The sequence below is a fragment of the Erithacus rubecula genome (genome assembly GCF_903797595.1).
Source record: "Erithacus rubecula genome assembly, chromosome: 3".
NCBI lineage: Eukaryota > Metazoa > Chordata > Aves > Passeriformes > Muscicapidae > Erithacus > Erithacus rubecula.
In genome coordinates this window covers 106,757,565-107,045,922 of record NC_136689.1, presented here as the reverse complement: position 1 = coordinate 107,045,922, position 288,358 = coordinate 106,757,565, and the positions used below count along the sequence as shown (strand labels likewise).

General features: G+C 41.0%; 2 protein-coding genes across 38 annotated transcripts in view; both read right to left on the bottom strand.

The window, feature by feature from the left end:
- The window catches only part of MAPRE2 (microtubule associated protein RP/EB family member 2), a 97,989-nt gene extending 63,309 nt beyond the window's left edge, over window positions 1-34,680 (bottom strand). For 2 of the 3 annotated variants that reach the window (XR_013773517.1, XM_079299422.1), the window contains exons 1-2: window positions 23,986-24,110; window positions 8,108-8,169 (exon numbers count right to left, since the gene is read on the bottom strand). Coding sequence is in view for 1 of the 3 variants with exons in the window: in XM_079299422.1 (XP_079155548.1) it covers window positions 8,108-8,169; window positions 23,986-24,054 (131 nt within the window). In the remaining 2 variants the exon portion in view is untranslated. Of the gene's footprint in view, window positions 1-8,107; window positions 8,170-23,985; window positions 24,111-34,521 lie in introns of those variants that run through there. The other variant, XM_079299424.1, reaches the window with a different exon arrangement.
- A 29,127-nt stretch (window positions 34,681-63,807) lies between these two features.
- Window positions 63,808-283,061, bottom strand: DTNA (dystrobrevin alpha). Of its 35 annotated transcripts, XM_079299388.1 has the most exons (26): window positions 240,644-240,794; window positions 229,884-229,956; window positions 212,662-212,720; window positions 159,968-160,035; window positions 154,124-154,204; window positions 131,225-131,438; window positions 124,049-124,134; window positions 122,398-122,552; window positions 118,027-118,132; window positions 115,890-116,056; window positions 113,325-113,449; window positions 108,704-108,784; window positions 106,749-106,838; window positions 101,185-101,283; window positions 100,359-100,451; window positions 93,627-93,714; window positions 91,081-91,178; window positions 89,598-89,711; window positions 86,354-86,450; window positions 85,048-85,065; window positions 80,945-81,104; window positions 78,103-78,192; window positions 77,421-77,589; window positions 76,590-76,722; window positions 73,267-73,311; window positions 67,226-67,365 (listed from the first exon to the last, which is right to left on the bottom strand). In XM_079299388.1, exons 3-25 carry the CDS (start codon window positions 212,685-212,687, stop codon window positions 73,294-73,296), a joined length of 2,376 nt encoding a protein of 791 aa, XP_079155514.1. In that variant the 5' UTR covers window positions 212,688-212,720; window positions 229,884-229,956; window positions 240,644-240,794; the 3' UTR covers window positions 67,226-67,365; window positions 73,267-73,293. The 35 variants fall into 35 exon arrangements, with proteins under 35 accessions (XP_079155518.1, XP_079155507.1, XP_079155529.1 ...); XM_079299392.1 differs by lacking the exons at window positions 73,267-73,311; window positions 240,644-240,794 and adding an exon at window positions 282,810-282,948 and having other exon boundaries at window positions 63,808-67,365; XM_079299381.1 differs by lacking the exon at window positions 73,267-73,311 and having other exon boundaries at window positions 63,808-67,365.
- Window positions 283,062-288,358: the final 5,297 nt, after the last annotated feature.

The following is a 288,358-nucleotide window of genomic DNA, read 5'->3' as shown; positions in this document are numbered from 1 at the left end:
TCAATAAATGCTTTAAGGATTCCTTTGTCTTTAATACTAGCTGAAAGGAATTGGAACTGGAGACTGACTCATGGCTCATTCACATGCATTTACATGGAATTCTCTGACTGGAGCTGTTCTAGATGTACCATTACCACTTCCATTAGCACCAAAGCGTTAACTAGCTCTCTAGGCTTGTTTTGTCAGAATTAGGATGTAAAGATTATGGAAAGCCAAAATAAAAACATCAAAAATATTCAGGTGATATGGATGCCTACATTTTTTCAGAGGATGACAAAATTTGAATTAAATGAATGTGAAATTAATGTTCTAGAAGAGAAGGATTTGGGATTTTCATGTTTCCACACAGTACAGTTTATTACTATTTCCAGAGCTTCAGCCATTTGTATCTTGAACAAAACCAGTAAAACAAGTTATAAATGGTAAAAGCCTGGAAGGGCTTGGAAATGGGAGAGACTAAGTCTAGCATTTATTTTGGTATTTTCAGCTCTTGCGGAATCTTTGGCTTTCTTGGGGCTAGGGAGGGGTGTTTGGAAAAAGGTAAAAAGATGATAAAATCAAATGGGAGCAAGCAGAAAATCTCCATCTCTGATACATCTTTTTACTTTCCTACACTGAAAATGTTATCAATAGATTTTGAATGCATTTCACTCAATTGGAATAGCCCTGTCTGACCTGCCCAAGATGCTCATCACTGCTAAAGAGCAAAGGAGAAGGCTGGCACAAGAAAGCAATGATTCCAGCAGATGTTCTATTAAATTTTCCTGGATCAAGTCTGTTTCACCAGCTGACAAAGACTGGATCTTTACAAACTAGGATTTGAAGGGGTTACTTTGTCCCAGGAAACTGTTAATTACGTGTCAGTCCTCCCACAGCCAACAAAAAGCCAACATAAACAGTATTACATGCTCTAGCTAATGTTAAAAAAACCCAGCCATTGCGCATTCATGCCTGACCAGGATGAAAATCACACTGCCAAGTCATTCAGTAGTGTGTGAGTGTTTCTGTGATTGCAAACCCCAGCCCAAAACCCCAGTGCCTTGCTGCAAAATACTCTACAGTTTCCTCAGGAACCTAGAGTGTACTACAAATCACTCTTTCCGAGCCAAGGTGTCTCGTTGCCCGTGAAATTAGCAAATGCCAAGAAGTTACACAGAAAGTGGTGTGTGCTTTTCTGTTTGTATGCAACCTTCTCCTTCCTCATGCTAACTGCTTTTTATCTGGGACATTCATAGCATTTCTCAAAAACTGATTTCTGCCAGCTTTCCTCATTCTAGGAGGACAGAAACAGGCCCTGCTGTTATGACCAGCCTCCTCAAAACACTTACTGTCACAAGTCTGTGCAAGCATCATTCTCAGCACCTCTATGGTGCATCTCCATCCTTTCTTCCATGGTGGTTTTCTAATCTTTTCAGTCCTTCCAGCTCTGCAGCTAAGCAAATCCAATCTGTCCTCTCCATTGCTACAGCTAAATGAGTGCCTCTTCCTTTTTATCTCAGGATTTCTTCCACACCTGAGGTTTCTCCATTGTTCTTTCTCCCATTCTTTCCCACTCTTCCTTTGTCAGACATAATCCTTTGTAGGCATGGGCAATTTCCACTTCCCTTCCTCAGCCACCTGCAGAGAACCTGGGACAGATTGGTTTCCTTTCCTCAGACAAGTCCCCAGCATACTTATTGTCCAGCCAGCACACTGCCATTAGCTAATTACCCCTCGTTTCATCCCGGGGCTGAGAGCAATGGGCTGCAGTAGTGCCTGCTGAGCTGCATGTGCCCTCTCACGCAGCCACCCCGAGAAGTGACACCTGTATTTAAAGGCTGCATCACAGCCAGGATTCACACACCTCGTGTGACACATTGCTGCCATTAACACACCAAAGAGCCCCAATCCCTGGGGCACCTCAGAGCCTCTGAAAAACTAGGTTGCCAAGGATTTGTTTGTGATCTCCAGCTCACAGAGAAATCAGGGAGTGCCTCCTCTTTGGACTAGAGCAAACACAAGTTTACACACAACATTTTTGAACAGAAGTTTGTCTTCCCTTAGACAAATAGACTTGCTTTCAGCTATTTCAGGCTCCTTCCCAGCTGAATGCAAGCATCTAAGGAATTCTGCTCTTTGCTTTCTGAGAATTTCTTACCCACATGCTTTTTAACTTGCTGTCAAAAATTTAGACCTGTAACACACTTCTAAAGTAATAGTTTCTATTTGCAAGTACTAGAGCATTTGGGAGCAAGAAAGCGTTCTTTGAGTATAATTTAATTGCTACTTAACACAATACCCTTACTAATCTGAAAGCATTCGTTTTCTCACTTATTGATGGAAAACAGACTCTTTCCCCTGGCAAGTTAATGCTCATTATCATCTTAGTGTTTATGCTAAGTCTTTATTAATAAAATAGCTTTCACATGAAGAGGAAAAATAATTTTCATAGACAGCTTTAATCATGTTACACTTACATTAGTAGTTTGAATTGAAAAAAAATTAGAATACTTGAAAACTGTGTCACAAAAATTATGTTGCTGACAGACATTCCCTAAGAGGACTTTTGGAGCTTGACCTATTACTCCTAGTTTCCATTAATACTTTGAGCACTTTATTAACCTAGCACTGTAAGTGCTTTATTTAGATACTAGGACCCTAAAGAAGGCTTACATAGCAATTTCTGAAACCTTGAAATTTCAAGTTACCCAAAAAATGTTATGAGTTAAAACTATCTGGGAAGAAGCTACTGCTGATCTGCTTTGATGGAAGGTGCATCTTTTTAGAGCTACACATGGAAATACTGAGGGCTTGGATAGGAGAAGTAAAGGATCAAGAAAACTTTAAAGCAACTTACAACAACAAAATTTCCTCATGAAGTCAAATTAACAACATTTAAAGCAATCACATTCAAATAGTAATTAAATTAATAGTACTACAACTGCTGCCACAAATTTGCAGCTCAGGTGGGATACCTGCAGAAGTAATACTGCGATTTTCTTTTATTTGAAAGATGTTAGGAAGAAATTAAAGATAATATAAGGATCACACCCCTGCTCTGAAATAGAGGGAGGGCCATTAAAAATGTACACATCTCCATTCTGAGCAGACAAGAGCATACAGAAAGTGCATGGTCTTACTGAAAAGATAAACAGCTGGATTTACTTGCTTCCATTAACCAATGACCCACTTGTCAAACATAAGCTGTAGATTTAAAAGAGTGATTATGTGAAGCCTCTTACATTACACAAAAACGATTCTAGCTATGGAATCAGATCAAGCCTGAAAATACTTGAGCACAGTCAATATTGTTCTTTTATACAAGACAAGAGTTGGTTATTTGTTTAAAAACCTACAACATGATGTAAGGGTGGTTTCCTGCAGTGCTGTTCAGAAGGCATTTATCCCACACATCCCGCTCAGGTCATTAGTGCTGTGCCAAATCCAGACCTTTTGTAAGAGGATGAAGTTCTAATGGAAGCCACTGCATAAACCTGAAGATGGGGGCACTGCCAGTTTCCTTCTATGAGGAATGGGCACTGGGAGACTTAAAACTGGTGCTCCCCACAGTAAATGGTACCATGACGTGTACCTGGGCTGTCTGATCTCTCAGAGAGGATTTTTACCACGGCAGCTGTGCACACTTTGGTGACATCTCCAGCTGAGGCTTTTAAGGCTCAAGCCAGCTGCCATTGACTTTGCCCCTGTGCCCGTTTGCACCTCCCACCAAATGCCTGTTCCTGTGCTTGCTCCAGGGTCAGGTAGGAACAGACATGCAAGATGCTAGGGATGATTACAACATTTTGATTTGAGTGCAACAAATTACTAGGTTCCAAGACCTGAAAACCTCTAATTTTGCCACCTTGTATTGTAATACAACAGCACTGTCCAGAACAGTGGCTTTCTCATACTTGACCTATTGCTGAACAAGTCCCTAAGAAGGTTGAAGAAGCCATTATTATAAGGAACAATTTTACTGTAAGAACAACTAGTGTAGCTTCCACCCAACCTCATTAGTGTGCTGTGCACTGCCAGTGACTCCCACTTTACTCTGACTCAGTACATAAGGTGATTTTCTGCAAGCTGCAGATCATGGAGCAACTCAACTGTATAAGAATCCAAGCAGTCAACTAATGAAAACCAAAGTTTCCAACTCCACTGATTGCAGAGAAATATTAAAAAATGCTGATACTTGGAGCCTGTCCACCTCTGGATTTTACTGTGCTGCTGGAGGCCCTGAGCACCACAGCTCAGTATCCCAATGCCTGCTGTGCAGATGCAGCTTCAGCAGCAGCATAAGAGAGGCCAGGAAAGCTCCCCAGTGCCTACCAGACCACAGCACAGGGGCATATGAAAGATTATTTTTATAAAATCTAGAAACTGCTTTGAAAAATTGCACAGTTATTTTTACAGTATCTACATGCATAAATACTTGATATATCTGACAAGGATTAATATTTTCCAAAGTCTCAAATTTTATGGTTTCTTTTTCTGCTGAAGCAAAACTCAAATCATTACTTGAATCATCCGGTAATGAACATTCTCCAGCTTATGAATGAAGTACCATTGATAGGCAAGGTGCAGAAGGCAATAAAAGATGACTAGAAACAAGGGTATCTTTATGTATATATATATTATATTATCATGGTTTCAGCAGTCCTGGCATTAAGCGGCACCATTTTCTAATTTCTGAACAGCCACATTGTGTATAAAATAATAATAATAGTAATAGGCTTCTAATACTTTGAGTACCAAAGCTACTAGTTGCAAGAAAAGTGTCTTTTCCTTCTTACAGTAGAAAATTAGGTTTCTATGTAATAAAAACCTCAACCACAAGGGTATGTTTTTTTTGTAACTGTAAATGTATGTCAGGGCTGTTGACAGCTTCTGTGTTGGAAAGGATCTCATTAAGTCTGAACAAAACCACACGTTATCTTTTTGAAAAGCAAAGTTACATTCCTGATGAATCATCAGCTGCTTCGCTGAGCTCCTGTGGGATAATTTTTGGTATTGGGTACTGGAAAAATAAATATCACCCCAAAGTTCAGAATATCTTCAGACAGCACCATAAAAGGCTATCCAAGCTACCCAATTCCTAAGTTAAGAAGGGAAATGGGCTGGTGAGTGCACAGCTATAAACAAACATTCCATTTGGTTAACTTTGCTCCCTCAGGTTCAGGCTTTAGGACTCTGGTTTTCTCATGTTGGATCCATAAAGCATCTGTGTTCTCTGCAGGACTGAGTCCTCAACAGATGTCCTTTACTGTATTTTGGGGGACTTTATGGTGTTTCCACAGAATGAACATGCTTTAAAAGCACTCTGCTCAGCCCAAAAGTTCACCAATTCCACACTTCTTCAGTCTTTTGACTGAAACCAATTGGGAGAAACAAGTAGCAAGGAACTGAGTGGGAAACAAAGTGCCCTCATCTAGAAACAGTGTTTATTCTGCACCAGTGCTGGTGCTGGGAGTTAAAGAGAAAGGAGCGAGAGAAAGCAATAATTTAGTCTGCTTGGTTTGGGTTAAGTACATGCATCTGTATCATGAACAACCAGATAATATTTGTATCTGCAGGGAAGAAAAAAAGCTCACCTGGGCCTTTACTCAGATCTCCCCTGAACATTTAATGAATGATAGTTCATAATCTAAACATATTTTATATACACATGTAGATATTTAGATATATATATATGCACACACTTTTAATGTATTTTTTTTCCTTCCCCATCTCAAAATAACTGAAATCTAACAAGCAATTCCTGAGGTAATGTTCCAGTAGAAACCAGCCTTGCTTTCTGATGTTAGGAAGTATTGTAATTGTTTTGGTGATAACGCATCAATTAAGAAATTGCTACTGCCAAAAAGCTCCTTATCTGCATGTTGCACATGAGAGCACCTAATAGAACTGTAAAATTCCTTGAATATTCCAATATCAATCCTTCATGTTGTTGTCCATATAACTTAACTCCATGAAAAAATACACACATTTGTCAGGCTCAAAGCCACTGAAACCTGACCAGAAGGTTTCCTGGGCAAAGACTAGAATATAGTAGCATGTTACATAGATTTGGAATTGTAATAGCTCAGCTAATTCTGCAGCAGTGTAATAAATCTCTGGTATTAGAAGGCTGATAACTAGATCTTCATTTGGATATATAATAGGCCATAGGGACTAAAGGATTTGAAAAGGAAAGGCTGGACAGTGAGCAGCAATCCTTTGGGAATACACTGGAAAACTGCCTGTTGCTTCACAGAAAGGGTTACACGGTGCAGGAAATCTGCACACGTCAGATAAGTTTCTGTTGGACAGGTAGGATGCAGTCTGCTTTTATAAATGTCCACTTGGTGGCTGTGTACTATCTCCATGCTCACAGTTGTCTTCAGATTTCCTGTTGTTTCCAAGTGCTTGTGACAATGCCAGTATAACTGCAGTGACAAAGCTCAGCTTCGAGGAGCAGCCTCTGCTCTGTGCCAGAGCAGACAGCAACAGATGAAACCTCCATGGCTCAGCACAGGGCACTGTCCTGCTGCACTTCCATCTGCAACACCCTCCTAGGAAGGGCTGCATCCGTGGGGGAGAACATCACAATTTCCTAGTTCTTGCTCTGAGATGCCTCCTGTAGTCTAGATTTATTGTTTCATCCTTGGGGCACATGAGCCTCTTCTGACTAGATTATGGGCTGATTGTCCTGAGAATCTACAAGTACACTTGAGCCCTGCATGGCTGCTAATTGCTGTTGAAATTAGTCTTGCAGTCTGAGGAATCTGGACTATGTGGCTCCTTGTTTAACTGTCCCTCTCCTACTCACCTATGTCTGCGCTGGTGAAAAATTGCTGGTGGCAATTCTTGTATTTAGAACTTATTCTTCATAATTTCCCATGCCTATCAGACATCTAGAGAAATCTTTCTGCAAACATTTTAGTTTTCTTCTTTTTAATTTTTTTTTTTTTTTTTTTTTTTTTGCAGGGCATTACATAACCTGGAACAACTCCCCAGTTTCACAGCAAAGCAAGCTTTTCACTTTTAGCTGTGAAGCACAAAGTAGCACTGCAAACTAAGCTGCATCCTGCCTCCAAAGTTAGCATTTATTTTGGCATTGTAACAGCCTTGCAAGCATTAGCAAAAATGCAGCAGTATGTTTTGAAAACTAAAGTTCTTCATTACACAGCCTGAACAACATTCCAACACCCTGAATATGTTTACTACTAACTATGCATAAAGAAACCCCAGGCTATTGCAAACCACTAATGCTGCAGCACATTCCTTCCAAGGGAAAAGGCAGGAATGGCATCCAGCAGAGCATGGTGAGCACTGCCAATGGTGAACCTGCTCAAAAAAAAAGGTTTAGTATCAGGTATCCTACTCTCCATTTTGACAGTACTGGAAGTTTTTGTTTAACATCACTGATGCAGCAGAAATAGCACAAGGGCAGCAAGTGATGGCAGGAAGCAGGATCTGTTCAGGGCACATCCCTTCTGAAGGCTTTCTAAACATTGCCACCTTGTGGGCCTCCTGTCTGATATCACTGGTCCTTCCTCTTTCCCCAGGTGACTTCCTGAGCAGATTTCACAGACGCCAAGATTGAGACTGGATGCTTGAAGTTAAACTCCCATAGCTGGGGATTTTAAAAAGGGACAGCACCTTATAAATTCTATGTGGCATTAATTAGTATCTCCATACTTATGCTTCATGTAAGTTGCTCTTTTTTCACTTAACATTATGATAGCAGCACTAATAAAGTGCAGAAGAGCTAACATTTAACACAACAAAAGCAAGGAAGGATACAATTTCTCAGATCTCCCATGCAGAAGGGAGAAGTCAGATTCATTGTCCACCTCTATTTTTTAAAATTATTTTAAATTCCTTTCTGCCACCATTTCCTTCTTATCCAGTAAAAAAACCAAAACAACCAAATTACTAATTATATTTATTATAAAATTATTTATTATAAGATGTTTATGGTTTCTCATTTAGCTTTAATCAATTTTGTTTCACAGCTATTACATAGTCAAAGATGATGGAAAACAATATCACTTGTTATTGATAGCAAACTTATCTAGCTACTGCCTTACAGACATCAAACACAAGTTCTTGGGTAAAAAAACCACAAATGCACAAATATACTTACTTTGAGCATCCAAACACTTTCCCTGGTTGCCGGCTTGAATTGTTCCTTGCAGCAATTTGGCACTGAAAAGAAAACATGAAGCCTTTAGTTCAACTACCAAATAGAAGGGTTAAAAAAAAAAAAAAAAAAAAAGATTCACTGGATGGTCTTTGTCTGCATTGGTTGAGCAGTGATGCAATAGTCGTATGCTGAAAATTGAAATGAGAAATCCATCATTACAATGCCCTAATTCAGCTGTGTTCACAATGGCTCAGTGTCTAACACATCTGCACAACAATCAGATGCTCCCCAATATAGTAGCAGTTCTATGTGCTCCCTTATGCAGTGCTGCATTTAGAGTTTATTCATGATTTCCAGGCACACTGGTCTTTCTTCATCCAACCAGGCTTCTTCCAAGCACAGGCAATGAGTTATGACTGTAGTGTCATGCAACTGGAGCCTTGCTGCACTTGCCTGAACAGCTTTTCAGAGGGAAAAAAAAATCTGCCATTGAGAAGCACAGCAACTGTAATCCAGGAAAGCCTGTGTTTTTGCCAATACAGCACAAAAACGCTGGCAGTCCTTTGAAGTGTCTCACTTAACAATGAAATCATGGTCCTGCCCCCTTGTAGCAGCCACATTAAGGCCTATTCCCTTCTGTGTTCCTGGAGGGAATTGCCTATGAATGCTAAATTTGTCCTCACATCCATTGTCTCAAGTGGTACATTACAGAAACATAAGATGGAGCAGTCATATATGGGCTTCAGTTTGTGCTCTGGATTACATACTATGGTTATGTGGCTAAGTTTCTTAATTTGACTCCTCAGTCAGCAGGAAATATCATTGCTAGCAGGTAAATAATGGTTTACAGTCAGACCAGAGCTCTGGTTATTGCTTGTTTTGCATTCCTAGTCAACTAGTTGAGACAGCCCAGCAGGGAGGAGTATTCCAAAGACATCTATCTCTGCATAACAGCACAAAACTACACCAAATAGGATCCCAGGAGTACTTGGACTGCATCAAGGACCAAGGTATGTAAGAAGCTCCCACAGGTAAATCTATATTCAACAAAACCCCTGTTTTAAGAGGAGGAAAACATTAGGCAATTCTCACTACAATTCACTACCATCTGGAAAAGGTAAACAGACCTTTAAAGATGACTTGTCTAAAGGACTGGATCTCAGCTCCAGAAGCTGTGACTCATTCTGGCAGAGAATTTAGGAAGGCTGCTAGCAAACTGGAAGGCTGAAGCTACCTTAAAGCCAAACCAGTATGGGAATTAGCTATTAAACATGTTATTGTTTCATTTCTTTGAATCTCTCCAAGCCTCTTAAGCTTTGCTTTTTCAATGTACTCTTTTTCCTCCATTTGTTTAATATGGGAAGTGATTCCAACACAGCTGACAAACCTCAGGCATCCTATTGGCAAAGGAACAGCAAATCCATGATATATTGGCTTTTGCCCAAATAGTGCCCCTCTGAAGTTAAGCTGGGATCTGACAGCACTACTCCAACAAGAGTGTCCCATCCTTACAAGTTGAGACAATGGTTAGGAGACATCCCTCACCAGGAGGTGTTGACCAGAACTTCTAACAGGCAGCAGCAGTGAGATACATAGTGTTCCTGTTAGAAATATGGCACTTCATTTACTCATGGAATATTTTCCATACCGCATTTTCTTAAGAGTGTGATATTTGTGGCATATTGAAGACAAAGGTAACTACTTAATTGTCTTAAGTGTGTAGACCTCAGATTGAGAGGGATTTGAATAACACCACGATGATGAACTTCATTTGTATTGTCTCAAACAAAAAAATCCTCATAGCACAGGTTCCTAAAACTTGGAAGCTGATTCTGCTGAAGAGGTACATCTCAGCAGCAGCTCCTGCCTTTTTGCCTGCAAACAGGTACTCAGCTGAGCTGCAGGGAGCAGTGCAATCGCTGTGGCCAGGTGAGATAATTGGCACTTGCTGCTGTGTGCAGCAGCACTGCCAGGTCTCCACCTGCTCCCTAAGCCATGCCAGCACCTTAACCCGTCCTGCTGGCTCCAGATGCCACGGCAGAACCAGGCGAGGGAGTGGTAGGAAACACCAGATCATTAGGGTGGAATTTAGTTTAGGTGGACAAAGGAATGCAGTAGAAGTCCTACTCAATGGGTGTGAGGAAGGTAAGGATGGAGAGCTGGAGTCTCCTTTGAAAGGGTGGAGCATAAAAATGTGCCATGAAAACAAGGAGAAAAGGATGCCATGTCCTTTTACTTCATGGCAGGCCACGCACTGCTCTTACCTGCAAACACTGGTATCACATCACCACTCTACAAAAGCCAGCAAGCAAAATTCAGTTCCTCAGAACTCCACAACACACACAGGCTGAACTGATTTTAAAGTAGTTTCCCATCTCCTAAAAAAGTCACTTATCAATAAACCTAAAGAAATTATTTCTTCCACACTGAAAAACATAGAAAAAAGGGATAAAATGCAAGAGGATGAAGATGTAGAAGACCAGGAAAATGGAAAAGACCTTAAGATACAGAAAAAAAAAAAATTATGAGCAATTTAAAGAGTAGTTTCAAAAAGTCCTATATTGTAAAACAGAAATATACAATTATGCTTTTTTAAAATTATAATTTAAGGAAGAAATTTATGATTTTAATCAAATATTTCAAAACAATCAAATAATGCAAATATTTGCAGCTATGTGTAAAGTTACCCATAGCAGCAAGTTCCCTATATTAGACTATCCATTTCCCTGATGAAGGAATTACAGTGGGGGGAAAAAGACCAATGTTTATCATAAAATGCTTTTGAGTTTAACCATTATTAATATAACTGAGTATCTTTAATTAGTAACCAATGACTGTTCACATAGTGCATTCAGTTCTCCCAGTCCCATGTTTTTCATCCTGCTACAGCTGCAGTGGGGAAGTGAAACCCAGGTGGGAGGGTTGGATTAGTGGAACACAGAGTCCCTCAGGGGTCCCCTCTCTTCCTTCACCAGCAGGGTACGTGGCTCTGTAGCCCACACTTGTCACTTTTTCAAATGCTGCTGGGTTACATATCCTGGCTGATACTAATGAGTGTTGGTGGAGGTATTGAATTTAATTGAAATGAATATTGGCCAAAAAAAGTGCCAAATCAAAAAAACACCAACACCCCAAACAAAACAAGAATTGGGAAAGAGGGATATGAGAACACAAGTAGAAAGCAAAGCAACTAAATGGAAGGAGAAAGTACATCAGAGAATCTGTAGTGAACAAGGAACAACAGCATCCAGAAGTAAATCCTAAAATCGAAATATGAAAAGTAGTACCCATAGTTGTTAGTTTGAAGGACCAAGGAAGAAAAGCTAGGTCAGAATGTAATTAAGGTGAATTAAATCAAATGCCTTCTAGTTTATTGTCTCTAGAAACTGCATTTCCCCTGTGGGCACTGAGCCCTGTCTTCTGCTACTGTCTCTCTGTGTACTGGATGCTTTCTTCCATACTGCAGAGATCTGTTTTCTTCCCCCTGCCAAAGACTGGAAATGCAATGTTGCATGAAAACAATTTGTAATATAGGCTGACAGTCACTGATTATTGCCTCAAATATCCTCAGTAGTTACAGAAAAAAACTTCAAAACCAACTTATTTTTAGCAACTGAAAGAATTCAAGCAACCCCATGTGGCTGCTATCCAGGCATTTACTGAGTGGAGAATAGCTTGACAAATTACAGGAATGGACAAACTCGGAGTGTAAATCAGAAAACCATGTATATCACTATTTACATATGCTTTTCTGTTGAAAAGATGAACAGAAACATTAATTTTACGGCTTCCAGTGTCAAAGGATAGAACGACTGTTTTTATGAGCTGTGCATGAATCACAAAAACCAAAACAAAAACCCCCATCTACTTCACAGTTTGGCAGATTTCTCAACTTGCTGGTAACTAACAGCCCAGCCCTGTGCTGTTCCTGAGTAATTCCTCTGCATCTACTCAGGGCTCAGCTCTGCAGCACTGCAGGAAAGGCAAAAAGGCAAAGACCCAAAGCAAAGAAGCCAAGAAAGAGCTGAGTTTAATACTATCTCCAGCTTCAAAACGACAAGAAACCTTGTCTGACCCAGAGTGCTTCACCAGGAAGGCAGTCCCAGAAGATGTGAGATGCTGATATCGAGTATTTCTCACCTCTTTTACTCTTCCCATCCCGGGATTAGTCCCAGAGGTTCTGCTTCTGTCCAGTGCTCTGATTTCAAGTCATCTACTGGCACAAAAAAGGTCCTAGAGATTTCTTATAAGATTCTGTTCCCTCCCTTTCATTTACAAAGCAAACAAACTTTTTTTGGTAATTTACATACAAAGTAAATCCAAGCATGTCCTATTTAGCAGCTTTGTAGGAAGAGTATTCATCCTTTTCTCAGTTTGGGAAGACTTTTTCTTCCTATAGAGCAGTAAACCAATTTGTGTAGTTTCTGCTGCCCCCCCTCAACTTCTTGTAAAGGGGAATTTCCATGATCCAAGTGACTTGCAGACACTGCTGGGTTTTCAAAGCTCCAGCCAACTGCAGTGTGACACCTTCATTTTTGCAACAGCCTACATGTCCTCCACCTGTTAATAAATACCTTCACTGCTTCCTGCTCAGAAACACTGAGATGCAGTAATTATCTTCCAACTGGAAAGGGTGTAACAGAGCTCAGTTTGAGTGATTTTATTTAGCTAGTGTGACAGATTTGGCAAACCCTTTTTTTCTGCATGACAAGCAATGCCAAACCAGTATATCCAGCAGTAGGTGGCAGACCTAATAGGATGACCAGATGAGACTGTGTATTTATCATTCTTTGCTTCTACAAGCAGGCTGCCACATCTCACTTATCTCAAAAAAAACTTCACTCCATTTGGAGAAAATGATCTTCCTTCAATTATTTGAGGCACCCTTTTCTTTAAGATTTAGTTCAGAGTCACTGATGTCTGCACTTCAATTTCTGTGACACAACTAAAAGTCTGTCCCACTTGGCAGTGTCAGTGCCAGTGTCTGTTGACTTCTACATCCAAAATAACCACCAATTTTGAGTGGTGCATGTCTGCAGTTTGCACATTGGACTGCAGTTTGCTACTGGTGCCCTTCTGTATGTACTCACGTATTATGGTTTTTTGGGTTTTTTTCTGGTAGGCATTATATCACCTTACCAAAACCACTCAGTTTAAAAATAACTAGAGTTCATCAGGTTTCTGCTTAACTTCATGCATTAGAATAATTTAACACATTTCTTTTTAATATGTCCTTATAAACAAAGTTATGCTGTGATGATGCTTGTTTTATAGTGAGGCAAGAAAAGCCAGCACTGACTAAGGTTTCCCACCATGAGGAATTTGGAAATAATATTGCCTTAAGGCATTCCAGCCCTGTTTACTCCTTATTCATGTCTCTGGGCTGCCCTGCAGTTTTGCTAGAACTCAATCTCATCCACTCTGAAGCAAAAGCAAAAAGGGATCTAATTTCAACGCCACACTTTTTTTTTTTTTTTTTTTTTTCCAGATTTAGAAAAGTAAATCTGGGACAGTTCTTGGTTTTTACATGGCAAGGCCCCATCAACACTTGGGATGTCATCAGTGAGAGGACAGGATGGACAGGATCTGTCTCACTGGCTGATATTGCTGGCCAGAAAGAGGATAGGGAATAACTCCATTGAGTGGGATGGAATATCAAGCTGTGAAAGTAGACATAGACTCCTCAGATACAGTCTAAAGACTAGGGGATGCACAGAGCTAAGGCAGAACACACAGCTTTCCCCTGTTCCATATGGAGGGAGTAAGAGACACATGGAAGACAGCTTGCAGCAGCTGCTCTGGTCCAGGTCAGCTCACCACCAGCTTCCAGATTTACCATTTCCTATACTCAATTGTGGGCTTCATTTTGTAGCTAGTTCTTATAGAGTAATCATCAACTTAGTATTAAAAAGAAGGTTCAACACAAAAGCATTAAATTATACATTCAAAAGTTAAAAAAAAAAAAAAAAAAAAAGAAGCCTGTCTTTGTATTTTGACCTGAACAAAATCCAAAGTTAACATGAGGAGCCCTGATGGCATAATAATATGCTGAATTACCCAAGTTGACATCCTTTGAAAACAAGCCTGCTGAACAAGCACAGTAGGAAGTGCCCAAAGATAACTTCCATAGGAGTGTTATGCAGTGTCTAGGGGACACTCAAAATTGCTCCAGGGATATAAAATGTACCAGCTTCAGCACCAGGAAAACATTTAGAAGAGCAAGTTGGTTTAAAAGACAGATGTTTTAACTCAAAAAGTAACTTATGCCTGAAAAAAATGCAAGTAGATCATTTCAGGTGCCTGAGATGAAATGGGCTGGATAACCCACTATTGCAGGATTAGTTTTTCAGATCTCTCTTTACAGTGAGTAAAGAAAATTGAGCACATCAGAGAACATCCAGCAAAAATCCTTTAGGTGGGTTGACAGAAGGAATTAAAAGCTCCTACCAACCCTCTGTTTTAACCTAGTGCTTTACTATGACAACATGGCCTACAAATTGTCTAAACTTAGCAACTGGTGGTCTTTGCTAAGTTACAAAATTCAGCAACTTGCTTTAAAAAGTAAAAAAGTTCTCCAAAGCAAGATTCATTAGCTGTGCATATATCAGACCAGGAAAGAGGTGAGGACAGCAGGTCTGGAAAGCAAGTATGCAGATTCTTGCCCCAGGGGAGGAATGACCTTGCTGGGTGCCAGCTAGCTGGAGACAAAATTCAGGGAAAAAAAAAAAAAAAAAAGAAAAAAAAAAAAGATGTGAGTGATCTTGGTGGACAACAAATTGAAAAATGCTCAGCAGAATGTCATTGTAGAAAAGGAGGGCACATCTACACCAGGCTAGGCTTGCAGATGCAGGGCAGTAATTACTGTACTGGGGGCTTGCCAAAGTGCAGCTCCTGTGTGCTGGGGAGCCACAAACCAGTGACAGACACCCTGGAGCCCAGCCTACCACACCAGGATAGCTGAGGAGATGGAGTGTGTGATACAGGAGAGGCTGAGAGAGCTGGGTTTGTCCTGTCTGAACACCAGAACGTTTAAGGTATGCGGGGGATGTATGAGTGAAGCCCTAAGCTAATCACAGGGAGGGTTTAGGGAAGATGCAGCCAGGAACCTCTCAAAGGCACACAGACACAGCAAGAGGCAACAGGCAAGTTTCAACAGGGAAAAAACTGATTACACATTGGGAAAAGTGTTTTCATCATGACAGTGGTTGAACATTGGGTCCAGTGAGGCTGGAAAATCTGAATGTTTGAGGTATTCAGAGCTCAACAAGTTCCTGAGCAGCTGGATCTGTTCGGGATAGCTTTGAACAGGAGTGGACAAGATTATCTCTTTCAACCAGTATCATTCAGTGATTCCATGTGGAAGTATCATCACTGCACGCTGCTTGTTGCCTGGTTGCCCTACCCAGGCAAGAGAGCCCTAGTTAGGGCATGAACTGATATTTCAGCCCTTTTAACATTCTTGCATCTTTCTCTGCCTTAAAATGCTGAACAGAAAAAGGGGACTGACTCAAAGATATAAAGACAGATTCCAGTACCTGTGGCAATACTTAAAGCAGCTTGAGTCCTGTAACTTGATTTTTATTTTAGTCCTTAGAAACCTAAATATATATTTTATAAATACATTTATAATAAGTTATATTTAATGTATAAATCCAAATCTTAAACTTTTGCTCTTTACACTACTGGTGAAGCAGGTAAGAGTTCTTGGAACCCTGTCTTGTGTGATCTTGTGTGATGGATTACCTGCAGTCAATTATGTCAGTACAAACCTATGAAGGCTTTAAGGTTATAGTTTGTAGAAATGTCCTGTGAACCTCTAATTAGATAAGGTGCTCATGTGACAGCTGATGGGATATTGAAGGGTGTAGCCTCACCTCATTTGTCCTGCGTGTCCCAGATCATCCCAGGTGTTCCCATAAACCAAAAGCCAAAGTCTCTCATTTTCATCTAATCAAACCCAATCATCCAGTTTTCCTCACTGGAATGAAAGGGTGACTTTTCCATAGATCCACAGTGTGACAATGATCCCTGTGTTCCCATCTCTGCTGAAAGGACCATGTTAAACTTTTATAGTACTTAATCAGAGGAGAAAGGAGGGCAGGGTGTCCCAGTGACATAGTCACAGCCCAGTGACCATGAATCTGATGGAGCATGTTTAAACCTTCTCCAAGCTGCTGAGGGGCAGATCCCCTTTAGTATCTCGTGTCTTGAGTCAATCCTTCAGCCTTCCTCATCGACAAGGTGGAGGAACAGCCCATCAACACTTCACACTCTTCCACACATTTTGACTGAAAGCTGGAGAGATTGCTGCGCTTGGCACAGGTAACAAAATCTGGGGATTTGATAGGATTTGATCTCTTGGGGGAATAGGCAGAGAAAAACAACTTGGTGTTTATTTGTGTTTCAAGGCAGTGAGTGCTGATTTGCTCACCCTACCCAGGTACAGTACCTCTTAACACTAAGAGAAGAACTTCACTGACAAATACAAGAGCTACCTACATTCTCAGTAAGGATCACAAAGTAAAGATCCACTTTTGCACTTGCAAAAGGCCTGTCAAAGAGGGGACCTCCTGCTTCTAAAATGGCAAAACTAAAATACACTGAAGCTTGAGGACACTTGAGTTGCTGTAATGATTCCACACAAGTAATTAGAGCTCAAACTTCAAACACGTATATTTGACAGAGAGAGCACAGAACCAACTGAGCTTTTTTGGGATCTAGAGTGTATGCAGAGCTGGAAGTTTCCCCATTAAGGGAAACTCACTAAAGACATGGAGGGGTTCTTCAGGGCAGGACTGTATATGAAAACTCTATAAATACTCTTTACTCCTTCAACAACAGCATTGCTATCTCACCACAGCTTGTGATCAGATTTTTCCTTCAACTTCAAGTTGAAGGAAAAATATTCCAGTCTGTGAGATAAGAGTGACAGCTCATTACCTTATTTAAATACTCCATGATACTACACAATAAAGCAAGTCCTATGGGAGTGGATTCCAAAGATGGTCTGCTAAGCCTCAACCCTTCAAGTTAATGTTGCTTTGTTCTGAAAAGATAGCATACATTTGAATTCTACCATATCAGAAATGTTTGGGCTGCATTATTGAGCTGCAATATTTCCTCCAAGAAGCTGCTGTACAAAGCTCACATTAATTTTTGTTTCTTCATGTTGTTCTGCAGACAAGAGCCACAGTGGACAAGAACACAGTGGGCCAGCCCACTAGCATGAGCACATGTATCACTTACTCATTAGAAAAAAAGCTAATTAGGAAGTTTCTAAGTTATTTTACAGTATCAGGTTGAATTTAAACTTCTACAACATTCTGCTCTGTAAAGCTTTCCCTTCAGCACACTGTGTGTAAGCACTGATTTGGAAGAGCACTAAACTAATTTAAATAGTATACACAATTTAAGTGTAGATACTTCTCTCACTGCCTTTCCCAGACACTTACTTATGTTTTTTGTTTGTGGGCCAAACCAATCAAGAAAAGTCATTATTTAATTGAAGAAACAGCAACTTTGGATTGATTTGTGCATTACATGCACACTATTTCCCTTATAGATTTATACAAGAGCAAATTTTTCACGTTGAGAAGACAAAGCCTTTTAGCTTAGATTAGCAAAATTGGCAGTTTTGATGTTTGGGAGGGTTTGGTTTTGTTTGTATCCTTCTCTCATAAACCTGACAGTACAGCAGATTCTGTGCAGAATAACAACTCTCAGGCACAGGCAATCTGCCCTTGAGGCTGTAGATAAGCTCTCTTCAAACTGTGGCACTTGATGTAGCAGCAGGCTCCCAGTAGCTGCTTTTCTTTGGAATGACCAGAGTGTCCTTCAGCTGAGCCTGAAAGAACAAGTGGCACATCTCCTGCCTTGCATAACCTCACACTCTTTGCATCAAAGGCTCCTGAGATGGCAACTATCAGATGTTTCCAGGCAATGACTGCTTTAGTAAAGAGTGCTGGATATGAAATGTATGTACAAAAGGTGAATATGCATTTGGGGGGCTCTCAATAAAACTCGTGAAAACACACAGTCCTTATTTCCCAGTCATGAGCTCATTTAACAAAGCCTTTCTGTTTTCATCAAGATTAGTCAGCTATTGAAAGTCCCCATAACAAGATACTACTGAACTGAACATGCCCAAGTTGAATCAAGGTAGTAACTTGTGGAACAAATGAGCAGCTGCATAGTGTCTGCAGCTGAAGCATCCAGCACCAGCTGAAAGCAGGTCTGTCTCTCCCAAGCCAGTGAACAGTTTTATACATGCTGGTGGTGTAAGTCCTTTTTTTCTCCCTTTTTGGTAGTCAGATTGCTTATTGACTCATGTAGCAAAAATCCAGGATTCAACCTACGTTTTCCCATCAGATTGATTTCCCTGCAGGGCCCATCTCAGAGCCTGCTGCACTCTGCTGCAACTCTCTTACGCCCTTCCATTCCTGGTCAAAACATGCCACACCTCAACATGAGTCAACAGAGCCGGGCAGCATCTCTGCAGCAAGCAGGGAGGGAGCTGAGAGGAGAGCCTGGCTGTGGAAACACAGTCCATCCTTCAGCAGTGGGCAGGATGCTCAGAGAAATGCAGCCTTGGTCAAAAATATTACTAGGATAATGCCACAAGCTGCACTTGAGCTTGAAGTCACCAGATCAGGCAAGGTCACTTCTGGTGAAATACTCCCAGGGATAAATTCCAAGTCACCCAGATCGTTAGTTAGCACACACAAGACAGCTGGAAGTCTTTACAACACTCTCAAATGACACTGTTTGGCACCTTATCAAACTAAATGCCTTTTGCCTGTCGAGAGCACAAGCACATCATTTTACTTCAGCGTTGCTCTGTTTTCCCTCAGCATGACGTGTTGGTGTGAGAAACTGCTGAATCCAAGACACCATGTCAGGGATCAGCTTTCCTACTCCTGTTTGATGACAAATTGATGCTGAAGTTTAATTGCCAGAATATGAAAATTATCAATATATTTTGACATACAAGACATGTAAAGAAAAATACAACTGAACTTGTCCCAACTTTAACCAGGTGACATGATGCTACCCAGGGAAGTGCAGTATTTTTAATCCCAGGGACACTCCTGCTTTCCTTATTCAGTAGAGATGCTTACAACCTTTCTTGTTTGAAGTGGTGTGTTCTTTTCCCTACTACTCCATGCAGGAAAACAGGATGTTCAAGCCAACATAACAGTTCTCTGACACGAAGAACTCAATAAGTCCAGGAACACAAGTTACTGCTTCTTTTGTAGTCTATTTTTTTTTTAAACTGGAATGAGGCCACTGTTTTGTCAGTCCCATCCCAGAAAAATGGCCCTGTCTGTGCTTGATACCAACAGAAAGGCATCCTGTAGCATGGCAAGAGAACCCAGCTCAAAGAGGTTTTATGTTTATGCACACACAGAGAGCTATTTATTTTAGTGCTGTGAGTGCACTCCATGGGGTGAGCTGGGAGTGAAACCCCTCCGTGTTCAACGTGATGCACAAGTGGACAATGGGAGATGCCTGAGCAAAGTACTGGGCTTCTGCCAGGGATTGGAACCAAAAGACAAACCCAAGAACAAGTGTAAATAAAGTGGAGACAGCACAAAATTTCATCAACTTTAGAAGTCACAAAATTAGACAACTAAAAAAGATAGGAGGGAGGGACCCTCCTGCACAGGATACAGAGGGCATGAAAGGTATGTTATTAAGGAGCTTTAATCTCACCTACCAGATTTCCTCCCTGTTGGTATGTGCCTTTTCTTCTCACATTTATTTTTATGTTCTAATAAAATCAGTTTTGTGGGCTGGAAGGCCCTAACACCTCACTTAAGCTCATATAAAAGAGTGTGTGGTTCCCCCATGAAGCTCAGGCCCTGCTGCAGCACCCTGCAGGCACACAGGCTGATACCCAGCTCCCACTGGTTACTCCTGAGTGGGCTCTCCAGCACCTTCCAGGACCTGCCCATATGCTTAGGGCTATGAGTAAAGCAGAAATGCCTTTCAGTATCAATTCTGACATGATTCTGAACAAATTTTTACTTGCCATTTCAGGTTTTAAACAGTTTCATCAAGAAAACAACACATAAACAACACACTGTGCAGCAGGACATATACAGGGGACTCAGAGGCCCTACATCCAGTACCACCAATCCATTTAGTGGGTTTGAATGGGTACAGTCAGGTTATTGCAGAACAGACACATTTTATTAATGATTTATTACACATCACTGAAACAATAAAACCTGAAATAAGACCTTCACCATCACAGATCAGAAGGCAGCATTTCAAATTTCTTGCAGTAGCACACAGTGAATGCTGCAACAAAGCACCATCAATCCCTCTGTGCCACATTGTTTTAATGGACAGGGCTGTGCCAGTGGCTGTGTGTTCCTTTCAAAGGGACACGAGAGATGTCACTGCCATCCGTCAGACAATGTTTCTTGTTGGTCTGTTCCACAGCTACAGAATAAGTTCCCTGTCATCTGACAAGCCCATCACAGCATTTCTCTGTCTGGTTTCCTAACATGATCACATGTTGCCTGTAGCCCCTGCATCCCAGTGAAAGATTTTTGCTGCAGCAGAGACAATACATCATCCTAAAATCCCTCACGGATACCAAGCACATCTTTTACCTGATGTGGCCTTTGTTTTACAAACACCTCAAAAAGCATTGTTTCAGGCCAAGTGACATCTGATTGGCAGTTATATTTCTTTCTCAGCTTATTATTTAGATCTCAGTTATATAAGGAGAGTTTTCACTGTTTATCACATCCTTTCCAACTGCTCTTCCAGCTTACACAAAGGAGTTGAATTTCAGTTTTCTTCCTTGTGCTGGAAATTGTTGCCTATATATCAGCAATATATGCTTATATTGTTGCCTTTATATTTTCAGGGTTTTTTTTTGTCACAAAAAATAAAAATTTGTAAGTCTACAAGATTTACTGTTTAAACTCAGAAAGTTGATTTGACTGCAAGTCACAGTCTCTGTCCTCTGACAGCACTGCCCTGAGAAAAAATACATTACTTAAGGACACCATGTAATGTCAAAGAAACTGCAGTTATTTTAAGACCCATAGAGCATTCTGATTTAAGGATCCCACAATTTAAATAAATGGCAGCTGAACAGAGGAGTCCATAAAGCACTAAGGCATCCAGCTCAGCAGAGTCAGCTTGGGTCTGCTCAGCAGGTAAAGCAGACTCTGGTTGACCCAGGAACATAGAGAAAAATGCATTTCTATTCTCATCCAGGAATCAAAAACTCCCTTTCTTGGTGGTAGTGGAAGGGATGACTGTGCAGGGCCAGCAAGGTTTAAAGGCTGGGCCCAGACTGGGAAGCTGCTGCTGTGAAAGGGTCTCTCCCCTTCCACTCTGCCTCCCCATCCTGCTGGGAACCAGCTCCCTGCCTTAGGACCCTCTCAGGCTGCCCACACTAGACCCTTCTCCACAACCACCTCTGCACTCATCCCAGCAGAACCTGCAAGCTGCCCCACATCCCTCCTCCTGCCTGGCTCTGAACATGCTGGTGCTGCCATGCATGAATCAAGGAGGGAGAATCCAGAGCCAGACTCAGTTTTGTCATTCACCTATACGTGCCGAATTTTCTGCTTAAATCTTCTGACAGCAGAAGTTTTGAAATGTGAAGGGACTAATGGAATACCATGTCAAGGTAATGCCAGTGCCAGTGTCAGTCTTCATACACTGCCTCAAAATTACAAGGAAGTTACAAGGAATTACCACTGACCATCTCTCTCTTCATTACTCAGCTCGCCACCAAGAAGTCTTCCTACATCTCATACAGACATGGCTCCAAAAATCAAATCAGAAAAGGAAGATGACACCCAAAGGCTTGGGGTTTGGCCACTCAAAAGTAGTCTTTTTAAAGATTTATCTAAATATATAAAATAAAATAAATAATCAGCCACAGGACAGACAGTGTCACTCGAGTCATTCCTGTTGAATAGCAGGTGTCAGAATTATGCTAGGTAAGTATTCCACAATTATTACTTTCCAGGTCACTTTAATCCCTGCTTGGGGAGTGACCAAATTTACAAAGATGTTAAGCTATTCAATGATGTCAAAAAGGAAGTAACTCTGCATGACCCACTTGAAAAAGCTTCAACTTTCTCCCTGATACAGAAAACTGATCCAAAAGCATCCAAGAGTAGAGACACCTAAGACTTTCTGCCAATACTGACAGAATTTTCCTCCTCCTCCATCTCCCCAATCTACTGTACTAGTACAGCAAGAGATAAAAAAATAAATATTTTTAACAGTTTAATCAACAAAAGTTACTTTAAAAAAATGCAATGCATTTAAAAATAGCAATGAACAACATGACTGCAGTGTGTCAACCTCCCGGAAGGATGGTGGTGGATAAAGCCAAGGGATAAAGCCAAGCCCTTGCAGGAGATGCTATGCTGTCAAACAAGACTCTTCCCACCACAATCCACATATCAGTGAAAACATGTGGTAGGCACCAGAAGTGACCACACTGCTCAAATTAAGCATCCCACAAGTTTAACATTGACAGCAGAAGCACCAAAGAAATGCCACAACATTATCAAGGGGGAAAATGTGTCAACTCAAATATGAGATGCATTTATTTTCTCATGTCTACTAATCACACAAAGTCAAAATGCTGTGACAGTCTTTCCAACTTGCATCATGACATTTTGCCCAAGAGGCCATCAGTCAACTTTTGCCAAAACATTAATTCACAATTTTGCTTACAGCTTGAGAACCCATCAAGAGAACCATTTTTTTGGAAAATATTACTTTGGTTATTTCTGTAGACCATGTTAGTTATCCCAGAATATTCTCAGAACACTGGTAGACTAGTGACCCTCAAATATTCCCATGTTTTGGATGCAATTAGTAAGAAAAAATACTAGTGACTTTTTCTATGTTGAAGGCTTATAGAAGAAAACTTACTGCTCTTCTCTGATCTAGTTACCTACAGATAAAGGAATTGGAGAAGAAAGTTAAGACACTTGTATCTGGTCGCATATTAAGTTTTCAAAGAAATCCATCTGTATTTCCTTCCAGTTTCCCAGAAGAGCTCCTTAAAAGTCCTTTTAAGGTTCACCCCACTCTCTCCAACTTTTTATAAACCCAGAGTTAGGTAAACAGTGTAATGGGAGAGGCATTTTTTATGCTGACCAGTTTTCTTGCCACATCCATGCTACACACCCTGCCTTGTTGTGATCACTGTTTAATACACTGCATTTGACTTCAGTAGAAGACTATGAAAGGTTTCACCCAGACATCTTGTAAACTGATACAGACCTGTCCTCATGATTATTGTACCAATACAAACAACTCTGTTCAAGAGCAAACAAACTTTTACAGCACCTGATCTCATGGAGGAACATCCACTCTGCTGAACAGAGTAACTCATAAGCAATCCTGTGCATGTGTATATAAGGAAACTGTGATGCAGTAGAAACCAAAAATTATAGCAGGATTTTTGGGTGTATCAAATAGTCATGACTAAGCCACAGCAATTGTGCAATAAAGCATAGCATATCTTTTATTTGTCTGCTTGAGAAGTTAATATTGGTATGGCTGACAAACAGCAGCACAATTACAACAGCCACATTAACCTCAGTCTTGTGGCCAGGTGGTGCAAATTAGCCCTCAAAGTCATCAGTCTTGCAAGCACAACTGCCCTATGACAAAGAACAACCTCTCCAGGTTTGGAGCTGCTTTTTTAAGGCTACTTTTTCTCCATTTGACCCAGTGAAACAGGATTAGCTACAGAGAACAAAACTTCAATCACAAATGGCAGAGAAAACACAACCTTTGAAATGACAGCAATGCTCCATTCTCTGACAGAGAAATGTTAGGTGTAAAAAAGAAATTAAAGTAGTAAAGCAGACTCAATGACTTACCTTACCTTGCTGTCTCAAAGGTTCATTTAGAGGAGTATCCCCAGTATGGGAACCTTTAAGCCTTGACATGGCAGGATTAGTATTATTTTTAAAGATAGAAACCAGTTAAATGAACTGCCTGTTGCCATAGACTGGTGCAAAAGAGTTTCCCTTAGATAACCTCCCTTTATAAACCTCACTGTGGGTGTGGCTAAATGACTAGCTCCACCTTTCATCCTATTTAGAAACCCTACCCAAAAAAAAAAAAAAAAAAAAAAGAAAAAACTTATCTGAAGCAATATAATTATTTTATTAACTACTCATAGGCTGTTTTGGGATAGGTTTTTTTTTATTTTAAGTAGTTAAAACTTAGTTGGTTGACAGTTTCACAAGCTGATGGGGAAAATGCAGACAAAATTAAATTTATCTCCCATTTTTGCAGTTCCTGAAATATGGTCTGCAAACATCTGGAGGGTGAACTTGCTCAGTTGTTTGCTTTTTAAAAGCAGTATTGTAACAACCCGAGGGAAGTCTATCAGCTTTGAGTGTTTATTGGTATTCCATTATATTGAAAAGCAGCATATCTACAAACATGCAGCAATTTCCTATTGCATCACCTCAAGACAAGCCTCCAGCACCAGTGAGGGCCCTTGTTCTCATCACTTACAGAATGAAGATGATGCAACACCAAAACCCTTTGCAAGACTCATTAAATCACACACATGCCTTCACTAAGAGGGACCACCAATAAAAATTAGAATTCTTTTGCCCTCTAAGTACTATATATTTTAGAATTCCTCAACTTCCTTTTCTCACAAGGTCTAATTCAAGAGGATGGGGTGATGGATTAGGTTGTTGCCATTAAGGCACTATTGTCTGCAGAGTTTTATATTGCCTTGGTGTGTAACACAAACACATCTAGTTTTCTGTACTCTTGTCTCTTAATTTTTTGTACTATCCCAACTATTGGTTTTTTGTATTCAAGGGTACAAGTATGAGAAACTATAAACATAGGGCCTAAATTTGGGGGTTATTTTTCACTGAATAAAAAGGTGAAGTTATCCTGGCACTCCTGAAGGAGACTGGGTGTGAAATTAGAGTTCTTGAGGTGTTTGGCAAGAGTTCAACTATGCTTCTATCATCTGGGTTTGCTTTCAAGGGAGTGATTAGGAAATTATGTTCTTGTTAACAAGATCTGTTCAAGTAATGACTATTATACCCAACATTTCCTGTATTTAAGCTGAAGTGATTGTTCCAACTTGATACAAAGAGCAGAGGTGTTTTCATGACAATTAGTCACTTGGGCCCAATCTTAACTTCAAAGAGTATTACAAGAAGAAGGTTCATCCCTTTTCACAGTGTCAGACCATTTTTGTCCAAAAATGCTAACTGGTCTTTAAAAAAAAAAAAAATTAAAAAAAAAAAAAATATATATATCCATGTGAAACTTTTATTTCAATATTAGACACTCACAGATGTCAGGTGCAGGAAGAAAGCCACATTTATTGTAACAAGAAATGTTGCATAATAAACTACAGCATTCACTTTTCATTGCTTTTGTACTTCTGCATCTTTGACCTTAAAATCCATATTTAAAGGACAGAAATACTTATGTCTCTTGCTGTGGCTGGAAGTATGTCATCTCATATTCTACTGCATTTGAATAAAAGCATTCTGCAGCATTCTCCAAGGCTAATAAAACAGTTTCATTCCTTAGAGAAAGTCTGATGATTCTGAGGAAATGATAAGTTTTGAGTGAGTTCACAAATTAAACATAGCATGAGAGAGAAGAAAGCAGTTCAGTTGAAATGCAGACTCATGAGAAATTGAGACAAGCTCATTTTCCTTTCTATCTGTGAGGTCCTTTAGCAGAGGTGCTCATTCTGGGCCAGCTTTCTCTCTTTCCACTTCATCAATGACTGACTATACAGTCGGTTCTGACATTCTTGGCTGAGTTATCACTTCTCTTGAATTGATGTTCCCAGACAAAATGGGGAAACCCACAGGTGTGGGTGAAAGGAGGAGGAATATCACTGGAGATGAGCAAGACCAGAAATCAGGGTAGGAGTACCAGCATGTTGTGCTCAGTGCAGTTCACAGTGTACAGAGGCACCTCCACATTGGAACCATGCTCTGCTTAGAAACAGCACTGGGAAGATAGCAGAGATGATGCTTTAATTTCCAAAGGACTTGTTGTTTCAGCTGGTAGTACCTATATCCCAGTACTGAAACATGAAACAGTGAAATGGAGTATAGTCTCATCTGTAGCAACTTGCAAATAAAATCAATACATAAATCACTCAGTGCCTGGGATTCATTCCTAATAATCACTATGCATGGGAAAAAAAAAAAAAAAAAGTCTAAAGAAGTCTACTTATTTTCTGAGTATGGCCAACAGCTCTTACAAAGATGATGACACACTTGTCCTTCCTGCCAGAAGAACTTTACTACTGTCCTAATGGCAAACACAGCACTATGCAGCTGTAAGTGTAATCACATTTTTTGCCATTATAACCAGAGGAAACTGCTAAAATTTAGTTGACCAGATATTATTTCAAAGCAGGAGAGGTACATGCCTGCAAAGGTCTGGTAGGTTGGTCTTTACTGGGCACACACTTCAGCAGTACCTGTACTGATAATGTCACTTGCTGTTGCCAGCTGCTTCCAGGCATGCAAAGGCCACTTTAAAAGCACATTTGCTTTCCTGAGCAAGAATAGTTACAAGATCTCCTCTAAATCTGTCTGTGCTTAGTGAGGAAGAAATGTTTTAAACCACAGAATTAATCTGCCTGCTGACATTTCATGTTCAAGGGGAAAACTTATGTCTGAGTTTTAGTCTTGATTTGTTTCATAGTCTCCTCCCTCTTCATGGTCCCCCTGGATCAAAAGCTCTTGGTTTAATAAAGCAGCATGTTCAACCTCTAAAGGCAGAGGCTGCTTCTCATTCCTCTTGGTCAAGCACAGCATTTTCTGGCTCTGCTGCACAGCTGGGCTAACCTGTGGTACCCCTTGCCTACTGAACCCAGGGCCAGGCTGGGGAATGAGAGCTGCCAAACAGCAGCCAAGGCTCTGCCTGGGAAAAGGTGGAGGTCAGGTGCACAGCAGCCAGAGTGGGGAGTCTCTGTGGCACAGTCAGTCAGTGTGTTTGCTGTTGGTCCAAGACCACCCAGGGATGGGGGCTTGGAACTAGGTAACCTTTAATGGTGCTTTCCACCCCAAACCATTCTATGAGCTCTTCTATTCTACTACAAAAAATGGGGAATTCTTTCAAGCAAAGGAAGTTAAAAAGCAAACTGACAGAATAGAATTACTGCCAATTTTGTGGTGAAGTCAGGATGCAGCTCAGGGGAAGAGACACATCACTGATAAAGAATGTGAAACATCTCATAAGATCATCTTGTAAGTTGAGAAAGAAAGGGGGCACTCCACAGGAGCAGCCTGAGAGCAGCAGTGCATGGATGCAGGGTTCTTTCCAGGCATAAAACCAACTACCCTGAGGTGGATGGAAGCCCAGATCTTTTGTTTTCTTAACAAAGTTTTTTTGTCATCATCTGGAATTATTTAATATGCACTTCAAAGGTCTTCCTAGAGACAGCCTACCAAGAGCTGCTGTTCAAAACTTCACCAAATGCAGTTTTCCTGTGACATTCCCCAGACTGGTTTCAGCTGCACCTCACAACCCTTTCTTCTACAGAAATGCATATTCCTAGAAAATTTCTGGGGCTTGCTAATGAGACATGAAATGTTCACATCCAATTGCCAATACCTAGTCTCTTTCACCTCTCAATTTCCTGCTTTCTTTGGATAATATTTCCCATTATTATGATAGACACCAAAATTCATGAGGGAATCAAAGGGTTAATGGAGTTGAGAGGAATATCACTGACTATAAAAAGTAACTGCAATTAATAATGTCTGAAAACTTGAGCTACAAGACAAAGATGCAAAAGCTAGCAGAAAAGAACTAAATTAACAGCTTTGAGTGTGAGTCTGTTTATGTTGCACACTTTATGCTGGTGAATTTAAATACCTAATTGCTAATAATTTAGCTCTATAGCAGACCTGCAGACTAACCTGTTGAAGTAGAACAGAGAGGGATATCCTACCCCGACTACTTACAACTCCAGGGAAACCCCAAAGCACACAATACTGGGGAGCATCAAATGCCAAGGAAATTATTTGCTCTGTTGGTGCAGTCTGGTAGCTGGAATTTAAGCAGTGAAAAGTGATAAGGCAGGAGCTCTCTGCTGTGATTAACTTAATTACAAACAGAAGTCCCCTGTTCTCCTTGTGTATGGGTCTATTAATACTAACTATGTGCTCATGCCATCTGCCAAGAAGCCATTTCCAACTTCACAAAGCACAGCAGACAATACTTGCAGGTGCTTAGAAATGTGTTTGTTTGGCTATTAAATCCACAAGACCTCAACACTGCTGAACAATATTTGCATTTGCAGGTATTCCTGCAAGACAGTGTCTTCTGAACCAATATCAGACATGCAGAATTCCACACTCTGATGAAAATTGAGGCAGCTATTCAACTGTTGCTTCCATTTTGCTACTTGGTGTGTGTTTTTGTGTCTGGCTCACAAATATTCTTGGATTCAGAACTGTAGGGGATGCCACATTCCCAGCAGAGATGAGTCATGAGATCCAAGGTTAGTTTCAAGTGCCATGTTGCAAAGAAGCTTCAAGAATGAGTTTCTACTTAGTCTGAATATACTAAAGCCAAACAAAACATGTTGTTTTCCTTTGATAAAATGTAACACACTTTACTCACAGTGTCATTCAAACTCTCTGAAGAGATTGTTACTAGTCTGTATTCAACCCAGGATTAATTGAGGCATAAAATGACCAAAACCTATTTTAATAAAACTTCTCTGTAAGGAGCAGCCTGAGAAGATACTCAGCCATTTCACTTTACATGTTGTACAAACTAACCATGCAGAGAGATAAGAGACTCATTTCTCCTATGGACTCTAATGATTCTATCAAGATTTACTAGATTGAAACAACTTAGGTGTCTGAAGCTTACAGCTGATAGATCTGTATTGTTACATCCTTTTCACCTGTCAAATTTATGCAGGATTTTTATTTTCTGACAACTTGATGTATTTATGTGGTTTGGCATTGGCAATTAGGCCAACCTAAAAGTTTTTCATTTATGTGTATAGTAGGTTTTCCAGTGTTAGGACCCTATTAATTTTATCATTTATGCAAGATAGTAAACTTGAGTCAATGGTATAATCCATATCTGGAATTGCCCTGCTGAAGAAATGCTACTGGCTTCTTCCCAGAAAGGGGAAAAGTAACATGGTGAACCATTCTCAGAAGAGACCATGTTAAAGATTAAGCTCCTACTAAGAGAACCACTCCTGAACTTTAAATAGGACAAGTTTGACATCTGAGGCTTTTTAAGGCTCAAGGGAATGAAATTGGTTGACTGTAAAACTCTTCAGCATAAGAGATAAGAGTTTCTGGGACTGAAGAGGCATTCAATCAAGATCATTGAGGCTCTCTCCCCAAATATTGTCATGTTTTCATCTTCTCTACCACTTTTTCATTGTCCTCCTCCTCATCACTACCACTGGGCATCTTTTTGGACCACTGTGAAGAGCTGTCCCCTCTTTAGGGCAGCAGTTGCTGATCATATTTGAGCATATTTCCCCCTCCATTCTCTGTTTGAAGCTGTTCTCTTGCTAGAGGGTCTCTGTTAGCAGGATTGCTTTCCTTTGGTCCCTTTAAAACACTTTTTGGACATGACCAGAATATAAATAGCACAGGGCAGCCCTGCTGCTGGCTGCTGACACTGGGCACTGCTCCCAGAACAGGTCTGTGCCCTAATCCTGTCTGTTCTGAGCTGAGCTGTGCTCCAGCTCATCGGGGACAAACACAACTATTTGAGATGCAATTAAATAAGAATATAATAAATTCTTCCCCTCACACCTTTTCTAGAACACTCTTGTTTTTGGGATCCTTTCCCTGCAATTCAGCTTTTGCATTTTCCTCTTTCCACTTCTGAACCCTGCTGCCAGTATTCTTTCCTGTCATCTGGCTTTCCCAAAGGCAGAAGAAAAGTCTCTGCTTCTTCTTACAGGCAGTGAAGTGTCTTTTCAAACCCCTTGAAAAACAACGTTTTGCCTGAGGCTCTTTCCCCACCTTTCCTGCAGGCAGACTAAACACCTTCTCTTGCTGCCCTGAGAGCACCCATTGCTCTGCCAGAGTTCACTCTTCAGGTTCCCTGCTCCTAGAGATAGATGTAGTGGGGGCTGTCAGCAGGAGGATCTGCAGTATCCAAGCGGCAAAAGCTGTGCAGGGAATTGCCCACATCCCCTCACCTTAGATCAGTTACAAATCAAGCTCCACTGAAACTGCAAGGATTTCACACTAGCAGCTGTAGCTTTGGTCAGAGGACCTGGGCCACACTGACTTTTATATAAACACACGTGTACCTGCAGTAAAATAAATAATATACACAAAGGTGCTGAAAGGCTCAGGATCTCACTTAAACTTCACCCAACTCCACCATGTGTGCTAGATATGAGAGAGCTGTTTTTTGGGCCCCCAGTGACTCAGAGCAATGCTGTCAACATGCTCCCACTGGGACTCTGCACCAGCTGCAGCTCCCCCTCCCATGCTCCATGCCAACATCTGCCCAGCCCAACTCGGTCTGACACAACCACTTGCAGTTTTTAACATGATATAGTATCACTCTCCAGAGCTGCCCGAGGGAAAAATGCATTCCACTCACCTAATTGCATTAGTCTAATGTTTCTCCCTCTTTTGGAATTAAGCTATTTAAAACATAAAACTTGACTGTATTAAGATTTCAATGTTGCAAGAGGCTTGAGGGGAAAAGAATCAGGACAAAAGTTATTGTATGGTAAATTTGAATTATATCTTTCAGCCCAAGTTTTAGTGATTTTGAAAGTCCCCTAAATTTGTTTTTCAATTATTAAATGTCCCTGTTTGGTTAGGATGGAGCTCTTTTTCTTGTTAGTAGCTGGTACTGTGCACTGTGTTTCGGATTTAGTGTGAGAATAATGTTGATAACACACGGATGTGTTGGCTATTCCTAAGTAGTGCTTACCCTAACCCAAGGACTTTTCAGTGTCTCCTACCCTGCAAGTGAGGAGCCACACAAGAATCCAGGAGGGTGCACAGCAAGGATTGCATATTTAATATTACTGGTATGCTATTATTACTATATTTTATTTCAAACCTTAAATTGTTCCTAACCAATAAAGATTTCTTTTTCTTTCCAATCCTCTGCAGGGGCTGGGAGCAAGCTGCTGCATGGTACTTAATTACCTGCTGGGGTTAAACCACAACAATAAATTATTGTGGTTATCCATTTGGGAGGGTGGGTGTGGTGTGGTGTGGTGGAGGGGATATAATTTGTTTTTAAACTCCTCCAAATGTTTCACTGGCATTTGGAAGAATGTTCAAAAATAATACAGAAAATGCCAGATAGCCAGAAGAAACAATGTTAAATAGTTGAGAATACTTGGACTTATAGGAGCTGAAAGAAACCTGATCTGAGAGTTCTATCATCAGAGAGTGGCCTTGGATTTAGAATATCAGACTAAAACTAATAGAGGCCATTACAAACAAAACCATAAGGCTGAAGTAACTACCCCAGCCCAAGGCTACCAGTCAGAATCATCAATGCATGGGTTGTTTCCAATGCAGTTTGCACAGACTTTATGTTCTCCCAAGTGAGTGATGCCTGCTGCCCTTGTGGGCAGGAAGCTTCTCCTGCCTGAGGAACAAGAGTGATGGCACAAGAGACACTTTTGCTTCTCAGAGGAAGGGACATGCTATAGGAGGACATGAATCACAGAATCACAAAATTACAAGAGGGGCAAGGCTGGAAAGCCACCCTAGTGGCCATCTGGTCCAACCCAGGGGTCCAACTTTGCTCAAGCAGGGTCATCCCAAAGCAAATGGCACAGGATTGCATCCAGCTCTTGAGTCAGTCTTTCCAGTGAGGGAGACACCACACCCTCTCAGGGCAATCTGTCCCAGTGCTCAGTCACTGCACAGTATAGGATTTCTTCCTGACATTCAGGTGGAGCTTCCTGTGCCTCAGTTTCTGCCCATTGACTCTTGTCCTATTGCTTGGCATCACTGAGAAGAGACTGGATCCATGCTCTTGGCAGTCTTCCATCAGATACTTACAGACATTGATGAGGGCCCCTCTCAGTCATCTCCTCTCAAGGCTGAACAGGCCTGGCTCCCTCAGCCTGACCTCATAAGAGAGATGCTCCAGCCCCTTAATCATATTCATAGCCCTCTGCTGGACCAACTCCAGGAGCTCCAGGTACCCAAGCAGGTACCTGGGAAGTTGCCAAATGTCAAAAGTTTCAAATAAGCAGAAAATACCACCAAAAGACCAAACCTGACTACCAGGTGTTCTGGTGCAGCCTGACAGAACAATTGGACAAGTTATTCCATCCTCACTCCTGTGGCACATCTCACAGAGTGAGGTCATAGAAAAATATCCATGTTTTCCTGTCTTTGAAATATGTCCACAAGGCAGAGGTGTCATACACACCAAGCCTGCAGTCACTGACTGCCTCACCTGCTGCTGTCCCTGACCTTTTCCTTTCTTCATAAGCTGATCTTTTCTCCTTAGGAAACTGAAGTAGCTCAGTAGGCTAAATTTGAGGCAGATTGAAAGAAACCATACTTACCTTCAGGAAAAGTCAAATTCATCAATTGCCAATAATTTCTGAAGCCCTTGGCTGAATCTAGATTTTATAGCATCTCAGTCAACTTTCCCTACTAGGGACAGTATGAAACTTCACTATTGCAGCAGTACCATAAATCTTGAGTCTTTTTGGAAAGATGGAGAGTTTCCTGTAACTCAAACCTTCACCCACAGGATAAGGCAGTAGGTGAGTTAAAGGGTCATAACCCTCTTGTCCTCGACTTTGGGGATGATTTCCACTGCAAGGGCTTCACTAACAAGAAGCCATTCAATCTCAGCAGTGGCTGCTGACAAACCCTGTGTGAGACAAAGGCAGTTTGTGCCCTTTGTATTTTCCCACTCATTGGGTAAAGCCCCACCCTGCACATCCAGTTGTGTGAGTAAAAACATAAACAAGGATTAAAGCAGGGGTCCCTGTACCTCAGAGAAGAGACACAGAGTGAGTGTGTGTATGCTGAGGGTTTGGAGCTTGTGACCTGAGCATCCTGACATGACAGTGTGTACAGCTGCTCATACAACTGGTGAATAATAAATGCCTCAACATGCCCTTGAGATGATACTTCTAAATACTTTACTCTTCACTGAAGCATTCAGAAGCTTGACTAGATTCATCCTGCAATAGTGTTCTTGTCTTTACATGGTTCATTTGACTTTTAAAAGAGATTGCCTTTTGAAGAACAAGTGCAACTTACCAAAATAACCTTTGAGCTGCACGAGGCTTTGTTTGAAATACTATCCTGCTATTCCACTTCTCAAATGTCATTTCAGTCTCAGTGTTTATCTTCTCTTAAAACATAGCAAAATTGTCACAGTGTTTCTTGCAAAAACTTTTCACCTTCTTTACAGCTTTAGATTTCTTGCTACATTTAGTTATGAGCTATAAGTTATTAGCCTCAATTCATTTGCTACACAGTTTGGGACCACGGATAAAAAGCAACTATCCCTTTGGGATGCAAGTACAAAAAGGACTATAACTCACTCACCACAGAAAGCACCAGAGGGCTGTTCATTTGAATTATCAGAAGAAGCTGTTTAAAAAGAAAAACTGGCAGTAATTGTTGGGAAGAGGGCTTGTTTTTTTTGCACACCTCACTCACTTGTGCCAGTACTGCACAGGGAGCTTGTAGCTTCAGGTAATGTTTATATCTGCCCACAGTGCTGCATCCCTCCTCGCAGGAGCTCTCACCCTCGGTCGGTGGATGCAGCTGCTGAATCACCAGGCTTTGAAGTGCTTTCCCTGGAATGGGATTTATTTATCACAAAGCTTTCCTACCATGCAGCACACTGGAGGAAAGCTCTGTTACCAGAAGCTGTTTTGGATGCTTGCAGCTCAGCAGGGACACGCAAACTGGTTATATACCGAAGGATTTCAAATTCATGAACACAGTGCACCACAGAGCCAGCCAACAACTCTTCACTTCCCAACTATTCACGGCAACAAAACAAACACACAAACACGCTTCTCGCCCCTTCAGCCCGCTAAATACTAATTACTCTCTGATGCAACTCAGACATAATACTCCTGGGTTTTCCGGCTTCACTGTCACAGGACAGAGGGCTCGGTTCGAGTCAGGAGATTGCTTTAGCACCGTCACAGCGCTGAAATTTCACTTCCTTTTTCCTAAGAGCAGGGAGCAGTATGCTCTTCTCTGCCTTCCTAAAGTACTTTCGGTCCACGGGCAGCGGGTGAATCAGCGCCGCCGCCCTCCGCCCCGAGCTGTCCCCGGGTGAAGGGTCCGCTCCGGTCCCGCACAAAGCGATCGCCCCCGCCCCCAGAGCCCCGGGCTCGGGCCCTCCCCGGCCGCTCCCGCTGCCAGCGTGGCACAGCCCGGCTCCAGCCTCACCTGCTCCGCTCCCCGCCGGCAGCAGCCGCCTCTTTTCCTTTCTCCCGCCCGCCCCGCTGACAGCCCGGCTTTGTCCGCCCGCCCCGTTCCGCTCCGCCCCGCGGGAGGTGCCAGGGAGCTGCTCCGGGCTCGGCACCGCAGCCCCGGGACAGTGCCCTTCTCTTCCCTGCCTCTCTACGGCACCCCTTATCCCGCATCCCGCATCCCGCAACCCGCATCCTGCATCCTGCATCCCGCATCCCGCACCCTGCATCCCGCATCCCGCATCCTGCATCCTGCACCCCGCACCCCTCATCCAGCATTCCTCATCCAGCATACCTCATCCAGCATCCCGCATCCCGCACCCCGTACCCCGCATCCTGCATCCTGCATCCCGCATCCTGCATCCTGCACCCCGCATCCCGCACCCCTCATCCAGCATCCTGCATCATATCCCGCATCCCGCATCCCGCACCCCGCATCCCGCACCCCGCACCCCGCATCCCGCATCCCGCACCCCGTACCCCGCATCCCGCATCCTGCATCCTGCATCCCGCACCCCTCATCCAGCATTCCTCATCCAGCATACCTCATCCAGCATTCCGCACCCCGCACCCCGCATCCCGCACCCCGCACCCTGCATCCCGCATCCCGCACCCCGCATCCCGCATCCCTCATCCAGCATCCTGCATCACATCCCGCACCCCGCATTCCGCCCTGGCCGCTTCCACCCACGGGGATTGATTGCACCGACCCACGCCTGGATGCAGTCACTACTACTACTACTACTATTATTATTATTATTATTATTATTATTACCATTATTATTATTATTACCACAGTTATTATTATTATTACTACTTCGTTGTTGGTTCCTTTTCCTTTTCCTTTTCCTTTTCCTTTTCCTTTTCCTTTTCCTTTTCCTTTTCCTTTTCCTTTTCCTTTTCCTTTTCCTTTTCCTTTTCCTTTTCCTTTTCCTTTTCCTTTTCCTTTTCCTTTCCTTTTCCTTTCCTTTTTCCTTTCCTTTCCCTTCCTTTCCTCCCCGCCGCTCCGGGGCAGGGAGCCCCTCCAGCACCGCCCCTCTGGGCCGGCTGGATCCCCTCGGTTCGGCTCCGAGGGCGGCCGGACCCGCCAGAGGGGCAGAGGGCGAGAGCCGGCTGTGCAGGAGGAGATGCTGATTTCTACAGGCTCTCTGAAATCATTCCCCGCGGCAAAAGCGTCCCTCCCACCTGCTCTGGGAAACGGAGCGAGCCAGGGAAGCTGTCAGGCCTATCTTTAGTTCTTTGCTCTGCAGATGGACTCTTAGTCATGTCCTGCCCACATGCAGTCTAGTGGTTTGTGCTGTTAAGCGCTGTGTCCTGTAGCCGTAAATGCTGAGGGGAGGTGATCTCTGTGTAGGATGGTTTTTTTCTATTTCTGTAAGGGTAGCTATCAATTAAGGCTTGGAGAAAAAGAGAGATAGTGCAGAGTCTTCCTGCCCTGGTAATGACACCTGGTATTTCCCCCAGGAGCTATGTTAGGGTACATAATTTACATGAAGATGAAATTTAAAATGGGGGGGAAAGTCCCTTCCAACCCAAAATGTTCTATGATTATGTGTGTCAGAGTAAACTCTGCCATTCTATTCTGAACAGCTCTGTGTGGAGGAGCAGGGCTGAGATACAACTTCTCCAATGTTTGTGGGACCTCTCCTGCTGCATGGTTTAAGGGATCCCGTGTCCCTAGGGATGCATAGACCCCATACAGAACTGGTACAGCAGCTCTGCTGTCACAATTAACTGACAGACAGAGCAGCCTGGAAATGAGGGATACCCATGAGTCTCCAACCCTTTCCATTGCTAAAAAAAGAGACCACTTCTCACTTTAGGAACAGTTTAGGGCTGAAGTTGGGGTGCAGGGACGTTCACCACCACTGAGTGGGCTTGGACCCTCTGCTCTGAAGGGTGCAGAGTAGGGCTCGTGTCAGGGAAATCTTTCATGGCAGAAGAACAGTGACAGTGCCAGGTTGCTGATGAGGTGATGCTAAAACTATGAAGCTGGGCCTGGAGGCCAAGTACACTCATGAGATCATAGATTTCCCTTGGGGAACAGAGGGGAATCCCAAATATAAATGTTCTCAGGTAATGCAGAATGGTTTGCCCTTTAAAAACCTATCACTCAAACCCAAAGGAATTTTCTTGTCAAGGCTTTTATTTGTTTCATCTAAAAACACCTGTTTTGTCCTAATCTTGTTGCTTTGTTTCACAGTGACAAAAACCACAGGTTTAACTAGAAATAGTACAGTGCCTGCAGAACAATTAGAGGATTTTCGTGCATCTGCAGACTGCATTTAACTGAGTTTGAAGATCAAAAGATATGCTATTTTTGTATGGTATTCTCTGGGACTCTGCACAGCAGTGTTTGAGGCCCTGGTGGATGATTTTGCCATCAGCATGTGCCTAAGTACTTCAGGAGTTGTAATCTTCATTGTGCAGAAGGGAGGCTGCAGAGCCAAGCGTTAAAATCACCTCACCTATGAGCACATGCAGTCTAAATGCCCATGGGGAGATCTGCTGACTCAGGGGACCTGTGGTCTGGAAATGCAGCTGCAGGTCAGTGCTGAGTGGTCCCTCTCTCCTGCTTGAGGCTCCCAGCATCACAGGTGAGAGGTTGTCGAATGTATTTGGTCTCAGCTATGGCAGGTGCTTCCACATCCATCATCACTGGGCAGTGTGGGCAGCATGGCTCACCCTGAACCCTGCACACCTGTGATTTCCTAAGCCAAAACTGCCTGGTCTGATGGATATTAACTCTCACAGCCTTCAGGTATGGAATGCCCAGGGACAAGAGCTTTAAAAAGTATAGAGGCTCATTGTGATATCCATGTAAGGTCTGGGGATTTATCAGCCCCAGAGCATGGAGGTTGCTCTCTGTGCAGACATCCTGACATGTGTTTCCTTCCACAGACACTCCCATGTTTCTGTTTTATACCAACGCCAGCACGAGCACAAGAACCACTACTGCAAAAACAGTCACTTGCTGCTGTAGTCCCTCTGCAGTCGATTTTGTTTCCATTGGCAGAGAGGTGTTAGGATCATGCACATTCCGTAGCATCACAGACATCCTGGATAGGCTGACAATACATTTATGGCCAGTTTGGTTTTGTGCCATGTTCCACCAATGGTGCTGGAAGTAGCAGCTGGGGCTGGGGTGAGCTGACAAACTGTCTTTACCTACCAAAACAGTTAAAAAAATTAACATTTGTCTCATCTGTAAAACTGGATGTTTGCTGGCTATCTCTTAACAAAACCTGCTTTGCAGCAAGTGAAAAAACAGAAGGTGATTCCAAGCTGACAAAGGAAAGGTCAAAGCAACACACTTGGGTCCTAGATTTCCTTCAAACACAGCAAGAGAAGCACCTACAGGTATAGCTGTGACCAGGTCAGAGCCTCAGGGAAGTGCATCCATCCTCAGCTGCACTCTGTTTCCAGGGAGAAACAATGACTTTCAGTTTTTTAAGAGCTCTTTACACGTGATCTCTAATCACTGATTGAAGAGATGCAGTTTGGCTACAGGACATAAACTCAGTAGAATTTATTACCAAAGGCTTTTTCCTGAATTTCTTTGACCCTGCAACCTCCTTGAAGTCAGCCCAGTGCAGGGTCATGGCTGAGGAGGGAATATGGCCCTTTCACTTGCCTTCTTCACAGCTGTAATTAATTGTCTGCATCATCTTCATCAGTGAGTGCAGTTAAAGGAGGAATAAAAGGAACATCAGTCTCTAATGCAGAACTGATTTAGATGCTCTTTTGCCAGCATTTGGATCTCACCCATTACCCAAACCCACAGTGTGTGGCTGTCTTCTGGCAAGGACATACACTAAAACATCCATGTAAATACATCTACTTGAGTATAAAACATAGCATTCTCACTTGCAGGTGCTTGTCTTTTTCTACATTTACTACTCCAGTATTCCTGGATAGTGACTTCTTTTTTATTTACAGTACCCCAAAATATGTCAGATATTTCTCATTCAAGAAATGGAGAGAGTTGAAATTAACATATCCTATACATAACAGCAGCCTTTGTTCACAGAATATATAGAAAACAAATTTGTCTCAGGATAAGTAATAGCACTTCCTAAAAATCATAATTAGCTTATACTGTTGTTTTGTAGAACCTGTTGAAGAAAGTGAGATTTTTCCCCTCATGCAAAATTTCCCACTCTACTTGAATAAAATCTTTTCAGATGTTGTTTTTTTTCCCCTCTCCCTTCTCCCCTGACCAACTGTCCTCCCAAACCACATTTCCCACAAAATATTGTATTTGGCCAAATCTTATTGTTTGGTGTCTAGAAACATCTGAGGATATCCTCAGGAAACCATCATCTCTTACTATTGCTCATTTCCTTACTCCCTTGTTGGGATGTTTATTTACTTTTGGCCTTCTAACCCAAGTGTCCCCAGTGTGGCAGGAAGCACTAAGCAGCCCAGAGGTGGTGACTCTGCCCAGCACCCATGAAGGATAATCTGAAACCAAAACATGAGATAAATTGCCAACTTCACCTGGAGTGCAGCACCACACTGCAAGTGTGCAGCCCTGCCACACACCTGTGTGTCCCACAGGGAATGGCACAACAAAAGCCACGGGATCTCAATTGCACACAGTGCCTCTGCTACCTCCATTCCAGCAGCCACAGTGGGCAGAGCAGAGCACAGGGAGGGAAGGGGAAGAAATGAGGCTTGTGTTGTGTTGACAAGGTAATCTGATATATGTTTTTCATGGTATTTTTACTGAAGGTCTTTTTTTCTGCCAGAGTCTCCAAAAAAGAACCCCCAAATGCATTAGTGGGCTATTAAAGAGTTTGGTTGGATACACACAGCCTATTTTACATGGTGTGTGTAGAACAGGAGGGATATATCAGCTGTCACTCTCAATATTTTATAGAAATTGTTGGGGGTTAAGTCTGAAAAGTCTCACTCAAGGTCATCACCTCCTATATTCTCTTCTCAAAGGCAGGCTCAAATAGAGCAATTCCCAGCTTGAACAGGATATGATCATTTGCTTCTGTTGCCATCCAAATCCATTTTTTCAATAGGGGTGAAGCAAGACTTTTTGGCACAGTCTGTCCTCACTCATCTTGCTTGTGTAAGGGAAGGCAGCATTAAGTGGTAATAGTCTCAGTCCAATACCAGAATTAGAAATTAGGTTCTTAGCTGTATCTACATATTTGCCCACTCTACCAGCCCCCCTCGAGAGCAATCCCTCTTCTCTAACCTCTCTATGGCCCTGATATCCCCTCTCACTAGAATGAATGAATTAGTTTTAAGAGTGCATTTAATTTAAGGGGTTAGGACCCCTTTATGGGGTCAGACCCAAGTACAGCCTTTTAAAATGGTTTTCTCCAGGGAAGGAATTTTTTGAACCCTGAAATAGTCATATAGTTGTGATAAATGCCTTCATTTAAAGGAAATTGGCAACATTAAAAAAAAAAACAAAAAAAAAACCAAAGATGCTACACTCAAGTTCTTTACAAGCACTTATGCAATGGTATCTATAAAAGTCTTTTCAGAGAAGCCCCTAAGTATACATCACATATCAGACCCATATTTGTTTTTCTGACTAGGATGCTTTCTTGAATGTATGCCAAACCCCTAATTTCTAGAGGAGTGCACAAATCCTTCCTTGCCAGTCTTTTCTGATTCACCTTCGACCTTAAAGTTTCAGGATTTGAGATTGTCTTTCATTAGATGGAAGTAACTTTTTATCAGTGAGAGCCTGACTAATCAAGTTGCTGAAATCATAATGTTAAGTGTCTGGATCTATGAAGCATGAAAGATTTTTGCAAGGCTAGGAACTGCTTCCCTGATACCAGGAGGATTTCTGGATTGGATTGTCATTACATAAGCTGGGAAAGAAGCAAGCCCCTCAAGATAAATCTAGTACTTGTCATCAACAGCAGAGAAAAATTAGCCAGCAGTTGTAGTGGACCGGCAGGAGGTTGTTGTTCAGAAGGTGGTTAGAGTGTAAAAAGGAGCCCCACTGTGAATGGGGACAAGCCCCAGCTGCTGGGACCTACCCGATGATAATCAGGGGGAAATATGTTGAGAATGTGAAAAGCAGTGAGGCTGAAGATCTTTCCTTGGAAAGTTCTCCTACCCAGAGATGGGATCAGAGTGGTGTCTGTGGGACAGAAGCAGATGGATGAGCAGACACTGTGGCACTCAGCAGAGGAGACAGAGAGTGCCTAACCAAGTGTGAGTCTGGTCCCAATACCCCTACAGCACCGTGGGAAGGGCTGTTCCTGAATAGCCTCAGGAAAAGCAGCAGAAGTCTGACAAATCATTCTGTGGCTCTATGATTCTGTGGAAACCGTTGCTAATGGCAATCTGCCATTATACAAGGTCTCTTCCCCTCTACAGGTGGCTCCCAAACTGTGCAGAATTCAGGAAATCTTCTGTTTTGAAGGGCCAGAATTAGTGTGATTACAACTGGAAGAAATTCTGCTCCCTGAGGGAATAATTAGGCAGCTGAGTTGAAGCTCAGTGTTGAACCAGACTTACCCTTCACAGTGGTTTTCTTTTGGAGCTTGGAGGGTAATCCCTCTTTGAAAACATTGTGCACATCTCACTGTAACAGATGCTGGAGGGAGCCATGTTGCTCTTTCAGTTACTGTCAGGAAGCAATGATATGAGGGGTAAAGTGAGGAACTGTCTCATCTGAAAAAAGCCACGTTTTGTTTTTCTTCCTGTAAAGCTGAGGTCACTATTGGTAATCACACTAGCAAGATGCACTGCCATAAGCAGATGCAAGCTATGGACTTCATTAGTAGCATGGGTAGAAACACTTTAGTTTATGACATCTGACACTGGTTTTTTCCCTAAATAAGGAAGCATGAGTAATCAGATATCTCCTGTTTTAGTATTACCATAGAAACAAGCCATGCAAGAAGTAAATGAACTGTGCATACAGAGCTGGATCAGGTCTTATTGAATCTGTAGGAATAAAATGAACAATGGTGGAAGACTTCAGGGGACTGAATATCCCAGTCAGCAGAGCATTGAGAGCCCCAACACTGTTCAGGCTGCCACCATGTGTTCCTTTGTTCTCGATGAAATTAATTCTGTGCTCTATGTGTGTGCACACATTTGGCTGTCTCACAGTAGTGACTAACAGTAAGAGAACAAAAACGAACATGTTTTTGCTGTCAGGGTGTAGATTTTCCACGAGTGGTTCACAAATTATTTTGCTGCATAAAATAAGAGATTTTCTTATATATTACTTTTGAAAAGATATATCCAAAGTAGTAGCTGTTAATATATTATAGTGGCTAATAGGGAAACTAAAGACAAGTGACTGAACCTTTTCTCATGGGACTGAACAATTTGCATAAGCAATGCCTAGCTCCACAAGTCACTTTCTCTCCCACAAAGACAGTAAAATTTAAAGTTAAATGTCATAAGAGAGAAACACTTCTAGAAGGAAATAAGGCAGAAATAACAGACTCATGAGCAAATACCATCACTATTGGATTTAAAATCACCTGGTTGTCACTCACATAAAATACATCTATTTGTGCCACCCTAATAGCACAAGAAAGAAGTGAACTAGAGGTCTGTATCATGACTGCAGATCAGACTTACAGCTTCAGACTTTCATTGAAAATCCAGGCATGTGTTTCTATAGAATGGAAACTTGTGTATTACTACTGACAACACACATATCAGAGTAGCTGAAGGGATTTTGATGCTGTCAGTGACCATACTTAAACAGGTAATAGAGATCTCTGAAAAAAGATGGATTAGCACAAGATGGTGAAAGCAGCTAAGTTTATAAGGGATTTAATGGAGCTCTTTTGAAATGTTGTCATGAAAGCAGAGAAGCACAAATCTGTGGAGTTACAAAGGGCAGACTCCTGCAGTTCTGGCCTTGGAGTGCCCTGTTGATGCTGAAAGACCAGCTTGCCCACTCAGTCAAAACAAGAAAATACATCCTGCATCCTTGCCCTACACCACTGCCTCCTTTCTCTCCTGCACCACATGCATCTCACTGTCAGTAAGGGCTGTGAGCAGCACAGCACTTCAGCAACTCCAGCAACAGCATATTTTAATTGTCAGGGACTGTATTTTGCAATGAGCTGGATATTTTGGCAGCTGTTTAGCAAGGGGTGTTATTACCCTGGGCATGGCTTTTGCTCTGCTTACAGGAGCAGCAGGGGCTTTGCAGAAAGTGCCAGTGAACCTAAAGACCAAATGTGCTAGAGAGGGAATATCCTGGAATATCCTGGGCAAGACCCGGGCTGGTGCTGTGGATTGAAGGCTTTAGCACCTGAACTTTGTTAAATGCATTTCTATTTGTGAATTCATGGTATCATCTGGTTTACTTTTTTTAACAAAATGAATAAATTTTGTACCTGCTGCACAGTGGGGAAAACAGCTCTGTGAGGAAAGGCAGGTGAGTCCCTTCAAAAATCACTCCTGATGTGAGGCAAAATCTTCATGTCAACACGTCTTTTACTGACTGGGCTTGGAGTTTCCAATTTCCACTGACAGCAAAAGGTGAGCAGAGCATTTCAAATGAGCCTAGGAGTTCACCATGCTGCACATCTGCAGAGTTTCAACAAGATCTCAGTTTCCCAGAACTTAATTCCCAAAGTCTTGCTTAAGCTTAGTTCAAAAATAATTAGTTGTCCAAAGTCCTAGAATCAAAAGAGACACCTAAATAAGTCCAGAATTTTGTTAATATTTGGCATAAATAATATATTGTCATCTATTGTCAAACAGCCTCCAATTTTTGATGATGATGATGACAGTATGGAAAGTCAGATCAGTCTTTTCACTTGAAATCATCATTCTGGTTTTAATGATTTATCTGAAGACAAAGAAATAAAACTCTTCATGGTATTATTTGTTAAGCTTGAAGTTTGAAAGCAAATGTAAGTGTAATAGACACTGCATATATATTGTAAACTCAAACAGGAATAAATAGAATTTATTAAACAGGAATAAATAAATTTTATAAAAGACCATAGCAAACATTTTGAAATTATTATATTTAAAATTATTTGGACATGTTGATTTTGACTGTAATAAAGGACATTTTCTGTATTGAAGAGGATAGTTGTCTGGGAGCAAAGCCAGGAGTAGCAGTGGTGGGAGGGAGAGAAAAGAGAACTATACAGACATTTTTGTTACAAATTGTCCAAAAAGTGGCTGCTTGTAGTGGTTTAGTAAACAAATAGTACTCACATTTCATTGCACTACAGATGCTCTGATATTAATGAGATTCCATGGCAAGATACACAATAACAATAGTATTGCTTTTTCCTACTCCATGTACTTTGATGAAGTAAATATAAAAAAGACTTGCAGCTAAAACCCTCTCAAGTACTCTTCCCTATCCAACATTTTTATGTTTAAAAAATTTGCTGTCCACAACCTTCTCTCAGCTTTGTCAGCAGCAGAGTCACTTTTGGGGGGAGATAAGCTTTGCCATGGCCTGAGCTGCTGCCTTTGGGCTGGAGCAGATTATCTGTCCTTTGCACACTCAGAGCAAAGTGCCTGTGCCCTGAAGTGCTCTTGGTGCTCCAGAGACAGAGAGCAGCTGAGGGGAGAGCTGTGGGCAGGGATGTGCCCATCCCTGCTGCTCCATGCTCCTCAGGATAAGGAGGGGTTCTACCAAACACAAATCAGTTCTCCCAAAACACTCAAAGTCCTCTTCAGTAACTGAAGCTATTCCATGGCAAATTTCAGTTTTTGGCATGGAAGAACTTCAGCTGTACAGATACGCTGAAAAGTCGTTCAAGACAAAGCAAAAAAATAATTTTGTATTTTTCCCAATTCTTACATTTAAATAGAAATAATCTACACCAAGGTAGAAATAATTCAAGTAGAAGCTTGAGAATTTCACCAGTTTGAGGAGTTGAAGGCAAAAATTGAGCCTGAAACCTTAGCTGGTCCATACCATGCCTAAACTGACATGTCAGGCTGGAGTGTATAATATTTCCATCATTTCCATAAGACTTGACTTTTCTATAGGCATAGTTTAATGCCTATAGAGGGAAGTGTCCCTGACTGTGGCAGGGGTGGTTGGAACTAGATGGTCTTTAAGGTCCCTTCCAACCCAAAGCATTCTTTGATTTTATCATGCACAACATTCTTATGCTACTTGTCATTATGCCATAACATACATAAATTCATAGTTCATCTGGATCTAGTTTCTCTCTCCCACTCTCTGTTAAAAATACATAATGACAGAAGAAAAGCTACACAAAGATGAAACCAGCCTGACCAAAAATGTGGCACCACTTCTGTTCCAGGACTGACAAATAGACTCTCTACAGCCAAGAGAAAGGGCAAGTGAGGGAATATGATAAAGACTTCTATTAAATCCTGAGCAGACCTGAAAAAATAATTTGGGAGTAATTGTTTGCTTTTTCTCAGAATAAAGGAATTTGGGGTAAAAGACACAGATTTAGGTGGCAGACTGGGAAGAGATGCAAGAACAAATGTGCTCCTTCCACAGGTATCTAGGCTGTGTATCTCAATGCCATAGGATGTTATGATCTAAAAGGCCTGAAAGGGTTAAAAGTGATTGAGTACATTACTGAAAGAAAAATCCACAGGGGCAGTGGAGCACCAAGATGCCATCTCTGCAGCTGCAGTCAAAAAAGGCTGGTAACTATATTAAGAGAATGTTTCTATATTTGTGCCTATTCCTATGTTCTACCCAAAGTAGGTAATATTTGTTGCTGCCAGAGACAGGATCCTGAACTAGCTGGACCTTGAATCTGATCCAGTTTATCTGTTCCTGTGATCTTACATTAATTTTCAGCAAGAGAAAAAAGGTGGAGTATTTTAATACTCAGGACTTTTAAACTTTGAATCCTCTATGTTCAGCTCCTAGATCTTAGTAAGAAGAACTTAAATCTTATTAATGTCGAACCAACATAGTGATTTTTCAGAGACTTGAGATTAATGAGGAACAAGACTTTAATGCTTAATAAATCAGAACTTCTGTATGCCAAAAGAGTCTAAAATTGAGAATTAACAATAAACATATTCACAGCTGTTTTCTGATAGTTTTGAAGTACACAATGGATTGCATTATTGTTTTGGTGCAATATCTGATTTTCAGATAAGTCTCTGGTAACATTATAAACAGAAGTCCTTTCTCCACTCATATTTTCCTTCAAAAATAACAAGAATCAACAGAAGATTCTTGGCAGTTTGTTAGAAACTGTTCAGGACCTTCCTCTGCTAAGTGTCACATTTGTGCTTTTATATTATCAAGTTAACTTCAAATGACTCTGATTAAAAATTCTAATTAAAAAATTAAGAATGTGGTTTGTTCTACTTTAATTTTTGAATCCAAGAGAGAATTACTTGGATCACAATGTTGTTAATTTGAGCCACAAGATGTACTGTATATAGCGTTTTTTTCCTTCTCCTCTTTCATTTGAAGTTCTGATTGATAAGTACTATTCACAAGGGTCAGAAAAGGAAGAGAGATTAAAAAATAATAATAAAAAATATTATTATTTATTATTATCACACTGTATAGGATCCTGACGTAACCATCTCTTTGATTATCTCCCCTGGCCAGGATGAGATATGGTCTACATGTTCATGGCTTGTTCCTCATAACCAGTGAGGCAGAAGTGCAATGTAATGAAAATTGATCTACAGAACATACTCAATTAGTGAAATATGAGCAAAGAAATTACTTCTGAAGAAAATGAATATAAAGAACATGCACCAGCCAGAACAAACGGACAGATAGATGGACAGACACACACACTGACATAATTTTTTTGCTCCATAAAATCAGGTGGGATAAGCAGTGGATCAATTCAACAAGTGAAGAGTTAGTTGCTTCATCTACCTCGAAATCTCACTACAGAGATTTGATTACAGGAACAGAAAAATAAAAATTCCTGCTTTATGACTGTGTTCTTCCACTAATTATCAAAAGATGACACTTTGGAAAAAAGAAGAGTAGCTCCACCGCTGAAGAAGACCTTGTACAAAATGTGTCTTCACTCCTTCTTCCATGTTTTTTACTTGTAACATATGATTAGTAGAACTCTAGAGTTCTGTGAGGATTAATTTAATACAGGGAGTGCCTTGGATTTCTTGGGTCTGTAAAGGCATAAAAACATGTTGGGGAAATAAATGCATTCCTTCTTATCTAAAACGTGGATCTCTTACGTGGTCACTTGTGTGCTCTCAGCAAAGTAATAACAAATGATTTCCCCATCTGTGCAGGCTCACTGGTCTAGTATGGAAGAAAAATAACTTCTGTTGTTTAGATGAGCAATGAGGGAACATGGATCACAGGGTAAGCAAACATGCCAGGCTAAAACCATACAGCATCCAAGAGCATGCCTAGGCCAAAATGTGCTCATATAAAACATTCATGGGCTACTTTAAGAAGGGAAATCATAAAGAATTGAGCCTAGTTGTTGAGAAATCATGAAGAGAAAAGGGGTCAAATATTTGCCATAAATTTTTCATGACAAGTAGCACAAGGCATTCCTACGCAATATTTTATAAGGAAAATATTTGTTCCCTTTGAGACTGCTAAGCCATCTCCAGGGATTTTCATTTTCCATGCTGCTCCCTATTTCAGCACCTACACATGCTCTCAGATTTTTTGCTGTGATTTGGTATCTATGACTATTTCCCTGACAGACTCTGATTGAAAGCAGCGTGACAAACTGCAGGAAGCTGTGTCCCCACAGCCCTGCTGCTGCTGCTGCTGCAGAAAGCCAGCCTGCCTGCACAGCCTGTTTCTGTGCTGCCCCTGAGCCACACTGTGACCTGGCAGAAGTGAATCAGAATCAGCCAGCAGTGTCCCTGCCACAATCCTGCACTGCTGTGCCCCTGGCTGCTTCTCCAGGGCACTGCCTGTGCCCATGGCTCCAGCCCAAGTGCCACTGGCCAGAGGGCACATGGCAATGGGGAAAGCAAAGCAATTCCACCTTCATCCCTTCCTGTGGCTTGAAGGAATACATTTTCTCATTTTGCATTTTTTTTCTCATTTTTTTGGAACAAAAATCAGAAGATTTCTTGCTTCCTGATCCCAAAAGTGATGCTGAAAGAGCAGAAAAGCAGCACACTGTAAAATCTGTGAGCAGATGCTGAAGGATGGGAAACCTCCAGACAATGGGTAGGCAGGGACAGCTCCTGAAGGAAGCTGCTTCCCCTTTGTGTCAGGGTGAATTCTGTACAAAGATCTCACCCATGGGCTGATCCTTCCATTTGTTTTTTTGTTCCTGTACAACAAAAACCGTCCAGAAACCAAAGGACTAGAAGGTGGCTTTACTCTCTTCATTTCAGAGTTGTGTTTTCCCCCCTCCCTCCAAGGAACAGGGGAGCCAGTCAACAAGACCCAGCACGCTGGTTTGTCCATGGCTGTGCCTGGGCACTGGGATGTTCCCATGGGTTATTTACCTTGCAGCCCCTGCAGCTGCAGGAGCAGACACCCCGTGATTTATGGTTTGGGCAGCGAGATGGCAGATCCTCTTGATACACAGTTCAGTGGGAAAGAGTAAAGAGCTAAAAATACTGCAGTGGAAGAAATCCACTGAAAAACAGGCATAAAATAATACACATTTTAAGTCCCAGGATGCTGCAGGAGCACCCAAAGGCATGTTTTTTAAACCAAATAATTTAAAACCACAGCAATTTTTGCTAATACAACACCTGACTGTGCACAGCTCATGAAATCTGTTTGACACTTCTGCCAGTTTGAGGTAACAGATGCTTGTTGCTTTTTGTTCCACGTGCCCGTAGGTCTTGAGCTAACATTTCTGGAAGCCAGTGGCAGATTCTCCTCTGCCAGCAGCCAGCCAGGTCCAGAGAGACCCTGGGGCTGATGTCACCTCATGGCATTTGGCCTTTGCAAACACGTGGGTATCTGTCAGGACGTAACTCTCTGCTTTTTGCTGAAGCAGCAATGGCTGAAAGCATGCCAGTGTATTAACACACTGTATTATTTACAGACTTGCATGCTGGGCCAAGGTAAATGCTCAGCAACCGAGTCACCTCAGCCTGAACTTTCCTCTGTTGCTTCAAAATGTCACTTTATTTTCTCACGGTATCTACCACTACTGCTGTGTTTATTCAGTGTGCTGTGTGCTTCAGATTACCCCACAGTTAATTCTGAGTTTCCACAGTCAATACAGCCCCAGTGATGAATGGGAGATCCCATGCCCAGCATTACTCATTCCCAGAAGAATGACTGGAGGAGCTCTCCAAGGCAAAAGGAAGCAATGCCAGGTCTATTTCTGATCTGCTTTTATTCTGAGCACTTGCACTGACTCCCTTACACTTGCAGAACTATTGTTGTCTGGGAATTTTACATGAACTATAAATTAAAGCAGCAGAACCATCCCTAGTTTCTGAAGGAAAGATGCTCTAGGTTGTATCTCAGCATGTGACTGTATTTAGAGTACTGGGAAATTCTCTCCTTTGCTGCCAATGGGATGTGGAGGCAGCTGGATATACAGGCTGGCCTTGTCATCAAAATCTCCCAAATTCACATTTCAATTGTGAGTTAAAACTTGTGACTTAACCCCCACATTTCATTCAGTCTTAGTTCAACCTGTGTACCTTGCATGTATGAATGTGGGGATCTTTTACATTACCCATAGCTTTTGATCTGAGAACCTTCTTTCAACATCCCTGCTAGACATGTGTACTTTATTTTTGTTGCAGACTGCAGAATCCCTTCTAAAATTGTGCAGAGGTCACAGTAATGATGTGCAAAAATCATGTAGGCTTTGAGTCTGTTTTTAAAACTTAGTTTAAGCACTATACTTAAAGCATAGGACAGTTGACAAAAGGACATTAAAATAGGGAAGGAGGAAAAGAAATATGTCAGAAGCCCTTTAGATACTGCATTGCATTAATTATACTTGAATTAGGTTGTAAAAAGAGAAAATGAAGCAAAATTCATAGGCTGTTGGTGTAAATGGAGATTTGGTGACATACCCAGAGCCACTCAGGAAACTTGGAACAAATAGGAATAACTCTTGTCTGTCTAAATGGTTTTGACTTTTGTTTGATACATCTTTTCAGTCCTCTGGGGTTCTGTCTGTGGGTCAGTATTGCCAAGGCTGTAGAGTCCATTAATATGTCTGAGATTCTGAAAACTATTGAAAAATGTGAGTATCTCAGAGGACCTTGGGTAAGTTAGTAGTGGAAGGGAGATTAAGCAAAGAGGATGAGCTGTGCTAGTATTAGTGATACCTGTTTGAGCCTTGATGTGCTTGCAGATATTTGGCAAGGCAGGGGTAAATACCTCAGTGTCTGTGCAGTCCCTGTGTCCTGGGCCATCCCTCCTGACCAGTGAAGTCCCTGGTGCCCAGTGACCAGCAGCAGAACCAGCAGGATAACTTGGGCAAGCTGGAAAAAGCCTCATCTTGTGCAACTCGCTAGCCAAACTCATTCAGCAGTGCTATGATTTTCCCCAGGATGTTTTCTCCAAGCTTTTCTTGAATGCTTTGCCTTCTCAGGACAACTTTTCTTATGCCTTTCTTCTGGTACATGACTGGGGTGCAAAAGTAAAGTTTTAGCTTCAAAGCTTTCCTCTCCTTGCTTGTTTCCATTCCCTGTGTCTGTTTGTCAACAAGGAGGAGCTCTCCTTTGTACCATGTGACCCAGATAGATTTTTTCTTACTGTTTATATTCTAATATAGCCCTTAAAAAAAAATAATTCCAAAACCAGAGCACTTTTTTGGGGCTGATTTTAAAATTCAAAAAAAGAAAATAACATTAGCAAGATATTTCAGAACAAGATATATATTTGTCTGACAGCTTCATGTACCAAAATTTCCATCCTTTTTAAGAAAAACTTCACACCTCCTACAAGCCCAGAATATTACCAAACCCAGACTCACAGTGAAGCCATCCTCCTCTCACATCTCTGTCCCCAGACAACTTTGTGCTGATTATTATATGCACCTGTGTAGAGCTCACTCTGCAACAAGTACCAAGGATTAGCTGAGATGTAACAGAATTCCTGAAGACTAATCTATACCTGTCTGTATCTATAATAGATATCTACATATCTATTCATTTAGGGACATTCTAGCCTCCCCAGAGGCAGCCTCTGGCACAAGAAGTGCTTTTAGTAGGTAACTAAACTTGTAATGATAACAAGAAGAACAAAAAACACCCAGAGGAGGGAACCCCCTTCTTAGTTTAGGAATTGTTAGTGTTTCTTGCATCACCTGAGTGTAAAGCTGTCAGCACTCAGGGAACATGACATCAAAAATAAAAGGAAGAAGAAACTTCCCAGCCTTGCCAAACCCACTTCTCACCAAAGGCAGGCCAGGGAGGCCAGAAGGAGCTCTCTTAAAAAAATCCATTATTCCTGGATTTATTCTCCCAGATCTGCTTATTTTTTTTTCAGGAGTAGATGTGGAAAGTTAATGCCTGCCCAGCAATAAGGAAAAGCTCTGCTTTTCCCCCTCCTCCTTGTTGGAAGCCCCATTTACACACAGCTCAGACTAATGCTGGAGGTTTTCTTTGCTAATTTTCCTCCCTAGGGTGGGTAACGATTTCTCAGAGCTAATACATCCTGACAGATGCAGTCACACCAGTGGTTGCACTCTGCATCTTTGTTGGCCATTGGGGCCATGCTTTGGAAAGCTGATCCCTTAATCATTTCATCTGATGGATGCTGCCTACTATAAATTGACAGTTGTTTGAGGTACTGATATCGACCTCTTCTGCTCTTTCTGATGCAGGAGACAGGCTCTGTGTGGGGCTCAGTCAGCCAAAAACCAGGGTGCTTGTGTCAGAGGAGCTGACAATTTTTTTTAGGTGTAAAACTGAATTTGAAAGTTGTTGGTGTGTTGGGAATTGGTGGACACCAAAGCTCTGCAGTATCATTGCATGTCCACCTGCTGTAGAGGTGAGAATCACAGTGTGAATTTTAAGTGTTTACCACTTGAAATGTTCTGTAGACATGGAGCTATGATAGGTGAAAACAGCGACTAAGCAGTTAAAATGTGAGCATTTTCCCAGAATCCAAGTGTTTTCTTTAAGTGAAATTATTCATTATCATCAAAAACTATGTTAGCCTTTACATTTATGCACTAACTTTTTAAAAACAGGTGCAAGTCATCAGTTATAAGAAGTATCTGTGGGCTCCTGCCCTATTTCATACAAAGTTTAGTCTGCAAATTGACTGTTCAAAGCCAAGTATATTTGCTATGCAAAAGACAGAAAGAAGAAGGGGAATGACCAGAATGTAAAGCCACAATCACAAACCATTTGATATTGTAACTCAGGCAGTATTCTACAGGAACTGTACCTTGTTTCTTTCATGACCCCACTGTTGCTATTTAAAAAAGATCTACTGAGAAGGAGGAACTAAAAAGACCTGTGGATAGGGCAGTAGTTTTAGGATGTATTAGCCTGAACAGCTCCATGATGTGGAATTTTATCTGGCATTTATGGACTTTTATACAAAAATTAGAGCATTATTTAGAGTAGATAGGAAAGGATGAGAGTTTACATCTCATTCCAAGGTCAATGATGTAGCAGGAGCTCACAGACTAACCTGGACTGTTTGCTTCACTGTACATTCCCTTTTTAGAGGTGTGAAAAGAGTGGAAACAGCATCTGAGGAGCCAGAAATAAATCATTTATACTACTGAAGCAGATTAGTACCAGGAGTTATTTTTCCCTTCCAAACAGGCCTCAAGAGACTGATTTAAATAATTACTTTTGTTTGTACAAAGCTGACCTTTCTGCTTCCAAGTCACCCCAGCACAGAAATGACTGAGTGCAAAGGGTGAAATAAATAGAGCTGTGTCTAGAGAACAAAGCTTGAGAACACAGAGCAAGAGATTTAGGTTGAGGACATCTCCCAGGACTTGTAATCATGGGGTGCAGGTGGCAACCAGCCTCACTCCTGACACCTCAGGGGAATGAAGCCTTAAAATAGTTGTAACAGCAGCTGATGCAGTAGCAACATGGAGTATTGTCCTCTTGAATGGTAAAAATCACTGTCCAAAGCATACAAGGGGCTAAACCATTCCTGATGCAATTCTGCAAGAAATACAGAAATTGCTGCTTTGAATAGTTAAAATTGTAGGCTGCCTGAGAAAATAACTAACTCTTAAAATTGTCAAAATCGAACAGCTGCCTTTTGCTCCAACAACTTCACCTGTTGCTCCTTATTTTGGGGAAATAGGATCTGACATGGCAATAAAGGATTAGTAGGTGCAACTACACCACCCAAGATAAAAATGCACTGGGAATCTGCCACAACAGGCCATAGAGAAGACAGAGACACCAGGGCTGTTTGGTTAAATTCTGTTTGATGAAGGGCTGAAGGATTTTCTGTTTGCCCTATTCACTGAGAGCTCTAGGTCTGTGTGGGCAAAGGGAGAGATCTCACAGGAGGTTTGGTCCATGCCTGGTATAGGTACTCTAAGGCAGAGGCATTGGCCCTCATGGATGAGTGAAGAATCTCATAATCTGTGTGATAAAGTGTAAGGATGGACTTAATTAGCTTTGCATTATGAAAGATTATCATGACAGCACCAGGAAAGGGCAATGCAGAGCAGGACACAAATCTGGTTTCATGGTATGGTGTTAACACTTACTAATTTTGGTGTCCCTGAATACCCCTTGCATTTGCATCTATTACCAGAAAATTTTAATCCTTTCCACTGTTGGTCCAAAGTATGATCTAAGTACTATTGAAATAAATTTTTTTGTGGTAGAGATGTCACCATCTTGGTCTCATTCTTTGGCTAAGCCCCAGTGAGCGCAGTGTGATCTGTGGTTCCTAGAACTCTTAATCAACTAATGAACAAGAAATTTCCTTAGCACTGTTGTCCCATCCCATCAATCAAGTTTGTTATTAATAAGCCTTTTTATTGCCTTCTGGAGGTATGGGGGTCACAGTCCTTAATTCACCAAAGCATTTTGCAGCAATTTCTTCTAACAAGCATAATGCAAAGGCATTGCACAGGGCAAAGGATGAGAAATGCCTGTGGTAAAGGATTAAGTGAAAAGTGCAATGGGATTATCCTGTTGAGAATTTAGCTTTTGGGGTTATTCTGGCTTCTGAGAGTACAGGCAGAGCCAGGAGGCAAGTGGATAATTCAGGCATGTTCCCAGCAGAGAAAAGCAGATATTGCTGACCGAACCAGTTTCTGGAACCTGTGAATTTTGATTCAAGGGAGATTCATTTGGGTTTCTTTATGAGCTAAGCAAGAAGAAATGTGACCAGGGCAGACATATAAAAGCAATTTTGCAGAGTAAGTAAGAGGATGGCATAGCTGGCCAGGGAGCTGATCTCTGTGCTCTTTGGCTGAGCTTTGCAGAGTGTGAGAGCAGCACATTACCTCCTGTGCAGAGGAGCTGTGGCAGAGTGAAACCATTCCTTTATGCATAACTTAAAATCCTAGTCACTTACTCACCAATTGGTATGTTATTCCAGAACAGTGGATAAAGCAGCTCTGAAAGCCTTGGTGGATGCACAAACAAAATAAGCAGGTTTAGCAAGTGTCCTGCAACAGCTTCAGCAGGGCTGGAACACTATTAACAAATGGGAATAATGCTCTCAGTGAGTTACATCATGCCTGTCAACAGCCCCCAGCACTGCCCAGACTCCCAATCCCCCTCTCCAGCAGCAATGTGTTCACAGAACAACACTGAGCAGTTAGGCATTTCCTTGACCCGTTCAGTCCCACAGGAACTGGAACCCTTCACAACAGCACTGCTCCTGTGCCCAGCACAGGTACAGCTCCCACACCCTGCTTTCCAAGCAATTGCAAGCCAGAGGAGGGATGGATGGAAGTGCAGAGAGAGGAGACACCTGCTCTGCCTTCCCTGCCTTCCCACAGGAGCTCTCCAGGGGAGCAGGCAGAGCTGGTAAATTAATGTATTCTGATTTTTGGATTTCACAATTTGTGTTTCGGCTTAATTTCTGTCCTGTGGGAATTATAAACAGAAACCAACAGAAAAGAACATATTTGACAGCAACTTGATTTTGTCAATTAGAGTTTTCTCTTTAAAGCTGAAATAAATCTGAAATTCAGGAGGCACATGAGTGTCCCCCTGTCATGTCCCCCACCATGTGTGCATGTGCACCCTGCCTGAGTTGAACATCTGTGAAGTTCTGCACTGATTGCATGCATTCAAATGCAGTTTATTGAAATGCTTGGTATATAAAGTAATGGTAAAGCTCTCACTTTCAAATTACTTATTGCCTCCTTCACTCTGTGTGTGTGTTTGTTGCCAGTATTTCTCCAAAAAAAGAAATTTTCTCTTACAACTTGTTTTCATCTGAATAAATTTCAAATCCATAAAATAAAATAAAATAAAATAAAATAAAATAAAATAAAATAAAATAAAATAAAATAAAATAATTTATAATAAAAATAATAGTAATAACAACAGCAACAGCAATAATAATAATAATAATAATAAAAAAACCCAACTACAGTAATAACAATAACCACTCTCCATTATTTTTTTCTTACTAAAATGTGTGTGCAGAATTGAACAGAGTTAGCATGTGTGTCATTCAAACAGATGATAATGGTCACCATTCGTAGCAAAGGTTTTAAAGAAGTGCTGTGGATCTTTGTAATCATTCTTCTGGTGCACTTTAAAGCTCAAATTACTTGAAAAAGCAAAAACTATCACTCCCAGTTGTTGCCCTGTGACCTCAGAACAGTGGTGAAGCCGGATCTGTCCTCTTCTGCTTTTGCAGGTGCTGATTATCTGGGAACCTTGGCTGACACAGTGATGATAATAAGAGCTGTGTACTCCAAACATACACAAAGACACTATAAATGTAATTTACCACTGCATTAAGCAGGTGTTTGAGAAAATAAACAAATGAAGAGAACTTGGACAAATTTACAGTCTGTGCCCCAGCACTTTACAGGCTGCCTGGAAGTTCCTCTCCTACTTCATTGTTTAGTCTTGAGGCTTCTCTGAAGCTGTAATTTCTCCAAATTTCCAGACACCTGAATTTTTGAGGTTAGGCAAGAGTTTAGGCAAAGAGATTTTCATGCAGAAAACAAAGACACTCTCAAGGAAGAAAATATTCAAAGCCATGGAAGTAAAGGCCTTTGCTGAACCACAGTGAGAGCAAAAGGGAACTGGGAAAAGCAATTCCTCTTCTCACATGAGTCTCACTGAACTTCAAGTCAAACTGTGTTGGAGAAGGCAGTAGGCTCTGCAATGGGGAGGAAAGTTGTGGCTCAGGACCAGGCTTCCTAGAGCCAGGGTGGAGAGCATCCTCCTGGAGTGTCCATGGTGGTCCTCTCCAGGCAGATATTTATCCTTCAGCCAAAGGCAGCACATGGAGACCAGCACACCAGGCCTCCTGGCTGCTGGAAAAACCAGGGTTGCTGTCCTTGGGCCATGAGGAGGTGAATCTGACCCAACTGTGTCTCTGAAACCAGCGGGGACAAAATGCTGGTGTCATATGGATTGACCAGGCCTGGAGGGGGACATCATGGAGCAAGGATAGCCCTTGAAAAAGAAAAAAACAACTTTTTAGTTTAAGAGAATGAAGGAGAAGAGGAAATTCAGCAATGAAATATGCTTTTTGGTCATAAATTGAAAATATAAGTCAACAGTGGGGTTTTAGGTGTGACGATGTATAAGAACAAGATGTTAAATATCCCTGATGCCCTAATTAACTATTTGTCCATTAAAAACTCAGGGAATTGTTTACAGTAATTCCAAAGTGATTTTAATTCTTTCCTGGTCTCATTCCCCATTGCCCTGTTTCTACTGAAGACCTGGAGGGACACAGAATGAACCACAGCACCAAGATTTCACACCAAGCTGTACAGTAGCTGGAGCTGTGGTGTGGAAAGAAAGGCTGGCAGAAAATTGTGCTGCATACCAGTGGCTTGGCTCACATCACACCAGGATTATTGTCCCTACACCAATGAAAAGGGCTGTGGAAAATATGAAGCGTGGTGTCATGCCAAAAATCTGTGCTTGTTTTTTTTTTTTTTTTTTTTTTTTTTTTTTTGTGTGTGTTTGTCGTGAAAAATGTGGCACAGCTCTTTCATTCCTACAATTATTTTCTATGGGAAAGTCCTTATCTGCAATAAATAAAGCCCAGGCTATTGACTTTACTTCACTGCATTTTTTAAAAAAAAATTTCTTCTAGTCTTACAGCTTTGCTACTTCATTTCTGTTTATTTGCAAAAAAAAAAAAAAAAACCCAAAAACCAAAAAACAAACAAACAAAAAAAAACCAAGTCAGGATATAGCTGTTAGTGGAAATGCAGTGGGACTTTTTTTGCAACACGGATGTGCTGATGAATACTTAAAAAAAAAAGATATACATGTTCCTCTCTTTCTGCATTCTCTATAATTGTTTGAGTGAGTTTTGCATTTACTGTCTCTGATTTTCAGGTCTACAAGTTTGTAGTTTATAAACTTTTCCTGTTTCATATCTGTTGGATATTACTTCCTAGATTCTTTAGAAATGTAAGGAAAAGATGCAAAAATTCTTCACATTCTAGAACTCAATAGACCAGCATTTTGGCCTTGATTCATGCTTCCAAAAATAAGATCTTTGTGTTTTACATGACTGGGTAATGGAATAGACCAATTAGATCTCCTTCTATAAGGACTGGGCTTGTATTGATTTATTTTTCCAAGTCTTGCTATGCCACATGTAAACAAGTATAAATAATGTCAGTAGAGTGTAAAGAGTGTTGCTTGCAACTAAGATAGAAACCTTAACCACTGTTGATAGATAAAACATGTAAAGAAGACTTTATCTTCCTATAGATCCTTGCCCTGGTTGCCAAGACTCTTATCTTTCTGTAGTTGGAGTGTATATTGGTTCTTGTAACCATAAAAGACAGACATATAAATGAATTCTCAACTATGCAGAGATTATTTCTTCCAGGATTATGTTGTATTGCCCCTGGGCAGCAGCAGATCTTCATGGATTGTAGGTTTATGTCAGGCAGAAAATACAGAAGGAAAGACACTGGATGGAGCAAAGTATGGACTGGGACAGCCTGGATGGGTACCTTTAATTTTAAGCATGGTTTAATTTATGAACACTTCCAACTTTCTGCTGAAAATGAGTTTTTCCTGAACAACAATTTTACAATGAAAAGAAATCACACTTAGCATAGAGGCTACATTTTAAAGAATATTTAACACCACCTTTATAACTGCAATATATGAGTGAGACTTCAGCTTCAAAAGCCCATCCACCATACAAAAAAATAATTCATATTCCTGCAATTTATTTATGCTAATGTATCCAGAAACTGAATATGGTTATAATAAGGGGGAATCCCTTTAAAAAATAAAAGGATTCTGTTTTATGGCATTGCTCTTGCTAATGACTTCCAAATTGGATTTGCATAACAATCTCTCTTTTCAGACTGCTGGTCCAACAAATCAGACTGTGATGCTTCTGGTTAAGCTTTGTTCTGCAAGTATCCTGTAACAGTAATTTAGTTGTCAGTTTTGGGGCTGTGGGAGCATAATTAGGTTTATGCAGCTAAAGACATATCCACATGTCTCTGAGGGAAATTAGATGAGGGGAACTGCTGGGTTGGGCTGAACTTGCCAGAAGTCAGACCAGAAATGCTGGAGCAAGCTTGAATAGCTCTACAGATATACAGTATATTGAAATTAGGTTTTCCTGGAGTTACATCTGTGATATTGCTAAATGATGATGAAATGCATTAATGGGCCATGAAGAATTAACATTTTCATTACTACTGTGCTCTTTGAAGAAAAGTCCTGTCTGGATCAGGGGAGCTGCACTAGGGCTGCTCCAATCGGATGAGCAGGATGAACAAGAACACCTTGCTGATGCTCCAAAGAGCATCTATTGGCATTTTAGAGGTATATCAGCCTGGGGCCAACTAATTATGTCTGTTGATACTTCAAGTTAGCAGGGGAACATCCCCATCACCTCAACTTTTTATACTTCCTTCATGCATTTTTCCTGGAGCATCTCATCTCTGAAGGAGGAGAGACACCTGCCTGTGTTTGGCACAGGGACCCTGACCTGCACTGCAACCTCTGTATGCTCTGAAGGCACAAAACCAAGGCCAGAAGGTTTAGTGGTCAATGTGCAGTAAAATCAGAACCCTCACACCAGTGGGATCTCACAAAAGCAGAACTAGTGCCTGAATTTTGAGGCAAGAAAAGGCAGCTCATGGGTGCCATGTCTGGCAGGGAATGGCCAGCAGTGCTGGCATGAGGACACAGCAGTGCAGCTCTCACCTTCACCTGCTGGGGATTGTTCTCTTGTAGAGGGAAGTGAGAGCAGCCCGGTCCATGCAAACTGCATGGCCTCCTACAGCACAGGACTCACCCTGGGCAATGTGGAATGCTGTCCTTTCCCCACTAACAGGAGCAATCACAGGGGTGTGTGTGCATGTGTGTGCCCGTGCCAGGGATTGCACAGGGCTGGGCACACAGAGCTGCCTGGGGGAGCAAGGCAAACACTGCCACAGGGTATCTCTGTTTCTGGGTCATCATCACACCATCAATGTCTAAATGGGCACAATAAACTAAATACAGCAAACCAAAATCGAGTCCCGTTCTCTTCTGCATCCTTAAAAGAGCTTGTTTATCTCTCCAGCTCATAATTCCTAGAAACAAGTCCCTGAATGTTAGATTTAGCTACCTAGGCAACAGGGCATGATGCAGACACTCAACACAACTCAAGCCTTGCTTTTCCCAGTTTTTTTTAATGTGTTGGCCAAGTTCTGGATTTAGAGGTGAGACAATAAATATTACAGATATTAGTACAGACAGTCTATAGCAAAGGAAAGGGGAAGGATCTGACACAAGGGTTCTTGCTTTCTGAATTAGCACACAGCTTGTTGGGAAACCTCACCCAAAATTAGGCTGGCTCAAACTTTCTGGACAAGGCCACTGCTTTTTCTGTCTCATCTGTTAGGGTGGCTAAAGGCATGAACATTATTTCCATCTTGGTAAAGGTTTCAACTGCCAGGGAAAACACTCCATGGTTATTCATCACATTTTAGTAAAGGGCTGACCAGATGCAGTCCTGCTATCAGCTCAAGAGAGCTATTAGGGCAAATTTCTGCCTGCTGTAGCTCAGCTGTACCTAATGGCCCAGTCACGGCAGGACTGAGCCTGCTGTGCCCTTGTGGCAGGAAAACCACCTGCCACTTGGCAGAGTTGGCTGAGCACATGAGATGCTTTACTCCCAGCAGTGCAAAATGTAAGGGTAATAATGAATTGCTTCCCAAGGAAAGCAGTAACTGGCCACTGAGCAGCTACTCAGCCAGTGATCTGGTTTTCATTTGTTTTAGTCCTCTGGGTTTGCTTCCATTGGGTTAAGTGAGGCATCCCCAGATAAACACAAAACAGTTTAATTTTTCTGCTTCCGGGCATCATCAGTCTCAGCAATCCCAACTTGCAGTCAAACCCAGTTAATTTTTCTGTTGATTATCACTTTGCCAGACAAACAATCAATACTAGAGCTGTGCAGACTTTGTATAACCTCTATAAACCCAGTTTTTAATTGGCAAACAGGTGTCTGTCTGCATAGATTTTTCATGAGTGCGACCTTACAAAAGTGTTCTGCATTCATCCTTCTTGCATGTATACATGAGCTCAGTTAATTGATTTGTGGGAGCTTAGATCCAAAAGTAGCAGCAAACATGTTTCTGGTGAAGTGTCCTCGCTAAGCGTGTGAGTCAGAGCGAGTGATGAGAGGATTCCCTGGAAACAGCACTCTCTCAAGTACCAATTACCATCTGCACTAACTTCAGCATCAGCCTTTCAGCTGAAACAAACAGTATTTGAGCCCCCCCATCTGCTGGGGGCTGGGGGCTGTGAGGGAAAATGAGCTGAGAGCCAGGGTGCAGTTATTGTAGGTAGCAAATGGAAAACACTCCAGACCACGCAGGGCCATGGAAAGGACTAAAATACAACTTTTGTACTTTGTGGAGAGGACAATAGAGTCTCTTGTCAGAGCTGAGGTCTCTTGGGGGGATTTGTAAGTTTAATTGCACCTACATAATGAATATGATGTTGAAAGTGCTTCTTTATGGAGCATGTAATCTCTTGCTTTTTCACATGAAAGCAGATGTTAAAGAAGTGCAGAGACCTGTTAAACACCTGATTCCTAATCAGTGCAGCACTGTAGGTGCAAAATGGGAGGGTAATGCCAGAAGCCTGAATAAAGAATAAAGCAAAATAAGAAAAAAAAAAAAAGGAAAAAAAAAAAGGAAAAAAAGAAAGAGTGTAATTGGACTAGGCACCACTGAGGGGTTGCAGAATGCGAGGTAACTCTGTAGATCATGGGAGTACAAACACATTTGGTTGTTTGCTGAAACCAGGAAAGGATTATGGATGTTCCAAAAGGAATTTTCTATCCTGAACAAAGGATGCCATCCAGGAAAAAGCTTAGTCTGGGCTCCATAGCTCCCATGGGAAGTGGGACAGGAAGGCAGCAGCGAGAAACTTCATTCCTGGGTGAGCAGCAGCCCCTGCTCCATGAGGAGTTCTGGATAGCACCACCAAAAACATGAGATGTGTTTGTGCTGCCTGTCCTGAAATCACCCTGAGGTGCACCTGGTGAGGGAGGAGGAGCAGGGATGGATGCTCTGAACCCCTGCCTGGAGTTAGGGGAGGCTTGCAAGGGATCTGGGGGATGCAAAGACCAAAAGCTGAGAAATGCAGGTGTCACAGTCACATCCCCATATTGGAAACCAGTTTGACCCTTTTTTCTTACAGGAATGTACCAAGAGGGACCAAGACTGAACTGAGCAGTAACAAGAAAATCAGCCAAAACATGAGCTTGGAGAGCACTTCTGAGTGTGCTTGTTGGGGTCTAGCAGCAATGTTGGGGTCTAGCAGCAATGCTGGGCTGCAGCAGGCAGGGGAGAAGGTAACTGGACAGCCTCTGTGGCTGACAATCAGCATAAGAAGCAGCAGGCCTGACACATCTGCCATCTGGCCACTGCTGAGTGTTGTGTAAAAAACACAAGCCATGAGGAAATTAATTTGCTAGTAGTAAATTATCTTGCATTAAATAGCAAACTGCATTCTGCAGCAGCACATACCAATGACAACATGCACCACGGCCTCCTTCACTGCCCATCAAGATACACAAAACCAACTCTTTCACATCACCTATCTCTTGGGTCTTTATTATCTCCAAGCTGCATTAACCATCTTATGTTATGCATTAACCTCTTTGTACCATGTGGTTGCACAATTCTCCTCGTCCCCTGTGCACATCCCTCAGCCTTGACCCAGGAGCTTGCTAGTCCAAAGCAGTTTTTTTTAGAAAGTTGCAGTTTTGGGCCCTCAGAAAAACTTATTCCAGTTTGGGACCCTTTTTCTGGGGAATGGGAAGGCTGGAAGAAGTGTAGCCTCATTCTGCTGCTCTGCCTTTTGCTGCCAAAGGTCTGGTGGTGCAGTGCTGGCAGCTTGGCAGAGCTGTCCTAATCCACAGGCAACTCAACTGCTGGCAGTAATTCAGGAGAAAGCAAATGGGAATCCTTAATCTGCAGATTATCTGGGGCATTAGACAGGATGATCCTGAGGCATATGAAATTCTTCAATACATTTTTTCTTTGTGGAACAATAGAGATTGCTCCTCCTACTCAACATACTGTGTTTGATAAACTCAGCTTCGTATTCCTGCAATAGTCTCTTAAAAGTTTCACTCAATCCTACGGGCTGCTTGCAGTGCAATACACAACTGCTGAGGAACAGGACTAAGCAAATTTTGGAAGAGCAGCCATAGAATTGTGTGCTGCTGAATGAAACTCTCAGGTGCTTTCAGAAAATCCCAGATGCTTTTCCAGATTTAGCCAAGGAGCCAACTATCCAGATCTAAAGACCACATTTTATTTTATTTTATTTTATTTTATTTTATTTTATTTTATTTTATTTTATTTTTAAATTTTTAAATGTTATTATATTTTAAATTTATTTTTAAATTTACTATTTTATTTCCTTTTGCATGAGTCCATTTTCCTTGCAAAAAGCAGTTAGAGGAACCAAAGGCAACGAGAAAAACAGCCCTTGCCTATAAATTAGTTTTCACTGTCTCCTTTGCTCCCCAGGGGCCATAGACTTGATTGTGGGTTAGGAAGCAACACAGCAATTTGGGATTATGCATGGATAAAACAGAGTTATCCTCATGATCTTATATGTCATCATACATTACAATCTTGTGGATATGAACTTGGACTGGGACCGTGGAGGCGAAGTTCAGCAGATCTGGCAAACCATTTACAGTGTAAAATGATCATCCTTATTGAAGAACATCAAGCTACAGACAGGGGAATTAGGGCAAATAAACCCTGGTGATTTACAGGTTACCACAGCAGTCAGTGCTGAAGGAAGCAGCAGACTGGGCTTTATCTGTCTCCCAACACACTGGGGTATCTGCTGACCAGATAGAGTATTTTTGGTGTGCTGCTACTGCTTTCCACCCAACAGACCCCTCCCTGGTGTAACTCACTGGCCAGCTAACAATGCTGTGTGCACAGCTGGGGATATTTTGGATGTCAGGGATGCACTCTGGGACAGCAGCTGCAGTCCATCTGCTGGGAAGGGCTGCCACCACACCCAGCTGCACCACTGGGCACTCCAGATGTTGCCACGTCCTGATGAGGTAGCCCCAGGCACTGCATCAGAACACAAAATTGCTGCTTTAAGTGTGAGCTCTTGCTTTGCAACTCCATCCTCTTTTAGGCTAGCAAACAGATGCAATTACCAACAGCTGTAAGGAAAGGCATCTTAAAGTGTAATTGGAAAAACAGACTTTATGTTCTCTGCAACAGAACATGTGACTGTGCATGGTAAAGCCATTCAAACGTGTCTGTTCAAATGTTTTGTTCCTTCTAACGCCAGAGAAACACGGTGGTTAAGAAAAAGTGACAATGTTGCAGATAGTTTAGACTCCTGAGGACCATATACCACCTTCTAAGTTTGTACCAGGCACCTTGTCAGGCCCTGATGTCTTCTGCCTATGGACATTTTCATTGCTGTTAAGTGGATACAGGGGCAGATGTTTTACAGATGGAGAACTTCATTTTCAGATTGTGAAACAGCTAAAGATACAGAGAATCAAGAAAGGAAGAAAGAAACTGCTTGGGCCACTGGAAACAGATGCTGCTTGGTACCAAGTTCAAAGCACTAAGGAAAGTGATGTAAGGAGCTCCCTCATGAAGTGGTGGACGAGACAGACTACTTGTTGCATCACAGGGTCACACTTTGCTTCCCTACTGCTGTTTGGGATCCATGGAACAGGACATCCAAAACCAAAATAAGCCACAAACATGATATGCTCCATAAGTTCCTTTTAAAAATCTTTTTAATGAAGAAATAATTCCATTCCAAAATATAGACACACAATTAAATAGTTTAATCACTTCAAAATATAACATGTCCCCAGTAGGTTCCAACACACACACACACAAAACAATACTTAACAGCAATACAAAAACCCCATACAATAGCAGTTCTGTTACAATACCAATGAATATTGTGACATCTTTAGTGTCTCTGTATCTGTCTCAAGTGGTGTCAAGTACAGTAGTTTTAAAAATGCGTTGCAGTTAGTAGCCTCAAGATGTAACTCTTCATACCTTTTTTTCTTCTTTTTTTTTTTTTTTTTTTGGTTCAAAGTTAAAAATGCCCTTTATTCCTCAGGACACTGTGGAGTGCTTGTTGTTCACAGCTCCGTCTGCTGAATTGAACCAATGTGATTACAGCAACCCGAGGTTGCAATATTTACAAGGTCTATCTACAGTAATTGCCAAGAACCAATAAGGATGGGAGAAGATGACGACTGAAAGTAAAGGCGGACACACTTATGATAAATTATGATGCAACAGTTTGGCTCATGCATATAAGAAAATACATATTATATCACAACAAAGGCCACACACCTTTTTATGCAGTTTAGTTAACATTACTACTTACAGACAACCCATTCTCCACCATCGCTTTGGACATTCAAGGACCCTATACATCTTCACATCCCTGTCTCCTGATTCCAAACCACTGGTTTTCCTCCAGTGACACTAAAACCACCCGGAGTTCTGACAGCTGTGGTGGGCCATTGGTAGTTAAGAAAAGGGCCATACCAGGGACCTCTTCTGTAACTGTGTTTGTTTTAATGACCGCAAACCACAGCCAAAATAATATTCAACAAACAGACAAAGACCAGCTGGGTGAAAATGCAGCCAGCTTAACAGTTGGAAAAATGCTTAAAATAGACATTTGCAGAGCTAAGTAAGAGGTGCTTCATCTCAGAGAGCCAGGGCATAAGGGACCCAGAACTCTAGCTCTAAGGGATCATCTTGTTGACACCAGCCTAAAAGAAAGGTGCTTGATTAGTCAACTTCAGTTCTTACTCTTAGTTCAGAAGCTCTTGCAATGGATTTAGTCTAGTGCATCTATTTTAAGCATGGTGATAATGAGCACGCAGACATTAAGATGATGAAAGGGATCTATTACTTTGGGTACAGTTAAACATGACATGGGTTGAATTCATCAGCCATTGCACATAGCTGTGTTCTAGCTTGTTTTCTCCCTGTTCAGGAAATGCTTGCTCGGAATCCTGAGCTGACAGCAATGTCTACAGGTTCACTGGAGTAGCTTAAAACATGGAGTGCTAGGCACTAGTGGAGGCTAACTCATTCCTGAGAGGAGGTTGGAAGAGGGGACAGTGGAGGATATGGTGCTTGCCCTAGCAGGACTGCACATACCCCAGGAGCAAAGACCAGTGATTGCAAAAACAAAAAGCTTACATGAAGATATCTGGATCCCTTACTATGCATTTGGATGTCTGAGAGCAAGCCCAGGTACGCAAGGATATACAGACAACAGATCTGCATCCACGATAAAATGACATGGAAGTGAAACATGGCAGCAGCTCTTTCATACAGATACTCATTCCCTAACACATAGTGCCCAGGGAAACAGCCACGAGCCTGGAGAATGCATGCAAACAAGTGGACTTACTGGGTCGAGCTACATAGCAACCTCACGTAAATATGGCAGCACACATCCACGTCACCAAGAAAGCAAGGACAGACAAGCCACGCTAACCTGCTTCAGATGGGTATCTCATCACTTGCTGTAGGCAAACTGTGCTGGTGTGAAATATCTGTATGAAACACCGCTGTTTTCAGGGCTGTTAGACAGTGTCACTCCAGGTCAGCCAGGTACTGGAAGCCCACCATTTTATTAGGGCAGTAAAGTTACCTCGGCAGAGAGCTGGCCCTGAGCTAACACTGCACAGCTCAGGAGGGCCTGGTGGCCAGCAGGGAACACCTCCTGGTGTCCCTGCCCAGCTGCTGCTCCAGCTGTCCCTGGCCTGGCTCTGGCTCCTCTGTAGGGCAGTGCCACAAGCCACAAAGGTGTCACCTTTGTTTTGGAGCAGAGTGCCCTGGGGAGCACCTTGGTGCTAATTTGTGTCAATACCTGCTCAGGAGTATCTGTAGGTTTGTAGTCACAGCAGAGCAAATGCTTTTTAGCCAGCAGCCTCACTGCCTAACCCTGCACAATGGCCAGGTCAGTCCCCTGTCTCCTGAAATGCCTTGATACTGCAAAAATAGTAAACCGGACGAAACTCCAATTCTGTAACTATGCCTGTCCTTTCAAAAAATCCACTGCTCTTCTTGTGCTTTTCACTGATCGCTGTTTCTCCATCCAGCTCTGAAAGAGTCTCACCACACATTTCCAAGAGGGCATGCAGAACATCTGGTGGCTGGCTAAGGCAGTACACATTCGGAAATCAAAAGAAAACAGTTGCAAGCGCACTTTAAGCCTGTACATTTAAAGCTGAAGGCCTCGAAAATAACATTATAGAAGGAGGTGGGGAGGAAGAGGAGGGGCAGAGAGATGGAAAGAGCTGGTTTGTTGAACACATGCTTACTAAAGCTAAAACATCAATGAAACAATACCATGGAGGATTATACGTAACATCAGTCAGTTCAGGGATCTTATGGCACCTGTGGTTTATAAACAGCTTTAGCAACGAGTATTTCAAAACATAGTTCACAGTTTTAAGAAGATCTGTGCTGATTTAAAAACTAGATTCTATATCATTTGAATGTCACCTTTTGTATATGATATCTATTTGGAAAAAAAATATTTACACTAACTTCTATGGCTGATTTGTTAGATTATTTTGAAAGAAACATTCCTAAGTTACACATTAGCCCTAAATTAGAGAAGTTTATTATTATTATTAATTATATTATTATTATTTTAGTACATTTTGTATAAGCCTTAATTTAAAGACTTGCAAACAAATTGCAAATATAGTCTGGTACTTTGTTTTTTGGGCTACTAGATATATACACTCAGGAGTATAATCATTCAGTGTTAAATGCATAATTGTCACTTTTTATTTCTCCCGTGGGAAAAAAAAAAATGTACAGTGTATAGTAAACTGATCTACTAAAATCTCAAAGTATTCAGAAATCAAATTTCTAACTATAAACAGTATTGTCATTGTAAACTGAACAGGTTCAATATCATGTGCAAAGGGTTCACGTGAGTTATTAACAGCCGCCGTGTGTGACAGCAGCGCGCGCGTCAGTCTGTCTGCTTCGCGGTAATGAGCCATGTTACAGAAGATGTAGCTAATACAAGTTAGCTTTAAACAAAAGTCTTGTTGTCAAAAAACACACATCTACAAACTACAACTCTTAGAACAAAAGTACTGTGCTACAGTCCTCAGAACTTAGTTATGTGATTTTTTTGTCAAGAGACGCTGCACCTCTTGGTTCCACTCTTCCGTGAAGTTCGCAGCTGAGTTTTCTTCGTCGTCTGTCCGAAAGCAGCTCTCCTCATCATCAGTTCTTACGTAGCTTTCATTGTCTGTCTGACTGCAGCTTCCCTGTTGAGAAATGTTATGGAAGGTTTTTAAAGAATGCTGGTTTAACATGCTGCACCCATGCAGGCAGAGCAAGTTAAGCCTCCCACTGCTGTTTTATTGAGAGAAAAAGGGGGCTGGCCAATTCCTGTGGTTACCCCTCCAGGAGTTAAAAAAGTCATTCTACCTAGATGAGCCACAGGTATTTGGGCTGTAAACAGAAACTTACAGGGCATGTGGGAAGTTGGAAACTTTCCTTGCCATGGGCAAGAAGACTGTTGCCTGCTCTGCTGCAGGACCTTGGGCTAACTCAGTCTGCACTGACACAGATTTGCAGTGCTCCCATTTTCCCTTCCACCTTCCTCTTCCAGGTCACTCTATAAACAGACTATTGAAAGTGCAACCATGGTTTAACCCCCTTGTGCAGTGTTCAGCCACTGGAGTTATAGTCACATACCATCATGAGCCTCCACTCACATGTAAATGTCTTGTATGTTTTACTGAGTCTAAGAAAGTCTGCAGTTACTTGAAAGGATGATTCTGGGTCCTACAGCTCATGAATAACCTAGTCCACTGATGCACCAGCTTCTGCTGGTGCTCCTCTGTATCCTGAAGCATCAGTGATAATTCCAGAAGAGGCATCAAAGTTTTAGCTGGCAATGAAAAATGCTGGATAGGTTACTGCCACTCCTTCTCAGAAACATGTCAGGATTCTACAGCCAGGTAATACTGCAAACTTCTGCTTCTGGCACATTCATTGTTAAGACACTGTTTACACATTTGACCCATCCTAAGTTAAGGAACTTATCCCTTTTTCTTTTGAACTCAGAGAGAAAATCAATTTGCATTGCATCAGATATGATAATTACAGCATAATATTCCACTCCCCACATATGAATTATTTTCTATTCATTTCAGGTATAAAGCTGGTCTAAAAGATGGGACCTGAAATGCAAATTACTCTGGCAAAAATAGTTGAATTAAATCTGGTAAATGAAGAAAGGTCTAAAAGATGGGACCTGAAATGCAAATTACTCTGGCAAAAATAGTTGAATTAAATCTGGTAAATGAAGAAAGGTCAGGTAGTTTAGTTTGCTGCTTCTCCTTTCTGAGACCATTTGATTGTATTAATCATTCAAGCAGAAACAGTTCCACCCCACTCCTTAATACCTAAGCATGCCAAATGATATGATGATCTTAATTTAGTATCTCCTTGTGTCAGATGGTTACAAAAGACAAGCATTAACATTTTGTTGATAAATGCAAAGAAAACCTGCACTGCAAGTCTAATGAGAGTTTCATTAAAAATTTCTGAGGTACATCTTAAATGGTATCTTTTAAAAATCAGACATGCACCTGTACTTCTTCAGTCTGCAAACTAATTTGATAATCTTACCAAAGGAATGTTTTGCTCTTCACAATTCAGACAAAAAAATGCAAATCAAAGGCATGGAAAAGGTCAGTTCTCAGCTGTCTGAGACTGACTTTTACAGCATGAGCTTCAGAGTTATGTAAATAATAGAATCATTTAAACTGGAAAAGATCTTTCAGTTCAGTCATTAGCCTAGCACTGCCAAGTGCCACCACTAAACCCTGTCCCCAAGTGCCACATCCACATGCCTTTCAAATATCTCCAGGGATGGTGACTCAAGCACTTCCTTTGGTGGCCTGTTCCAATGCTTGGCAACTCTTCTGGTGACAAATTTTTTCCTAATATACAAAAATACAGGAATATCTCATATTTCATGATGGTACCATTATAAACCACTAAGAGTGGCTTGTGAAACATGGGATGCATTAAGATGCATTGACAGTAACATTAAGTGTTTGGGATTGTTTCATATTTTCTGGATAAATTACTTCTCTTTGGTGGACTGTGGGAAGGGTTATTCTAAATTCTCTCTAGGCTTCTCTCTGATCCACAGCCAGCATTGGGATAGAGATTACAAGAAGTAATGAGTACTAAAAAACCTCAGAACTTTACATTAATTGTAAGGTTTTGGAAGTGCCAAAATTAATTTAAAGTTAAGACTTGCATGATTTGCTATGATATAAAACTGCTTCTTGACCTCTTCTGTTACTTAATCCACAGGTTCTTTTCTGTTACTTGCCATTCACTGATTTTTCAAAAAACATCGCTGTCACTTGTGTAATTTTAGAAATGAATTCACAAATTTAAGCTCCTTCTTCCCTGTTAACTTGGTCACAGTTTTTTACAGTGTTTTTTACGCCTACACGCTAAGAAGAGGAGGACTTAGGGAGAAAAATAAACCAAAAAGAAAAGAAAACCAAAATATAGCTGAGTGAAAACAGCAGACATTTTTGAAAATTACTGTGCTGTTATCCTCCTGTTATTTTCAAATTGAATGGTCCAGATAATGCTGGCTTTTATGTATTTGTTCAAGAAAAAAGCAAAAAAGGCTGGACTAGACTGACCACACTCTCCCTTGGCCAATGGCTTTTATCACCTGACATCTAGTGATATGCCTGATCTCTGCTGGGAAACATGAAAACAAAGGTTTGAAAAAAATGGCAAGAGATGAGAAAAATATGGAAGTGTTACTCAACACAAATTCTGTCCTCGAAAAACAGTCAAGGTGAATAAACAGTATTTTTTAATAATGCATTCATATAAAAACTTTGAGAGGATTTGGGGTTTTTGCATTTAAAAGAAAATCCATCCATTTCAATACAGACCATTTAGTCACTTTTGCAGTGGGAAATGTCACCCACAGACACCCAAAGCCTCAGACCCCACAACAGTTCATGTTATAAGGTTTTGAGAGAGAGGGTTGGAGTGGGAATGGAATTAAATCTTTAACTGAAATTATTACGCTTTTGTCAAGATAGGGAAAAATCACAGTTAAAATCTGAGAACAAACCCTGCAATAAAGCCCCCTTCTTGTACTCCCTCTCAGTGGGTGCCTTAGGTCAGATTTCTATTAGCTTTTCACACCTTCTATCCTGTTATAGTAATGCATATAAATGAAATAGGCATGACCAACTCAAATGTGGGCCAGCACTAAAAAAGCACAGCTTTAGAAAAATCTAGGAAATTGTAGGTCTTGTGGGGACATGTCCACTGCACAAGTCAACAGCAACTAACTGAAAATGACAACTTCTCAACCAGTTTCTGACATGCAGGCTTTCTGCTCCCACTGGCTACTTTTGGCAAAAAAACAAATGCTATCAAGGGGATAAAGGTAAAATAACATCAAAGTTGCAGTTTCACCTGATGTCATGATCTGCCTAGTACCTCCTGATAACAAGCTCAAATTCACTCTGTTTCTTTACTAAAAATAAATCAAGTATATTTAACATAAAAAGTAAATTGAAAACATGATTAAATTATGTTTTATATATTACTGGAATCCATTGTCCTCTTGGGAATTTGTTATACTAGATGCTATTTAAAATCAATTGGAAAATTGTACATAGTACTTTTAAAGATGCAAATACAAACAGATTGCAAAAAATCATCAATCAAATAACATCAACTTCAGATGAATGAGAAAATGAACAAAACTCTGTGGCTGGCCATCAGCAGCAATAGCACTCATAAGGAGCTACAATAAACTGATCTCATTTTCCCCATGTTTGGTTAGCTTGTTTTTTTACTTTAATAAGCACAAATATAATATTGGTGTGATGATAAGAAGGTCTGTTGGCTTTCTACTCCCTATGGCCATCTAGGGCTATATCAACTGTATTTGTATCATTATTGACTGATATTGATACTGATATTAACTGATATTGAGCTTAGAAATAGAACTCTTCATGCAGCTTCTAAGTTTCAAGCAAAAATCCAATGAAAACTGCAGAAGCATTTTAGATACTATGACTGGTATAAACTATTTTGAAGTTATTTTTCCAGTGCTGTGAAATGTAAGTACCAAATAAAATACACAAAGTATGACAGATTTCCATATTCACAACAGAGTGAATCTTGAGGAGATTCACTTACCACATGAAGATGTATTTATCATAATATACCATAATACACTTTGTTCTTGTGGATATAGGTGAAGTGCCAAGTCTACCAGTTTGGGATGCTAATTTCTGTAGGGCTGGGCTTTTAAAGCTCCTGGGAATGTTACAGACTTTGGTACTGGCTAAAGGTCTCCCCTGGGAGCTAAAAAGAATTTTACTATGAAAATCTTCCTTTTTGATAAGCTTTGAAAAATCAACCAGGAGATGAGATAGTATCTCAGTCTCAGATATCTGCTAATTTGAGACAGGATACAAATTTGCAAGAAAGCCATGCTTTTAGGGCAGCATGTTTCCCAAGAAAAAAGGAAACCTTAAATAGAACTGCCTGAGTTTTGTGATTCTAATTTAAAATTGAATTTATTATTGCAAATTGTAATTATATTCAATTATATATAAAATTTCACAATATACATAGTTACACACACATATTGTTGTTGAAAGATGTAATTTCCTTTTCACATGACCTGATCTAACAATGAAAACTGCACCAAAAGAGAGTAAGAATTAATTTTTCTGCCTATCAATGTTTAGGAAACTCTACATGGCTCATGTTTTTAACAAGACTACTGAGAAAAATGAATGTAACCTGAGGAGCAACGTTACAAGAATTTTTATGAGCAGTTATTTGGTGTTTATAGTACTCTGGGTACGGCAGTTTATTTGCTTTTCACATCCAGTTATTCTGCTTCAGCTGCAAGAGACACTGAGACAGATGCTTTGGAAATACCCACCAGCAGCTGCTTTCACAAGGTACAATTTTAACAGTCAAATTTTACTGTCACCAGAGCACACAGACCCCTTGAATCAGGGTCAAGTTTTACCATCAAAACTGCCATATAAATAAGGAGGTCTAGCATAAACATAATCTAACAATATGAGTTCCTGTTAAAGCTGGCACAGGCTAGTTCACTGGTTTTGCTCATCTGAGCATGACTCTGCTCCCAAGCTCCAGTGTCCACTCCATTGTTGACCTCTGCTTGCTTTCAGTTCTGGCTTTGGGGAAGAAGTTCAGCCTGCAGACCAGAATCAGATCCTGTTCTGATTTCTCCTCCCTTTCCATCCCCATTAGCCCATGCTCAGTGTCTCAGCAGGATGGACAGCACTGTCTCACTGCCATTCACAGCAGGACACTGCACTGTCCTAGAAAGTCAGAAATTCTGAGTCTACGGCTTCAGATGAGGCAAGAAGAAATGTATGATCTCCCATTCCTGGACAAATGTTCAGAGTAACAGGCCACTCCATAAAAATAGATGTTGGCCATCTTCCTGAGAAGAAACACAATTTCTGACCTTGGCAATAATCTCAGTGCTGCACTGGGGGGTTGGCATGTGTAAGGAGCATGACCTGAATATGGGACAGCAGGGAATTTACAGATCCTGCCATACTTCTGAACTGCCAGCATCTTGGATTGGGGCATTTTAAACTTCCACAACACATCTGAGGACACCTCTGTGGTTAAGCAGCTGGTGGATTGCTTTCTTTAATGTTTGCATAAGTATTGTTCCACACACTAGAGCAGATGTTCTGATCTCGTCAGAAATGACTTATTTCAGCTACCCTAGGAAGACTAAAGCATTGAAAGGAATTAAACTCAGGTCTCCTGAAAGGTAATCTGATTCCTTATCTTATGGATAAGGTTTCTTTGTACTGGTTAATGTATTTGCTATCATCCCCAGTGATGAAACCCACATTCTCACTCTTATGGTCAACAAAGGAAAAATATAAAAAGGGTGGTGGCTTAACAGGAATCCTTGGGATCAGGACTACAGATCCATAAATTAGAACTGATTCAGAGAGATTCCAAGGCATCCCAACACAGGTTAAAAGGAGAAAGAAAAAGTCACATATATTCAGGTGCCACTAATGCACTGCAACTGAAACGTATAATTATAAGGATTAATTTCAAACTTTCTTCTAAATTATAATAATACTTACTTGAGAGGAGAGAGAAGAATATTGCACTCAACTTTGCAAACTGACCTGTAGATAACAAAGGACAGAAAACAGGAAGATGACAAATTAAGCCCGTGAGCAGCCAGGCAGTGTATTATTCTGAAAAAAGCCATGCACAAGCCTAGAAATAAAGGGAGCAATTAGGGACCCAGAAAATAAACACAGGGAAAACTGTCTTACACAACATATCAGCAGAAGACTGTACCAAGAACAAAAGTGGAAAGAGATGTGGGAAGATACACGCTGTTAGCATTTATACTTGTGCATTAAATGTGTTTGGGTTTTTTTCTGATATAGATACTTGTTATTTACAACATGCTTCAAAAAAAAAAAAAAAAAAAAAAAAAGGAAAGAAGCCTAAGAAGCCTCCTCTAAGGTTTCATGTCCCTGGTTTCCCCATGTATCATGGTTTTTTTCCTACTAATTTAGAGTTTAGCACAAAAGTCTTTCTTGAAGACAAGGTGACACCAAATAACAAGAGTGGGTTTGGGCCAACCATCTTTCCTGCTACACCACATCTACATGTTTCTCTAAATGTGCTGATTTTATACAAAGTGAGACATTTAATAACATTAAAATGGTTACCAGATTGTTACTCAGGTGACCATTCTGCAACCTTAGTAGGAGTTCCTCCTTGCAGATTTTTTTAGCTGACAACTGCATTACAGCAGCTACAGCTTCTGGCTTTTTTGGGCAATCCAGATGAATGCAGTGTATATGTGAGTACAAACAGTAAAACAGCTTGCAATAAATTCCAATGGCTTAATGGAAATGAGAACAGTTGACCTGGCCTCTGTTCAACAGGATACCCTAAACAGAAATTTTCCAATTTTCCTTTGTTTTTCTAAGTAGAAAGCTGTGGTTTTTTTAGAATATTCAGTGACATTAGTAGAAAAGGGGATAGAAGAGCCAAATACCACAAATAAACACCAAATTGCAGAGAACAACCAATGCAAAAGCACATGTTTTGGGATCAATATATGACACTCTCCAACCAGCTCCCAATCATCTTGGGAGTCCCTATTAACTTAATACCTTTTCTTGTTTCCTTTAAACCCATTCCCTAATTTAAATGGCATCACCCACACTGGGAAGGACTTCTCATACATTGCCATTACATGATTTGGGGCTGTGGTATCAACTAAAAATAGATTCTACTTACATGTCACTACTGTCAAATCACTGCCTGATAGGAGCTGACAATCTCACACACAGTAAAGTAAACCATGAAACTTCTTTTGAAAAAATGCTGTTAAGCAGAACTTGTCTAAAATGAGGACTTTCTATTCCCTCAGTGAATATATTTTGGACAAAAAAAAAAAATTTCCTTTTTTTTTGGCTAGGGGACTGTGTGTCTGTGTGTGTGCTGGGTTTTTTGTCTGTTTTTGCTCCCCTGGTGGAAACAAATAATGTAAAACAATGGGGAATAAACTTCACTCGTGTAGTCTTGGCTCACCTAAACTCAGGAGTTTTATTCTGATGTTAAAAGGGAGATCTGTTCCCCTTCTCCTGGGAATGTTGGTGGAAAACAGCAGAAGAACAATTTTGACCAAAGCAAGAGTATCACCAAGGGCCATCAAGTGACTCTGTAACTTATCTTGCCCTTATGTGCAGTGCACATATATACTGAATTTTATGCATGTACAAAATCCTGCTGTAACTTGTGAAACTCAAGTAACTGTTGCCATATATTGTACTTCCATAATGTAATCAAAATACAGTCAAACTGGTCTGTTCTTTCTGAAGATAATGGAATTCTTACCAGCAAGAGTAACATTTATTATTTGATGCCTGACAGCTGTGACTATTTAGGCACTCCATCTCTAAACTGACAACTACTTTTCATTACATCAGCAGTAGCTGTTCATCCTGTTCAGAAGTTTAAAGGCTTTGATTTTTGACATTTCCTATCCTGGATAAAAAGTTATGACAATTCTCCCTATGTTGCTTGCTATTGCCTTAGTAAATGATCTATAACATGCCTAAAACCTTATAAATGATCTATAACAATCCTGTCCCTTTTGTCATGTCCTTTAAGACCCCTGCAGTGAAATGACTTTTGGCAAGCTAACATGGGCATACATAGCAGGTCTACATCAACAGCAACAAAACAATGTTCACATCAACCTCAAAGTTATCTCAGATTTTGGTAAGATCCAGTGAACTTCTACCACACTAACATATCCTAGCAGATTTACAGAAAAGACCAAAAGAGCAGCCAATCTTCATTACCACACAAGCCTGTCAGACAGATTGTCTCCAAAGTGACCAGTACTGAACACTAGAAGAAAATTACTGGAAAAAAGGCTAGATTTTATTAGCTCCTAGAAATCAGCAGTTTAAAGAATTTCTGCCCATAAATTGATTTTGAACCTCATTTGGAGACATGTAGTCTCTCAGAACATGTCTAGTTTGGCTTTTTTAGTCCATTTAATATGTTCTTTAGAGTTGAGGTCCAAATTTGAGCCCATCACCATGGGGAAACAAAGTAATTTTTGTTTGCTTCAGCTCTGCTCCCAAATAACTGAACTAAGTTTTCCTTCCTATTGACACTACTTCCAACTTTGTAAGAAGTAATGTATTTTAAATTCAGATATTCCAAGTCAGAATAACTGAAAACAATAATCTGCAACACTAGATAGAGGTGGAGACCATGATGCAGCTATGGGCATCTACAGAATTCCAGCTCCCCCTGGTATATTTGCTTTACTCAGACTCTTAAACAAATGCCCTTTGAGAGCTTCCTCAGGGAGGTGTTTAATAACAAATCCCCAGGCTTCTCTGCACCAGATGCTTGTTGAATACTTGGTTCTGGGACACAATTAGTTCAGACCCTTTTCTGTACCTCCAGATTCTGACAGTAACACACAGATAATACTTGAGCTTCAGTTCACACTGGAGAAAACCTTATGAATGTTTTTTGCTATTGGTGAAAAAAATATATGAAAACAGGAGGACATCTTGGCACCATCAACCAGCACCTATGGTAGTGGGGAATGAGATCTAAGTGACTTGGTAGGCATGGGCAGAGAAGAAACTCAGAGGCAGTTCTGTCCCACCTGGTTCCCTGACACCCTTATGGACTACTGCTGTATGCCTCAGGCAGTGTGGTCTCCTTGGATATGCACAAAATCTGGATGCATAGAAGGGTGCCTGTGGCAGCAGTTTTTGGATTGTGGCTGCTCTGGTAACCCAGAAGAGATCACATGCAGAGCCCAGAGCTGGTTAGATGGCACTGGGCACCTGAGGACCATCATCCTTTCTCACTTAAGGAGAAACATGTGCAGTTGGTGTCCTTCTCCCACCTGGTAAGCCTCATCCTGCAGCTTCTGCTTCAGGTACTCCTCCATCTTCAGTTCATTCTCCAGCTGGCGGACAGAGTCGTTCTCATAATTTTCATCATCTGCTCTCACATAAGGGTCTCCATCTTCTGTAACCCTAAAGACAATTATTAATAAATAGCCTCCTGAGATGAATGATATTCAGAGTCAACAAAACTTTCCTTTATTGTCATCTAGGAGGACTGTGGGATACTTTTAGTCTAACCACATGCTCCACTGGTTAATATTTTACTGGCAGTGGAAAACACTTTTGTTATTTCCCTCTCTCGTGAAGTGTACCAAGGGGCATATTCTGCTGAAGGAATTCCCCTAAGGAAATGAGTAACAAAAGTTCTCAGTAACTTCATACAAAGAGGCTGAACTAAAAATAACTAGAAAGATGCCTATTGTCTCTGAAAGGAAGGATCAGGTTGTAAAAATCAATCTGTTTGCTCATCAATTGAGAAGGTCAATGAAAAGCATTCCGTCTTTTCCATTTACACATTTCTCCTTTTCCAGCGAGCCCCAACAGGTCCCTCAGCCTGGACAGTGAATAGGACTGCAGGGCATGTTTGGGGAAACAGCTGTCCCACAGTCTCCATGCTGCCTGAGTGTTCCAGGCTGGATGTGACACTCCTGAGGGAGTCCCAAGTTGCAGGCTTTATTGTTTACAGAGGCCAGTACTACATAGCCACGAAGCAGCCCTCACTTGCATTCATGCTCTTTTTTTTTTTAATTATTTTTTTAACCCAAATAACGGAGAGGTAGAGGAAATGGAGGAGAAGGGCTGGGGAAGGGTGTCAGGCAGGTACGCACATGTCGCTGCGGATGGAGCCGGTGGCCGCGGCGCTGTGGATGTATCCCGGCTTGCGGGCGTGGATCTGCGCCAGGAAAGCCTTCTCCGACGTGGGGGAGGGAACCAGGTCATCAAAGTGAGCCCGCCCAAACTCGGAATCCACGTTGCTCTCTGTCTCGCTGCCCACTTCTGCAAAGTAAAATGTCCCATTTAAATTTCACTAAAGTGCATTTGCCTATTTCTTTAAGCATTTCTTTGCCTTTCCAAAAGAGAATGACACCTCCTCACAGTGGATGAATCCATATTACTCTATTTGTATTGGCAAAGCTTATGGTTTTCTTATTGTGGTGGGGCCAAATACTGAAGCCTTTGCTTATCTCAGTTATTAGGTAGAATATTTTAAGGGTAATAATATAGACTGTGTTTTACAACAGGTCCTGTATGGTCTATGCTAAATCTACTTTCTAAAGAGTGAAATCCCACTCCATGTGGAATCACAGACAAACCTAAAGTTTTCACTGTATCCAGCTGCATCACTACATCCATGGCTTTGAGAACTCCTGAGTTCCAGAACTTTTTTAAAGTTCCAGACTTTTAAAAAATAAAAGCATAAAAAGCTTTGAAGATATGTATCTTCCTACCTCCCACCTTTTTTCACATAAACATGAAATGTCACTATTCCCTCTCGTTAGCCTCACTCACCAGAATTTAGTTCTTTTACCAAAGAAGACATGGTGTTGGTGATTGAATCTGCTGCCACCAGCAAATCATTTCTCAAGTTTCTTCTTGCACCTGAAGCAAGAGATGGACAAAGCACAGTGTTCCCATTATTCACACGACATATGTTTTACTGCTGAAAGCAGTTCTGACCCCGCTGAAAGCTGTCACTGTGATAATTCAGGGTATCAAAGTCCTTACGAGAGGCACGTGCAGGAGAGTTCTCTGCAGAATGGCCTCATTTACTTATGCTGTATGCAAAAGCAGAAGCCTGCCCTCATGCTTCATTTAATCACAATGCCAGATATGTGGAGATTATTCATTGCCATCAAGCTTGCATTTGTGTGGTGACACCAGCAGACCAGGCCTGGAAGATTAAATCCAGCGTGAACTCATTTACAGTGCCTGTGGGGGAGGAGGGAAGAAATGAAGTGTTTTCTCTAAGTTCCCACAGCTCTGCTTAATGACACCATTATTGCCAGGTATTTGCCAGATAATTATGGCAAATGTTGAAGAAACACACATGACCTCATCCCTCATCAAGGCTATATGGATTTCTCTTCCCTGCTCCATCTCAGCCTCTCCTGTAACTCAAGGACTTTCTTGTATATTCTATAATTTATTGTCTCTCTCTCTCCCCCCAACCCCTCTTGTTTTTTTTAATAAAGGGATGACTACTGCCTCTTTAAACAGCCCCAGGCTGCTTTTAAACTCTTTCTAATAATGCATCTGAGAAGTGTTTCCCTGCTGAACCTGGCAATATTCCCTTAACCATCAATCATGAGAGATTCTTGTGAGCTGCATGGAATACTCCTTCCTTAGGAGGGGTCTGTGGGTAATGTGTGCTTAACTCCCTCAAATCCCAAACACAGATACTATTGTTGAATAGCTGAATAATCAATATATACCACAGAATCTCTAGCCTCCCAAATGGAATTATTTACAGGCTACTGTGGATTTTTTTAAACTCACTGAAGGCAACCAATACATGTAAAAAAGTTTCACAAATCCTAAAGAGGTTTATTTTTTTTAATGTATCCATTAGCAAATAGTTGCTGAATGCAAATTATAGTGTCAAACTCTCTCTTACACACACAGACAACCACTCCCTCTCTAAAGTCTTCCCAAATTTGTGCCTCTGAACTACAGCAAATGCTGTGAAAGAGAAAAAGAAACAATGAAAACGTTCTTTAACCATGGCTTGTCTGCATTATGCATACACAGGCAGATCTCTGTTGGTGCAGCACAGAATGGAGCCATAAAATCTCAGCCCAACCCCCTCACAAAATCATATGTCAAGATGTGACAGAAAGCTGGCTTCAAGTTCTTTGGGTTTGACCTTCCCATCTAGAGCTTACAGTAAATAATGACACAAACCTAGGTATCTATCAAATGCAGCAGTTTTAAAATGTGATCACATAACTTCGTATATTGCTTTTGATCTTGAACAGAACACATTTTTACACTTAAAATGCATTTGCCTGAGGCAGGCTTAGCATTGTTTATGGATATGTTATTGTGGCCACTCCATTATTTATCTTATTCTTAACTCTTGAAGAAGCTGTCCCATAACAGCATAGGAGCTTGGGCTCCATAATTTTCCCTGTCTCACTTTTTTTCATAGAAGAAAAAAAGGACCTCTTATTGCCTGTTTTTCTTTTGACACAGAAAATAATTTTTAGCAGCAACCCAGTATGGTGAGATGAGGAATTATACCTATGTTCAATACTTGAATTGACCAGCACTTCAGGAGAAAATTCTTGATTGCATTACAGATTCAACCTTGTCCAAAAATACACACAAAGACACAAAGAAAATCAGGAGAAGGGTGCATGAGAGGGCTGAACTGGGTTCCTGGGAAGAAGCATGCCTTCACTGTAGCAGAGGAACTTCTGAGTTTACATTTAAACTTATGTTTAATTTGTGATAGGGAAAGAGGGGAAAAACTTATTTAGATCATAGAATTGCAAATATGTAAATATTTTAGAGCGAGCAGATTAAAAATAAGGAATCTTTCTTCATTTAGATAACATAGACTACTCATTTTTTGTGGCATAATAATTTAATTTGTGGCCTCAGAAATTCAAAACAGTTTAGAATTTATTCTTACTTGAAAAAAGAGTGGGAAAGTGATGACAATTTTCTGGAAATGCAAAGAAAGGGTTCACCTAGACTTTCAGACTTGATTCCTGTCTATTCTAACTGAACTCTTCTCAGGCCCAAAGGAAAGAGACAAGTGACAGACACAAACTGCATCAAGGAATGTTCCAATGAGATAGAAGGACAAGAAATTTACACAGTAAGAATGGGGAAATGCTGCAGTAGAAAAAAAGAGGGACAGGAGTCATTCAGAACTCAGCTGATAAAGGCCCTGAATGGTCTGATCTCACTTTGAAGCCCTCCTTGGGGCAGAAGGACACAGTGACTTACAAAAGCCCTTTCCACCTGAATCAATTCCATGATTGCATCATTCACTTCCAGCAAAGTCTTTATTTAAAACCAAACACACTGACAATGGCTGCTGAGGTCAATAGCAATTTTTCTGGTTAACAGAGCAGTGATAACTGTTTTCACCCTCTTGCATCAAAATTCCTTCTTACCCCAAACTCCATTAATTGGCATCATTGTCCAGTTTCTGCTTACCTGCTTGCTTTGATGGCTGACAAAATCGATTTCCAATGGCAAAATGCAGTTGTCACAGATGTTTTTTGTTTTGTTTCGTTTCATTGCACACAACTCAGAAGCTAAGTACATTTAGTCAGTAACCACAAGAAATAATGATTCCTCAGTCTCCAGGTGCCTCAGACAAGCTATTGATGGGACTTACTTTGTGCAAAGGCTTCCTGCACATCTCCTCCCACGCCGGTCAGGGAGTCCTGCGGCGCGTGGGTCGGGGTGGAGCAGGCAGAGGCAGACCTGATGGGCATGGGAATGGGCCTGCTGATGGTGTGGCTGGGTGAGGAGCGTGGGGAGCCTGCCCCCTGCGTCTGCAAAACAACCAAGGGGTCAAGCAGGGCCTTTGCAAGAGCCTGCCTGCTCTCCTGGTCACCCCTCCCTCGGCTTAAAGGCACGAGCTCTTTGCAGAGCAGTTGGGTAGTGTTAATTTGACTAGAAGAAATAAGTCAGTTGTTAGCTGGCGGCAAGGCTTCTGTGTAGAGAAACAGTAAGTAGGAAAATATGAGTCAAGACTTCCTTTAAGCATGGGAAAATGTCAGGCAGCTAAATTAAAAAAAAATCCTGGTTAATAAAGACCACGCTACAGACCTCTCTGCCCTCTCCCCTCTCACTCCCCCAGTTCACATGCATGTTTGCTGAACTGTAACCCATTCTGGCTGTGAGAAGGGGAAGGCTGCTGGCACCAGTGTGGCTTTCAGCCTGGGCAAGGGACTGGAGCAGCCCCTTTCAGCACAGCCCTGCCCTCTGCCTCTCTGCAGGACAAGTTAATGATATGTGCAACCTCTCACTCACATAAAGTGTGACACTCGCAGTAAATAACACAAATTTCTGCTTTTTATTTGGAACTGGAGAACTATTTAATCCACTATGAAATTATCTGCTCCACGGGACATACACAGGCACTCCCAAAATACTGTGGGGATAGGGCAGTATAAATTCCTGCCATGGGTTCAGCTGCTGGAAGTGAAAATGTTTTAACACCAGCCATATAAATGTCATGCTGTTAGCACCTCACAGTTAGGATCACTTAGCTGAAATTCAAGCAGACTTTACAAAATTGCAATTTTTGCTAATGCAGCTAGGTGAGTGAGTGAAGAGACATAGCACTCTTCTCATCCACTGTTTCAAAGTCCTGGAAATGAGTATCCATGAAGTAAAAAAACTAATGCTGGAGCCCACACCAAACTCCACATGGCTTATGAAACCCAGTGCTTTTAAAGGGGAATTGCAACACAAGCTCCTGGTTGTTTTCAGTCAAAAGTGGTGGTGTTTCCCTTATCTTGGCTTTATTTTAAAAATACAGGAGGATTTCTTAACTCTTCCCATGGCATTTATTTTGACTCTGCTGTTGGTTGCCACTGCAAATCTGATTAGATTTGGCAGATATGTTCTATAACAGACAAGAGCAGGCCATTGCAGGATGAATACAGCATTGCCCTTAAGATTTTTATGAATTCCTGGCCTGGACCATAAATAATGTATCAGAATACTAAGCTATTTTTTCTTTTATCCTATCACCCCTTGCTAAGAAACATTATCACCTAAAAGCCATCAAGGGCAAATTAGGTTTATGAGAAATAAGCACATTACTGATGGAAGAATGGAGGATTTAATACTTGTAATTTCTTTAATGATTGGTCTTGGAACATTTAAATGATGGATGAAAGGCAAATCAAATATATAAAGGCCAGATGCTCTCCTGTTTCTAGAATCATCTCTACCAGTTGCAGCAGAAATGGAGATATTTAGTCCTCCAGAGGAAGGGCCCAGAGCAACTTGGAGATGCTCCAAGGTCCCTGTTAGTCATAACCCCTGCACATCAGGCAGGGCATCCAGGGCATCCATTTCTTCTTTCATGCCCCAGCTGAGCACATTTCATCCTCACTGAAACATATTTGCAAAAGAATTTTTGGTTCTCAGCTCTCTGAAAGACAAATGCACTTTTTCACTTGCCTTTTTCCTTAGCTCCCCTTTGTGTTTGATCTCTGCTCTGGGAACACCAACAACAGTGGTAATTTTCAGGGAAAGATGAGGAAAAAAATGGAAAAAATCTGCTTCCCATCAGGTCATATTGAGGAATGAACTTCAGAATAGGCATCCTCTTTACTAAAAATAACAGATGCCAACCAGTACTTCCAGGCTGGAATTTTCCCTTAAGAAATGTGAAAGCTGCTGCACACGCAGTGCTAACCCTCTGTCTGCTCTGCAGCTATGACTGAGATCTTGTGTCTGTGGGAAAGACAGGAGGAGGAGGCATTCAGGAAAGAACTCCTGACTTTTTACACTATTTGGGCAGTATCAGACAGAACTGATAAACAGCAAGTTGAAATATTAGGAGGATATTAGGGAATGCCTGATTTCAGAGAGGTGAAAACTTAATATATTTTACTCATCTAGATCCACCACAGCCCAGGTTTGTGGGAATGAAGTGGCATTAGGATTGGATTCCTGCTTAGTGGTTATCAGGAGAATTGTGGTTTTCAAAGGCTGGACCTAATGGCCTGAAATCTGCTATGACAGCCAGTCTTAACTTTGTTGTGAGGTCAGCAGGGAAGACAAGCATTGAATTGCTCCCAAACCTTGACAACTCCATCAGCTAAGGATTAAAGCATGCTGAAAGAGGAGCCCCACAGCCACTGTGGGTACTTGGATGGCTTCAGCTTTTGTGTTGTACCTGGCTGCAGCTATCAGTGTTCTCATGCCTCCCAGGAAAAATTTTCAGGTATTTTATTTAATTCACCATCCCTAGTCAAATTGCTACAGCTCTAAAGTTAACTCTTAGTAGACAGGAAAATTTTCCCTTTATCAAGTGTCATGCTTGCCTAGCATAAAATGCTTGAAATGAAAACTGGCTTTTCAGGAGTTTTAGCCCATTGCTCCCTCTGCTGGGACTGATCTGGGATGACAGATGGGGAAATCACACAGCCTCATAAAACGACAGGGATGTGAAGAACCCATTATCCTTTCTCAAAGAAGGGCAATGGAGAAATAGATAATTCATAAACATTAGATGAATTGCCAGGCTGCTCATTCCAATTGAATTCCTCCAGAAATTAATTTAATCCTGTTTCTCTCAACAGATCATGAAATGGCATAGCATAATGGGGATCATTAAATGGAAATGGGGACAGTAATACTTTAGCATCATCACCTGGTATTCAGTGGAGCTATTACTCTTGGAAAAAAAAAATCTCATAAAAATACCTTGTAGCAGCTTGAAAATGTGTTTTCACTTACACTGTCCAGTGAACATTTCACATGATAAGGTAACTTCTGTCCAACTGAAAGCTTCTCTTTTGTGAACAGATCTTCAGAATCAAAAAAAGACAGCCCTTACACGGAGGTGGTATTTGGTCAGATATTTTTTTTTTTTTGGTGTGTGCAACAAATTGATGCTCTACAAAAATTAGTCAAATGCTGGTTTTATGAAGGTAAGCATTACCCACAAACTCTGAATGCTGTACCACTGACAGAACACATCAGACTTGGGACTGCACTCCTGCTGATGAAAGCAGGAGGAAGTGTGTTTTGTTAAAATGAAATGCTTTTATTGAACTCATAAATCAGACTGCTATCTGAAAAGTGCCTCTTTCTTATTTAAGCCTAATATATTTCCAAGATCCATTACAATACTGAAAAGCTCCAAAACAAATCAATCTTCTAAAATTTACTATTATTAATGCAATTGTACTATTAAAAAAATCCAAATTTACTATTTAAATCTTCTAAAATTTACTATTATTAATGCAAATACTTCCTCTTTTTGATCTAGGCTGCAGAAAATATTTATTTCCCTCATGGGGAAAGACTCATGGGACTGTTAGCATCAGTGCCAACTTCTAAAGATGTGCACACTATGCCCTGACTTTTTCTGGATAAAATGGGCTTTCAAATTCCTTGCCCTTGTCTAATTTAAGCTCAGTTTTGTTTTTCTTGAAAGTACAAAATTTCTCATTATGTTTTTAAAATGCTATCTATTTAATTCATGTTCTAGGTTGGTTTCACTGCATTTGAGATGTGTAATTCAGGGAAGTGAGAAAAAGATTCCTTGTAGCCATGACTCACTTTCTAGAGTGCTAAGATGTTTCATGGTGAAAATTGCTCCAAGACACAAATGTGGGAAAGAACTGCAAAACTTTAATTTTGTCAAAAGAACACACACACACTTCTCAAGCAAAGGAAGTAACACAAATCACAGGAACACAATCAAATTTAGGAATTAGTAAGGCCTCCAAAGAGAGGGTAACTTGCTACCTGTTTCAATTCTTCTTCCTAAAGAGAAAGAGGATCAGGACATAAGATGAGCCAGGATGTAAGTGAAGAACAAAAAACAAAGCCAAATTTGGAGCACAGGGTTAAAGATACAATCAAGATAGCTGAAGATATGAGACCAGGTTAAGGTCCCACCTCTGCACACTTTGATACACCAGAACAGTGCACAGTGTGCAGAAAGCTGCTGTCATTTCCTACCCCAAATTTTTTTTGCCCAGGCAGTGACTAGCAGCAGGTAGCTTTCACTGCTAGTTGTGGCACTGCAGCATTAAATGGGCAGAGCAAAAAGTATCCTGCCTACTTCCAGCTCCCAGAAATCTGCTGGCTCTTCAGTGGGCTCTGCTGCTGAGGTGCCACCAATGCTGAGGTGCACTGTGGCTGCAGTAGCCTTGTGTCTGAGGAGGGGCAGGTGACATAAGGTGTCAAACTCATCCTTTGATGCAAATGGACCTAAATGGATGCGTGTTGCATCCAAATGGAGGTATGTTGCTAAATGGATTTCAGTGAAACTCCATCTGCTCTTATCTGAGCCACACTTGACCCAAGTTGCACTGAATTTCCATGAACTCATTTGATCTGCCACAGGCAACAACCAAACAGACTCCTATGCTGCTCAGGGCACTTTCTTCCAGTGTGAATTTGTGGCATCACCTGTCCTGAAGCACATCAGGTAAAACAGGGCTCAAATAAGAACACATCTTCCATCTTACCCTAGTCTCTTTAAAAATGCACATGGCTTTTTGATATCTTCGTTTTTTAACTGAGATACTTTGTTGAGACATGTTTCATCTATTTAACAACAGCCTGCTTCTGTATCCGTGAAAATGAAACAAGTGTTGTAGGGACAGCATCTCTGAGGTGACATGGGTAGATGCGGTTGTCAATGACTCATTTGACAGCAACTGAATAAGTTAAAGAAACTTTAACTTAAGGGCAAAGTTAAAGGAACTAGCCTAGCGATTCTATACTCTCAGCTGCAGTGAATAACAGTGTACAGTGCTGAAGTTTTTTTCTTACAGCTAATAGTTAACTTGTTTTACATGTGGTTTTCTTTTTCTTACTCCTCTTAGCAGCAGGTAACTATGATGATGCAGTGCTGCTACAGGAACATCGTCATCTGAAACCCCAGAATTAAAAACCAAGGCAAAAAATAAAAAAAAAGGGAGGGAAACACAGCCAAATTTTGTGGGTAGAAACAGGTCCTGCAGAATTCAGAGGTTACATATCCTCCCTCTCCTCTCTCACTTGACTTGTGTTTTTTTTGGCAGTAGCAGGTGGAGCTCCTTACCTTCAGCAGTTTCATGAGTCCTTCTAGCTGAACCATGAGCTCCCTGCGGCTTTCCTGGAGAGCAGACATCCTCTGCTCCAGCTCATCCTTCCGCTGCCTGAGGAACAAGCACACCTCATCAGAGCTTACCCCTCACAGCAGCAGCAGCTTTTAGCTGCATCCTTTTCCCAGCCCTAGTATGGGACACGTGCCTGCAGACCACAGGAAAGCAAACACACTGTGTGAATTCAGCACAGGGCTTAGAAATGTGGCTGTGTGAGTGTTGGGAGTTCCCTCTCACTGGGAATCCTTGTGGGACTGAATAGTGATTAGGGGAAAGACAGGCACTGACACAGACCTTTCTTCAAAGAACAAATGAGGTTCAAACAAGTTTGTGTTATATTCCCTTGTGGAAATGCCTGGCATTTTTAGCTTTGGAACTCTCTAGCCAATAACCTCACTAGCTGTCAGGAAAAATTAAAGCCATGCCCTGAAGGACAGGAAATTACAGCAGGGGCACTGAACACAGTAAGATATGAGAGAAACTAAGAGTTCAGAAATTCAGACAAAAGCCTACAGTGATCTGCTTTGCTTTCTATTTTGGTTTTTATTTATTTATTTATTTTTTCTTCTTTTTCTGAAAGCAAAAAAAAGACTATCCTATAAGGACACAACTGCTTGAAATCAGCTCTTTGCACTCAGAGTCCAGTGCTGGTTGCATGACAGTGCAAATACTGAGCCACTCCAAGTGTGACAGTCTCTCTGTGCCCCATAAATCTGAACAGCTTTGATTCTGCACAGCTGCCCTGCACAGGATGGGGGAACAGCACTTGCACATGTTAAATCACTAAACTGTGGGAGGTGAGCAGTTTCTTAAACTCTACTGCATTGCAAATAACATACAAACAGTATGCTGTTAGATTTGTACTACAATACATGACAATTTAATCCTAAATGGAAAAGCACTGGAACCAACAAGACATAAGTACAATAAGACATTTCCTGTATTTAGGACAATATGAAACCCTTATTTTGAGCCTTCACTGTAAGTGAGCAACTACAGATATAGTCAACATTGATTTCTACAGGATTGCTCACGTGTGCTCTCTCTCACCTCTATAATAGGATCATATACAGTGCCAGGTTGCATTTACTCTTCTGAAGGATTAATCTATTTTCCTGCTACAAAATGCCTGTGTTGGCTTTTCCAGACAGGTAATGGTTGGAAATGCTATGAACTGTACAAAGGCAGCAGAGTTTAAGAAGCTGCTCACAAAAATAAGGTCCATGTAATTCAAAGTGGTAGGTCCTAATACAGAGCTTTGCTTGGCTTTAGATTCATCCCACAGGCAGAGAGGATCTTAGCAGACTACTCTTCTGAGGCTTTTCTCCAAAGCAAATTCTTGGAAGTAAAGGGTTTTCCAACCTGTCTCTAAGACAGTACTGGTAATGTGAAGGAATGCTCTCTTCAGGACCTCATTTCAGTGAGTGCCACACTACAGCAGCTTGTGAAAGATGTGGGGACAGGTACCCACAACACGATTTATAGATTTCAGCATTTCTTAATACAATGTGAACTAAAATTGCTTTACAACCCTAAGTTCTTCAAGCCTGAAAAATCAACAGGGTAACAGACATAAATACCCTGAGTCCTGCTGTTTTACACACAGGAACAGCCTCATGCCATCTTAAGTGTCTAGGAATTCAAGGTGGTGTCAAAATCCCCCAGTAAATCCAAACCAAACTTTTGCCTTTCAAATGCTGAACACTTCAGAAGGAATGCAAAGCAGATCAGATCCACAGATTAAAAGTTATTTTCTGATTCTCACACTATATATTAGATAGGGAAGGCACAGTCGAGGAATTCAGCATCACTGCCCTAAGGACTCTGCATATCAAGAAATTAAAATAAGGGTATTTATGCTATAATATGTATATCAAAATTGAAAAGATGGAAAAGTTAAGTAGTCAGCTTACTAACACTGTGAAATCACTCCCCTTTTTTTTTTAATATAATGAATTTCATTAGTCTGCTACATAGAAAGCTGATTTTCTAAACCTGCTGAAAATAGACTTTGAGTTTGATGGACAAGAGCTACATTATTTGTATATTTTAGAGTGTTCACGTTTTCATGACAGTCAGTCTTATATGCCTCACACAATGTCACTTGCCTGTAGATCTCTAGAAATAATTACACATTAAAGCCACTCACAGAAATGAAGAAGCTAATTTGTATTTAGATTGGAAAGCCAAAGTAATGATTTGTGAAGCAGAAAAATATTTTTGTGTGGAAAACTCTGTAACAAAACTACTGAGTATTTGCAAAGAAAAAAAATTAGCACAATTTCTTACAGTAATTTCCTTTGGATATGCATCAGACCACTAAAATATTAGTTGTGTGAGGAGCAGCTAAGTGGCAAAAAATGTTCTTTAGCGAGGGGGCAAAGCAATCTAGCATTGTTTCACTGGAAAGAAAGTGCTCACACTCTTCTCTATTCAAATAGAGCATTTTGAATAGCTCTTATTGGATTGTCTCTCTGGCTCTCACAATGTGAACTTCAGGACTTTCAGGGAGCCTATGGATCTGAGCCAATGACAATTGTACTCCTTCAATGTGTCACACAAGGAAATCAGTAAAACCATATCATAACTAAAATGAAGTCACATCCACATTAATGTTTTTAGCTTGATGGTATAATCAGAGGAAGAATCCTCTAAATCCTCAGCAGCTGCAGATGACATTACTCTTCACTCCCCAAGTGACAAGGAGATCATTCTGCAGCCTAGTTTTGCACCACGAAGAGAACTGACCTCTCCTTAGAGTCCAACACATGGGGGCAATTTCCAAAGATTAACATCTAATTCTGGCTGTGTTTTCGTGTAGTTCTGTATTTTCTTCAGCCTGAGCTAGAAAGCTTTGTAAAGGCATTTATTCTGAACAAATTTCCATATAATTAATGGCATTTGGACCAGCCTGTGGGGAGCTGCTCCAAATGACCTAAGGGCCTAACTCTGCAAATACTAATACACATACTTAATTTAATGTAGAGGAGTAATATGTGAGATTTCTCATGCACATAGTTTTCAAGAATAAGCTTAATTACTTCTAGGATGGGCTGCACCAATAATGGATAAAAAATACATACTGGCTGACTTTAAAAAGCCTCCAAAACCATAAGCCAGGCTTATCTTTTATTTCTTCTCTTACTGAGAATGACTGTTTGGCTGCTGCCAAGGCCAGAGGTTTTACTGCTGTGCACTTACCTCAGGAGTCGGAGCTCTGCAAGGAGAGTGGGGTTTTGTTGGGCCTTCTCTGGTGTGGGCTGAGACGCCTGCTCATGTTCAAGTCGCAGCCTCTGGATCTCCTGTAGGATTTCTCTTGGGGAGGAGAATTAGCAGAAGACTAATCAGTAATTTTCCATAAAACCAGCTCGCTGGACATTGCAAGAGGTGAAAAAGTATGACTATTTAGCTTTTAGTCAGTGAAGATGTATGTAAAATGACTTGTTTGCAGTCAACAAAGGAAGCCCTCAGCAATGAGAGAGGGCTCTGGATATTTTCTAAATGAACTCTTAGGATTTTGCCATAAAGGGAAATCATTCTTCAAAACCCCCCCAAAACCAGTTTTAGACATAAAATAACTCTAAGCTTGATTCAACTGCTCCCTTTTAATTCTTCACCATGAACATTTCCAGCACCTCATGAAGTTAAAAAAAATGGAAGCAACTTTTCCGGACATTGTGGAGTATCACAGAAAATATTTAGCCCTTAAAAATACTTTTAATGGAAGCAGAGATATGAGAGCAGCTGATAATTCACAGAAAAGCACTTTAACAAGACTTGTTAGGACTAGCTTGTGAGCCCTGGAGTGCTGTCAAAAGGCTAATACAAAGCTTCACAGCAGAAGGTTGAAACCTTTGTGAATTTTGTCTCTTCCCCACAATGTGCTGGAAGCAGACGGTCAGGAGCAGCCTTGAACTGTGAAAGGCAAATCGAGACGGGCTGGTGGTGCTCATTACACGGTGACAGAAGGCAGTGCAGAGCCTGGAATGGGAAACCATCTGGTCTGGGCTAGCCTCTGTTTTATGGTCCAGCACTAAAAGCAGAGCTCTGCTGCCATACATTTCATGGCATCAGGTAGGCTGGTACCCAGGGCCAGGTTCTCTGCTGTTAACAAACAGGCATCACTCCTTTTTGGGGCTGGTTGGCCTATTTCTCTTGGACACTCTCTCTCAGTCTCGGTCATATCTGTACCTCCTGTCTCATTTGATCAGCAGCCTAACTTGCTGCTAATCTTCCTGCAAAGGTCTCCCAGGCAGACTGTGTTCAGAAGAGCTTTAATCATCTTTTTCCCAAATAAAAGCAGGGGAGCGTAACATTACAAGCGTGACATCCTTTTATCGTTTCATGTTATAGTGCTACTAAGAATCCGACTGAAAGATAATCCGGTTTTGAAACAGGACAGGCTTTTTTTTAGAACTCTTAACAAACAGCAGCTGCAAACAGTAAAATATCCATGATTATGTCATGTCATTGAACAGTACACCTAGGAAAACATGGGGTGGCTATGGATTTCACATCCTTTATCCTATTGTATGGATCTTTTTGTGCTCTGTTTTTTTGTAGGAGGAGATGTATGTGCCTGTATAAGCACATTGTACAGGTGTAGGTGGTAAAAAATACTAAGAAACAAACACATATATAATATATGGGACAGAACAAAACCAGGTACTCAGTGGGTCCTTACCGGTTTTTATTTTCAAGCTCTGCAATCAGCTGCCTTTGTTGCTTGTTTGCATCAATGGTGAAGGAGATATCTGATGCCCCTCTCTGCTGACTCGGCTGCTGTTGTAAAACAGAGAAGGCTGCATTCAAAGAGGAATAGCCAGCATGCACCATGAGCTCAACACAGATCTGTTCTGTGAAATCTGTTTACAGAAAGTGCAGTACCAAGCCTGCCTGCACCAAAAAAGAGCATTCATGTTGTGCTCATACCAGTACTGGAACCATTGCTAGCAAAAGCAGAATAAGTGCTAGAGTAAATAAGACTCAGTGTTTATCATCCTGTCATTCATTGCTTTTTCACCCAGCTTCCTCTGAACCTATCGTAAAAGGCAGTGACACTGCTGCAGGCAGTTGCTGTAATGTGGTTCTTGATATTGATGCTACAGACAAGAGGAGTACACTGAAGCAAAAACCAGTGTCTGCCTCCAGGAAGAACAGGATGTGTTTCCAGTGCAGGGATGCTTTGCTCTCTTCAAAGTCTGGTTTTACTTTCAGTTTGAAAGTAGTACTGTTTTCAGTCCAGCTGTGTGACCTATTTGGCTAAGTTTTCCTGTATGTTCTAATGATGCTTCAGGAAACCTCTTTCCCCAGTCCTTTAGGTACAGGAAAATGTTTTTTTTTCCACCAATAAAATGAGATAAGAATTTGTCTCTTACCGAACTAGGCAGTGTTCATTACAGCTTCCTTGGACTACGTTCTTTTTGCATGTTCATCAGCAATAATCAATTACTGATTTCCTTGTTCACACCTCTGTATTTCAGTACTGTAACCATGACAACACAGGGCAGGGCATCTAAAAGTTTCACAACTATAAAAGCTACCCATTTATTTCTAACTCCAATCTGGAAGAATCAAATATTTTAAAAAAGCCTCCTGGGTTACTGTTGTGATATGAGGGTTCCTCACCACAAAAAGCCCTGTGAAGCATAACTCTGGAGTGCTATTGTACGTTATGCCAGGCATCACTCTGCCAGGAGATGGACCCACAAAAAGGATGAAGATACATCTCAATAGCCTAACAAACCTGACAAAGGTTAGGACTGTCTGTGGGAAAAGGACAGGATGTTTCCCTTGTAACCACATACTAATTTTTCTACTATGAATACATTTTCTCATTAACACATGAACCACAGGGAAGCAGAAGAGTGCATAAAGAACTGATACATGCTGGTGATGTCATGACTCATATAGGAGGAATCAGGATGTTTATCCTGAATGCCCACTGTTACTAATATATTAAATACCGTAAAATCCAGAATGACCATCACCAAAGCTTAAAAAATTTCCATTGCCCCTACTGAGTGTCACTCTTTTGCTTGGAAACATTTTTCTCTACAGAAATTGTCTCTTTTCCTTTGGTCTCTTTTGTTCATAGAGCAAAGATGGATGGCAACAAGAAATTCAGTATTTTCCTTCAAATGAGCTCTGTTTATGCTGTTTTCCCCCACATCAAGGACACATTTTATATGGAACTGATGTTGACTGATTTTTAACAGGAAGTCTAGTTCCCATGAAGAATTACTGTCTTTCAGAAGTAAGGCCATAATCTACAGGTTGCCTTAAATTTGAAACACTGTGTCACATATCTGGAAAGGATTGATTTGGGCTGGCCTGGCAGAACAGGAGCACTCCCCTCTTCCCAGGCAGCTGCAGGTAGTGTGGAATCTCCGTGACATCATCTGCAAGGGGCAGCAGATTTGTCCTCACCTGGCATGAATGTGACTCAGTGTCTTTACACGAGGTGTGGTGCCCAATTTCACCCTTTCAATTGACCCCACAGTGTGAAAATCTCAGTTTCTGGGCACTCCAGGCCAGCTGTTTTTCACTTAACCATCATTCATGGTCCCTTGTTCTATCAAATGGTCTGAGATTGAAAAAAAGTAGCCAGGCTGACCTTTTATGTACCATTTAAGATTTTATATACTTTGATTAGGTTCCTGCTTCATTCTCTCTTGCTCCTGAATGCAGTTAGTGAGGTTTTAGCCTGTCATCACCTTCTATCTTTGGACACAGAGAGCAGAATAATCATTGCTCTGAAATGAAAATGGGAGCCAGGGCTAATGCAGGGGGTCATTACAGTCATCCTGCTGAAGAACATTCTTTAATATCCTTAGTACTTAAGGCCCTAGTGGCTGTGATATTTGAGCCAGAGAGTAAAATGGATTCAACACCCCATTTTTCCAATGCAGTAAATCATTAACCTTTAACCAAAGCTAGTCCAGACAATATTTTACAGTCTTTCCTGAGTTCAAGATGTCAGACTCCTTTTGATGCAATTATTTAAATACCACTGCATTAGTATATAGGTTATATGCATTAGTATGTGGATTCCTTGGATTAAATGGACGGCATAAAAGTGTTATTATTAAAGCATAACAGCCACTGATGAAAAGAATATGGAAAAATAATCCATTAATCATTAAGACTGTCAGATATAATTTCCCTGATCTTGCCAAGCCCCTGGAACATGACAGAAGGAAAGTACCTTCCTTTAATTCAAACACTTACTGATGAAGAAGTTTCTGCTGCCAGCCTTGCTGCATACCTGGCGATCAGCTTGTGTTCTTCATCCAGGCGACTTGCACTGTCAAGGACGCTGCCCAGGGGAGGGGAAACGGGGACACAGATTTATACACAGCAAAAACAGCCACTGCCTCAGCCAGCCACCACCTCACACCCCACACGGCAGAACAGAGAGAACCTTCACCAAACTAGGAACAGCTGATGTTAACTGAGCAAAGGGGAGAAGGAAGAGGGCAATTTCCCTAGAAAGGTGAGCTCCAAGGGTCTGGGCAGTGCCTTTCCTTAGGGGGAAAACAGCAGTGGTCTGCAACCCACAGTAAAGGTTCTACATGATGTAACTTGCAGACTACTCTGCCCAAAAATGGCTGGGAGGTGGTTCCATCAGTAGGACCATCAGTCAGCATTTATTTTGCAACTCAAGTTTGTCACATTACCTAGAAGACTCATTGCTTTTTGGATGGTGGATTAATAGGAGCCTTGGTGTTTGTCAAGAGAAACTTTAGAAGCTTTGTCATATTTACATCACAAAACTGTTTAGGACAGTTTTGCAGGGCACTTACCAAGGTCTGGTAGATCACTGTTTGGAACCACTGATCTAGGAATTTATTATCAGGCTTTCTCTTTTATTCTTGGTTTCTTGCTGTTTGGGAATAAGACTTCACAGTGTCACATGACTGATCAACAAGTGCAAAAACTAAACAGCAAATATGCTGAATTTAAAATATTGCACCTTAGTATTTTTTTCCCCCAAAATATAAAATGCAAATATTTCTCTCAGGTTAATGCTTTTCTAGCTGTCTTTATTTTAAATGGAAGCTACTATTTGGTCGGATGAGCAGGAAAAAGTAATATAGTGAGAACCTTCACTATTTCTAAACATTTAGAAGTTTGCAGACAACTGTAATAATAATAATAGTAATAATAATAATAATAATAATAATAATAATAATAATAATAATAATAATAATAATAAACTAAGAAAATGAAAAATCTGGAGGACTTAGTTGACCCTGGATAATCCTGGGCTTCAGAATCCTATACTGCATTACTTTTAGTATATATAAGGGAGAAAAAATTAAGTCCCTAAGAAGAGGTGACATGACTGTGAAATTGCCACATGGAATACAAGGCTGCTTGTGGACTATCTCAGACAGAAGCAAGTCTGGGCACTTTTCTTACCCTTTGGCAACTATTTAATGGTTTTTGGAAGGGAATCAGGAATATATCTCCCTGCCCACAGGCTCTTCTGGGCATGCAACTGGCACTGGCAAATGAGCTTCAAAAGAATCTGGGTGTGGGATTTTTTTTCCCCAGAAATTGCACCTTGTACTTGAAAAACCTTCCAGAGGAAAACAGCACTTGTGCCAAAAGCTCTGCTTTTGAAGAACTGATATATTTAAAAGGAATATTTTGTTAAAACTTCTCACTGAGTTCATATCCTCGTGTCCCTCAGGGAATTACAGTGCACATGTGTTGTTTGGCCTGATTAAATCCAATGGGATTTAAAAGTTATGTTTGAAAGATGAGCAGTGGTTGATATTAACTGATCATGAAACTAAAGCTGGGTGTCATGTGGATTTGCTACAGCTTACTGATGCAAGAGGAAAGAGGTAAACATCATTTTTTTCTCATTCTGGTAATAACCTGTGAGACCACAAACATGAAGTTTAGGAAAACAGTAAAGCTCTAAAAAGTGAGACACAGAGGTTTGTGTAAATAAAAGTTGTGCTGTGGACTGCAACTAAGACTTTTGGTGGTAGATGAACAGTGACTTTCTGGTTTTGGTTAGGTTTATTTTGTTACATACACAGCTTGATTTTATGCTTACAGAGATTCTGGTGGGATAACTGATATACCTTTGGGAAAGACCAAAGCTAAAGGCATTTTTCTAAATCTACACAGTTCTGTTTCTTACATACTCATGCTTACTGTACTAATATGTCATTCAGAAAAAGAAAGGGGTGAGCAATTCTTGCAGACACATACAATTATGTAAACTGGGTAATAAGGGTTACTTTTATGACAATTTAATTAATTTTTAATTTTACCATCATGACTAAAACATTGCATCCTAACAGATGGTTGTGAAAACAGCAAGCATTCAGCATCTATTCTCCTTTTTATGGCAATGTGCAGCCGTATCCATCTTGGAAAAATGGATTATGGGTCCTCTTGTTGGCATAACACAGTCTGAACCACAGTTCTGAGATGTGAGCTAACACATAAGCCAACTGCTTTACTGAGTGAACCAAGTCACTGCAGCTTTTTGAGTCTTACTTGTATTTAATATCTTTGATATATATTTAAGTGTAGGTGGATGTCATAAAGTGGATGCAGCAATGCGTCAAATTTGGTCTATGAATGCTGCAAATCACTAACCCCAAAGCTTTGAAAATTAAATTTCAATGTCTGAGATAAATTTACTTCTAGAACATACCTATTCTATGTGACTATTAAGCACAGAAGTATGCACAGCAGCATTAGCCTCAACTGCCAAGAATTTTGTCTCAGAGTTCTCAGATTTACCATAATTCACTCCTGTTTTACTTCACCAACTTACAGACAACCCTACACTGATACAGTGAGACAATTGTACACAAAAAGTCTAAAATATTATGAATGTGTGTGCAGAATTTGGGACCCCAGGGGAGGAATGATTCAGGCATCCTTTTGAGAGAAACTGGACATTTTGCATACAAATATCCTACTGTTGTTCCTTCTTTTCTTAAAAAACCTGCTTCTCCATTAGTGACCATTTCTTTAAAGACCTTATAATTATTAGCAATAATTGGTCTGGCACCTGTCACATTCAGATGTAGAGTGCTAATATCCAATATTAGCAGCTGTATAATAGGACTTCTCTGGTATAAGGTAGCTCCATTAAAAAAAGGGATCTCAAAACTGCAGGCAAAGGATGAAAAACCTATGAGCAAAGGAGTGACTCTGGAAGACCTTTGCCATTTCTCAGGCTTCAGATGTGTCAGACCAGACTGTTCTGCAGCAGGCACCTGCCAATAGCTGATGTGGATGTTCCCTGCTGGTATTACAGCAGTGTCACCACTGGTTAGGCAAGTCTCTTGTGAAAGTTTTGCAAGAGAAGTATCAATCAGTCCACTCTTCATGAAATGCTCTTATTCTACAAACCCTTGCTATATAAATAATCTGCTGCAGAAAATATGGACAAATGAAAGGGCTGGTTTCTAAGCCTAAGGGCTATAAAAAAGAGGTAAAAATGGCCTAACAGCAACAGACCAAATGTATTCTGAGAACTGTTTAACTGCTACACTTTCAAAATTGGCTTGATCTCAAGACACTTTGAACCAAGACAAATCATCTGAATCATCTGCTACTGCTAATTTGCCATTTACTTTACAATCACCAAGATTTTACCACCAAAATATTCTAACTCTAAGATATATGGTAATAATCATAAAAACAAACTCTGTTCAAGGGAGCTAAATGTCTACACATTTCCTCTGTAGCAATTGGTCTCTGAAGATTTTTCCTCTTTCAAAGGAAGATAAACCAGCCTTCCCACCTAGAGTTGTACACACCCCCTTAATAAACATTTTTAAACATGTCCTAGAATAGCATGGCACTTTTATACAGAAATAGGATTCACATAGTACTATGCAGTATAACATAAAAACCCCAGAAAACAGCTCTCTATGGAGCCAAAATAACCTCTTCCTTTTAATTTACCTTATTTTTTTCTGTATCTGAAAAAAAAAAAAGACTGAAATATATGGAATCAGTATTCAAAGCTAGGCAAAGTCTCTAACTTACAAAAATGGAAACTATTTGTAGTTAAAAGTTCTTTTTAAGAATTAGACAGTAAAGATAAACAAAAGTAAGTATCAAATATTGGTTTAAAATACTATAAAAGACTTTGCAATTAAACTATTCAAAACATGTGGCTCAGGGCTATTTTTTCTACCTATACAGTTATTATAAATAATTAATTAATTCTTCCTCTTGTTTATTAATTTGCTCTGGAGTACTGGTTTCTAAAAAGCCCTCAAGTAGTTTGTTAGCTTGTGGTAGAAGGAAAGGAAAACCTGTAATTTTACTTGTAGCATCAAATAACTGCAGATGAAAAATAAAGATAAGCTGTGAAAATTAATTAAATTAATTAAAAAAACCCCACAAAGCCCAAAATATAAATACCAGCTGCACTTAAAACAGAAATAATATATACTAGGATATATTAGACTGATGTTTAGCTATAAATTTAGCCTGACTCAGTATCTAAAAAAACCCAAATCTTGTTTTGAAATGTTAATATGCAGCCCTTCAGATAATTTTATGTATTATGCTCACAAAATATCTCTGCAGGTTTTTCTTGCAGATAAAGGTCCAGCAACAACCGTTCCTCTTTTCAGCTTTGGCTGCCAGAAGCACTTGAATTATCTGATGTCTAGGTAGGTGCAGGCAGTATTCTGCAGGCAGATTGAACAGCAGAGCTGGCCAGCTACAACCTCCCCTAAATCAGAAGCTACCTCATTTTGGTTAACTGTATGCTTGACTCAGATTACCAAATTTCCTTAGGATGCAGGGTGAGATAACTTGAACTCAGCATCATCCTAACACAGGTGTGTGGGGTTCTGAGCAAGCTGCATCCAGCCACGTTGTGGCATGGGCAGGAGGAGGTCAGCTTTGCCTCAAGTTGCTACCCCAGACTATGAGATGCAGCAGCTCAGCTTCCTGCTGAGGTCCCACCAACTCCTCTGGAACTGGCTTCATACAGCAGCTTTAGGATGGCAAGACTTTGTGCTTGTTTTTACCAAAATGTAACCATTCTATTTGTCTATTGGCAGTGTCAGTCCAACAAAGCAGAAAATGGCAATGCAGCATGGCCTGAAGCTTGACTAAGACTACTGTCCCTCTAGGTTATGTTTCTGTCAAAATCTAATTATACAAATAACTCAGATTGTTTCTCATTCAGGATGCTGTGACTGCAGTGATTTAATGTCAGTAATCAGATGTTATGTACTATGCTTTGCATCAATTGTTTAAACAACTAAGGTTGTTATCAGTCACTCCCCCATTCATTTCTCAAAACCAAATAAATGTTGAATATCATGGCATATGATTTGAATATGCATATTTGGAAACAAATGTGCTATGACTTGGTGAGGTTGTCTCAAAGCCTTGAGCGAACAGGTTGGAATATAAAGAATAAAATTTGCAGGATGAAAACAGTACAGATGAAGGGAGGTACCCACAGAGAGGTCTCGGGAGGAACTGGTGGCCCTCACTGAAGCTGAATGAATCCTAGACATGGCATCCAAAATTCCATGCCTGGCAAACCAGCCTAGCACCAAGAATTACCCTAAATCATGTCCATTCTTCACTTCCCTCCTGAACAGCTGTGTCAAGTAAGTCACTCATGGCAGCCAGGGCTGCATTTCCTTCTCCCTGTCACACCAGGCAGCACATTGCTATCCTCAGTCATGGGTGGGCAATGACTGCTTTCACAGCCACAGTGCCATTATTCCTCAGTAAGTCCGATTTCTGGAAATGCTACTTCAGGAATGAAATTTCTCTTGAAAATGTTTTTGTTTAGGACAAATAGCTTTCATTTTCCTCACTAAAACCTGGTTTGTCTTTTTAAGCCTCCACCACTGGCACATTCCAGTGGGCTACAGAGTAGAGAGGCAGATCCAGGAAAATTGAGGCAGACTTTTTTATCCACTGGTCATGACAAATTACTCCCATTTTCAACAGGAGCTACATGCAGAAGTGATATTTTTTTTTAAGACTGCAGAGAACAATTGCATTCACTGTCCTAAATGAAGTTGCTTGCTGCCTCCTACAGACTTCCTTCTAACCCAGGAAATATTCTGCAGTGGCAGCACAGGAATCTGAAGGGTTTGCTATGAGCAAAATAAACCTCCTGAGCATAGTTCTGGTAGAACACTGCAGAGTTTTCTGCTCATTTTCTAGGGCCATATACTGCTCACCACTCTGTTGGCACAGGGCTGCAAAGTCTATGGAATCTTGTTTCACTTGGAGAGGTGGGGCAGCATTTCCCTTCCCTGGTGTGATGGGCTGCAATGATCTCAAGTGCCAGGACAGCTGATGGGTTTAGGAGACAAAGCTCTATAACCACTCCAGCAAAACAATGACTTATGTTCAAGACACCCATTTAAAACCCCTGGGTCTAAAAAGGAAAAGGGAAAATTTGTATACAAGATTCAAATAATGCAGAAATCAGGCAGATTTAAAAGCAATGCCTGACGTATGTAAAAATCAAAATAAATCTCTCTCACTAGGCAAGAAAATTATTATCATGATTTAACTATTTATGTACTATTACAGTTCCTAACTTCCAAGGAAAGTGAAGCTAAAAATTATATATGGTCTCAAAAATTAACACCTTGAAAACATGGGATTGTTTAATCATTGATGTGTGAAGATTTCTATCCCACCACCAAGTCCTGCACTGCCTAGAGCTCAGCATCCCAAACAATTTGCACAGCCATTCCTAACTAAGCAATTATCTGCAATACTTGGCAATACCTTGCAATCCTCTGTAAAGAGAACAGCAGCCAGTGCCACAATCCACCAACTTTGAGAGGACAAGCCCCATATTCAAACACACTGATGCCAGGTTAGTGCTGATGAAGAGCTGGTGGCCAGGAGGAAGCAGTGGAAGCACTGGGCTGAGCAAGGTCCCTTTGCTGGGCCCCCCAGAGGTGCCAAAGCTGCACTAACCGTGCTGGGCTGCTCTGCAGCATGTTGACATACACCCCGATGAGCACATGTTCATCAGCCAGCCTGTCTGCAACATCCAGGCTGTACTGCAACCTGCAACAGGGCGTGGTCCAGACAGACACAGACACACAGAGAGAGCAGCAGCAGTGAGATTGTGAGATGGGAGTCTAGGAATGAATAGTTCAGCCTTCTAAAAAAAAAAAAAAAAAAAAAAAACCCACACACCAAGTGCAAAAATTATTCTGTTATTATTGTAATTTAGATGTTTAGTATTTAGTGATTTAGGATGGTAGCATCCCACTTGATGACAGAGCCAGCCTCAGAAATCAGTGAGATGCCAGATCAGGCCAGAGACTGAAGCTCTCAAGCTGTACAGCAGCATTCATTACAAAATCCAGCAAATTGAGAGGTCAGCATTATTTGTTTTAATGTACTACATATTGCACACAAACATTAATACAGATATGTAATATACATGACTGATAGACTGAATTCACCAGCTGAATTTACTTGGAAGTGTCTGATCAAGACCTTATGCATCCAGAAGTGCATAATATATTTAAACATGCCTTACTTAGCTCACTGGGTTAATTGCTTATGACAATTTTCTCAGGAAAAGATTTGCAATACCTGGCAATACCTTGCAATCCTCAGTAAAGAGAACAGCAGCCAGTGCCACAATCCACCAACTTTGGGAGGACAAGCCCCATATTCAAACACACTGATGTCAGGTTAGTGCTGATGAAGAGCATGAGAGGAATAGAGGCAAATGTTTTGGTTTAGCTGTGTTAGTGCATGTTAAGAACATACTCTCTCTTTAACTTACCCTTTGCCTTTCAAGAAAGCTGGAGCAGCCCTAGCCAGCAGTTTGCTCTGCTCTACTTCAGTATTCTTGGAAGGAGAACTAGTTAATAAGAGAGGAAAACTAAGAAGAGGATAATCAATGATGTCTGAAAGTCATTTTAGAACAGAGTTTGGAGAAGCTCATTTGAGTGTCCTGGACTGAATAAAAATAATAGAAGCTTTAAAGGAATTTTAGAAAACTTCAGGAAATGCAAAATTATGAATTACAAGTTTTCCCTCCTGTTCTCCAAAAGCAAATTTTTAAAGCCTCCACTACAGAAATGACAAACATAATGTGCTTCTCTCACAAATGGAGAGATGAAGGCTCGTGTATTTTCCAGATGGAGTCCAAGATAAAGACAGTCTCAAATGCTGCTTTCAAGCTGGGAAAGCTTTACCATAGCAGCTAAATTGCTTTTCTCCACATTAACTGTAAGATGGTTTCAATAACCTATGGAAAAGCATTTATTTGGATGCAGTAATGGGATACAACAGTTTAATTTTCAGAAGTACTGTTCTTCTGTTGATTTAAAATAATGTATAGTTCACCAAACACATTTTTCCCCCTAATTACAGTATTTAATGGATTGCAGTAACTGCATCTTTCCCAACACTTAAATATTCATGTTAACAAGCTATCACTAGCTAAAAATGGGAAACATTGGAAATGTTCTTTCTTTTTTTGTGCTGCAGCATTTTTTGGTTTGAGAAAAAACAAAGCAAAACAAAATTATATTTTATTTTCTTCATTTGAAAAAGTATTCCCTTTTTTTTTTTTTTGGTTTGGCACCTCATGGGTACGTGAGCATGAATGCACTTGTGCATCCAGGGGTGTATGGGTCTGTGTGGGAGTGCAGGCAGACAATGTACAAATGTGGTGCAATGGTAATCTTCAAAACATTTCATAGCAGGACAAAGAAGGAACTCAGTGAGGCGAGATGTGTGTAATTTCCCTCCTTCTGGGAGGGCAAGGTTGGCAGTGGGGTTCTGAAGAGGATGGGACCACAGGTTGTCCTGAGAACTCAAGCCTATTGATTTGTAATAAATTTGTAAGATAGCTGAATGAAATGCTGTACTGTACAGCAAGACACTGTGCTTGTTTCACATTTCTCTGCCCATCAGCATGCTATGTCTGTGCATTGCACTTCCACTGGGGCACTATCCATGCAGATAAACATGCACCATGCCATCTAGAAGGATGCATTTTCCACACATTTTCATCCCAGTTACAGAAGGAAAATGCATTCACAGGGTACAAGGTGTGCCATTCCAGCCAAAAATGCACCTTTCAGTTCTAGGAGTGGTGATAAATGTTGCCACAGTGGGAGACTGAAGGTCTCTGGGCAGATTTTATACCTTTCTTTCTAACTGTGTGCTGCTCTCCACCAACCACAAGTTCTCCTCTCCTATGCTCCAGAAGCCACACAATTAGTATGGACAGATAGGCAAAAAAGGATTTTGCTTTTGAGGATTTTTGTCTCACTGAGCAACTGATACCATGTCTATCCATGTCCCTTTCCTTTTCAGTTGATGAAGCAAACTTTAATCTTCCAATCTTTTCCCAGGAGTTACATTTTCTCTGTTTTTCTGGTATTTGGGTGTCTCCTCTGTACTCCAGATATGCTGGCTAGTAGATCTACCCCTGTGCTGTTGCCCTAAACTGCATGCAAACCTCTAGGCATATGTCTCCTCCTCTGGGGAATGGGTTTTAATGGCTCTCCAGATGATGTTCCAGGGTCAAATGCAATCTAACAATTGTATTGCTGACTTCAATTAGTTTGTGGTTCACTGCAACTGCTAGATTCTCTGTTAAAATATTTCTATCCATCCAATTACGCTCCCATTTTAATTTGACTATTTGCTTTCTTGCTATAGCACTTTTCATTTATAATTACTGAATCTCCTGTAATTGATTTCAGATCATCTGGACATCAATTACTACCATTGCTACTGAGCTACTTTTTTTTATTTAGAAACTGCTCTCTAAGCACTCATTTCCATAACTATTTCAACCTTTGTACCACCTACAAATTGGATATATTCACTCTATTGCTTCCATTAAGTCACTATGAGAAATAGTGCATCATGTCTTAATTTAGGATAGCTTTCAAGATTCCCAGCAGATGTCCTTCTCCTAAAGCAACAGCAAGCTTCTGAAAATGTCCTTCTTAATTTTGCTCTTTTACTGATTTTCCTATGTCTATATTTCCTTTGGTACTTCTGTGTCATCTGGGACTATGTTTAAAGTCCTTTTAAGGTCAACCTGTATTGTATCTACTGCTTCTTTCTTCACCTACTGGATCAGTCATCCTGTCAATGAAATAAATTAGTTTGGTTGATATAATTTGTTCTTGAGAAATCTATGGTGGTTATTTCTTCTTTATCATCCTCCAGATGCTTACTAACTCTTTTATAATTTCAGTACCTTTGGATAGCAAGGTTAGGCTACCTACTTTATAATCCCTTTCACCTTTGTCCCTGATTCTACCTTCAACTATCCTTCACATGGAAGAGCTGGCCTTTGTCCCTCTTGCTCTTCCATATCTTCCTACATCCTCCACATGTTCCCCAAAATACAACTAATACTTCAGAGATCATTCTGGCCACAGTGAGATTCCAACTGGAACAAACATTTTAAAGATAAATTCCTGCTAAAACGAAACATCTTGTAAGATGCCAAGTAATGCTTCTCCACAGAGACAAACCCTCCAGCTATGAGTCTTTAAGATACAGACCTAACAATACTGGTGAAATGTTATGCCCTCATTAGTGTCTACCTGGCTACTAAACAATCAAACATATAAACCTTTCCTTTAGCCAGGCAGAATATTATGATGAAATAAGGCTTCCTGTCTTGGTCTGAAAACAACATGCAAAGACAGCATGCAGTTGAAGCCTACCACACTCTTTAGAGACAGGAACATGGAGAACAGCAGCAACCAGTATGTTTTGCTCCAAGTTAGTTGTTGACTAGAAATCTGGCCTAATCTGTTGTTATGCCCAGGTAGAATATCCAATTTCTTGAACTTTTATGTGGACTTCAAAAAAGACACCAGTCATTCTGACTCAGCATTTCTCCTTGGCTACAGGTAATCAGATATCATAGCACATTCTTTCTATCTATCACACAATTGCCAAGTCATTTCAAGTTCACTAGAATGTATCACACCATTTATTCCATTTTATTATCCCTTTAGAAGAAATAAATGCATTAGCTGTGAAGGGAGGGCTGAAAAGAATGCAAGGGAAAAACATTCTGTTTCATCTTATCCTACCTAGGCTCAATAATTCAATAGCTTAAAGAAAACAAGAGCAGGAGATTGTACCCATTATTATGGCAGTTGTATACTTTAAGTCAGTATGACAGACTGCAGCTGGGGAACGAAATTATTCAAATAAGGAAAAAAAACATTAATTCAGTGTATAGAGTTATTTCTCTTGACTGGACAAAAATTTCTGGCATTAGCTAAGTTTGCTTGTTTTGATGTAACCTATCCAAATCATTTGGTTTGCAAGGGCATTACCTACTCTGCAGTAATATTTCCTTGTTCTGCTGCCCTCTAGGCCATAGGAAATTGCAAAAACAAATGAGAGAAAACCCCTGAATATTAGCTACAGCAAAAGAATTACAGGCCTTGTGGTTTTTAATCATGTTAGCTGTCAACACAGCAAATGACCATGCCTTGGTATTTGGGAGAAGATCGTGGACTTTTTTGTTCCTCCTTTTCTAACACAAGCACTTTAAAGCTCTTCTTGAGCTATACAGAGCATATTGTTGATACCAATTTCCACACTGTATACATTTAGAAGAAAGGTGCTTATAATTGCTAAGCTAACCTCCTCATTAAAGCTCTCTTATGGACTTGCTGGCTCAAACTAAGCAAAGAAGCACAGAAATTTTAAGTGGGCTTTAATTCTAAAACAGTTTGAAGGAATTAAAAAGCATCACAGGGAAAGCATGAACCCAGTTCCTTTGAGCTTTGGAGTAATTGCCCACCCCAAATCTGTGCTTTGGATGCAATTAAAGTGTAAATAGTCTATAATGTTCCATCTCCTTTCAGCTGTTCCTGCAATTTGTCATTGCATTTACCAATTATCAAAGATCTTTCCTCTAACAAGATTCTCCATCTTTCCAGTTAATTTCCAGTTTTCACCCATGTATCCAGAAATAAAGATGGCAGTGTGCTGAACTTAGGAGATGCTATCCATTTCCAGCAGCAGAATGAGCTGCTGTGCTGAATTTAGCATTTGCTGCTACAGGGAGAAACTGGTTAGAATGGCTATGTACTTATGTGAACACAAGTAGCTGAAATAAATACCATAGGAATGCTACGAATGACATTCTCTGCCAATTCTCCTTTGAATAAATATTCAAATTACATAAAAACTTCACTTAAAGCTATCTGAAACCTCTGGACTAGACTGCAACACAAATTAAACTAACCATAAGTTATCTGAAGTGAGAACACCGCCAGCAGAGCTTTTAGTGTTGATTACATCCAGCTTGAAATTTTACTTTCAGTTGGTACCCTTCTTATTATAATATGAATCATGGAATATTTAATATAAAATCAGACCAATGGCAAACAGAGCCATCAAAGTCCTGTTTCTCTGATTTTCAAGTGGGTGAGCTTCCATTAATGAGGTCTGGTTTTCCCAAGGCAATAGTAAAACTTAAAAGTATGAATGAATGAAGATACAGTTATTAGTCTAATCCAGAATGAAGATCTCAGCATTTAACAGAAAAGTACCTTTGTATCATTAATTCTTATTGAATTATTGTTAATGCTCATGGATTAATAAGGAAAAAAAAAAGAAAGGATATTACACTCCACATAAAAAAGATGAGGAAACCATTCTTATGCAACGGTGTAATTTTTTTTAATGCTGAATGAAATAGAATCTTCCTTTAGGTCACTGAGATGTGAGGGAATGCTGGAAAAAGGGTGCAGCAATGAGAGGCATGGGTCCAAGTCCAGTGCTCACTATGTAAATGGAAAGTTCTCATTAGTTTCAGTAGGACTTAGATCTGCCTTTCATGTGGTCATTTTGAAAAGCAAAGCTCAGGGGTCTGGGGAGGGTTATTGGCAAGCAGCAGTTAGGGCAGAACAGCAGCCACCCACAGTGAGAGCTGAGGCAGAGGAGGCTGGCTGTCAGACCTAGAGTCGTTTCCAGGCTTTTGTGCAAGCCTCTTTCATTCCTTGGTCAAGAACACAACAGGCAAGTCATACACTGATGATGGAACCATAAAGGTGTAGATTTCTCAGTTTTCAAAAGCAGTATTTCCAACTTCCACTGGACACATTAATATTAATCCTACTTGAAAGGGTAAAATGAAAGACTTGTGCTGCGCAGAAGCAAGAGAAGTTGGCAAAGCCCACAGCCAGCAGGAAGTCTATTCAAAAGATTAATTAGAGCCACAGAAACCCTCTAGCCCATCAGAGCCTTCCTTAAAGAACATTTTGAGTAGTTTAGCAGAATTGCTAATGATTTAGTGCATGAGCTACAGAACTACTGCGATTAGTAGGTTAGTGCTCTCATACTGACCGTGAATTGTTGTGAAGCTGATTTACATACAGCTTTATAAGAGAATGCTCATCAGCCACAGGACTGGCTGCATTTATACCCCCAAGTAACCTGAATGATTCAAACAATGAAACCTTGTTAATATCTCAAAAAGAATACACAGAGTGTTCAGAGAGGGTTCGTAACAACAAATCCAATTAATTTAGAAGAATACTGATTTGGCTGTAGGGTGCTTTTTCTTTCCAATCAAAAGATGCAAATTAAATTTATAAAAGGTGAAAATAAAAATACTGAAAATAAGCTGTAAAACTCTTAAAATCCTGCCACATCAATGGAACAAAAGTTACAAAATTTCTAATATACAATCAATGCAATTGATACAGGGTACAGATAATTCTAGAAGAGCCAGAATGACTGCTGCATCATGGAAAATTTTAACTATACAGGGATGTCACAATATCCACTTATAAGGAAATATGGGTACCTATGCTTGAGGGGGGTGGTACTATCACCTGCCTTCAGGTGATTCTCATCAAGGAGTGTTTTCTAGGAAAAAAAACGGAATTCTAACAGCTCAGGAAGCATGGATGTTTAAACCTGACAGTTAAAGACAGTCAGTTACTAACAAGGACAAAAGTAAAATAATCAGGTGTGTTTTACAGGCAAAGAAAGCCAAGCAGCACAGTAGACAGTGCTGTGAGTGTTACTGCAGGTCCCTGGCCTAAGGAGCAAAGTGTGTTTTTGTTGATCGAGCACAGGGACATCCTGGGAATAAACAGAAGCATCAGCAACACTCCTAAAGAGTGCTGCTCTTAGTGACCTCTCCTGGAGAGGCTACAAATGCTTCACCCTGCCTTGCACATAAACCCACATATATTCCAGCAGCAGAAATGAATCTGCATTTGCAGTCTCTCTGTATAGGCAGCAGATCTGGCCTTGGGGGCTGCTTTGGGACTGGCTTTCAAAAAGCATCTCAGTCACACCCACTTGCACTGAGATAACACTGAGAATTTACAGTTTACAGCTCGTGGTAGCAAAATTCATAAATCAAAGCAGTAGTAAACCATCTCTACTCTGACTTTGCAGTGTACACTGCAGATTTGGTTTCAGTTTTGGTGTTAAAATATGTAGCTGTGCACATCCAGAGATTGTGTTTAGTCATTTGGGAACACTGAAGCACTGACACACACAGCAGGAATCAAGCAATAAAATGCACCCAAGGAAGACACATTGCTCATCTTCCCAAAGACAGCAGGAAGTTATTTTCTTACCACCTTCTTACCTATGTACATTTGTAGGCTTACAAAGATGGGGTCACACAGCTAGCAAATGCTATACACATATTTTGGTTGGATGAGCCAAAATATTGAGTCAAAATGTACACAGTCAGTTGCAATCACCTCATCTTAGGGATTTATGTTTCTGACTTTCCTTGCTTGTATACTGACGGGTCAGTCACCATACTCCAAGACTACCTCTTCTCCCTTGTTGATTTTAATGAAAATCAGAATGGTTTAAAAGGAAGAGAAAGGATATCTCGCTCTATCTTGGAAGTATGAAGACATCTTCTCTTTGTTCATCCATATCTTGCAGTATGATGCATGCAAGCAATTGCATGACCCAGTTCCTATTCCCATAGTGATGTTACAAAATAGTTCCTCTCCAGTTGCCCATTTTAAGTCCCTCTGGGAGGGTGCCTGGGGTTGCATACGAGCACATTTAATGGGTCAGAATGGTTCAAATGAGAGCTGAAATTCAGTGCTCGGCTGTGGGGAGCTTGGGGTGCCTTAACTCCAGCTCTCCATTCAGGTGTCTGGGTGCCAGTCCAAATCAACCAAGGTATTTCTCTGCCCATATCTCTTGATTTTACTGTGTGAGAGGGTTTGGTTTTTTTTACCCCTGTGAGGGAAGTGAAAATTGAAACTTCCACCACTATCATAAAATGATTTAGTGCATAAATAAGGATAAGAACTCACCTTCTGTTTGCAAAAGGGCTTCCTGAGGGAACAGAATGGGAGAAGAGTGTGTCGTTCATGCTGGTTACAGGTCGGGGGGGCCTGAAAGGCAAAATATCCAGCTGCATTAACTTTGTACCAAACCCCTCTCCATCAGCAACAGTACTGATGTAGAACAGAACAAGCCTGTGTAAAGTAACATTGCAACTGGCATCTTCTTCTATACCTAGTAATAGTTTCAAATTATAGATACTGCAGTTCTAAAAAGTTGATAAACATACACTGATAGGGAAGGAAATAATGCCTTTGTGTGCTCTGAGGTGAGTTTTAAGCAATATCCTTGACTTTTCCCTCCCTGCTTTGGCAGAATAGCCACAATGCCAATGTTCCTCTCCAGAGGCAAAATCCAGGGTGCAGTCCCTGCTTTAACCAGCCAGGACGAGCACTGGCAGTCAGTTTTCTGTGGCACCATGGAGGTCTGCAGCATGGAACTGCCATAAATGATGCATCTTTTCATGAATTATTCTTGGTGCTAAGCTCCATGCTGTCACATCCACATTGTGACCACAGTGTACCCAAGTCCTCAGCATCCATAAAATACATGCAGAATTTTTAACTGATTTGATGGCAAAGCTTGTTAACTGGTATATCAAACCCCCCTCAAAACCCCCCTCAAAATTTAGAGTAAGTATTTAGTTCCTAGTATTTAGGACCCATTAGTAATGATGATTTTATTATTACAATCTTTATTTCCTGCTTTTACAAAAATGAAACAAGAAGGCATTTTCCTCTGCTTTCTTTTACTGTCTACTCTTAAAAAATAATCTTTGTATAATTTTCTTCTTCTGTATCCATTAAGGAGAAATTTCCCCTTCTTAGCAGACTTATTATGGAACATTGGGCAAAAGATCTATCTGCTCAAGAACAGCTAAAAGGTATGTTATTAAAATCACAGGACTTTCAGTCAGATATGAGCAGAATCTGAAGCCACATATAATTCAGACCTCAATTTGGTTAATATTCCCTTTAGTCTCTGCGGAAGATCTATCTTACATTTTGAATTCTGCAGGTGTGCAATGAGAAATATGGCAGCCAGCAAAATATTCACTGGGCTCCAATTGTGCAAGACAATTGTTCAACCAAAGCATTTCCAAGAAATCCAGATCTGCATAGAACTGAGCTATTACTATATATTTTGTCCTCTAACTTGTATAGAACAGGCAAAAAAAAATGGTATTTGAATAATTCAAAACAATTTCTCAGCATGGTAATGCCACACTGATTTTAAGAAGTTTAAAACTGTGAAAAGAAAGAGATAATATATAGTACAGTTTTAACCTAACCCAGCATCTGCAGAACCTCATGAAAACGTCCAGTTCTGATCAGTTATGAATTTGAGAAGCAGTCCTTTGTCCTTTGTACTTATAGAGAAGTGTTTAATGTTTTTTTTTTGTAATACCGAGATTATAACAATTTTTCCAAGCTTTTCCTCCAACAAGTGTACTAAAGAAGAAAAATACTCACCAAGTATCTCTTTTGTAGGCAGAATAAAATGGAAAAGAGATCATTAATTAAATTGTCAGCTTAATACATACATGGTCTAAGTAATACATTGGACCATTCTTATGACCCTGGTTCTGTAAAAAGTGTGAGAGCCTCTATGCATAAAAGGTCATTGATCTGTCTACAAAAGCAAAGTTACTCTTGAGTACAAATGTCTCTATACCCAAGACTCTGCTAAGGTTTCCTGATAAACATTACTTTGTCAATTCTCATAATGAGAAAAATTACATTAAACTAATCTGGAACTTTCCCAAGGCAAGTTTCTTAAAGGCTGATGCCCACTGTCACAGTCCTCAGCTTCCACTGGAATATCAAATAGATAGATGTTCAAACACATGGAGTTCTGTGATAAGGTAAGACAAGAACAACAGACTTTATTGCAAAGTAAAGGAAAACTTAGCTATTGAGTATAGATTATATCTTTCTGAGGTTATTTTTAGACTCCTGAGTGATTAAGCTTTCTGATAAAAGTGAGCTATTGATACTGAATTAACTATCCTCAAGGAAGCCAAAAACACTTAATGCTATTGAAATATGCTATGTAATAAAAACATGCAACCAAATTAAATAGGAGGAATTTTCCAAAGTGCTCCAGGCTGCTCTAACCTGTTTACACTGATGTCAAAAACAATGCTCCCACAGGCTTAAGATAGAAATTAAGTCAGGCCAGTGAAGAATGGATTTGAAAAATACTTCCATGGCCATGCCATTTGTCATCTTTGTAGCATGGAATTTCTTTCATGTTGTTGTTCTTATGTACAGAGAGGAAAAATGACCCTTCCATCAGTGGGAGGAGTTCTACCATTAGGTTTATGATGCCTTGATAACTACTTCTCTAGATGAGGCTTCAGATGTATTTCTTGCTTAATTCAAAATTTTGTGTGGCACCAGTAAAACAAAAAAAACCAAACATGCAGTCTTTTTGTCTGGTGCCAGTCAAAGGTGGAATAGCAATCAAAAGAAAAGTCTCTGTAGTAATGCAGGGAGCACTTGTCCCCATTTAAGCTAGAAGCTAAGAAAAGGATATTGTTTTGTTGCCAAAATTCTTCCATCTAATGAAAATATAACTCCCCTTTTTGCCTGGATTCCTGCCCAGAACTGTTTCTCCTAACTTCCATTATGTTTAAAAATAAAAATGGCATCAGTGAGAAGATATTCTCAAGGTTCTGTAGCATACCTCTCCCCTCAGTTAATTTGTGTCAATTATGCTGTAGATCATGATACCTCCACAACTTACAGGTTTCTCACTCATGCATCATTCTAGTCAATATATATTGCCAAGTTATTTTACCATCCATCTATGAATAAAGAGAAACTGTCATAAAACAGAATAGATGGTGGTTTGTTCTCACATCCCATCACTCTAAATTGTCTGCATATTTAGGAATAAGGGGAGGTGTTAATTTCACAGCAAAAATTTGGATCAGTTCCTATTTAATTATGATACCTTCCCCTTGCCTTGCCTAAATGCATTTAATCTATTCACAGTAGCCCAGTTTTCACTACCTTTTATATTCTGACATATCCACAGGCCTCCAAGATCCCTCAGCCAACAGGGAACAGAGGCTTCTCTTTCAGTTTCAAGCCCTCTGTCTCTCTCCATTTCCCTTAAGGATGGCCAAAATCTGCCCTGTGAAATTATCACTGACTTGCCAGCAGGGCCAGGCACAGCAGAGAGAGAGCTCAGCAGATCCAACTCTGGATCATTTCTGCCAAGGAACAACAACCTCCCAGTACTCTTCCATAAAGAGGTGCAAGGGTTTTAACTGACAATTAAGTGTGACAGGGATTTGGCACTATGTATCTGTCAGAGGCACCTTGTCTCTGAAGACCAGAGCACTCTCTTACACCTTGAAGTTCAGCTATAACCACATATGGAGGATCATCAGCATAGTTCATCCTTAAAATGTCAGGTGGGTTGGGTGAACTTTCCAGGTGTTGCCCAGCCACAATGGCTGGTGTGCACTTGCCCTTAAAGATGTTACATACAAATATTCAGGATGAACAAAGGTAAATATATGTAATAATTACTGACTAGAACAGTTCCATCAGCCAGTAAAACAGATATGCAGTATGTAAATACAATTCTAATAGCTGCTGCCTGAAATGCTTTAGTCAGTAGCTCTGGGAACACGGTTAAGAAAGATATTTTCTTAAGAAATTTACCAGAATAAGAGAAACACTTTAAAGACAGTACTTTTGGAATATTTTTTTCCAATTTAATTTCTTTGCACCTTTCTTCCAACCAATGTCTTAATTTTTCCTTAATTTTATGGGAAACAATGTTTTTTTCGTTTTTTTTTTAAAGGACCCATGAAGCAAAGGTAAGCCACATAGATAAATGAGAAAATCTTAATGTCTGCCACTATGGGTTGTGGAAATGCTTTAGGTAAAAAGCCATCCAAAGTGGTACTTTCCCCACCCTGCACAAATACATTTTCTTTCTGCTTTGGGTTTCTTGACTCCTGCAGAAAAAAAGTAGTAACATGCTACTACACCAAAAAATAATCTTGCTTTCTCAATATATCAAAACATAAGAATAATTGACTCTTTTCAAGTGACTTGGCAGTTGAAGGCACATTTTCTATGCAGACTCACACAATTCTTCAAGGCTGGGGGAAGCCACAGCTCCACTAAAGTCAGTGAGAACTCTGAGACTGTTTTTATTACAAAATTGGTCTGATTTTACTTTTCTCTGGTGCCTTATGTCATGACAAACCAGTGACAATCCACTGAAGTTAAAGAGTCTCTAGATGACAGAACTGATGTTCTCAGCATCAATACATCCCAAAGTGCTGAACCTCCATGAAATTGCATGGACATCTCTTGAGGGGACATTTCAAATTGTGTCCCAGTATTTGACTGTATGTATATGTCCCACTGATTTCTCAAGTGAAGTCACACCCTTTTACAGAACTCTTTTACACCAAACACCTCTTCCAGCAAATTTGCACTTGTGATGCATTGAGCTGGACAAGCCACATCTGCCTCCTGCTTTGTTCAGAGCTGTAGTATCTACATTTGGTGCAAGCAACTTCTACAACAAAGCTTACTTCATCTACAGCACACAGATACTTACACAATATGAGCCAGGTTTAGAGGTTTTTCAGGCTGGTCAGGGAACATTGGGTGCAAAGGTTCACGGCTGGAAGCACAGCTTAAAGACTTGCTAAGTGCATTAGTTAGCTTCTTAGCAGGTGATTTCTGGGAGGAACAAGGAAGGTAGAGGTAATCTGGACAAGTAAGGTGCATACTGTTTCTGCTATAGGAAGCACAAAACAACAGGAAGCCTAACAGCTCAGGTAACTATGGACATGTCATCCCCCATCCCAAGGGGAATGTCACCCCCTTGCCTCCCTCCCACACCAAGAGTCTGGTAAGGCAAAAGAGTGCTGTTTGGAGAAGGATTACTGTTATCTTCAGCAGCCTTTAGAGCAGGCTGGGGTGTATCTATAGGGACAGTTGCCATGGCTTTTTTGCAATGCTGGACTCAGGCAGTGTTGAAGGAAGAACAGCACAGTTTGTGTTGCCTGGATCAGGGCTGGCTTGTACCTCACCAGCTTGGGAGTGCAAGAATGGATCTGAGGGTGCTTGTCCCTATAGATACACTCCACGGGACACCAGTCCCCTCCTGGATGTGGGCCAGGCAGCAGGCTGCTTTGTTCTTCCCCCTCACTAGTATTTCCCTCCTCACCTCCTAACCCTGTACTGTTCAGCTGCTACTACAAAGCTTCTCTTCCACCTCCTGTGGCCACTGACCACTGGAGAATGGAAATTTGAGACAGAGGCTTGCCAGGAATTGCCCCACCTTGGCAACAGCACTTCAAAAGAGATTGACACACTGTCACTGTCCTCTAAGGATGGGGAGGGTCTGTGCAAGAAGCATAACTTCCATCAGCATGTAAAAAAAAAAAAAAATCATTTTTTGCTTTCTGTTTTGTTTGGAGCCTATAGAGTTGAGGAGTAAACTCAACTTGCCATCTAAGGGATCTCTGAGATCTAGGGTGTCTTTCAGGCTGTGTGAGGATTCTCAGGGAATTCAACTCGGCTCTCTGTGATTCAGTTCTCTGCCAATGAAAGAGGGTTAGCGATCCTTACACTGTCTCCTCTCCCCAAAACATAGCTCTAGAGGTTGAAATTGAAAATTCTTTCTGGAATTTGACAGAAAGGGTTTCGTATTCGTGCATACACATCCTGCATCGACTTATGATTGTCACCAAGTCCATAATGAAATATCTCTATTAGAAAACTCCAACCGAAATACGTAAAGTTAAAGCTCTTTCATTATAAATGCAATTTCACTCTGAGTTGAGAACAGTTAATTTCCACAGCACCCATGAACACTCCAGTCTGCATGTGGAGCTTGATACTGATGTACTATGGAGAATGCTAACCAGGTTTGAACAGATGCTAATCAATGCTACCGAAAGGCAACTTCAAACTTAAAGCAAAACATTTGTTTCTGGCAAGGAAACATTTGAAAGCACTAGGCATGTGGTCACATTTTTGTCTTTTGCTGAGCAGAAATCTTAAGTTTTCCAATTACTTCCTACCTCTAATTACAGCTCCCTGGGTACATCAAAAAATGGATTTTATAGCACAAATTGCTGTTAGGAATGGAGTCTGAGCTACATAGTGGGCACTTTTCCTTTTCAGATACTAAACTCTAGCCATTTGTGTCTATGCAACAAACAGCAATTAGGACCCACAAAAACAATTACAAACCCAGGTCTGCTGGGATACAGTGCAGGGCTGTATGGCATACAGAGCAAACCATGTCAAATTTAACTCCTGCCTGTTTCACCAACAGAAGACTGAGCATTTAAAAAATATTAAACATCAGAACTTTGTTACAAAACAAACACAAAGCACTGTACAAATGGGAGCTTTTGCCATATGCATAATTTTCCTTTTTTTAACAATATAATTTTGAAATGTTTGAGATTAATTAGGTATTTTCTGCTGATCTCTGGATTTGAACCCCTAAGGGTTTTGATGTTCTGTAACCAAGGGGCTCTATTGGGGCTTTGCCCCAGTCCACGCAAAGCTGAGTCCCCAGGTCTCATGCCCTTCAGGGAAGGTTAAGGTTCCAGCAGCTGCTGACACTTCTCTTTCAGCTTAGAAAAAACACTGCATTATTTTGATTAACAACAAAAAGCCTGAAGTGAGCTTTTCTCTGTAGTAAACACTACCGTGATCTAAGCCTGTGACCACACTCTAATCTACAGTGCCAGGATCATCCCAAATGCTACGCATATGCTGCAGCCACTCAACTGAAAATATTGATGAATGAGCATTAAGTATTCACCATTTCATTTACACGCAGCCAAAGAGAGCAAGCCAATGAGGATTTACCGTGAGTCCTGTGGGAAGGGGAGAAGCTGCCATGAGCCTGGTGCCAGCCCCTCCTGCGCTGCCCCAGCGCGGCACACAGCGTCACAGGCGCCCCAGATCCTCACCCAGCAAAGACCATTCCCACCTCCACGCTCTCCCGATGGCTCCCCAGCCCAGAGCCTCCCAGACAGGGTCACTAATCCCAATGCCAGCCCGCCTGAGCCAGACAGCTGCCCAGAGCTGTGGCTGGGGGCTTCTCTGCTGGCTGGAGGGCAGAGCAGTCTGCAGCGAGGCAGGAGCCTTCCCTTACCCATGACGTGTACTCTTTCATTTGGTGCTGGTTGCTGTGGGAACCGCTGGCATGGCCCCTCCAGAAGCAGTCCTGACAGAGCTGGTAATTGTGACACTGCTGGCAGCGGTAGCGAAAGCCCATCATGCTCTCGCTGTGGCAGTAGGAACACTCGACGGGGTGGAAGACTGTGAGAGGAGGAAATGTGAGCCAAAACCAAAACAAAGAGACACCCAGAAAAAGTTTATGGACAAACCCCACTTATGGACAAACCCCAAACTGAAGGGTGTTCCCTTCTTTGTTTAAAGCAATCTGCAGCGTTGCTGACAGAGCTGACCCATGAAAATACAGCAACCTGTGCTAAACCATGGGCAACACTTCCTACACTGGGCACCAAACCCTTCTTCACTTCTGAGCTGGTATCTGTACCTCCTGCTCACAGCAACAAAAAATGTGTGTGCTCAGTGTCTAACAGAATACCTGACATTACAGAGGAGGGTCATGAAGGTGAGGGCTCTCCTATGAAGAAGGCTGAGAGAGTTGCTCAGCCTGCAGAAGAGAAAGCTCCAGGGAGTCCTTAGAGCAGCTTTCCAGTACCTAAAAGGACTACAAGAGAACTGGAGAGGGACTTTTGTCAAGGGCACACAGGGATAGGACAAGGGGCAATGGGTTCACTGAAAGAAGGTGGGTTTAGATTGGGTATTAGCAAGAACATCTCTGAGGATGGTGAGGGACTGGATTGTGTTGCCTGAAGAAGTTGTGGATGACTGATCCCTGCAAGTGTTCAAGGCCAGGGTGGATGGAGATTTGAACAACCTGGTCTAGTGGGAGGTGTCCCTGCTGGGAGTTGGAACTGCATGATCTTTAAGGTCCCTTTCAACCCAAACTATTCTATGATAGAGGAAATTTGTATTTGGAAAAATCCACTGCAGCTGCACCACTAGGAGAAGCTGAATGTTTTGTTGAGCTTTAAGCAGCTGAAGTGAGGCACCTTGGAAGAAAAGTCAAACTCAGCTGTATGACTGCTGAAAGGATAAAAGTGTACTTAGGCATGTTATTGTCTCTTAATTACTGCTGTCTCATCTGTACAAGTGGTGTCATTTAGGTACCTATATGGAGTTGAACATGTAGCTTTGGATGCCCAGATGTGTGATGCTGGCCTTTGGAGGGACCTGCTCTCTGTTCAGAAGCAGACAGTGACAAGGAGGCAAGTCAGGACACTAAAGCATCAACTGATGTTTTGAAGCACCTTCCAAGCAACAGTGCTATTTCTGTTCCTCTTTCCTCACTACAGCATGTACCCAATTTACCACAGGGTACTGAACATCCCCTTGTTCTCAGGCACCCTCTGTCTTTCTGTCATAAGGTTCAGTCTGGGAAAATCTGGATCCATGCTGAATGTGTCAAGGGTTTAATTCCTTGCCAGAATTTTGCAGCAGGAAGGGTTTCTGCTCTAGGCTAGGAATCATTGTGAAGCTGGTGAGGGACAGGGGTGGATGACAAGAGCTTAAGGAAGGTGGGATAGATAGGTTGCTTTGTAGCTAAAAAGAACTTGGGAACATCACCGAACCCACCCTGGTGCCTTTCAGTTGAAGAAGGATTTGATTGGCACAGGAACACAAACAACTTTTCCTCCTTTTCCTTTTATCACCAAAAATGGATGCACACTATCCACAGGGAACTTCCTTTTCAGAGGATATGGTCTGGCAGTGTAGACTCAGGAGTAGGTCCTTCCTCAGGACCTTCTGGCTGGTGTTTTGCATTGCACTGGACACCTCCTGCCAGGAATTCTGTACGAACGGGAACTGCCAAGCTGCTCCCTCTCTGCTGCCATATGTCACAGCTAATAAAAGTTGTGGTCTTGACAGTTTACCAAATATAAGTGTGCGAATGGGTGAAGTCCTATCACTCCTCGCTTATCCAGAGCACAGGAGGAGACATGATCAGTTTAACTGCCTGAGCACAGCAAAATTTAAGCCATGTTCCTGGCTGAATGACCAACAGACTTCTTAAAATATTTTACCAGTCACTGTAAAAATAGCACATGGAGTCAATGAAGCCAACATAGTAGCTTTTACAAAACCATCTACAGAGTGTGAAAATTGTCACACCAAAGTTTATTCTTGTAACTGTGTTTTGGCATCATCTCTTTACTTACCATTTTCAACATTTGCCAGTCGATGCAGGAGTGGTAACCATACTAGACACTGTGGTGGGGGATCAGACATGAGAGTATCCAAGAAAGTGTTTAATGTCACTTTTTTCTGCTCAAACAAGCAAACAAACATGCCAAAAAAAAAAAAAAAAAAAAAAAAAAAAGCAATTAGACATCTCAATATTCTTTTATCTTGTCTCTACAGAAACACTTGGGAATGAATTTCAAACACTGTTTGCCTGTAGCCCTGATTTACTAAAAAGAACAAGTGATACTAGCAGAAGCTTTTCCAGACTATTTTTAGTGGGTACAATGATACAACTGATGACTAGAAGTCATTCTCACAAGGCTGGGTTGGAGACACTCAGCTCCCACTCACTTCCAGACTCTCTTCTACCATCACTGCCTGAAGATGCTTTGTGGTTAAGGGTGGTATTCAGTTCTGCATGTTCTCATCTGTTCTGAGTATTGTGTGACAAGTACAAGTGCGTGCAGGGTATTGCTGGGTATGACCAATTTTCAAATGAAAAATCACTGCTGATGGTACTCCAAAACAGAAAACGAGAGAAAATACTGGCAAAGGAGTACAAATCTGAAAGAAATACAGGATAAGGAGACACCAGCACAGGCAATTTGTTAGCATAATTTAAGCATTGCTTGTCTGAGGAGCAATGACAACTAGTTATGGGTGAGCTCTGATTGTGGGATGTCAAGATTGTATATGCTTAGGGACTGCAACTGTTCTTAAACCCTTCACACACACCTTTATGCACTCAGAGATCTATGCCTCTTTAAATTTCAAAGAGATTTAAACTCTAAGATGTCCCTGTTGATTTTAAAAATGCAATTTAGGGCCTTAAATTTCTTAGGTGTCTGGAAAAAGTAATTACAAATCTTAGTTCATTTGTTTTTTCATCAGCAACTAAGCCTCCCTTAAATAAAATTTAAGATACAAAAATATTGAGTCCTGCTGAGAATATATTTGTAGATATATTTCACAGACATACATATTTAAGTAGTATCCTCATGTCCAAAGGGATGGCTAAATTTTCATATCTGACTGCATATGCTTTAGCTTGATAAAGAACTGTGGTTGCCCCATGAGGAAGCTGAGCAGCAGTTATGCAGTGACACATATCATCTCTGTGTGTTGTGGAATTCTTTTAAGAGCTGAGTTTTCCAGATGGAATATCTGTGCTCCATTTATACACAATTACCACCAGATGTAAGTAAAAACATTATTTCTCTTATACACTGAGTGATCAATGGGAAACATTTCACACTGCACCAGTCTCAGGGATGAAATACTCAAGATATTTGGATGTTTGTCCCTAGGAGAAAATACCTCAGGCTACTGTGAAAATTGGATTGATTCTTTAATGAACAGAAATAGCTAGAATATGAGCTCTAAATCTCACTGGAATACTACCTTTCCCCACAATAACTGCAGAGTGAAAGTCCAGTCAAACACTACCACCTGCTTGTGGTATGAATTATCTTCCCAAAGATAACCAGTTTCCAAATAGGCATCCTATGCTATAAGCATCAGCTCAAAGAAAAATATCTTTCTTTTGGAGATTTTGTGGATTTCTTTTTCTGCTGTGGATGCTTGGCATGGATTTGCTGACCAATGCTGCCAGCAAATGTCTGTGTTGTCTGCAGTAGAACTGGAGAGCACAGGGGAACAAAAGGTGGAAGGAAGCCCAGAAAAATAAGGGACCTCCAGTGCCCCACACTGCAGAGCTGAGTAGCCTTAGATCTTCCCTCTGCTCTTGAAGGGATACACACAACCAGTCTAACAAGCAAATAGATGAGGAGACATGAACAGCTCTTCCACAATGCAGTGGGCTTTTGAAAGCAGCTGTAACTTTAAAATTTGCTTGGCACCAAATAAGGAAACTTAGCTTCAATGACAGCTTTATGGCCAAACTGCACTGGTGATGACTGATTTCATGGATTAGAGAAAAAAGCAGTGTCCCATAAAAGGACACCATCAGAACAATTTCCATACATTTTCCTTCTGTAATTTTCTTTCAGTTGCTGGGAAAGTTTAAACCAAAAGCTGTTTTCTAAATATACACTACACACAGATGGAGTCTAGGTTTGTGGAATAACACTTAGACAACTGCTAAGAAAATGAAGTTAGCATCTATCTTTTTAGTTTGGGATAATTTTTTTTAAAGTGGTTTTTACAATAATAACAATACAAGTACAGTATAACATCACATCAATCCTACCTATGGGGTAAAGTGATGGTGATAAAACTCTTTTTTTGAGCCACAGATTTGTATTCTGAAACATTAAGTCACTTGCTCCAGCATTTCTGTCCCACAAATTTACTGATGAGGAAACACTGCTTTTTTCTACTTTGAACAGCCATTCAATCTAGCAGTAGTTCTCAGGCAGACGAAAATACATGGTTGGACCAAGTAAACCAGTAGAACTGGGAATAATAAAACATTTCTGCAAAAGGAAAAATCCTTTCAGATGTCCTTTCAGATGTAAACTGAATGAATTTGACACCATGACCTGACAATTCCCAGAATTTTTTATTTCCCTGAAATTTAAGAATTTCTATATATAGGGGGTTGAAAGGATTCTGGTAAGCAGAAGTGACCCATTGTGAGAACAAGTGAGAGTGCCAAACTTATTCCAAGCTATCAACTTCTGATAATGCTACATGCAAGATAAGAGAGAGAAAAAGAACAACTTGTGTGTGACTAAGACTGCAAATACCATTTATTGTGGTGTCATAAATATCTGAATTTTATTCCAAAACTCTGGTTCATCCCTAGTGAGAATGTAGTGAGAACTACATAAAGTCAATTTAAGCAAAGTATCAGGTTATAATATAGGTTATAATTGTAATCATAATATAGAGCACTATTACAAGAGTACTTGGCTGCCTCCAGATGCAAAACAGTAGCTTTGTAAACCTGCTGTGTACCTACATCAGTCAGAGACTTAACTCTTGTTAACTTTAAGTGGAGCTTGTAAACAAAACCATCTAATGCCTGCTTAAAGATGTTGTTTCTACTGGTACCTTAATGCATCTGGTCCACTCAGCTGGATGCAATCTCAAAGCAAGTGCCATTTCTGATGGCTACCGAGATAAAAAAGGAGGTCTGAATTACATGTTTTCAGGAAAAGAAATTCCTTTTTTCATCTATAATCATAGCATGTCCAACATGCAAAGCTTGAATGCTCAGTTGCCATGCAAGAGCACTCTTTCATTATTTTAACACAAAACTACCAAAAGTCACTTCACCACGTAAATTTTTCAATGTAAGATGAAGTGCTGTTTTAAGTCTCCCTCTGTGAAACAAGACTAGTTTCATATATGCAAACATTACCATTTAAAATGAATTGGGAGATGACTCAATAAATGAATTTCAACATCTCCTTTTGGCTGACTGGAGTGCCTATTGATTAGTGATGAAACTGAGAGAATACAAAAAATGAGACTCTATTTTGCATGAAAATGACACTATTCCTGCTCCATTGAACTTACTTGTTCAACAGTATGCAGTCAGCAAATGAAAGGATAGAGAGAAGGAAAATACAACTTTATTTCTAACATTGTCCCAGTTTCAGCATATTCCCTAACTACATATTTATGGAATTATACAGTGTGATGTGTGGCAAGATCCAGAGGGATTCTCTCATTCTCCATTGGAGAAGAAGACAACCAGCCACAAATTATGAAATCTTCTGAAGTGCTATGTATTAGCTGATGCCAATGTGCTGTGCTCATGTACCTATGAAGTCTGTAGAATTGCAGAAAAATCTTGTATTTTCTTCAGGATAAATTCACTGCTTTCCTGACCCTATCTCACTGGTGTTATTGGTAAGAGACAAGGGATTTTCTAATACATAATGATTACCCTTTTACAAAAGAAATTTTAAGGTGATTTTCTTCTCACTCCTAAACTTGTGTGTCAATCACTGGGAAAACCTGAAGTTTGGTTTTTTTTTTTGGTGGAACTTCAGCTTTGTATGGAGAAGTTAGTCTTGTGTATACTTATAACAACACCAACTAAGTGAAGTGGAGGACTGCATGTCTTGGGGTATAAATACATATAATACCTAAAAGTATATATGTAACAGCTGCTTAAATTAGAAAGTTCCCTAAATTAGGAACGTGGAGGTCAAGATGCTGCTTGGAATCACTTTATGGCTAAACCTCTCTCTTTGTGGTGATACGGGGAGCCTACAGAAACCAGCTTCCTGTTGAAGGCACCAAATCCACATGCCAGAAATCACCTTGTCCTCATCCAGCCCTGTGTTTCCTGGGCAAGTATGCACCCATGTGTAAGACAGAAGTGTCTTGGCAGGCTCAGAGGGGTGACTGAGACCCCTTGTCTCTTCATTTACCTGCTGTGAGAAACAGGATTTTGCTGACTGCTCGGTGTAACCAAATGACGGCCCCTCGAAGACAGCGGTGGGCAGCTTGAGAACCTCGCGCAGAAACATGTCGTACCTGCCATAAACCATCACCCCGCTGGAGTCAGAAATCATGGAGAAAATATCTGAGGGCAAAAGAGAAGGGGACAACAGCAGCTTCAGTGTGAGCTACAGATCTCCTCTCAGTTCAGAATCTCTGATTTGAAAGAGAAGTACTAAACATGTCTGGCTTATGGGAAGATCCATTATTACCGCAACTTTAATTCTGACCTCTTTCAACAGAAAATATTTCAATATTTACATATTAAGAAATAGCTGATTTTAATACTAAAATATTCCTGGTTTGTTTTTCTTTGTGTGTGGTCATTTTTAAGCAGTCTGATGCATGGCATGAGGCAGTAATTTACTCAGATAAGAAGGCTCTGATTTGACAAGATACGCTACATCAGCTTTTTGCCTTCTGCTGCCTTACCATGTCAAATCAAAATCTTGACAACGGGTTCATTAAGTCAGTTATTATTGTCTTGAACACACAAAGCAATGAAGGTCTTGCCAATGTGTTACTTTTCGCTCTTCTCCTTTTTTTATGTATAAAAATATCAAACTTTTATTATTGCAGTGATGTCAGTTTGTCAGCCTTTACTGCTCTGCTTGTTTAAAATTATCCTCTGCTTAGCAGGAGATCTCTGACTAAGGAACATTCATTGTTTTTCAGGCTGTCATGTCAGCTGCTTCATTTCCAGAAACCTGGAAGGGAAATTCTGACAACAGGATTCTGGGACTGCTGACCCAAAAAATCATCACTGTACTTCAGCCTTCCACTGGATGGGCCCAGTTCCTATTCTTGAAACAGCTTAGGGAACAAATGGTGCTCAATTTATAATTTATAATTTTAGTTCAGTCTTTATTTGAGTTCCTGTATAGAAATAACATATTAAAAAATGGCACCAAATTTGGAAGAGTAAATCAACACCTGGGATTTCTACTTGACAACTCTAATCAGCAGTAATTTGTAAACTCAGGTTTTTTGGGCTGAGGTAGAATACTCAGCAGAAACTGAAGGTTTTTTGGTCAAAAAGTCTGGAAAATGGTTTTCTGGACCTGAGCTACAGATCACTACCTGAGCTATGCATCACTAAACAGAAAGTCTTCCATTGCAGCTACAGGTAAATGATTCCTTTGCTGTCGGGAAAATGGGAATAAATCCTATGAAATGAGAATCTGTTCACCAAAATACATTGCATAAGAATGCCCTATGGAAGAAAATATAAATAGTACATAAATACACTGTTCTTCTATGTGTGAAAAGACATTAACATTAATTTAAAATGATCAGAAAAAATTGTTACATGATGTTGAGACGCTTATTTGTATTCCAAATTCAATAACCCCAACAGAAAAGAAAAAAATCCACCAATAAGGACCTCAATGTTTGCAATCTGTCTTTAAAAACCTCAGTGTGAATTCAATCTAACATTTAGTGGGATTTATTTGGAGATATACATAGGGCAGCTCCCAAACCCAGCCAAGAAACTGTAGCTTATCCTAATTCCCTGTTTCCTGCTTGTACTGTTATTTCTCCAACAAGCACAATTTCAACAGGTAAAAAAAAATCACTTACATCTTAATTTGTCCATGATTTTTCCTCCACAAAGAGTTGCCAAGGCCATTTTGACAGCAAAAACGGAAATTTTTCCATGTCCTTCCCTGTTCAAAAGTAGAAAGTAGACATATTTTTTATGTAATTTTATGAGAATCTGTTCAATTAAAATGCATATTTCTGACATCACTTACTGAAATGCACAATATATGTGGATTGACATATAGAGAAGTCCTTTAAAAAGAAAGTTTGCTTTGTGAGAACACACATCAGTACATTGCTCTGTAAAGATCTCAGAGCAGATTTATTATGTGTATGAAGCTCAGTATTTAACTGTTTATCTCATTATACACTACAGTGGTAATTACTACTGCTATCTGTGATAGAGTAGCACTGGGAGACACCTATCACACTCATGTCCCTATCCTAAGTTCTTAGGGAATTTCTTGGACCTAGAAGATTGCAAGTAAATGAAAAAATCAGCACTGGGAACAAAAGTGAAAAAGCACAGAGGCCTGACATCATTGCACAAACTTCATCTGTACCTGTCAGTAGGTCCTGACAATTGCCTTTTAAATTATACACCTGACCCCCAGGAACCTTGAGAAGGACTTTGCTGAAAAATGGGGAATATGTCTGCATCCAGAATGAGCAAAGGACATATGCTGTGATATGAAGAGTTTTGTCCCAGGATTTTTCAAGACAAGGCTGCACCTGGCTCTCTGCTTTCATTTTACAATGCATAAATGCTATTAAACCCCAAATTCACCCAAGAGTTTGTCTTGGGGCAAAAAGGCACATTACCAACTCTTCCCCCAAATGTCCTGAAGCATAGAATGGCTTAACTTTATTATTCCTCTCACTATCCTAGTTCTCCTTTTACAGCCATGATGGCCCCAATGATCACCTGCCATCACAGAAAACCTGGCTTATCTGAGCTGCATGACAAAAACACGGCTTTACACATTGCAAGGCACACTTAGCCCCTGAAACACTACCAGCCCCAGTTTAGTGTTCAGCCCTGTTCCAAAGATGAGAATGAACACGCTCTCCTAAGTTCATCTACTTCTTAATGTTAATTTCTTGACATCCAAATGATGAAATGTGGTTTTTCTTGGCATTCTCTGAATCTTACTGTAAGGCAGTAGAAATCCTGAGCTGCACTGCAGCAACTCCTGTCCATCATCCAAACTCCTTGGCATTACTTCACAGCTTCCCACATGAATTAATGATATTAATTAATAACATCAGAGAGAACGTGCCCTCATGCTTTAAAAAATAGACAACCAATATTTGTGAGTTTAGCAAAATGGCAGCCATGTTTTCTTCTAAATTCTAATGACAGGACTAATGACAGGGCTAGATAATGAAATTTTGTGTAAGTTTTTGGAATAGAGTTTTTGTGATCTTCAGTCTACTCTGCCAGAGAACACAATATTTATATGGGATTTCCTGTTTAATGTATACAATTGTGTCATACATAGGATGGTCTAACTGCACTGGCAATAGTAGCATATAGAAATTTGGCTCTTCAGCAATATTTCTAAAATTACCCTGTTCGTTGTCACTCATAATTTTAAGAAGAAAATTGTGTTTGATCAGAACTAAAAGATGAACTGATTGGGGGAAGTCACAGAGACTGTGACTATGCCTCTTTCTCTGCTAATCCCAAACCAGACTAATTCAGTGACATGTACATGTAAGACAGACATGAATGGTACACTCACATCTGCACATTGATGTATCCTACATGCTTCACTGCTATGTTCAATAAGTCACACAGGCTCTAGAAAATGAGTCAATTCCCTAAGCTTGACTAGCTAATAATCTTTAAAGTTCATTGAATTAGACTTAGTTATATGTCAGTGTGATCCGTAATTCTAAATATCAATACTAATTATTCTTTCCACTCATTTAAAATTCTTATTTTGCCAGAAAATCAACTAGAAATACAAGCAAAAAGTAGTAAGTTCACTGTTTCACTATTTAGGAAAGAAATATTTACTGTGTTCTTTTAATGCTGACTTTTGTGCACACTTTTTCATTACATAAGTTCTCTTTGACTGCTTCAGAAGATTAAAATCACAGCAGAGGAATTCTCAGACTTCTGTATTTCCATCCTTTGTTGATTGGATTCTGATTTGTGTAAAGCAGACCTAGCACTGTTATGGCTGAGAATGTGGTCCTTTTGTACTCTTTTTGTGCATGCTGCCCTTAGGAATTTTGACCCTTAGGAATTTTACTGCACTGTTTCATCATGAGGTTTCCATTTGCCTTTAAAAGAGTTGTTATATTTAAAAAAAACCCCCAAAACTAAATAGAAGCAGTGGCATTACTAAGAAGCAATGAAAGATTTAGAGATCAAGAAAAAAAAAAGCCCATGTGGAAAAGCTTCAAATTTAGATCATTTTTCCCAGGAGGTTTAGTTACATTTACTAATAGGATTATATTTTTGCATAGCAGACACATATCACCTTGGCTTCAGCTTTTCACCCTAGAGCCATTGGCTTTTTCCATGCTGAAATGGTTATGGAAGAGAGGAACAGAAAAAGAAAATATATCATTTATCTCTTCAATCTCTCCACTTGAGTTGATTAGTTTTGACACTGCATTTTGTATCAGTCATTTGTATTCCTGTAAGCATCAAAAGAGCCAGTATAAACCAAATTTGCTCTCCAAATGTGTGTGTGTGTGTGTGCATACACACATGCATATTTAAACACATATGACTGATGAACAGACAGGGTAATGGGGCCTAAGAATCTCCAGGATCACCTGGATCATTTGCCCTAAGCTATGTCTAAGCACTACAGATGCCCTGGACTGGCAGCACTGGGGCCTCACAGTGTTTGCTGTGCAGAAGCAAATGCTGAAGCAGCTCCCAGCAGCAGGAAGATCTCAAGTCAGCACACCCTGAAAGCAGCTTTGGGCTGGCTAATGCAAGGAGAATTTAATTTTACTAGTGGAAATAGGAGAAGACAACAAATATTTTGATTTTATATTGCACCTCTCTTACTGAGGTTACTCTTCAGCAAGAAGCATAGGTGATGTCAAAAACAAACCTTGAAGCTGATGTGCACTTAATAACAATACTTAGGAAAGGGAATGATGGCCAGGGTTGAAGGTTATCGCCCACTGCTTGGGGAAAAAAAACCAAAAAAATTATACATGCTTTTAGACACCAGAGCAGAGCAGGTTTCCTCTTCTACTCTTAGCTGCAGAGAGAGACAGCCTGTCCCCAGAGCAAGTAAACTCCACAAACTGACAAAATCCACAGACCATATAAGGCTGAGTCCAGCTCCAGGGCCTGATTTTGGGTCACCAAGGAGAGTGGTACCAAATAGATGACACTGTCATTTGTCAGGATCTCCAGCAACACTCACACTGACACAGCCATATGGTGGGGAAAGCTATCAAGAAATATCATCATGTGTTTAGAAACAGCAAACGTGTCCCATGAAAAGAACGTTGAGAAAATACAATTTTTCTCACTAATGAGGCTTAAGTGGTGCTCCCCCAATACTTCTAGGTATCTTTTGCAGAAGTAACAGAAGTTTTTGAGTTACTGGCTACTACCCATTGTAATCAAGGCAGTTAATTCTGAAATGTCAGAGGCTGTAATTACAAATTCCCATATTCACAACAAGATTTTAGAGATGAAATTTTATTGATATTTAGCAAGATTCTTTCATGTAGGAGAGCAAAATGTATAATGTCCAAATCTCTGAAATGCATTTTTTTTTGCTGGACTTCCTTTGTAAATGCTTCTGTGGCTTTCAATTAGTAGCAAAGGTGGAGAAGAGAGGGAATGAAACACTTTAGTGCTCTGAATAGATGAATGAGCAAGAAGTTGTATTTCCAAAGTAGATATTCATAATCTTTATGTACTGAAATCAGTACAATTCAAATGTTCATTAGATTAAACAATGGCATGAATATTTCCTCTTTTCTCTGCAGAAGTCAAGGCCCCCCCAGCCAGGCAGGGTCTGTTTCATAGCCCAGAGCCCACAACTCCATTCACAGGACAGTACATCTCAAGGAGCAGAGAAAACTCAGCTATTTTCTTACCAGTTAAACTTTGCAGCAGGAATAGCTGGAGATAATCTAGCACAGAATATTTCACACTCTGTTTAAAAGAAGTTTTTTGGAGAACAACTCAACTAAATGAGGCTGACATTCCACCCTGCTGCCTAAGCTTTGACACCAGCCTGGAAGGAATTTTTCAGAGAGGTTTCTGTACTTGTCATCTTTTTACGTAGTAGGTGGTGTGCCAGTGAAGGAAGTGTGCTATTGTTTCATAAAGCCAGTTAATCACCTTAGGCCTTGAAGCAAAAGCTATTGTCCAATTTTAACTGTGTGGTTGAAAATATAGACCAGGCATGTTTCTGTCTAGATTTTTTTAAAGTCTGACCACCTCATTCTGTTCACTGATTTTGGTCTGTGGGTCATCTACCAGATGATGCTGACTCCTTCACTAATGATAAATTAATTGGAGAAGTATTTCTGTTTCTGAATTTTGAATTTGTTAGCTTGCAGTTTTATAAAGTTATACTTTAGTTTACTTTTAGCAGCATGAAGGAACATCACATTCAGTCTCATCTGAAATTCTATACACTATAATTTTTCCCCACTTTTTCTCCTTTGAGGCCTAAGCAGCAGAGAAATATAATTATCTGTGGGCCTAATGAATGCCCAAGGCCATAAAAAACCCATACAAAACCTGGGATGTAAGCTCAGCACTGGAAGTGGCCAAGTTGGCTCACATGCCATGGCAGTACACTGTGGTTCCTTTTGTGTTCTGCTAGCCAAGTTTTAGCTCCTGAGAAGGCATCTGTATTGCAGGTCTAAGGAAACACTCCTTGCCAGAGGGCAGAGTAACCTGCCAGCTTTTCAGCAGGCTATAAAAGGAGGAAGAGGCGCTGATTAAAGTTTGGAGGATCTTCAGCCAGTACAGTACATAAAGAGCAACATATATATTAACTAAATAAATGAGACAGTGGCAGGATTGTTAGATTTTAAAACATGAAATAACTTGTCCCTTGTCGTCCTTTCATATAAGTTAGATTGCAGACTCCACTTCTCCAGTTTCTTTGGATTCCAAATGGGACATGAAAAACTGCACCACCCTGCACCTGGACTTGCTAAACCTCATGAGGAGATTCCCATGAGCTCACTTCTCCAGACTGCTGAATCCCTCTGGATGGCATGCAAAGTATTGCCTCTCTCTGAACATGAGACCATGAGAAAAGACCTTGCTCCTCCTTCCACCAACTTCTAACTTCCAGCAGAGAATGACCTTCCTGCTGCACTGGAGGGAAGGGAAAGGAGCAGCATGGGCAGCAGAGACAGCAGCTCTGGTTAGACCCCAGCAGCTCTCACACTGTCCCTGTAGCATGCAAAGCCACCTCCCACTCCACATTTCCCAGAAACCAGGAAACTTGAACCACCAGCAGCTGTTAAACCAATATCCAACACAAAACTTCAATGATATGAGTGACACTAAAGCATAGGGCACACTTTGAGATGTTTAACTGATATGCCTTTATTTGTGACAGGTGTCTACACTTCTCTGACAGTACAGAGAGACCTAGCAGACACATATCTCCACAAAACCTGAACTCAGACTGCACCTGAACCTCATCCCGCATGTTTGGTGTATTTAATATGGGGTGATAGGCTGCTAGTACCTATCTCTGACCTCAGAGCTGGGAGTCTAGTCCTAGGGATTCCTTGGGTGTCTCTGCACTTCTGGGAAGTGCATCCCATGCACTACACTCAGAGGCAGCACAACAGACTGAGCTGCTGCTTGACAAATAGAGTGAGGGTCACAGCTTCCTTACCCTGGGGGGGGACTGATGGGAGCCCAGAACAGATCATGAACCACAGCACATGGGATGTTTTCAGGGGAAGCAAAACCTTACCCCCTTTAAAACATCCTCTGATTTCCTCCAGGGAACTAAATTCCTCTACTCCATTTTGCTGCAAGTAGCTGAGTTGTGTAATTGAGATGTTTACCCCTTTACAGTGAGCTACAAAATAAGCACACTATCACAGGTCTTGCTTCCACTGTCTAGGGTCTTTCCCTGTGTTTACCAGCAAGGAAGCAGTTTACTTGTGGCCTGCAGCAATAAATGCATCTGGTCATTTCCAGCATCCTTCAGTGTGCTTGTCACAGCCACAATGGTATGAATTAAAATGCCTGTTCCTTCTTTTACTGCCCTTGAGGGGAGGAAAACATTCCTGAAGCCTAAGATTTCACAATGGATTGGCTTTTGTTCCCCTCAGAGGGGCAGGAGGAGAGGGTGAGTGCAGCCTTCTCATGTGGAACACCTCGTTTTTCTCCCCGTTGCCACGGCGACGGAGCTGGTCTGGCACCGAGGGGGGCTCAGTGACCCCAGTACCCGGGCAGAGAGACAGCACTGGCAAGAGACAGGGGAAGCACCCTGACTTTAATCTTTAATGGCCAGCCTTTCCTGCTGGTGAATTTTCAAAAAATAAGCCATAAAGCTGCAACATCTGCATCTGTCAGACTTAACCACTGTTCTCCAATAACTCAGTTTTGAGGACTGCAAATACTGCATCACAGATTGCCAACTACATACACAGAAACTATAATAGATATGCACAGAATACTCATAAATGTAAGTGGCTTGCTCTATCTCAAACTTGTTCTTTCTGTAATACGAGTCCCACGCAGTAATCAACAACATGAATTTCATCACCTCCAGGTCTTTAATCCTATTTCTGTCATGGTCTCAAAATCATGCTGCACTGGCATGAGCCAGAAAAAAAAATTGCTTACAGCTGCAAGAACTTGCAGGGAAATGAGCTCTTTCAAAATAATGAGTTATTAACCCATGGCACTGCTGCAGAGGCTTTGCAGTGGTGTCAGCCACTGGTGTATCAATAAACAACAAGCCAAATTAGAAGCGCATGTGAAATTGTTTCTGTAGATAATTCTTCTTTGATATAAACTGGAACAAGTCTGAGTAGCTGGATGAAAACACAGTTGTGCTGAATTTGGCTCGAAAGAAAGGGAAGCAGAGGCCCTTAATTTAGGTTATCTCCCTAGTTAGCACTATTCACATGCTCATTATTTGGGACAGAATCGAGCTGTTCAATTGACTTCAAGAGATATTTCTGGAGGAAGCGAAATCCCTTGAGCAGCTGGGAGAGGGGGCAGAAAGGCAGACTCACGGATCAAAGGCCGCCAGCAGGAAGTTGAGCAGCAGGCTGATGGACTGCTCCACGTTGATCTGGTGGGTGGTGGGCATCCTTTTGTTGAGCTGGTAGAAGATGGTTGAGATCACAGCTTCCAGGCGAGCCACGTTCAGTTCGATGCTGGGGTCCAGGTTGTTCAGGGCATTCTCCCGCAAGGCTTCTATCACATTCCAGATGTCCACCAGGTGCACTAGGGGACAGCACAGAAACACTCAGCTGAGAAAACGTGCTCCTGAAAGCAACTGAGAAAAAGGGTCACCTCCTCCCACAGGGTGGGGAATTACACAGCCATGTACAACATGCTTCATGAATAATTGAATGAGTTAATGCGTTTCCCACCACCGAATACTGAATCTGGTGAAGGAATGAGCAAATAAAATTCAAATCTGTTAATAAGCAAACAGTATATTGATATTACTAGTTGTAATGAATACAACCTCAGCTTGGGAAATCATTCCTCATTGTATAAATATTCAAATAAAAGTCTCTATTTTACAGAAATCACTGAAAGGTAAACATATGCTAATTGTTTTTCAGAACCATGCCTTTATGAATCCCCATTCAGAAATTACTCTTAGATATTAATTTGCATAGCAGATGGGCTTTTCAGAAGATCCTACGAATACTAAGTGCTTATCACATACTGATATTTTGAAAATTCTTTTCAGCAATTTGTATGGAAAGCAAAATATTTTACAGAAACAGAATTGTAATTGAGTCAGGGTACATTTAAACAAATAACACATAATGAAGTGATCAGAAAGTCATATTTTATGTCTTCTAAATACATTTGCCAAATGACTTGTTAAATCTCTCTCTTTGATGAAGTCCTGGTCTAAGCCGAATTTGATGGGCCCTGTTTTTACCTACAAGGACAGATTAAAGGACAATCTCTGCTCACCCTTCATATTGTACCCAAACAGAAATCTTGATTGCAGAACACTGTTACTGTGGCAGTATGATTGGCTTGCCATGGAATGCCATTTCCAGAAGATGTGCCAAAAATAAAAGAAACCCCTACAGTAATTTAAAAACTGGATTTAGTTTAAACCTGAACTCAAAGGTTCATTCCTTTATCTTAAGTATTACATTCTATCCTACTAAAACGTTAATAAAAAACAAATCAGGAGGCTCAGGGTGCAAATTCTCTTCTTTTAACCAGAAAAACTACTGCACAGTTCTCATTACACAGCATGGTGATATGTCTTATGATGTATCAAAAGCCACCAGTATGTGGAAGGAGATCCCTGCTTTCGTACATAGAGAAATTTAATTATAATCCTACTCATTATATTTTTACTTGATTGGTTTGCAGGTGCTGTCTCAGACTGCAATGTGACATGATGGTCTAATGGCAGGGAAATGTAAGCTGATAGTAGATGGATGATGAAAGGAGATACAATCATTTTGCTTAGTCTAGAATTCTGCCCTGTGATTGGGTTTCTCTTCTTTTGCCCCAGGAGTAAATAGCCTCCAATACCCTGCTAGTGCATGTGTAAACCCAAAAAGGAAGATACATCAAACAGGTGAGTGGTGACAGCAGCAGCAGCTACTTTAGGGACTAGACACGGCACTTTTCCACTTCTTCTTGCTGTTCCCTAGCAAACAACTGTGAAAAGCTACAAGATACAGTTAAATTGTGACACTGAAGTATTTATTTTATCTTTGTTTTAAAAGGAAACTTCTATAGGCAAACTCATATGTGGCAGGTTGCCTTCAAAATGTTATCCTGAATTAAGCTGATGTTTTCATGGCCAGATTTTAGTAGTGGGGTGCTACAGTGGTGGCTTCTGTCAGAAGATGCCAGAAGTTTCCCCATGTTTGGCAGAGCCAGTGTCAGTCAGCTCCAGGATGGACCCTGCTGGTCAAGTCTGCACCATCCAGAAATTGTGGTAATACCTCTGAGATAACATATTTAGGAACAATTAAAAAAAGGGTTTTGCACAGTTGTAATTACTGCCAAAAAATATGAGGGTGAGAATATGGGAGAGGAACAGCCCTGTACACAACAAGGTCAGTGCAGAAGAAGGGACAGGGGGTGCTCCAGGCACCAGAGCTGAGATTCCCCTGCAGCCCAAGGTGCAGCCCATGGTGAGGCAGCTGGGTCCCTGCAGCCCATGGATGTCCAGGGGGATGCAGAGATCCAAGTGCAGTCCATGGATGTCCAAGGGGATGCAGAGATCACCTGCAAGCCCCCACACCAGGGCAGGTGGGTGCCTGAGAGAAAGCTGTGAACCTGCAGGAGACCCATGCTGGAGCAGGGTCCTGGCAGGGATCTGCAGATCCATGGAGAGAGGAGCCCATGCTGGAGCAGGGTCCTGGCAGGGATCTGCAGATCCATGGAGAGAGGAGCCCATGCTGGAGTAGTGTTCTCAATGGGACTTGTGACTCTGTGAGGGACCCATGCAGGAGCAGCCTGTCCTTGGAGGACTGCATCCTGTGAAATACATCTGTACTGCAGCAGCTTGTGGAGAAATGTTGTCCACAGGACAGTGAAGTTCATGGAAAACTGTCTCCTGTGTGAGGAATGCCAGGCTGGATCAGGGAAAGGACTCCTTTCCCTGAACAGCAGCAGACACAACCCCTAATGAAGTGGCCATAATCCCCCTTCTCTGTCCCTCTGTGCCACTGGGGTGGAAGAGGCAGAGCTTGTGAAGGAGGGAGGGTGGGGAAAGCTGTTTTTAAGGTCTTGTTTTACTTCTCATTATCCTGCTCTGATTTTTTTAGTAATAAATTCAATTCATGTCTCTAATTAGAATCTGTTTTGCCTGTGATGTTATTCGCTGGGTGATCTCTCTCTGTCCTTATCTCAACCCTTTGTTATATTTTTCTCCCCCTAGACCAGCTGCAGAGGGGAGTGATAGAGACACTTTGGTGGGTGTCTGGCATCCAACCAGAGTCAACCCACTACAGCTGGGTGGGTGGAGTACACAACCTCTGAACTCTTCTGTTTGTTTTCTGGCTGGTGGAAGAGCAAGAAATCTGGCATAGGTCTCAAATCCTTTTAATACAGTCATTCCCATTCCCACTCAATCAGTTTTCACTGTCACAGAGATAATCTGGATAAATGGAAGATGAATGATCTCCAATAAATGATCTGGCACATAACTGACCCTTCCTGGGCAGCTTCTCCACATGGCTTGGAGGCCAGAGAATGGAGGAAGTCACCAGAAGGCAGGTCATTGTCTGGTCCAGGAAAGAAGGGTTAATGAGCATTCCACCACACAAGGCAGCCAAGGAAAGTACTAGAAATACAGAGCAACATGCCAGAAGACACAGTAACAGGCTGGACCATGTGCATGTATTTTGTGGTGGTATAAAGAAGGAAGGACAGACAGAAAGCAAAAGGGGAAACAGGATGTTTCCCTCAAGGTCTGTGGCCATGGGTGGTGTCTCTGGTCATTCAAAACAAGCAGATGAAGAAGGTGCTTCCAGCAGCAGTTTCATCAAGTTGGCTTCTGGTTAGATGTGCAAATCATCAAACATGAACTACGAAAAGATAATAATGTAAGAAATTACCAAGCATAAACAAATTGCAAAAGAAAGAGTAATGCCATATGCAGATGGCTCACCTTGACTTGAGGCTACACTAACAAGAGAGCAATCCAAGAAACAGGATCAACAGGGGTACCAGCACTACTGACCAAATTTTATAGGACAACTTTTACTGACAAAAAATTATAGGACAACTTTATCATAAATCCTAGATAAGGATGTAAAATCAGCAACATTAGAGCTGATGGAAAAAGAATGAACAGGGACAGGCTGTTTATCTGGGAGTGCATGAATGTGGTAGTGGAAAAAACTATGAGAGTGGAAAAGGGCCATTTGAAGGGTAACAAATCATGTAATCAGAACTGCTGGGGTATCTTTCAAGCAGCCTGTGCAGGAATTATTTACCATACAAGTTCACTTTTGCAGCCATTGGAAACTGTGATGGTTTCCCTAACCTCTATAAAAGGTTACCCAGGGAGGAAGAACTCCAGACATTCAGACTCTCTAACACTGAGAATTTCAGGTTGTAATTAAACTTGTAATTACTGTAGCCTAGTAGTGGAAAATTCTTGAATATGGAGGAAAAGAGCACTATCAATATGACTGAAATGGTGTCTTTATTCTTCACATGATCCAGTACTGGTACTATGTGGCTGTCAAATTTTAATGTGGGGTTTTTTGTTGTTTTGTTTTCCTACTGAGATTATATTTCTCATAACACAGTCATATCCAGAGTTAGTTTTGATGATGGTCTTGGGAAGGAAAATGTCCAGAGGCTAGGAGACGTGGGACTAATAATATCAGTACACTAAACACATCTGAGAGAAAATTACTGGTTTTATTGTTAACTCTAACCTGAAAACATCATAAGCTTTCCTGATGTTCATTGGTATGCCGGAAAGATAGGGCACAAGACTAAGAAAATGACTTATTGGAAATTACACAGCTGTAAGAGTTCCTTACCTACCATGAAATATTAGTCTGAAGGAACTGTTGTGTATTTGTGCTATAAATAATTTTACTTTGGCTTTTTTGTTTTTTTTTTCCTCCAGAAAGACTTTGGTTCCACTTGAAGCTGAATAAACAACAATTCTACTGCACTATTTTATTAATTTTACATATATCTAAGAGGCTGGAAACAAAAATTTCCTGGAAGAGGAGAATGAAGATTGATGTGAGCCAGACATTTAACAAGAACTACTAATTTTGAAAATACTTGCTCAAATGTCTAGCTCAAAATCACAAGGACATTTTGTTAGGTTGCTGTACAGATGACTGAAGTCTCTGACCCTTACTCAAGTCAGTTGTGACAGACAAGAATCATGCAGCTATATTAAATATAAAAAACTAAGTGTCTACTGTTGACTGGTGACCAAGGCTCTCTCTCATGTCAGTGAAAGAAAAAAGCACCTTAAAGTATCTGTTGGGAGACAGGTGGGTGAGCAGTGCTTTGAATCTGCCCATATTTCTTCACTGGCTACAGACAAAGCCTAAAGCAACATGCTTACATGAGACATGTACCATTGGAGCTGGTAAGGTTAACTGAGTTGAATCCCCCAATTTCCTCCTTAAACATTGGGAAAAGATCTCTTTTCTAGTCTGACTACAACATGACCTAGAATAATTCAGGTTTCATATAAAATATGAATAATAAATACTTCAATCTGCATGAACAGCTACCAGATCTTGTCACAGTCACTACCTTTTACATTGCATTGCTTGACCTTGTGCAGATTACATTCAGGTGTAATGCCCTACTGAGCACCTCAAATTCTATTATTTTTTAAGGTTACTCATACTGTAAGTAAACTTTTACGTATTATATCATGCTGGCAAGTCAAAGTGTCAGTACTGGAAAAAGGGAAGTAAAACAGAGGACTCTGCACAGGACTCATTTGTACTAATAGAAATTGATGCCTACAGCTAATGTGGTATCTGTATTCTGTTCAATATAATAACAGAATATCAACCTTACAAATTTTGCATAAGCTTACATTCCTCATCTTCTCTTCTACCTGTTTTCCATAATACCTGCTATGCTCATTTATTTATTTATCCATCCCTGAGACTGTTTTAATCTCTCTGAAGAAGGCACATCTCCTTTGTTTGCACAACACGTAGTGCAATAAACCCCAAATCTGATTTCTACATGCTACATGATGCTAACAAGAAGAGTCTGCAGAGTAACATAGCAGCATATAAATGCAGGAGAGCTTTCTCTCTCCTAAAATCTGCCTCGAATTCCCTCAAGAAACTAGAACTCCAAAAGTTTTTTTTTAACTTCTAATTGCTGTTGTTGCTTTTGTTGCCCATGTTTCCCACTGAAAAGTGAATTATGCCTCAGCATGTGAAAGATGCCCCTTCAGAAACAGATCTGGAAAACCAGAGAAACCTGTCAGTTGTTCCTTCAGTGCCAGCAGGTGATTACTATGCAGTAGGAGTAAAAGCTGCTTGTATCTAGTGCCTGTGGTATAAGTTACCAAAAATCATGAAGCCCAGCCAACATTCATGGAACCTTCAAAAATGCCTCACACTATGAACAGCACAGCTACCCAGGTGTACATCTCACTCATTTCCCTGATGTCTGAAAAAAATGTAGACAATCTCCATAAGCAATTGCTAAGCTATGTTTCCCTTTAGATTTTCTGTTAAGTGATCTCTGAAGTCACAGCTAAGCCAGAGCTCTGCATTATTATACCTTCTATGGCGAGAACTCTGCTAATTTAACTTCCATGACATGATGTAATATTTAAACAGTACCACAGAAGATTTCATATTTGAGCATGCTCAGTTACAGACAGTGATCAGTGAATGTAAATAAAGTTCAGTGTCTGGACAGAAATGGGACAACACAGATGAGGAGCATTGTAGACAGCTGCCATTCACTCCACAGCAATCCCTACCAAAAATGCACTCTTTGAGGAGACCCAGACTGAACTGCAGAGAACTAAGATTAATGCATGAAAATACACTCCAAATAGCAAATGGTATTTCCTTCAATGGCCTCCTCCAGCTGTTAAAGTAACATTTGGAAAGTGTCTGTTGCCAGTGCACTGAGACAGAACTGAGCAGTCTCTCCCTGCAGGATGCAATGGGGATGAAGATGGCTGGCTCAGTTGGAAAGGAGTTTTGTATTTCCCTCAAATGAAAAAGTTTTCAGATGCCTTCAAGTTTTACATCCTGCTTTACCTCTGTTCAGAATACCTTTTCCTTTTTACTACTTTTATAATGGGAGTGAGCAATTAGTGGTTACAGTGCAGAATTCCATCACCTACAGCTCTGTGACCAGGTCAATTTGTGGAAGAGATGTACCCTGGATACATTTAGAGAAAACACAATTTAGCCATCTGACATTGCTTATTATAAACATGTATGTCAGTTTTACTGACCTGGATCCTCCCTCTTTTCTTCAGGCATTTTCTAGACTCTTCATTCTTCATCTTCAAAAAACCAATGTATTTTTCATTTATTGTAACTAGTAACTTCAATTTATTTGCAATAAGTCATTTTCTGTTTGGTAGATACAGTATCTTAATAGGCCAAATGAGAAAGAAGAGTTGGACTGCATTCCTTGTTTTTCAACTCAAAGCAAAGAAATTAATATTTACTTAAGCAGTGAAAAATTCATTTTTCTCTCCATCATGCAATTTATAATTATGGAAAGGCTCTGAGATATAGATAATCTTGGATATATCATTAATCTCAAAGGAGCCAGATTACTTCAAACATCAGCTGTCAAAAATTGATGTTGCCCCAAGCAAAAAAAAAAAAAAAAAAAGTAGCAAAGTTTATCTTCTAAGTAATAATAAAAAAAAATAATTTAAAAACAGCCTGTGATCTTAAGCTTTGTGCTCAAGCTTCATTACCATTAAATGGATCTACTTATACAAAAATCTTCATCTGCTCTATTTCATTTTTTTGTATTACACCCTAACCATGAACTTTACAAAAATATCTCTCCATTTATTACTAAATGAACATGGAAGAATAGATCACATTAAATCAAATACACTAAGTGTCTAAATCATGGCTTTAACAATTAATTTAAATTTATTTAACATATATAAAATTTTTAAGAAAATATAAATTAAATACGTCCAAGTGATAGGACCAAAATTTTCCTTGATATATTTGTCTTTCTTGGTGAATACAAGAAGAAACTTTAAAAAAAATATTAGTTTAAAATATTTCCAAAATTTTACTATACATTTCATGAAGATTTTAGCCCAGGAAAGCTCTTACACACATGATTGACTTTAAGGATACTTGTGTTGTCATTTGAAATCAATGGCACTTGACTGCATGTCAGGTAGTTCAGGTGGATTTCATTAAAAGGGAAAGATTTATGCTTCCTTGTCTAACACTTCTAAAAATATGATAAAATATATTAGACAATTCTTCTTTTTTTTTCATTAGAATCTATGAACCCATCACAAATTAGGGTATTGGAGCCATTTGTCATTTTCATTGCTAAGAAGCCCTGGGAAGTTACTCACATTTTCCATTTGGATCCCTCTCTCCTGCTGCCAAGCAGGTAACAGAGGGCTGTCTGAGGCATGTTCTTCCTCTGAACTACACCTGCTGCCCCTCAAATCAGCCAGCTGCAGTGTGGTCACTGAGAGCTTCACCTGCACATCCACTGCTATGCACATCCAAGTGCCAGCAATGAACACTTGCAGATTTTTACTCTCTCTGGATACCAAATTACATGATAAAGGAAATGGACCAGGGTGTTGCTTCTGCTCAGGGCTAAAATGAGGTACACTTTGGTGACATCTGGTGACAGCTGTCACTCTACACACTCTGGCACACCCAGACTATTCACAGCCCAAACACCTGATATTAAGAAGAAACTCCTCACTGTGAGGGTGGTGAAGCACAGGAACAGGTTGCCCAGAGAAGCTGTGGATGACCCATGCCTGGAAGTGTTCAAGGTCAGGATGGGGATCGGGATTTGAGCAACCTGGTCTACAGGAAGGCGTCTCTGCCCATGGAAGGGGGTTAGAACTAGATGATCTTTAAGGTCCCTTTCAACCCAAGACATTTGATGATTGTATGATCCAATCCAAGTGAGTAGGGGAGATGGAGCCACACTTTTCTCAGGGTAGGACAGTGAAAGGACTAAAGGAAACAGGCACAAATTATAATACAGGAAAGCATTTAAACGTAAGAAAAATATTTTCCCTCTGAGGATTTTTGAACAGTGTCATATTGCACACAAAGGCTGTTGAGTCTCCATCCTCAAAAATAATCAAACCTGAACAGGACAAAACCCTGAGCAATCTGCTGTAGCTGACCCTGTTCTCTCCAAAAGTCCCTGCCAGCTTCATTGATTCTGTGGTGTCCCTGTTTGATCATGAACCTGTACTGCAAAACACACTAACTTACTGGAAAGGAGTCAGTGTTGCCTCACTGAATTTTCTCTAAAATCATTACTCAGGTAAGCTGTGCACCAAGGCCCTTCTCTAACATATGTAATAAATAAAAAAACACAGAATCTACCCTGAGGCCTCTTGAATGTTTGAGAAAGAGTCCTCCACATTCTCAAGAGGTTTTGTGTGAGGTGTACTGTGGGCCTTCACAGCACTGTGCATACTCAGGTATTCCCTTTAGCCTTCCCTTGAAGGCTGAGGGATTTCAGAAGGAGGGATGGTTCCATTTAATCCCCAGTCAGCTGCATGCATTCCTCTTCCTCACCTTTCTGCCTGTGTTGTGACACTGCACAGGTGTGTGGTGTGCTCAGCAGGAAGCTGGAATAAAGCTATCCACTTCTAGCTGTCCATCCCAGTGGTGAGGGGTAATATGATGGGTTAGGAACTAAACATTTAGACCAGTCAACACAAACAGCTTTTTCCTGAACCAGTGTACATATGGAGAAAGTCAGCTGCATTTGGACTCACTGGATTCACACAGATCACCTGTCCCTGTGCTGATCACTTGTCCCCACATGGGACAAGTGATGTCCCAGCCATCAGGAGCTGGGCTGTCTGTGCATATGCCAGCCAGCTGCACACTGCATGCACAGAAAACATTCCTGAGTGGGTGCCAAACCTGGCTGCTGCTTGGTTGGAAATCTGCAGGACACAATGTGTACAAGAGGCACTGAAATTTTAGGGAAAGTTTTAAAGGTTGCCCTGTCTGCATACTTTGGCTGGCATCCTATTATACTCTGCCTATCTTGTGCCCAGAAGGTAAAATGAGTTATTCTAAAACCTCCTGGGATTCTGATCACTACAGAACTTTAATCAAGTGTTACTAATGAAGAATAATCATTACACTAACAATACAGTGAAATGTGGTCTTTTCACTTTTAATATGTTACCTGACAAATCCACCAAGGCATATGAGTGTATAAAGATCTCCAGTAAAATTTTTCTGTTAAACATTAATTTACAATAGAAGTTCCTTCTTTCCCTGCTGTCAATTCCTGACCATCTTGCCTTACCTATATTTAACCTAAGACTGAAGGGCTCTCTGTGGGTGATTCATCAGTCTCTCCAAGGAGCAGCACTAATGACAGTCAATTCTGCAAAAGGGAACAGCGGGTGATCCACCCTGAGTGCTGGGCTGGGAAACTATTGTCATCTACTTGTCACCCAGATGCTGGCAAAGCGTTTTCTTTTTTGTTTAAATGTGCTTTGAAATAATTTATTTGAAATTATGAATGAAGTATGACATATATAAAATGGAATAATAAAAAAAATCTAACTCTAAGCTTATTAGTATTTTGATGACAACTAGGAAAGAAGTAAAACTCTGCCCTGCTGCTAAGAAGCCAACAACAGTGGCTTAAAACCATTGATTACACATAATTTTCTAATTTTAAAAGTTAAACATATTTATGAATTAAAGACCAACGTGCAAATAGCAGACCTACTGCCATGTATTCCATAGCCAGAAATTTTCTAACCACCCCAAGAAAATGGTATTTCCAGGCGGTGTGTCTCTTATTCTTGTGATCCCACTACAGAACTATTTTAATGAGAAAGGCTTTATTTGAGGCACTGTGTGATCCTACAAAAGGGTTTTGCAAGTGTCAGCTTTCAAACAGCCAAAGAACTCGTGAGGTAACAAGGCTTGGTCAATAGATACGTACGATACACAACAGCTTTCTAATTTCTCTGAAGAAAGGTCAGCTCGCACCATATTTGAGTTCTCAGGTCAGTTTGTAAAATACAGATCAGGTGAACCTGACAGTGAACAGCTGACACAGAATCACGGATTCTTTACAGGAAGGTTTCCAGAGGAGGGCCAGAAGCCGCGTGTGAGCGCTGCTCCTGCGGCGCTGGTGCCAGGGACGGCGAGAGGCGCGGGCTGCTCGCCGCAGGATGGCACTCCTGGGTGCATTTTAAACACAGCTCGCTCCATGCTGGCTTTAACTCCCTCCTGGCACGCTGACAGGCGGGACAGCCGCATCACAGGCGCTGCATCCATCCCCTGTGTGTCTGCCCAAAATGGCCCTGCCTCTGAACTCGGTCGGATCAAAGCTACACACACACAGTTCTGCTGTGTAGATGGCTGTACAGGTGACCGCAGGTGACAGGCAGTGACAAACCCAGGCGGGGGAAAAGGCAGAATGCCTTCATGCTGGATGCCCCCATTACAGTGCTAACATCTTCCCCAGCAGTATGTGTCTCCAAATGCCAAGATGGACTTAGATCACATCTTTCTTTCAATAATTTCCCTTTTCCCTCCCATACAACTGCTGCCAGCTCCATCCATCCACCCATCCATCCATCCATCCATCCATCCATCCATCCATCCATCCATCCATCCATCCATCCCCCCCTCCAAACACTCCCCCCATGTCACAGGAGGACTGCAGCTTGCTTGGCACTGTTACCAGCCAAAAGCAACCATAGTGTGAATGTAAATTGGACTATTCACATTTTTCATTATTTTTGAAGCAGTGCACGTTAACGGCTTAAGGATACAGGGTGCTATCCCCAATCTCATATTAACTGCTGTTTCCTTTAAAAAACAGCTTGTGGTGATAAGGAAAAATGTGACTTAACAATTCTTTACAATAATTTCTTACCTAATAGCTATAGAAAACAAGTTGAGATTACATTATCAACCTTTAAAGTTCAGTCATATCACAAAGGTCAATGAAAAAGAATGAGCACCTATTATACATTTAGAACTGCTTGAAAACAAAAGCTCTCTTTGGCATATATCCTGTTTTTCAGAGTGTGATCCATAGTTACCTTGTTCTCTGTAGTATTATTTTTAAAAATCATTTAGGGTTGGCCAGACTGTAAACAGCAACACAAGGTACAAAATACTAATGGAAGATGAATTGTGCACATTCTTAAATATAAAAGATGTGGTATTTTACATATATGCAAATTCTTAACCTGATCCTTATTCAATTAAGTTAAATATTTTCTGATGTAAAGTGGACTGAATTTGACCCATAACGTTTCCATCTATTAAAAATAATTAGAGAAATTCTTAAGCTGAACTTAATGCTTGAGTAAACAGTCTGATACCACAACTGCATTTTTCATCTCCAGACCAGAATAGACATACTAAAGACTATTAACATATGCTTCTCTCTTCTGAAGAGTTTGGTTCAGTTCAGGGAGTTCCTGGGACAAAATCCCAGCACCAGTTTCAGCTGTTGTGAGCAAGAGCACTACTATGAAGCAGGACATTCATGTGACACACAGGACTTTGGTGAAAAAGCATCTTGTGCCTGAAGTCACAAGGACAGTTCAGACTGATCTTATTTAACCTTTTGCTGAGCAAAGTAATCAAGTTGCTAATTGCTGTCATAGGTTTTAGCTTTCATAGGTATTTAAGCATGTAGTACATTTGAAAACAATGCAATTTATTTGCCACAAAATCTTCTGGAATATGAGCTATAATCAGCTTGGAAAGAGGGAAAGATGGATCCTGGAATCTGGACATCCATTTCTTTGTTATCAACTTCATTTGAGTAGACAGCCTCTTAATCAGAGAAACTATCAAGAATATTTGACTAAACTCTGTATTCACACAGTCTTTCCAGATTTTCTCTCCTGACATTATTCACATTCAAAACAATGTCTTTGGTCAGTGCTACACTTCCCCAGCTGATTCCCTCAGTAATCAGGATTCCCAAACCAGAAGGCCACTGCAGTGACTGCCCTTAAAATACTATATTCTAAAACCTCACATCTCTTGAGGAAATAAGGACTAGGCCAAGGAGAAAAGCTCCAGTTGATACAAACATAGCTCAACACTGAGAAAGGCAACAAGACTGCAGAATGTGAAATGGCAGATAAATGAGATTTAAGTGAAGTTTCACACATCTATCCTTCCCCCTGTGTGTAAGAGAAGCTCTTTAATGATGTTGTCAGGGCCCCTAGATGGAGTAAGAGTCTCAATGTACATGGCCACTTATCTGTCATCCTTTATTTTACACACGTAGTCCTTAAAGATATCCTGCAAATCCAAGAGAAAATAAAGAGTTTCAAGGCAAAATAGAGATGAATGAAGTGTGGAAAATTAAGCTTGGGGAAGATCAGGACCTTTACAAGAGATGCAGTATGATACTAGTGTCAACTTCATTTATCAGAAATTGAGTTCAACCTCCTCAAACAATACACACTGAGAGACTGATTCATTCTTTCCTTTGTGCCATAGTGATGTCAATGAGTTCAAAAGAGTTATTTTCAATTTACTCCCTGTCAGGAAAGGAGACATCCATCTATCCATCCACGTGGACAAAGGAAAGGCTGAGCAGACAGAGAACTTTTATGGAATTAGCCTACACTTTTCCTGGTTAAAGGGCCAAGCACAATGCTAGAAAACCTCTGCAGCCAAAAATAATATCACAGATACAACTCAGGCTGATTTCAGCCTAGGAATGCCTTGATTCAGCACAAAGAAAATGGCCTCTGTAAAACCATTGTATATCACAAACATTAATGCCAGGAAGCTGAATGTTCATTGTATAGAGACCCAGAACTATATTAATAACAATACCCACTGAGGACATTATATTGTGCAGTCTCTTCACACTTATAAAAGTAGTAAAATTATTTTTATAGCCAACATCACAATTTGTCCTAGCATACCAGATACTTGCTGTATGAAATCTTCCACTAAGAATTAATGAAAATAAAAATAGATGCATTAAAATATGATATAATGGCTAAGTTACAGCTTCTCTCTGAATATTCTGGGTGCTACGAAGTTGATTTCTATTACTAGAGTTACACAAACTTTTGATGTAACTGATAACGAGCATGCAAAAAAACACCCTTTGGGAATTACAAAAGGAGAGAATTACAATAAAAATGACATCAGTCCCACATTCTGACTTTCCTTTTGGGGACTGTTTGCTGTCTTCGCCCTGAAGAATCCCATAATCACTGAGAAGTTTCACCACTGGCTGTGGCTGGCTCCACAGTGAGATTTTTTTCAGAAGTTACTGGAGACAGGAATGAGGAATGGCTGAAGATAAATCAGACTACCTGTGTCAGGTTGTTTTGGAGACCATGGTTTAGGCAGGAAGATGGTGCAGACTGTGTGATTAAGGTGGAGGAAAGCTGTGTAGTGCCTACTCCTTCTCCTGAGCTGACTGATGGCTTAAAAACCAGGGTAAAAAAAGTTCAGTAAAATTCCCAACTTGGCAGATGCAATGGAGAAGGAGTTCAAATCATGAGGAGGAATTTATTTATTTACTGAAAGGGTTGTTAAGCATTGGAACAGGCTGCCCAGGGAGTTAGTTGGTGGTGTTCAAGAAATGTCTGGATGTGGTACTAGGTGCTTTGGTCTAGTTGACAAGACAGTGATGGGTCAAAGGTTGGACTTGATGATCTTTTTTCCAACCTAAATAATTCAGTTATTCTGTGAATGCAATGCTACAACACACATATTGGGCAAAATAATCCAGCTTATCCTGTTGGGAATCTGCAAGTCCCTTACTTTCTACAGAAAACATGTATGTATGGACTGAGCTCATGTATGACTCCTCAAGAATAATTGCTTTGAGTCCAGAATGGAGACACAGGGATTCAAGATAATGGTCCTTAGGGACAAATGACCACAATCACTAAACTCACTGATAACTGCTTCAAAGACGATTTTTTACTTCTTTTCCCCCTTGCCACATAAACAGGATGTCATACAGAAAGAACCTCGAGAGAATGACCCATATGTGACAGGCTTTAAGTCACACTGTTTAATGCACTCTGACACATTATGGAGGGGCTCATGTGACATCAGGGCAGACCCAGCAAAAGACCCAAACAGGACAGACCAGAACAACCCAAGGAAAGGGAACAAAGTGTAAGAGAGGGTTTGCCTGAAAAAAGGTTATTGGAACCTAGACAATAACAGGAAAAGAGAAGGCAGACAAGCAAATGATGGTTGCAGAGAAGTCACAGATAAAGCAAATGCCACAGATAATGACATGAAGCTGAAGAAGGGACAGGGAAATAGTGAAGGAGACTTAAAAATACAGCCACAGACCAAGGGAAAACATGAGGGTGAAAGAAGAAAAAGCTCTTACACAAAGAATCAGAAGATACAGTGATTCTGTGATCACCAAGGTATTGGTTGGTTTCCATTAAACAGTACATCCACATACATTTTGGAATTTGTAGACTGTAAACAAGATTATCAAGACAATAATAATAATAATAATTATCATTTCCTTTTGTTTGAAGTATTTATTAAGAGGACCAATGTGAAATAGGATACAAAAACTTTCTGGCTTGGGGAAACTAAGCCAAAGGCAGCCAGACAAAGGTGAGTGATGCCTATTACCAGCAGCAGATGTTCAGAGACATGACTGGGGAACAGAACAGACTGTCCAACCTCACACGTTCATCAGGAAAGCCATCAGAAATAGCACAGTCATGGCAGCCTTCACAGAGTTCAGGAATCAGTAGGAAGAGATTTTCAGCTATGATCCAATTACAAAAGCTGTCTGCATTCAGGCAGAGCTGTGCCACCTGTGTAGCAGAGGGCAGCATCTAGGTTTACTTGTGACATGACCTAGGCCACATGTCTGTCAACTTCTGACTTACAGAAAGCCAAATCAGTCATTTTCCTCTTTAAAGGACAAAATTATATCAGCTGACAATCTTCTGCAACTCCTGTTTTCAACAGGAGCCACTTGGGATCATGGGTATGTTTGAAAAATCAATCTCTAAGCAACTGAGAATGTAAGAGTTTTAAGGTACATATCCTTGTTCCACTCTTTTGACATTAAAATTAATTCCAAATATCCAATGGTTCTTGTCTCAGTCTTGGATGAGACAGACTTGCAGTGACAGCCTTTAAGAGCAAATATTCAGGGACATCTGAGATAACAAAAGCCTCTTATATAACAAGAGTACACTTCATGCTAACACTGAAGAAAAGACTGAACAGCAGTCTCTCAATGAACATGCCAAATATACAGGTTATATGCCAGCTCTCTAACAGCTATTATGATTGTCAAGCATATTAATAAACTTTTACAGTTGAAAGGAAAAGAAAATCTGAATCTATTTTCAGGATATTGTGCTCTGAGTGAACACTTACAGACTAAGGATTTGTCTGCAGGGAATATGCTAAATCAAGCCCTTTTGAACTTTTGATTAAATAATTGATGCATAATGAAGAATGTATAATATATGCATCCTTTTTCCATAGTTGCCTGGAAACCCATATGGAACAGTACTAGCAATTCCAGGAGCATTTAGTCTCTAAGTCGTTGGTGAAGACAAAGGAACAAAAAAGTTTTTAAAATCATTAACTTATCTCTCTTTCCATTCTTCAAATACTTCAGGATACCAGAATTAGTAACTTACACAATGGTATCATGACTCTTGTAATATAGAGTGGCTTTAAAGCTGTATCTCTTGGAGCCATGTGAATAATGTCACTCACTGTAAAGGAACTTTTAAAGCTCGGCTTTCATTAAAATAGAAAACAAAGAACACAAGTAATATTTCCAGTCTCTACCTTTATGTAATGGTAATAAGCAGATCATGGAATATCCAAGGTGGACAACGATGAAAAACAAAAATAAGAATGAAAAAATTGTGATTTTCTTTCCAAATTATAGGATTTTAGCAAATCTCATATAAGACTCATTACTCAAGGTTTAGAAGAATATGAGGATCCCATGATCACAAATTCAAGAGGCAGATTGCTTCAAATTGCAGCCAAGCAGACCTTTTGCACTTCTCAAGCAGGCAACACTGCTTGTCATTCAGTTTGATTGCTCTGTGACCCAGCCTGAAACTATCTTGCGCTTTATTGCTTCCAAGATGAAATGAGAAAAAGGATAAAGCCCAACAATGAGAACAGAGCACTAACCATGGAAACTACAAGAGTAGGATGAAGGATTAAATTATGTAATCTAAACAATTCTGTAAAGCATCATAATTTGGTAGCTCTGTTTCTGATGGTAAGTTTCCTGAGTAAAAGAAGAAGAAGGTCAAGTACAGAATAGCATGGGCTATACAGTTCTTGGGATGGAAAAGGCAGGACAGTGACAGTGAATACCTTCTGCCATGGCAGGGATCTTCATGGGATTCTTGCACCTTTGCACATTTGTGGTGCACTCTATTTCACATTTGAGAAAACCAATGCTCACTGTCTTTATATTACACTGGCAAGAGGTCTTGTTTGAGTAAAGAGAAGCAGTGACATGGTCCTAAATCAACATGGAAAGATGAAAGATTTGGTGGTTAAACATCAACAAGACAGACTGCAACACTTGTAGTGTCCCCTGGCTTTGTGTTTAGGGAACTCTTTTGGATCAGCACAGATTTTCTCATGCAAAAGAAGTAAGTTGAACCTGGATATCTTGTTAATTTCCTCAGCCACTGGATAACACAAAGGTCATGCACCATTTCCAGGGTGGAATCAAGACTTACTTATCCTTTCCTTTTATGACAAGTATCAGATACTGTGACTTTTAATTTTGTGGTGTTGAATGGGATGAGATAAAATGATACATTAAGTGTCAGCCCAGCGTAGAAAAAATACAGTCAAACCCCAAACCTCAGCAATTTTATTTAGGTTAAATCAAATAATTTTTAAAAAAATTGCTTGCCATGATGATGGGGGCCAGTAGCTCATACAGGCCGATCTCATCATTTTATACCCAGATTGTCAGTTTCTAGGACAAATCCATTTTCAGCAGCTTACTGTAGCATTACAGGAGGTCTAAGAGTACAAACAGAAAAGAGCTTTAAGAAAAGCACCTAAAATAATGTATTTACAGTAACTGTCATTCATTTTCACTAGGAGATTATTATATTTCAGGAGGGGAGAAATTATTCTAACTTAAAACAAATGTAGAAAGGCAGATCAGATCAGGGAAGCTCCCAAAAGCATGTATGGAGGTTAAGCTGACATGCCTACATGCCTCAGCTGTGACCACAGAAGCCCAGAGGAAGCAGAACAAGGAGAAGGTGGAGGTGGAAAACACTGCCTTGGTTTCCATCACAGTCATGGCAGATGTGCTCCCTATGTGGAAACTGCTGTACTACACAACCTGGATAGGCCACAAGAATGTACAAAAATTTTAAAAATCACTCACAGTGAACAATATTAAAAGGAGAAACAGACACCAACACCCTAAGGTGTTGAGATTAAACTGTCAGAAAAACAAGCTCCCTTTATGTCTGCATTAATTAAGCCACATGTTACCATCACCAGCACAGCTTTTGATTCACACTTTCAACTGACAATGACTTATTCTGATTTAGGGAAATCAGCTAAGTCTGCTTTTGCAGACGCAGACACAGAATGATCTCAAAACACATTCAGGATAGTTCATCATGGACAGCAGCAGTTTTCCAGCCATACAGTTCTGTATCAGTGAGTGATATTTAATGGTATGATTATGATATATTGTTATGTCCTACTCCTGGTTGTTATGATACCCAGAGGGAATTTGCATATGAATATGGTATTTAATCTCAGCATGTTAATAAATTCACTGAGAAAGAAGTACTAAAATAAATCAACAGCTGGGGATAATAATGAATTGTGGGGTTTGGTGGTTCTGGATACTGGTGAATGTTGAGAAATAGGTCTAACTGCTGTCATTGATCTTTCATCCTTGTTTTAGGAAAGCCTAAGATGCTTCTGTGTCTGGATGCCATGGATAAACAGGAGCAAATCAACCTTGCCAAGACAGCATTTTCCTGGCAGTAAGGGGCTCTGAGCAGGAGTTATGTTTGCTGAGAATTGCTCCAAAACCTGCTCCAATGCACAGCCAAGCAAAGAACAAGACTCTCCTGTTCAACTTGGTGAAAGCAACATTGGTTCATAGAGTTTTCAAGTTCTGTGACTGTTTCAGACTTCACGGTGCTCACCTGTAGTTTTTCCATCTCCCTCCTTGATTCTTGCAGTGTGCACTATTTAGGACCATTTTAAAGCACATTTAGAAAACCTGTATGACAAAGTCAGCTACTCCCATTTGGTATATTTTGTACAGTACAGACTGGTAGAAACACATAGTAGGTTTGATCAGGTTTCTGTACCTGCTTCCTAGTTGCTTTTATTACCCCAAATAAAGAAATTTAACTTCAAATGATTAGGATGCTGCTGTTTCCAAGAGCATATCCAACACCATCCAGCAGTAAAGTGCCCACAGTCAGCTCACACACTCCTGGCTTTACATTCTTGGATTTCAAGATGACATAATCACCAGCAATGTGTTCTACAAGGTCCATCTGTCCACAACTCTTCACATTTGTTTGGAATTATTCATGCCCAAATCTCAACATCTTCTCAAGACTTTAGTATTTATTTGATTTTTTTCTTTTTTTTTAATCTTGTCCTGGTATTTATAACTAAGGGAAGACTATTGCTATTGCAACAGGTCTTTTGCTACAGGAATTCTGCAAAGCAATCAGCAAGTAGTCTGCAATTATCTCTTTTTATACCCACCACATTCTCCAAAGTACCTACATTACCTACAGAGTTTCTCTTTTCATTATTTCCAATTTTAGAAATTGTCAGCAGAAATAAGAAGCATAAAATTAGTTTATGTTCATGGTGAATTAACAAGGTTTCCCAGCTTTTAGGATTTCTGCATTCAGAATTTCCCATGTCTTCTGCTTTTGAGATTTTTGTCACATATTGCATACCTCATTTGGTCACTTAGCAGACTCAGAGGTGTGGCAACAACAATTTGTAAATGTTATTATTATCTATTTACAGTATTAACTTAGGTAAAGAGGAATGCTGAAATTTGCAGTTTTTCTTTGAAAGATAACATCAGAGATTTTTCAAATTTATCTACTTTTTACATTAGTCCTTAAGAAGAATTTCTTGCTTTTCTGAAGAACAAGGCTGGACTGGATTAAATTCCATCCTGCTTGACAAGTAATTGCAGTGACTGATTACTATTTCTCACACTTTGATGACTGTATTTAAACTGTCACTTTAAAATGCTCAGGGACATTTTTATAAAAGAAATACTTTCCATACACAGAGTATTTTCTCAAAGTTTTACAGAATTATCAGAAAGACATGTATTTGCAATTCTGAAGACTGTTGGCTATATATCTGCAAAGAAATCTTCTTCTTACGAAAATGAAATAATTTCGCAAAGCAAATTATTTGATCAACAGTGGTAGTACTCAAGGTGCAACATATGTAATGAAATTCTGGTAAAATGTGGTAAACTGTCATATTCTCTGTAATTTTTGCCCAGACAATTTTAACTAGTTTCAGGGGAAATTCTACAAGAGAGAATGGCTCTCAGAATATGATTTTTGCCCATTGCACACTGCCAGTAAAACCCAGCCTGCTGCTGAGGGTTTCAGAAAAAATAATGGTTTTTTTCTGCTTTTGTACTGAGAGAAGAATTCACAAAGGGAGGCCAGGAGATGAACCTGTGTCTGTGTCTGCATTAAAGGCAGCAGAAACAGACAGAGCACTGTGTGTGATAAGTGTGGCTGCCTGTTAAACAATATGCCATGACTCCTATGCTAACGGGCACCTCCGGGTAAAAAAGATGGTGCTAATAAAGCCTCTGCTCTGCCTTCCTTGGAACAAACACTTCTGGCACTCAAAGCAGCTCTCTGCTTCCATCCTCATGCACCTTCAGCCTGTAGCCAAGAGCAGCTCTCTGCAATTTATTAAATTAGCTCTAAAAGAACCCCTCAAATACAGTCTTTCCAAGCAATTTTTCCCTAGTAAGTCTGGGCCAGTGTGCCAGGGCAGGGCAGGAGAGCACAGCTGAAAGAAAATAGGGGTGGCATGAGTGTCAGGAAGTGCTATGCACTGGGAGTGGAGCAGAACTGTCTTTGAGCTTCTTCTCATTATACCCTAAATGAACCAGCTCAGATGCAGCAGAAAGGTTTATTTCCCCATGACCCCTTTATCTTTTTTTGTCTCATTACTGTTGGGTGGTGCATAATGACAATATCTGTTAGGGGGAAAAAAAACCCCAAAACAATAGCTGACATGAGCCAGAGGTCTGATATTAACCATTTCAAAGGCAGTGCTCAGTTTAGTGTTTCTATGTTTAGTAGGTCTTTCTTGGACAGCACTGCTTGAATACCTGTCAGAAAAATGAATGACTTCTTTTCCCATTGATACAAGAAACCCACCTGGAAGAGCAGCAGTCTACTTGAAACAACGAGAAGAAAACTGTACTTGATAATGAAAAACACACAATCCAGCCTGTTCCAGAGCAGCAGGCAGTATTCCTTAAGTTGCACAGAACGTAATATTTAGGATGACATTTAAAGTTTCTCCTTTTATTTGTTTTTTTTCCTTAAGAAGAGATTGATACAGTATAAATCTTTAAACAAGATCAGCAAATTACTCCTCCTAAGTTATCAGTAGAGACCAGAAGCTAAGTCCTGTCCACGTGCAACTTGGCACAAGCTGGCAAACTGCAGGGCACCTGCACTAATATTCTATGAAGAGGACCAACAGTTCCACAAAAAACAGACCACAGTTGATAAATAAGAGGCACAAAATTAAGATTAACAACCAGTATATTTGCAGCCAGCCAGCCACTCCCAGCAATAAGGCTTTTGTTACCCATTAGGTTTTTTTCATTTGCTTTGCATGCACTTTGCTATCACCATCCATTTAATTGGATACTTTTGTCACCTCAGACTACTGTATTCTGTTAGCATGAAAATGAAGTGAAAATGTCATCCTCTTAAACACAAGATTTTTAAAAAATAAACAACTGAATACAACATAATAGTGTCTTTCATCACATTTGCTCCTGAATGGGAAAAGCCAGCTGCTGGGCAGGTACTAAACCCCCCCTGGGTTTTGTGTCTGGCAGACTGCTTATAATGCAACACCAAACCTTCCATTCATACTTCAGCTAAGGACATATTAAAAATACGACAAGTGTGCTACAAAAGTGATTAAACAATCAGCTCTGTGGCTAATAACACAGTAAATACTCTCCAAAACATTTTTCCATCACAACTTGGCCTCTTCAGTATGTTTGGACAGCTTAGCTAAACATTTCTGTAACACAGACAGATGTAACCCCAAAACTAGGAACTTAACAGGGTGGTAAATTTCTGTCTATAGTGAGCATTTTTTAACATACTTACCACTGTGTGTAGCACAAGCATAGCCAGGTTGTCATTCTACTCTATATGTGATGACTAAAACCCACTTGATTTCTCTGTGTTGGTCCTCTCCCTACTGCTGACAAGAGTGCCCTTGGTTAGGGTATTTTTTTAAGTTGGTATGGAAAGCACATATACCCAAAGCTTCCCTTCTAAGTATTTGCATACTATTTTGGGTCGAGAAGAAAGATACACTCCATTACAGATTTTATATATATTTCCCCTTTAAAGCTCACAGCACATGACTGTGCTAATAGAAAATGCAGCCATAAAGGGAAAAGATTGAATCTCAGAAGAGAAGTTAAAAAAAGTCACTAATCAAGTGGGAAATTTCCCAATAAAACCTAGAGGGAGTAAAACACATACTAAGAGATTACAACCAGGTTCACTCTCTCAGAACTGTGCCTAGCTGTACTTCTGGAAACAGAGGAGTCTGACCATCATTGCACTTACTTGGGGGCAGCCTAAATAGAAGAGGACTATAAGCAGCATTTTTCTCACAGAGCTGCTACAAAAGCATTTACTTTGCAGTGCCCTGCTGACACTCACAAATGCTATTTCACAAGAACATTGGAGAATGCACTTATTAATTAAAGTTGTGGCCTGTATCCTGACCCAGCCTTCTATGACTGAATCCCTGGCATATTTGAGGCAAGTTCCTCATGTAAACAGGTTAATATTTAAAGTATGTGCAGGCACTCTAATTAGTATCCTTTGCAATGCCAGATCACACAGTCCTGCTTTGTCAGTGGTGTGAAGGACAGACCAGGGAGTGCAGTGGAAAGCTTGTGACAATGGCAGGTGAAAGCAGTGCTGGCATACTTACAGTTGCATTTCTTCTGAACAAATCTGAGCTTGCACGCTGTTCGGTAGGTGGACAAACGGATGCGATCCAGATCCTGAGCCCCTAGTGGAAGAGAATAACGGTGACATTTGTATGGAATATGACCTGTGTGTATCTTTGCTGGCAGGGAAGCCAGAGAACAAAGAGGACACATGAGCTGCCTCCATTTAACAATTTTCAAGGCTCTCTCCTTTGCAGAGAGAGTAAAGAGGAATGAGGAGTAACAAGGGGAATGTCAGGAGCTACAGTGTTAAAAGAATTTTATAAAGGAAGGCAAGGAATAGTCAGCCCAGTGTGTCTGTCACTTTGAAGAACAATCTGGTCAAGCTGCAGGCTAAAAGACACACTGGCCAGGCTCCAACAGCAGGAAAAACCTCAGTGGAATTTTAATATTTAGCCAAAAAAAAAGCTCATAACAAATATCTTCAGCTGACATGCCACACCAGAGCAAGGTATTGCCAGCAAACCAAATCAGAAAACATACTGTACTGTAACATAAAACCTTATGGCAATCTGAAGAAGGGGGCAATGACAAGGGGTGTTAGGCCTTTCTCCATTTTGTGGATGTATATTCTCTGTATATTCAATGGAGACCTCTGAGGGTCAGCTCTATGCTCCACACAAAGCTTGGCCCTGGCTGCTGCAACATAAAGATCCAGTAAGATTTCAAAAGCAGCTGTCCAAGAGACGGGAGCAAACTAAGTAGCAGCTACCTCACAAACAAGGACAGTACATAGGGGCCAGTATGGGGGCAGAACCTGGCACAAACTCATCCAAACAAGGTGCAATCAGGATGTGAGAGGATTGGAATACAGCCCTGCTTTTACACAAGCTCCCTAAATGCTTTAAGATTTCCCAGCTGAACTGCTGAACATGTGGTCATATCTGTAGCAGGACACTCTAAGTGGTGGTAAAACAGCTCAGATTTTCTCCCATTTGCATAAGTTATCTGTGATGGATGGAGAAGGTGGATCACACTGCTTTAGGTGTTCAGGAATGCTGAGACCAGCCTGACTACACAATCCCAAAGCTAAATCTTCTGGGGACACGAAAAACAATCTTGCCTGACAGAAATCAGCACTGCTGAGGATGTGGCACACCAAGTTCCTATAAAGGAAGCAACAAGAGATGGTACTGATAACTTACCTAAAGCTCTTAGCTGGCACACATAGCCTAGAAACATTAGACAGACAGTCACTTTACACTATAAAAGCTCAGTTCCATTTTTCAATGGCAGGGACTTCTCACACACTCCTTCTGGATATTTATTTGGCAATTCCTCCCTCGAGTGGGGATGACCCTCAAGGTTTTTCTTTGAGGCCAAGTGGAAGAGATTTGCCCACTTGATATGAATTAGTAAAATCAATCTGTACTTTTTAATTATCAAGCTAGTTTTGAAATAATTTATTTTAAAAATGGTGCCCAATATTATTAGCTATAAGTATCTGTACTATCTGGTAAATAATTCCGATTTAAATATTTTAGTTTAATTGTTATCATAAATTTAAATAAATATTTATTTTATTCCTATATTTGGTTTGCTATCCTTAATCCTGCATGATGAAGTAATATAAAGTATCAATTACATCTATGTAATCCTTAAGAAATAAACTCTTGATCAACTCTGGGACTAGGACTGAATGGAGCTCTACTCAGACTACTCTCTGGGAAGGAGTTTCCAGAGTGAGGGGGTCCTTTCTGCACCTTGTGACTCAATTGGAAGGCTTCCTTCCCTGATAAATCTTGCCTGAAGCTTCCATTCTGCCTGTGGCAGCACTGCTCACCCACACTTCCCTAAACAATGTCATCCTTCAGACCACATTTTTCAATTGTGCTCTGGCCTATGAGATGAAAATGAGAATGATACCCTACATTCTCCCTAGATTCTGCTCTTTTCTTGAACAAATTCTCCCACACAGTCTTCCCAGGGCTCCCAGCTACTCCTTTTTGCCAACTGTACCATCTGCTCCTAGGAGAAATTACCTTTGACTACTTAACATCAGGTATGGGAAGTATTTTTATGAGTTTTTTCCATTATATCCTTTGTTGTTAAAATCATACAGGCTTTTTTCCTTGTCCATTAGTATCTCACTGACAGCTTTAGGAAAATTTCTTTACAGGTGAAAGGGAGGATAAAGCAACACTAAGCTTTTCCTTTTTAACAAGAAAAGTAAGTAAAATTAAGGTAACTTCTCCCTTCTTAACTTTAGTGAAAGCTACCAATAAACTTCCAGTGCTCCTTTATAAAACTTCAGCCTTTTAACAAGATTTAAAGAATGAAAGCAAAGTGAGGCTCTGGTTCATTGAGCTTCTGAGGTCTCAGTAATAATCCTAAATAAACAAATTTGCAGGCAATGTTGTTTTTTTTTTTTACTTTTTGACTATTTGCACACACAGTGGATGGTATTATTTTGATATTATCTGGGGAGTAGGTGTTGCTGGTAAGGCCCTGGAACAGACAATTTAGTTTTGTCATGATTCACATTTTGCCACAGTCAGAGATCTATTTGTCAAATAGCTTCTGTAGGAAAGAGCCATCACTTACATGATGGGGAGCCCTGAAAAAAAAAGTAGAAAGATGTGCAGGATTGAGCATGGCAAACAAGAGAGAAAATTCATAACTTCCCTATGGGATTGCCAGTGGTCTCTCCTTCCTTTTGCCTGCTGGCAGTGCCTCACTCTGTTTCCTTTGAATATACTCATGTCATGTAACACTGATTGCAGTTTACAAAAATCACAAAGGGACATACTGCAACTTTGACTGCTGTTTTCTTGATGGAAAATATGTGTCAGTGATGTACATTTTGAACTCTTCATCAGTTCTGATGGGCATGTCAGGTCAGACTAAGGTAAGACTAAGATCAGCCTGATGTCCAATAGAGCATTTTGAGTTATAAGACAAGCTTTAACAACAGGACTCTACAGAAGGTGATAATGATTATGATATTAATTCACAAAGGTTTGTAGTTTGGAACTAGAAGGATGCCTCTTCTGAAGGAAAGAAAACAAAAAACGGACCTCAGTTCTGAAAAAACTGGACCTCTCAAAATACAAGGAAAATCACAGTGGTCCAAATCTAAAGTTAGAATCAAATCCTTCTATTCCTTGTTCAGGACAAACTTCCACTTAAATAGGCTTGAAAAGTTGGATTTAATTTTTTTTCCCTCTTTTCTAACTTGCGTAGTCTGGAACATGACCCACTTTGTAAAATTACTGTGGAGCATTAATCACAGATTTGCAGATGTAGGTCCTAAAACTGAAACCACTGGCAAAAGACTTTATATTATGAATTCTCTTCCTCTGATATTGGCAGGTTTTGGAATTTACCTATGACCATAGGTAATGCCTATCAGAATGTAAAGAAGCTTCACATGGCCCACAATACACAGGGCATCAGGAGCACATGGTTTTTTGTTAAATGTGTGGGCTTGCACCCAGTCAGGAGCAGCTCAGAATGAACTTGGGTTTCAGTGAAGCACACCCTCCACACACACAGGTATCTGAGGGGCTCTCAGAATGCAAAGTTCAGTGCTTTATGAATATGGATAAAATACATTTAGTTTTTCCATAAAGACTTCATATTTTCCCCTCCTTTTACCCAGTTGGAACATCCAGTTCTCTGTGTACATATGTAGTAGGTGGAGGAATAGAGGCAGGCAAACAGAAAAGGGAAGCACACGTGAGATAAACCAGACTGAAGTAAATATACTAAAATATTAAAATGTGAAAGAAGAAAATAGTAGGCTATAACTACTGGTTTACTATACAGTAAAATAGTCTCCCCTCTGCCTCCAGTTGCTGATTTTCCCAATACCTCCTTTAAGTCCTCCAAAACAATCCAACATCAAAACAGCTTTCAGAACTGTGGAAACAAACCATAAATCCTCACAGCAAAATCCTAAATATTTTAGGAGTATTTCAAACTAATTGGAGTTATTGGTACCTAAGCCACTGGCTTTAGCTGATAAAAAATCAATGCCCCTCTGTAATTCTAATTAAAACTACAGTAGGTTCTGATAATGGACAAATACATTTTTTTGATTCTGGCTAAAGTACACCACCTATCTCCAATGGTCCAAGATGCTGTACATCCTGAGTTGGAAGGGATCAACAAAAACCACTGAGTCCAACTTTTGGCTCTGCACAGGGTACTCCCAAAAATCACACAATGTGACTGACAGTATTGTCCAAATGCTTTTTGAACTGTCAGGCTTGGTGCTGTGACCAGTTCCCTGGGGAGCCTGTTCCAACGCCCAAGCACCCTCTGGGTGAAAAACCTTTTTCTGACATCCAGCCTAGACCTCCCTTGACACAGCTTCATTCCATTTCCTCAGGTCCTATCACTGGGCACCAGAGAGAAAAGATCAGTGAGAAATACTCATGAGTTACAACAGCAAGCACCATGTGATACTGAAACAATTACAGGGCACAACAGAGCTAGTGGACACTGTGCAATGGGCCAAAACAGTTCTTGGTTGGCCATCTGAATGGGAAGTCTTTAATTTGGAGAGCTCAGATGTAAGGCTCACACCCAGGGAACATTCCTGAGCACACTGAAGTCACCAGCACACACCTGGCCTTTCATTATGCACAAGAACTCCAGTCCCAGTAATGCCCAACTTAGTCTCCCACCAAAGATCAGGGAGATGCTCTGGCACTGTTTACTACCTGGCAGGGGACAGACAACAGGAAGCTCAGTCACTACACACAAAACTCTGGTAAATCTGGGAACAGAGTGACAGTCTCAAACATGACATGTAACAGAATTTCCTGGAGAAACAGCGGATTGGTTGTAAGAGAAAACAGAGATGACTGTCCAAAGTGCAGGAACATTGTTAGCATGGTACATCCCTGACACACTAACACACAGGGAGCACAGAACTTCATTATGAACTATAAAAAATTACACTGAAGTGGGGTATGAAGTACATGAGACCCTGTACTGTGTCTGGAGATGCAGTTAACTTTCTTTATAGCAGTCTGCATGGTGCTGTGTTTTAGATCTGTGGCTAAGAAGTGTTGATAACACACCACTGTCTCAGCTGCTGCTGAGGAGTGCTTGCACAGCACCCAGGCTTCTTTGTTTACTACTCTGACCCCTCCCAGGGTTGTCTGGGGATGGGCAAGAGGCTGGGAGGAGACACAGCAGGGACAGATGGGGCCCCACCTGGCCAAAAGGTTAGTACACACCATACATATAGTGTCATGCTCACCAATAAAACTGGGGTAGGGAAATAAGGGCGAGTTTTATAATGGGGAGTTTTGTCTTCCAAGGCAGACACTGTTCTGCAACTGGCTGGGCATCAGTCTGCTTTTGAGAAGTGGGGAATAGACACCTTTGCATTACTGGGTCCTGGTTTCTGTTGTAATTTTTTCCTCTCTTTCTGTCACATAATCAAGTATTTATCTCAAGAAATGAGGTTGCTTGCTTTTGCTCTCCCTATATTGTCTTCCATTCTGTTGGGAGCTGGTTAGGGATTAAGCAAGTGTGTGCGAGTTTGGCAGCTGGCTGGGGTCAACCCACTACAGATACCTCCAAGAAAAGATGTAGCTTTTGGAGACCTTTATCCCTCTTCACTGCAACCTGTGTATTCCATCATCTTTGTCTTAAGAAACTACTGATTAAAACAATTCAATTGAAAAATCGGATGTAGAAAACCCCTCCTTCCTGCTTTGGTCAGATCAGCCCACTGTCATGCAGTTTTGGTCTCATGATATTCATTTGTGCAACCGAGATTTGAGGTGGAAAACTTGCATAAATTTTAGTGATATTGCACAGCAACTGGCTTGGTCTATCACAGCAAAACATTTCCAGGAAGTACTTACGCATTTCTGCAAACAGCTGCCTTCTTTCTGCCATGGTATTTCCTCTTTTCCCACAATCTTCAATCATTCTGGAAGACAAAATCATGTGGAAACATTAAGTATTATTCCCAGACTGAACATACGTACATAGGCATCCAAAATGGATCCTGAAGAACCTTGGAGGTTGATTGGTGCTCCACGAGTATCTGATGCTTTTTGCCAGCCTCTCAGTGGCGTGGTTTGTGGAGAACCTGGTCCCCAAACTGTCCTCCATTCTCTGGACTCTGCTTTCAAGCATTTGTTTCCCCCCCGCCCCTCTCTCCCAAAGGCAGTGTTCAGTTTTTCTGCTTGATGTAACTAACTGGCTTACATAACACAAGCTCTGAAATTCATTTTAGGTTTTCTTAAATAAGGAATCCTCAGTTTAAATTATGTAAGAGAGAAGAAATCATAAAATATTTGGATATTATTTAATAGTCTCGAAAAGCATGTTCTAGCCAATTCTATGTGGAGGAGACAAAAAATAACAAACAACAGCAATTAAATTTCTACTCCATAACATAATACATGTTATTTACCCAAGCAATCACTCTCCCAATATTCATTCAAATTCAGCACAGTATATCTCTGATTACATGAGTTTCACAAAAAGACTCAGAAGTAAGAATATATTTGCCTTCTGCTTTCAGATGAAAAAATCTTTCGACTATTTTGAAGAGCACTACTGCTGGATAGAGCAGAGAGAAAAGTGACAGCTTCTCTCACAGCCACCATTCAAACCATAAAAGACTAAAGCTTTCAGAGAGAAGATAAACATCTTTAGCAGCACTCAAAAATTAAAACTAGTGTCAGCATCACCACTTCCTATGGGTAATTACCCTGTCGAACCAATATCCTTTCCTGCCTGCCAAGCCTGGTTAGAACTTCTGACCTGCATTTTAATCTACATCCTCATGTCAACTAGACTGTGTAAAATAACAGCACACTACCTAGGTTATTAAGGAAATGTTCTAGAGAAGCCTGCAATCAAAAATATTGAACCATATCTCATGGCAAACCTCCGTATGTATACTACATATGGAGCATGTAGTATACATATCCATATGTATACTACATATGGATAGAAGGATAAAAGTACTGGATGCTGAAGTCTAAATCAGCAAAGAACTCAGGACAAAAAACCAGTTTCCTTTTACTCCCCAAAACACAAAGGCAATCATGTAAGAGGGTTTTGTTGTGTGGCTTTTTTTTCCCCTTTCAAAATGCACAGTTCAAATGAAGCAGTGGTACATTATAATTGCTTTTTTCCAAATAGCCTATTTAATTCTCAGATTACTGATAAAGTAAGTGCTATCTAAGGTGGACATCTTGTGATGTGAGCAGCAGTCCCACCAGGAAGTGGACAAAGGGTGTGGATGCAGGCTCTTTGCAGGGATATTCAAGTTCACCTCATATTCAAGCACACTCTCATTCGTCTGGGAGTGATAGGGATGTGTGCAGAATGGCATTAAGTCTGAGCTAATATACCACTCAGTCTCTGATCTGAGCTAGCTGGTGTCTTGCTAGCTTGGAGGTGCCAGGAAAGACTCAAACCTCCCTGCAAAATGAGATACTTCAAGATATGCCAGGCCTAACCGTATCTGAATTAGACAGCAAGAAGTAATGTTGTTTTTTTTTTTTTTTACATGAATCAGCCTTAAATCTCTGCCCACAAAAGATTTAAAGCAATATAATTCCACTAACCATGGCTTGGAGTTTCCCATTCCCTTCTGTTTCTAATGAAACTCACAGTAGAAGATAAATTTGCCATGGGAAATTACCAGATCTCGTAGGACAGGTGGGTTAATAAAGCCCTTTGAAAAGATAACATCTTTTGCTAGGCAGAGCAGCTGAGTGAATACTTCAGAGCAAACACAATTTTTGATTATTATTGCTTGTAGGGTTGGTTACAGACAATCATAATTTTCTCTGACTTCTCCTATATTAAGCATTATTCCACAAACAATGTGCAACTTGTTTTCAGACCACATACTACTTGTGTTATTTGACTTAGATTTGTCTACTTTGATTTTGGCACAAGGATGACATAATCTTCCACTTCTTGACACAACAGACACTTAAATCTTACAAATGTTTCTCCAGTTAATAATTTGCTGTTTTCATTCCACCAATGTTCTCTAACATTTGGGAAATAATTACTCAGAGTGATTACTACAAATTTTATCAAAAAGGGGTGCAACTTTATTCTCACTTGCCCCATATTGCCACCTGGAGAAAAATATTCTTTAGCTATTGCTTTTAAATATCTTGCAGAGCATGGAATGTAGCTCACCTGTGACCTTTTTCACCATGTAGAAGAATTTTCCCAGTGAAAATTAAGTAACAGAAAGTATTTTTCAAATCATGCATATTGTTCAGTATGTTTTCTACTTCCTTCAGGGAGAGCCTGTTCTAAAAGTGTCCCATTAGTGGGGGGAAAAATAATAATTCCTTAACTGGTTTTGTGTTTTCTGCAATTCATCCTCCCTTTACTTTTACTGTTTATATCCTCTCCTATAAAAATGCTCCCTGGCCCTGATCATCATTTTTCAGAATGTCCCATTATCTTTTGAAATTGAATCACCCTTTTCACTGCTGGGGCTTATGGGGATTACCAGGCCTGACAAATAACTTTATATTTATAAACACACAACTCAGGCTTCCTTGGAGAAGGAAGGAACTTCATATTTATGGTTTTAGGACTCTTCTTGCCCTAGATATTTTGCAGATTTCAAAACAGCCCTCACCCTAAAATTCTCTGTAACAGGGTATATGCCATTAAGCTAATGAGAACATTAGTGGTGGCAGTATTTTCAGACAGATACATTTTATCCCTCCTTCCTATCTTTTCCTGATAGAAGAAAAGTGATAGATGATGCTTATTTGCCAGAGTATTGGTACTTCTGAGTTGCCATTGACAGGATTTCATTCAGCTGCATTTTCCAAGCTTTTCACATGCATTTTTAACTGCAGCCCAGGCTCAACTAATGCCATTGCCAAGGTGCTGGGCATCTCCCTTTTCAGCCTTGTCCTCTGTGACCCAGGTACACAGATCCACTCTTCAACTCAGATTACAGACTCCTGCTTCTAGCCCATGGTGTGTTCACCTCAGTCCCTGGGGCTGGTCCTGAGCTAATTAACTACACTCATGTCCCAGTATTTCTCAGTTTGCTCACAGCACATGCCATGCCACACAAAAAAAAAGTACAATTTGTTCTACATGGAAGAAAAGGAATCACAAAGCAAGCTTTTATGTGCTTCACAAAACAGAACACATTTCCAGAGACATAATTTTGAAAAATACTAATTAATGTATACATTTTTCATAGTAGGGATTAGATTGTATTTGTCTTCTATGGATTCCTTTCACTATCTTTTTCCCTTCACTCTTCTTCCCAGGAAATAGCTCTTCCACTGCAGGTAGGGAGAGCACCTATTGTGCATCTAATTAAAATTCTAGTCACAAGCTAATTAGTACGGTACCAATTAGAACAGTATTAAGGCTTCAATATATTGCAGACATTCCAAAGCAGAAAGCATTCCAAGTGTGAGATTTCCAGGCTCTGAAAAAGATTCTGTGAATGTTTCATTTTTATCCATGTTTCGAGCTGAAAACTTTTATGACATCAGTAGTGCTAGAAAGAAAAGAATAAATAAACAAAGAATATAGTTTGATTGGAACTATTTTGACTACAATTTCATCTTCATGCTTATCATGTATCAGAAGCATAATTGGTCTATGTTTTAATATACTTTTCTGTTTTATAAAATGTGGGTGGGAATATCACATAATATGTGTGAGGTGGGAACTAAATGCCTCATTATCTTTCCTGTTGTGCTGCTTGGATTATGAACACTGAAATAACCTCTCTCACAGCGTGCTTTTTTTGGGGTTTTTTTGTATTTATAAGGTAAGTAATATATTTTATTAACCCCTACTATATGTCATTCTTTTCATAAATAGCATATTTCCAGTGCATTTCCATTTCTCGAGCTGTGTCTGTGCATGATAAAAGGAATGCACATTACAAATAAATCATTAGCTCCAAAAAAACAATCTGTCCTGGTTTAGACTGGAATAGAGTTAATTTTATTCTTAGTAGCTGGTACAGTGCTGTGTTTTGGATTCAGCCTGAGAATATGTTGATAACACACTGATGTTTTAGTTGCTGCTCAGCAGTGCTTACCCTAAGTCAAGGACTTTTCAGTTTCCCAGGCTCTGCCAGTGATCAGGTGCACAAGTGACTGGAAAGGAGCCATGACCAGGACATCTGACCCAAATTGGCCAAGGAGATATTCCATGCCACAGAGCATTCTGCCCACTATATAAGCTGGAGACAATTGGCTGGAAGGTGCCAATTGCTGCTCGGAGATGGGCTGGGCTTTGGTCAGTGGCTGGTGATCCACTATATTGGGTATCACTTACTGTATTGGGTTGTATCTCTCTCTCTTATTATTATAACCTCTGTCTCACTATTATTACATTTTGCTTTGTTTCAATTATTGTTTGTATCTCAACCCATGCACTCCACTGCTTTTTTTCACCTGATTCTACCTACCACTGGGGGTGGGGCTGGTGGTGGAATAACTGAGCAGTTTCATGTGACTTAATTTACAGCTGGGGTTAAACCACCACACCATCAAAATAAGCAGTTGCCTATATGCCCAGAGAACGAACTCCCCTTTGGAAAGCCCCATATATGTCCCAGGAGACCCAAAAATTCCTGACCAGACATGTGCACATGCAGTTTGATGGGTCTGAGAAGAGCCACCCCACTAGCACTTCCACAAATCCCCATCCTGTTTATCTGTGACAGATGAAGTGCCCCAGGGAGGCAGGATACATGCCAGTGAGGAAAACTGCCCACTGAAATTGATTAATTCTGGCATGAAAAATTTATCAAGTCCCATGTGATGGTTGTGGTGCAGCCGGGCGTTTGAAAAAAGATCCTCTGAATCCTGGCCATGACACTTGTGACAGTGTCTCAGGCTGGATAAAAGCTGTGTTCCTGTCCAAGCAGGCACTCAGGAAACAGAGAAACACCTCTCTCTGCCCCAGTCTGGGGCTCTGAAACTCATGGCAGCATTTTGGGACCCCCAACTAGATAGAAGTTTTGCCTGACAAGACTGGCAAACCCAACACTGAGTATCTCCAAATCACTTTTGAGAACAGTATCACCATTTGGTAGAAAATATCAACCAGGATCAAGCATCTTTTATCTGAGCAGTCTGTATTTCCCTAGTGAGGAAATTTCAAACGCCTGATATAGAAGCTGTTTTTTCTCCCATGAAATGATGGAGGCTTAGATATCTCTGGGAATTAGAAGCATTAGGATGCAGAGAAATGTTCTGGTTTTTCAGTGGCTATTTTTTATGCTGTTGACAAATCTGATGCTGTTTTCTATGCAGCTGGTCAATATTTAAACTCAGCTTTGAGCAGAGCAGTACCATTTTTCAGCAGCATAGGCTTCTTGTCTACCACTGCTTGGGAAAGTTTTATCAAAATGCCCTCCATGCATAACAAACTGCTATTTCTTTTCAGGATTTACCAGCATCAGAAATTTAGATTTATGAAAATGAAAGAGCCTGCTAGGGTCTTTCTAACAGTGACTTTATGAGGAAATTAAAAGCTGTAGTCAACATCTAGGATTCTGTTCATGCAGGATTTGTGGCAATGAGAGACATGAGACTTTCTACTGATCTTTTATTTTCTCCTGTTTTCTCTGAATTCAGCTGTGTTAGGCAGATTCTGCTCTGCTAACTGGAACAGTTATGGCTGCTTATTTCAAAGTGAACATGGACTGGAGGACACTGAGTTAAAAGGGACAGTGAGTGCTGGCTAAAACTGTATTTCTGACATCACCAACCTCAGCAACCCTTGTAGTTAATAATAAAAATCCTGAAGGGCCATTTCAGAGCCCTCTTCCCCTTAATGGATTTATTGCTGCCTTATGAATGTCTTGTTCCACATGTTCTAATGAAGCCAGTCCCTAATAGGCCTCTCTCAGCTTTACATTCCAGGACTAATCTTTGGTACTGTAATAAAATTGGCCAATGCTCTTTCCTGAGGCTAGCTATAATTGCATTGCACTTACAAAGTCTGCTTGTATTTTATCTAGATGAGACTTTTACAGAGAAGAAAACAAAAGCTGTTGCTAAGTTCATCTCCAACATGAGTCTGAGCAAGTCTGACTTCTCATTTCTGTTGTATTTTTCAATTTTAATACCACCAAAAAAATTTGAAATTCTGTTTTGATATGTTCCTTTAGCAAAATGTGTTTTTGTTTTTAAGAAAGAATTTTCCAACATACTTTTCACATCAGCTCCCCTTTTGGGAGTGCTGTATCCTTACTGGGAAACTGTCAAAAATGCCTAATAAGGTACCCACTGCAACTCATTTCCATAATGCCAGTCTTCAAGGAAGTTTGAATGCTATGCAAATCTTATCTCTCAGGTCTAAAAAACAAGTGTGAAGGGATTAATAGTAATTTTAAAAAGCATAATTTTGAGACAGAAAAACTTCACATTTAATACTGAGGAATCAGCACGTTACTAGAGGATACCATGACAAAGAAAACATCAGGTGTTTTCCATGTGCACTAGGAATTATCAAGTTTAGGAATTCAAAATCTTCCTAACTAGGCCTAAATATATACCAAAATCCTTACTTTGTTCTTTTCATGGGTACTTGTACAGTGTAATTTCCAGCTTTCCTCTGCAACATGAAGAACTTAAAGAATCTTACTATTCCAGACATGAAGGACATTTAAGAAAATGACTACTTGACATTTCAAATATAGATGTGGAACTTTAAAAAGCTGTCTTACAGGCATTGCTTAGATAAATTTTTCTAGCCATGCTCTTCTCTAGTCAGCCTTCCTGATTCCTCAAGAAACTACTCTATTGCATGAAATATGGAAAGAAAACCAAAGTTCAGTGTTTCAAATATTTTTTCATATTTTAAGAGCATAAGCTTATCCAGTAAAATAATTTTGGTCATCTCCAAAAAACTTTTCTCCAGGGCTTCACTGTCATCATTCTGATAAACATTAGGGGTTGATTCCAGCTAACTGCTACAAATTTAAAAGCATCATTTCAAAGTTCTATTCAGACATAATTAAAAAATTATATTTTGTTTAAATTTCATTAAATATTTTAAAACAATCAAGAAGATGCCAATTTCTTTTGTATATGACCCTACAGAGCCTTAGTTCAACTAAGGGGTAGTGAGAAATAATAACCTCCACTAAGAGTAATTGATTTTTTTTTTTTTTAAACAAAAAAAAGCTCCCAAAACTCAAACACAAAAACTAATGATACACAATACCAAATCTGATTTGTCTGATGTGTGAATATTTTTATGGGCTTTTCCCATGAATTCATTTTGGAGCTGTATTTCACTGACATTTCAGCTTTTCCTTAAAAATATGTTTTTTAAAAGTATTTTTCTAAAAGTCAAGATCAATAAAAAACCGATGACCTTTGAACACTCAAATATGCAGTTCTACTTCTTTCAGTTGGTTAGAGAAAGCATAATTTATAGAGAAAACTGTAATGAAACTCAAGGGATAAAAAATTATAAGGACTTAATCACAGGAAGCATTTAATTGATAATCAGATACTTTGGTAGTCTGGTCCTCTTTATTTTTTATTTGTCATTGTAGAGGCAAAAAGGAGGTTGCAGGATTTCAAATATAATTAAACTCTTATTTAGTCAAAGGCATCTTTCAGTTCTTCTTGTGCTGCCATAATTAAACCCAAATTCATTTGAGAATAAGCTGTCAGTGATATAATTGTATTAGGAAGCATTTCTTGGCTTCTGCCAATTTTAATAATACAAGTTGTCAGTTTTTGTAAATACAGATTTGATGATTATTTGCTGTAGGACAGTAGGTACTTTCATGTCCTCAGTATTACAAAACCAACTAAATAAACCAAATGGTGGCTGCATGAGAAAATGAGGCAGTTGAAATGATTGAGATCCTTCATATGTACTGGGAAAATCTCACTAAAATTAGTATTTTGAGTAGTCAAACAAATTAATTAATAGAACAGCTACTGGCTTTTGTAACCTTACCTGATGAAAAGTTTTGGAAACCAAACAATTAATGCAATAGCCACTGATCCAGAGAAGCTGAAAAAAAATCTTATCAACTAGGAAGTTTTCTATTATACAACTGACAACCAAGAAGTATTTAAGCTTTTTTATCTTTATGCCTGAAATGGATGCCTTTGGGTTTTTTCCACTTTTTAATTTTCTGAAATGCTACAACAGTTAGATTTATAGAAAAGAAAGTCTGAACTGTATCTAAACAACACAGCTAAAAAAAAAAAGAATCGTTAAAAACAATCCCATGGAACTTCAAGTCTCTCCAGATCTATTTGCCAGAAAGGTAGAAAATAAATTACAAATGAAAGAATGATGAGGCACTGATGAAATTGTTCACATATACTCTTTCACAGTGGTAGCTGTTAATTTGTCTTGAAGCTCAGTGAGAGCAGGCACTGGGACAGAAGGATGGTGCTAGGATGGGAATTAAGGCATTTAGGAGCATATTTGGGTTAAGTATATACCTTCTGAGACAAAGAGAGCTTTGATTACTGAGTCTGTATGAATCTCACACAGAGAGAAATCGCATCCTTAATGCAAGTAGGAGCAGCCTCCAGGCTGATCTAATTAATAACTGAAGAAAGTATTTTTAGCAATTAGCTGCTTTAAGGGCATTAGGAAATGTAAGATTTTATCTTTTTTACCTGGCCATATCCCTTCTGTGAGTGGCCCTTGGGTAAGAGGGATACAACTTGACCACATTCAAATGATGATGCTTTGAAAGCAGATGTCAACTTGTTAACTTTAGTCCTGTTTTCAACTAGATCTCACTGAAGGTCACACCTATGTCTCTAATTTTGTGGTGGAAAAAGAAACTTCACATGCATTGTTAAAATTATTTCACTAGGCAACTTTAGCCATAATAAAGTTAAATCCTCAAGATAGTCAGTTAAGACACTAACTCTCCCAAAGTCATAATGATTAAAATCAGGGTCTCTACAATCTTGTCCCACAGCTGCCTGCCTGCATACCATGAATAACCACACAAGCAGTACAGCAACAAAGGCATTATACACAGCAGAAACAGAACAGGTAGGCTGGCTGTACCATGTGATAACAGGAGAATCAGCAGAAAAAACCAGCAATGAGATACCTAAATTTGTATAAAACTTAAGTGACAAGAAATTACTGGTCAATGCAAGAATTTTTGAGTCTTCTAACGATGAATACATAAAAAAGTCAAGATGAGCTCTAGTTCAACAAAAGGTTTCTTTAACTTGTCCTTATCCTGCAAAACCTTTACATACACACTGAACCCAAAGCTTATGCTTGAATTCCATTGTGATTACCATACTTAGTTGAAGAGGAATGGTCTGCTGAACTGGGCTCAAAGGTTTTCTATTTAGTCCTTAATAAATGTCTAACAAAAAAGGGCAGCCTAAAACCAGAAGGTTACATAAAAGGAAATGTACTTGCAAATGGCACTTCAAGGAGGAGTCAGTATCTCCCAATAAAGACAAGCTTTAGTCACGTAACAGAGAACACAGCTCTTCTGCATGTGATGTGGAAGTTTATAGAGTACTGAGGTCACTTTGAAAGCAAAAGGAATTCAAGAATTAAAGAGAAGGGCGTTAGTAAACAGAAGAATCTTTCACCCCTTCATCCTTCTCTTCATTATTTGGATGCATGTTAAGATGCTATTCATGACACTCTTATAAAAGTAATTTATGAAGAGAACTACACTTTATGCCGGTTCCTACATCACTGGTTATTCCTAAAGTATCCCACAGCTTAGCCCAAGATTTTCTTTTCCAAAACTGTCTTTGATGCAAATGTACTCTGTCTTTGCCTCCCAGCAAATTTAAGCCTCTCTTTGCCAGCGTACTCTCACACACTATTATCACACTCTTTCACATTAGTCTAGGTAATTTATTTCAGTGATTAAAAAGGTGCAGCTATTAACTAGGAGCAGAAATTCTTGCAAAACTATTCTTTTAATAAATAAGAAGTCAGGCATCTTATGTCCTCACTAGAACATCAGTATGTTAGACTTAAGGCTGTGGAGGGCTGTAATAACTTAAAAACAATGAAAGAAAAAAACCTCACCCTTAGTTCAACAGGTAAAGGATGACAGGAAATGAAAGCAAATGCAAACAAAAAAAATGGAGAGCTTGATATGCACTATCAGCTAGTTTATTTTCTCAAATAAAAAACCTAATATAACAAATTACTTTTAACCTAATTAAAATATGACATTATTTTATTAGGCAATATAATTATTACAATAGCATACAGAAGAAAATGAAATACAATATAATTATGTAGCAAATAGTCTCGTATATTAAGCCAGAATAGAAAGCTAATGCTTGAAATATTGAATTCAAAGGTAATGGCTGATGATGCTTGTAAATGGACACAACAGAAACAGGCTGCTACATGTGATTCAGTCCTCTGGGTCTCTCCTCTCAGATAATGCCCATTACCACTGGTTGGACCTGCTAAACTCCAGTTAGTGTTGTATATGCATGAGGAGGAACATTTTTAATAAAGCAGTATTAATTTTATTGCAGAAGAACATTTAGATGATAAAAATCCCTCCAACGCCACATGAACACTTCAGCTACTAGAAATGGGCTTGTAAGCAGACTCTTGTCTGGAGGAATTTCAGTGAATTTACCTCTCCCATGGCAAGAGAGGAATTTGAAGAAAGCTAAGGGGAGCATATGAAAGCCCAGAAGCACATCTAAGCAAGCTGGCACTTATGGCTGCAAAGATTCCTGATGTGCTTTGAAATCCCCAAATGGTTGTTTAAAGAATTTTCTTCATGTAAAATGAAGTAGATTGCTTCTCAGAAATACTCATCTAAGGGTAGTCAAGACAGAAGACACTCCTACACAAGCATTGCTCTACACAATTTTTGTAGAAAAATGACATTTGTATCATTAACAACAGGAAATAAGAGGTGCCAAAACAGGCAAGACACTGTAACACAGCACTTTATGTCTGTATGTCATGTTCCCCCAAAGACTAAATGTCCTCAAACTTACTTTTCAACACCTTCTTTTGAAAACATCTCATTTTCCTTCTAATACAACAGAGCAGTTCTAGGAGAACCACCTCAAAAACCACTCCAGGGAGAAATTCAGTCACTGAAGTATGAGCTGTAAAGGTGCCATTCCCAAGATCCACCACACTTAAAGAGTTATTTCACCAAGACCAGTCACCAAGACTCAACAGCCATCAGCTCTGAGAAGGGCTCACAGCTGGCAGGAGAAGAGGAAGGGGTGGCAATGTGAAGGCACAGAGACATCCTACAGAAAAGCATGGGGCACTAAGGCCTCCAACAGCTTGCATCACACAATATATGCTGGGACAGAGAACATCAATGCAAACTGTTACAAGCCATTTTTTATGTGACATATGTTGGTTCTGAGCAGATATTTCAGCACAAAGCACTGATCACACACAGCCAGGAACCACAGCAGCCCAATGGCCAGGTACTCGTGGCTGCTGCAGGGGCTCTTCAATCAGCCCATGAAAAACAGAGTACTACATGAATCCTTGCAGAGAGCAGACATGTCTACAGACATAGATTTTGACAACAAAAATGGACTTGAATTCACTGCCACAGTGACAATGTGGCTGGGCAATTGCAGCCCCAGAGGCCGTGTACAAGCACCCATTCATTCTGTGAGGCAGCAGCCAGCTCTCCCAGGTGAGGTTCCAGCCACACCCTGGACCTCTGCTGCTGGAGTGGCCACCAGCCTGCTCCAGAGAGCAGCAGAAACTGGCTCTAAGGAGAAATCCATGGGAGTTACAAGTGCCACATCACTGCCTGGACAAAACCATGTCCAATTCCACCCCATTGGTAAGTGGAGACAATCCTTAAATTGGACCAGAGGCATCTAAATTGAAGGTATTTGAGTTGGTAATAAGCAGATTTGAGCTCAGCTGTTTAATGATATTTGCAAACAAGAGTAAGTACATTCACACATTCAGGTGCCATTTGCTTAATTCTGAGACCATGTCTAATAATCTTCTGGGTATTCTGGCAAGAAAGCAGCAGTGTATTTTTGGTCTGCCTTATCAAATGCATCCCATCAGAGTAGGAAGCAAGAGACCTCCTCCTCCTGTTTGGCTCTGGTTCAATTACACTCAACTATTACATTCTAGTTTAGGCACCAAGTTGTCTGGAAGGCATTGACAGAGTGCAAGGAGAGAGGCAGAGATGGGAAAACACTCTGAGGACTGAGACTGGAGAGTCTGATTTCTGGGAAGAGAGTAACATCAAATCTGTAGTTTTGTTAAATGCTGATGAGCTGGGAATAAAATAGCTATCTGCTGTTCATGTTGGGGAGAGAATTATAAGGTGTGATATACAGGGTTTAATTAGGAATAACAGGAATAACATTTAAACACAGAAAACGTCTGGTCTCAACAGGGAACACTGAAGTGAAAGATGTATGAGGCTGTAGACAGTCTCTCAAGAGATATGGTGAATGCCCTACAGTCTGTGGCTTTTAAAACTACCCCAATAAATCTTTTGAAACATACATTGAAGACCCAATGCTATTTTCAATGAGGTGGAGACTCCAGACGTATTTCTGGATGTGAATCTCAGTGGTATAAAATAACATGTAGTAGAGTTTTATCAGCAGAGGCTCATCTTGCATTCTTCACTTGTGGATATGGTTTTTTCCCTCCTACATATTTCATGGTTTAGTTTCTTAAACACAGAATGTTCAAAATAGGCTATTTCAGCAGCCACATCCCACTCCCCCATTGCTCTTTCTGCCTTCACTATTACCAGTGTTTTGTCCCTTCTCTGCCAAACCATCTACTTGCCTCTACTGACTTCTGATTTCTCAGAGGTGCCCTGTGTTAGATCATGGGGTTGTGATGTCCAGCAGCAGAGTGCTCAGTGACAGCTTACCCACTTTGCTTCTTGCCTTAGTCCTGTGAGTGCTAAACAGAGAGTGAAGGAAGGGAGCAAACCCATTCAGCTGGATTTTGGGCACTGGGCTCAGATCTCCCTTTGTTAAAGAGATGCCAAAGGCTGACACATGAAAAATAAAGAAGAATTGGAAAACTCCCCTATCACCTGTGACTGAGATGACAATAACACCTATAGAACAGTGAAATGCATTAAAGACAAGAGCTGACTGTGAGCAGGGTTAGGAAGCTGCCCTTCCCTTAGAAAAGGGGGCTGGCAAAGCCTTTTGGCACATGTGTCTCCTCAGGTGATCTTCACCTGCTACTAGAAGAAGTGCTGGTGGGCAGTATTTTTGGACTAAATTAGCTGGTACTTAACAGATGCAGGAAGGCTGACAACAGGCCCAGAAAATACTTTTCAAATATTATCTGAAAAATCACTTCTCAGCTCAAAAATTTCCATTTCCAAACCCCAGAGAGACAAAAGATCATTCTGTCTTCTCAATCCATTGCTTATTGACTCAGGTTATCAGTGATCTCAACCAATTTCAGCTCTTCTAATACCTGCATTTCACTACAGATGCCCAGAGGCAAAGGGGACTTAGGAATTAGAGGTGTGAATTCATTTCCAGAGGCACTGAAACTGATTTAATAAAATCCATTGGGTAAATATTTAGCTGTGGGCTTGGTTTTAAGCAATCCTGTGAAACTGTGTTTTACAACACAAAAGAATGGAAAAGGGGACTTGAAAAACTCAGAGAGGCAGATTTTTCCCAGTTGCTTGCAATTTTTTAAAATTTACTGTTTTGTCACTCAATCCTACTTCCAGAGCAGCTAGAGAGCACCATAGATGCAGAGTTGAAATATTTGGCAAAGGCTTTTGGTAAGAGTCCCTTGCATACACATCTTTATTCTGCAGTTGAGGACAACCACTGAAAGGATTTCCAATGGCAATCTCCAGCACCAGGAGGTTTGTTTATATCAAGTGCCAGTCATCCCTCACTATTATCCTCACTATTTAAGGCTGTATCCTCTAATGCACAGCATCACAGGGATTTGGGAGAGACAGAAAAGCATTACGCTTCTGTAGGTAGTATTTGTAGTCAGTCCTATGAGCTGGCTACACCAGCAGGGCTTCCCAGAGCAAAAGCCCCACAGTGTCCATGAGAAACCAGGATGCTGATTCTACTTTTAATAGCAGAATCCCTGGAATTCTTTCAAAAACACAGTTTCTGACAGAGTCAGTCAGGCTGGAAAGGTTTTAGCACAGCAGTCGTAGCTATAAATAACCTGGCAGCATTAATAAGGTCAAAATAATGAGGGGGAAAAGAAACAATAACAGGATCCCTTCACACTTTAGTTCCATCTAAGATCTTGCTTTTTTGATAATCATATTAGGTATGTAAGAAACATACTCAAGGTTAAGGCACAAATGACTAAAATTCATCAGATCATTTCAGAGTGTTCTACTGAAATTGTTCTGACTGAAAGAGCATCACTCTCTTGAGGGGGACATTACAAAACATCAAAAAGCTTACAAGTTTTTAAGATTATGTATTTATAAAACTGTAAAAATATACACACATAAAAATCATAACCTAATGTACTTGAAAAAGAAAAGTTGGAGAACCAACATTTTTAAGGCCCTGAAAGTTGGTGAATCTGTCAGCAACAGTTTGTGATGTCAGCTAAATTCTTGAACACAGCCAAAAACTCAGACACTGGAACAGTTTTAGGTGAGCTACTCTGAAGAGGAAGAATATTGAGCACCAAATCCAATTGAGCCTCACATCTGAATGCTTTCTGTTCACCTCTGAAATCTCAACACAAAAGCCAGGTACAAACATTTTTTAAAAACTGGCACTGTATCCAACTTGAATATTGTATTTGCTAGGACCAAAGTGACACATCACATAATCTTAGTCCTGACTGCTCAGTCCTTGACATGGAAAAGGATTAGAAAAACAATGAATATAATACTCTCTCAAATGTCTAAAGGAAAGATGTTCCCATTCTGCTCATGCACACCAAACAAACAGTGGTCACATCAGCACACATTTTGTTATATCAGAATAAAGAAATGTTTGTTTTATATTTGTTTCCCTAGTGTTACAAGCACTGACTGCAAAACAGGCTAACACCTGAATGTTTATGGGATAGAAAACCTTTTAAAATAAAACTTTTTTGGCTTCCCACAGTCATCACCTGCTCAGAATAATATTTTCTTCTCTACTTCTATGTGTGAAAAAGATTTCTATTTTCGGTCCTTCCAGGCAAAATACAGCATCTGGACCATCTTTGACCTGGTACAAAGGTATTTTACTTGTTCCTGAAGCCATGAAGCATCAAATGCAAACTCCAGGATATGCATCAATTTATGCTGATATTTATGGGGGAAAAGTACAGATTTGGAAAGAAAGGGACCTTAAGATATACTTTTCAGCCTTTTTACAGTGACTTAAAAAAAAATTACTTTTTTTCCTTTTTTTTTTTTTCTTCTAGAAACAATCATGTTATGTTCCATGTAGGTAATTGTATGGGAAAGTAAATGTTAGGTTTTTTTTAAAAGAAAGGGTTTAGCTTTCTACAGAAGCTGAGAAAAAGCCACTTAAATGATGGAAGAGCAGGCACTCAGATTTGCATTTGATGGCTCCTAGCTAGAGTCACCATGAGTCCTGGAGCGAAATATTGTGGTGAATTTCTCTTGTCTGGAACAAACACTGTGAATTTTATTTTGAAAACATGGCATCCTGGTACAACCCCTGCTCCTGTCTAAAAGATGTCCACTATAAAATGCTCTAATACTTGTTCTATTCCTTGCAGGCTCCCCAGGTAATTACCCTCAGCATCAGCACCTGGGACAAGGCAGACATAACATTGCTCCTCTAATTTCTGCCACAGAGACAAAGGGCAAAATTAACATCTCTCCATAGAAACAAACACTTCTAAAAGTCAGAAGCCATTTACTCTGAGCATTGCTATTGCTTAGCTTGCTGTAAACTTCCTCCCTTGAGCTGATCTCCAACACAAGCTGCTACAGCAACATCCTTTCACAAATGCAGCCTGTGTGAGCTCTTATGGAAAATGTCTTGTGAGGAACTCAAAGCCCCAGTAAATATGTCTAAAGTCTCTCCCTTAACAGTGGGCACTGAAGCCTGTCGAAAGCCACCTGGAGTTTTTTGCTGCAGCCCTGTCAAGTGGAATACCCTCTTGTTTGTGGACAAAAGGCACTGGCTGATGTCTGCAGCCATGCTTAGCCTGCACTGACTGATGCTTCTCTGCTGCTGGCGTGCCAGCTTTCTTACAGGTCATGAACTTTAGAGTGGCTCTTCTCCAGCACAGTATATTTAGAGGAAAAAAAAGGGAATAGAAAGGGTGCACGTGTCTGCAAGAGAAAAAAAAAATCTTCTCTTGAAATACAGAGTTTAATCTCAGTTCCACTTAAGTCAACGAAAAGGCTTGCCATTACTTCAATGACAATGAAGTAAATTTTGCCAGGATTTTACCTATGTTTAATTTTAGCCATAACTTCTGGTCTTTTCAAAAGTAACCTATGATTTAGGGTATCTCTGTTTCTGGATATATTGTAAGATGTCCATTAGATGTCAACTTTCACAAAAGAATAGTTCTCATTCTGCCCCAAAAGATCAAGCTGGGCAATGAAAATAAACATCATCCTTTGAAAACAGTCTTGTCTGTGTGTTTGTTTATTTTGTAGTGTTGCAGTGTTAAAATTAGAATGCTGCAAGGTTAAATTGTAATGTGATCAGATTCAAAATCAAGGGGGAGCCAAGACAAAAGAACAGCAACATCAGAAATAACAACTGGTAGGAGATGAATGACAGCAATGTGGGGATCAACAATCACTTCTGCTCTTTAGTCACTGAGAGCTTCTCAATAAAAAAAAGGGCATTTGTCACAAACCACAGGATCTGGTTCATCCTGGAGCAGCAGATGTGAAACAGTCACTAATGGAGACTGTATAGACCATTTAATCAGCTCATTTTTCCCCCACGTCTTTATCCTCTTTAATAACTTTGGATTTAAAATTATATGCTGTTTTAACAGATATTTATCAATTTTAAAGATAGGGAAGTAACCTAATGACTTTGAGGTAATAATTTCAGTCACTGATTCCAGTGAAAGCAATCTATCTCGTAGCTGTCCAGAATTTTGACATGAAAAGTGGAACCAGCAAACAGTGAATACAGACAAAAGAGGAAAAAAAGACATAGAGTTTGAATGGGACACTCCCAGAAGAGGAAGATTTAAAATATTCTGTATCCTTATGCAATAAATTAGAGAAGGGAGGGGGAAGTTATTTTAAAATGTGAGCATAACAACTAAAACTCTTTTTCTTGGCCTCCTGGTGTTTCTAGGGACCAGTCTGTTCTGCCTCCAGCACATCAGTGGAACCTTTCTGTTCACATCTGACCAGCTCTAGTGGAAGGGAAGATGGATTAGCATTCTCCCAGGTAGAACATACTTAGAGCCCTGGTACTGCTTCTCTAAAAGATCAGTTTCAGAAACCAAGATGGGGATTCAGATTTTTACTATCCTCTTCTAATAGAAATACCCTGGCTTGACAGTTAATTCAAGATCAGAAGTATCATTATGAAGATGTATTCTCTCATATGGTAGCAATCAATTTACAATACACCATGTACAGTACTTTATTCCTGTTAGAAATTATAATTTACACTTTAAAGTTTATGTTTATGGACAAGGGCAGGGCATTTCAGAAAAATGTACAAACAGAAAATGTAATAATAATTTTTTTTTTAACAAATCGGTGAGATCATTGCAATGTTGTCCTTATGCTATTAACAGCCTTTTATTATCCTGGTTTAGGTCAGAATTCAAAATATACTAGTGTGAATTTAGTAAAAGGGAGCAAAAGCACTTTCTGCCCCTTGTCTCACTGTTTTCAGATCTGTAGCTGCTCTCTACATTGCCAAGTCAAACCCCAAACCAAAGAAAATTTTCTGAACTAATTGCACTGGTGGACTGCTGAAAAAACTTTTTATCTCCTAGGCTTTAGAAGGACAAATAGGAACAGACTGGCCTGGCTACATTCAGAATTCACTTTCTGGAAGGATTTCTTTGAACTTCACCCAAAACTTAAGGGCCTGGGATGTTCTGCTATTCAAAATATATTTCTGAACTGCAAGAGCTATTTCTGCACCTACCTGATACATTCTCTGCCTTACAAAAAAAGGACTCCTACAATTTCAGTAGTTTAAAATCACATCTCTCTCTCCATGCAGCTCAGTTAAATGTGCTGAGATGAATCCCTTGTTTAACTGAGAGAAAGCACAGAGCAGGCTGGGAAAAAAAAACCAAAACTCTGCAAAGAAAATGTTTCACTGTTAGCCATACACAGTCCACATATGTGGAGTTACAATCTCTCCTGCAAGGAAGGTCCCCCAGGCCTGAAAACTCCCAGAACCACTGCAAGCCTAAACTGGTGATACTCCAGCTCACAGGAATCTGCCTCACTGCTCCTCCCAGCTGGGTGTGCTTGATGGTTTGATGGCACAAGGTTTCCTGTTGCAGCCAGCTCTCTTTGCTTTAAAACCATTAAATGGTCCCTTGTGCCAGAATAATTACACTTAGGCTCTTAAAAAACAAAACCTCACCCAAAATGAATAATTATTTAATTCTGCTTTTAGTCTTTTAGGTTATTTATGTGATTTACAGACTTATATTACCAACTCACAGAAAAACCCCCCTACTAATAGCTAGCTTAAAACATACTCCTTCTTTAGATTCTAATCATGGTTCAGGATTACTCCATTTCCCTGCATTTAATACATCACTGTAATAAATTCATTCTGTAAAGGAGACTCAGCACTGAAGTGCAGCAACATGAAAAAGAATGCATGGCAGGAGCTGGTTTCATAACCTTACCCATGGACCAGCTGAAAGATGAAGTTTCCTCTTTTACAGGCAGGCAGTGCCCTGTCTCTGTGCTCACAATTCCCCATCATCCCCCTGTCATGCACTCACAGATTCTGCTTTCCAAAGATCACTGTGAAGTGTTCAAGGTGCAGAGACACCATTGCTCCCCTGTGACTCATTGTCTTGGCAGTGGACATCCAAGTGTCCAGTACAAAAGCACTTAAGGGTACTTCAGAAATAAGATGGGAGAGAAGGGAGTGACAGTGCAGACAAGGGAAGGCAGTGGGGATACCAGAGGAGAAGGGAAATAACAGGGAATGTGCAGCCTGAAAGCTAAGGGGTTCCTTTCAGTGCCCTTCACATTAAAATATTAAAAATATTTTCAAAGCCCACAGAGAAAACAGTGAATTGTCTTTGCATACAGAGTTTTCAGATGTCAGCAGTTACACTTTTAACAGGGAATAAACATAGTAGGCTTATGGAATAAAACAAGAACCACAGGTACTGTTGGTCAGCCTACTGATGAACAACACATCAGTTTGAAGCAGTGCACCAGAGAAGCTTTTGGGCACCTGCTGGATGGCTGCTGCTGTGGAGCTGTGTGTGCACTGCTCAGGAAACAATGAATGGCTGGCAGGAAATGATCATAATCAAACAGTAACTCTCTTGCTTAGAGGCCAAAGGACTGGGCTTTGTTTCTCAAGCCACAGGAAGCAGCACATTTAAGATGCTCAGGACTGATGCAGTTAGTTACAGCGTAGGATAATATTCTTTGGAGATCACTGTGGCTACACTTCCAGTGAAACAGGAGGCATATCTTCACCTTTGTATCCATGTCACTGCCCAACACTACTGTCTTCCATCCTGCAGTGCTCCTAAGAGGTATGAACTCACAAAATCATGTATTGAGATGAAAGACCCTTTCCCACGTGTCACAAACTGGTGGTTTTGGTATAATACTGTCCCAGTACATCCACCTGTATAACTGGGACAGATGCTACAAGCAGAAAATTACCTGCTAGGATGTGAAGTTTGAATGCCATAAAGCCAATGAGGTCTAACTGGATACTTGTTAAAGATTAAAAATTAGCATAGTTTCAAGACCTCAGTGCTTAAATGTATTCCCTAAAGCCTGATAATGGAAATCTTCCCAGGAAACTAATACAGGGGATGAAGTAGACTTTAAAATAGTCTGTCTGTTAGATAATGGGGGGAGGGGTGGGGAGGGGATCCATTTGTGTTGCTGTTTAGGGCCATAAAATTTCTTTGAGTAGGGAATCACACAATACCATTTCTATTAAGCTTAGATGTTTTCAAACATAACTTCTTTAAAATAATCCAATTAAAGCACTTTTCCATGTTTAAACGTATTCCAAATAATGTGTGTTACTCCTTATTTTGGAAATTATTGCACCACTTGTTCTGTCTAAAAACCACATTTGTATTCACAGAGATGAAGTCTGATCAGTTAAATTCTGGTGTTAATATTGCTGTTGAATTTTCCCCCTAGATCAGGAATACAATTTGACTGTGCTACTAAATCAGGCACCCTCGGGAAGCCAACTAATTGAAATACTGTTCCTTCCAGGAAATCCGGAAAGGATCACATTTTCCCTTTTCTGCAGTTCCTGACCCCTCTCCAATTAGAGAAAAGAAAAAGCAGATAGATTTCTCTAACAACTCTTTCTCATGAGGACACTGATGATCATTCTGAAATGGTCCACAAAGAAGACAAGAGAATCATATGATTATCTCCTGTCAGGCAGATCTTATCAGTGCTTCCTGCCCCAAGCATTTGTACAATTTGTAAGCTCTTATTCTTGACACCTTTGAGGACTTCAGTCTGCTCATAAATCCTAAAAAACTGTAAAAGAAACTGGTGACTAATAAGAAATCATAAAATAATTGGTGTTTAGCTACAGAAAAACGTTCCTTAATTTAGAAATGTGCTCTTACAGACAACTGCTTTTAAGGGTTATTAGTGGGTATTTACCTTTTGAATACAAGTAAATTTACTTTTCTGTCTGTGGAAATAGATGCACAACTTTTTTTTGTCTTGGTTTCTGTAAATATTCAGTTGAGCTAACAAACATTTAAATTGAAACAAATTAACTGTGCCAGTGCAATATTTCCGTTTCAATTAACCTTTTAATTTAAATGTTCATCTGCTGACTTTCAATATAATTTAAAGCTGGTAAAAATCCAAGAAATCTTTAGTGTAAGTGAAAGATAGCCTGATTAGAATGGCAATAAATCCTTAGGTGAGATGTCAGCAATGATTTTCCAAGCAAATTGACAATAAAGAAGGATGATGCATTTATGAAGTCTAGGGGTTACGAAAATGAAAAAAAAAACCCTCATCCCTTTTTTTTTGCTTTGCTCTGCTAACTTCAGCAGAATTAACAGTCAAGATGTTCCTAGTTTTAGAGTATTAGCATTCCTCAGTGCACCCTCAGCTTCAGTGCTGTTGTCAAAGGGTGCTTGAAACACTAATCTGTCTCTTTCCATTCTAAGAAGCACTCCACACAAAAATATCCCTAACTAGAGACAGCTAACAGGCTTTTAGTCCTCACCTCGTGACAGCAATGTGTGAGAAGGAACACTCCTAATTACAGTCAGTAGGTGGGTGGCACAGTGCCTCTCAGCCCTGTGCAAATCCAGCTGCTTTCTGTCCAGTGCTCGGCTGCAGCTCTCAGTGAGGCTGGGGGGCTTGGCCTCAGAAGCAGCCAGAGCTGCTTCAGCATCCCATAATAACAGCACACAATCTGTCACCAGTAACAGACTACCTGCCCAGCAAAAGGAAGGGGAGACTTGCAGTTAGCACTTGTTTTACTCTCCTTCACCCAATCTGACAGCACCTCTAAAGTCACTTATCTTTAATAAAAGAGCTCATGACATTTCATCTTTACATTAGTCATTTTTCTTTCTGGAAATCATGAAAAACAAAAGAATTCAACACAATAATTTGTGTCTAATGACAGACATGAATTACTTTAGGTGTGTCTGTGTGTTCATTTGTGCACACTCACACACATAAAAGCAAGTATATGATGCTTGGGCTACATGGGACAGGCAGCCAGGGAGGAAGGTGTCTTGCCATAGATTAATTAATTAGTATAGCATGAAGTTGATGGAGGAGGTGGTAGAATCACAGAGAAGAGCTTTTCCTTAGTTCAGCATCTAAATAGGAACTTTAGTCTTTGATGTTCAGAGCCACAGACAATCCCAGCACAGGTTTATTGGGTGACAAATCTGTTGGCAGGAGCTGTGCTCCCTTTCACCTCAAAGACCTAACTTCTCTAAGAGCCACCAGAGGCCCTGAGCTCCTGGCTAAAGGAGCTGATTTTCTTCTTTCATAGGAATTTAATTTGCTACTTAAAATAATAATTTGCGCATATTCCCAAATGCATCTCTAAGTTTCAGGGTCTCTGCATTGTATGCCCATCTTAAAAAGCTTTTCTTTTGGCTGCACCTCTACCACTCCATCAGGATAAGAGGATTTTCTTCTCAGAATGTCACAACATTTGTCATTTTTTCCTTAGGAGACCCTTCTACTGGAAATAGGAGGCTGAACAGACTCTTGCTCTGCAAAAGAACAAAGAAGTTCTCTGTGGTTCACAGCTGCAGAAAACAGCATGCAGCAAGCCTGAAAGCAGGGGAGCTCTAGCATCTCATGACTGTTCTGTAGAATAGACTCGTGATCTGTGAGCACTTGGGACTTGGCAATGTTGAAAGCAAGCTCCTCAGAGGAAAAATCACAGGAAGTCTGACCACAGACAAATGTAGCCAAATGGCAGCTTTAAATCTGTTCTTCAGGCATTAATATACAAGCCTCCTTTCCTTGCTCGGTGGCAACAGCAGTCCTGGACCAGAGCCTCATTTTCCACAAGTTGTTGAATGTGTTTGACCTGCTTCAGCACACACTTAGAGATGAAATGGATCTTGAAGCCAGCCCTACAGACACCTGAGATGAACATGCTGATACCACAAACTCTTGTGCTCTATGAAGAACTGAATAATTTCACTGCAAGCCTTTTTCCAAAAAAACCCAGTTTTCTTTAATTTTCCACGTTGAATACTAAAAGTGGCTGGACCTTTTGGAAATAACTGTTCCTGAGAGAACAGTTCCTGCATGTGAAGAAGACACTCTGGACTGCTGCCAGTGCCCACTTAGCCCTGAAGATGCTAGCCCTCCCTTTGGAAATGCTTTTGTTCATTTTGATTGAGCCAGATGAACATTTGGATATGGAGCCCAAGCTCCTAGAGTTAGCATCTGCTACTGTAATCATCCATGTACATATTTATCCCTAGAAAAGCATCTCAGCCATCTGATGGCTGAGTGAGGGACTGGCCTGCTCCTACTGGTGCACATATCCCTATATCAATTAGTCTCTGCAAGTTGTTCCATATTGGAATTTTGCCTACGTTACTATTTGCATACAAGTCATATACACATCATATCACACAGCCTTATGATTTTGTGTCTCTTCTGATCCCTACTAATCAAGAGCCCAGATTTCTTTCTTCTCAGAGGCTGACACACAGCTATGTCAGTTCAATGGATTGATTTTTTTCTTAGTAGTCAAGTCAGTTAGGTATTTCTGCTGTTTTCCACAAATCCAAATGGAGCAAAATGATTATCATATCAATAAATTGTGTGATTTAATCTGTAGGAGTGGGCAGATGAGATCTCCCTTGCAAATCTGTTGACATTATTAATGAGTTACGGTTTTAATGCTGAATAAAATCTGAATTGCAAAACTGTGCAGTAAATTTATTCTCATGGCACAGCAGTGCATTTTAACAGTTTTCCATGACTTTCTCAGCCAGTTCACGTACAAGAGGCTAAACCTGTAAACCATAAGACTAAAGAATTAGTCATATACTAATATTAGTATAAAGAAAATAAACTAAAGAATTATAGTTTGTTTTATTGCACCTTTCAGAGGTTTAAGCTATCAGCAAGTATTAATTGTTTTGAAGGTTTTAGAGAAGATTCAGTGGGGTTAATGAGACAGTAGAATGTAAGAGGAACAAAAGTCCAAGGGAGAAGGTTCATATGTACTCACAGATTCTACAAATGAATAAAATGTGGCATTTGAAAACACATTATTCTTCATCAAATCATTACCAGGTTTACAACTTTTAAGAACATTTGTATAGTCTAATATGGTCCTAAAAAAACTCCATGCAATGGAATGTTATTTGGTGAATGAAACCACTTTTTAACTGACAGTTCTCATATTCCTTCTGTTCATGAGGCTTCACTGAGAATGTGATTTTCCATACCCCTATTTCCATAATCTCTCACCTTTTTGTTAGTCTAGCAAAGATAATTAGCTGGACACTTTTCAATGTTGTTTTGCTGGCTTTGCTTAATAATGAAGGTTTTAACTTTCTTTTCTCCCTTCCGTGTGACAAACTATCAAACCTGTGATTCCAAACACAAATTGAGTGGGGTAGTATTCAGTAAGAAGGTGCTCTGTTTCCTTTCATCTAGATTCCTTAATTTTCTAATTCTCTCTCACTCCTAGTGCATCTCTGTGACAGTCAGATAATGTGTTAGTGGTACTGTGCTATGAATCATTTGCATCCCTGGTGCCTTATACTTTGGGCCACACTGGACAGGCTGTACTTGGGAAAGAGCTCTTGGGTGTTTGAATCAGGTTCCTAATTCACCCAATCAAACAAGGGTCCTAAATCTAGACAGATTAAGCTCTTTGGATTGCTTAAATTACTTGATCTGGACTCCTTTGCTCTAGTCAAAGGAATCAGAACTAAATCACTGTCCTACTTCACTTGAGTTTTCCCTTGTACGGCTAATCTTCCCCTTCAAAGACTTCCTTTCAGAATCCTCATTTTCAAGAATCCCTACTCAACTTCTTGCAAATCTTTCTCATTATGGAATCAGGAATTATTAATGGTTTATATGGTTTTTTGGTTTTTTTTTTTTTTTTCACAAATTCTCTCCTCTGAGCTGACAGTCACAGTGGCTGCTTCCTTCTTCAACAGTTTTGTAGTCACCCCCTTACAGCCAGGGGAGCCTTGCTCAAACCTGAGCTGTGACTGCATGGTCCCCATGGTGCCACACAAAGCAGACTTGCTCAGTGCTGAGAAAAAGCTGCCCATCACTCAGACTTGGCTCAGTGTCCTGGTTTAGGGTAAATTTGGGTCTCTGATAACAAACTCTTCGTCTCTTCTCTCCCCCTTCACTCTTGGAACCAGTCTTAAAGTTGTAGAACTTAATATCCAACACAAACAGAACAGACAATCATCATGGGGACACAATCATCATAAAGTCACCCCAGGACACTCAGTTATACCCTTATTCAGACTATCCCTTCTTGTCACTGAAAGGGGTGAGTGAGGGGAAGGCTTGGCCTTCACCCCATCCCTCAGTTTCCACAGGAATTCTTCCAGTCTGCCAAGAGTAGCAACAAGCCCTCTGAACACTGGACCAATAGGGGTATAAATGTATGTAGAGATACAGAAAGGTTGGTTGGAATCTTTTACTTAGGGTAGTGGAGAAAGACTGCACATTTCAACACCCTTAATATGTTACATTGCCTGATGTTAAAGTAGTGGCAAGTCCTAAGAAAGAAATATGTTCTAAGTTCTAGATAATAGAAAGCATTCAAAACGTTGGAAACCCTTCATGGGAAGCAGGAAAAGTACTAAACCATCTAGCTTGAATTCTAGGAAGGCTTTCCATCTTCTCCACTACTGTTTTGATTACTAAGTTTTTCTCTTCTAAAGTACTGCTGTCTTCCTCCATCTAATGGATGCCACTTGAAAGCCTGTCACATTCAACCTAGAGATGTGTAAAAGCAAAAAAAAAAAAATGATGCATAAGAAACATGAGGGAGTAAATAGTTTTTTGAGTTTGACATGGGTCTGAATAAACATTTAAGTTCAAGGCTGACATCAATTATTTCTCTTTACCTCTGTGGATGAATGGTTAACAGGGTAAAAGCCACAATAACCTGTGGCACTGTTTCCACTTTCAAGTCTTTACAGGTGCACTGAAGTTTGTTTAACTGCATTAACAACACTGCTAGACTTAAGGAGGCATAAAACCTGAAGGAGTAAATGACATGAAAATTCATTTCCAAGAAGACTCAGGCAACTTGATGAAGCAGATTGGGAGGGAGAGAGGAAGAAATGTTAATAAATGCTAAAGAGAGCAGATAATTAAAAAGTACTGATAATAAAAATCACTAAGTAGATAATGCCCTGAATTTTGACCAACAACAGAGATGTTCTGAACCACTGTGCAGATAGCACAAAAACCCAAAACTTGTTCAACATCTTCAAGTGAAAATGAAAGAACAAAAACCCCCTACATACACTTTTTGCATTGATTTGAGGACAATCACCTCCTAATCTGTAAGACTGGTCTCTCTGCAGTAGAAGAGTCCCTCTAACAGTTCCAACTGTTGTCAATGTTTTCACATTGTCACATTAGCAAAGCAACTTTAAAAAAAAACACTTGGAAAAGCTAAGAGAAAACTCTCTGGAAAGTTGAGCTGCCACACGGAGGAGGGTTAAGATCTCAGGTTAATTGATGCAGCTGTACCTTACCTGGTTCTGCAGTTTAACACCTCCACACGCCTCTACCTTCCTGTGCACAACAAGTACTGGGATCTGGAGCATTTGACCTTCCCCAGCTCTCCAGCAGAAACTCCAGTGCAACCTTTACCTTCAGCAAGGAGCTGTGTTCCTTTCCCCCCTCGTGTTCTGCGCAGAGCAATCTAATACACCTCATCATGTGGTGTGTTGCTATAGCAGCAATGAATCCAGCTGCTGCAACACAAAAGACTGATAAAAAGTTGGGTTTTTTTTCCTGTCCACCCACCCGGTAAAAGTCAGGGTTGTTTTCTTGTGCAGCAAATCTAACCCAGATAGGCTCATGTCACCTGTGAGAGCTAAGTAATGGCACAGTCTAAAAAGAGAGACACAATTAAACTATAGGTTTTGCTTTGGGGAACAACTTGGGGATTATGTTTAAGAAAACAAATGAGTCAGTAGTATGAAATCAACACCCCTTAAACAGATAATCATTATTTTTCTGCTCCTGCCATTCACTAGTTTCAAAATTTAGGTCCTTATCTCCACAGGAACTGCAATCACAAAATCATGCTCAGCAGTCAGAAAGAAATTCACTAGTAATACAGGCACAGATACAGAGCCAGTACAGGTGACAAACACCAGATTTACACCTTCAGAAACAAAACAAGCATGCACTTTGAACACTGTGATCTGTGGAAAAAAAACTATGGAAAAAAACTTTCACAAAAATTTTTGGTTGTGAAACAGAAATTACCTAGAAAATGCTAAATAATCATTATTAATACTGCCCCACTAGATTAAGCATGAAGACTAACCATAGCAGAGCCTTTTGAGTTAAACACTGATGCTTTACAGCTTCAAATGTATTCTTGCACTACTGAGATATCTCAGTAATACCATTCAAAGTTTGCCCTGGGAAGGGTACTAGAATACATGAATTACCAGGCTATGGTCCCAGTCTTGTAACTGAATCTTGGAGAGCAAATTCCTCCTGCAAAGCAGGGCCATATTCTTCCTCCAGCAGTTTCAGCAGAGAAAAGGATGGAACATATAATATAGCCAAGACTTCCCCTGGCAGAAAGCTTCTGCAAGACCATGGACTAAAGTGGCAGCAACCTGATACCTGCTATTTGAACTGGGCCTTGCTTTTCTGAAGTGGTCCTAATGAGGTTTTCCCAGGAACCTGCCTTCCCCAAAATGTGCTAGGCATTTCTCATTTTCAGGGTTAAAAGCCTGTTCAAGGTGTGAAAGATACTTCTGCTCCAGAATGTAGTCCAGCAACTACATCACCAAAAAGTCAACTTTTCTATTTAGTTCTCTAGTTGTCTGAATGTAGTGGAATATGTAGAAAAAACAGCTACTGCTATTATGGACCTCAACCCACTCCGTTAGAGAGTCCAAAATAAAAATAAAATCCTAATCACTAATTCATTCTCTTTTACTGCTTTATAAGTAGAGTCAAACTCTATCCAAGTTAATTCATAATATTTTTACCCTATTTTCATACAAGACTTGCCAAAGCTGTTTGTAGAATCTGCATTTTGCTGTATCTGTCAGCAAAAGCTGGCTTTGGAGTTGACAGATCTCCAGTTTTGAAGATGCTCAAAGTAGCAGCTGTTCTAAGAGACCTCTGAAGATGGAAAACAGCAATGCAGGCTTCTGGAAGAGTCACCTTACTTAGCCTTGAAATAGGTATTTACCTATTGATTCACACTTAAAATTCTGTCTGGCATCCTGGATACAGGGTCAAAACACATGGTGCAAAAGGATTCTCCTCACAATAATTTCCACAGTTACTCAATGACATCCTCCTTTTAATACTCAGTGAATTTTCTTCCCCTGATGCTGACGATCAGAACAGATAGGGCATAAAGCACATCCTGAAAGTTGCATAATATGTTTGAGTTTCAATTGCTACACCTTTGTTTGCAACTCTGTGTCAAGTACTTTTCACACAATTGGAAAAAAGCCCCAAAAGCTGAAAGGCAAGCAAATCTTCCATGCACATCTGTTAGTATTACAATGTGACTTCAGTACTGTTAGTCACTTCACTTAGTTTCTGTATAGAGGAAAAAAAGTAAAAAAGAAAACCTACTGAAGGAGTCTAATGGGCTATTAAACAACATCACCTGTTAGAAAAGAAATGAACACAGGCTTTTGTAGAGCAGTATCCCTCACTTTGGACAACAAATGATCCAGGTCAGGCAGCTGAAGCTGCAGGCTGGAGCCCCAGCAGAAGTTTCCCCCCAACTCCATGACCAGAGGGCTTTCCCACTCAACAGGACTCGCAGGCGTACAGCACCTGCTCACTGTTTATAGAAGGGCTGACAACACATAGATTAACAGAGCCATAATTTCAATAATTCATGTCTGCTCTGATGTCCCAAGGCCAAAAGCAGCCTCCCGTGTTACTCATGATTTCATGCTTTCACAGTCTTTATCTTGCCTGCTGTGCTCCTCCCAAAGCCACTTCTCCTACATCCCACAGATTTGTAAAAAACTTCAGGGGACCTGCAGAAAAATCCGGACAGTTTTAGAAATTGTCAGTAATGGAAGATAGTCCTGAACTCTTCAGGGTTTTTTTTTAACACAGGTAGGCACCTGGACTGTGCTAAGAAAGGTGGAAACCATTTTCCAGATGGCAGTTACTTTTGTACAGGAAGGGTTGGGCATGGCTTGAAGCATCATCGCGTGCTCACTGTGCTGGAACAGCCAGTTAATAACTACCTGGGAAATGCAACAGGAGAAGGAGCCAATGTCACATGTACTCAGAGGAAGGTTACTCTGCCTTTCTTTAAACACCTGTTGGCCAGGGGCTGCTTGACACAGATGGCACGTACACTTCTAAGTTGAATGGCTACTTTCCCATCAAAATATTTTCTCATAAGAAATGCTACTGAACCTTTTGGAGGGCTCTCTTCCTACTGCCATAGGATAACTGATCCTTTCCACAATACTCAAGCCATACAAAATAAAGGTAAAGCCTGGCTCCTGTGAATGCTGACTCCCTCTGGATGAACTCAGCCTGCAGCAGCTGCTCACTTGACTTTCCCTTTAAAAGGCAGTGTGAGCATAAGGGATGGAGTAACAGCACTGCTCCAGCACTTCCAAGCAGGAAATGGCACAGGGAATTACATCTCGCTGCCCCACTTGCCTGACAGACAGCATCACTTCCTTCACAGCATCCCTGCCCAGGCACCAGGCAGCTGCCTGGGTCAACAGGCAGAAAAGCCCTCTCTGGTGCTGCCCAAAGGGCTGAAGGTTGGGCTGCAAACACAGGAGATGGTGAGATACTGAAAGAAAACAACCTGTGGTTTGGTCTGTTCGCTGCCAGATTTCTGAGCCAGAGATGATCAGAGATTTAGGCTTTCTTTATACAGAGACCAGTGCCCAGTCTTCTTTCCTCATTTAACTGCTCTCACAAGGAGCCAGGACCATTAAGTCCAATCGATCCAAGATACATCCTGGCTGAGACAGCCTCTGTATCTCAGCAGAGTTGCTGGGCACAGCACAAGGGCACCAGTTGGCTCCTGAGAGGCGTCAACAAGACGCTGTGCCAGCTCTGGCTCACAGCCTGCCACGCTGGACCCAGAAAAGCTTGCAGTCACCAGCAGGTGCTCCTCAGGGATCTGGGCTCTGCAAGTTCCAACAGCATGGATGCAGCATGGCTCTGCAGAGCCTCCAAGCCCCATGCAAGCCACTGCACGGGAGGGGAGGGCCGGGCAGAGGGCACGGCTGTGGCTGCACCAGTGTAACAAACCTGTCTGGGCTCACGCTGACCCGGATGCCCTTCTAGATTAAAATGCCCCAGGCCACAGTGGTGCAAATACAGCACAGAATCCTCTCTGTGGCTGAGCTGCTTCACAACACTGCAACTATTTTGTTCGAGTTCCAGCAGTGCTGGGAAGGCAGAGAGACAGGAGAGAGCAGCCCCAGACTGGCACGAGAGAGATCTTGCACTGAAGGCAGGCAGTTTGTGTTATGAAACTGCACCCTTATCTCATAATAGCTGAAAAAAGGTTGTGACAACTAAAGTCTTTACAGCTCCTCCTTCCCCCTATTCCCTCCTCCCTGAGGATCCCACTATCTGGTAACTGGCAGTGCATGCCACTGGCAGCCAAACAAACACTCACGCCCTATGGTGCAAGAACCCACAGTATCCCAAAAAATTATTTTGATTATTTGATGAGTGGATTTCTCACACAGTGTGTGCCTCTGGTTGAGATTAAACTCTGAATGCAAAATAAAGCACTTCAAGCAAAATAGGTCAGAATGAACAAGAACTCTTTGAAGCCTGGGCTCAGCCTCACTCCTACCAGAGGTGGAACCCCGGGGTGGTTGGGAAGACAGGTGTGCCACCCTGTATGCTGCCACACCAAGCCAAATGAAGAACCCTACCTTGGCAGAGAGAGCAAGTGCAGTGACCCTGCCTGCACACACCTCCATGGATGCCTGTAAGCAGCCTGTCCGCTTCTCAGCTGGCTCCTACAGGACTGCTGCACTGAGAAAATCCAGATACATGGGCAAGGGAAGAGAAAAAGAGAGGGAATGATTTTTCATCATTCCTACCTCTTCCCCAAGAGTGCCTATGAACAGCCTAGGAAATGGAGGGTTTGACCTGTGTCCCCATGCTGCTACAAGCAGCACATTCTTTCCAGCACAGGACTGGTCTGTGCAATCCCCTTGTTAACTTCTGGTGGGCCACTCTGAATTTTTACTCATTATTCTGAACTGTTTCTGTATTTCTCCTTCCTGGGAGGAACTCACTGGCCACCACAAAACATTGTCAAATAGTTGCCATCTGTGTCTAGACTTTGTCAAGTCAGGCTTTGCAATTTTTCTCTCTCTTTTAGGTGCTTGACATGCTCCTTGTCTTGTCTTGCTGCCCTTCCAGAAAATGGTCACTATGGCACTGAATACAAGGCCAGGGATGCCGTATGAAGCAGCACTGAAACACGGGGGGGAACAAATGTTTGAAAACTGGACTACAACTCCAAAGCAGTGACAGCTCGAGCACTTCCAAAGCAACAGAGCAAACATGCAAACACAAGGGGCCAGGGAGCACTTTGATAAAACAGCCCTCTTCTAATGGTTCTCAAAAGGATACGTTTAAAAAACATCCATAAATAAATTGGCAATTAGGTTCCCTGCCACCACAGTCGCTTCTACACTCCTGCAGAGATGGTTTTGTATGAAACACATTTCTTCATTTATATTTTCACATATTTCTGCAAAGGCAATAGCTCAAACTGCCTCACAAACCATTGGGGCTAAATCAGCCCAGCCACTCACCCAAGAGCAATGGGGCTGCTGCTGGTCCTGCCCAGACCTCCTGCTCTCTTTTCCCCAACCACTGGCCACCATCAGCACCTCAGGCCCATCCCCAAGCAGCTCAGGTGAGAAGCATGTGCTGGGGGAACACATGCTGTAATTGGCATACAGTCATGGCCCAACACAGATGCCTTTTTTTACATTGGGCAGACAATTCTAAAGGAGTGCAAGGTCTCTTTCAGCAGTTCAGTGATAAATCACCTTTAAGACATAAACAGACGTAAGCAATGGACGAGGTGAAGGCAGCAGACAGCCTGAATTTGCATATATTCTATTTTAAGCATCTAACATGAATGACCTGAATTGCCCATGTAGAGACACCTGCCTCTCTACTAGGAAGTTACTGGGAATTGCAGATCCTAATGCTGTCATCTGAAATGCATCCAAGCTGGATGCTTAAAGCAGATGGTATCAGTACATCTCCTAAGGTTCTGCCCTAAGCAGACAAACCTTAACCTCTTTTAAAATGAACAAAATAAATTACAGGAGTGCAGACTAAAACCCAGGTGATCCAGGAGCTGTAGGGACCTTTTGCAGAATCCCCTTATGCCAGAGTGGTTATAGCTGCTGAGAGAATAGTGATGAGGGCATCTGCCTGAAGCTCTAGGATGCTTCATCCATATACCTACCTTTACCTCACCTAACCAGCACAAACTGAAGAAGGTCAACCCAGTACAGAAAAACAAACCCTGTGGGCAAAATGGAGGCCAGCCAAGGAGGTGGGTGCAAGTCAGGAAGTGCCACCCTTCCCTCTGGGTGGATGATGAGTGACAGAGGATGTTCTCAGAACCAGAGCTTTCAGACAAGGAGCTGAGCAGTATTTCTGATCACCTATCATTATGAGTCATGCAGCTCTTCTCCACAATATTCTGCCCTGCAGTACTGGCCAGATTATGTTATCAGTAGGTAATTCTGATTGCTAAAGTTTCCTTGGCAGTTTCAGTCAGGCACAGCAGTCTTCCTTGCCTTCTGATCCTAGATCCATGTTCCTCTGATAGGAATGGGTATTAAGATTCCTGCAAATACAAAGCTTTAAACATTCTCCCAGAACGTTTAATCCCTGTGATTATTAGGGATATATTTACATACTGTCATTATCAAATTTTGTGTGGTTTTGTTAAGTTTGATGGGGGTTTTTTTGCCTAAATCTGTCACAAAATATAAAAATTCTGCCTCATAAGAGATCTAAGGATTTCCTTTTTTCAGCTTAGCATAAACTATACATGGTGATGTTTGCCTCTGTAGATATGTGGTAGAAATCCTGTTAGCATTTATGTATGCCTCCCTAGATACTTATTCTATGCTTTAATTAACCCTAGGATTTGAGTATTTCACGAGAAAATTATCAAGTAGGGCCACTGTAGTGTGATTTAACCACTCAGCCAGAGGGAGACAAGGATATTTTATTTTCAAAATTACAAAGGATATTCCAAAAACCTTTTAAGTACAGTAGTTCACTGGCAGTTATAGCACCATGATAAAACCAAAGCCATTGAAGATAGCACCATGACATTAGTAGTTGAAAAGCTAAAATGGGCTGTCTGGCCTGTTTTGTTTTACCTAGTTTAAGGGTATCAAGGGAAGTGTGCCATATATATCTGACAGGCTGCTTTTATAACCACAACCTGGCATTTTGTATTTACAGCTTGGCACACACTATGAGGGAAACTGCAGCGCTCATACGGTTCCTCAACTGTGATAAACATTAAGCTGCCACCAATTTCAGAGCAGCTAAGCATCTCTGAGAGCAATCCTGCAGTCTGGCAGGTGGAGTGGGATTAGAGCAAAGAGGCCACCAGCTCTATGAGACCTCAGGACCACCCCTGATGTTGCCTGTCAGTCCCAGGCCCTGGGGACAGAAGCAAGAGCACCCATCTCTGTGCTGCCCACCCAGCTGACTGTGTGCTTAGGAGGGGTTTAGGCTACCTGAAACACCACTGAACAGATAATGCACACTTCACCATCCGGAGCTTTCCTCCTCAACCACAAATGCCTTATTTCAAACAAAAGGAAAAATCCCTGTGTTTCTTATCCATATGCTACTGGAGCTGACTGCCTCTCTGAAGCTGAACCTGGCTACAGGTCAGGTCTGCAGATTTCCAGAACACAGGGGAAGAGCCAGACTCAGCTGATAGGTGAAGTAAACAGTGTCCAACACCATGGCAACGAGAACAAATTCCTAACTATCTGCTTTCATTCATACATGTCTCCTCAAGCTTGCTGCTGTGTTGCTGTGCTGCCAGGCAGCATGAGCATTCTTGCTGTGGGGCTGCAACAGCACGCCTTCAACGCTATAGAAGTTATTTTGCCCTCAAGCAACACAAACCCCAATACAATTTTGTTTGACAAGGCTTCTCACTGAAAAAAGAACCATAGTATTTAACATGAACAGTCCTTTAAAAGTACAATCAACTTTTTTTTTTTTAACTAATCACATCTTCAACTTTCAAATATGCTATTATTACATGGTATGTAAAATTACTTCAAATAAAAAAAATCTATAAATAAGTATATTTTTGTTTCCTTTTGTTTGCTTTATAGTTTGAGCAGCACTTTGTACTTCTATTTGTGCAGCTTTTTAATATAAAAGCAGAGGAGAGTAGTAACAGAATAAAAGTAACATGGATAAGAGATTAAGGGAAATGCATTAAGCTAAAAGTATTTTTAACTCTTACTTTAATATTTGATTACACTTCATGGCACTTATCTACATTTTTGAAGGAAGGCAGAAAGTAGGATTTTTGCTGCAATTTTACATATTGCTTTATTATCTTAACCCCAATGTTTTTACTTCTAGTGCTTTGCCAATATCCTCTTTTGTCCTTTTTAGCAACTTGCCTAAATGAATCTGGGAGATCAGCAGGAAGCAGCACCGTGCCTGAGATACCTCCACCTCCTCACTGCTCCTAGCTGAGTGAACGTTTCCTGGTAAGGGAGAAGAGCCCCAGAATTCTGGAGAGGATCCAAAACCACATTCATGCACAGACTTTAGAGAAACACAGACTCAGCATTGCCTTACCTGGTCCATTACCTTGCTGTTTGTGCTGGCCCAAGGCTGTCTCCACCCACATCATGGACAAACCAAGCACAAGGTAAGGCTGTGTGTACAAGCCTAAATCCTCTGCCATTTCATCCATCAGATTTTGCAGAACACACCTCCATCACCTGGTTGACTTTCAGCAGGCAAATCAGATGTAAACTGGTCCTGTGTTAATCTAACAGAGCCACTATTTCTGAACAGACTCACTGCTTGGCTGCTCCCATGCAGCCAAAGCACAAGTGAGGCTCACAGGATCTCCTGAAGCTTAGCTGGCTCCTGCACCCCTGCTCTGCTGTGTGAAAGCAACTCTGCTTTTGAATTCAATGAGTTCAACTAAGCACATTCCTAAGTCTTGGGGGGACTGCAAACCAATAAATCTTGCATTGACAGAGATGCAGCTGTTTGAAATAAAAACAACTCTTGATTTTCAATTATGAGCCTATTAGCATTTTTTTTAATTCATGCACTGGGATGTAGTGGTTTCCCTCTCCCTAAATCTCTTTGAAAGCATGTTAATGTGTCTTCTTTTTAATTTAGCAAAAACAAAAATGGACAGATTCAGGAAATCTATTACTACACAGAAAGAAATGGTGTGAACTAAATAGGGCACCATCAACAGTTACAATAATATGTAGGTATAACTGTGTTTATCTGCTATTGGTGTGGAAGGTAAGTACAAGGAATAGAACCATGATGAATGTAAAAGCCTTCCTAGAGAAATCTTCGAGGAAAATGGGATTATAAACAGTAGGTAAACCACAGTGCAGGTTTTTACATGACTTTTACCAAGGCAAGCCTGACTTTCCTGCTGGGAGTGTGCTGCAGTACAGTTATATGGGGAACAAAAGGAAAGGTGCAAGAAGACAGAATGAAATAAACTTGACCATCATGTTTCAGTGAACTTGGTCATCGTGTAGTACATGAAACACTCTCCAGTGTCCAGCTGGGGCATTGCAATGGGATATCTTGGCCATACAATACACATTCCAGTCTCCAAAGGGATCCAAGTGCAAGTTGGGACCACGTTCATAATACCCACACCTACTTTCACTTTGACTCATTTAATGTGAAATATGCAGGAAACTGAACAGCATCCTGGCTAAAATTAGTCAGGTTGGATGCCTGCCACCAACTCAGGTGGCTGAACAGCATTCTGGCTTCAGCTGCAACCAGTTTGTTGCAATCTTCAGCCATGAAGCCTGAAACAAACTTCACAATTATTGTAAAAATCTAATTCCCAAATCTCAACCAGGCAAGCACTTTCCACCTGTATATGGAAGACCCTTTCCTGCATCCACCCTCTTTTTCCCTGTGCATGGCTCTGCAGGGGAGGGGGTTCCCAGAAATGCTGGGAGAAGCTGTGGGCAGATGCCCCCTTAACAGTGTGTGGAAAAATAGAAAATGGAGGGCCAAGAAGGTGAGAGAGAGTAGGAACTAAAATAGCCAGTAGAGGCATCACCCCTGAGCTGGGTTGCTGGAGAATCCATCTGGGATTGTTGTACAGAACCAAGGCTGTGGGTAGCACAAGTACTGCTGGAGCCAGCTGTCTGGTTTGCCTTCTCCTGACATTTATCCAACTGATTTCCCTTGAAAACATTCCGTACAGAGTTTTGGCATAAAGCATTCTGGCAGAAAAGTCAGTAAAGAATTAATACATTTGGTTGCCAGCTCTGGCAGGCTGGATTCATTTCCTACTTACATTCAAATGAAAATCTTCTCCCTGTACTTTCCCAAAAGAAGTTCCCATTCCATTTGAGTAGACAAGCAGCCTTTTGCTCTGGAGAGGTCAATATGGGAAAGCAAAGGAATGATGATGATGATGATGATGATGATTAAAAGAGGCAAAACAGTCCCTGCCTTCTTGAGGAGACCTACACAATTCTTAAAACACCACACTAAAACAGCCTGATTAGGAAGTTCATTTTGGAAAAGTGACTTTCAGGATTGGGTTCCTGATCATTTAAAAATAGAGCACCAATCCAAACTGCATTAATCTCAAGTAAAACAGTAGTTTTAACTCATTTTCACTGAACAAGGAAATTACTTAATTTTATTTTGAAGTATGTGGTCAAATACATATTAGCAATTTCACTGTTGCTAATTTAAACTCTAGTTTTAGTACCAGATGAAAAGTGAAGTATTCTTAGTTTATAATCTTTGTTTTGGCAATATCTTATTTCCTTAATTTTTACCTAAATTTTTCTACAGCTGTTTTTCTTTCAATAGCAACATTTGGTATTTGTATCAGACAATCACCATAGCAAGAAGGTATCTGTAACAGTGAACCCAACAGAAGTATTATCAAAATAGTTTCTGAAACAATGTTTAACAATTTATAAAATGCCACATATTATGACAATATGTGTCGACAATATTCCGGCCTATGCATTTCCCTGAAAACAAAACAAACTAAAATTAATTTCTGCCTAAAGTTACAAAAGATAAGTGACCAGTCCTCCTTGCCTTTTTGTCTGGTTCCTTGATTGTACTGAAGCTCAGCATTTAAATGGAAGCATGATCCCTAAGTCTTTGAATTTTTCACTGAGAAGAATATATAGGAATGCCATCCAGAGTACAAAAGATGAAAGAGGACAAAAATTATAAAATAGGGAGGGTTTTGGTTTGTTTGTATATGAAAGATCAGCAGAGACATTTGGGAAGCCAGATCTCCCAGTGCCATAACACATTTTCACCTACAGCTGTCCTAAAACTTAGCATTGTGTGCTACTATCTTCTTTCACTGACTGTCAGTTGCCTGATCAATGAGCTGTATCTAATCATTTCTCACTTCACCTGCAGCCTCAAATTTCCCACTCCAGTTCTACTAAAAATATGTATGCCAGTATGAATGCACCACCAAACTTGATTAAACTCCCTTTCTGCCTCTGCTCTGTGAAACCATCTTTTACCTCAGGTGTACCTGGCAGGTGGGAAGAGCCCAGGACTCCAGTACTCACTTCCTCACACCTGACAGACACTGGAGGTTCCTGAGTGTGTATGGGAACTGGAGGACATGCAAACCTATCCTTTTCCAGATCCAGCCCACTGTGAAGACAGAAGTTTCTAGTCTCCAGGCTAGTGTCCTCGCTGCAACTTTACTCGTTTTCCTGGTACATGGATGTGTAAGGTATAGTGGCATTTCTTCCCAGGCTCATGCAAGAACCCCTGATTTTGCCTTTATTCCAGATGGAAATCAACAAAACACATTTATATGACAGGAAGGACTTCTCTCAGCTACTATTCACCAGCAATGGAAGCTTAAAGTACCCCTGAAAGACCCTCTAATGTTATCATCCTACAGATGTTATTATCCTGAGTTTTGTGGGATCCATTCCTCCTTAGCCAGCTTTGAACATATTAAAAACAATGTCTGTTTGCATCCCAATGCAACTTATTCTTCTTTCTAAAGCACCTCTTCAGCAGTTTTGGAAAAAAAAAAACCCTCTTGACCTTAAGAGTTAAAGCCCTTTATGACCTGAAGAGTTAAGTGCAGTCTGGTCCAGGAAACAGAGGTGACTGACCCCAGGGAATTCAAGCACTTGGGAATGACTGGTGCATTACACTGTGGACCTCCAAATGAAGCACTTGTGTAAATACAGATAATCTTGGCATTATCCTTATCTATCTTTACAGATGTTATTAACATATCTACAGATAAATGCTGGGGGAAGATAGGATATTTGTATGTGAAGGAGTCAAGCTGAATGCAGCTGCAGATGATTAAGCCAGTTTTAATTAACTAGTACCCAGCCAGTCAGCATTTGGGAGCAAGAATGCAAATAAAGTGTTTGTGTGTCCTGGGCATCTGGCCTGGACAGCCAGGGCAGCAGCCACTACAGAAACTGCTGAAATGTCTGCAGATCACAGAGCAACCACAGCCAACATGAGCATGACAGGTCACTCAGCTGTGGTAAAAAAACACATAATGAAATGGATATGGACTCCTGCACTGGAAAATGAAAGCTTTCTGGAGTGGGGGAAGCAAGGCCCAAAATGCAAACCACATAGAGCAATATTTTTATCTCTTTATACTGTAGGAGAAAGGACAAATATACCCCACAGCTTAAGCAAAGTGACTCTACACTCATTCTGACTGTCCTCTGTAGCTTTAGTCCATCAGATCTGTTTGATTTGCCTTCAGTGAGGTCTTATGACTATGACAAACTTTTCAGAGTAACTGTAATTAAAAATTGTTTTTTAAAGGATTTGTCTACATTTACCTTGAAAATATCATATTCAACCAGTTATTTAAAAATCAAAGCTACTTATGTTCAGGGGAAATGATGGATTTCTGCTTTTACTTTTTTCTTTGAAATTCTGCATCTGAACTTGTCCCACCTGACACCAAAACTTTTATTTCTTTCCAGTTCAGTTGTTTCTCTCCAGTTCAGCAGCAACAAGGTTGCCCTCCATATGGAAATTATTTCAATAGTAAAACATACCAGACACTGTGCAAAAATACTTCAAAATGAAATGTAGCTTTGAAATTATTGAAAATTATCATTTAAATTTTGGTATCACTGAGAACATTGCATTTTAAGAATTGTTCCAGCAAGGGATGCAAGACAAGTTGTAAAGTCTTAAGGAATACAGTAAAAGCAACACTATTCATAACTGGGTGTATTGTTTTTGGTTTACAGAAGGAAATTGGTTTTAGAAAAAATAATTACAAAAGGACACTCGTTAAAAATCACCTGTACTCAAGTATTTGCAGTAAATACTTAAAACTAGTAGTTGAGTGTGGAGGGAAATTTCCAGTTCTGCTGCCATTATTTATTTGAGCTGGGCTAACAGGGAATCCAGGCCTCAGACTCTCCTGAGCCTGGAGGAATGAGTGGGGAGGTGCACCTAGGACTTCTTTCCAGCATCCTGATCCTCACCACACACACACAAAGGAAACAAAGGTTTCTGAGAATATGCCAGGCACCTGGGTACCTCACCTTGTCTGCAGAGAGCAAATGGCTCACAGACAGTGCATGAGAAAGCCCATGTAGCTCTGATTTTCCAAAAGGGAAGCTTGCCTAGGAGTTCTTCTGCTTGATCCATTTTTCTTGCTTAGTAGAGTTGGCAGGAAGGAGAATGAACCAAGTGAGAGAAGGGCAACCAGGACTCTCTCCTGTGTGTAGTCAGCCCACACCTGGCACTATTTGTAGCTCAGTACTGCAACCTCTGTTTCCCTTGAGGGCACCTCAAAATCTTTATTCAGTTCTTGATTTATTCTCCTGTGAGGTCAGTTTAAACCTCCATTCTTCCCAGCAGTGATTAACTTCACTTAACTTTTGCTACAGCTAAATTCAGTGCTGGTATCTTTAAATAAATGTTGGGGATTTTTTTTTTTTTTACTTTTTTTTTTCCCCTAATGACAGTGCTGAAAACAAATAGAAAGCAATCAAATGAAAGATAATTGAAATCAGCTTATCTGCTCAGACACTGCAGCCAGCATTGCTCAGAAATTTCAAAACTTGCACCTGAAATACAAGACCTTTTCTTACAATGTACTGTGAAAAGCCAAATTAGCTGTGACTTTTCCCAATACAGATTCATGGGTTGGAATGGACTTTAAAGATCATGTAGTTCCAATCCTCTGCCAAAGCCAGAGACACCTTTTACTAGACCAGGATGCTTAAAACCTCATTGAACCTGGCATTGAACACTGCCAGGGATTGAGCATCCACATCTCTGGACAACCTTTTCCAGTGCCTCAAGACCCTTATAATAAAAAATTTCTTCCTCAGTTTTAAGTCATTGCCCCCTGGTCTTTCACTATCAGCCCTTTTAAAAAGTCTCTCTCCAGCTTCCTTGAGACTGCCTTCAGGTATGGACAGGCTGCAATAAGACTCCCTGGAGCCTTCCTTCCTCTAAGCTCAACAGTCTCAACTCTCTTGGCTTGTGTTCACTGGAGAGCTGCTTCAGCTTTCCAATTATCTTTGCGGCCTCCTCTGAACTCACTCCAGCAGGTCTCTGTTGCTGCTGTGGTGGAACCCCAGAGCTGGAGGACAGAATCCCCTCTCCCACCCTGCTGGTCATGCAGCTTTGGATCCTGGCTTTCTGGGCTGCAAGAGCACAGTGCTGGGTCTTGTCCAGCCTCTTACCTGCCAGCATCCCCAAGTCCTTCTCCTCTGGGCTACTCTCAATCCATTCTCCACTCAGCCCATATTTGTGCTTGGGATTGGCTTGACCCAGGTGTAAGACTTGGCACTTGGTCTTGTTGAGCCTCATAAAGTTTGCACAGGCCCAGCCCTTAAGCCATGTCCCTGTCCCTCCAGAATCTTGACTGTACCATAGGAGTTTGTCATCTACAAACTTGGTGAGGGTGCACTTGATCCCACTCTCCATGTTGCCAACAAAGATGTTCACCCCTGAGTGCCACAGGTCACTGCTCTCCACTTGGATATCGAACCACTGAACTCAACTCTTTGAGTGTGACCATCCAGCCAGTTCCTTATCCACTGAGTGGTCCATCCATACAATCCATCCTGTTTTCCCTTTTTAAAAATCGGGGTATGCTTCCCCTTTTCCAGTCAGTGGGAACTTCATCAGACTGGCACAACCTCTCAAGTATGATGGATGGTGACTTTGCCACTGTCATTTGCCAGTTCCTTTAGGACTCACAGATGCACCTCATCAGGTCACATGGACTTCTGCACCTTCAGGTTTCTCTGATAGTCTAAAACCTCATTTTCTCCTACAGTGGGTAGTTCTTCATTTTCCCAGTCCCTGCCTTTACCTTCTGTGACTTGGGTGGTGTGGTGGGAGCACTTGCTAGTAAAAGTTGAACTGAAGAAAGTAGCTGAGTACCTCAGCCTTCTCCATGTCCACATTCTTTTGCAATCATACTTAAAAAACTATCCAGGCAAATTGAAACAAAGAGCATATTCATAAAGATTGCATTATTCTCCTCATTTGTCATTCAGGAGGACTCTGGCTTAATTCCCTGTTTGTTCTGATTCCAGTCCCTGTCTATAAAATAGGATTAATAGCACATCTTATCTCACAGCATTTTTCTGGGGACACAGACATTTATGAGCCTGGTGTGATAATAAGATCACATAGATGAGAAGCTTAAAAATATCCAAGACAGACCATTCCTGCTAGCACTGTCTGGACAATAACCCAACAGGCTCAGCACCAGCCGGATATGAATACAAGGACTACCTTGTTCCTTTGAGCCCTGGCTCAGTGTCTGTTACAGCAGAGGGGAGTGCAAGCAAGCCAGACCAGACAGAGATGGGAGAAAGGGGAGTTCCTGAGCAGGAGAGTGGCTTGGGAGACCAGAAGACATTGGGGAGGTGAAGAGAAGTGAGCTAACAGGTAAAGGTAAACAGGTAAACACACAAACTTTACCTGATAACAGTTAAAGACATGATGAAAGATTGGATCAGAGCAGGAGAGAAGAGAAGCAGCAGAGGCAATTATGATGAAAATAGAGAGGGGAAGGTGTAAGCAGCTATAAAGCAAACTTTCTTGCAAGGCACACATCCCTCGCCTATGAATCATAACTATTATTAACAATCATTAATTCATGCTCACATTAACCTATCAGTAGCTGTTCAGTAAACTCAGCCTGGAGTCAGTTCAGGTCTTAATGGAGATTTTCTCTGAACTTTTAGTTCCTATGCTCCCTGTGTCCTGTAACAGCACCAGCAGTGTCACCTCCAAACAGCCTGAATACCTCACATTTCTCACTCCATGCAAATACACAGAAGCAGGTAATTATCTCACATAACACACGCACAGTCTCCTTGCTGTGAAGCTGCAGAGAGTAAAATACCATTCCTTCTTAACGTAAGACATCACTCCCTCCACCAGGATCAACATAAAGATTAGCTGTGAAGAGCATGAGAGAAACTGATTGATTGGCTGATTTTCACTCATCACTCAGGTGATAACCTTATGTCCTGAACACTCAGCTCTGAACAGTTCACCAGTTACACACCTGTTAGCCTCTCTCCAAACTGTTGCTTAAATAAGGAGGTAAGAAAATAGCAACGAGCATTACAACATGCTTTGGATTTCACTGTTCTTTGTGAAAAAATAAATGGACTGCACATAAAGGTTGAGCTGGAGATGAGAGCTCCTTCTTTCTCTATGTAACTCACAAAAGTATAAAAGCTCTCAGACATTTCTTCCCTCAACATGAAAAGGATAAAGCAGCTGTTAACACAGGCTGTTATTTGGGAGGCTGTTAATAGAAATCAGGCAGAAATGTATAGCTCTCCCTGTCTCTCACACATCAGTGTCGGGGCACAGTCTAATAACTGAGCATTAAATCAAGTGAGCCAAAAGTCCAAACATCCCACTGTCTCACTAAAACAACTGCACCAGTTTTCATCCTTCTGCCTAAGAGTGCTTAATCCTCACCCAAGTGACATGAAAGGCACCATTTTCTGAGGAAGGAAAGGATTCCCCAAGGAATTCACCCAGGTATTTGCTAAGACCAAATACAATGCGTGTCTTTGAGAAATCTCTTTCTTGTTTATTTTGACAGCTTGACAAATTTATCTGCTAAAACAATAAATGTTGCTCTGGCATTGTTGTATAGCCCTTCTAAACAGTATAGGCTTTTGTAACCTCTTGTTGTAGAGGACTTCTAAATGCTACAGGATTTTGTAGTAATTTCCAGTATCTCATCACAATTTCCAATCCAATCACCTCAAAAACAAAATGGTAAGACACAAATTGAAAGCCCATTTCACCAAGCAGAGACCTTCAGATTAAATTTTTAAACTGAGCAGCTACAAATGCCCTTGGGAAAATCTTTGTTTGCTCTCAATACTTTTATTTGTTTGTGAATGCTGTATGTTTCACCAACTACTGAACACATCAGCACTTCAAATATAGGGCAAAATAGTACTTGCCAATGTTTTTACAGACCAGGTTTCCCCTTGTTCCAACCCCCAGTTTTAAATACTGTTCACACACATATTATTATGTTCTTGCTATTTCCACTAAGGCCTTAAAATTACACTGAACCTTGGCCACAGAGTGAAAGCAAATCTATGGTTCTTCTCCAAATCTCAAAGAGCACCTGGGTGCAGGACCTGCTGTGCCAATGCACACCCAAAGGCAAGTGAACTTGGCTCCTTATTCATGGTGATGGTACCGATTTTGCTGTGGATGTTTCTGGTCCAGCACAACTAAGCCAAAGGGCTGCTAACTTCCAAGGGTTTTCTAAAGGTGAACTAAGTCAGAGTAAAAATGTTGATGCTTATTGGACAACTGGAAATTAACATTTTAGGGGAAACCCCTTATAATGTGGGGTGGTGAGTGAAAAACGATCTGTTGACACACTGCAAAATGTGTAGCATCAGGACAGCACTGAGACACATTGAATTAGGCATAATACTGAAGAGTAGGATTCCTACATCAGAGAAAAAAAGTGTTTAAATAAAGTACACATTTCTGTGCTGGTGATAAGACCCAGGACAAGATGAAGGGAAAGCCTTTCCTTTTGTATGTTTTGGTTTTTTCCCCACAAAAGCCCACTTGATCCTCCTGCTGTGTGTACACAAAGTGCTGAACCTGCTTTCTCCACACTTGAGCTGATGCTGGGATGCCATGGCCACTGAAGCAGCCTGTGACTGACAGGTCACTTTAGCAGCACAATCCTGATTGCATCTGAGACTGTCACACAGGCACACCGGTGTCAAACCTGCCCAGCACACAAGGCACAGCTTGTGTTGGCTTGGCACTGCACACAGGAGATCACCCTGCTTTTTGAGTGACTCTGAGCCTGCAGAACAGGGATCAGTGTTTTGCCACCTCCTCTCCCAGTGCGAGGTGTGAGATACCCTGAAGCTGTTTCTAGGAGCCAAAAGCCTGATGTGCTGTACTGTCAAACAACAGCAGAGATAAACTGGCCAACACCTGCACAAGGATGCCATTGGTGCTGTCTGCCTTCTTTGATGCACTACAGCTTTTTGATTTTTACTCTTGATCCAGTATATATTCCTGGATGACAGAAACTGTTTGATGCTTTTCTGTTAATAGTTTCTTGATCCCTTGAAATGGGAGAGGACAACTCCATGATGCTGTGTATTGTGTTTGTTGGACAGGTTTTGGTAGAGGGTAGGCTACAGGGCTGGCTTCTGGGAGAAGCTGCCAGAACTTTTTCCTCCATGTCCAGGGGAGTATATGCTATCTAGCTCCAAGATGCTGGCCAAGTCTGAGCCTACCAGCAACAGTGGTAGCATAAAAAAACAATTGCAGATGAAGAAAGGAATGAGAATATGGGAGAAAAACAGCTCTGGAGACTCCCAGGTCAGTGAAGGAGAGGGAGGAGTGGCTCCAGTGTGAGAGGAGACTCCCCTAAAGCCCACTGAGGTCCCCAGTGGAGCAGATATCCACCTACAGCCTGTGGAGGACCCCACACCAGTGGCAGGGGGATGCTCAAAGAAGGATGTGACACTTTGCTCAGTCAGGCCTAGGCAGTCCTAGATGCAGCGTGACTATAGGGTTACATATCAAACTCCACCAGTTTCTTTGTATTTTGCTGTAGAGAGAAAATGGAGAGGAAAAGCACCACTCAGAACAGAGACAATCAAGCCTGGCCCAGAGATGGAAGGATGGGGACATTCACATCAGCATGTCATCATACTCTAATGCTGTTAAATGTGGAGACTTCACCTCTGGCTCAGGGAGTCACCAAGCCACAGTCATCTGTGTGCTGGAAAAATATTTTGAATGACCATCAGCGTATTCTCCCAACTTCTGGCACTCTGATGAATACATGTATGACACCTCAGGGCTGCCTGCAAGCTCTTACATCCACAGTAAGCACAGCTGCACATTACTGCTGCTCCAGCAGCAGATCTGGCATTGCAGCTTCCCAGGAGCCAAATGGGTGAAGGAGCTGACACAGCTGTGAGGATGGCGGCACGAACAGGGCTGGGCAGAGCGTGTGGGAGAAGGGATCTGCCACTGACAGTGCAGCAACACGGACCCAGAGCCCACAAAAGCTGTGCTGCCAAGTGCAGGGCAGCTTTTCTCCCTGCTCATCCAAAGGAGAATATGACACCTGCCTTGGGACACTCCCTCGCCTGTTAGTGACTGTCACACACCACAGCAGACGTTTCAGGCTGTGCTGCTGACAAATCTCTCCATGGACAGGAAAACAAATCCTTTCTTTGCCCCCTGCCAAGTGACTTTGTTTGTTTTAAAGAAAGAAAGGAATTCTTGTTCTTCTGCTGAATGAGATACCTGGTATTCAGCAGTGACTTGTTTGTTCCAGGGAAGCAGAAAGGGCTTGGGATAAGCTTACTACATTTTAGCACAGCTCAAAATACAAAGGATGCCTCTTCAAAAGCTCTGTACAACCTCCCTCAAAGAGTGGATCCAATGCTTTTACATATTACTGAGTGTTTTCCAGGGAGGCTGCATCTATTGTGGCTGCTAGAAGGTCCATCAGCTGAGGTATGAAATCAGGATTATTTTTAGAAAAATACAGGCTGGTGGAGGAGGAAGCATGCAATCAGAGATGCAAAAGCCTTTCTTGGCAATGCATCTTGACTCCACAGGGCTTAAAGGATATGGCTGTAACAAGACCTTTTTATGCACAAAACCAGGAAAAAAATCTGGCTCAGCCTGCAGGCCTGTTTTCCATGGTATTTTCCTCTTCTCCTTCTATGGTCCAGTCTGGTACTCTGCTCACTGAGCAGCTAATGCACGCCTCCCTTGGTGTCAGAAGTAAACACTCAAGAAATATTAGTTTTTTAAAAGCAATTTGCATTTTTTAGGCACTATTTGGTAGAAATCCTAGCAGGTCTGCCTCAGATAGTCTCAAATTAGCTTTCTCACGAGGAGCAATTTCTCATGTGTCTTTTGATAGAAAAATCCTCCTTACCTGTTATTAAGGGCTGCATGCTGGGAGGGTCTCTGCTGTGTGATCCCACTTACACAGGAAGGAAAAAAAATATCATAAGCTAATAAATCCATTAGCTAAAACCATGCACTGCCAGTAAGAGCAGTCCCCTGGAAAGTCATTCTTGCCATCCATCCTGAAGAAGCTAAACCTGTAAGAAGCAGGCTTCTGCTATACAGGGGATTGAAAATAGTGCACTAAAACCTAGTGTCTGTTTTTAATATAAAGTTGAATGAATTATAACCCATGTGTCTTGTGAGCTGATTTCAAGCACTAAATGACTACATTTTCTCACTATGAGAAAAAAAAATCATGTTTCCATTTGAAAGACAACTGAGCTTTCAGGAGTATCTCAGGAGGCTAATCTGCACCAAATTTCTGCTATGAGCTTGGTTCAGGCAAACATTTTAGACATGGCCCACCCAACAAGCTCCTAAGCCTTCCCAAATCTGAATGCATATGGGTGGCCATGTTTAAAAAGATTTAGTCACTGCATGTCCACCATAGCTTGGAGACCATTCAGATTTCCATTCCTAGTTATGCCTTTGGTTAAGGCAACAAAACCTCTTTTTTTTTCAAGCACAAATGCTCCTTTCAAAGCTAAACTTGCACATCCCATTTGGACAACTTACAACAAACAGGCCCAGCAACTTACAGCACTCACTCTTTGTAATTTGAGATGCTGTACCATTCCAGTGCTGTATCATCCCAATGTCCAAGAGTAACAGACCCTCTGCCTTGAGAAAGACCAACAGGTTTGAAAATAACTCCCATGGCAAGTTATTTCTACATCACTGAAAAGCCTGCTTTCAGACTCTTCCTGATTGTTAGTCTGTTTCTTTGGCCTACTGATTCAAGTGCTACACAGGAAGAAATGTGAAAAGAAAATTAGCCCAAACAGAAAACTTGCAGGTTAAAATCCAGAACTAAACTGCAAAAACAAGCAAGCTGGAAAACAATGCAAAGTCAAATATAATTTGCTTGCTGTTTCTCTCAAACACAATTTTATGTAGTTTTGCTGGCCATACATGTATATATTACACATTATATATGTATATATATATATATATATACACACACACACACACACAAAGATGCAGTAATACATTGATGCATGAGCCCAATTTCACAAATCTCAAAACTCCTCTAAGTGTCAAAAGAGCCTGAATTCAGAGTGCTTTGCATTGGAGGTTTTTCAAGTAAATAAGCCAGAAAGTGGACAAACAATACAATTTTGAACCTCTGTTATGCAACATCAAGAGTAACTTTAACTTCTACATGAAGAAGTGAAACTTCAGCTGTATAAAATATTTACCTGACTTCAAAAATTTAAAGGATTACACTTTCAAAAGGTTCCAGGGAAAAAAATATTAGTATAAATTACAGTGTTCTCCTTTCTGGCAACACCTGAACATAGACCTCTGAGGGGGAGAGAAAACTGGGGTGTCTCATGAAGATGTTGCCCCCAACTTTGGTTAGCTACATCTTTCATTCTGGTCCTAACCTACAGAGTACTAGGTTAAATTTAACTGCATTTTCCAAGCACATTTCTAAAATTAAAACTGCTGTTACCTAACCACATGTATGGGTTTTGTGTGTTGCATGGCAGTTTTAAAGGAAAGCCTGTCCTACAACCACTACCCAGTCTCTGATATCACAAGTTCTTTCCATGAAATGTCATTTAGGAGATGAGTGAGTGCTGTATTAATTTAGTTTAGTACAAGGCAGCAAGAAGAAAAGAAATCAGTAATAGCATTTCACAACCACTGCCCCCACAACCAAAGCCATGGCAAGTGTGGAGTGAGTCATGTCTGTCTTGTCCTCCTTCCTTTGCAGCTGTGCCCTGGCCAACACACTGGACACACAGAGAGCATGTGAGGTTTGGTACATACACCAACAGTGGGAATACAAAGTGCTCGGACAGTCACCCACAAGTGGGGAATGCCTGAACTTGTCAGGTTACCTGGTACAGAGTAGTGTGAACCTAAGGCCAAGAAGATTGGTATTTTCAGGTACTGACAATGCTTTTGGTCTACTTCCTAAGCTAAGCCTCTCTCATGCCTCCACATCAAATGTCTAGATGCAAAGCATCCATCAGTATTTTAGATGGCAAATTTTACCTGTCTGTGTAAAGACAGACAGTATATGGCACACATTAAATCAAGAGCTTTCTTTGCTTTTGGTCCTTGTGTGTTCCTGCTGTTAGCAGAGCTCTGATCGCTTGTCCTTGCTTTGAGAAACCAAAGTTTACAATGGAACAGTACAAGGAGTGATAAGCTGCCCCTTTACCATTAACTTCTGATTTTGTGATGGTTAATTTTGATTCCCATCATTCCTGTATATGGAAAGCCCCTCACTTTTTATGTGGAGTTGTGTCCTCCCTGTCTATTCCTTCGCTTTGCCCTTTGGCAGGCGAGACACCCTAAAATAATCTGACGGACAGAAACACAATTGCTTTTACAAGCACAACACTTGATTATATATTTGTTTTGAAAACAGTTTCCAGAGCCTAGAGTATGTCAGCAGAAGCCAAAGAAAGAGTGTTGATGTTGTTACAAGGTCAGCTCTTCAGAGACAGTAGGCAGCAGTGTTGGCACTCTGACAAATTATCACCATGGCAAAGATGGCAGCTCTCAGGCAGTGATTCAGCTGCTTTGACAATACCAAGGCTCCAGCTAAATGTGAAGATAAGTTACTCACACTCCCTCACACACACATGCACTCTACCTTGGGAGTTCCTTAATGCCTTTTTCTTTTTTTTTTTTTTTTAATGAATTTGCAGGGTTTAAAGAAAAATAGAAGCCATGTGCTTAAGGCTGACAGACCACAGTGAAAGTTCTTTCTCCTCATACACATATATCAGTGTATATATACACCCACCTACACAGACACCTCCTATTGACAGGATACTATCATAAACAAGCTTTTCCTTAAGCAGTTGAAACAGTGAAATGTGTTTCTCATAAGACTTCCTTCCTCTGTAGGTAATTTCCATCTTGCCCTCTCAATAATCCAAGGACTTTTGCACCTTTGTTTGTGGGAGGACAGGCTGCAACAGCCTTCCCAGGCAAGAGACAGCACGCACAGGGGCTACACACATGGGGATGGTTCAGTCCCCAGAGCCAATATCTCACTGCTCAGTCCTGCTCCCCTGCTCTCTGAGGAACATATTTTGGCTTTTCCCCCCGTGCTCAGCTGCCAACATTTTTATGACAGTAATAGCTGCTATGTAATTCTGCAAGTATTTTATACATACCTTGTCCTCTTGCTTGTACACAACGAATACTTGTGTCTCCAGTGTTAGAGCCACACTGCTGTACTCCACATGGCACCAGAAAACTTACTGATGGAGGGAGACGTTTAGAGGCCACCCATAAATTGCAAGTCTTCTTAAAACTACAATTATGGGCAGGCTTTTGGAAGCTGCTCTGTGAAAATGTATGAATTTCACTTGGGCTTTTCTATTGACATATTTTGTTTTAAAGTCATTGCTTTTGTTTAATTTTGTGGCTCTGGGAGGACAATCTAAAATTTGCAGGAATGAAAAAACAGCTTGAGATAAACTACCTTGAGTAAAGCCTGCAGACTTGTTAGGAGACATTGCCAGCACTATCTGCTCTGAAAAGCCTTTTTTCAGGCTGGAAAAAGCTGTAAAATTCCCTTTGCTATACAAGGTGCTTTGTTCTTAGTCTGATATTAAAAAAAAAGCTTTTGTATCTATGTGTGCCCTGCAGCCTTGTCCTCTCTCCATGTTAGGGCAAGAATGGGGTGTGCATCAGCTGCCTCCTCTGCCTCTGCCTTGGCCTGCACCCAGCAGCGTGTAGCTGTTCCAGGGGAAAGGAAAGGAAACCCAGCACAGGGAGATCCCACGCACCAAGCCCAGCTGGGACCATGTGGGGAGGATTCAAGCCTTTATTTACCATCCAAGATGTGCTCCAACAGGGAAGGTATTTCAGCATTTCTGTGTGAGCAGGTTTTTCCCCAGGAAAGATACAGGGATGGCTGCTGAACTGTATGGGAGAGCATGTCCACAGGCAAGGGCCAGGAGCAGCACAGCAACTGCTGCAGCTACTGGGGTGATGGGCAAGCCCACACTTCCCAAGCACACATGGCACAGTGGAGGCCCTGCTATTTCCTTCCTCAGAGCAGTTACCCAAGGAAGAACTCTATCTTTGAAGCATGACATGACCCAACAAATCAACCTCAAGGGCAATGTGGATCCCCACTGCTCTCTTCCCACTGGTAGCCCTTAGACTGCAGTGGATACACAGTGTGAAGCAGGAGAATGCAGACATCTGGCTGCTTATAAAACAGCAGCATTAATAGGGTTTTCCTAGCAGTTGCTAATTCCAGGAAGTCTCCTCAATTTCCTACGAAGAGCCATTATGAGGAGAACATTAAAAAATACTCAAAAACATTTAGAAACATAAAGATCTTTTTCTGGAAGTACTGGAGTCTTGGAATGGTTCAGAACTCTCAGGAACAAATCACTGCCTAATGATGATAAGCATCTCTGTGATCTGTGATTATGCATTTGATACTGAAAGCTGGAACTTTGCACAAAGTACTCCTGCACCAACAGCTTTAGTATGTGCATGTCTCCATCCTTCATAATTGGAGGTCATGCAGCCATGCACTCACTTCCCTGTTGCTCCTTTATCCTCTGGTGGTTTTGGTGCCTTGAACAGAACAGGCTGCAGACAAAGCACATAAGAGATGAATGCTGTGCCACTCTGCCTACCTTCTCCCCTTCCTCCTCAGGATGCCTTTCCAGCAAGACCTGAACTTCTCTGGATCAGCCAGTGTGGGTTGCAGGAAGGTCTCAGTTTGCTCAGGCTGAAGCAGCATGGGGAGACAGGCAGAAAGCCAAGTCCGCTGCAAAACTTGGCTGTTTTTCCAAAGAAGAGATTATCACTCTTTTTTCCCCTTTCAAGAAGATACTTGTCAAGGGAGTATTAGTGGAAAATGGAAAGACAGAGCTCTGTTCCTGTGCCTATGATCAGGTATGATTACAGACAGAAAAGATAAATGTACTTTCAGTGAGTGCAAGGGCCACTGTCAAAGCCACAGGAAAGGTGGAAGCACTCTCCCATTAGGGGAATACATAAAAGGCAGGAGAGAAAAGTAAGCCAGGCAGTGTTTTCAAAATGAGAACGTACATATGGATGCAGGAGTCTAATTTTAATCACCCACATATGAAATGCCTGGCCCAGCTCCCAATCTTTTCTGAGCAGGAGCAGTTGTGCAGGATTCCCTTTCCTGGCAGGTGTGCAGGTTGTTCCCTCTCCTCTGCAGCGGGGTCCAAAGGAACACTCTTGACTCTTGTCAAGGGGAGAAGAGATGCACTAAGGAGAAGCTGCCCGTGCAGCAGAGCACTGGCTCCTCTCTGGCAGTGAGAACAGACATCAACCAAGACTCCCAGCCTGCTGGCAGGTGGACTCCCCTCCCACCACCATCACTGCTCTGCAAGCAGGTGGCCAGGTCTGGAGGAAGCCTCATTTCCCATCACCCACACGCACACGGATGCCAGCAATACTCCTTTATCAGGGTGGGAAGCAATCATTAACTCCTTGAGCTGGGGGAGAGTCTCTGTGAAAGGAGGGACTCCTTCCTTGTTAGGGGTGCCATATGCTGCCTTTTACTTAAGAAAACTGTAAATACACACACACACAAAAAAAGGACTCTCCCTTTTTTTTTGAAACCAATACCTATTTATCCCAGACATGCTGTTCAACACACGCTGTTTACAAGCAACAGCATTAGGCCTCTGTTATTATTCTTACAGATCTTGGGCCTTAAAATAAGAACCATCTATGTCTAATGAGGGGAAAAGATATTACAAATAACTACAAATTACATTGCCCAGATGCAGAGCTTCTCCTTTTGTTACCATTAGGCATCAGTCTGAAGATCAGCAGAAACGTGTTTGCTAAAAATTGATAATCACTGACTTCCTGTTTTATTTTTAATACATGCTTTGCAGATTGTCTTACCCATTCGAGGAAATGACAGCTCTCATTTCATTGCTGCTGACACTGTTCTGCTGCCTCACAGGAAAGAAAATCAAGGAAAATAAGAGCAGTCTGACAAGGAGGTTAAGATGTATGTTTGTTGACCCAGGAGTACTGGACAAGAGGGGCAAGTACTGACCAGCAACATCTTGCAAGCCCGTTCATTACCCAGCTGCTGGAAAACCAAGTATCATAAATATTTCATTGATTTTCAGGAACCTAAAGCATGAACCATGGTACTGACGTTCAGAGACCTGGGAGGAGGGGAGAGGGAAAGGCAAGAGAGGCTTTTTCCAGCACTAGCTATGAGTAGTTCATCCCATCCCTGCTTAGAGATTTAAGGCCCAGTCACAGCAATACTATTAAAATCTCAGATAAAAAAATCCTACTTTAGAAAAATTAGAACTCGCATAATCTAATGGGAGCCAAAATCAAAGCAAATGGCAACAAAAGCAACTCTGCAATAAAAATCTGAAAATGCTTATAGATCCTGAAAGCAAAACACACCCAACTATATACTGTGAATCACAAATCACTGCCAGCAGCAGAAAGTATTTCAACACTTTTGGAGTTTGGACTCAGCTCTACTTAAAATTTTATAGGGGAAAAACAATTTCAGTAATTCCCCTTTGTAAAAATAAATTTCCACATGCAGGCAAGTCTTGGGTTAACCAGCTCCAGGACTTCAGATTCTGCCTGAGTGAGAACATTTTCTGAGATCAGATATAAAGGAACATTAAATAACTCTTCCCTTGCAAGCTAAAAATAAAACACGTGAATTCCTGCTTCCTTTCAAGATGCTAAAACAAGCCTTCAAACAGTTACTTGAATCAGTGTTTCTCCGGCTTGTGCTACAACTCATCCTTCGCTTCAATTTATTTTCTGTCAGTCCTTGGCAATTTGTACAGAAAGTTCAAAAAATGGCTGGTGTGGGTATTTGCCACCTAGGGAACACACTGCCCCTCTCAACAAAGAACTTGTGCTGTGCTTGTTGTATGAGTGGCTGCAGAAAGCACAGCCAGTTCCCCATCACAGGCACGCACTGTGTCAGTGTCCCAGCCTCTAACACAGGCAAGGCTCCCCTCCCTCCACACCATGCCCACCCAGCATGGGAGTTGGGAGGTGATCTGACACATCCCTCATCCAAAAAACACAGGGGGCATTTTAGTCCAGAGCTGTGCACCAGCCCCTCAGCCTACACCAGGTACGTATCTCCCCACCAGTAAAATCTTATTTATATGCAGAATGGTGGTATGCAGCCTTTTCCAGCATGCCAGTGCAGCTGAGTGTGGATTCCTAGGGCTGGAATCCTGCAGGGCAGTCTCCTGATTGCCTGCATTGCTGCGAGGAGCACCTGCCTGGCTGCCTGCAGAGCCAGGTGGAGAGGAGAGCTGGAGCCAGCCTGGCTCCCTGCTGCCAAGCCAGCACCAAAGAGTTCTGAAATCCCCTGGGAGACCTCCTCTGTACACGGCCCAGGGAGGAGGGGTCAAGGCAAGCTAAGAGCTGTGCCACACACCCCAGAGCATGGCTCTGGAGGAACAACCAGGCCACCAGCAGCCTGCCAGCCCCACAAGGACAGACCCAGCTCCCAGGGAGCAGACTGAGGAGGAGGCACAGGTGTGTGTGTGTGCTCCAAGCAGATAAACCCTGGCACCTGATTCATAGGCTGGGTAGTAAGAAGCTTTCCAAGGCTGAACATCGGTCAGAAACGATTTTCCTTAATCGCCTATTTATTTTGCCCTTTAAAAGTATGCTGTCAAGAGAAAAGACTGAATTACAAAAACACCTTATCTGTGTTTTTCAAAGATGTCATATTACTTAAGGGACTGGTAAATTTAGCTTTGCACACTGAATATTCAACTGACCTGGTCCATTTAATCTGTAAAACTATTCAAGCATATACAAGGCTGTGCTAGAGCCCCAAATCCTAGCCTATGAGAAAAACCCCTTAAAGCTGATGTTAAAAATGAGAAAATAATTTATTTTCATTCCAAATCAGTTGGTGAATGATGGTACTAAATAAATATCTTCTAATTCAAGGAAACTGAGGACAAAGCATGACATTTAGGAAGGGCATTTGAGCACTTCTTTACTAGCAGAGTTAATTATCTGAACAGAGTAAACACGTACCCACGTGTTTACAAGATTCTTGGTGAGAACAAAGGAAAAATACCTGTAACTTTAAGGGTACCCCTCTTGCTACAGAATAATTCAGTAATGGTTGGATAAAATCAAGAACTATTTTGCCATTTTTAAGAACTACACAGATGAACACATTTTAATACCTTTAAAATATTTTTTAAAAATACTTTCTTTTTTGCTAGTTTTCAGGAGTGTCTCACACTCTTCACAGTAAGCTAGGTGTCTCTCCAAAGTATTTATCTGCTAGGAATGTTGTACAGTGGTATCTAGTCTGGGGCTAGAGCTACACCAGGAGAGAATGAAGTGATGGGAGAAATAGTCTAAGATTTAGTTAGATCTATCTAAGATCCATTAAGTTTCAAAAACAATTGAAAACCAAATGCAGTACCAAATAATTTATTCTTCAAGAGTTAATTAACTCTTTTCTAAAGAAGATGGAGTTTCATATACCACCTCCCTGCCCCTTACATTACCCATCTTCTAAATAGTAACTTGGATAAATCTGGTGAGGATAGCAGCAGAAACAACCCAATTTCCATCTTAATAATAACAATATACATAGATTTTTCCAGTCTGAACTCTCACTCTCTGAGTAGTGGTGATGGTTGGATGTATCCCCTCTTGCATTTGGCCTTAATAGCAATTAAGTGGATTGGGTAATGGCTTCAGAGCTATTACAAATGAAATGCTCAGGACACCAACAGGGCTTGGCAGTCACTAATTCTGTAACAAGGAAAGCTACTACAACACTTAAAGCACACAATTAACAGTGTCAGAGATCAGCCACATGAAATTGTGAGAGTTTCTTACTATTTGGTAAGGTCCAGCAATTCCCTGAAGGTAATTCAGACCTCCAAAAAAAAAAAAAAAGGCAATACAATGGAGCTCAAGTGGGAAGATCTGGTGAACTGATTACCAGCTGTAGCTGGCAGAGGCAAAACTTAGCAAGAGAATCTCTCCCATTCAAGGGCATTGGGTAAAATGGAGAAACAAGTCTCTTCCCTCTAGACCTTCCACTTAACACAAACAAACAAGGACCAGAAATAACATTCCAGAGGGGAATGCCTTTTTTCTTCTTTTTGGACTATATTGGAACACACTGGTTTACATCCCAGGATCCAGGACTTCTCCTACAGTCATTATTACTTTTTTAAACCACTGAGGTGGGCTGTTGTGCAATGTCCAGATCCCCCACTACCAGCTGAGCCATATGGCCACACATGGTCAGAGAATGCAGATCCAAGGTTTTCTTTGGAGACAGTGCCACCAGAGAGAGATTTTGACTTATAATCTTCTTTCCATCAACTATGGAAACAATGGAAAAATTAGGCAGGTGGTTAACATCCATGCTCAGGTGGCTGCTCTCACAGGAAAAGGAGATATCTTGTGGAGGCAGCAACTGATCAGTGTCACAGACCTGCAGAATGTGGCTGGAAGGGACCTCTGGAGGTCATCTGCTCCCACCCCCTGCTCAAACAGGGCCACTCAGAGCTGCTTGCCCAGGACTACTGATGCCCTACCCAGGAACTCCTCAGTCCTTTCCAGCATGATAGTACTACACTTACAGCATCATTCTCAGGGTAAATTTTAAAAGCAGGAACAATACTAACACTGAGAAAGAACTAAAATGCTCTTCGAAGTTTAGTTCTTAAGCAAAACAGATGTTTCACAGTGCCACAGTTCAGCTACATGTCCCTGCACAGAAGCAACAAAAACCTAATTTTCTGATTTTGAAATAAATTGTGTTGTTGAAGTTAAATAACAGCTGAACCACAGAGAACCCAGGAAACAGGGCAGTCTATTTAGAGCATTAACGACATTTTGTTTACTGCTTAGGATGAATTCATCGTGCAAACAGGCCAAAGTGAGCTCCTGGCAGGCTCTGAAAGTGCTCAGAGAGGCTGAGGCCAGAGACATTCTACATCCATATTAGGCTGTGGATCAAGTCCTGGGCTGGATACAACAGTTCTACTCTGCCTGAGCCTTTAGAAGTCTCAATTTGCCCAATGATGGCAAATTACATGCAGAATCACCATCATCCAAAAAGTTACTTGATCACACCATGGGCATGTTAACTATACAAACATGAAACTGTGAACACTGAACTGGAAACCAAAGCTCCCATATCACCAGACAGAAAGAGGATGAGCAGAAGGACTCCTGTGCCCAAGGAAAAGGAAATATTCGCAAATTAAACTAGAAACTTTACCCCAAACCATGAATCTCATATATATGTCAAATCAAGTTTTTGATTTATGCCAAGGAAACTACAGAAGTAGCCTGCTTACTCAGCACAGAATTTATTTCTAAGAAAAGAAATAAATCTACCCCCCTAAAAATGTCACTATGTTTATTGTTATGATTAAACTGCAGAGTGCTCAGCAGTTTTAGCTGGCCTATGCAGCAGTGAATTTTTCTTTCCTTAAGCCTTTGGATATTGTGGGTAACACAGAACTAGGGAATGGCTTGTGTTGGAAAAGGCCTTAAAGATCATGTAGTTCAACCCCCCCAGGGCATGGGCAGGGACAGCTTCCACCAGAGCAGGCTACTCACAGCCCTTTCCAACCTGGACATGAACACTGCCAGGCATGGGGCATCCACAGCTTCTCTGGGAAACCTGTTCCAGTGTTTCACCACCCTTATAGTAAAAAATTTCTTCCTAATATCTAATCTAAACCCACACTCCTTCAATTTAAAGCCATTCCCCCTTGTCCTATGATTACATGCCCTTGTAAAAAGTCTCACTGTCGAGGACTCGCTTGCAGCTCCCCTTTAGGTACCAGAAGGCTGCTCCAAGGTCTCCCTGGAACTTCCTCTGGGCTGAACAACACCAACCCTCCCAGGCTGTCTTCATATGAGAGGTGCTCCACCCCTGTGACCATCAGTGAAACAGGTGCAAAGAGGGTGGGCAGTTCTATTCCATGTAAGCTTTTCCACAGTGCCCATTATTATGGTATTTGAAAGCACCAATTTGGGCAACCAGAAAACAGATCTTCACATTACAGTTAGAAACGGATACAAACTTTGGACACTTAATTTTAAGAGTCTGTGTGGAATTAATTGTCTGCTTAGTATCATGCACATGAACAAAAGCTTCCTTCACAGCCATGACTCAGGAAAACTCCTCTGAAAATGAATGAAAGCTGTGCAGTGCTAGTCCTTCAGTCTACCTCCTGAATGATTTCTCTCACATCTACATACAAGCCCATCCTGACACAATTTGATCTACTGGATCTACTGGAACCCATGCTGACAAGATCTGGAAGCTCAGTCTCCTTCCAAAACCAAATTTGTTCCCATTTGGATTGTTTAGCTGTTTGCACACATGCATCAGTAATATCTGGCAACTCCAGGATAACAGTGCTACATGTTGTTACCCAATCCACAGTAGTATCACCATGTTATGTATATTGAGGTACCAATAAAAGGTACCAATAAAAATACTTCTTTGTACACAGAGAAAACAGAATGCCAGATATAGAGGACTATAGGGAAAAAACAATTAATGCCAGAAATTAGGGCTTCAGTGATTTACCTCAGCACACCAAGTACTGGGCCCAGGAGTCAAACTTTTTTTGCATTCAATGTCAAGATTTCCCAACAAATATTTTCATGGCTTTTGAAAACAAATATATAATGTGTCTTGAAAAACCCCACTGACAGCAAGACCCTGCCCAGCAGAAGAAAACAGTCAAGGTGGGCTCTGGCTTTTCCCAGGGCAGATTTGTTCCAGCTTAACTCTGGAGATGACAGGGGGGCAGGTTGCCAGAGTTATTCAATAACCTATTACAGCATTCAACAGGGTTCAGAACCACGTCTTGCAACACAGTGGGGAGAGTGACAGCAACCAAACCACAACTTTTTCTTTATTTGGTCCCATCTCCCTGATAAGAATATGTCTATATTAGTAAGTGACACTGGGCAAGGACGTGCTCCTGAGAGCTGGAGCTGTTGCCTACGCTGCTACAACACCACAGCATTCCTGGCACAGTTTTGGGCATAAACAGCCCTTCCTCCAGTGGGCTCATGGGCAGAGTTTGGCAGTTTGCAGAGTCCAGAGACATTGCCAGTAGTTTCTTTGCTTGTGGCACTCAGTTCAGAGACTGAGTTCAGTGGTATGAACACGTGCTGTGCCATCCCAGTTTGTTCTGGTGCCAGAGGCAAACCTCTGGTGTGTTTACTACAACAGTGTCAGTCAGTGAGTTATTTGGTATGTTGAGGTCTCCACCTCTTCAGCTAGATACATGAATCTGGATGCCAGAGCTCTTTCCAAAATGATGTAAAAATGACACGTTGGTTAAAAAAGCTAATTTCCAATCAGCTTTTTCCCTCTCAAGTATTAATAATAATGGTAATCAGATCAGTTGATTTATCTGAAAGAATTGCAGCTTTCCTTGTAGTCTCTAATACCAGTCCTCCATAGCCATAAGTAAGAATCCTGACAGGTTGCTCAGACCTAAAACTACTTTTACAGAGATTATATCCTTTATACTATGCTATTTTTTTTAATGAGCTAAATACTAAGGTGCTCTCAGAAGCCAGAATCTGACCCAATTAGGGCAAACTCTGGCCTTCTCCTCTAGCACTGACCATACACTTAGAGCAAGAAACAAAGACAGAAATCACCCCTGTCCAAGAAATTGCCATGCTTTGGGATATATACAAATAAAACTGTTTGGCAAGCCAAAGCAATGCATAAACAGAACTCACGCTTTGCCTCATAAAAGGTAAACTTCAGTTTTAATAGTTTCTCTAAGAATGGGTATTTTACATTTGAATATCCTTAATTCCAAATAGAGGTTATCAAATGAAAAGAGGTGGTAATAAGGTAGGACACATCCTAGAAGAGTATGAAAACAAGGATGCTACTCCCGAGTGTAAGATTGAAAGTACCTTTTAGCAAAAAAGAAAAACCTCAAATAACACAGTATTTTTCAAAGTAGTTTTGGTATATGCTGTGCTGCCTATTAACTGATGACATATGTCATGGCATTTCTTATGAATGAGCTGCATTCCATTTCTTCACGGAGTGCCTACATTGTTTTTTCTGCTCTGCTGTGTAAGGTGCAAATTCCTGGGATGAGAAGCACATCTCATGGTATCACATATCGTGAGAATTATATACTTTATCACTTTATCATGGAGTGGGAGTTTTAGTGCCAGAGGCAAAGTTTCATCTCCAAAGTTATGCTTACTGTCAGTAGAGTGAATCTACTTGAGCTGACATCCCAACTCCACTTCCCAGCTGAGAATCTGAATGGTTTTGTTGTTTAAAGGCCACTTGATTAATATGATTGGAGAGTAACTGTCACAGAGTTTTACTTTCAGTTGCACAGCCAAGATTTTAAATATTTTTTGACCAAAGATTTTTTTTCTCTTTCTTTTAAGCCTTTTTCTCTGAACCCATTTGTAGACAGAAACCTGAATAGAATCATAGAATGGTTGGGTTGGAAGGGACATTAAAGACCATCTAGTACCAACTCCTCTACCAAGGGCAGGGACACCAGGTTCCTCAGAGCCCAATCCAACCTGGCCTGGAACACTTACAGGGATGGGATTCACAGCCCCTCTGGACAACCTGATCCAGTGCTTCACCATCTATATATTTCTTCCATATATCTAACTTAAATTTTCCCTCTTTCAGTTTGTACCCGTTGCTCCTTTCCTGTCACTGCAGTTCCTGATGAAGAGTCCCTCTCCAGCTTCTTTGTAGGTCCCTTCAGGTACTGGAAGGCTGCTGTGAGGTCTCCATCTCTTCCAGGCTGAACAGTCCCAAATTTGTCAGCCTGTCTCCACATGGGACGTGCTGCAGTCCCCTCAACTTTGCGACCCTCCTCTGGACTCGCCCCAACAAAATGCTGGTGAGGCTCTGGTCAGTGGGATGCAGCAGACACCAACAGAAAAATCCAGCCAGCTGCCACTCCTCCTCACAGACAGGAGGATTTGTACCTCTGCTGCTCCTTTTGTCAGGAGACACCTGTACACTGCACTGTATTTCAGACACCAAAGCGAACGCTGCGTCTCTGCTGTACCAACAGCTGTGTCAGTCTCGGGTAAGTGCTGGCACCTCAGCACCACACCAGCACAGAAATGGCTCTGGCACCCAGCCTGGCCTGCACAGCAGTTATTTCTGTACACACTTGCAGCAGCAATAGAAACTCACAGTTGCTCGTATCTGTTGTTCAGCACCCTTCCTTTCTGTAACATGAAGTTAGCAATTTTCTTGCGTTATTACGTGGGAAATATGTTCAGCCATGGAATATACTAGGTACTCTCATGTCTTAATTGAAATATTTTTGTCTAAGCAGCTGGTAATCCGTTTATTCAGGTAGGGTTTAAATTGAAATAATGACTGAGTTCAGTACAGCTTTCTGAACCCCTTAATACATTGCTATGCCCAGGCCTGTGGGTCAGCACACAAATTAGAGTATGCAAAACTGATGGTTTCCCTGAAGACATCAGGAAAGCAACCTTTGTCTGGAATAAATTGCTGAGATGTAGGATGTCTTCTTTTTACTTGTTTGCAAACATGTACTGGGAAAATCTGCCTCACATTAATAAAAGGCTCTTTAATGAGCCACTTAACTATGGCATTTTTAGTTGTTCAGTTGATGAATTATTTTATAACTTTGGAAACTGTTTGTAGAGTGGAGTCACTGAGATACACTCATACACTCTCCATGCTCTTTATGCCTTGGCCTGGACATTGCTCATCGAGCATTCAAAAAATATGGGGTCCAGTGAAGTGAAATGAGTGACAAGCAAACAGAAAGTCTCATGAAGGAGATCACAAAAAAATCCCAAAGCCTTGTTATTACAGATAACTGAGGGGAGGACCTGTTGATTTATACATCTCTTTAGGATACTATGACTCCCACTTGCCAGAATTTTGTTCATGTTTTCATCAGGTACAAGTTAAGTTTGTAAAAAACATGACTTCTTGCAAACTTTGATTATTATTTATCCTTAAACCATTACTACCACAGAGGAAACTGGAGCAGGAGCAGTGAGTCGAAAAGCAAGAAGGACTATATAAAGATGATCCTTTGAGAGGAAAGTGATCTCACAGCATTATAAATTGCAAAGTTATTTTCCATCATAAAGAACTTATTTAGGCAGACCTAAGAGGATTGGGGGATCAATAGAGAAATGTATCCAGAAGTATTATGCAGCTTGGTAAAAAAAAATTAACTCTTTGCTAACTCCACCAGACAACAGTCACATTGATCTCAAGCAAATCTACTCATGTGAATAAAATACAGTAAGCATGGGGCATTTACTAAGTAGGAAAAAACATTCATCTGACCACACTGAACAAAACAGACATTGAATCAAAAAGCTTTCTCTGAAGAAAAAGGAGATTGCTAAAAGAGAACAGCAACAGCAAAAACTGCAGAGGTGTAATCCTAACATCAAACACACTAATGACAGCAGGATTATTTTCTACTCAGTACTGGCCAATGCGCCATAACAGAAGTTTTGAAATGTTCACATATTTATCTTCCTTCTGTTTGTCTTTTTCTGACATCTGTTCAGCTAAGGGCTGGAAGCATGGTAAAACCCTGGAGTTTTTAAAAGCAGTGCTTCATAAACTATAATGGAAATGAACTTAGAATGTGAGCCACTTTCTTTCCCCTGAGACAGTGCTGTCCAAGAACAAGCCGAGTTCTGCTCCCGCCCCCAGAAGCAGAGATGTCATGCATACTTCATGTGAGAAAGATGAGAAAGCCCAGTGTGCTTCAGGATCCTCAACCAAGGTGGTTTTGAATGGTAAGCAGTGCAATATCTACAGAGAAACTGGAGGTTCTGTCCCCTTTACTCCACAAAGCAAGGACAATACCATACTATACGCAGAATTATTCCTGAGGAATTCAGGAACAAGAATGCTGTTTGCTTTAGCAGCCCCAGCGTTTAGGAGACAGCACATGTCAAGTTCAGGCTGCATGTAAAGCTGCAGCTCTGCCCTCAGTGTGTGCAAGACTTATGGGTACAACATTTGACTTCTCAGTACACATTTGTGCGCCTGAATCTCCATGAAGACAAAAACAGCAGAAATCTTGACAAGTGCTCAAGGACTGAGGAACAATTTGGGTGCCATGAGCATACCTGGAGACTCCCCAGCACCCGTAGAGAGACTGGTTCCATCAAGGATCTTCATCTGCAGCAGGTTCTTAACATGGATAAGCTGCTCTGGATTTATTTACCCCTGAGGGCTACTGTATAGGCCAAATGGGCAGATTTCCACAGGGACAAATATGAGAAGTACGGCTCATGCAAAGGTCATGTGCTCTACTGAAGTTTACATCCTTGTTCCACTCTACAAGAACACTAAAGCACACCAAAGAAAATAACCCAAGTTTTTCTTTAAATGTGAAGAAACACGGCTTATTTTTATGCCAGTCTTGTTCTCAGTCCTACTGAATCACTTTTGCTAAAATATTCCAAAAATACTCAGGCTGAGAAAAACAGCTGGCTAGAAAAATTTCAGCTTAGACATTAAAAGTTTTACAAATACTCTGAAAAACTATAAGGTACTATAATGGGAACTTTTCTAATTGGTGATGCTACCAATCTATTACAGTCAGGAATTTACATATTTTATTTATCGCAGACTACACTATCAACTAGCCTCCACTGAGCTGAAAAGAGGCAGTAAAACAAAACCAGGAGGGAAGCAGAGAGCAGGCAGAGCTGCCAGCTGAACCTGGACAGGCCCAGTAAAACTGTTCTGTGGCCAGCCTGGCCAGTGAGAGACACTGAAGACCAGTTTCCTGTGTCTGCCATGGCATTACAAGGCTATACCAGACACATGCACATTGCCCCAGCAGAGAAGGCTCTCACAGCATGAATAGTCTGCACCTCTCCCAAGGTCATGTGCCTGAAACCCACAGGCAGTCAGACTGACGCTCAAATACGACTGGAGCCGTACAGGCTGTCGAGATAAAATTATCCCAGCCGTATTTCAGCAGATTGAGAAGAAACCTGAGATGCATATTCAGATTAGCTGCAAGAAACAGGATCCCTGGACAAGCAACAGGCAATGCTATCAGCTTGCTGTAAGGAAAACTTGAGTGGGTTTCACACAAACCAACCTCTGGAGAAAGAGGAACAAAATAGTTCCTCCTTCTGAGGCAGAAAATGAGTGTTTCCAGAGCCATGTGACAGTGTGGTCAGGACTGTACCTCCCATCTATCCATGTGACTACAAAGAGCTCTCTGCATTGAAGTCTCCTTTCCTAACTCACTCCTAAAATGCTTCTGCAGTGACACACATAAGACACAAAAGATCCCACCCAGGAGCTAATTTCTGAATGTACTGTTTACAGTTCTTAAAACAACTCCAATGAAGTGACAACTGGTGAAGATTTAAGAGCTTGACTTAGTTTCTGCTAACTTGAAAATAAAAACCAACCAACAAGTAGGTTGCAATATGTTAAGACATTTCAGCGCAATTGTCTGTGTGAGCTATGACAAAAAGACAAACTTTTAGAATATTTAAGTTTCCATTGTGTAATAATAGTGGGTATAACAGGAATTTGGTATCTTCAGGCTGGGAAAGACTAGATTTAGGATTGTGATAACCTATTTAATTTCCTGAGGTCATAAAGTTACGTTGTAAAGTTCTTGCATCAGGTCAAGAGAACTCCTGACACACCAGAAACTCTGCTTCATGATGAATTATGGTCAGATAAAGGTGTCATTTGAGAGATTACAATACACATGTTCTACTCAATAATAATACTTATACAGGATGTTGCTTTTACATCTGTAAGTGGGTTTTTGCACTTCTTACCTTCAGTAATGTGTGTTCCTATCTTTGGATTGCCTGTTACACTAATATGAAGTGACACTTCCTTACCAAGGGTTCAAATTTTAGTCGACCTTCCATTCTGCCCTGGACAGGTGAATGAATCGGACTGTCAATTTTTTAATAGCTAGTTGAATTTTACTTTTAATAAGATTTCCAGTGCAGATTATTTTTGAGCCATTCTACCCATCAATTTTTTTATAGGGTCAAAAGAACTGTTGTTCTGGATCATGCATACGACGGCATAAAACAAGGATAAATTACAATCACAAGATTTGATAAATAGGAGACAGAAGATAAGGAATTCACCTTCAATAAAAAGTTGAATTGTGGGTACTAAGATCTAGCATTGAAAATAGAACAGGAGATACCTGGTAAAGAGAGTGATGTGTGACTGCCATGTAGATTTTTTCCATGGCCTTCAGAATTAGAGATGCTCAACATCTCTGAAAAAACCCATAAAGGGTCACATTGCATTTAAAGCCATGGAAAGTTTATGTATGTAATGCACTGCCTCCTACCACCAATATTTCTAGAGCATAAACAGGGTTATTTACGAGTGAAAAAGGAATGAGTTTATTAATGATCAGGTGTGCTTTCCAAAAAGCCACTAGGGCAGAGGGCAGTAGCTGTCAGAAGAAGAGGGTGGGGTTTCTTTCCTAACACACAGACAGTGTGTGATCTCTTTTGGGATTTGATCCCATGAGGAAAGCTAAACCACAAAGTCATCTTGGAATACCTTCATTCTGATCTTTGTCAAAGACCATCTTCCCTCCCTGCCCCACAACCACATCATCCAGTTTATTCAAGAATGCAGCTGGCCAGGTGAAAACAAGAGGGAATGCCTTTCTCTCATCACTCCCCAAGCAGAGAGTCTGTGAAAGGCACATACCTACAGCACTTCAGTCAACAGAGGTTCTATGAAAATGGGAGAAATTGAAGAATCACTACAGAATGAACTGAAAGCACAGAGCATGAGCCATGTGGAGTACTCACCACAGTGGGGCTGAAGATGGCATCACAGCCAAAAGAAATTTGGTTTAAATTGTAAAGCTCTCACTGTATCATCCCACTGATGATAGTTTTAGCCAAAACTCATTTAAATAGGCTTGTAATTCTAAATACTGCTACAGGAATTACAACTGCAGCATTTTCCAACATGACAAGTAGAATGGATTTAGGTTGGAACCAACTTAGCTGTTACACAGTTTTCTTTCTAGAAAAATGGCAGCTTCTTTTGCCCAAACTTTAGCACTTAAAAAAGAAGACAGTTAAGAAGTGTTTAATCTGTTCTCTCTTGCTGCTTTTGCCACATCCTGCAATATTTGTAAAGTCCTGCTCTTTATTTAAAAGCTGAGTTATCAGACATCATGAATAATTCCCTAACATCTATCTGATTTGTTGCCTATATCAACATGGGAAATTAAATGACCCAGACTGTACCTTCATTCTACCAATGCAGTGGAGAGCTGCTTCAAAACAATTACAGTCTGCAGCTGATCCTTTCCCTTGCTGTTTCCCCTCCAAAGAAGAGGTGCAGAGGCAGAGATGACCAGGGAAGTGTGTTCTGCATCTCTGCCCAGTGGTGACAGAATTCTTCATGATAATATTTCTGCTCCAAAAGCAGGAGTCAGATCAGACCCTGTGCTGGAAAGGTCTACCACTCTACTGGTTTCACCATAAAAGTGCACCATCCCAGGAATGTCTCCAGGGGCCGTGATTGACAAACCCCAGTTTCTCTGCTTCCTCCTTGAGCTGTGCAGGTACAAGGCAGCTCTGAGTTGGTTTCAGCTTCAGCACTTGCTAAAATGCTGTGCATTATCACTGGGCACAGTCTGGTGCTAAGTGAGCTCTGCAGCTCGTGACTGGCATTGGAGCACATCCCACCAGCCTGGGGAAGGGACAGAGCAGAGATCATGCTGCTGGTGGCTGACACATGTCCTATGTTTGAATGAGGAGTGGAGACACCACACTTTCACACAGACATTCAGAACAAGATTTCTTGCCCTTCCCTTCCCTTTCCATATATAAATATATATATATATAATGTATGTATTCACAGTCTAGAGCCAACCTGGAGTCACCTGAACGACTATATTTGAGCTTTTACTTTCCAAATCTGTGACATGAATGTGAAGATGGAAGCTTAAGAACGTTTCAAAAGCCCACAAACATCCTCAGTGAATAGGTTTTTCACATCCTCACATCCTGAGTATTAAAAAAAATATTTTAATAACTGAATTCCTTATAAATGATTAATGTATTGTATTGCATGTAAGTGCTCTCCTGTTTCTAGGAATATCTTGTTGGGTAATATTCTCATTTGTGATTCATTACATGCTCTTTTATAATTGCAGTGAAACAATAGTTTCTGGGTAAGTGGTTTTTAAAAGTTTGTTGGGTGCTACAGGAGATCAAAGAATAATAAAACTTACATGGAAGCAAAAGTCGTGCATGAATAACAGCACCAGCTTTAACAAAGGACTGAATAAACACATGTAATTCTAAACAGGATGGACTGAATTCTTCATCCTGTCAATTCATCCTGGAAGGCTCCACTCAAATGAAAAGGCTGAGCAGATAAGACTGCACATATCCCCACAACCATTTGCTTCAAAAAACACACATACACAAACCTGGGTTCCCATGGGCAGGGGAAGCTCTAACTGAAAGATGCCAACACAGACCTTTACATGCAGATTTTGGGATCCTCTAAACAGTGTAAATGCATGTATAAAAGCAGCCTCAGCAAACAGTAATGACTAAACCAAACAGTCTTTATTTCAGTGAGCAGAGAGGTGGCCACAGCAGCTGGGATGACCTCAAGTTCATATCCCAGCACAATCAAAAAGCAGAAAACAACTGCCAAATATGTCAGATATGACACTTCAGATCTAGTCACCTGTTGTTTTGGTTTAGTGAGGGAAAACATTGAGGCAGTGGTTGGGAATGAAATTTTTCTTTGCTGTCAGAAATAAAAGGAAATATTTTCTGTAAGCACGGAGTAAGTAGAACATTGAACAACTCTTAAGAGCAGATCACCCCGAATTCAACCAAAATTCCTCAGAGCTTTTCCAGAATTTCTACTACGTCCAATATAATCACAGTGGAGACTCCTGGATCTCACTTAACAGGCCCAACAACTATGGAAAAAAAGGTTTTTCAGCTTGGCCACCTGCATTTGGAACCAAAATGCTCAGCTGCAGGGCTTCAGCATTTTTGACAGTAAAAGTAAATTGCCAAGTGCAGTGATCAGCCAGTGAACAGCAGTGTTTGTGGAATTAGTCACTCATCCAGACTGAACATAGAACACTTAGGTTAGCTTATTGCTTCCAAATATCAAATAAAAATAAAATATGAAAAGGACAGACTAATTCTGACATAAACAGTGGAGAAAAAGAGCACAGAACAAAATGTGTTAAAAGTAAGGGACTTCTTTCCCAGAAAATGATACAGTTAGATGTCATACATTTGTTCAGAATAAAAAGAATGCAGCAAGTAATATATTTTACCTATATAAAGTTTGGTTTTGAGCAATTTTACTGAAATGTAGTGTTCTGAATGCAATATCCAAGAATCACAATAATCCATTAATACAGAGGTATATGGCTATTATTTTGTCAAAATAAACTACAGAGTGGAGAAATCTTGGAGGTTTAAATTGCTCTGGGATTTCTGTACAGCCTCTTTGCAGAAATACTAACCTAATGCAAAAAAACCCAGCAACTAAGGACATTCAGACTGAATGTCTTTCTTAATTCCCAGGTGAACAGAAAGCCCCATGACTTGTGTCCAAATATTTTGAAAGCATCAGTACAAAGGAGTGACAGGCATCACAGACATCACCTACTTTCCATGATTACATGAACTGTATCAGATTGAAGAAATAAAACTTTTTTATCTCCTTGCAATGGTAGCGATTTTCATTCCCCTCAACAGCAATCTAGTCTTCTATGGAATGCAGTGGCATTTTAAAGTCTGAAGTGTGAAGGTCATGAACTGAATTAACACAAAGGGTAAAAAATAATTCAAAAAATGTAGTACCAGTATTTATACAGCAGTTTAACAGGCCATAATCATTATGAAGTCTGTGTAATTGTTTGTGTATATGAAGGGCTTCAGGGGGATGAAAACTGTAGTAAAATTTGATGTGCCTTGTAATCCCTGGGTGAACTGCAAGGCTCTGCCTGCAGGAACAGCTCCTGCACCAGGAAATGCTGTTCTGTCATTAGGAGAGATCTGCAGGTGAGACTGCCCAGCCATGTCTGGGCTATGGGAGCCAAGCTGCCACCCCACAGCCCGGGACACACAGGTAGGACTACCCCTACACCCTGCCCTGGAAATCCAGGAACACCAACAAAGCCAGAGAAGTGCTGCATTCAACAGGCTCCTTGCTGTGGACAGTGGAAGGAGCAGGAAATGTGCAAAATGTGCCTGCTGTGCTGCTGGCACCAGGCAGAAACACGTGAGGCTGGTTCTCAGCACACTGTGGGATTGCAGATAAAGGCTGGCATGTTGCATGCTGCTGTGCATGCTGCTGTGCATGCTGCTGTGTTCCTGCTGCCCTCTGAGGTGTCAGCTCTCACCCAGCCTGGGGTGCAGCCAGCAGCATCACCCTCTCCCCACTCCAAGCCGCCTGCACTTTCATGCTCTGCTGTTAAAAGTACAAGTTTTCTGCTGAGGCAACAGTCAACACAAAGCTGCCAGAAAGACCCCAAGCAAAAGCCACTCAGAACAACAGAAGAGAATGCAGAGTGCACAAAACAAGTGTACACTGTTACCAGTGTTGTGTGAATAACTTACCAGCCTTACTACCCTTCATGGTTTAGTACCAATTAAGCAGCATTAAAAACACTTCAGCTTGACTATAAGAAGCTAAAAATCTTAACAGAAATTGCATATGGAATTCCTTTTCTTTTGTAAGCTTCAGAAACACATGCTTTGAAATTCCCAGTGCTCTTCCATCAATGTGGAGGTGACAAAATGTAGCAAAGAGCAAAGGTATTACAGGGCAGATTCTTCTCTGCTTTTCATTACACTGTACAGCTGCTCACATCAGTACCATGAGTTCAAAGCTTGAATACAAACTGTTACTTTCTGAAAAAACTCTGCACTGTGTATCAGGGCACCCAGCCACATTTTTTTTATGCTTTTTTTTATAAAGAAAGAATGTTTTCAGATGTAAATCGTATTTCCCCAAGCCACTGCCAGTACCCAAGCAGACCCCATGAAGACAGATAACACCACACCCTACCCGTAGAAATGATGCTCCTCCGATCTCTTGCTCTGTTCCCTGCTTCGTCTGCCTCAGAGTGCCCAGATCAGATCCTGCCTCGGAGAAAAAGCAGAGTCAGAGCCTTGTGATACTCAGAGGCTGCAGGAGGATCAGGGAGTACTGGGCTGAAGCAGCATGGGTGGGAGATGTATCCAAGTACACTATTGCTCCATCACCACCCATAGGTACTTGAGAGCATCTCTCTTTGAAACTGCTGGTCACCATCTGGTGATAAAATATGGAGATGCCAAGTGAGTTAAAGCAAGCTTGTGCATACCAGCATATTTTAGTTACACTCCATAATGAAACCCATCATCACCTTCATTCGTACTGTGGTGTCTGTCCCAGCGTTGCAGCTTCATACAATTTGTGTTAACTTTTTCTCTCCTTAGCTTCAATTACAAGCCAATTTCATCTTTCCATCACATATACATAAACATAACCTTCCAATTCAAGACACTTCTCGTATGAAAGAAAGTTAAGTGCAAAAGAGAGCAGCTGAGACCTACAAAGTCATGCCACTCCTAAAAACAGGCATAGAAGTCAGGCATTGGCATGAATTTGCTAAATGATGCAAAATTAAAGTGCTAAAGAAAGAGACAGGAGTCTGGCCCTTCCCCTGCTTCACAACTCTTCAGTGTGAATTACAAAATCCTGGGACAGCAGCAAGATGAGGCCTAGCTGACCTTTAAAACAATGAATAATTTCCTAACATGGCGAGATGTTTTAAATATACGTAACAGCTTTAAACACCCAAAGCGCTCTCCTTTTAATTATTTTTGCTACATCTGAAATATTTGAGGAAAATGTAGATGATATCTCTAATTTGTTAATTACCAGCTGGCTCCAACCATGCATTATTAAACTACTATGGCAGTGACTAATGCCTCTGACAATACTAAATTACCAACAACACCTTGTGGAAGAATGTGACCTGAGCAGCCTGGAAAGGACTACCCGCAGGTGCTTATTTTCAGATAAAGATGGTTTATTAACTCAGGCATATGACAGCAAACATTAAGTACCACAATAATGCCTAAGTCTAGAGGAAGAGGGTTGCACCCCAAACCCCAAAAGCTGCCTACCCCATGAGCACTGCCATTCCCCGTGGCTGGAGTAACCCAAACACCTGCATCTCACTCCCTGCTCATGGCACAGATGTGGAGGAGGAAGAGCACACTGAATTTTTCTCTGGAGGTGCTTTAGCTGCAGCCATGGCTCCCTGCCTGGTGGCTTGGGCAGGGTTGTTGGATGTGCACCTTGTTCAGGACTCCTTCACTTCCAGCCCAGTGGTCCCACAGGCTTTGAAACAGAGAAGCTGAAGACAAAGGAAATGTCATTGCCCACAGAAGGTCCCTCAGCACAGCTGCAGCCCAAGCACTGCCCTTTTCCTCTCACCTTTGAATAAAGTCTTATTTATTTTCACTTTTTTTTTTTCTCTCTAAGCACTTTCTGCCAAATTGATTAAACTAATAGCATTATAGCTTGGACAGGAACATACACATCTTTGCTGTATGTGAAATAACATTACTCTCCCTTCCAAACCTTCCTGGAGTGGTTATGAAATCCAGTCTTCTCTTGTGCATTTGCATTATAAAACTGCTGAACAAACCTATTCTGCTGTAATGGAAAGGGACACATTTTCTTCCCTACTCTAAGTAGGTCAATGAAAACATGATGCTGTGATGATGAAATTGTTTTCCTCCGTCTTCTTTCCCCTAATGGCATTTTCAAATCATTCCAATTTAATAATGTTTCTAGTGTTAGCATAATAACACTGTAAGGTTATTAACAACTAATGTATTGGTGGTCCTAACATCTGGGGTTTGTACTGTCTTGTGGGCTTATTTCAGCCTTAGGTATACACATGCAATTCCTACACATGGCACATCGTGGCACAGTTAAGGAAAGCCTGAAAAGAAATCTGGATGTGAAACGCAACACATTATGAAGCACAAAAATTTAACTCTCAACTCTGACATTGACACTGAACTTCTACATCAATGTGATCTCCTTTTTAGGATGACATTCTGACCATCATCTCCTCTAAATCTGTGCCCAGTGAACTTGCTCTGAATGAGCACTGGAGTAAACAAAGCCAGAATATTTCCAATGGAACTACTCCAATTCACAGCACCTGGAGACCTCTGCATGCATTTCGTCAGGAGAGATTATCCAGTAGCTGCAGAAACATTCAACTTCCAGCTATAGCTGTTTGAATACTAAATGCAAACTAAAGAACACTGGCAATAAAAACACTTTTCAGGGGAGAACACTCCTCAATGAGAAAAAGCAAAGAAATTACATTACACTGAAGAGAATACAGAGTGCCGAAAGTATTATCAAAAGAAATGTTAAACAAAAAAAAAAAAGAAAAAAAATGTAGCTTTTCTACTGTCTATTTCAGAACAGATGGTGGGAATTAGTTTTGTTTACATTATCCTAAAATGAACAAAAAAAATTAATTCACCTCATATAATGCCTGTTGCATGCTCTCGCTCACCCACACAAGAACTCCAAAGGCCTCCTTCTGCAGCCAAATGTTTGTCACAGCAAAGGTTACACACTCTTACAACCCACTCCTTGTACCCTTGTCCTGAAAACAACAGGCCTGTCTAGGACAGTAAAGCTAAGCTCATACAACTGGACATCACTCTGTCCTCAGTGTGAAATTTTTACCCTATGAAACCCCATGACTTCAAAGGAAACTCAGATTTCATCCGAAGAATCCAATTACATATTTCAGATTTAGGATGGACTGTCAAGCACCAGCTGACAAAGTGATGTCCCCAAGTATTTCAGGATAATGATATTTGAGATGAAATGCAAAGCCAGCTGTTTATGCCTTATCTAAGGAACATTTCAAAATGAGGAAATTATATGATGATTAAGTGCCTCCTCCACCTCAGTAAAATACATTCCACTCTGCAGATATCTTTGCACCCAGAATTTAGAAAGAATGTCTGTCATTAAAATAATTCCATGAGCAGTATTATCATCAGTATCATCAAATCATAGGGATGGTAGAAAAGATATGTAATCCACCTCCCAATGTGAGACAGAGTCATATACATTTTGTTCATGTTTATTAAAATCATTCCTAACACTTCCAGTGATGGAGATTCCACAAGATCCACTGGCAGGGTATTTTGTGGATAAAATGTCATAGGGTTTACCTCCTCTTTCTTGTTTCATTTCTGCCCATGGCACAGAAAATAGATTACTGGTCCAGTCCTTGCAGCAGCCTGTGCTGTGCTGTCTGTGCCTGAAAACCTGCCCTTCTCCTACCTACTCCTCAGCAGGCTGCTCTTCTTTAGACACAGAAAATGTAACCCTTTCATGGTTCCCCTCTGGGGCAATCTATGGATATCTGGTCACTTTTCCTGACCTCGTCTCCACACCCAAAGTGCTCAGCATTTTCTTCAAGAGCACTGCTCCACAATGAACACAGGTCCAGCCTCTGTGCACCCAAGAAGACAGGAGTGCCCTTGCAATGCTGCTCCACAAAAAACACCAAATTGTGTGTAGTTTTTCATCAGCACATAGTGCAAAATACAGGAAATCTATCAAGGACTGGGGCAGTATTTGCACAAACTTACCCACTTTTTATTTGCTCCATCTACCAGGAGCAGGGTGGAAAACCAGGTAGGACTATTTCCTCCAAGGCTGAAATACCCAATTTTATGCCCTTGCTCTGCACAGAGCCTGTCAGTAGAGGCAGTCAAGCCTAGTACAAGCCCAAGCACTCACCTAAAGTGTTGTGCATAACAGAAAAAGGACAGACCTGGCTAGGCTGCGGCTGCTTTCTGGCAAAGCTTGGTTTCTCTTGGATATAACACAATGGATGACTTATTTAGTACTTTAATACTTAGCAAAAGCTCAGGTTTTGTGCACAAGGAATTTATTTCTCCGCTTCCTGAAAATGAGAGTGGCCTGAAAAATATCAGTCTATCTTCTTAGTTGATGCCTTTTTCACAGAGAATACACTGTTTCAATGAAAGTGGATATTAAAAAGAGTAACAGCAAAGATTAGGCCCATTCAGTCCAAGTTACCATCAAGCTGTGAGTAACTGCACATGACACTCAGCCATCACCTTTTCTCCCTTCCATGAAAATGTACTGTCCTCAGTTCACATGAGTCCAGAACTATTATTTTTCCAAAAGTCTTTAATCTCTAACACTTGTAATTCTATTTAGGAATACATTACCAGATTTAATGTAGATTAAGAACTTATACTTGTTTGGATTCTCTCCAAGCATCCACTACCTTCTTTATTTATTTAACTGTATGACTTCTGAAATCATATTTACTATCACCTAGGGTCACATAATTGCTTTTTGCCATTATCATTTTAGCAATTTTCCTCTGTTTACCCCCACTTCCTACTATAAAATCTTTTTCCAGTTGCTCTGCTAAATTTTATGGCTGACCTGAAACTTTATATAGCAAATATTAGAGTGAGGTTGAATGTATTATTTACCCATTTTCAGCAAGTTTCAAAGCTAAAGTTACAGAAAAGAAACAGCTTCACCTGTGCTAAAAGGAATCTTTATTCTTTTGCTGAGAAGCCTTCATTCCTCCATTGTTTCAAACACAAAAATTCTGCAGGCAGATACAACTGTTACTTTCCTGTCACAATCATCAAACAGCTGCTGAGTTTATTAACAGAAGTCACACCTCATCCCCAAGGATGCTCACAGGGAGCTTTAGAGCTTACAAGTGCAAGTGATTGCTCTGGCAGAGGAAGGTCTGCACCTTTGCTGATGAGCTCTGTTTTGCACTGAGTGGGTCTATGGGAGACATGCTCAGGGGGCTCCTTGCAAGCCACACGCAACCTCTTGTATTTGAAAATGTGTTTCCTCCAGAAATTTCCTCCCTGAGACTCTCTAGGTAAGCAGAGGAGATGGAGCAAGGATTGCTGCTGAATTCCCACTTCTGAATGTGCTGCCAGCCTGCCCCACCTGCTGTGACTGGGTTTGATGGGTCATCCAACTCTACCTGGAATCAGGGGAAAAACAACTCACAGCTTTGGGTGAAGAGCCCTGGGAGGTGGCAGAGAAAAAGGGGAAGCCAGGATGCAGAATAAGTTGTAGGGGAAGTAATATGATAGATACCATTGTCAGAAGTGGGGGGTTAAAAAAAACAAAAAAACAAAAAAAAAAAGAACATGGCTTGTTTACATAATAGCCTGGCAGAGAATGAGTTTGACTCTCATCTCAGCTTTGTTAGGTTCTCCCTGCATTCCTGTATCAACCAGCATAATACAACTTATAGCTGATGTGATTTATTTTCTCTAATGAGGCATGGAAACTGATTGAAATTTTAAGAACAAAAATAAAATCATAAAACACTTTGCATTTTGTTACATCTGTTTGGAAACTTGTTCGATCTGTTCAGAAACAGATTGTTGGTGTATATTCAAAGAAAAGTTAAGTATTTGCTATCATAAGAGCAACTAAAAATATACATCAAATACCAAGATAAACGACTGGCCAGCTCTCCTAGACTAACTTTAATTTTTCAAGTAGGTGAGAAGGTTCTAGTCATACAAGATATTTAAGATTCCACGTTTTAAAAGTGTCAAGATTTCAGAATTATCAACTCAGAAATTTAAAAAAAAAATTAAATCAATATGCTGCTTTTGTAATTTAATGTAAGTTTTTTCAGATGTAAAGGTAGTCATTCTCAAGTGATCTAAGTGATGAAGTGATCTAAAAGCAGGAAAATAATTGCATTTCTGTATCACACAAATGATACAGTAGGTCTCTGAATCCAATATAAATGAGTTATGAATTAGAAAAAAATTCAGGCAACAGAAACTTGTGATAGCCAAATAATCATTGCTTTATAAATCTGGAAAGAATCAGTGCTCCCTGATCTTCTTCCAAGGACAATGTTGCATTAAGAATGAACACACACTGAAAAGGTAGTAATTACTAGAAAGCATATACTTCCTTTACAAGAGGTATTTTTAAAATGTAGCAGGAAAGCCCAAGATTACTAATTCTATTTGCAGCTGTTACTCGGTAATGAGTACTCAAGGAAAACTTCACTCCATGGTCCTCTGTGCTTTGCCTTTGCTTACTTTCATTGTGTTTAAAAAAGCTAGTCACAAGTCATCATCAAATTGCTTTGAAAGTCTACTTGCTGACAGACTTTTCTGTCTCTGCTTCATTTTTAGCTCTTTTTTTTTTTTTAGGTTTCACTTAGTGCAATTTTTTTTACAAATTTACAAAGAGGTTCCAGACTAGTTTTATCTTTACCATAGACATAAAAGAAAATAAGAATGCAACATGTAGGTACCACTTTTCATCCCTTGACCCTGGAGCACTTCACTGAACCAGGCAAGTATCACCATCACTGCTCTCAGAATGGGATACTCCAAACCCTCTCCCCCTCCATGGCTTGACAGAGGTCACAGGCACAGAAGCTGGCTTGTTCCCTCCACTGCCCCAGGGAAGGTTATATTCAGCAAACAGCTATCACCATGCCAGCAAATGAATTAATAAAGAAAGATTCATCATGTCCACTGCCTTCCTATCTCTTTATTACTCAGAGAATAATCCCCAAACCAACTTTTATAGCAAGAGGCCATGTAATTGGTTCAGACACAGGAAAGAGACAGTAGAACTCAGCTTCCTCTAACACCCTCTGCCAGGAAGGATGATTTCTCAAGACTGTTAGGTGTTAGGCATTCTTTCAACTACCACAGCTGCAATTAGATGCATTTTTAAGCATCCTATTACTGGGAAGTATTGCTGTGTTTCCAGGTAAAGTCAGTGCATATCATAATCGTTAGCCAGGAAATTCTTTATTCCCTCATACACCAGGAGCCGGAATGAATAGTAAGTGCAGGAGATCTGACATCACTTGAACAGGCAATTTCCTTGGGTTTCCACTCACGGGCTCAGAGGTGATAACATGGCTGCATGGGACATAATAATTGCATTAGTTTGGGGGTTGAGTGGGTTTGTGTTTTTTGCAGAATTACAAAATTACAGAACTGAGGCTGTCTACAGTGTGGTGCACAATACAGACTGTAATACTCTGCCAAAACAAATAACTGGGAGAAGAATCAGGAAAGGAAAATAAAGGAAATTTTATCATTATAAGCAGCTGCTTTGGAGTTTAGAAAAACACCAGCACATTGTCAGGGAACCTTGGAGAAACAGTCCTTAAACTCCTTACCAACCAGTTCCAGATGACACTTCCATTTTCTTATTTATGGCAAAATGACCACTGCAAAAAGCTTGAAGATGAGGCTAGAAGTTTTACAAAGGCAGAGAAGATAATGACAGAAAGAAAAGTGCAACCATGTCCAGTAATTGTAAACTCTAGCAAGGAGGGATTTCTAATACCCATAAGCATATCTTGCCACTGGTTTGCAAAGACAAAGGTGTAGGATCCATTAAAGGGGAAAAACACTGCAAACCCATTTTCACCTCAGAAAGAACGCTGTTTTTGCATTTACAACTTAATGGTACAAAAAGGAGGGACATGACCACCCTCCCTTAGAAGCAGACATGCTACCAGCCATAATATAGCAGAGCATCTCCCTAGAAGACACCAAACAGCCAGCTCCCTGGAGCAGGAAAGCATGGCATATGCTAGTGATGCCACTGTACAGCATCAGAGCATCACCTCACCCACTCACACAGTACCTGAAACCAGGAGGCACCAGCTTCATCAAAGTTCTGACCCCTGCTGGATCCCCCTGATGAACAGCACCTTCATGATCTCTCCTCTCTCTGCAGCAGCAAGAGGCAAGGGCTAGGGACAGGCTCCCTCTCCCCATCCCATCCCCTCTGTCTCAGCAGCACTTCTACATTTCCCCCTGTGTAGGATTATGTGAGGAAGGGAAGGGAAAGCTGCAGTGAGGAAAGAAGTCCAGAAGATCAAGAAGAGGGTGTCACCATTCCTAGCAACACCTTGTTACAAAAGCCTTTAAGAAAGTGATGCCTGCTTCTCTCTTCTTCCTCCCTCCCCACTTCCCAACACATCCTAGTCACCTAAGGAGCACAAGGCTAGGGAGGGAGAATGGGGCAGGGAGAGCAAAGAGGGTCCAGTCTCTGTGTCAGTCTGATAAAGCCACCACACCCTTACCCAAAAACCTCAGTATTATGCTGCTGTGTAGTACCATTATCACTGAGCACATGCAGTACCACACTCACCCTAACCAAGAAAAATTCACCTTAACAGCTGGCCAAGGATTTTCCGCTTCAATAAATATGCCAACATTATAATAATTTAGACTTTGTATCAAATACACGTATATTTCTATGAGAAAATATCACTTTATTGAACGTTTTCCATTTATTGCTAGGACAATTGGAAAATATTGTTTCAGGTGGATTAGGTAGACCAGAACACTTTTAAAGTCAATCTAATACCACAATGTAGTTCTCTTCCCTGAGAACATCCTGTTCCGGGTCAGATGCTGATTCCCTTCCAGGAGTGAGGTTTTTCAGGCAGCTTCACTTCCCAGAATTCAAAGCATGTTTCTTTGTGACAAAGCTCTCCAATGCCTCTTGGACATTTAATTATGGGAGAAGGGTCTCAGATAATGAAATGGGAACATCATGCTCCTGAACTATAACTTCTGTAAAGCAATACACTGTGGTAGGGAAATGCAATTAAATTTTGAACTGACTCAGGAATTTCCCATGGAACATTAATTCTATTTTATGCTCACCTCTGAATGTCAGTCTATTTTTCTCTTTCAGTTTAGGAAGCTTATAAAAGGTGCACTGAACCCCTACTTCTAAATCTCCCTCCCTCCTTGGGGAAGAGTTCCCATAATCATGGGAACAGTGCATCTGCAAACACAAGCCTATTGTGTTAAACCTTATCAGAGGCTATGCCTAGCCTGAGGAACTGCTACCTAGATACCCAACAAAAAGGAATAATGAAGGTATTTTCACCCCCTTCCAACCCCTTCTGGTCTGCAGGGGCTTTGAGAGCTCACATGACTTGTCTGAAGCTGCACAGGACCCTGTGCTAGATCACAGAAAAGTTAGAAACTAACCACAGGGAGTTAGAAACTAACCACAACTTCACCAAGACTCACTGCAGTTTTACTCATCTTGACATGTTTTGTCTCAAAGGTCTTCCACTTAATACCAAAACAAATATTGCAATAATTCCTTGAAGTAATGTAAAAAAATTCCTTCATGTAAGCAACTGTTGGCCTGGAAATTCAGAACATGACTGAAGCACTGAGAGAGTCTGAGCTACTTAAGAGAACACTCAGCTATTGCAAACTGTAAAAGAACTGGCTTGAATTTCATTTCTCATCCCTGCATCTGTTTTTTATTCCAGATTTACCTTAAAGATTATCTATCTCTTTCTTCTCCATCCCCTACACTTAATCACACAGAAAACACTTCACAGCAGATCTGCTCACCCAAACACACCCAAATGTTTTGCTAGATTCAGGGAAGCTGACCAACAGGGATGAACTCAATCAAATGCCAGCAAGATACCAAAACATACCAGACACATCATCTTTCCTTGAAACAGAGGAACTGTTTCTATTTTAGTTCACCCACTTTCACATATTCTGCACGACACAGACTGCCATAACACGCATCTCTTCAGCACTGATATCTATAACCAAAAATGTCAAGCGCTTCAGTTATCCACAGACAGCACCTATTTCCTGGGCTTATTATGGGCAGCACTAACATGTCAGGAATTCCGAGTATGTTTGGGTGAACTGACACCAGATCCAAAGTTAGGAGCTCCTCTACTACAAGTGTAAAACACACATGCCCAAAAAAAAGTGGTAAAAACAATGCTGGCATTTAGATGACACATACTCAAAGCCCAAATTCAGATGAAACTCTCAGATTACAAGTTCTTGCTATAGAACAAATATTACATCTAACTTCCAAATGAGTTGCTGTATTTTAAAATGCTTTTGGGTATAGCAACACCACAACTTGACCAGAAATGTTTCAGAAACTTCCTGAAAAAGACATTGATCAATGAGGCAATGTATCTGCCAGATATTGAAATTACTTCTGATAAGTTCTACAAAGAATATAATAGCCTGATTTTCCCTTTTTTACTTACAAATTCACTAAGTGAGGACTACCTCACTTGGGGTATCTGAGCAGGGGAATGCACAGATTTTTAAATTACTGCTAGAAGGACTTTGTTCAAAGAAAATGATAGCCAAAATGTTTGTTTTTGTTGTTTTCTTTAAAAAAAAATGAACTCCCAGTAAAAGCATTATTTGGGAACAAACAAACAAGAAAGTTAAATTTAATTAACCCTGTGCTGTGATCCAATTCACCCATGAGGAAATAGTTTGTAAGTGAAACCATGGCCAAACAAGCAAACGAACATTGATTACATCCTCTCAAACATGGAAAACAACTCGCTTTTCAACTTTGTAATAATAAGCAGCATTTCAAACAGCATGTCCCACTAACGAAGAGCAAAGGTATAGAACAAAAATAATCTATTAGGAAAACAGCACTTTAAACTGTAATGGTAAAATAAAGCCCGAGACTCCCTAGGTATGCCAAGAAAAGTAACCTCGTGAGTTAACACTTCACAGAGGAATAAAGTTCAGATGCTCCATACGGGGCAAACGGGAGAGCAAATCGCCCGGGGTAAGCATTGCTCTAGCATCCACCTCATCCTAGAGGAACTGCCAGAGTGCTCTGAAGGCAGCAGGAAAGCCCAGAGGAACCACCCCAGCAAACGCATGCAGAGGCAAGCTTCCTACTTACCCCACCGTATGCACCATGATCTCTTTTGCCACCTTAGTAATTCCCAAGTATCCAGAATGTTATGTTTTTAAGGAATATTACAGCTGTTAGAGGAGACAGAGGCAAGCTGAGAAGCAGAGCTTTGCGAGAAGCCAGGCAGAGAGGGATGAATTTAAACCTTGGCTCAAGATGCTGTGTATTCTGCGTCTATCTTTAACTTCTAAATGATTTGGTTTCACATTCCTCTGAAGTCCTGCTGGCAGATGCCTTCGTGGAGCTTTACCAATCGCAGGCACCCGGCTCCCTCTCCCCCTCTATCCCTCCCTCCCTCCCATCCTTCCAGGCTGCCACTCCACCCCCATCTGCCCCATCCCCACCTCTCCTCACTCTCCCTCTCTCACACACGGAGGGGGATGGCTGCCAGCATTTCTCGGGCTTCCAGCCTCGCTGCCCGCCCACGGCTGAGGGAGCGGCCCGCCCGCCGCGCTGCCGGGCACCGGCGCCGCGCGGAGCCTCCGGGAATCGGGCAGCACCTGGAATCACCGCTTGTGCCCGCCCCGGCAGGGTCCCCGAGCCCCAGCGACACCGCGGTCCTTAACGGGAGCCCTGGGGCGCATCTTCCGCAGGGGATCCCGGGCACGGCGAGCTGGAGGCCCGGGGCAAGGCAGCAGTTCAGCCGCTGCTGGGCCGAGGCTCGGCAGAGACACATCCGCAGGCTCACAGCACTGCTGACTGAAGCACAGGGAACTTTACCGAGGAAGGGCACTTAAACAAAAAACAAAAACAAACAAAAAAAACCCACAAAAAACCCCAACCCAAAATAAAATATATGATAAAAAAAAAAAAAAATTGTACTAGATCTTGACTACAAAGCTTCCAAACTTCCACTCTTAGTCCGCGGCTCCTTCAGTAACAATGCCTTGCGATGTTGTTTAGACTCTAAAGTAACTAGACTACAACTAATGATGGCATTCTAGGTGACTGAAGTGGGGAAAAAACTCCTTCTACGTAACTCAGGAAGTCAATATCCCTACCAGAGGCTGCTAGTGTTGACACAAACCCCTGACTCTAAAGATCAGCCTTTCGGAGCAGCAGATTTTAATGCCCAAATGCTACTCAGCTGAGTCCTGCTTGCCATCAAGTCTGCCTTGTGTCAGACATGGGTGGGAGCGGAACAAGCCACAAGGCTTTATGTAAAATGTATGAATTATTGAACACTTTCAACAGGAAAACACCAATTGCCAGTCACACCAATTCAAACAGAGTAAGCTGGTAAATGTCTCTGGTTTCTTAGAGTCTTCAGCCTTTGTCTGAGCTGCTGCCAAGAGGGGGTTGTAGGGATGCAGCCAAGCAAGCAGCGAGCACAGGTTGGGGCAGAGGGGGCAAAGCCAAGCTGTGCCCGGAATCCCTTGGCTGGAAACACGGTTTGAAAATGCCTTGCCAATGCCCCATTTCATGGAGCATTACACTTTTCAGAACGCTGGTGTTGAGAGGCTGGACAGATACAATAGTAAAAGTGATCAAGAATTACTTCAGGCTAATGAAGGAAACTGGTGAAACTTGGAAAGGCTCCAAGGTGGAGGGGGGGGGGATGTAAAAAAATCAGCCAAAGGGCTGTATCATAGTGCATATTAAAAAAGTCTCCAGATCTCCTGACTGCTTGATAATATGCAAAAAAATATGTGTGTTTGAGAACACGTATAGCATATATAGTCTGATGAAAAACTCCACAGTTATTTTCATGGTCAGTCTGCACACACTGAAAAGCAAGAGCCCTTCTTAACCTGGATTGAACTCAGGTTTGTGGGCCTGGAGTAACACAGAAATATTAAATAACAAACCAGTTGACAATTCCTGAAGAGTTTAAACATTTCTTTTGAATCACTATCATTTGTTACTATTAGTAAAGCCAGACCCTAGTATGTTCAATACTTGCGTTCCAGAGCAGCTGAAACACTCCAGCTAAACATGCCATGGACTTCCTGCCAGACGAGGAAAAAGTCACTTCACAGCTTTTTCTCAGGATTCCTGATACAACAGTTCAAGGTATGTGTCTATTAGCAGGTTGAGGAGCTGCACAAACTGCAGGAAAGCTGCCTTGTGTGGTGCTCCTTTCTGACAGAGTCACCTCTAACACTGCTGGTTTATTAATCCCTCAGAGCACAGAAAATCAGAGCCAGAAAACTCCCGTTCAAATGGTGCAACTTCACATAATGCAGTATGTACATCAAGTAATACTTTTTCCCAATTGTTTGTAAAGATATCAGCCTTGAAGGGTAGATAATCACTAGAAGCAGAGACCAACTGCTAACATTAGGTTTTAAAAAGCACAGTGCTAAGATGCTCAGAGAGACAAAAGAACAAAGAAAAGTCTTTGTGCTTTTGTTGGCAGAGGGCTCCTTTCTAATTAGGGCAACAAGGAAGGAAGAAAGAAGCTCCCCGTGGAAGAAGGTGCGATGGACAAATGTGGTGATTCAGAAATGAAGTCATGAACAGGAAGGATTAGGACTGAGCTGTTTATAGGACTTCAGCCTACCTCTAGAGAGTGCTTAAGTGTTAGGCAAAACAATGGCAGGGAAATCCACGGAAGCACATCCACACTTTTATCTAAGTTTGTGTGTTTCCTTCAGTAGATACAGATGAAAAAGAGATTTGGCTTTGAATCCTCTAAAAGGTTACTGTTTGCTTCCCATGCCTCCTAAGAGTGTATTTAAAAACCTTGGAGTGTGGGGAGGGGAAGAGCTTTGGAAAATGATGCTGAAAGTTAATGGGAAACCTTGGACGTCAACATGGACAGCATGATCCCAATCCCATGAATGAGACAGTCAGAGGTCATATGTCCAAAATACCACATAAGCCAAAGGAGAAGACTGGTGTCCGGTTTCCTCAGATGAAGAGCTGTGCAGTAATACCAGGGTTTAATGTGCAACACAGAGTACAGCTGCGAGATTTACCATTGCTGTGACAGGGAATACTGTGCACTCAGCAGGGACTGCTGCTTATAACCATCATCAGCTGTAACAGATCTGCGGCATTAGATTTGAGATCTATGAAAACATATTAATAGTAAGTTCTTGTGGAGGAGGGGGAGCTCGAGTTGGAGCTGGCATGGGAACAGACAAGGGAGTGGCAGAGAGAGTAACTGGTACCAGTGACAAGCGTAAAGAGGTAACATATTTGGAACCATGTGACTTCCTACCATTCCCAATTTAGCCAAGTGCCTAGGAGGCATGATCTGTCCTTTCACGTATAGCTATTTTTAATGTGCACAGAATTTGCTCTTTGTCTCCCCTTGTCTGTCAGTGTCTTCAATTCATTAGTCTTTGCAGTCTTAAGATTTGGGCTTACTGGGACAAGCAACATCTACCCTACGGGCTCAATCCTTCTAGGTCTTACTCAAGAGTATTTCTGCTTTGGAATGATCTTGTTAATCTCTGCAGATATTTCAGCACAGGTTTGTTCACGAGTAAGAGTTCTGGAGTAGAGACTGTAATTGAATTGACAGGCATGCAGTTCCTGCCCATCACAATGGATTCAGCACTGTTTATTCAGTATTACTCAACCTGCACACCCCTCACTGCCTCAGCCAACCTCCAGCCAAGCCTACTCAGCTGCTTACTTACACCAAAGGTTTTGGCCAAGTGTTGATCCATGTGCTGCTTTTCTCTCCTGCCTACCACTTTTTTTTTTTTTTTTTCTCTGAAGAGGTGGGGGACAGCTATTGCAGCAGTGAGAACAGGAGGATCTTGGTGGCAGACCCCAAGCACCCACTCCCTTGCTGTCCCCCACCAGGCAGCCTCCAACGCAGCAGGACACATCAGCCCTGGAAGGAAACCCAGGGGATGGACATGGACTCACCCAGGGCAAAACACTGCCCTGGTCTCCCAGTGTGGAGTCTGATGCTCTGGGCACAACTCTCCTACCATTTCCATGAGGCTCACTGGGTAATGGCAGGAAGCTCAGTCACTGGCAGTGTTCAGATGGGTGAGCTCTGCTATTTGCAAAACACATGCAAATTGTCTGAATTCTTGATAAGCATTAATATAGTAAATGGGCAATACACTTAGTACATAGTCTGTAACCAGTTTTGCAGCATCAGATGATTTTCTGTGCTGGCTTTTCTGTTCTTGATTTCTATGTTTCTGTGATTCAAACCATAGGGAAAGAAGGGACATCATCCCTGGTCACAAACTGAAGCCTCAGGAACAAATCATATTTTCAGCCATTCCATTTTACTGAATAAAGGAAAAATCTATTTACTTTCGAAAGTGTCTTTCCTTTTGCTATGTCTTGTATTTATACTTCTGGTAGGAGTTTTTGGTATGAACTCATGGCTTAAACAAGTATTTACCATCATATATAAGACTGTCACATACAAGAGTCAGGATATAAAGACTTTGGCTTTATTTTTGTAGACAAGAGCAAAGGTTTAACATTAATTATGAAGAGTTAAGCAACTTTTGAAAAACTCTGTGCCTTTGCCTTTACCAGATGCATTTTCAAGCTCACTTAAAAAATGCCTAAGGGGAGAACTAGAAAAATTCTGGTTGCATTTATCTTAACACTAAATACAGGAAAAATACTCTTTCTGTTAGGTGCCCAAACTGATCAACAAAATTAGAATCTGAGATTTGATAAAATGAAGAGAAACTTTTTAAAAATGAAGTTTTGTAGGTAAATGGATAATTTTACCAGACTGAAAAATATTTTTCTAAACAGGTAAACAGGTAAACCTAAGCCCACAAAGTGCTGAGGCCTGAAAAAGTCTTTATGGAACTGGTAGTGCTCCTGATAAATGAAAAGGCTGCTTTCAGACTTTCTAATATCATTTATTATTTGTCCTCTACCTGAAAACAGTGAACTTTCAAGGTTTGAAGTGACAGCTATAGCTCATTTAAGTCGCTTGGTGAGCAGTGCACCTAATGAAGATTGTCTTCCTCAGGATTTATGATCCTCTGCTATTTATTGCTTCCAACAACAGTAATCCCTGTTTCCTCTAAGCTCTCATGACCACTGCTGCCCCTCAGGATAGGAGAGCTGCCCCCCTCTGTTTCCAGCTTCATGCAGCCAACCTGCACTGCCACCTTCATAATTATCCTTTCCATTTCCCCAGGCCTCCATGATTCTTCTGGATACTGCCCTCAGTTATCAGTATTTCCAACTCCCTTCCACCTCCTCTTCTGTATTTTCTCCCTACCTGTGGAAAAAGCAGAAAGCAGGTTGTACAGCTTGATTCAGAGCTGTGTGTGCTCAGACTGAGCAGCCAGCACACATGGGAGCTGCTTCAGGAGGGGAATATTGCATGTCCTGTTCCTTTTTGGGTTGGTATCTTGGATTCCACTTCAGGAGAGTCAAGGGGAATCAGTATAGCAAAATTTTTTCCTAGGTGTTTAATTTAGCAGAAGGTGTCTAGTGAGTTCAAAACTAGTGGCTGTGGTCAGGAGTATGAGACAAACAAACATAGTATGATTGTGTTCCCTCAAAAAGCCAAACTCTGAAAATAAAATAAACAGCCCACATGCCAGCTACAAAGATTCATGGCACAGTCTTTGCTCCAGCAGGAGATGCTCTTTGTCTTCTCAATGATAAGAACCTTCTGCTGCTTTAAAGGCTTTATGTCTGGTTTAACCAAGTATACAAAAGCTAAAGAACTGTGCTAATTAACAGAGCTCATTGCAGCCTGTTCTTGAAGATGAAAAGTGCAATGCTTGTGAAAGATCACAACACCAAAACTTGTCTTGTCACAACATTCACTGGAAAACAAAGTCTTTATTCCTGAAATTATTACACATTGATATTTTAATTATGGAAATGGCTTTGTTATCCTGTCTCACTTCAGCACCTTGGTTTCACTGAAATGCTAAATTCTGCACTGAAAATGGTTTCCAGTAAGTTTTTTACAAAAATGCCATAAATCTTACCTCTTTCTATTTGCCTGGATGGACAACCCTAAGTTTTTTGTGGAAATTCAGCCATTGTGTGAAGTGTGCATGTAGACAAACATGACTGTGGCTGGAGTGATACACACACTTTTTTCAGAACTGGAAAAGGATAATCTATGAAACAGAGTCTATGTTCAGCTGAGCTAAAGGTAGGAACAATCTCCTTTCATTCATCCCACATCCCACCAAAAACCACTCCTGCTCTCAAATAAAACTCATTTTATTTCACCCTCCAGATGAAAAACTTCAAGAAGAAAGGTACTTTTTTTTTTTTTTTTCCACCATGAAGAAAAAAACGCACAGCTAGAACACAGAAGGAGGCCTGGAAGTCTCCAAAACTGCTAATGAGAGCTGAAACATTAATATATAGGCCAACACCAGGAATCCCATGGGATCAGTTATGTAAAAGGCAGCAGCGGCTGACTCGCTCTCTGAAATGCATCAGTGCCCTGCAGGGCTGGGGGCGGGAGGTGTCCCTGCACACTGCGCTGTCCTTCCTCCTTCCCTCACACAAGAGCGGGCAGGGCTCATCCGCAGGGCGGGCGAGAGCCGGGGAGAAGCTGGTCCTACTGCTCCCTCTGCCGTACCCATCCTGTGCAGAAATCCCAAATGCCGGCGCGGAAGGCAGCGCTAAGGGCCGGCAGCTTTGAGCGCGGCCTGCAGGCAGCGCAGGCTCGGGAAGAGGCGCGGCGGCCGGTGACGAGGCAGAAAGCAGCGGCACCCTCAGCAGATGGCATGGCGCGACCTCTGCGCGCCCAGCCCAGCACATCTCCTTGGCTCTGCACCTGCCAGGGCTTCACCTGTGCTTCCAGAACGGTGCGGGAACAAGGGCTCTCCCTGCCACCATCGCCTCGCTACGGCACACCCATTTAGACCACACTCATCTCAGGATTCCGGGTGTCCGGGCAGCCCCAGAAAAGGCCCAGGAAGCTCCCTTGGCGCGGCAGCAGCCACGTCCCACATAAAGTAGATATTTAAGTAAGTAAGTTTTAGAGTGAGTTCTAATGCTTTTAGTAAGTGAAAAGGTCTGGATTCCACAGTAGTAGTTCGAGTTCTAGTGAAGGCTGAAAACATACTGATATTTTTAGCAAGAGGCTCCAGGCCCATAGTGGTAGACAGGACTTAAGACATAACAAAGCTATAGTAAGAATATTGCTTACATTTTTAAAATAGAGCAAGACAGATTGTATGAGTAGTTGTATACGTAACCTGGTGTGCTATGAAACTAAAATTCTAATAGGTTAAGGAGTGGTGGTCCGAGTTTGCATCTTAGCTTGTTGGAAAAATCCTATGTAAGAGTATGTACTGGGGAGAGTTCTTGCTTTTAGCCATTCGGCATTTTAGCCACTTGATTTTAGCCATTCACTTATTGCCACTGCATTTGCCATTGCTTGTCTGTGTGCTTTTGAGACTGATGTGCTTTGTAGTAAGATGTGCTTTGTAATAAATAATCTTTTAAACTATTAGCTGCTTTGCTTATTTAAGATAACCCAACAAAGTAGGAGCCTAAGAGCTCCAGAGTTGGTGCCTTAGAGCACTGGAGGTCAAAGAACCCCCACACCCCAGCAAAGGGGGAGAATAACCCACCCTGAGTCACACCAGTGCCATATATAAACAACAGGGAGCACGGGGGAAAGAAAAAGCAGAAAGGAAAGGGGGAAAGTGGCTTATGGTAATGAAGTCAATTACTCATGCAGTAATTAACAATCTGATTGTTCTAGAGAATGCTTTTTTCTAACAAAAAACCACCTGAGCACAACTGCAGTCAATAATCCCACCCTGTACCCTTATTTCTGTGGGCTGAGAATCTGGCAGAACTGGATACCACCTATGGAAGACATTAGCAGCTGCCATGAAAGCATTTATTTGAACATGGGGAAAACTTCTACCCCAAGGAAAAGACATATTCTCAGATATTCAAACATTACAATGTGCTTTCTGCAATGTTCATAGCAATATTTCAGTTACTCCACGTTTTCCTCTTAGCACTAATTTATGGAAATCCAAGCTAGAGAAGAAACCATTTCAAAGGAAGACCTGTCTCTCAAGCACTTTTTCTCTGAGAAGGTGCACACTCATCAGAATAGGGAGGAATGATAAGAAGAATCAGCACCTTCAGGAAAAGTGGACATTTTCCATAATAAAAGAGGGGATGAAAGGCTGGAGTGCAAGGTTAGGGCTTTGAAAATTCAGCACTCCTCTTAAACCTTCTGGAGAATCTCAGGAACTTTGCACAACTTATACCAGAAACAAAACAACCCTTCCTAACAGCAATATGAGACTTGAAAAAATTAATCAGTAAGTTCCAGAAAGGCAGTGTTAACAGAGAGACTGCATTCATTTTTTTCCTCCAATCCCAAGTATTATTTCTTCCTATATTACAGAACATCTACCAGCTAATGAAAATACAATAAGCCAGACTTTATGATATAGCATGGTGATAAAATGAATTATATTTAAATGTCAATGGAATCTATGAAATAGAGCAAATTTGGAAGAAATCCATGCAGTAATTTAAAAATTGTGAATAATTAGCATGGCATAGTCAAATGCACTTGGTCAAATTCATGACCTAATTCTGTTCTAAATTCTTTAATTTTAGTTTTTGCAAAGCTATATTAGCCATGCAATACTACAGTAGTATTAGAATGCTGCAGCAGTAGTGAGTCCTGCTGAAAAATTCTACCCTTAAATGAATGACTTCAGCAAAAGAATGGGACATGGCAATTTTGGGCAGAATGAAGCCCATTCTTTCCAAAGGCAGCACTCCAGTTTTTCATAAATGCAAACAAATGCAGTTTGACCTCAGGACTGACACAATGTACCTTATTCCAACTGCCTAAGTAAATATGGCAAGAAGAAGCTGGACTGGAGCTGAAAATACAAACCAAACAACTTCAAAGGGAAAACTGAGATACTGAAAAACATTTTATTTGTAGCAAGCCAGTAATAATTAGAGATTATTTTGACATTGTCCTGTTAAATCTCATGATGAACATACAAATATACCAAGTGTGAGGCACAGAGACCAAGCACAGTCTGGTCATAACCTCACTGTGAGATACCACAAAGCGGCTCCTTTTTATAGCATCTCCTTCCATCTCACTGAATTCATCATATTTATCCCCAAATAAAAGAAATTATGGGTAGGGGTTTTTTTCTTTGTTCAGAGAAGCACATGCTTTATCCAAAAGCCTCAGACATTCCAGTGTAAATTATTTGTACTTCTTGCTACAGAAAGTCTTGCTCCAGGACTTTGTGACAACACTGACTACCTGAGGGAAATCAAATTAACAGCAGCTGAGACAGAACTATTAAAGGCATGTTTTCCCCTATGTACAATAGTCTGCTAACGTATCCACAGGCACAGAGAGAGTGAGGATAAAGCAAGGACATTTCTCTGAATCATCACTATCTTTCACATTACTGTCTATTCTGGTGAGGGAGCTGTGGATGCAGTGATATTGATAGGCACCGGGGCTCCTTGAGCCTCAACTCAAGCATGCAGATTTTACAGACATGGACACTACGAAGACAGAAGCTTCCAAAGTAAATCAAGCAAGCTTTTTGCTTAAGACTATAGAGGTAACTGCAAGGTTGTTGCTAGTTGTGACTGTAATGACACAAGGAAGTGGTGCACCTAAAGCCTCTCCTCTGCCCTCCTGCCCTCAGCAGGCATCATCCAACCTCCAGAGGAGGAGATGGGCTTGGGATGGCACCCAGCCTCTTCCTGCACAACCTGCCAGGGCAAGATGCTCTCAAAGGAGCTGTACTCATGCCCCTGCATTAACTCCTGCTGCTCAGTGGGGGAGATGACATCTCTGCTGTCCAGACATGGGCAAAGACACACTCAAAATGCTCAGAGTGGCAGGAGACCACCACACCATGCCCATGCTCCTCAGGCATTACCAGAGAGGTCACTGTGGCAGGGTTTGTTGTTAAACACCATGCTAGCAGTGGTGGAGACCAGGTCTCAGCTATGCCACAGGTTTGTTTTGTCAATTTAGGAATTCACACATTTACTTCCTCACTCCCACTTCTCATCTGCTTTGTCTGCATAGCCTTCAGTGGTTTCAAGGTGGGTATCATGTTTCTAGGTGCTCAGAGCAACTAAAACTCTACCTTTGACCTCCTAGCACTACTGGGAGTAAATATTGAAAACCATTCAAGAAATATTTTTATTCCATTTAGTGAATGGAAAAAATAACGGAGTTGAAAGAAAAATGCACCTTGCTTCAAAAGCCTCTTTAATCAGCTCCAGAATCTGAACCAATGCTGATCATAAAGATTTAAATTTGGCTTAATGAAAACTGAATAGACCAAAAAACAACAAAAGAAGTCTCTTTACAAAAGGTATGGATTTGACCCAGCCAGTAAATAATTAAAGCTCCTCTCTGTTCCCTTCCACTTTCTATTTTAAGGCTTTTCATTATATGGGATCAAAGTCAGCTCGAGTTGGAGAGAGTTAGAGAAATCCATCACAGAGACAGAATGAATGTATGATCTCATCCCCTGTGACAGCAGCCCGACGGTACCACCTGTTTGAACTGGGCTCATACCACTTCTGATGACACTGGCAATGTCAAGCAAATCACTTGAAATTCAGGGGGGTGGGGGGAGCACTCTCCACCTAAGCAAACAAACAAACAAACAGAGCTGTAAATCTGGCATGAGGAATGCTTACAGGCAGCCAGTGCTGCAAAAAGAGCAGCCACAGAATGGGTTCAGATCCCATGAACGTAAATCACTCTGGGCCTCAGAAAATCAGTTGTATGAAGAAAGACTGATTTCTGTTTGGAAAAGAGTCAAATGAGAGAGCAATGCAACAGAGCTGTATAAAAAATATAAATATTAAAAAGAAGGGAAATTAAACATCCTAATTTATTTTCTCAAAATTAAAGAAAAATAATGCATTGAAGCCAGAAGACAAAATAATTAAGAGATATGAAAGACAAGTCAAACAGGGAGTTTAAAACTGACAGACAAATTTAACGGAGATTAAGAAAAATTCTGTTCTATCTTTTGGAACTTAAAATGTAAGTTTACCCTGTGGAGCTGTCTGCAGCATAATATAATTGGGATCATAAAAGACTATAAAGAAAATATTCATTAGATTGTTAATGAATACCTGCATGTTCCCATTAGAAACTCATCTGTTTTAAAAAGAAAGAATATAGTCCTTAATGCACCTTGCTTTTTTAAGCAATAGAAGACAAACATTTATACTTCCTGACACAAACAATGATTAAGTGTCAGGGATTAAGACATCACCCTTAAGGGGAATCCCCAAGGATTAAGGAAATCCCCCTCTTGTCACATTATTCCGGAACTGTCAGCTGGCCAGTTCCTGAGCACTGTCAGGAACAATATTCCGGAACTGTCAGCTGGCCAGTTCCTGAGCACTGTCAGGAACAATGTCCTGGCCCAGATCCAACACACCAATGTTTGGTTAACGCTACAGTTCAGTCAAATGATTTGTCTAAAATGCTTGTTTAAGGAAAAAGATGACAGCATTGTGAGTGTTCTCATTAAGCTTTGTGTTCTAAACCGTTCTTTGCTCTGGCTGCCAGTAGCTAGAAGCACTTTAAGATGAAGGCAGCAAGCAAACATCAACTCTACTTGGTTTGGTGTATAAAACCTCTTTGGTCTAGATCTGGGTCAAGATGCACTATTTCATTTCTTTGAGCTGCTTGATGTGTTCAACACAAACTTGACTTCAGGTCTGCCACTGCACCAGGCACATTTGCAGTTCTAGGAGTTGCAGGATATTCTGGCTGATTAAACTTGCAAACTACATAGATACGAGAGTCAAACTGTAAAGTTATTTCAGATATAAAAAAAACTCACTGCTGTGAAATTTATGCCATTTTTTTATCAGTCTACTAAGATGAAAACAAAGAAGCAGTTTAGCACTTCACTAGCTGAAAGAGCTATTTCAAAATGTGCTCTAGATTAAAACTGCATGACAGGACCTTTTCCCAGTTAAAAAATACTCTGAGGATGAGTAGAGGCCCCCAACAACAATATTCTTTTTGGTGAGCTCATTAGCATCTGATGTGTAGGAACATCTTCTTTAAATATGTGATTTTCCCAACTACCTTGAAATGGCCCTTTAATCAATCTCATAAAATTCCTTTCATTTGGTACCAAACAGATAAATAAACCAATGCTATTCAGGCCCAACGGCTCTTCAAATGAAGGGGGGGAAAAAAAGCCTGTATTAAAAAAAAATAGCTTGGAAATGTTTTGATGCTCTATGTGGGAGTTAGCTGTATGCAGAATTGAACTGTATTTTCTTGGTTTAGCTGAACTAAGCTGTACTGACAAGAGCATGCTGAATTAGATCCGGTTGTAACCCGAGGTGAACCTGCAGGGTAAACCTTACGTCACTATTTTGCTGCAGTTCTTTCTTTTTTCCACAAGCAAATGTGGCTCACTTCCCTCAGTCTCTGAAATGCCATATCGTGTGTGCTGGCCATGGGGTAGAAGTCTAAATAGAGCATGTTTGGATTTATTCACTTCAGGCCTCTGGGAATGGAACTGAGCTACTGAAATAAGACTGCAAAGGCATGAAGGAGGCAAAAGTGAATGTAATGGGGTATTGGATTGTACCCTGTATTTAGAGACATTTACCCACAATTCTGATTTGTACTTTTGGACTTTTGCCTACCCAAGGCAAAATCAACACTATGTTACTCTGTCAAAGCCACATAGGGACATCTTGTCTTGCACTGTGGGGGTAACTGACCCAAACAGGTGACAATGCCAAGCCCATCCTGGCACGGTAACAAACACCTAATTTCTAGAGCACCATCTACCAACTTTTCAGGATAAGATATAACTCTCTTCCAAGACCCTGGCACTTCCTTAGCATGAAGGACAATGAGGACATACGGTACATGGTATGACCATCCCCTCTGCCAAACTTCCATGACCACATTGCTGCTTCAGAGACACAACTGAGCAGATAGAACTGTTTAAGTTCTGCCTTACAGCCAGGCCTACAAAACATGCTCTGTGTTCCACCTTCAGCCATGTTGCTAAGCACAAAACTACTCTCTGCCAGAACCAGCTGGAAGCCTTGATGGCACAAGGTAGGTAGGTGGACACATAATCCTCTGTTATCTCACTGCCTGATGGCTCCTTTCTTTGCTAGCTTTATCCCTGACATTCTGTGGCATGGCAGACCACACAGGAGCCCTCCCTGAACTAATCCATATACATGGAGAAAAAGCAACTCTATTTGCAATTCCACTAGATAGGCAATAGACCACTGTCCACAGCACAGGCTCTGAAGCCCTTACCTGCAGCCCCTGAAAGGTGTCCTCTGCCTGTTCAGCTGGAATGGTAGGACACTGTAAAAGGTTTTTGCTTTGTTAAGTGCTATGGTGCTAAATGTTATTTTCCAACTGCGTATAATAATTTTTTAAAAGAAATTCAGGTACGACCTTGATAATGATTTTTCTTCAGCTCGTATGCAATGGAGATGTTCTAGAGACACCATGATTTTGCTTAATAAAAATATAAATCTCCATATAATTTCATCACTTCAGGCCTTGAATAACTGGAAATCCTCCTCCTACAGAATTTGTCATGATTTCCTCTCTTTGAGTTCAATGCAAGAAGTGCACAGCTAAATTATGCAGGACTATAAACTTACATAACTGTTTGTAAGATAGAAGCACATAAAAAATAAAGGAGCCTTAATAGTAAGAAATGCAGAGAAGTCCAACATAGAACTGAGGAAAAAAAATGATTTATCATTTGTTCTTCAAGTAGACAGGTTTACTAGTATTTAAATAGTATAAACAGAAGTCAATCTGAGAATGTACTGTCATTTCCTTAGACGTATGGAAACCAAGAGCTGGCAGAACAAATCATGAAGAAGCTACCTGAACAAACATAAATATAATATGCAGAAAGGTGTGTTTATATTAAAAAATCACCCATCTCTTGTCTTAGGTGTATTTACATTAAGAGATCACCCATCTCTTGCCTTAGTTTTCCCTCTTGAACAGCAGTGGTGTGAGGAAGGAAGCACCAAAGGGGATGCACCCACATGGTTCACTGATACCACTTGCACACAATCTTGAGTATCAGGCATCCACAGCAAGCATATGTAATTCCTTTCACTGCCTACCTACCAGGAGTTCCTCAACAGTCTACCCTTTATGCCTTTTCTTGCAGCAGAGTCTCACATTCCCCAGGCAGCATTCTACTCTCAATGCAAGAATTGGGAGGGAAATAAAATCCATCAATCCTCTGCCTAGTTTAGTAAATCCCTCTCACACCATTCAACATTCCCTGTGGCCCAGCAACTCGAGCTCTGGCTCTCTGCTTGTGGGGCTCTTTAATCCTTTAGCTTTCTATCTGGATGGCTGTGGGCACAATTTGCCCAACCCCTGGTCTCTTTTTCTAGACCCTGATAAGGATCTTTGCTCTCACTTGTGGTTTCTCTCCTGCCTCTGCTGAAACAGCAAAGAGCTTTTACAAGGTCATGTATGTACACACCTTATAGTCAGGTGTTCTTTGGCTTACAATGAAAACCACAGGACAGCACAAATGAACCTGAAAGGGTTCAGGATGCAGGGTACTGTTGTAAAAATTATACTTGGGTACAACCAGAGAGGGGGTGAAAAGTGGATTCCTCAGCATATGACAGCTTTTCAGCATACTCCAAGCATGTGCATTTGGAAAGTCTTGCTGCTGCTCCTCACACAGATAACAGTTTGCAGCTCTCTTGCACTGTTCTCCCATTAGGTGTGTGAATAAAGCATAGAAACAATTTGTTTTATCGCCTCCACTCTCACAAAAGCATTAAATTAAAAATAGCAGTATGGCATCACTTTTAACAGGGCAGTAAAAGAGAACTATAATGGCTGCAGGCTTGCTCCTTCCCTCCTGTAGCAAATCCTGTAATGGGAGGGAGGTTGCAGTTCTGCTTGGGATCCTTCTACTAGATTTTGGCCTGAGAAAAGGTTTGTTGAGAGGGAGGTCACTGTGGGGTAAGTGCCAAAACCCATGTCCGTACTACTCTTGGTCCTCAGGCCATTTGGTTGGAGGAGCTGATGATCTGTTTTGCTGTTCCATCTTGCTGGCAGCCCATTTCCATGGTGATGCTCTTCCAGAGAGACCTGCCAGCCAAGCAGCATGTGGATCCATTTTGTTGAGAAAGCTTCTCAATTTATAGGAGCTTTACTGCAAACCTAATACAGGTTGCTACTTTTTAATTTTCACTTTCCCAGGGGCAGACAGTGGTACCAATATCCAGTTTGCCCATTTCTTACCTATCCTACAAGATGTTACAAGTCTGCACCTCAGGATACTGAGGGGCTAGCAAAATAGCAGGACATGGCTTATACTGGTGATATCCATTTCATACAACTGCATTTTTTCAAAACCACTGACCATCAATCAGGTACATGAAAAACTGAAAACAATTATCTGAGCTTTAAAAACCCAAGAGACTAAAGATGTCTGTGTTATGCAAGTAATACTTAGCTAGCAAAGCTCTTCAGTTGCTCCCTACGACACACGGTACTCTGCTTACTGTTGGATTTCAAAAATGCACAAAAATACTTATCTGCATATCTTAAACTGCTGTCAGATCTAAGATGAATGTTACTGGGGCTAAAATAAGGAACAGAAACAACCTATAGAGGAATTTGATGTTTTGGCTTATTTAAATTTAACACTTTATACTTAAGGATATATTTGGCTCCTGGTATTTAAGAATTTTCTCCACAGAACACTCATTAAGTCCTACAAGGAATGCACGTGTGTCATTTCCATCAATACTACTGGATTTACAGGTGAATGAAGATTCACCCCTGGGTTCACAACTCCAGCACAAAAGCCCTCGACTTCACACAAGACAACAGATGTGCGAAGGAGTATCAAGGACAGAGGAGCTACCCAGAGATACTTCTCTGGAGCCTTTCAAACACCACTTGGAGGAGATGCTTGCCCTCTGCTAAGAGGTTGCCATAGAGAAAGATTTGGGAGCAGGCTAGGGGCTGGATCACAGGACCCAGCAGTCCACAATTCCTGAGCACAGCATTCCCAGCAGCAGCTGACTCCAACTATGAGAACAGCAGTGAAAGAGCCAACCCAAAGTGTTAAATCTCTTCTAGCCCTTGGTCAGTGATCTGCTCAAGTACTACTCTGCACACATTTTGTCATACAGAAGCGGTGACCCTCTCTGAAAGTTTCATGCTATGCATAAGAAAGCCAGTTAATGTTCTTCCTATAGTTTTATGTGCAAATGCCTAGAGCTTTTCCATCTAATACATACATAAATTAAACTTCTGTGACTGTGAGTTTTGTTACTAGAAAAAAACCCTGTGAAACAACTGAGTTTTCCTAATGCTTCTGCCACATGTGGCGTAAGCACTATTGTGAAAGCTGTGTGCTCAGAATGTGTTAATTGCCAGGTCCCAGGAGCATTCCCTTTAGCCCATTCCACATCTTCTTATAGAATAGCCTTTACCATATTGTGGTGAGAGTCACAGACCCGTATTTGGGACGTTTAAGCTTACAGTATAATCATTAAATATAAAGTAATTTAAAAATAATATTCTGCTGTGGCTTACTACAATTCTGCATCAGTAGCAAGCATTTACCTACCCTTAAATTATTCCCAAAATACTTTTCCTATGATGAAAAAAGGTCCTTTTCACTAGAACACAAGTATACACAAGAACACAAGATAACAAGATAATGAAGATGGCAATTAGAGATTTATTTGTACCTATATCCTAAAACCTTCTCAGCTGCCATTTATAAAAAAAAAAAAATTATGAAGAAGCCAAAGAACACTACAAATTCAACCCTTTAGTGCTCTGTTTTACATGGCTGTTGGACAAATAGCATTAGGACATGAAAGCCATTAACCTCTTTTGTTGAGGGTCATTGCATTTATGACATGACAGACGTACCAGCATACACTTAATTGTAAAGACTGTTTGCACATAAAATAACCAAATGGTCAAACTAAAATAGCTTCCCAAACTCTGCATCTGTAGTCTATATATTGCCACACAACTCCCAAGAACTTCCATGTGAACTTCCTAGTAAGAGTTCAGAACAGTTTTCAAATTCATAGAAGTTTAGAGAAAGGAAGTGAGTAGGTGAAGAAATTGTTTTTTCTATCAAAAAATATGACATTTTATTAGTATGAGACAGAATTAATTTCTTCCTTTGTAAAAAAAAAGTTTGCTTTTCTCTATACATTCAGATTGGCAAATGCCTTTATTGTTCCATTGAGCTGTTCTATAATATCTTAAGAAGAAATTTTCTGGGGGCAAACTAAGAGAGCAAATTACTTTAAGCAATTTTTTCCTAAACCATTTTGTATTTTAAATTGTAGATAAACATGTCTTTACAACTGCTCTTCTCAATTTGACCCTTTCCCTCATACCTCCAATGATGTCATTGTGCTGTATCTTAATTTCTCACTGCACTGAGGTCACAATTTTTTATTACCTGACTTCACCATGGAATCTATCTGAGGATCAAGACATGACATCAGAACACGACAGCTATGTCTCCTGGTTAGAAATCTCAGCTTGCTACAGTCTTGCAGACATTTCCTCTGCTTTTGTTGATGTTTTACTGTTTTCCCAAAGCTACTGAATTATTCATCTGTCAACATAAATGTAGAGTTCATCATATAAATATGCAAAGTCACCATTTTAGAGCAGACATCCAAAGACAAATTCATATAAAGGCTTTTTATACATCATTAAACCAGCACAGCAAAAGACACAATATACCACAAATGTAGTAGGATATAGTGGGACTGAAGTTGAATGTAATCTCTGAGTTGAGCAGTATTCCAGCCTACTCTCTGCTATCCTGCTTTTTCCAGTGTGGCTTCCATTCTGATTTGCAAAGCCAGTTCCTACTTCTTGCCTCAGTTGATACAATCCCAAGAGTGACGTTCATTTCAGTAAACTATTAGACTGTGCTATTTCTCTGTACTAATATTTGCTTTTCATGCAGAGCAGCTACTTCCTAACAGGTATTTTCAACCTGGACTATCTCTTGGCAAGAAATCTACAGATCTGAGTGAGACAACAGTAAGGTAGAACTAAATACTCCCAAAACACCCAGTCAGTATTTTTACCTTTACAGCATGGATACTGTTAAGACTGCTAAATATAGGGAATTTACATATGTTCTGCTCACCTAGACTTCAGTAAGAATAAAGGGGACAAAGGACTTATTTGTCAGTGCTTAACTTACTACATGAATTTTATGCATGGTCAGTTATACTACACAAAATAATCCTAATGCTGGTTCATGCATTTTGCAGTCAGCTTTATCAGATAAAGTCTGAAGATTCAATTATAATTTAAAAAGAACAATTACCTTTTAAATAACAGCTTGAGTTAACAAAAGGAACAGATTCATCACTCAGTGGCAATAAGATCATATTCTAGGTAAAGACAGCCTAAGCAGCTAAGCTATGGAAAAACCTGTTCAAAAACTCAACATTTGACAGCAGTTCTCATAATATATTCACAGTAACCTTAGCAATGCCAATTTGAGAAAATATTGGGGCAAATCCTAAAGACTGATTTGGTTTTGATTTTCATTTTATTCCATTTTACAGAATGAAATCACACACTGGCTCTTGAAAAGGAGCTAAGAAAGTACACTAGGATTTCCTATATCAGAACACAGTGCCTCCCTTCCATTACCTGCAAGTAACCTGGCAAAGACAGAAGGTAGGATGGCCAGTTTATATTAACTGTATGATCACCTTTTGTCTTGTTGCCCTCATGTCTGCCCTGGATATTTAGACAGGAACACTGAATATACCTCAAAATAGGAGATGTCATTTGCAGTCTTCTCACTGGCTTCAAAGGCCTGATAAGCTGGCCATTTGAGATGTAAATATTTCAAGAAGTGAGACATACTGTTAAGCAAAGAGCAGAGCTGTGTTTGCCATCTTACCCTCTGCATTGTAGGTATTTATTTCATTCTCCATACTCATGACTACAGAACATGTTCTGTAAAATCAAGTTCTATTTATCCTCAGAAAAGACCTCCTTTTCAAAATCCTTGAGTTCTACTGTAAGCATTTCCTAGGGAAATACTATTATATAAAACATTGACACTTCCTGGAAATGAATGACAGATCCTTAATAAACTGACAAACTCAAAATTTTAGAACAAGCTCTCTAACCTGCTATACCAGCTGGCATCCAGTGTACAATATCATGGCTTTAACTTTGTCCCAAGCAGAAGATGGAGTTTTGTGAACTAGAATTATATAAGAAACCCAGCAAAAAGAGGTCTGGCAGTCAGGACAAGGTCAGTGCAACACAGTCCAAGATAGAGTGAAAAGAGATGGATGCTGGAAGCATGCAAGAAAGCATGCATGAAAGCTGTTAATGAGATTTAAAGTTTGCAAGGAAATTAATGATGGCAAATTTCACAACAGAAGTGTGGATACAAGACTAGTGCAGCATTCTGTTGAGTAGAGCCACTTAAGTACATGTCCTTAGAGGAAGCTGCATGTTTAAACCAGATTTTATTCCTGAATGCAGTATCCAGCAACACAAACCTGTTTGAGTTATTTCCACTTAAGAATTACTTTTTTCATTAAACTGATACTCACTGAGAACAGGTTTAAAGTGTCTGATGAGTTCTGATACAACTTGAGCTAAGCTATTGTCTCTTATCTGAGGTAATAATGATCACTTGAATGCAAAGTAGAAAAGCATACCTTAAACCACCACCTTGTACCACACACTTGTGATGAGCAGCAAGTACTCTTCATCCATTTCAGGGCAGAACTGCAAGGTAGCACAAGCCAACACTGTCTTTGGTTTAAAGTTTGTGCTGAAACAGCTTGGGGAAGCTCACATGGGACTGTAAATTCCATTAGGAAACTTAAAATTCTTCAACCACCTGAAGTATCCTACCAATCCTCTAGATAATGTCTACACGAGGTTTTACTTTAACTCTGTCTACTTAATTCAGGTAAATGCAACCATTATTTTTACAAAGTGTCCTAGGAAATCAACTTTCAGCTCACATGAAGCTTTTAGCTGTTGTTTGTAATTACTTCTGGAGCTCTTGCAAAGACATGTTGTTTTAAAATGAACCAATTTTAAAAGTTTTATTGCCTTACTCCTACCAAACACAGGCCTATATAGGTTAAGTTTTATCTGTTCATATATGTTTATAGTAGCTGAAAATAAGACACATTTGCAAGCTGCAAGGCTTAAGTTTAAAAGTGAAAACATGGGAAAATGCACAAAAGACAGTAATTAGAGCAATGAAATAAAGTTAATAAAAGAAAAAATAATATCAGGAAATTAGTATCTTTCTTAACAGCAGATCTGCTAATGCTCTGGAACATTTTTTAAAGAGAAGCAGTGGGAGCTCCATTACTTCGATAATTTAAAATTAGACTGACAAAAAAGTAGCAAATGTACAGCACAATAAAGAATAATTCCATACAGGAAGGGGAATGAAGTAGGTGACTAATAAGTCTTTCTTTCTAACAGCTATGAATCATACAAGTGCAGTGGTGGCTTGTATAGAAGCTGGAGTCTCTATACACAGATGGTAATGCAAACTGGTAACTCTCACACAGTACTTGCTGGTAATGGTTGGAGGATCCAATTCTTCAAATATCATAAACTACCAATACACATTATTAGACTATATGCCTAAACTCTACAGAGACTTCACAAAGCATGGTTTACTTACCACCCTCTGTCCCCCAAAAAACAAAAGCAATGCCAGTTTCTTTACTGCATGCACACTCATTTTGCTGGGACAGAACTTCCATAGCTAAAAGTTACTGGAGCTACTTTATGAACTTAGTGTTTTACATGTAACCAGGGTAAGAATTTTTGGTCTCAGGTCACACCATGTTTTACTTGAGTTCAGTTAATTCTCTATTTGAAGGCATGTTTAAGACAAACATTTGATCTATTGAGTACGAGTTCAGTATTTCCTGGTCAGAGTTGAGATAAAGAATGAAACACAGGCTTTTTATTTGATTCTTCTGTTTTCCCATATTTTCTCAAGTACTGTAGACAGACAAGTGTATTTGAACTAATCTTTCCAGGCCATGCTGTTTGACCCACATGCTTTGTTGCCACTTGAGCCCTTACAAGGGTTGTGCTGTGACAGTGACATGCTGCTCAGAGCACAGACTGGGGGTTAAATATTCACCACTGCTGCAGTGGTCTACAAATCAAAAGAGGCAAAAGTAGCATTTCAAACTATATATAGGATGATATATTTGATAAATATAAACATGATGTGCCTTAATTTTTTAAAAAGCGAGACTGTCCATTAAAAAGGGTACTGTAAAGCAGTTTTTGTCAAGGATCACAGAAAATGAAACATACTACTATGCCTATTCTGCTTTTTAAACAATCACCTCCAACTACAAATTTGTAAACAATGTATCAGAAAACAAAGGCAGTAATTTTCCACAAACCCTGTATAGGCTTTAGGAAGAGTAGGACAATATGTTCAAATATTTTTAAATCTTGTATTTCACCATTTTTGGAAAAAAAGAAGACTCACTAAACAAACAAACCAACCAACCTCTACATTTCTTCAAAGATCGTGTCATTGGAGCAGGCTGAGGATGGTCTACCACAGGTTGTCTGGATGGAAAGTTGCTTAACAATAGGAGAAGAGTAGCAACAAGTGCTACTTACTACACTTTGGACACAATCTGTTTCCTTTGCTGGCAAGTTACTTTACCTTCACAGTCTCTTCCCAAAGAGTCTAAGCTGTCTGGAATATTATTTTCCAATCACCTTGAGTGACTATGCCTGTGTGTCACTATTCAAACAAGTTAATGATCAGAAAATGATACGTTCAGGTTTAGTATGGGAATCAGCTTAGATGATGCAGGTGTACTACTGTGGAGGCAATATAGCATTAAGTACAAAATTCTGGTTTTCTTTATCACAGGAAAACACATACCAGCATATAATAACTAAATAATAGTCTTTTCCTTCTTGCATTCTCACAGTAGCACAGGAAAACTGAAATAACACAAAAATCAGTAGTACATCAAAGATATTTACCCACTTTCATCTCAGAAGGAAAAGTTACAGCTGACTGGCACTAACTGTTGAAAAAAACTAACTAACTAACTAACTAACTGCTGTGCTGTCTATCTACAGCACAGGGAACCAGGACCTTGGGAGGCTGGGCTGGTGACCAAATCCATAGGGTGGTCCTGAAGGGAAAATTAGGGGAAAAGCAGGATGGGGTTAGGATGGGTGAAAAGGAGGGTGAGGATGAGGAAGTGCAATCATCAGAGCTCTCACACCAGCTGCTGCAGTACTTAAAGGCCTCCCTTCAGGTGAACTGTGGACTTTCACTGTACACACAAGCACACCAGGACAGTTTCACATGTGCAAGGTGGGAGTACCTGTTTAAAATGAGTGGTTTAGAGTTGCCTGAAGAATCTTGGAAGGGAGGGGATCTATGACTACAATATCCCTATGAGATCTCAACACTTTTTAATTCCTGCACCATAGCAGGACCTGAAGCTGCCTCAGCATTTTGTGTAACTGTCTGATGTTATTATCCCGCTAAAGAAGATAAGGAAATGCCACATGTATCAACAATGTTTCTCTAAAAAAAACAGAAAGGTCTGCACAAAGCAAAGAAGCAACACAGAAGGGGTGAAAGCAAGTGAAGTCTCAGTCTGACCTCAGTGGCATAACCCACTGACCTCAGACAGCCTTCAGACATGAGCTGTCACTAAAGTGACAAAGCAAGTTCTAGTGATTAACACCACAAAATGTATTACTTCTACATTATTAACCTTGCATATTTTGCTACTGTGAGCCAGAAAGCATAGAGAAACTCTTGAGAGTCAGAAGCACTGACACCCTTCTTATACTTACATTTCTGACTTTGATTATCTGATGATAGCTTTTTCTTACATGAACAGCTTCCAAGGTAGTGCTTCCAGGATCACTCAAACTCCTGTTGTTTTATCGATGTGAGTAATCCCAGATGTTCAGTGCAGTTGCTTACATTAATAAAGACACACAACTCTCAAGTGGCTGTAGGATCAGAGCCTTCAGGTTGTGAATTGTCATTGGCTTTTCTGCCGTTAACAGGCCATTGATGAACTGCAGCTTCCTTCACATCTGACAGAGGGATATTAAGGTACACATCTATCACTGTCATTTTTCTCTTGTAGCTTTTTAAAATGCAGAATCGCATTGAAAAAGCAATCGATAGCAATCCAGTTGCAAGCACCTCTAATGAAGCGCAGCAGAAACAATTTAGTATTAGATTTTCATCTGAAAGGTCTCAGAAAGCATTTCTCAGCTCCACTTTATCTGCCCAAAAAGAAGATCAAGGTGTTTATTCCAGGATTTGAGCCAGTGAGGACAGACACATGCACTGAACTGCCTACAGCAAGAAACTCCACTGTGTAGGAAGCACAGCTCTTTGCATAAAGTTACTGCTGCCATAGATTGCTTTTTCTACTCACATCTGTTCTTAAATATCTATGTCCAGAGCTCTAATTATTATAATTAATTATAGCTGAAAAGACAATGATAACTATCAATTCTTAGAAGTATTTCCAAAAGGAATTTAAAAAACTTTGACAATTGAAAGCCTCTACTAGAACACCTGTCAATGTATCTGTTACATTTTTAATTCATATTTGTGAATACTGATAGATTGGTAATGATAGAGGGTCAAGTTTGCACTAAACTTTTCCACACTAATCCCACCATGCATGGAACCTCTTCTTGTTCCTTGATTTCTAATCCATCCTCAGCAAAGTCTGTAAATCACAGCAGATTTATATTTTGTCAAATATTGAAGAACATGATTAATCAGAAATACCTCCTCCTGCTGTGGGAGAAAAAGACACAAGCAGACCCAGCTCATCAGCTGACTGAACCTGTTTTCAGCTCTCTTCCTTGAATAGAATTTTCAAACACACATCATAGCTCTGCAACACAAACCATCCCATTCACAACATAACTCATAAGGAGGAGCTAGCAGTGATTTTTCACTTATTTTCTAAAATACAGCTATTACTTTTTTATTTTGGGTGCTCAGTGAACAACCAACACTGCTTGAAAACTAATATGATTCCTATTTTCAAATACACATGCTAGAAAAGAATAAAATCACACAATAATTTTCAACAGATGTATGAAAAACACTAATAAGCATATACTGATGTAAATTGGCTTGTATCTCCAGCACCCCAACTGAAAATCCACTATCTTTGCTCATGAAGTAGATTTGTGCACTTGACCTGCACTTTTTAGAATCAATTAATTCAGATTAAGGGATACTAATGCACAGGCAATTCTAATCCAAACTCCTACTCCTAACAGGTAAAAATTACTTTATTAAGCCCTAGACGTCAAACAGGTCTATGGCATAGCACTACTGAAATGTTTCACATTAGCTGGTTTGGTGCATGATTTGATTCCAAATTTACAAAAAAAAATGTTTTAAACTTTATTTTCAAAAGAAAATGGGGAATATCAACATAAATCACCCTGAAATCACAGTACTGGCTCAAAAAAGCACCAGCATTATGGTATGAAGTAGTGTTGAAACAGGTGTGCAGAACTCCATCTCCCTTGTGGAGAAGCCAGCAAGAGCCTGAATCCCAAAGTTTCTGAATTCATACTTCCAGTTCACCACTAAACTCTCCCAGAAACTGTTCATTTACACGGCAGCAAGACAACAAAGCACCATTTTATCCAAACAATTGAGTTTCATCTCAAACCTCTCACTTTTCCAAGTATGCAGCAGCAGATTGAGCAGCTCTAAGAAGCACCTCTCGGGTCAAGCATCTAAAGAACCCCTGAGAAGCAACTCTCTGAAAGCTTCAGGTACCTCCCATCCAGGGAGATGAGTAGCTTCTAGCAGTGGGAGAGTGGGAGCAATCCAACTGCAGGCTCTTCTCCTGGCACCACTGTGACACAGCACAGGGCTTTAAAAGGCAGCAGCTCTCACGTGCAGCTTCCAAACCAGGAAGCAGCAAGATTCTTATGAAAATTGCTTGTTTTTAATAAAAGGGCTTGCAACATCACAAAAGAAGACACAACAGTAGCCAGACAGAAAAGCAAATTAGAAAGGAGAAAAAAAAAGAATGACAGATATCATTTAGAAAAGGAAAAAATATACTAAATCTAGATTTTAATGAAAAGAGAGAGAAATCACATTCATGTGGCAAATCTTTTAAATATATTTTGCCAATCACATTTGGGAGCAAAAGAAATACCATTCCCCAAAATTTTCTTTACAATGAAACCAAAACCTTCAGTTGCAGTAAACTGGCAGTTAAAACAGAATCTGAAATTAAATGAGCTGCCCTTCTACATACTTTGCAACCATCAAAAGCTTTCAATATATTTATTAGTCCTTTCTTCTTCATCTGAAATTTTGCTCTTCAGCTTTCTTTAATCCTAGCTTTCTACACAACCCCTTCTAGGATCTTAATTGCTCTCATCCTACTTTCAACTTCCATTTTGTGTTGCCCTGGAAGAAAAATGGCTTGTTTAATGAGAAGAGCCACAAAAGGATTTTAGCCTATTCTAAAACAACATTGAACTATTCCTACCTTACTTTCATGAAATGCCTTTACAGAGGTAATTTTAAAAAGCATGTCAAAGGAAAGCCCGTCCATCAAAGAAAATGCTAATAGACATATAGGCAGAATATTAAGATTGCACAAATCACCACATTCTCTCCTGTTTACATGTACTTGCATGTGTTCACTCACTCATTCAGAGATTCTCTGCTGCAGCTTCATGACTTAAAGGTAAATTCAGAGCTACAAGGATTACTGGAGGGTTGGGAGATTTCATCACCCAGGAGGTGAGGCCAAGGGAAGGACGTGGGTGGGTCACATCATCCATGAGGCAAGGAACAGATCTTTTTCCTGGGGTTCTACATAGTCTCTTCAGCTAGAAGGTGGGGGCCAGCTTTGAAAGCCTGTCAGAGACCATCAGACCCAGAGATACTGATGAGGTGTTCTTGGCATCTGGGGGAGGTCTGCAGCTCATCCTGCCTTGCAGAAAGGTTCAGCAGCTGTGGTGTGGGTAGGGTCATTAGTAATGCTGCATTCATGACTCATCTGTGGCTTATTCCTTAAATACACACACAGGCAGGAATTTTTGTTTCACTGGGCTTCAAGTTGGTCAGGACCTTCAATATAAATCCGCATATTAGTCTGCAAGGAAATTTATCATCTGACCTTGACACGTTTCTTCCACTTTGAGAAAGAACATTGGTTCCATAGCTCCCTGCTTGTAAGAACAGGAAATGCATCTCAGAAGAGAAGCCTTTACAACAAGGGTATTTCCCAGTTACAACCCATGCAAACAAGGACTAAGAGAGTCCTGGAAGAGACTTGGTCAGGAGAACAAAACCAAACAGCAGAAATTTTAGCACGGAAGTGCTTAAACTTGAGCTGAAAACTGCAATCTTCCATCAGCAAAATCAAATGAAGTACTTCATTAAAAGCCAAGTTTAATTCATGCAGAGAAAATGCATCACTTTCAAAACAGGCTGAGTGTTTTTGTTTTGGGATAAACTGTATCTCTCTGAGCTGCTGGAGGATCTCAGCAGATTTCTAATTTTGGTGTCTTGTAGACTGGACTATGGAGCTGCTTTTGGACAGCAAAATACAACCTCCCCACTGGGCACAGAAGCTGCATAGTGATGACATGCCAAGAAAACAAGTATCTTCAGGCTGGGAAACCTGACACAGTAGGAGACTGAAAGTATGAAGTGCTGCAGTGGCTCAGAAAGGAAAAAAAAAACATAAGTTCAGACTGAGGTAAAGAAAACAATGAATCTGGCAACATTAAAAACTTTTTATTGATAACTTTTAAATGAAACATTTTTAAATATCTGAATGAGAAGTAGTGGGTTTGGCTACAGTTTTTTGTTGATCAATTTACACAGAAAGCAAAAGCTTTTAGCAAAACATTCCACCACAGCACTGAAGATTAACTTTTTCTTTCTTTTTTCCAGTCATGTCAATTTTCTGCTTTTTAAATCAAATTCTATATAAGCTGTGCTAGAATAAAGAGAGGCACAATGAAGTTGCTCTTTGTATTCAGTGATACAACAGAAGTTGGACTGGTCTGTTCTGATGCTTCTTAGATCACTTACAAAGCAGTGTTTATTTCAGTATCAGTATCACACGTCTAAAATTCACTAGAACTGAATATTAAATCACATCTTTTTCAGAAGAGGGAAAAACTTCTGGTTTATTCTCTGTGAAAACCCACAAAATTAAGAAATGTAAGTCAGAATTGTTTTTAAATCTTTTCGTTATTAGAGTACAGCTGTTAATCGTCTAAAATACAAATAGTAGCTCCAAGATCTATTTCTGATCTTTTTCAGAGATAAGACATGGCAAATTTTGGGGGTTTTCCCCTCCCCTAACAATGTGGGTTTGGTTCTTTTAAGCTCTGTTTTGTATGTGTGAGTTTTTCTTCCTCTCTTTTCATAACAGCTGCTTTTTTTCTTCGCCTTTCTTTTGAGAACAGCCTATGCAATTTTTAGAAAATAAGCACTGCAAATGAATCACCAAATGATAGTAGTTAAGCTCCAGCCATTGTGGATGCTCCTACTGAGGGGGAGCACAAGGATTTGCTCAGGAACACGCAGAGTATGGGGTGGGAGACCTTTGGTGTGGGCTGTCCAGGCTCAGGAGGTGCCTCTCCTGCAGTCCCTGCACATGGACAGCATCACTCAGAGAAGGACAAAGCAGAGGAGAGCATCACTCACTGACATGTTCACATGCTTCTCGTCAACACAAGCCTCAGCAACACCAAACACCTGCAGGGAAAGAACACTGCCATCTGGAAGGAGCCCAATGAAGTTACCCCCTGGCTCCTCAGGAGCCTTGCAGAGTTGTGAAAAGCAAGGTCACAATTAATTCAGCCAGGATTGCATGGAAGTACTGTGCAATGCAGTCCTTTCAGCCCACTAATATGCTCTCATGGAAAGGGGATTGTAGGGACTTTTTGCAGACACAAACCTCTCCTTGTACATATTACAACCAAATCCCGTATCTGGATTTAGCTCAGCATAAGCTAGCATAATCTTAAAGTCCTGGTGTATGCAGCAAAGCAAAAAAAAATCTTATTATGGCAGTAAAATCATGGCTGAGGTAAATATACTCTGCATCTCTACTTTCAGACATTTGCAACCTTCTCAAAATACTGTCCTTTGGTCTACGGATTTCTTGTGTTGTCAGTTCAAGACCACTTGAAAAACAAACTAGAAAAAATGTTTGCCTCTTATTTTTGATGAAGTGCTCAAGTAGGAAAAAAATTAGGAAATAAGTGTACAAAACATGGAAGGATATAACTTCTTATTATTCGACCTTGAAGCCTTCCCTCTGCACCCAGGGGTTAACTTGGCATCTCAGTCATGCTAAACCACCTGGGATTGCACACAGAAATTCCCACAGATAGTCAGCTCTAATATCAGCTCCCAAAGTTTTCATGATACCATTTTTTCCTATTTGTGCTGCAAGAGCTATGAAGGAGGTGTACTGACAGAAATAGAAACATTTGTTATTTGACAATGTTATTAAATACACTTAAATCTGACAAAACCAAATCATTACTTTTAGCAGTGACCAGTGTTATCTGGGAATACAATAGTTAAATACCAAAGAAGACAAATTTATATGGCTAGTAAATAAAACAATGGATGAACTCCCACCTCTTTGGAACTTTAAAGCCCCACAGTGAGACACTGGCTGACTTATGAGCTGACTTAATATACTCCAGTTACAAATGGGAAATGTGTTCATCCTCAGTCGGGTCACTGAGAGGAAGAGAATAATTCTTGGATTTCAAAACATCCCCCCCTCCACTGCAACAAGTCTCTCTGAGATTAAGGCAGGCAAGGACTCCACACCATTTGAAAGGGACTCAGACCATTGCAATCCATGTTCTTAGGGCATTGACTTACTCTCTGCAGTTGTGTTTTTGTGAGACACTCTACAAGTAATTCCAAAAAGCCTGTTGCTCATTCCTTACCTTTACTTCTGTTGTTGTTTGCATTACCACTGGCTCCTCCCTCACTGACTGTCCCCAGTACACTAAGAAATTCTGCCACCTCACCTTTGCAGACATGCATGTTTGTATATATTCAGGCACCTATTTCCCTCCTCTGGTGCAGCTGTAGTTTGATCCTGCCCCAGTGTATGCACTGTATACTTCACAGGAAACACACAGGGAACAGTCATAGCACATTCCCTCAAGAGTGACTTTAATGGAGCTGTATGAATTTCTGGAGCTAAGGATTTACTGCCTAGATTATGTGTTACACTCTCCTTTTATATGAGAAGGCACAAATTAGCTGTACTGCTCTGTATTTTGCTTAAAAGGCTTAGGAGCTAGGATAGATTTTTTGCTACAATTCTTGATAACTGTCCCATGTATTTTGTTTTTAAAAGGGAGACTTAAAAATAGAATATTGAAAAACCCAGTGGCAACAGTACAGTTACAAATGCTGAAGGTTTAGAAGGAACTGCTGTAGGAGTTGCTGCTAGGAATACTTGCCAAGTAGAAAAACACAACAGTTAAGAATACAGTTAATACAGATGCACAGACAACACAGAGCACAACCCTGCCTTTCAAAATCCAGCTAAACACCTTAATATCTAATGACATTGATGATTCACAAATAGTATGCAAGTGGGTGTTACCACCTTCCAAAACAAAGTCACATCAAACACTCAGCTCTTGCAAGGTAGGGGAGGATTGGCTTCTTTAAAAACAAAAATAAAAGGAAACAATAGGAATAAACTCTGAAAAATAAGCTGTGAAAAAAATAGTAAAGCCTTTTCAAGGTCTGAGCTTCCAGCCACACTGCTCACATAACAAACACTAACAAATGTTTTGATAATTCAAGGACTGTGTATGAGTGTGTGCTGGAGCTTCAATTTAAACACTCTAACACCATTTAAAAACTTATCCTAAATTATGTTCCAATTGCTGATGTGCTCTTTCCAAATATAAGTATAATACAATTTGAGGTAATGCATAAAGAGCAAATATATTCTTAATGAATTTTTAACCCCATGTTAACAAGGGATTCTTTGGACTTAGCCAAGCAGACAGCAAGAGGTCCAGGAAGTTCCACTGCTATGAGGCTGACAGAGACAAGGAAGTGATAACCTTCTGGTTTGGGGTTTTGCAAATAAAGCAACACATTGTTCTCAACTACTGTGTTTGAAGACCACTAGAAAAATGTGGACTGGCCCAGTACCTTGCATTCTTTAAATGGAAATAGACGTGTGAAGAGCTAACTACAACATGCAAGCTTTGCTGTCATTTCAGCAGAAAGAAGTTAAAACAAAGAAAAGCAAGGAAAGGAAGAATATCACCATGAAAAACCAAGCATCTTTCCCCCCACTCCTCAAAGCCCCTTCACAGCCATCCAGCTAAGATGCTGATAATACTGGGTAATTAGAAACAAGTACCTTTGTAGCTTGGCATGTTGGTTTCAACAAACTGGGGTGTAAATCGTAATACCAATGGGACAACATCACCTTTTCTCTCTGTTAAACAGAGGCCACAGAGAAACTCCTGGAAAAATAGCAGTTAATTCAAGTGCCCTGGTTGGTTTCCAAACAGCCAACTCAGGAGTGCTAAGGTCAGATGTTATATCCCCCTCTCCTCTGCATTCTGAGCAAGGAGGCAGCCACAGGACCCACCACACCAGTCAATACTGTCCCCTCTCAAGAATTCCTGCTTCAGAAAATGGGCAGCATCTTGGGGGCCAAAAAAAAAAAAAAAAAAAAAAAAGGAAAAAAAAAAGGGAGGTGAGCCACAGCCCCTAGCTGCTGATGTTCAAAGGAAGGATAACATCTGCATCCTGCAGATCCTCAGTGGTACACCTGCACATCCCCACCTGGCCAAAGGGGCAGCCACCCCAGCAGTGCTGAGTACCTGCCTGCAGCCCCACAGTTCCCATCTGCAGCACCAGAGCCATGGAATGAAAGGGTCACGGGGTAACTGTGACCATTTGTAGCTCTGGCAGCAGCTTCAGCTCTCCTTCCATTGTGTAATTTCAAGGTCTTCCAAAACACATGTCAGTGTATGTGAGGGAAATCTGGGTTTCAAGGACAAACCTTCTCAACACCTGAGCAGCAAGATGACATTGACTCACAGGCATAAGGGTATGCTCTGAAAGACAATTTTGTTTTTAAATCTTTTTCCTTAGTTTTGAGCAGCAAATGGCATAGACATATGGGACTACTAAGGTTTCTGCTTTATTTCTTTATTTATTTACTTTATTTCTGTTTCTTTTTCTTCTAAACTCCCCTACTTTCTTCCGCCATATCCTTAACTGGATATTCAGATTAAGGTGAGAGATGTATTAAAAATATATAAACAGAAGGATCATCAAACACAGTATGTGCAAAGTGGCAGGTTTTAGAAATATTCACTGCTAAAATTTCAACTGTTAAATGTGTTTTGGTAGGCAAAGAAGACTCTGCAGCTTTTTTAAACATGAGGAAATCCAAAGGATTACATCAAACCATGTTACAGACACTGACAGATACAGGCTTTCAAGCAAAACAGCTGTCATTAAAGCTCCTGTGACTGCTTAGAATACACTGCTGCAGTCTCCTAAAAAAAACCCAGATCCTTGGGAAAAAAAGAATACCTTTAGCCTGTACTTTAGCTTCAGAACAGAAATGCAGCTCCATCTTTCTTCTCTTCCCTTCCCTATGAATAAACAAAAGCAATACAAACCATTTCTACCCCTGTGGTCACCAGCAAGGGCCAGAAAGCCACAATATGGCCTGTAACAAGCATGATCATCTCACAGCAGGGACTACAACCTCACACCTTCTTTCCTAGGGCAGCAATTAGCATGAAATGTGTCCACTTCATTCTATTTAGCATTAAGGTCTTCCAGATACAACATCACTTCCCACCTTCCAAAGGTTCTCACTACTTGAGACAAGACTGTGGCCACAGGGTAAAAAGTCTGGAAGAGCAGCTGGTACCAGCACAGCTGCTAAAATGCTCTTGTGTCATTCCTTTCCTCGGACACTCCTACAAGCTGTCCCTGCCCATCTTCAGTGACAGCAACCTGCCAAAGCCACCAGGGCTTGTGTCATTCTGTGTGACAGCCAGTGCAATTGATTACTGAGATGATTAGCATGTTCATGTGCAGCAGTGGTTAAGACAGCAGCTTCAATGCAGGTGCCACTGGCAGGACAGGAAAGGGTCCTTGGGCTTGCAGAGAACAAGAGCAGCTGCAGGGGGAGGGAGGGAGGCCATCCCAACATATGTGGGATGTTTCTGTGAGGAGCAGGCAGGGTAACAGCTGAGTCCAGCACATGTATTGAAGGTCAAAGGGAAGTAGCTAGAAGTAGAGTGGCCTCTGAACCAGCCTTCTTACTGCACTTTTGATTACCCTCATGGCCTAAATGTGATCAGGTTTGATAAAATGTTCATGCCATTATATGGCAACCAAAGGAGGGCATAGCTAATGATTTTTTTTTAACTCTCAGCACTCAAAAACATTGTTTAGGCCTGGTGTGACCTTTCCCTATCTTATTCTAACAGGATGCCCAACTTCCATGGCTCCCAATTTTATTTATGGCATATTTCCACAGAAATACAGACAAACACATATTAATGTCTTTAAATGTAGTTTTCACAGGAAATGTAACACAAATCTAGCTGTGCATGCCTTAAACCTTCCCTGTTCACATCCTGCCCAGAGAATAAGAATCATTTATTGGGAAGCACATGCCTTTATTTCTGCCCCTCTCCCCAGGTCAGTATCCTCAAAGCATTTCTTCTAGTTTTTCTATTTGGCTACTTGGTGAACTCCAGAAACATTTGCATTGATGGCGCAGGACTTAGCACTAGATCTGTCATATGTGGTTAAGCTGCTGCTGGGCTAAGCTCCCTTTTTTTATCCTGAGTGGTATTTTCTCTTTGAACTTTAGGAATTTATACAGTGTTTTATCCTTTCAAGTATCTCTACAAATTCTTCACAGGATCTACAGCACAGGCAGGGCCTTTTTATGACAGAAAGACACAGTAGGTTTTCATGCTTTGCAGTCACTGTAATATAACCCACTGCTTCACTAAGCCCACTAACATTACAATCATTATTTGGAATGGAGCTTATGGTAAAGAAGTCATTTGTTCTGATAGTCAAGTGCACCATCAAAAGTGTGATTGCCTACAACAAATCAAGAGAGTTTTATAAGCCCTACTATGTGCTTTCATATGTAGAAAGAAAAAAAAATGCCACAAATTGTGCAGAAATAATTATCTTTCTCAGCTCATTTAAAAAATGAAGATAGGTAACACTTATGTGTAAATGCAAAAAGCAAGGATAATATGGAGCTCCTATGGTATCAGAAAGGTAGCATTCCCTGTGGAACAGAAGAGCACTACAATGGGACAAATGAAACATACATTTCACCAAAACATGAAAGTATTCTACCTATTCTTCTGCTTAAGGACGACTGGCTAATGCTTAATGCAGAGAAATGTACTAAGCAGTTTCATTTTAAGTTACTATCTTGTACAATAGCTATTGTGTACCTTTTCTGTGCAAAAAAGTTCCATGCAGGTGTCCATCATAATTTCAGTCTTGATATGACTAGATAAACAGGGGTCATGAAGGAAAAATTAGTAAAGTGCCTTTTCAGAAATGCACTGTATACAGAAGATTTCTGTATCTGTCTACAGAAGCAGGGACTACTATTTGAGTCACTCTAATATTGCAGTATTTACAGTATGTGTCACCTTTCTCTGCAGAAGGTTATACAGAGCACAGTGTGATGCAGTTCAGCTTCCACTGTCCTTTCTGTGGGCTTCACACACCCAGCAAACTGACCCTGCTGCTGCTAACACTGATCTTCTCCAGAGAACTCCTCCTGCAAGTAGTCCTGTGAGGTCAAATGAGACGCTTTGCCAAATAAGCCTTTGCAAAATCAGTCGTGCTCTGTCACGTTAAGAGAAAAGGAACCTAACTGGAGCATGTACTAATTTTAATTACCATAGTACATCCTTCTCACCAGATGATCCAGTTGGGGTTTTTTCCTCCTTTCCTCTCCTTTTCTTTTTGCTGTCTTCAGGGATTTTTTTCTTTTTCCTACCCTTCCATTTTGCATTTTTTTTTTCTTCTTTCACACACTATTTTTCTCCATCCCACTTTCCCCTTTTAACAATCCACCTCCTCGTCCTCCTCCTTTCTCCTGCATCCTGTTTTTCTTTCCCTTTGTCCTCTCCCAGTCGTTTGAAGGACTACACCTGTGTTTTCCTAACAGTCTCACCAGAAGCAGCTGAATGCAAGTGATAAGAAAACTGATAAAAACCCCTTGAGACTTAGAGCCTGTACTCCTTCTAGCCTACACAAAGAGAAATGGTAGATGATTTGGGCTAAGGAGAGAAGAATTAAATGAGTCAAAACTTGCAGAATTCCAACACAGGGGATTTAAATTTCCGTAGTACCCATTAACTAGTGCACACCACCACTGAACTGCTGGTCCTGGTTAATATTTAAGAAGGGAAAAAATTAGCAGAGTCACATGGTAAATGTCTGGAAGCCTAAAAATAAGAACTTAATAAAAGTGTGCATACATGTCAGACATCATACTCAGACTAGGAATGGTGTTATCATTTCCATTACAGGAGCAAATATCTGCCTCTGAAACCTGCAGGAGTTTTAAATGCTTTTTAAAATCCCTGCCCTAAGAAATTATCTCATTATTTCCCCTCTCCAGAACACTGCTTTCCTCACACTCATTCTGGACACCTCACCAGGTAGGTTAGTCCCCAACAAAAGCCTGGTCCCGTTCTTTAAGCCAAAACACACTCCATAGGTCTGCCCCAGTGCGTTTAATGTGCTGGCTTGCAAAATTTCTCTGTGGACTGCATGCACTTAGAAATCAGGAGTATCTGATTCAGGAGTCACACCAGCAGCTGCCATGTCTTCAGGTTAAGCATAAAGGGATTACATTAGATCTGGCAAATGTCATTTATTTCCAGGATTTGAGAAAAGATTTTTCTTATCCCAGTAATTCCAGCTAATCTAACTTAAGGATCCTAGAAAGATAAAGCTGAATCTCTACTTTTATACTGAGAGTATCCAGAGCTTATTACGGAATTTGCCAAAAATCGCAGATCCTTGGTTTGCCTTATCAGCTCAAAAAAACCAGCATCCACAGACCTTCCAGAATTTTAAGAGAAGTCAATGGCAATTTCCAGCTGGGTATGTGATGTTATTCATCCTGCAATCCACAAGGGCTCTGTCCTAGTGAGAGCTGGACCTTCAAGCAAGAAACCCGCGTGCCCTGAGACAGCAAAGTCGGGTGATTCTCCAGCATCACATCTATAACATTAGGAAAATGGGCTTTTGAACCATATTCATGTGCAGAAAAATTCAAATCACCTATCTTTCCTATGTCCCTTCTGTAGAGATGCAACTAATGTTAATGTCTTCAAAAGAATTATACATGTTTAACTATCAACTAATATATGGCCTGCATGCATGTGTTAGCTGACTGCCATCCATGGAAGGGGCTTAGCTAGGGACTATGGCCAAGTACACAAAGAATTTTGAAGCTATGACTTATGAAGAAAGTTTGGTATGTTTTGTACTGACAACTGATTTCCACACAACTCTTGCTCACTTTAGTATTTCACACTTTAAAATGCAATTCAAAACAAAAAGTATGACATGCACAAATTTCCACTGATCTCAAGCTGTACCAGTAACCGTGTTGGTGGAATCTGAGCTGGTAGCAAGCTCCAAGTGGTTTGTAAGGAAATTCACTGCAGTAAAGTGTCATTTTCAACATTCCCAGTTGTAGTTACAAGAGTGCCTAGATTCAAAAGACTAAATAGCCTCCTTTGTTTATTACATAATCTGAAAAACTGCAAGCAGAGAGCAACAAGGAAAGCACAGATCCTTCCTTTGAGCACTCTCACATACCCCCGTCCAAAAAAAGTCTCTCCGCAGGCTCATTGCTTTGGTACTCAGCCTTTGGCTTCAGCACCTTTTTTCAAATTGCAAAGATCCCTATTTATTATACCCATACATACAATTATCTACATCTACACACATGTGTGCTCTCTGCTGGCTGCCCACATTCAGGCCCATCTGCCAGGCTGGCACTGTGCCCACTGAGACGTTGGTCGGTCCATTTCACTAAAGCAGAACTGTCAGGCAGTGATGGACCCTGGTGGGCAGCCAAGAGCCCTCCTTTCTCCAGGGATGAAAGCCTCCCAGCACCACTCAAGTTTGTGTGGCACACCACAGGAGCACGACCACTGGCAGGCATGCCAAAGCAAGGAAGATTTTAAAGAGGAAAGAAAAGAGGAGAGCTGACTGGTCCTTCAGACTGTGATCCAGCCCTGCTTTGTGGAGGTGATTGTAGTGGGCAATGCTGCTGTGGCTGAGCACAGGCCAGCCATCATTTAACTTTGACTTTGGCACCAGTCAAGTACAACAGGGGAATTGTGAGACAACTCAATAGATGTAAGTAGCCACTACACAGGGATGTTTGGTGAGGCTTAAGGGCACAGACAAATAACCTACAAAAGGCAGCTCCTTCCGTGCAGAGCTGGTGAGTAAACTCCAGCTGGCCAGGAACCATGAGTCAAGAGCAGAACAACATGCATCAGATCTTCAGTTCAGCCCAAATCTTTCCAAGAGGATCATCTTGCTCGTGCTGCTCCTCCTCACATTTCTGTTTAAAGCTGACCTTTACTTTTATACTTGCATTGCATGAAGACAGAGGTGGGTCATGGTTTGCATTGGGGTTTTCTCAATGACAATAACAACATGCCAGGAAATGTTGCTCTATCTTCTACTCTTCTTTTCCTCCAGGCACCTGTGGACTTGGCCACTAGAAACCTGCTTCAGAACCTCTCAATGTGGCTATTCCTCCTGGGTGGAATCAGCTCACCCATCCTCACTCGTGCCAAGTGGGATGCAAACACAGCTCTGCCTCCCTGAATGAGCCAAGACGAACAGTTCAATGTGGACTCACTGTTCAATGGGTCTATTCACCCGTGAGCATGACAAGCAAATTCTGGCACTAAACCAGCAGCTCCTCTGCTCCCCAGGAAGGCCCAAGGGCAAAATTATATCATGTTTTTATTTAGATCAACATGGTCAAACTTCATTATGGAGGGGTTTTACCAGTTAAATGAGCTTCCACTCACACCCACTGTGTGAGGGCTTAGGGGTCAGGAAGAAGTCCCAGCTGAACTTTTGAAAAGCTGGAGATAATGCTGAAAGATTCTTTCCCCTGTTGATTTTAATCAGGTCAGAAAAATCATACATTATGATACTTACATCACAAAACAGTTTATAGACATTGCTGTCACATGACATTTTAATTGCTGTTACCTCTTTAGACCACTAAGCCAAAGCAGAGCTTGTCAGCACCAAGAGAAAAGAAAATCAAGTGTGCTTCTGAAGTCTGAATTTCTTCTTAAGCAAAATAAGTAGACATCCAGACCATAACATGAGGAAATTCCACATGTATCATCTACTTCAATTTTGAATGGCTCTTCTGACATCTCTTCCAGCTAAGAAGATTAAAAAAGACCAAATCATTTGAGATATTGCATTGCTTCTTGACATCAGTCTGGTGAAAGATTTAACTGAAAAGAGCCTTTATTTTTGTACTTTGTTATGCTATAGGATGGAATTCTGTTAAGTTGTAATCTCTTTTGAACAATTACAGAAATCACTGTATTTCCCTTTACAGGCTGTTAGAGAGAGCATCCCTATAAAAATGCAGCCTCTGTACAATAAAAGGTACGGCTCAGGATTTCCCTCTGGGTCCTTGTGGCATATGCATGTGAACTGTCAGTGGTACTTCTCACATAATCAGCACAAATACAGTGGTTCCAAGAGGAGATGACATCACACATTTTATAGTAAAGGCACTGCATGAAACAATTGTAGTCCCTAGCAGCAGCTGTGGATATGCCATAGGTAAATCTAACAGTTGTGATCTCCTCCTCTCTTCAAGTGGGATGGAGAAAATACACAAAGACTGGATTTATGTCATCATAATTGAGGGGAGGATTTTGCCCCATACATTTCAGACCTGTCTGTCCTAAGCAGCAGGCCAAAAACCTGGCTCTACTGAAGTGAACAGAGTCAGGGCAATTAGTCTCAGATTTGGTCATCTCCACACCAGCACACAAAGACCACTGCAATTTCCAAGTTCTCACAGGCTTGGCATTTCATCTCAGTTGTTGAGACTGCTAAACCATCCCTACACTGATTTCTCCACAAGTGACACTAGATATCTATACATCTAAAGAATAGATGCATCTAACTTAAAAACAGATGAAGCACTTACGCTTTAATTGGAATTTGTTCAATTTAGACCTAAATTTGCACATCTTTCTTGCATGGTTTTCCATATGTCTTCATTGTAACAGTTTTCCAATTTAAGGCAATGTGAGAAGACAGAAGCTTTTTTTGCAAGACCATGAACACACACACAGCCTACCCCAAAACCAGTGCTAACATCTGCAGCAATCACAATATGGTAACTGGCTACATACAGGAGATTAAAAATACACAGATCAATAATGTTCAGCGATGATTTTCAAGTAGAAACCTCATGTAATTTTTTCCAAACACAGTCTCTCTAGTAGCTTTTGTGATGACACTGGAGAAGCAGATATTGAATTACTCTCTTCAAGCCCTTCTGATAGTTCCATATATAATTTCCTCCCAGTTTTCAGCAAAAGTGTCATTCTTACACTTTTTGTGTAAGTGGACAGAATTTCAAGCATCTGCTCCCAAATGATTATAAATCAAGGAACCTTCATGCTCCATTAGCTTGAGAAGGTAGTGTTATTAATGATTACTATTCAAGAAGTTCACAGTAAGTGTCTAAGTGAAGACACCTCTGATGTAAGGCTTTGTTTTGTTTCTGAAAACAGCTGCATGGGCAAATCTTCACTCTTGCTGTTTAACACATTTCTGAGGCTACCACTTCTAAGAAATTTCAATTATTTTCATTAGCTTAGCAGTTACATCAGTTTCCTCTGGAAAAAGAAACAATACTGACATTCCACAGCAATACTCATGAAAAGTCATTTAGCTTAACAAATAGTGGGGTCTATGAAGATGCAACACTGCTCTTACTCTGCTATTCTTTATCCTGTTCCAGGAGTCTGAAAAAGCTAATTCAACTCTACAACACAAAAGTGGAATTTAAGTATTAGGTCATATTACATGAACTTGAAACAATGTAAGAAATGACTAGGTATAGCCTGGCAGAGCTGATTTGCTCCACAGGTTACTACACAGTGATTTCCTACATGATCCTAACCAGCAGCCTTTCATTTCCACAGAAGTAGGACCAACTCTGCAAAGAAAAGGCGAGTCAGAGGTCTGATTAAGTGAGTTTTCCGCCTGTTAGTTACTTGCCTAGGTGCACAATGAATGTGATGCACCCCATGCATGAATACCACATAATACAGAATTTAAAGATAAGAGATCTGACTCATCACTCCACTGCACCAGTTTTATGCCTACGGGGCTCCATGTTCTTCCATGGTGACTCAGACCCAAGACTCCCCTCTCTCCAGGAAAAACATGACAAGTCATGCAGTACATGTCAGGCTTACCCATCAACTATAATCCCTATTTGCACTGCAAAACTAATTGGAATGTAACATTCCATGCTAATTACATTTTTGTTGTTAAAACTAGAGATAGGAATACACATAATTAATGTAAAGAGCAGCAGTTTAAAATATAGTCATTGGAATTAACCCTATTATACCTGGAAACATACTCAAGGAACCCTGTTTGAGAAAGCAGCCCATTCCAAATGTTAGTGGTGTCAATATGGGCATGCTAAGGTTAACAACATGGAATTAAGGAGAAGGAGATTAGTCACAGGAACAGAAAGTTTCTCTGAAACAATTCTCATTGCAAGACTGCTGCATTCACTTTTCTAACCCAAGGCTGCTGAAACACAAGAAACTTTGAACAACTCTAAGGTAGGCATTGACTGCTTCTTCCCAAAAGGACACACTCTGTTTACAACAGCTATTTTTGGCTTTCAGCTATACAAATATAAAACACCATGAGGCCCATTTTCTTCTCACAGCTTCATGTCTGCATATATTCATTGATTTCAATGCAATTATATCTGATTATTTGCCTGGAATGGAAGTCAGATCAGTGCTGACCCTTACAGGCAATTTTGAATGGATTTATACTGGGTAAAATGCGTAAGAGGAGAAAGTCTACTCTACAGTCTGACAGCATACAACTGTAGAAATCAAGGGAATAATTAATACAGGAATAAACCTTCAAAAGCCAAATAAAACTATTCATCCCTCACCTTGCTCTAAACCTTAAGGGATTGGTATCTAGCAGTTTACCATAATGCACCTTGTGCTTTTATTCTGTTTTTTAGTCACAGAATCAGTGTGTTAATCTAGAGCACAGATCACTGCCACAGGTTTGTTCTCAGAACTGGCTCCTGAGCTACTTTGCAGAGAGAGTTGAATCTATGGTGGCTGGTCCTGCACAGTTCAGCCATGCTGGGCACTGGCATGCACAACCAGTAACACACTGAAAACTGCTTGTGGAAATGATTACACACCACTGGGGAGCCACACATACTGAGCATTACATGCATAAACTATCCACTTGCTTGTGATCACAGAGGGCACAGGTATGCAATTTTATATTTACTACCACCACTGCAAGACAACAGCATCTCATTCTGACTACATTTATATCCCACTGAGAGGTCAAGCCAGGAGATGGTATTATATGTGTGCTTTTCTATAGGAAAGCAAGATTTATTCTGAGGCATTCATCTGAGTTTTACACCTGTCTTATGAAAAAGAAAAAATAAAATCCACAAAAACCCACAAAATCATCCACTGCAATGAATACAGACTTTAAATAAATACAGGACCTTGACTGCAACAGGAAGGTGAAATCCAAAAATGTGTCAGTAGGATCATTCTCTTTTGAGGAGCGATATAAAGACATGAACTTAAAATAGACATGGCATTGGTTCTTATCTCATGCTCACTTACCCTTTGACAACCAGAAACCAGGCTGACTTAAAAACCTAGAACTTATGAATCTTTAGCTGACATAATTTTAACAGGCTGGTCATGTGGCAGTCACAGGTGTGAGAGACAACCTGGTATCCAGGTAAAAGTTATGAAAACAGCTCGATAGGTAATGACACTGTTAAACCACAGAACCCGTGTTTCACCCCCACTCTTAAAATATTTCTGTAACCAAATAACAAGGGGAGAAGCATAGGTCCATGTTCAGAACTGAACAGCAAGTTACAAAACTTCAAACACAACACAATATATTGAAAGCCTACTAGCACCAAATTTGTGATGCTACTTATTACTTGGTGAACGTCTCCTTTTAACATCTGGGTCAGCAGAAACTATCAAGGGTCACCAGACAACACTGCTTCCCCCCATGTCTGAAGTACTACTAAAGTACTACCTAAAGCATCAACCGTGCTGGGAAGTGGATCCGGTGATTAAGTACCCGCTTCAGCGGTCGCCAGCAGTATTTCACTTTGGGTGGTAGCTGGTCTCTAGCATGGGAGTGCAGAACAAGCCAGTTTGGCTGCAAGGACCGAGATTTCCACCGCCCAGCACCAAAGTTTGCCAGCGAGCCGGCGGACGCACAGGTAAAGGCAGCCGCTGCTGCGCTGCGGGGCGCCGTCCTTTCGTCACTTTTACCTCAGCCGGCTGCAAGAGGCGGCAGCAGGCGAGCGGGGACAGCCCACCGGGTGCCCAGGTGGCCTCCAGGGAGCCCGGGACCTGCTGCACGGAGCGGAGGGTGGGCGAGCGGGAGCGAGTGCCGCGCCGCATGCCCGTGCACACCGGCGCGGCGGGAGCGCCTCGGCGGCGCCGGGGACAGCGGGAGCGCCGCGCGACCCGCCGGGGCGGCCTGGGGAGGGCGGGGGACAACGGAGGGGCTGCCCCCCGCCTCGCCCACCCTCCCCAGGCCGCCCCGCACCCCCGGAGCACGGTGCCGACGGGGAGCCCCCGGCGCCCCCCGCCCCGCGCGGGCACACGGCAACAGGCGGCTGCGCCCCCCCGCCCGGCACCTCGCACCCGCTGCCCCGCTCTCGGCATCGCTACCTCGGGAAGGCTCCGTGCGCTCCCGCCGCCGCCTGCTCCCGCCGCCGCCGGGGCGGATCAGCTGATATTTACCTGTGAGGTAATGCACGCTCCGTAAGGTCACCGTGCACCCGCCGCCGGCACACGGCGCCAGGCAGGAGGAGGGACGCGCCGGGAGGAGCGGGAGTTGCTCCTGCTCCGCCGCCGCCGCGCACGGCGCCGGAGCGGGGCGGCCGCGCCGCGCAGAGGCAGAGGCGGCCGCTGCCGCTGCAGCTCCTGGCACATGCTGCAGGTGTCAGCGCAGGAGCTGCCCCGCCGCCCGCCCGCCGCGCCCGCCCCGCCGCGCTGCGCAGCCGCGCCCGCCGCACCGCGCCGGCGCCGCGATGGTGCGCCGGCGCCCTGCGCCTGCTGAAGCCGCCGCGAAGCCGCTGCCCGGCCCCGGCGCTCCCCTCGGGAGACGCTCCCCCGCCAGCACCGGCGGAGAGGGGGCGGTGGGAGGGATGACGTAGTGGGGCGTGGGGCAGGGGCGAGGCCGGACGGCGGGGCCGGGAGCCCCCTGCGGGCCCCCCGAGGGCGCGGCTCCGCCGAAGGGGTGCGGGCGGGACCCCCCCATCCCTGCCGGAGCGGCGGGCGGGCCGGGGAGCGGCGGGGCGAGCGGGGCGAGAGGGATGATGTCATCCCCTTTTCCAGGGGCGGGCGGGGCCTGCCGCGGGAGGAGGTGGGCGCGACGCCGCGGCTCCGTCAGGAGCGGGCGAGGAGGGGGATGCGCTCGGTGCCGGTCTCGCACCGTGCCGGACCCGCGCGTCCCACCAGCGCTGCCCCGGGCCCGTGTCCGCGGTGGGGGCGATCGCTCCGTGCCGCAGCAGCGGGTCGTGGGGCAGGCACCGGGGGAAGGCACCCCACCGCGGGCGGTAGTCCCGTGTGCCCCGCTGTGGGTCCCGTGTGCCCGGCGGCCCGGCGGCGCTCCCGCCGCAGGGCGCAGAGCGCGGCGCGGTTCGGCAGCGGCGCCGCCGGCCGGGGACGCGCCGGGAGCGATCCCGCAGCCCTGCCCCGGCAGCCCGTGCTGCAGGTGCAGCTGGCCGGGAACACGGCTCCAGCACGGCTTGCTGCTCAGCACAGAGGCTGGCAGAGGCGTGGGTGGGTGTGCGGGAGCCTTCCGAGCACATCGGGCAGCCCGGCTGTGGGGAGGGACGGGCAGAGAAAGCTTCTGATCATCCTGCGGTTCTCAAAATGTGCGCATTTAGGTTTCCTGGAGGAACCGAATGGTCTCCAGCGCTCGTTTTCTGTGACCCACTTATTTTTCCCCAACTGGTCAGATAAGCTATAGGGATTAACCATGTAGGCTTAACACACAGGTATCTGAGAAGAAAATTCAGCACCTTTCAGAGGAGCAGCCTCAGGTTTCCTTTCAGCTTCAAGCATCATGTATTGCCTTTAAATAAGACACAGCTATATGCATTAGAAATGCAGTGCACAGTCTTTAAAACAACGAATTGTGAAGTTGGGTGGGGTTTTTCATCTTCAGTTTTCACAGATTTTCCCATCTACTTAACAAAAACAACCATATGTGTAACTCTTTAGCTACATACTTAAAAACTTGAGCTTGATAGATGGTTAAGGGTCTAAATGCTCCTAATCACATGGTGCCGGGAAGGCTGAAGGCTTTTGGGATACTTCTCCATCAATCCTGTATTGGGGAGGGGATGATGCTTTGTCCAATCTAAAAGCAACATGAAGAGACTGCATTTCTGACTGGAGAAAAAATCAAACAAGAATATGAAAAGGGGAAGGTTTAATCATACTGGAGGCTCAAGCCTGCCTGGTTAGATAGCTAGGACATTGCACTACCCTCCTTCATGCAAACATTAGGCATAGTAATCCTCATTTGAAAAGTCTTAAGCGAAAGGCACAGGCAATGCTGGATTCTCACTCTGATACCACTTTCTGGGTATTGGCCTGCTCACACTCTGCTGGAGCAGTGGAGAGGAGAGGTGAGAAAAGGATGAAAATGTGATTCAGGCATAGTTGGTACCACAGAGAGTGGCCTGGTACCCTCAGGCTTGGTGAGACACACTGGGAACGTGGGAGGGATGCAGTGCATAAGAGGTTACACAACAGGTGAACTAAGGTATGAGGTCATGGAGGACACAGAGGTTGAAATAGGAGCTCGAAATGAGATGTGGTGGGTGATGGGAAGCCAGCAGAGAAGTCTGTGTATGTGATTGGCTCAGTCACAGAAGCTGATTATTATTATTATTAGCACAATATAAAAGAAAAACGCAGGATGAATGCAGCACCGCAGAGGGTGAAATGAATGAGCCTGCAGCCAGGGATTTTGTCCCTGTAATGAAGAGGTAAGAGAAAACTTGTGTTTCAGCAGGGATGTTTTAAGTGTCAGTAACCTTACTGAAGAGTGACACGTAAAACAGATCACACCACAGGAGAACCTGTCCTTAAAATCTCTGTTTACAGCTCACAGGGGAATATACCTGGAGACCTTGATGCTCAGTAGGGAGTCCAGTGAAGATATTAACAGGACTGAGGAGAGCTCTCCAGGCTGCTCACTGGGAAAGCTGTTATAAATTATAGCTTCTGAGGCTTTGTCAGGGAGTGTTGCTTCATTTCGTGAAATTATGGGTTAAATTAATCACTGTTTTAACATAGTGCTAAATTATTTGCACTTATAGGCAGTTTCACCACAATAAATCTTAATCTTTCATTCTTTAGAACATGCTCTTCCAAGGCTGAGTGAGCAATGGACTCCCCACTCCACGGGTCACAGACCTGACTGGGATGGACTGTGCATGGCAGGAGAACAAATGTTTTCAAGGGGGATTGAGACTACAGTTAGCAAGCTGCTTTTCAAGAAACTGTTGTGACATGGAAGGCAGAATTCCCATAGAAAAATGCTTTTATTCCTGTCAAAGTACCACAGAGACAAGACTTCAGGACTTGATGATGCTCTAAATGTGGTTAGTCTTGAGACAGATCAGTGTACCTGCCTGACAGAGCTACTACCACATCAGGAAGGTTATTTTGTTTAGGGTAGATAGTAAATTAGTGTATTCTAAGTGAAGTTTTCCTTGAATGTCCAGTTTACAGGAGAAAAAAAAATGTTTCTGGTTTTGCTTGAAGTTGATGAAAACTAAATTAAAATCAAACCAAAAGGGGAAGCCTCTGCAATGTGAAAATCCTGCTTTTTGGACAGTCTCACAGACATGCTGATGGTAAAAATTCAAATGCAGAGTTGTTAAGGATCAGTCTGAGTGCTTCCTGCAACTATGAGATATATTTCAGCACTCTGTCCCCTGCAGAGAGACACTGGCCTGTGTCTAGCAGAGCGGGCGGCTTTCTGCAATCAAACATCTGAAAACTCTTGTTCCCACCCTACATCCTGCTACCTCCCATTAACTTCTGTACCTGCAAAGCAGCACATTTCCTGTACTGAGCCTTTATAAATACACTGGGGAGCCATTCCTCCGGAAAACCCTTCTTCATGCCCCTTTGTATAGATGCATTTGGATTATCTCACAAACCACTCTCATGTTTATTAGCTTCACCTGGGCTTGTCATCAGCACTAGTCAAGTACAAACATTAATCAAATTAGAGGTTCAATCCAGCCAGCCATAAGGTCAAGCTTCTAATTACAGGGCTGGAAAATGGAAATTACTGGGAGTAATTTAAACTTAAAATGCAATTCTAGGGCAAATTTAACAACAGGTTCTTTTCTGGTTGCCCTAATATCTTTCACCTTGAGTTTTTAAGACATCTCATCCATAGAAAAACAGGAGTCTAATTTGCACCTCTGCTGTGTGGCTTGTCTTGGTCCCTTCCAGCACAAGGCAAGTGTCTCAGGTATGGCTAACTGTCGTTCTGTTTGAAGTTCAAAATAGTTCCTGCATTCCTAAACCTTTTTTCTGTCACAACTTCTAAACAAGCTGTCCTATCACTCATTGACCAGCCCTTCTTTCCAGCCCCAATTCATGAATGAGTTTCCAAAGCTTTTACTGTCTTTCCTACAGTTTGCATTTAGTAGCATTAAAAGCCGTGAGATCTGTAATAGTCCTCTCAGGTTTTCCATGCTCAGCTGATTTCCTCTCGGATAACATGAATGGCTCTCTAACAACAAAGATGACAGACATGATAATGACATATTTTGACCAAGCAGTACTCCTACCATTCAGTGTCAGCTTCTGGGGTTCCTAATTTCACATCCCTCCACTGATGAAGAATGAGAGATTACACCTCCTACATCCAAGAGTGTGAAGAGAGCAGGAATCACACTAGACAGTGCTGATCTTAATGTCAGCGTTAACAAATCTAATCTGTCCCCAGTTCATCTATCACCATGCCAACTAGGCATCGTTTCGTATGATTAAGTACCTGTGAAATCAAATAGTAAACTGAATTTGTTCCATTGGGTACATTATCTGAACTGGACCTTTGGATACATCATCATTAGTATGATCTTTGACTTGTCGGAAATGCCAGAATACAGATAATAACGGTAAAAATACTGACACTGTGCATTAGTGGTTTCCTTGACTCATTACAGCCAGAGAATAAAGTCCATACTTCACTCTGGAAAATGTAGTGTTTAACACTGAGATTTCACAAGGAATAATTTGGATTTCTGCTACAGAGAAATTAAAGATTTTAGCAGCCAGAGAACTACAAGACACTTTATGCACTGTCTTACTGTAAGTTTTTTTATTACTAATTTTGTTTATGTGCTCCTTGGAAGAAGGAAACTATGTTGACTGTTTAGCACCAGATTATGTGTCTAACTGGGCTTTCTTAATGACCTGGAAGTTAGAATTGTGATTGAGTCTGTTACTAAATTAGTAGCTTTGTTGTAGTTGTGTGAGTTTTATTCAGAATGTGATGGTGTTTCCAGAGACATCACAGATTTTTATTTACTGGCAACATGGGGAGACTATTCACATCTGAAACTTCTAAAGCACCCTGTAAGAGTATGATTTACTCTACTCCAAGAGGAGTTTAAAACTTTTTCAGTGGCAAGTGTTACTCATAACTGGGACACCAGGAGACATCTGCCTTCTGTTGTTTTAATGCTGCCACGGTGTGACAGCCTCTCAGCTGAGCTCCAGCGGGCTCCCACCCTCACTGTAAGAGCCCAGCCTGTCTGCCAGAGAAAATAATGGGTCTGAAGGGAATCTGAGAGGAGTACAACAGTGTGAGAGAGAAAGACTGACAAATCCATACCATGGGAGGCTGTGAGGAAGCTGAGTGGTTTTTCACCAAACAATATTCTTTCAAACAATTGGATTTCAGGTTGTCTGAGAGGATAAAACTGCAAAGGTCACCAGTTACAATAGTAAAATGTTTAATTCCCTTTTAGGAATTAATATTAAATAAATTATACATTCTAGAACTTGAAGTCATCTTTTGTGAGAGTGAAAACATTGTGCTACACAATTATTGTCAGCCAATATAAGCGACTTTATGGGTGTTATTTGCATTAATGTAGTTGCATGGTGTATTACTGTTCTGTTGCGTTCTATGTCCCAAAAATACAAAAGTGTAACTTTGAAGAGTTTGGAAGCTGGCCATTGTAATGATACTTTGGAGCAATATACAGGCTTTACAGAGGCTTCAATTTCATTAGCACCTTGCTGCA

Bases quoted from the DNA above. Each gene is read 5' to 3' on its own strand.
- DTNA (XM_079299392.1), bottom strand. From the start codon at position 212,687: ATGAGAGCTGTCATTTCCTCGAATGG. The intron at 160,036-212,661 runs GTAAGACAATCT...TTTGTCTTCCAG, and splicing joins GCTGTCATTTCCTCGAATGG to AATGATTGAAGATTGTGGGA. The intron at 100,452-101,184 runs GTAAGTTAAAGA...GCCCTGTTGCAG, and splicing joins GCTTTCTTGAAAGGCAAAGG to GTTGCAGTACAGCCTGGATG.